Source organism: Polypterus senegalus, chromosome 6, assembly GCF_016835505.1.
Source record: "Polypterus senegalus isolate Bchr_013 chromosome 6, ASM1683550v1, whole genome shotgun sequence".
In the NCBI taxonomy this organism is placed as follows: Eukaryota; Metazoa; Chordata; class Cladistia; order Polypteriformes; family Polypteridae; genus Polypterus; species Polypterus senegalus.
Window position 1 is genome coordinate 82,675,113 of NC_053159.1, and position 288,358 is coordinate 82,963,470.

At 37.5% G+C, this 288,358-nt stretch overlaps 1 protein-coding gene across 2 annotated transcripts; it reads left to right on the forward strand.

Annotated features, from left to right (window-relative positions):
* The first annotated feature begins 47,918 nt into the window (after nt 1-47,918).
* Nucleotides 47,919-234,676, forward strand: adarb1b (adenosine deaminase RNA specific B1b). Of its 2 annotated transcripts, none has more exons than XM_039756429.1 (11): nt 47,919-47,993; nt 156,630-156,656; nt 175,428-175,499; nt 181,424-182,355; nt 184,247-184,361; nt 189,429-189,597; nt 191,009-191,160; nt 191,356-191,524; nt 215,046-215,227; nt 222,752-222,930; nt 233,602-234,676. In XM_039756429.1, exons 2-11 carry the CDS (start codon nt 156,647-156,649, stop codon nt 233,776-233,778), a joined length of 2,157 nt encoding a protein of 718 aa, XP_039612363.1. In that variant the 5' UTR covers nt 47,919-47,993; nt 156,630-156,646; the 3' UTR covers nt 233,779-234,676. The 2 variants fall into 2 exon arrangements, with proteins under 2 accessions (XP_039612363.1, XP_039612362.1); XM_039756428.1 differs by lacking the exon at nt 47,919-47,993 and adding an exon at nt 116,750-116,870.
* Nucleotides 234,677-288,358: the final 53,682 nt, after the last annotated feature.

Sequence of the window (288,358 nt, forward strand, 5' to 3'; positions counted from 1 at the left end):
TTCTGCTGTGTTTTGTTTTCTTTTCCTTATTTAGCACCTATACATTTGTTGTGCATATCATTTTATTAGATTAAATGACAGAAAACTGGACTTAATCTGGCAGGGCATGATAAGAATAAAAGTAGGATGCCCTAGCAACGGAATTTGTCATTTTAGTCACGTACTTCTATCGAAATTTCCTCATGGCAAGCTGCAGTTCTGTCTGTTGTATTTTATGAGTCATGCTGGCCCAAACTGTGCTATAACTGTAAGGTTCAGTTGAAGCAGCGTTTGAATTCTTTTTATTCCTTAAGTGCATGATCTTAGCAGTAAGATGTGGATGATTCAGTGGATAGATGAGTCAGCCACTATTTGCAACTGCTGAAGTAATAAGACTGCACAAGTGGTATAACATTTTTCTTTTATTTCTGCCAATACCGATGCTCTGTGCAAGAGAGGACAGAGCCAACTATACTTCCTTAGAAGGCCGACGTCCTTCAACATCTGCACCCAAACTGGAGCAGCCGAAAGAAGAAGGAGTAGAAGATTGGCTATTTAAAAAATTACGAGGTGACCTTCAACATCTGCACTTTGGCACTGACATTTCAAAATGCATTTAACATGGGGCTAGCAAGTGTGTGGTATTACCATGCGATGGTTCAGGTTTGTGTAGACCAGGCTGAAACATTTATGGATAAAGAGAGAGGGAAATATAATTAAGAGATTGCCTGAATGGCCACATTTGTAGGAAAAAAAAAACAAAAACAAGAAAACATAACCATTAGTTTCTTGACCATATGTTTCATTTTCAATGAATTTTCATTAACTGGTCAATAAAAACTGGTTATTGAGAGCCCCTATCAGTCAACCCTCCCCCATAACCCCATTCTTTATTACCTACATACTCATAAGTTATAGCTATTGGGGGAAAATACACATAAGTTATTTATTGTAGTAAATAATGGTGTGAATCATCATTCTTGTGTTGTTTTTTTATTCTAAAGAAGCCTGGATTATTTCACCTTATACAATTCTTATATTAGAAATTTGTTAGTTTTTGCATACTCCTTAGGTTCAGAGTGCAGGGTCAGCCAATTTTATAACAAATGAAGATATATTTATTAGCTGGTAGCTGTGTTTTCCTAAAATTACCAAAGTTCTGTAACTCAAAAAATGGGATTCAACAAAAAGCTTGACGCGCAGAAATGATTCCACAGACAAAATATCTTCGTTTTTAAAAGTTTAGTTAAGTTTCAAAATAAAACAGTTCACACAAAAAAGAAAATTAAAATAGTAAAAAAAAAAGAAAAATTCTTGTTAAGTAAAGTCCATTCCTAAGCTCATCTTGTTACATCTCAAATCGTTAATGGTTTAGATTCTAAACCATTTCAAAACGTTTCAGAACCATATCTAAACGGTTAGAAAACTGTATGCTTCTTCCATTTCTAACTTGAAAATGTGTCTTTCAAGTCCCTCTTTATTGGGACTTGTTCTTTACCAGAACTAAGCTTATCACATTGAATTTGTTTCCAGTGTCTTCTTGGGTATGGTTCATTTTCTGAAATGAGTTCAGGTGGTATTTCAGGTTTTTTCTTCAATAATAACAAGTGATTGGGTGTGAGTGGTTCCAAATCATTTGGGTCATCTGATGTCTTTGTAAGGGGTCTGTTACTGAGTATTGATTTCACTCTACACATCATTGTAGGAAGGTTTTCATCGTCGAGTGTTTGTTGGTTTAGTGTTGAATTTAAGATCTTTCTTATGCTTCTGATTTGTTAAACATGTGAAGATTACTCCGTACCTCGTGACTAGAATTCGTCCCCTTTTGACTAGAAAGGGACCAAAATACTCGACTCCAACATTTGTGAATGGTGGTTGGTTTGGTGCTAGGCGATCTTCTGGCAAATCTGCCATTTTTTGCTCACCTACTTTTGCATTGTATCTTCTGCACATTGTGCACTTTGAAATTATTTTTCTGATAGCTGAATTCGCTTGAGGTATCCAGTATTTCTGGCGTAACTGTGCAAGCACATAGTTGCACCCACAATGTCCGATTCGTTTATGAATGTGCTGCAATATGAGAGAAGCAACATGTGAATGCTTGTGAAGGATTGCAGGATGTTTAGCTTCTTCGGGCACTGCAGCTTTGCAGAGTCTTCCTTCAACTCTTAGTATTCCATTTTGTATGATCGGGTCAAGTTTGTAGATTTGACTGTTCCTTTTTACACAAATCTTTTTCTTTAGAACCTTTAATTCTTCTGGAAGTTCCTGCTGTTGACTTAGACGAATAAGCTCCATTTCAGCTTTAACTAAGTCATCTAAAGAAATTGGACTTGGTTTTAAAGTCTGTTTGTACCTTTTCATATGCTTTGTGACGAGTGATTTTTGTTCTTCTGGATTACTTTTAGTCTGACTGACTTCTAGTTGAAATGTTTTTCTTTCATTTCTTAAGTGCAGCAGTATGTCTTTAAACTTTAGGAACCAAGCCACTGCTTTCTTCAAGCGATGCCAACCTGAAAAGTAAGTGATTAGTTTGTCAGTGGACTCGGTTACCTCTTTTATTTTTGTCATGTTAACTGCACAAGTTTTAACTTCTGGATCATCTTCAAAAAGTGAATCGTTCAGTTGATTTGGTCTTTTTGGCTACTCACGTTCTGACTTCAATAAGAAACTTGGACAATGTGACCATGTATGTGATGCTTTTGAGAAAGTTTTCTATGCTTAGCCCTCTAGATGCTTGATCAGCCGGGTTAAGGGCAGATGTGACATACCTCCACTGTGAAGGTTGTGAATGATCTCTGATCACGGAGATTCTGTTGGCAACAAAAGTCTTGAATCGAGTGCTTTCATTTGAAATGTATTTTAGCACCGTGGTGCTGTCAGTCCAAAATGTAAATTCTTGTAAGGGCATTTGAAGCTCACCATTTTTACTGTCACAACGGCTACTGTCAGCTCCAATCTTGGAATCGTGCGTGACCTGCTTCAATGTTGCAACTCTTGACTTGCCCATCAGGAATGAAAAATGCTTTTTGCCCTCTTCATTGGTTAAGACAAGGTAAGTGACAGGCTTCAATGACTCAGGCAAAAGCACAACCAAACATCCACAATGTCTCGCAAATCTTCTCAAAGTACGGCGACCTTGCTTTCATTTACGATAATCAAAAATAGTAGACGAGAGCATAGTACCTCTGAATGATTCAGTTCTTTTTCTTTGTTGACAAAGTCTGGAGCAGAATGTCCTCCGTGCTCGGATGGTAGATTCCAGTTCAAGTACCAGGCCTTCAGATAGCCAAGTTTTCTGACGAAAATGTAGCTGCGTTTTCACAAAATTACCAAAGTTCTGCAGCTTCAACTGAAAAAATGGGATTCAACAAAAGCCTGACACGGAGAAATGATTCCACAGACAAAATATCTTCATTTTTAAAAGTTTAGTCAAGTTTCAAAATAAAACAGTTCACACAAAAATGAAGATTAAAATAGCAAAAAAAAGGAAAAATTCTTGTTAAGAAAAGTTCAGTTCTAAGCTCATTTTGTTACATCTCAAATCGTTACTATTTACTTATCATTTCTAAACCATTTCAACTGTTTCAGAACCATTCCTAAACGGTCAGAAAATTGCATGCTTCTCCCATTTCTAACTTGAAAATGGGTCTTTCAGGTCCCTCTTTACTGGGACTTGTTCTTACCACAACTAAGCTTATTATTACACTGTTTCTCAGTTATAGTAAGAAGGTTCTATCTCTTGCTAACTTATAGGGGGAAAAGACTGTACCATAAGTTATGACTATGAAAGAAATTTATATTCTATTCAAATTAAGCAAACATTAATATGAGTTTAACTCAAAACTTTAATGTTCTAAGATTGGCTCTTACATATATCTATACTAATAAAAGGCAAAGTCCTCACTCACTCACTCACTCACTGACTCATCACTAATTCTCCAACTTCCCTTGTGGGTGGAAGGCTGAAATTTGGCAGGTTCATTCCTTACAGCTTCCTTACAAAAGTTGGGCAGGTTTTATATCGAAATTCTACGCGTAATGGTCATAACTGGAAGCTGTTTTTCTCCATTTACTGTAATGGAGATGAGCTTGAACGCCGTGGGGGCGGAGTTTCTTGTGACATCATCACGCCTCCCACGTAATCACGCAGTACATAGAAAACCAGGAAGACATGCATTATATAATTGAGAAGGCAGCGAAACAATAAGAAGCGAGCGAGTGACATATACAACCATATTGATGAGTTCTGCTACTTCGGAAACAAAGCACGATGTAAACCTACACTTTAAATTAAGTTCATAGACAGGCTGCCGCTGGCGTTTGTAATTTAGTGCCTGCCCATATAAGGCCGTCCGTCAGCGGCAATCAATAGCAAACTGCCACTAAATATTCACGGGTTAAGGACTGTGCTTATGCAGAGGAAGATGAGATGGTCAGGGTGGTGTTTGGTACAAACTCAGCGAAACTGCGAGAGAAAGTTTTAAGTGCCAGGACTAAGGTAACATTAAATACAGCCATGGACATAGCACGAGATGGCACCAGCACAGCTGGGAACCTTCGATGCATGTACACCGGCGGCTCCGTGAACTGGCGCAGTGCACAGATAAAAGCAACAGTTCCAAAGAGCTGAACAAAACCGAATTACACAATTGAAAAGGCAGCAAAAAATATGAAGCGTCTGATACAAGCATATTCATAAATCCAGCTACTGCGGAAACAAAGCACACGGTGGAAAAAGTCAATGTCCGCTAAAGGAAGACAGTGTAAAAAACCCGTGCATGCAGTGTGTCAGGTCTCAGATAAAGAAGAAGACGAGCTGTTTATTGATGCAGTAAGAAACGAATCGATGAATGAAACCTGTCATCTTTACAGCGATTGACAAACACGGAATGTAACTTGAACACAACACATCCTACAAATACGAACCTGATTGAAAGAAATAATGATAATCAAATCCTTGATGACAGCAACACTCAGTAACACTCACAAAACAAATACTGTATATTGACAGTCATGTTACGTTATTTTTAAAATGTTCCCTTTTCTTTTCTAGCTTTTTAACACACTACTTCTCGCTGCGATATATATATATATATATATATATATATATATATCCCGATATATATACTCTACATACTCGAATAATGGATACTTTATTAGCCATCAATGATTGTTTTGGTAAAGCCATACTCAGTGTATTCATTAGATGAGCGGTAAAAAGTAAGAGCGAGGGAGGATGACTTATTGAGGCATGCAGGCTGTAGTGCGTCAACTCTATCTGAATTGCGATCACATTTGAAAAAATATATCTTTTCAAGTTCTATTTAGTCCATATGTGTCAAACTCAAGGGCCGGGCCACATCCGCCCGGTGTAATTATATCCGGCCCGCGAGATCATTTTATATACTGTATTATTGTTATTAATGGCCGGGTATATGAAGCGCTGGTAACACAATAAACTACAGATCCCATAATGCAGCGCTTCAGCTGCCTTGCCGAACACTTACGCGTTAATCAAGTCTAGCTTATGATGCTGCAAGTTATTGCGAAGCTAGCTCACACTGAAGAAAAAGTTGATTCTGAAAATAGAGCCTTTAAAACCGATGGGAGGCTGAGTATATGTTTACTGAACCCGTGTGTCTCATTTGTGGAGCTAATGTGGCTGTAATTACAGAATTTAATCTAAGGCGGCACTATGAGACAAAACATCAGGGTAACCTGAATGCAATGCAGAAGATACAGAAAGCAGAAGAATTAAATAAGAATCTGACACTTCAGCGGACGTTTTACCGTGCACAATCACAAAGTGATTTCAAGTGAAGCTGCTTTTATGGGAGACACAAATGCACCAGTGCAATTTGCCCCACTTTCCCTGTTGCCAAGTAATGTTAAACCAAGTCGTCACTACGGTGTTCCCAAATCGCACTTTGCTGATAAACTGGCGCACTGAGTTTGCACGGCGCTTTGGTGACTTTGAAGAACAAAAAGTCCGTCTACATGCGGCTCGAACCTTGTGCATGTTTGGTAGCACATATCTGTGTGAGAAGCTCTTCTCAGTGATAAAGACTAACAAAACAGCACACAGGAGTCGCCTCACTGATGAGCACCTGCAATCCATCCTGAGAATCTCCACAACACAGAACCTCACACCAAACAGAAACGAACTTGTTGCCAAAAAAAGATGCCAGGCGTCCAGCTCTAAAATGACATATGAGCAAAGACAACTGAATGATTTGATTTGTTATTGCTGAAAGGAACACATTTTATTTATATTTCCAGGTTTTGTTATGCAGCATGTTCATATTTGAATTTGTATAATTTTGACAGGATATATTTTTATGGAGAGCAAAATCTTTTGGGATATTTAAAATCTAAGTTTATTTTTATATAAAATTACATAAGAGTAAAGAAATTTGAATGTTTGTTCTTTTAACGTTTACTTTATTTCTAACTTGTATAATTTAGACAGGATATATTTTTATGGAGAGCAAAATATTATAAGTTGTTTAAGGTTTGAGTTGATTTATTCAGGAATAATATTCCTGTCTGTTTTACCATTCCTACCAAAGATATTTCTGTCGACTAAATAAAAATTCCTTCTATTTAAAATTTAAATAGAACTTGAACAAATCGATAGTTCATAATATCCACGCAGACTTGCACGTAAGAGCGGGAGTTATCCGTTTTAACAAGCAGCGTATTGCACTGATACGAAATAGCTGTGTGTGTATATATGTAGATATGTATGTATATGTATATATATGTTTATATATGTGTGTGTGTATGTATATATATGTAGATATATATATGTATGTATATATGTGTGTGTGTGTATATGTATAGATATGTATATATATGTTTATGTGTGTGTGTATATATATATATATATATATATATATATATATGACAACAACACTCATCACTCACAACAGTGACAAAACAATTACATTGACAATCATGTTACGTTATTTTCAAAATGTTTCCTTTTCTTTTTCATTGCTTCTTTAACACACTACTTCTCCGCTCCGAAGCACGGGTATTTTGCTAGTATATATATATATATATCCATCCATCCATTTTCTAACCCGCTGAATCCGAATACAGGGTCACGGGGGTCTGCTGGAGCCAATCCCAGCCAACACAGGGCACAAGGCAGGAACCAATCCTGGGCAGGGTGCCAACCCACCGCAGGACACACACAAACACACCCACACACCAAGCACACACTAGGGCCAATTTAGAATCGCCAATCCACCTGACCTGCATGTCTTTGGATTGTGGGAGGAAACCCACGAGACACGGGAGAACATGCAAACTCCGCACGGGGACCCGGAGCGAACCCAGGTCTTCTAACTGCGAGGCAGCAGCTACTACCACTGCGCCACCGTGCGCCTATATATATATATATATATATATATATATATATATATATATATATATATATATATATATATATATATATATATATATATATATATATATATATATATATATATATATATATATATATATATATATATATATATATATATATATATATATACATACACACACACACAGTCATATGAAAAAGTTTGGGAACCCCTCTTAATTCTTTGGATTTTTCTTTATCATTGGCTGTGCTTTCAAAGTTGCAACTTCCTTTTAATATATGACATGCCTTATAGAAACAGCGGTATTTCAGCAGTGACATTAAGTTAATTGGATTAACAGAAAATATGCAATATGCATCATAATAAAATTAGACAGGTGCATAAATTTGGGCACCCCGAAAGAGATATTACATCAATACTTAGTTTAGCCTCATTTTACAAATATATCAGCCTATAGATGCCTCCTATAGCCTTTGAGTGTGTGGATTCTGGATGGAGGTATTTTTGACCATTCTTCCATACAAAATTTCTCCAATTCAGTTAACTTTGATGGCTGCTGAGCATGGACAGCCTGCTTCAAATCATTCCATAGATTTTCAATGATATTCAAGTCAGGAGACTGTGATGGCCATTCCAGAACATTGTACTTCTCCCTCTGCATGAATGCCTTTGTAGATTTCAAACTGTGTTTTGGGTCATTTTGTTGTTGGAATATCCAATCCCTGCGTAACTTCAACTGTGTGACTGATGCTTGAACATTATCCTGAAGAATTTGTTGATATTGGGTTGAATTCATCCGATCCTCCACTTTAACAAGGGCCCTAGTCCCTGAACTAGCCACACAGCCCCACAGCGTGATGGAACCTCCACCAAGTTTGACAGTAAGTAGCAGGTGTTTTTCTTGGAATGCGGTGTTCTTCTTCCGCCATGCAAAGTGCTTTTTGTTATGACTTCACAACTTAATCTTTGTCTCATCATTTCAAAGCATTTTTTTCCAAAATTAATCTGGCTTGTCTAAATGAGCATTTGCATACAACAAGCGACTTTGTTTGTGTTGTGAGTGCAAAAAGGGCTTTCTCATCACCCTCCCATACAGATGTTCTTTGTGCTAATTGCGCTGAATTGTAGAACAATGTACAGATACACCATCTGCAGCAAGATGTTCTTACAACCGTTCTCACAATCCTGCGCATATGCTGCTCCTGTATTTTTCTTGGCCTGCCAGACCTGGGTTTAATAGCAACTGTGCCTGTGACATTCTATTTCCTGATTACATTCCTTCCAGTTGAAACTGACAGTTTAAACCTCTGAGGTAGCTTTTTGTAGCCTTCCCCTAAACCATGATACTGAACAATCTTTGTTTTCAGGTCTTTTGAGAGTTGCTTTGAGGATCCCATGCTGTCACTCTTCAGAGGAGCGTCAAAGGGAAGCTCAACTTGGAATTGACCACCTTAAATACCTTTTCTCATGATTGGAAACACCTGTCTATAAAGTTCAAGTCTTAAAGAGATAATTCAACCAATTTGGTGTTGCAAGTAATCAGTATTGAGCAGTTACGTGCATTCAAATCAGCAAAATTACAAGGGTACCCACATTTTTGCACATCCAGTTTTTCACATTTGATTTAATTTTATACAACTAAATACTACTTCACTAAAAATCTTTGTTCGGAAAACACCCCAGTACTTTCTTACTATATAAAAGCGGTTGGTATTGTCCTTCCGTCCTGTAAGTGGAAAGCGTAGCGGTATTCCGCTTATCATAGACTTACTACTTGCAGCTTGCGGTACGAAGTGACATGATGTGAGCAGAGTTCTGGTGCTCCCATCGTTCCCTTGCTTTAGTGCGCGATGCGCTGGAAAAATAGACAAAATTATGTCTCTGGAAATAATTAATGTTGATGGAGTACAAATGCCTCACCGCATAGTAAATATCAGGGGGGTTCAAAAGGACGACCTCAATATAGAAAAAAAGTTTAAATTTCATCACAAAAATAACAGAAACTACGAGTATTAAAGCAATACCGCTCAAATGCAATATAACCAAATTAATGAGTTTGTATAAAATATCAAATTGATCTACATATTAAATTTCCTTAAGAAGTGGTTATCTTAAAAGTCGGTCGCCTTAAAAGGCGGGTCAGCCTAGTGTGTGTGTGTATATATATATATATATATATATATATATATATATATATATATACACTGTATATATATATATATACATATATATATATATATATATATAATTATCTCTATTATAAAAAAAAACACTTTCATGTCCTACGAGACGGGCAAGTCACGTCATACTTACAACCTTTGGAAGCAAGTCAGATGCAGAGCAGGTTAGAGATAATGGAAGTAGGAAAATTCGAAGTCTCAAAAAAATGAGAGCAAAGGTCGCATTAGCGCAGAGAAATGGAAAATATTACTTGGTGAAATAATGGAGCAGGGAAAAGAGATCGCATAGTGTTTGAGGATGTATGGGGGATGAGAGACTAGGCAGTGAGAGAAAATGGCGGGTGCTGTACAGGCTTTTAAATGTTGAAAGCGCTGGGCGAGATCACGCATCGTGCAATTAAAAAAAAAAAAAAAACTGTATTCGTTTAGCATTGTATCACCTTCTAAGATGGGGTTTCGGAGGAGCGGCCGCCTCTCCTTGGAGTATGTTCTCTTCACAATGGTGTGTAGCGCTGGTGGAGGGGAAAGGGGTTGGCGAGCAAAGCCCACTAGTGTGTCTATAGATCAGTATATATAGTTATATAGATTATTACCATGCTATATACTTTTCAAGTCATCAGAAACAATTCTAGCAAACTTAATATGTGCAGGAAATTCTAAAAGACCTCCTAATGTGTTACCTCGAATGGTCATGCATGACTGAACCTAATGCAAGTAATTTACACCTAGTAACCAACTTTTCTCTTGGGTTTAGATCAGTTACAATGTACATTCATTCAGTTTGTTTAAAACTGATATTTTTGATATTTTAGATACAGTATAACTTCTTTAAATGGTACGTTTGGTGTTTTTTTTCCTGTGGTAAAGTTATTTTTTCTCCAAAATACGTAGAAATCTGAAGGTAGTACTTTTTTATTCCTGTTTACAGTTAAAAATGGTCTCTCAATGGATTCAGTCCTGGGACCAGTTTTCTCTGTGTATTTTGAAATTCAGAGATGTAATTTAGAAATGCAACATTAACTTGTATTTCTATACTGATGACAATAAGTTGTATATGTCATTTAAACAAAATACTGCTTCTTTAGTTCTATTATTGACTGGTTTGTAGATGTAAAACAGGGATGAATTATAAACATTTGATTAAATTCAGAAAAATATAGTTGTTTAGTTGGTGGTAATTGTGTAATTAGGAAACACTATTGCTGCCCAGTAGCAGACCTCTCCATGCTTTGTGCCTGTTTTCTTCTTAAATCATGTAAAATCGCTTATTTTGTTTTCTTTAAGAGTTTGTTTTTTTTTTTCTCTATAAAATGCTTTATAACATTTCTGAAAGTTTTTTTTTTTTTTTTTACTTTTAATCATTATCACATTTGTAATCCATCGGGACACTTACGCTCTTCCTACGCAGGAGTCCCTGGTGTGTGGCCGCAGCTGTTCATTTACAGCCAGGATGCACTGCTGTCGCTGAGATCAGCTACCAGTTGCTCTGTGTGTACTACTAATAAACTGGATGAATGAAAATCTTTGAAACCCAGAAATTGAGGGAAGAGAGATGGACTTGAGTATGTCTGAAACAGAGAAGTTTTGGAACACCTTTTCCAATTATCATCATGAGTAATGCACAGTCTTTGTGGAATAAATGGACGAACTGAGTTACCTTAACCTGTCTTGTCTCTGTTTTCTTTTATTTCTTTCTGTCTTGTTATGAGATGCAACTGAGAGGACAAATGTTATGCTTTCTTGTGTAAACATGACTGATTCATGAAACCTTGATTACTCGTAAGAGTTTATTTTTAGTTTAACTGAATCCATTTGAACTTTCTATGTTTCTTTCATGTGGATTTGCCTTTAGTCATCACATTAGTGCACTTTTCAGAATAAATTAGTTTTTACTAAGGCATTCTCCATATCTATGACAATGCATTGCTGTAAAGAGCTTTTGGTAAGGTATACATATGTTATTCTCTTGACAGGCTTATACGTTTTTCTCTCCACTATTTGGCCTTTCATATGCCTGATGCTGGCAGTGACACATCAAAGCATTCCCTAATATTATTCTCTGATAATTCAGTGTTGTATATAATTCAGAGTTATATGTGTACTAAACAGTATACTAGATAATTAGATCCAATATCATCCACTGTGTATGAATTAAAGGTGCAAAACTTACAAGTGGGACCATGGACAATTTATAAACAGTTTTATGAAAAAGCTGTGTGAATCACATGTGGCCGTAGTCTAGTTGAGGTGGTTCAAACTTAATTATGCTACAGCATATTTTGCTCTTATGCCAGTGATTTGCTTAAAAATAAAATTCATCTTAATTTTTCACAAATATACATTCAACCTTTTTCTGAAATTTACCTAACAATGTTGTGAGAGTCTGAAACTATACTTCGCTGCATTATAATCTGAAAGCACATGACCCTTTATGTCCCATGCTACATTACAAAGGGCACTGCCTTCAAGGATTCACAGTAAAAGGAATGATATGCTGTCAAGCTAGGAGACCCCTCTTCGATCTATAAAAAGAAAAAGGGAGCAGCAATTAGTAGACGCTAAAAGCCAGGAAAATGTTGATAGAGTCAAAAAAAAAGTACGATGCATGCAGAACACAGGCTGATACAAAATCTGTGAATTCACCACACAAATATGTGCACATAAATCAAAATATTTACAACCATAGATAATGACAACATAAGAAATGAAAAAATAGAAAAGCTTTCTTAAATTGGAAATTGTGAGGTTGCCATATTCGAGCAAGAAATGCAAGCAGGGTAAAGCTATGCTGCATTTCTCTAGTCACCATGGCTAAATATAAACATATCATGTTGTATCCTTCTCTTACAGACCATAGAATAAGTGAAATGAATATGTCAGTGTATGTCAACAAACAGAATTGCAAATTGCCTACGCTAAAATTACCAGTTGTCCCCAGCGACAAGTATTTGGGAAAGACTGTATATCCTTTGAAGAAACTGATAATACATTTGAAGTCTAGAGAATGTTTCATTTTCTGCCATATTTCAAAGGTCATTGTTACTCCAGTTTAACAGAATTATTGTTAAAAGACTGCAAAAGAGAAATAAAAATATTAAAAATTGATGTATGTATATTGTTTTTAATATTTTGGAGTAGTTTAGGTGCAGTAAAGAAGTCTTAAGATTTGTTGATTGACTAGATATTGCTAAAAAAAATATGTAGAGGTTGTTTTCAGTGTAATATTTTTGTCACTTTTTGTTTGCACTGAAAGTTTATGTGGCAATTCAACTTTAATATTTAGTTTTTGAATTTTTATATACGAGTATCCCACGGAAATTTCAGTCTGTTAATTTTTTATAATATTTATGTTTGTGGACTACAAATCTGTTTCTGTGTTATTCCTTTGAATTTATGAGAGTGACCTCCTTTATAAGTAGACTTTTAAATAGTTTTTAAAGATGTAATATTACTGGATAAGTAGGTGTATTCAATCAGTCTGCATATTTAAATAATTCCAACATTGTAGAAATCATAAAGTATTATATACATCTAAATATTGTTGCAAAATAAAATTGTCTAGGTATTTAAATATTACCACTTAAACTGAGCAAAATCTTTTCATAAATATTCCTGTTTTGCATATGAAAGGTATACAGTTTAAAATATGCACTTATTTATTTATCACATCTTCATTTAAAATTCTTTGTAATGCTTATGGGAATTCTAGCATGTATATTTAATAGTGTGCAGGAAAATAAGATAGCATACATAATTAGTATTTGATAATCTGTGTTTGCTTGATCTCATCCCAGGAAGGATTCCTTTTCAGTTGAAACAAATGAATCTGTTACATAGTAAATATGCTGAACATTAATAAAAATTAATATGTGTCTTCACTAACCTTTTTCATAATAAAAATAGAAATTGACCATTTAAATTGGGGAATTTAAGTTTCAGTAACTTTTCCACTATTTCCTTCCTGCTTTCTTTTTTCATTTTCTAGTACTTTAATGCTTTATGTACAGTTTATGTTGTGTGCATTAAAGAAAAATAAGATATGTAAACTCTCCAGATAGTTTTTTTTAATGGAAATGAATGTATCATTCTATTTATTATATGTATGGTTTAAATCAATCAGACAATTAAAAATCTCCAGATAGTTTTTTTTAATGGAAATGAATGTATCATTCTATTTATTATATGTATGGTTTAATTCAATCAGACAAATTAATTTGTGTGTAATAAATTCTGCTTTGTCATAGGTAGTTGTTTTTTACATTTAAAATCGTATCTACTTTACATGCCTTGGGAGAATCTCTAGCCACTCATGGCCTTTTAGAGCACTGTGGTTTTGCTAATGCAATTTTAGGAAAAGTGGGTTTGTGAATGTGTGGCACACTCCTCCTATAGGATGTCATCTTTTAGGTCACAACTTACCTTTAGTTTATATGTCATACTGCACACATACACAAGAGTGATACAGTGCTGATTCTGGAATGCCATACCATCTTCTTTGCATTGACTTTTCTTTATTTCCCAAAGATATATCTAAATATATTTGAAAATACACTTTTGTATTGAAATGCAAAAAAATAACAAAACATTGGAAATGGCTGGTTCCTGGTTAGTATGTATATTAAGTATGTACATATAGTACATATATTAAGGTGAATGACAAAGACACAAATCCAAAAGGCATCTTGTGCTCTGAGACTGAAATTAGGTGCAGGACTGGCCTCCATGTGAAGTTGGAGATAGTGATAATGTGGAAGTTGTTTTTGAGAGTGCATTATTCATCTTGGGGAAATTTATTCTGTATTGCTCTTGATTATGTTTTTTTATGATGTCAACAAATTCAAAAGAGAACTTTGCAACATATGACCAATTTAGCACACACACACCTACACACAGAAAGAGAAAGTAATTATATATCCAGAATTTACTTAAAAGCCCTTTTTCTATTTTCCCACAGCCAATAGTTTTCCCTATCACTTGCTAAGATTGACATAGTGTTTTATTACTTTATACATTAAATTCCAGAAAGCATCAATACTTAGGTGTAATATTTGTAAAATAATTGGATGTAACCAGCATACTTCTTTTTTCCTATTAACACCGCAAGTATACGATCTCCTTCTTCTTCTTCTTCTTCTTCTTCTTCTTCTTCCATAGCTGTTCCCTTTTTTATATAGGCTAGCTATTTATTTTGCCTAGACCACTCCATAAGATGCGAATTTGCAAAAGTATATGCAATATGTAATATTACGTTTGAAAAGTTTGATCTTTTAATAATCAAGCTTTGGACTGAACTCAAAATTTGCAAGTCCTAAATACATATGTATACCATATTTTGCTGAATGGTGGTTTGGCCGTTGGCTGATCTGGGCTTTAAAAACTTTGAACTTTAAAAGCTTGAAGCAGAATAGTTGGATTTCACCCAAAACCTAATCAAGTCTTAAGACTAATAACTTCAAGTTGTCTGCAAAATTTCATAATTGGTACATTCTTTCTTGAGTTACAATATCTACAGTTTTCACCGCAAATGCACAAACACAGATACATGGAGACACAACTTTCCAAAAATATTCAGTGCATGTTCTAGGGATATGGAATGCTGTTTTTCCAATGAAAATCTGAAGCTGATTATTTTCCATGGAAACAATGCTTACTTACTACATTAAATTTTGGTAAATTAATAAGTATACACTTTGACTAGCCACCCCAAATATTTTGTGTTAAACAATATATATTCTTTAGTAGAAAATGTTTTGAAGGACATAGTAAATATAAAATTTTGGTTTTTTTTCTGTTGCATCTTTTGTAATAAAACAATTGCAAATGTTTATGTGGCCATGTAGAAAAGGAAGCACACCTTCTGTCTGTTTTGTGGTTTCACATACTATTTTACATGTCAGGACATAAATAACAATTACCCAGTCTTCATGATTCTTTAATTTCTTTACTTGAAGGACTGAACATAAAATGGAGGAACATACAGTATAAAAGAGTACACTCTAAATAGCAAAGAAACTGTATACATGTCAGTAATTGTCAATAGAAATTTTATCGCATAGTATTACAAATTCTTCTTTTAGATGTCAGATTAGGACTTTAAACTAATTCCAAACATTATAGATGTTTTGAAGCACATTGAATTTGGAAGGAAAAAAATCTTGAATTAAACAAAAATTGTTTAAAAAAATTCAATATTAAGATGAAAAAATAAAACGTTGAACATGAATGAAAATACCACAACTTTGCCATCAAGGATAATCAGGTTATTTGTTGGTTGCCATTTATGAACAGCTTACTGTAACTTCTTTAGTGCTGCACTGACCTTAACTACGTGTTCACGGTGTGATTTTAACAAATAAACCACAGAGAATTGATTTTGCTTTAGTTTAAACTTTGTTATGGTTTAACACTAACTAGAGTGAGGTTTTGTTCCACCAATGTATTTTACATAGAAGCTGTCAGGTTCCAAGCATATTCTATAAATTAAGATTTCAGTTAGATAGGTTTCGTAACTAAAACCTGTGACCAAGGGAAGCAGGGTGGTCAGATGGGCAGTTTTTATGCTGTTTTAGATACACATTTTTTTGTATTCCCTCATTTTGTTTTAACTTGTGAATTTATGCAATTAGCCACAGTATTTCTATTAAATTCTTCCAGTTGTTTTTTTCCTCTTAATTGTTTGTTCATGTTTATGTATTATATACTTAGTTATATTGGTTTATATACATTATTATGTGCTTACAATTTCATTTAATTTCATTTCCCACAGTCCAAAGACATGCAGGTTAGGTGCATTGGCGATTCTAAATTGTCCCTAGTGTGTGCTTGGGGTGTGTGTGTGTGCGCGTGTGCGCACCCTGCCCGGGGTTTGTTTTCTGCCTTGCGCCCTGTGTTGGCTGGGATTGGGTCCAGCAGACCCCCGTGACCCTGTAGTTATGATATAGCAGGTTGGATGATGGATGGATATTTTATTTCATGACCAACCACACTAACAGAACTGCTATAATGGAAATGCTTTTTAATGTAGACACTGTTGTTATTCAGTATAGGAATTTAATTGAAAAAAGATTTATTAATACTCCATCCACTGAGACAAGGTTTGGCTTGAGGTGTGACCCAGATTACTGTGGCAACTTTACTAATCTTATACGTAACGCATACTGTTGCATCCCACGTACAAAAATCCCCCTATGGTATTTTCTCCATTAGTAATTAATTAACCACACATTTTCTTAAGGGGTCATTAGGAGATAAGAAAACTAGTAATAAGTATAGATCCAACCAAATACAGCTTTTATATATACCACACTATGATCTTTATTTTGATTTTCAAGGAGTTTGGTTTTATTTATTTCTTTATTTATCATCCACAGAATTTAAGTTATGTAAGTTATTTAAATTTGCCCCATGATCAATACTTTCCAGCAGTACAGTATACATCTTTCTCTGTAGCTTTAGCAAACACTTCATTTAATGCAGTTTTTTTTTTTTTTTTGCAAATTATAAACACTGACCTTACAAAAAAAGAACTTTTAATTAATATTGTAATGTTTTAATGCTTAAATCAGTATTAATATAGTTGGGTCCCTTAGGATTTTTTTTCTCTCAGAAAGTAAAGATGCTATAACGGCTGAAAGAACACAACTAATAACTCTTACCTACTCCTCCTGCCTTTTCTAAGCTAGACATGAAAGCGGTACCAAAAAGTAATGTAAATTTAATTGCTTATAACATTTTGCAATTTTGAAATTTCAGTTTTTCAATTTCATGATAATGAAAATCGACCTGTTTTGAAACAGCCTTAGTTCATTTCTTACTAATCAAAATGTATGGTTTCAGTTTCTAATGTTTTATAAAAGAATGGGACTGCAGTAAATCAAAGTCAGCATTACCTGTCATATGATCCAGAATAGGCAAAATGTATAAGAAATGTCAGCTCAGCAAAGTACCAAAAATAAATGTGCAGCAAATAAAAAGTTAGCTAAAATATTTCAGGTAGACTTTTACAAAATATTAAATTAAAGCATTTCTAATGCTTTATGGGAGAATGTGACTGATTACTGTGAACTTGTAAATACATCTTCAACTCACAGGAAAGGAAAAACACATAAAAGGCTTAGAATTATAGACAAATAAACCTTCCTTAATCATGACATCACTTGTCCTCTGCAGTAAGGCAGCTATTGATCACTTTACCTTTCAAACAGGGATCAAAGAGGGTTGTGTCATCACACTGAGCCTTTTCACCATTTATGTCAATTTTTCTCTATTTTCAATATATGTTTGACTACCCTGTGACTTGAAGATTAAATTTCAGTTTAACTGGGAGCCTTTTCAACCTACACTGTCTTAAGGTCAATGCAAAGTGAGTAAGACAGTAGTCCCCAGTCTCCAATGTTCAGATGCCTTGCCCATGGAACTGTTGAACTTTTTGTTGAGGTTTTCAAGAGGCCAGGAATGTGTAACAAAACTAGTAAAAAGAAAATCCATCCCATGCATTGGGGTACACTCTTTCACAAAGGCAACTTTACATGAGTTGTGGAATTATCTGCTATGGGACATCACATCACTGTCTTCAGGAACTGTGATTCTTATTAAAAATATTTGAGTCTTCCATGCAGTCCCTGTCTGCTGCTTGACTACATTTACCCATTCTGTGGAGAAACAAATACAATAAATCTCTGTTATACTAGGTCTGACACCTGTTATTCCTGTAAATAAAACTAATCAACTATAAGATGTCATCAAAAGAAAAAAAAAAAGACAAATTCCACTGGATGGGTGTATCTGTTTTCCAATACATGCCATCTACACTCTGCTAAACTCTGGCTAGAAACTTGTAGTTATCAGAGGGACAAATTTGAAAATGCCTTTAAGAAACTCTAGTTCAGCATTCTTTATGTGGTAAAACACCGGCCATTGAACATCCCAATGGCACCACACGAGCTGGAGAAAGAGAGAAAGGAGAAGCCAGATTAATACTTCTTCCAAAACAAACCTTTATACCCTATCCCTAGATCTGTGCTTCACAAATTCAAGTCCTTAGACATTTAAGGACACATAAATGCAGTAACTTTTGGGAGAGTGATTCTCATTACATGATGCAGTTCTGAAGCAAAACAATTTATGAAGCGTAAACTTACTAATGTGGATTTCAAACTGTTTAATAGACAAAAGAAAGTAGAGAGAGAATCATATAGGGCTTACTTAAGTATCTATTTTGGATCTTTATACTTTCCCATTTTTATTTAACACTAAAATACTAAGTGCTCTGAAAAAGTAAAAAAAAACATTTGAAAACAATTTCCAAAGTTATGCAATCACTTACATAAAGCATTTTAGTTTTAACAAGTGCAAAGTGATAAATACATGTAATAGAAACATGAATTACAATAAACAAGATAGAAAACACTGACCTACTGGAAGAAAACTCTGAAAAGCAATTTTAGGAGTTTATCATGACACAACCCAACCAAGTCCAGGGGCCTCATGCATAATGCCGTGTGTAGAATTTGCACTATAACATGACGTAAGCACAAAAGCCGAAATGTGCTTATGCACAGAAAAGTCCAGATGCAGGAATCTGTGCGTTCAACAACTTCCACGTTCTTCCGCTACATAAATCCCGGTCAGCGTGAAAAGTGCCTGCTGTCCCACCCCAACTCCTCCCAGAATTATGCCTCTTTAAATATGCACATCAATATAAATAACCCTTAAGCTTAGCGTTCTGTGAAAAGAGAATGGGAAAAGCAAGAGGGAAAATGGAAGAATTTCAGTGAATATCAAGTGGAGGCAGGGAAAAATTATTAACTATTTGTTGGTTTAAACAGTGGTATAAACAACAAAAGGAAGCTGATCGAGTGACATAGTGTGTTGGAGAAGCTAGAAAGCTCAAGTTCACGAAGTCGCACAGTGCCCAAAATAAAAAAAGAAGTTGTCACATATCAAACTCACTGTGAAAAGGCGAGTCGTAGCCCACCGTCTGAATGTCATATGAAAGCTTATTAGGGTACAGAGAAAAAAAAGGCACACAGTGAGGATAAAGCACAAAATGTCAACTTCAATCTAATAATTTCCACATTAATCACGCAGTTTATCTTGTCATTAAAGTAGAACATCATAAACTTCATCTTAAAATTGTTTAATTAACTAGATTCTCAATTCGCATCGCAAGTTAAATGCTTTGTTTTGTATGTGTTCTTCTATGTGCTCTATATGTGTGAATCACTACGTGCTTCTTAAACCGTCTTTCTCTAACTCCGACAGGGCACAGAGTCCATTACATTCAGGATATTACAGCTCTCTGAATCGTTTACATGCAACAGATTTTGGAGAATCGTTTACATGCAATTATTTATATCCATTTATACACTTAATGTGTGAGTATCCAATGGTCTTAGAGTTGGTGGGCGGGGCTCTGTGAGTTGGTGGACGTGGCTCTCTGTCTTGCGTGCGCTGTCTGTCTTGCTTGCCCTTAGTTAGAGCTGGCGGGCAGGGTTTGGTGGGCGTGGCTCTCTTTCTTGCTTGCCCTTAGTTAGAGTTGGCGGGTGGGGCTCTGTTAGTTGGCGATTGTGGCTCTCTGTTTTGCGTGCAGTCAACGTGGCTCAGAGGTGCATGTGGACTTTTGCACAGATGAAAGCGACTGAGGCTGTGTTTGGTGAGTTGTTGTGTGCCTTGAGAGCGACGCTGGACTCAGGAGGATGGTTACAGTTGGCGTGCATGGCTCTGTTGTGCGTATCCCATGACGCGGTAGGAGTGTTAGAGTTGGCGGGTGGGGCTCTGTCGAGCGTATCCCATGGTCTTAGAGTTGGTGGGCGGGGATCTGTCTTGATTGCGCTCACTGTCTTGTGTGCCCTCAGTGTCTTGCGTGTCCTTAGTGAATTATATATATATATATATATATATATATATATAATATATATATATAATATAGATAGATAAGTGCAGCTCGCTACTGAAAACGGTAAATATACAAAACAGTCAGGATCGAACTTGGGCTCTTGATTACAAGTCAGTAATTCTTACTGCTGCCCCACGGAAACTGTTGCGTCATCCTTGAACCTTTTGTGAAAGTGTTTATTTGATCTTTGGACTTCAGGCTTTACACATTATATAGTTTATGTCTACATTTTGTCATTTATTACTAAAATATGAAAAATGTTTCTGTTTTAATGATGTGTTCACAAAGATTATTGTAGAAAAGGAAAACACATGAAATGCATGTGTTCCAAATAACGATCTATTATTTCCATTCTAAAACTCCAGCACTTCACTCCCAGATAATCAAGGCTGGAACTGGGAGAACTTTGTGCCCGTTCTGCGGCGGTGGGGGGATGGCATAGTAGGCTGCTTGTCTTGATCAGCACATTTATAAGTCAAAAGACACTGACGAAGAGGTGCGAAGGGATTTAAGGTAGGCTGGATTTATGAGTTTTTTTTATAGGCTTTGGTAATTCTACTGTTTAAAAAGAAAGTATACCTTATGAAAATCTTTTGCTATAAAGCTCCTTTGCTTACCACAACTCAATTGTGTATATAAATGATTCTAAAAGCTAAGAGCAGGGCTACAGTGGCTGCTAGTTTTTGTACCAACCAGTTTTGTAATTAGAAGCCAGGCCTAGCAGATAATGAAATCTGGTATTTAATTATATAGCTTCTTAGTACTTTCATTCTTCCAAGACACATTTTTACCAGAGAGAGAGATTTTTGTGTTCTGAGAACATTATCCATATGTCGTATGGTTCAGGACAGATTGGTACCTCTTGAACCTTCCCATCTCTCTCATTTATTACTGAACATTTTACAGTATTAACACAAATACTTTATGATACCTGTACACAGGTATAAGTGGATGCACATTAGCTGGAGAGCTGGTGGTTGATTTGTCTTTTGGTTCTCTTAACTAGCAGTGAGGAAGCCTCAGTTGTTGTCCAAATCCTTCATTGTGTTTTCAGGATGTTTTCTGTCTGACATTTCTTTTTCAGTTTTTTCATTCTTAATCTCGTTTCAGCCACTGTGCTGGTGCGTGACCCTGCCGTTAATGTGATTTTGTTAGACATTGCATTTTTAGAGACAAGTTGTACTGTTTCTGTGTCATTGTTGTCAAATCAGTCAAGATACTTTAGTCTCATTTGGACTTTTCTAGGGATGGTTTTTGCCTAAGGAATTGTGAGGTTGTTGTGTTTTCTGAGACTCAAGACTTTAGAGTTTAGTCATGGATAAGTTTGCTCTCTCTGAGTCCTCCCTTCTAGCTGATTTTTTAATGATATTGTGTAGTGGATAAGGCAGTAATTTGCTTGACAGTTAGCAATTTTCTCCTTGCAATACCAATGTTCAAATCGCATTCACCTCTTGTTCCACTAGGTGACATTTTCTCAAAGAAAGACACCTTCATAAAGTTTTGCATATTTCTTGAGTGTGCTAAAGAAGAGAACACCATGAGTGTCGTTTTTGGTAACGTCTTCTTTTTCAATGATGCCTTTTCAAAAATGACAGCCACATTGAAATAGATTTTTAAAACTTAAAGCATTATTTTACCCTTTTTGTGAATGCTTCAAATAGTTTAAAAGATGCCCTTAGCTTCATTCTGTAAGTTCACTGCTGCAACATAGGTATTCACAACTGTAGTTATCTTATAATTTGTCATCTTTACACAAATGAGAGAGGTACTCGTTGATAACTACAGAACTTTACTCTAATTGGTGGAGTTGCCATTCCCTTGTAGGGTTACCGGAGTATATCCTAAATGGTGATGTTTAGTTGTAGCTAGAGTATTAATCTGACTGTATGAATATGAAGAGCTTGACCATCTAACATGCCCAGCCTTATGTACTGGATTGTGACAGAGTACCTCTGGATCTGACACATTTATCCCCACCAATTTTTGTTAATTTCCTTAGGATATCTTTTGAATTGCTAAGTACTTCCTTTATTAGGAGAACAGTTAGACTTGAGATCTTTAAATATGACAAAACCGATGTCTGACAGTTGCTACACTGTGCTACAGTGGCCAGTTTAATTAAGCCCTTTTCAAATGTGTGATCATTATAAAATGTCCATGTTAAATTCTGCATCATCTTTTTCTGCTGTGCTAATGAAAATAGAATCACCATAAATTAAATGGCAGACATGTTACTGGATACAAAATTTGTTCCTGAGATATACAGTGACTCTGGAAAGTATTCACAGCGCATCACTTTTTCCACGTTTTGTTATGTTACGGCCTTATTCCAAAATGGATTAAATTCATTTTTTTCCTCAGAATTCTACACACAACACCCCATAATGACAACATGAAAAAGTTTACTTGAGGTTTTTGCAAATTTATTAAAAATAAAAAAACTGAGCAATCGCATGTACATAAGTATTCACAGCCTTTGTTCAATACTTTGCCGATGCACCTTTGGCAGCAATTATAGCCTCAAGTCTTTTTGAATATGATGCCACAAGCTTGGCACACCTATCCTTGGCCAGTTTCGCCCATTCCTCTTTGCAGCACCTCTCAAGCTCAATCAGGTTGGATGGGAAGCCTCGGTGCACAGCCATTTTAAGATGTGCTTAGGGTTGTTGTCCTGCTGAAAGTTGAACCATCGCCCCAGTCTGAGGTCAAGAGTGCTCTGGAAGCAGGTTTTCATCCAGGATGTCCCTGTACATTACTGCAGTCATCTTTCCCTTTATCCAGACTAGTCTTCTAGTTCCTGCTGCTGAAAAACATCTCCACAGCATGATGCTGCCACCACCATGCTTCACTGTAGGGATGGTATTGGCCTGGTGATGAGCGGTGCGATGGTTTCCTCCAAACGTGACACCTGGCATTCACACCAAAGAGTTCAATATTTGTCTCATCAGACCAGAGAATTTTGTTTCTTAAGGTCTGAGAGTCCTTCAGGTGCCTTTTGGCAAACTCCAGGCGGGCTGCCATGTGCCTTTTACTAAGGAGTGGCTTCCGTCTGGCCACTCTACCATACAGGCCTGATTGGTGGATTGCTGCAGAGATGGTTGTCCTTCTGGAAGGTTCTCCTCTCCTCTCTCCACAGAGGACCTCTGGAGCTCTGACAGAGTGACCATCGGGTTCTTGCTCACCTCCCTGACTAAGGCCCTTCTCCCCCGATGGCTCAGTTTAGATGGCCGGCCAGCTCTAGGAAGAGTCCTGGTGGTTTCGAACTTCTTCCACTTACGGATGTTGGAGGCCACTCTGCTCATTGGGACCTTCAAAGCAGCAGAAATTTTTCTGTAACCTTCCCCAGATTTGTGCCTCAAGACAAACCAGTCTCGGAGGTCTACAGACAATTCCTTTGACTTCATGCTTGGTTTGTGCTCTGACATGAAGTGTCAACTGTGGGACCTTATATAGAAAGGAGTGTGCCTTTCCAAATCATGTCTAATCAACTGAATTTACCACAGGTGGACTCCAATTAAGCTGCAGAAACATCTCAAGGATGATCAGGGGAAACAGGATGCACCTGAGCTTAATTTTGAGCTTCATGGCAAAGGCTGTGAATACTTATGTACATGTGATTTCTCGGTTTTTTATTTTTAATAAATTTGCAAAAATCTCAAGTAAACTTTTTTCACGTTGTCATTATGGGGTGTTGTGTGTAGAATTCTGAGTTTAAATGAATTTGATCCATTTTGGCTGTAACATAACAAAATGTGGAAAAAGTGATACGCTGTGAATACTTTCTGGATGCACTGTATGCAGATATACTTACTTCTTTTTCATTTTTGACAAAGTATATATGAAAAGAAAGTGCAAACTGGGCTTTTGGTGGTCTGTTCAATCTGCAAAATTTGTTATGTATTTATGCTTTGCCATACTTAGCACTTAAATATTTACTAGACTGTTATCATACAATTATTTTTTAGGGATGAGGAGGTTCAGTAATACAGACATACTTCCCTGCAACAGAGGACATGCAAATTATAAATACCGCTCTCCATACTATTTACTGTATCATTTAGAGAATAACATCTTTTCCTTTAAATGGTCAGCCTCTTTAACAACAATCTTACCATCTGATTTATAGTAAGCTGAAGCAAAAATGAAATACTGTACACTATATGCTGTTATTTGTTATTAATTGTAATTGTGCATTTTAAATGATGTGTGTTTTTCTGTTTAACTTTATTGTATATGTCATGTAGTTTCAACTTTCAGAGTTGTTAATGAATATTTAAAATTATTATGGCAGTGCAGTCAGCATATTGGAGATATTTTAGTTCATTGCATGAAGTTTAGTTCTATAGGGATTTTTATAGATGCCTTTGGCAAATCAAGCAGCAGCAACTGTGTGGGTTGGTGTGCTCCAAGTTTTAATGAGATGCATGCTGTAAGGCTGGAAAACCCCACTATCTTTTCTTTGCTTAATCAGCCACCCCGGTAATTGTTTTTGGCACAACTTGACTTGGTTTTTTCTTTTCTTTTTTTTTTTTAAATCATAAAATCTTACCTATTTTTTGTGCTCTTTCTACTTTACAATTTAATGTTTCAAATGTAGCTGTACAGTAGTCACTATTGAATGATTGCATGCAGTGTAGAGAGTGAATTTTAACTTTAACTTTGTGAAATAATAAAGTCTTGAAGCATCATGTGTGATGTTTCTTTGAAGCACTGTAGCACTGTGTACGTATAAATGCTAACAACTGATTTTCTTTTTTAGATTATAGTTTTTTGCCATTAATAAAAAAGAGGGAAAAATACATCTTCTTACCTAAAACACACTTTTTGTGGTTGTTTAAAAAAAAAAAAAAGAGAGAGAACCGGTTGCACATTTATATATTGTTTGATTCAAATTAAAAAATGTTAATGTCCTAATAATGGACTGACCAACATAACACAAACAGTAGAAACAACAAAAGACTATACTCAACAGTCAAATATATTCTCTCATACAATAAATGGTGAACAATTGTAATGTAAATATTTAAATGTTATGGGCGGTACGGTGGCGCAGTGGTAGCACTGCTGCCTCACAGTTAGGAGACCCGGGTTCGCTTCCAGGGTCCTCCCTGCATGGAGTTTGCATATTCTCCCCGTGTCTGCGTGGGTTTCCTCCCACAATCCAAAGACATGCCGGTTAGGTGGATTGGTGATTCTAAATTGGCCCTAGTGTGTGCTTGGTGTGTTTGTGTGTGTCCTGCGGTGGGTTGGCACCCTGCCCAGGATTGGTTCCTGCCTTGTGCCCTGTGTTGGCTGGAATTGGCTCCAGCAGACCCCCATGACCCTGTGTTTGGATTCAGCGGGCTGGAAAATGGATGGATGGATGGATAGATGGATGGATTTAAATGTTGTAAGTAATAGTAAAATAAGCCATTGTATTAAAATAATATTTGAAGCAGTTGTATTTCACCCTTGACATCTTTAACCTCAGAATGTTTTTTGCTTTTCACACTACATCGTAGATTTGGCTATTGAGTCATTTTTAATTTACTGCTTCATGGCACAGGATAGTAGGTTTTATAATTTGTTGATAGAAATAAGATTTCTGAACCAAATCGATAGTTAAAGCTATAAAATAGTGCATGATCTTTAAGGAAATGCCATAATGAAAGTGAATGTATTTTAGTGGCAGAAAGTATTAGATCTCTTATTTAGAGAAGGGTTTCAAAATAAACCTCTCAAATTACTCAATTTTTTTAATTAAATTTTTTATATGTAAACATTTAGTATCTAGAGAATTAGGGACAAAATCTTCTCAGAATGGTATTCAGGCAAAAAGCAATTACCAGTTTTCCTTATGGTGTAAACTCAAGCCTCATTATGTACTCATTCTGTATTCCCCATGATTATTGTTTGGTCACTGATACATTTATCACATAACATCTTATTGGTTATTGGGTTGCATAGATTGAGGCAGTACCCCTGTTTCAAATGCCATTAAAAGATATGAGAGTGTTCCAATCTTTGAAACACCAAGAACACACAACTTGTTCTATATTGCAGTTTCTGCATTCTTTGAAAATATCTTCAGTAAATAAATGGTTCAGATTTCACATGTTTACATTCTAAAAAGACCTACTCAAATTACAGATGCAGTTGCAAAAATAAGATATAGTAGCCATATAAATCTTCACACACATCCTTGAGAAAAGAGGCTTTTCATCCTGTATGTATTTCCCCATCCTTCGCTTCATGGCTGACATTTTTTTAATTTGAAAATTGTAATTTTTTTATATTATGATCAGAAAATATGGAAGAAAATCTAATCTCTCGAGCTTTTCAGTTAAAGTGGAAAATGTATATCTGAGATATAGAGAAAAAAGTTGCAGATTATGATTGCATATCTTATGTCATTTGCTGCTTTTTACCTAGTCAAACTGAACATAATTATAACTTTAGCTATACATAAATAAAAGTGGCAGAATACATGCCCTCTGTAATCTGAAGACTGCCATTAGCAAACCAGCATTCTTCACTGTGGGTGGTTATGTATCCCTTTAATCTTTCATTCACTCTGCCTATCCTAGTTTGTCCTGACTTGTGGTAACTGCAGTGAAAGCTATATGATGATATCAAACTAAACGAAGTAGATAACATTAATATCATGTTATATGGCACAGTAATATAATGTGAATCTCAGACTATGCAAAATTATTTCACATGGTCTATTGAATGTTTTAGGTTTTTGCAATAAATGAGTATAATACTTTATAGAATTATAAACAAAGAAATAAAATACCTATACTGCACGATCTGTAAATTCATGTAAAGTTTATAATTCCACGATGGTTTATTTATTGGAAGTCTTGTAAGTTTTTTTTTCATTGGCCTAAGGGATGGTGTTGTCTGAGGGTACAAATGCAGTTGTTCAATTTTAAACTAAATGTTTATTTTCGTGGTAATTCATACCAAATTAAGTATTTTTTTATGACCCAGATTTCCTTTACATTCACTTGATTTCAGGCTGCCTCCTATTACATTCTGCTAACAAAGTGTTTACTTTTATGTAGTGTGTAAAGATTTTTCTGTCTTGTACAATTTGGTTTCTTTGCTGTTCTAAACCTGTCATGCCGCTATATTGTATTTGTTATGTTTCTGTTTTAGTCACGTCAGTAGTGCTCAAAACAATTTAAATGAGCAGCTGAAAACAAAATTTTGCAGAAAATATAATTTTCAAGCCCATACAAAGTAATTTGATTTGGTTTACAGTTTACTTTTAAATTTTATGTAGGGAAAAAAATGGGAAATGAAAGTGGCAAGCTTACTTTTATTGTAAGTCAACATTGATAAAATTACTCATTATATATTACATACTACATAAAGCAGTATCATCCAAATATTAGTGTTCTGCTTACTACATAAATCTGCATTAAGGTGAATAGTTGCGTCCCTTGCAAATTGGGTGCAATTTAAGTTCTTTAGCTCCACAAGTTAAATTACTTTCATGCTCAGTCTATGGTGAAGCTGCAAGTGAGATGGTTTAGATCCAACGTAGGAGACAAGTATTATTGATTGCCATACATATGGATATATTTAGTTTTCATCTGGTCAGGGTTTTTTTATCTTGCAATTGATACTGAAGACGCCTGTTCAAAATCAAAAGTTAGCTGAATATTCATGAGTCTATTTTTCCAAAGTCAATACTAATTTTGAAGCATAATTATTTCATTTTCTCTATTAAAAGTGAATTTTTAACAGTCTGTATGCTAGTGAAGACAACATTCAAATAAAAGAACTTCTTACCAGTATCCTAATTTCCTCTTAGAATACCAAATTCAGATCAGTGTGAAATAACATAAATTAGCTGACTTTTCCGACCAAACGGCTTGAAATACACAAGTAGTACAATGCTTGTAAAGTGTGCCATATGACTGTATAAGTTACGTGACACTGAGCAACTTTGACTGCATTTCTGACGCACTATGCATTTATTACACAGTGAACTTTAACTGCTAGATGTAAAATTTAATGAAATGTAACAGTATGTATAGGACTTGTTATAGAAAGTTCTGTGAATTGAATCTTTGGGGCAGGTAACATTTCATCTGTGGCTTTTGTCTGCCAGGGGCATATTTCTCTCACAGAGAAAGATCACTGCCATTCCTCTGATCACTACCTTATCTTTAAAAAGTCCCCCAGGACCATTTTTGGCTATTTTTGTATTATTCAAATATCTTACATTGGCAGAAAATCTCTACAATAACTTTATTCTTTCTTTCTATCAAAAATATACCAACAGACTCTGTCTATTCTTATATCTCTTCATTATAAAAGAAAATCTTGAGACAAGACAAGACAAGATTTTTTCAAGTCCCGTGAGGCGAGACTATTGCCAAGAGATTTTTTTTCAAGTCCCACCCTCCTCTCAAGCATTTACTGTTAACAGCCCGTGCCCACGGTCCTTTCACCTCTCATTCGTGTGAATGCTTTTGTCGGACACAGTTTGTGTGCTCTCAGCTCTTGTAAATTTTTACATTTTCTTTACTTTAAGATCCCAATAAAAGAAAATGTAGTATGTCCAAATCTTATTGAAGAATTTCATCCCGAAGGATTATCAACAGAAGAAATTAGTACACGGGCAATCCTAGCACCGAGTAACGATGAAGTCAAACGAATTAACACGAAAATTGTCGATCGGTTACACAGCAAATTGGTAACACTAGAATTACCAGAGCCTACGAAAAAAAATCATTGATCCTAAATAGCTTCTCACCTCTCCGTCAGCGTCTTTTGTCCTTTAAATGTTTGATAAGCAGCAAGCATTCTGCTATCACATCCCCCACTGGCACACAGTTTTCTCAGCTCAGATCTGTTTACCTGCGTGTCAGTTGCTTGGAGTTGTATAGAGTGAGAAGTCAAGCAAAATCACACCTTTTATAAATACTATATCGTTGTTTGAACACATGCATTTCATGTGTGTTCCGTGTCTACAACGATCTATGTAAACACATCGTTAAAAAAGAAATGTTTTTCATGTTTTAGTAATAATTGACAAAATGTAGACATGAAGTTTATAATTTGTGAAGCATTAAGTCCAAATATCAAAGAAACACTTTCACAAAAGGTACAAATATAACAGAACAAGTGCGCTTTTATTCAAAAATATAACTGCATATCAATAGACTATGCTGAAACAGTTGGAGGTGATGTTGTGGAAGATTTAAACATCAGCTTACTATATCCCGTAGAAGGATGTATTGTAATGTTATTGTGTAATTTATGTCTGAGTGATGGGCTATGCAATAGGACAAGATTAGTTGTATTCAAAATTGGTCGAACAATTCTGACAAAAAATTTGTAACAGGTGACAAGAAAGGTAATGCAGTACATCTTCTGCGGATAACATTAAACACCAAAGGAGATCTTGATATGCCATTCGTAGTAAACATTTACAGTTTCCCATTAGAATAGCTTTTGCTATGACAATTAACAGATCACAGGGACAAACATTTGAAAAAGTCGGTTTATTTATTAAAGAGAAAGAAACGATATTCACTCACGGGAAGTTACACATTACATTGTCATGATGTAACTCTAAACACAGAATCAAAATTCAATGCGATATTGACAGAATTACTGAAGTTTTACAGTAAAAAGTGTAAGTTTAAAAAGTATTTGTGTGTTAATTTCAAAGCCAACAGAACGAAAACGTATAACGCAACAGATACCTGTAACGCAACACGAGTCATAATTTTCTTTCAATGTATTATGTTTTACTATTTTTTACTATGGTTAATTACTTGCTGTAATGTAAAATAGTTATGTCTGTTATGCATATGTAACAATTCCCATGAAAATAAAAATCTGTTTAAAGTGTTCAACTGTACAACTGCTTCCCCATATGTGAATGGCAGAGCCGCGAAGTGGCTAGTGCATAGTGCCTGTACGGGGGTTGGAGTGCGAAGCGAACAGGAGCAATTCCCCCTAGTTTTCATAAAAGCATCATTATACATTTACTGTTGTGAATTAGAGGGGCATTATGTAGTATAGAGAAGATATTAACTGCATCCTCCAATTGGCAAAGAAGAGAACCCTTCTTTTGGCTTAGGATGGCTTCTGGCTTAGGATGATTCCATCAGATGTTCCTCAGTTACAATTAAAGAAAAAAAATTACATTTTTACTAATTGATGTGAATTTTAAAAATGTTTATAACTTCAAAGTATGAGAACTCCTTCCATGACCCCATACATTCAATCATTTATTTACTTATATTAAGTGCTGTGGCTTTAAAAATAGCTCAGCCAAAGACTGCAAATAAATTCTGTTATACAAAATGCTTAAAAGTTTCACTTACGTGATGCTTTCTCTACTCTCTTGTCCTTCCTATGGCTTTATGGCTTCTCTCCTCTACTGATAGATGTTGACCTTATGTGTATTGCAGGTAGTTCAATTACTGCTGATATTTTACCATAGTATACTGCAACTACTGTGTAATTTCCTGCTTTTCATTTTTGGCTTTAATATGATAGTTTTATATAGTGCCTGCTGAAAGTTAACTGGGAGGTTAGTCCAAGATAGTAGGCAATTCAGCTGTTCCACAGAAATGAAATGCAACAATGTGATGAGCAATCCATGGCATAGGGTGACTTTTTATAGAAGTAATCACATCCTTTAAAGTGCAGGCTCGGAATGGACATGAGTGTGTGAGATGACGCTACTTCAGGTTTGATTGTAGTAGCTTGGCCGATAGCACATGCTCGCACACATGCAAAAGCAAACAGATCAGTTATGTGCCACATTCATGCCTTGAAGAGTATGAAGATTTGCACCGGTGCCCAATCAGGCCAGTCAAGTTAGTATAAAAGGAGCTTGCACAGGACTGGAGAAAAAAAAAACAGGATGGAAGAACAGAGAGATGTGAGAGAGAGATCGAGCAGAGGTTAACAGATAGAGAGAAGGGCAGTAACGAGAGAGAGAGAGCCAATACAAAAGTGAAGGAAGAGGGCTGACTGGAATGCAGCTCTGGGAAAGGAGCGTGTGGCCAGTGTTCAATGGGGTTCAGTGTTACTTGTGTTAAGTATGGGAGCAGGAACAATGCTCTGGAGGACTCCCCTGCATGGCCGGTGAGGGCAACAGAAGTCAAGGGAGTGGATGCTCAGTGGCACCCAGTGGAACGCCATGGGATGGTCAGCGGGGACACAAGAAGGCCTGAAGGTTCTCTGTGCCTGTTGGTTGACATCTCTCCGTGCTGTGAGATCCAAATAGCATAAGCCAGAGAAACATTGGTTTTAAAGGGATGCACCAGGGCTCTTCCATTTTAGAAGACTACTTTCTGCAATGTCTTGACCTTGTTTTTATAGATTTATTTATAGGATTTTAACTTCCATGTTCATTTTGACTATTTATGGATTGTTTATTTAATGGATTTGGAGCACTCCACTAGTTGGATACTGTTTTGTTGAGTTTAATCAAAGCATTTTGTCATTTTTGCACCAACTGCTTGGCTGGGTGCTGGTGTCCTCATTTGCCTGGCTCATCCTTTGGTTATGTTATCGGCAGTGGTGGATTCAAGAGGCTCCCAAACAGGAGTGGGAGCATGGAGCTGACCCTCACTGTAACAATCAAGTCAAAATTAAAGTTCAATGTAGAGAAGCAGAAAATATAATGGTCTTGATATGTGTAATTTCCCAATCTCAAACAGTAAAATTTATTTTTAATTTCTTTGTGTATAAAGCATATTTTCATTTTTGTTCACAGTAAAAATTTTGTATTAATCTCATAAGTTCTCAAATGTGCAAGCAAAGTCAGCATTATTAACAATACTGTTATTTATGTTGATAAAAGTGATTTTGTTTTATAGGACAGTTCTAACACTTGGGTATGTGATTATTTCATAAAAGGTAGGCCGCATAGTATTACACATGTCAATTTTCATTAAGATATTAAATTGTGCCCTTTCTGTCTCTTGCCGTACTCTACATATTATCTGACTTGAGTGTTCCAGTTTATATATTCATTCATTAATTCCAATTCAGGATTGTAGAGTGCCCCATTTAGTGTTTCTTTAGATGGATGGTTTACCTGTCTTGGCTCTCATAATTATTACTGCTGCCAGACTAGACTAGTTGATAAGGAGTGGGGTTGGCATTCTCATTCTCCATTTCTTCAGTGTTGTCAAAACCCGCTGCCAAGAGACAGTCATCTGTTCCCATGCTGATGTCACTATGCACTCAGTTACCAAATGATCTGAGAACATTTACTGGAGTAAATGCAGGTGTTTTAAACACTTCAAAATGGAAACACAGGTGCCATGGGTTTGATGACTGTTCAGAGTGCACTCATGAGAGCTCACAGTGTGAACTGAATAAACGTAAGTTTTACGTATGTTGTATAAGGCTAAACATTTGAGCATAATGTTAATCTCTCTAATCTCTGAGGTAATAGAGCAGCTGCTGTAATAACAAAATTATGTTCTGGTGTGATCATATGGCAACTCACGAGCTTTCCTTTAATAGTTACAGTGAGCTCAGCATTATTGACATGTTGAGTGAGCTTGTATTTGATATACATGAAATGCAGAAGACTGGACACGTTTTTTCATCCTTTGTTGGTACTTTTTAGTGTCTTTTTGTATTGTCTTACCCAAATAAATAAAAGATATTCAGTAAGAAATATGAAGTTAAAGTTTTTTTATATAGGTGTAGTCATTGAGGTATTTCTGACATTTCTGGCCTAACACAGATGACAGTCAAACACACCCTCAGTTACTTATACATTGCCGATTAGGAATTACCAGTTATCCTAAATTGCATATCCTTGTGATACGAAGTGAAAGCTACATAGCCCAGAGAAAAAACCCTGTCAGACATGAGGAGATCATGCAAACTCCAGTAGACTGTGATGCGCTCTGGATTCAAACTAGTCTCCTGGGACAGAAGTATGAGCCACTGTACCATCCAGTCAATCTACTATCTTTCTTTTTCCTTCTGATTTATTTTGCATTGTGCCTGCTGAGTTCCCACATTAAGATTTTTTAAAAGTCATGCAGGTACAGAACCATAGGTTGTTTAGTATTAATAAAGTAAGGATGGCTGTAGTGCACATCTGGAGCAGCTAATTAAATCGACTCAAAGCTCTGGCTGCAAACTGTCATATTCTAGATAAGGATATCAATATCACAGGTGAGCAATTAAGAGTTACCAGTCAATGAAAACAGCATGTGTTTGTGAACTGTAGCTGGAAACGCGAGAAAAAAACTGTGGTAAATGAGAGAGAACTTGGCAAAAACTAAACACAGAAATAAATCAAACACAAAGTTAAAGCCAGGACATCTAGTGATGTTATGTAACCCTAACCGTTAGCAATGCTAATTTTTCATCCCTGTTTACGTCTGGTCTCGGGTAATTGTATATATTACTCCACTAAATAATTAAAAAGTAAATACTTGATTTAAAAACCTTTTTTTTTTTAAATATAGGAACACTTTTTCATTTTTAAAAATTTCTATGCATTTGCTGATACGCTGGTTTTTGCTTCTAAAGTTTTTTTGTTTATTGTGGTCCACAGTTAATGTCCGTTTGTGTAAAGGACACAGCTTCCAAGAAGGAATTAAAGATGTGCAACAATAGCTTTATATCTGCAGTAAATGTGACAGAATGCACCTATCGATGTAACCTGTGATTCAGTAACTTTCGGGTATCCTGTTTGCTAGTAATGATCAACTGACTCTGAGTATAACAGGTGGATTAGTCTTTTGAGAATATTTCTGTAGTACCAGGGTGTTGTACCTTGTTAGCCATTGTGGATGAAGTGAGAAGTTAAGCAAAATGGCACCTTTTATTGACTAACTAGAAAGATTACAATATGCAAGCTTATTGTAGCTTACAATAGCATACAACAGACAACTCAGGCCCCTTTCTCTGACAAAATGTAAGAAAACTCAATTTTAGTGTTTTTGGAAATTTGTTACCTCTTCATGAACCAGGTCTTGTTTTTCTTTACTTGACTTGGATGTTTTATGTTTTTAATTAACGTAGATGTTTTAGATGTCTGACACGTTCATCATTACCTTTCACAATCACAATTATATCTGTTTCAACAATAAATATCTGCATGTGGTCCAGATCAGTTCTGAAACTAAAAAGCAGCAGTAGAGTGCCATTTAAAATAAACCAAAGAAGGTTATCCTGACACTGAAATCTAAAATCAGTGATGGCATTTATCTTTTTTGTTAAAGACTACAGGTCTAGTAACATTTAGATAAATTAACTCTTGAAATTATGCAGCCGTCTATTTCCCTGTTTTCACACTTACCTCAATTACACAACCTACAGAATAATTTTGTGTAACGTTGCATTTTGAATAAGATGTCTTCTAGATTAGCGTAATATTAATTTTCCTCCAAAATGCTGAAAACCGCTTTCCATTTAATAATCTCACATGTTCACTTTCAAAAAATATTCAGCTTCTTGTTAGCCTGGCTAAAGCAGAAACCCCAGACACTATGGCTTACTGAATGCTTTTGTTTGTAATCTAAAGTACAATTAACAGCACCCTCCATCACAACCTTGTTAAAAAAGCAAAGTTTACAAAGCTGTATCCAATGGAAAATAACAAACAATACATTTAAGTCCTTTGGTTTTCACTGATAATTAAGCTCATCTCTGGATTGGACAAAAATGAAACTCCATCTGGGCTGTATAGTCAGTTGGCATAAAATTTTTGCTTAATTGATCATTGTAGTGTTGTTTAAGAAGCATTTGAAGACTCTTGTTTGGTGAATTCCTGTCTAATTAGCTGTTACCTATAAATTGTATCTAGCTTATATTCTGTTTTGAGCTCTTTGCATATGGCGATTAATTTTGTAACATTGTCCAGTAACATTTGTGACCAAACAGTCCCCCAGACTGATGTGTACAACAACAACAACAACATTTATTTATATAGCACATTTTCATACAAATGATGTAGCTCAAAGCGCTTTACATGATAAAGAAAGAGAAAAAAAGACAAAATAAATCAGAAATTAGAATTCGGGAACACTAACATAAAATAAAAGTACGGTCTGATGGCCAGGGAGGACAGAAAAATCAAAAAAAAAAAAAACTCCTGATGGCTGGAGAAAAAAAATCTGCAGGGGTTCCAGGCCATGAGACCACCCAGCCCTCTCTAGGCATTCTATCTAACATAAATTACCTCACAATCAGTCCTCATTATAGTCAGGGTTCACATGGAAGAACTTGATGATGACGGTCACGTGGACTTCTGGCCTTTAACCCATCAATGTAGGGTCATCACGGTGCTTTGATCAGGTGGTGGTGGCGCAGATCACCACCACAGAAAACTGGAAAAAGAAGAGAAAATAGGGGTTAGTACTGATTACAGAGACATCAGGAATGATATTGATAGTTAAATGCATATACAGAGCATCTGGATTAAACTAAAATGAAGCTATGAGAAAGCCATGTTAAAATAATGAGTTTTTACCAGTTTTTTGAAGTGCTGCATTGTATTAGCCTGGCAAATTCCTATTGGCAAGTTATTTTAAGTGCATAACAGCAGACGGCCGCCTCACCATTTCTCTTAAGTTTAGCTCTCGGAATAATAAGCAGACATTCATTTGAAGATCTAAGGATACGATTTAGAGTGTAAAGTGAAAGACATTCTGAAATGTAGGATGGAGCGAGATTATTTAACGCTTTGTAAACTGTAAGCAGTATTTTAAAGTCAATTCTAAATGACACAGGTACCCAATGTAGTGACATCAAAACTGGAGAGATGTGCTCTGATTTTCTTTTCCTAGTTAAGATTCTAGCAGCTGCATTCTGCACTAGTTGCAAACTTGCAATCGATTGATGTCTTTTTTGGGTAGTCCTGAGAGGAATGCGTCACTGTAATCTAGCCGACTGAAAACAAAAGCGTGAACTAATTTCTCAGCATTGTGCATTATTACAAGAAGTCTAACCTTTACTATATTTCTTAAGTGAAAAAATGCTGTCCTAGTAATCTGATTAATATGTGATTAAAAATTCAGGTCAGAGTCAATAGTTACACCTAAATTCTGTTACTTTTTTCTGTAAATGTTTACTCAATTATGTTGACCTGTGTTGTAAGTCACCTTGAATAAAAGCATCTGCTAAGCAAATGTGGAATGTAATTAAAACTGAAAACACCAGAAAACTGCCAGGTCACAAAGTATACACTATACAAACATTCTAAATTGGTATACAAGTCATTGTATGGGGTGTAGTCCATGCATTTTGCTTGTTTATCATTGTGTGCCCTTTTGAATGGACCTTGGAATCTTTGCCCACAAAGGTTATCTAAACAAGAATGTTGTGTATGCCCCAGTGTATTTTACCTGCTCTGTATGCAACTTTAGCTTAAAGGTATGCTGTACATGAAGGAATAAACCTGTTACCTTAATCTTACATTTCATCTTTTCAGATGGCCACTTTTCCCATTCACTCAGGCTTTCCATCCCTTAGGTTCTTGGACTTTGATTCATTTTTAATTGGTCCTTCCTCACAACTCCAAGACAAATATTTAAAGGGTGAACAGCTGAAATGTATTTAAACTTTCTTTGTATTTTACAGCATTTATTTAACTTTTGCATCTTTTCTCCTTTATTCCATACACTGTATGTTGAGAATATGTATGTAGGTAAATACTAAAAATCTAATTTGTGTTCATGACTGTATTGGAATATATCCTTACTTCAATGTGCATGCTTTATTTCAGTGCATTGGCAAACCTTTACATAGAGTGTTGTGCTAATATAGCATCCTTGAATTATTTTTAATTAAATTTATAATGAAATGGAAGCTGAAAGAGACTGGCAAGTAATGAAGTTTGTGATTTTATTTTAATGTAGCATGTTGATCTGATCTGCATTATATAATTACCAGCTATCTTTGAAGTGTTTTGTCCCCCCCTTTGAAATCAATCAATAGTACAGGTGTATTTACATGAGCAGGGACAGCTTTAATCATAAGTGGCCTTGCATCTGAATAAGGTACACAAGCAGCTGTTTAAAAATGGGACTCGCCTTTGATCTACAGGTTTCTCTCCTGACTGTTTAACATATGCCTTTATAGTCTGTCACACACATGTGCATGGGAAGCAGCTAAAGGGCCTGAATGAGAGTAATTCCTCCCCAGACCAGGGGGTGGTGGAGTACACTGACTCTTTATCTCACTTCTCTGCAGACCAGTTATGGGAAATTCTGCCTGGCCCTAATGATACCACTTCTGGTTCCCGGGACCTTGATGATGTCACTTCCGGCCCTGGCCCTGATGACACCACTTCCTCTGCTTGCCTTTAAAGCCACCATCTTGACAATCTCAAATCAGTTTTGTGTTGAACTCGAACCTATACACATCTGTACAACTATTTTATCTATTTGCAGCTGAATATTATATGGGTGGCTGCACCCAAACCTTTTTTTGGCTCCTTTATTTGTCTTTCATTGACAAGTCAAACTCTTGTGCATTTTGTAGCCATTTTAGATCAGTGCTACTAAAAGAGTTCCAGTCAGTGTGTACTTCCTCACGCATATCAGAGATGTACTGTATGTGATAGAATGATTGTCATCTCTGCACTGGCCCAGTATGAATGTTCTCATGAGCGTTGCTTGTGATAGACTGGTATCCTCTCTGTTGTTGTGTCCTTTCTTGCCTCTTGGTTCTTCTTGTCTGCATAATTGGAAGATTTTTTTTTGAGAAAATGTACCTAGAGAAGAATGTATTTGGTTTGGTTTTCAGGTGTGCTTCTTGTACCCGATTATGTTATCTGTTTAATGTTATCGAATTGACCTTGACTAGTTGTTTAGATTTCTGCACTGCTAGACATACAGTATACATGCATGGCACACTTACTCCTTTCTTCTTCATGTTTATTTTCTCTGAAAGAAAGACATCACCTGAGAGTGCAGTCTGCACAATAGTGCCACTCAGTAGTCTATCTGCATAAAAGGTGAGTGAAGCATAAGGACTTCTTCTTTCAGCTGCTCCTGTTAGGGGTTGCCACAGTGGCAGTACTAAACCTTTTGAATAAGCATTCCAAAGGAGAAAAGGGGGTGGGATCTAAATATTCACTTACTCCCATAATTAGGATATACGATACAATAGTGCATGTTTAGGTGCATTGTGGTTAAAGATTAAATATTATTATTGGTTATTTTTAACAAGCATTGCATGAATGAAATTTTTCCATTGGCCTCTTTATGTGCTAGCAGATTTTGGTATTTCAGTATGCGGCTTGGAGCATCATTAGGTAGCAGGAAATGCGCCTTCTTATGGTATTAACTTGGTACTATAATCTTTGCTAGGCTTGGCATTTCATTTAACTTATTTTAACAGTTAACTTGATTAATTTATGATAATTACTCTTATTACCTTAAACTACTTGGCCCATAGTGATATTTTCTTGCAGGTTTATAGTTTGTTTAACTTTAGTGATAAACTGTAACATTGATCAAGAGAAAATCTTTTTTTTTTGCCACACATGTTCTTGTCCTGTCTTGTTGAAGTACAACTGTGTGATTCAAAAAATTGTACCAGAATTGGGGAAAAAAATTCTACATTTCTTACTGTCATTATGTACATATATGGGTGTGCATAACTGAGGGCATATTTCTATAATGAATACTTATTTTAATTTGGCGCGTCTTTCATATCTTTATTTTCCAATATGGAGTTAGCATGATAAAAACAAGGTTTTACTGATAATTTCTTGAATTCCTTATGGGCTTGTCTGAATCGGCCATACTTGTGCCCTTTTTTGAAGACTAGAAATGCTGAACTTACATAGTTTCTGCTGCTTCTAAGATGCAAAGTTTAGCATTGAATCTATTACCAAAGATGCTGCCTGGTTGGTGACGGATGAAGCTAAAGCACAGTGCTCTCAGCATATTAGTCATCTTGCCCTGCTTGGCAGCTATGAGGTAGTTTGCATCAGAGACTGGCTTCTTTAACCAGATTACGTAAAGCCTTATGCAAACAGTTGTCAGATCCTGTTTCTGTCTCTAAGCTCAAGTGCTGTCACTAGGTGCCAGACTGATTGTGCTCAGTATTGTTGGGATTTAAGTCTTTGTGTATTACGGTTGTCTTGAGGGAGTATAAAGTGTGGCAAGCTATTTTTTTAAAGCAAACTTTTATTTCTGAGGCAATTCAATTAATGTAATCTTAATATAGTCATCTGTATAGCAAACCATGAATGATGAACAGTGTCTATGTCGAAGCTCCAAATATGACATTCTTTTCTGTTTCTGTATTTCTGTTGTTTCTTCTTTTTCTTAACAACTGCTTGAAAATCATTAACAGTAGTGTATACAAGACTGTTCTTATGTGTAGACTACAGGACATAGAATAGCTTATGGAATCTCCTTCAGGTTCTAGCATTAAAAGTTTATATCCATGTATTATGTGTAGCACAGAATTTTATTTAAAAGTAACTGAGAATGGTATATTGTCTGTAATGGCACTTTTTTTCCAAACCTTTTTTTATTTCGTTTGATACATGGAGGAATTTTTACTCTACAAAATATGATGAAAAGCCTATATCTCAATTTATTCTAAAATAATTGGACCATTTCTGACTAACATGCTTTTTTTAAATTTAGTTAGCTGGATCTGCACAAGTGTGTTTTTTCTACCTCTATCTCTTATAGTCTTACAAATATTCTCCATTAATTTCACTATCTGTAAACAGTATTTGGATTTAAGGTTTCTTTATTTAGTCATAAACAGGACATAAATCTCCTGGATGTTGATAGCTGTTGGGATAATACCAATGACATTTTTGGCATAAATTCCTAGTGGGGTCATGCAGGCTATGCAGACCTGGGAGAGAGCTGCTCTTAGAAAGGTCAGAGCCATCTCAAAAAAGGCCATGCAGAATGTCTGTGTTTGTGTCAGTGAAAGAGTCAGGGAGAGAAATGATCTAGCCCATATAGAGCAAAACTTAAAGACCCACTTCTTAAATCCATTGGTCTAATAAGTGGCTGCCAGTGAGCCTTGGGAAAGAGTCTTGCTTGGGTCTGCTCACAGAACTGAGGAAAGCAAGTGCTGATCTGACCCCAAGTAAGCAAAGTGAAGTGAAGCTGGTGGCAGGGATGTGCAGGCAGGAAATGTGGCAGAAAAAAGATCAAAGAAACCACATTTAAGGAGCTGTGGAAGATCAGAGTAGTGTCAGCAGCTGTGGACACCAGCCAAGGGCAAGCCTCCAGTAAAGTTCTTGTGAGGGGGGCTAATTTTATGATGCATTAGGCTACCAGCACAAGGAATGATAACGTGTCAGCCAAATAATACCATAAATAAGTCAAACTAAATGAAGATCTATCAACATACAGTGTTATCATAAAGTAAAACAGTAAAATGAATATGACATCAACACAAAACACTCAGCACTAAAAGCAAAAACACACATGAATATTCATAAATTCCAATATTTGTTCAGAGTGAGTGCTAAATCAAATTACACATACTGTATGTAATTGACGTAATTTATGATATTTAGTTACAGTATATTTAGCCTTCATGCAACAGATATGAACACAAACATTAAGGCTGCATATGTGCACACATGAGCACAGGTATGCATAGAACAATGAAAGGTCAAGCTGGAAACAGGTTAGAGGAGCCATGGACAAAGAAATTAAATATTTTTCTCAGAAAGAAAATGTATTGAGCATATCACCAAAAATTGGAAAGTTTATATTATGACGACTAAGCTGAGTTTGCAGTACTAATTTTAGAAGTTGTGGTAGATGGCCAGGGCTCTTACCTGGCTGGGACGCCTGATTCATGGAAGAACTGGGGGAGAGAACATGCACGGGGCATTATCTCCCCCAGAGTGCTAGGTGGCAGCCCTCTTGGGTTGCAGCAGTGCCAATGATTCCCACAGGGCTTCATGAGAGTTGGAGTTTGGTACAACCCTGTTGGGTTCCATGGGTGCTGCTGGGACTACGTGACCCTACTTTGTCGAGTTTCTGCCACTGGAATTCATCCCAGGTGCATGATAAAAGAAGCCTGCTGTCACTGCTCCAAGGGCCAGAGTCAGGAGGGAGAACACAACGTCTGCTGGAGGAGGAAGCAGAGAGACACAGAGAGGAGAAGAAGTGCTGTGTGCTTTATTATTGGTGCTTGTTGTACTGTGCTGCCTAGTGGGAAATGGTAGGGAGTTCCTCACAACTGTATGAAAGCCTGGGTGTGTGAAAGAAAATGTGACTGTGTCTGTCTATGTCAGGTTTGGGGAGCTGGTATGCCTCCTGCAGACCACATGGTATATTATTTAGGTGAATTTACTGATTGTACTTCTATAATTTTTGCACCAGAGCACCATCTGCTAGAAATGTGGGAGCAGTGCCTGACTTGCTCAGAAAGCTTAGAATATCTAAACCAGTTAGCACTTACTCCAGTTAGCAGTGTGTAAAAGAAACAGATGGACACACAATGAATGTTTGGAGCAGCCACATGTATAGTTTCTCCAGCTGCAAAATGCTTTAAAGTACAGTGTGTACTGGTTAAGAGTCCAAAACAGAACTGTTTAAGTATGGAGGATGAGGGGTTTTTATAGCTGGTTCACAGGAAGTGACGTCCTCGGGGCCGGGACAGGAAGGATTTCTCGTGTTTGGTCTGTGGAGAGAAAAGAGAGAGGTTCAGTGCACCCCAACGCCCCCTGGTCTGGCGTGAAATTGTCGTTTCCTGGTCCCTTTGGTTGACTCCCAAGCACACGTGTGTGACAAGTGTAAATATGGATGTTAAAAGTTTTTTGTTCTTTGGAATCTTGTTGATTAATCTGACCTACATTTTATATTCACTGGGTTCTACTAAATTTTTATAAATGTTAATTATCCATATGCAACTCTTTTCATTAGTGTATTAACTACTGTCCTCTGTTTTACAGAAGGGAAAGAAAGCACTGACGTATATTCTGAAAGTCTTTCTAAATATCTAATTTTAAAGTGGATTTATGTGACTGGCCTTTAAGCATCTAAGAAGGTGCTTGTTCTGTACTCTTTAGTACCAGAAATCCCTTACCTGAAGCCAATAGAACTTAGTCCTACTTAATATCTTCACTCTTGAGTCATGTTTTACTGAGTTCATGATGTCATTAAAGAGAAATAACTCACATTTAATCAGAACACAATCAAATGTTGTATTAATAAAGCTCAGCTGTGACTCGATTTTATTTAACAACTGTTTTTATGTGGGGATATACTGATATTTTTGCAAGATGTGAGTGGTAGTGATTTTGCATTTAAATAATGACAGTAAAATGATCGCAAAAATGCTTTCTAGTTTTGTAATGAAAATAATTGTTTTTCATTTTTAACTAGAATGTTGCAGTGCTGTAACTAATGAATAGGAAATTTGCCATATAGTCAGTATAAATCATATAATGCTATGTAAACTGTTTTAGTGACACAGGCCATAAATAATTTACCTCACTCCTTTGAACCAGTTTGGCAAAGTGATTAAAAAAACACAAACCTTGGGAAGTGCTATATCGATTATTTCCATGTTCTATATATTGTACAGTTTACATTAAATATTTGAAGAAATACAGTATAATTTCTACATTTTAATTATACTAATTTCTTTTCTTGTGCTGTGCTTACTTTGATCATATGCAAGTTTAAATCCAAATACATTATATTGGTTTAGGCAGGGCTACTGTAATTCCATGTTTTTAGTAAACACATATTAGATCCTTTGCTGAATTTCTCTATTTCTTTAATCTGCTTACTCCATATGAATTCAGAAAACTTTGTAGAAATCCAGAGAAACTGATTAAAAGCCTTTCACTTCATATATCTGTTTTTATTTGACTTTGTTAAGAAATCTTTATTTGTTTAAACCAAAGTATGAAAATGTAGATGAACAAACATAAACACAGAAAAGTGTCAGAAGTGACTATTTAATTTTAAATTACAGTTATGCCTTAAGTTCCTAACTGCTTGGTTTTAAAAAATGCTTTGTAAGCAAACCTAAAATTACTGTTTTGCACTTAAAGGATAAAATAAACTTTTCTGGGCTGTTCGTCTGAAAACCACAGAAACTGATAAAGAATAAATGCCCATCTTATTTAATTAATATTTGAGTATTCTTACTTAATCAGTGGTAAGAGGAACTTACCACTGATTAACAGATTGTCTGCACATATTTTTCATTAGAGCTGTTAGTGTTTCCTAAAATATCATCAAAGAATGATGTCATTAATTCCAAAAAGATGACTTACTGCTTAAGTAATATTTCAGTTTCTATCATAAATATATAATATTAAAAACAACAAAAAAATTATTATGAAAATTCTTTTTCAGACCTAGAGATCAAATAAATCAGTCCTAATCGCTTGTGTTATACAGATATTTAACAATTGTTAAAGATCTATGATGTTTCTGTTGAAATTTCCATTCCTTTCTTTCTTAAAATAAGAGCATTATTAATATAGTGTCTTGCAGAAGTTCTTGGGCAATTTTAATATTCTGTTACTTTAAATTAGATCCTTATAATTAGGAACTATTAAATTACATAAATATAGTCTTACTGTATGTAAAGCTATGTAAAACATAAAAGTATATTGATGCAAAGTAGTCCACCTTTTTGGTATATTGATTCAGCAGTTTTCATTGAGATTAATAAAAGAAAGCCTTAAAAATAAATAAAAGTAAATTTGCAGTGAAGTGGTTGACCTTGGTCTGTATGTAATTAGAGTGGTCATTATAATTTCTCGATAGGCCATTGGTCTAAGTAAGGACCATAGGTTGAGTAATGAATGTAAAGGAAGAACCCAAATATAAAGATCAAGCACTTTCTTGTGAATACAAAGAAGAAATCCTATAAAGAAAGGGCATAAATTAGAAGAAAGATGTGGAAATATCGAGAACTTTGCATAAATCAATGAAAACATTATTCAATCAGTAATCAAGAAGCAGAGGCTAAATTGTAACATCCAACCCTACTAGCAAAGACCACTCTTACAAAGAGTAGGAAAAGTTATTTCTTTAAAGAATCACATAATTGTGGTTAAAAGAGGGGTACATTTGTATCAGCTGGCAATATTAAGATTACTGAACTGTATAGCTGTATATACAATTTTAGGCTTGCAGAAAAGAGTCAACAGTAGGATGAGAAAAACTATTTTTATGGATTTAATATGTTTATACTAATCAAAAAATTTGAAGGCCATGTATTTTATCATCTTGACAAAGATAGTTCATTTTAAAACCATAATAAACATTTAATAAACCAATGCATTTGCTGTGTAGAACGTGGATAGCTAATGTGTATGATTTGCTGAAAATGTCATTACATCAATTTAGAATATGTACAGTATAGTACATTTTTACACTGTATGTACAAAAGAAATAATTTTGAAAGAAAAAAACAGGAGCCGCAATAGAATACAAGTTTTTTTTTGTTTTTTTTCCCCAGAGAATGATTTTCATGGACTTTTCCAACCTTTAATTGTTTCATCACCAAATTCATCATCAGCCCATGTTCAAAATCTTGCATTCTTTTGTCTGAAAGAGACAGTGTTGACAGTTTCTCCCAGGTGACCAAGGAGATATCAAACTACTTTGACTGTTGTGGTTTTGGTCATGCTGCATTTGCACTTTTGAATTTGTATTTTTACTTTTGTGTTGCTAATTTTCAGTTCAAATTTATTTTTAGGAAAAATGCATCTTGTGCTTCATTTTTCATTATAACACACAAAAGAATAAAATGCAACTGTTATTTGTTCTAAGAATTTGTATATGCATTTAATAAGTATATAATGTTAAAGATAGATGCATAAATCTGTTATTTTGTATAGCTGTTATTTTAAATGGTATTCTGTACTGGTAAGTTTGCATTCATTGTAATATACAGTAAGCAAAAGGCAATTTGAATTTTCTCATTCATGTTTCCTGCTTAACTGTTAAATTGATAACTTAATCAGTATGCACAAAATTTTAAAAAGGCAGACCTAAGTAGCAGATTTTTTTTAGTAGTGTAACATACAGAAGTATTTACTGTGTATTTTCAAGGTTTTTTCACCCCAGATGGACCTTTTGCTTTAAAATTTTATTTAGGAAAACGGCTGTTTCTACAAAGTTATGCACAAAGGACTATTATGACTGTTAGACCCCTTCCCCATTCATATTTTTAGCTACTGGCTGTTTGTTTGTTATGCATAACTGTATAGTACATAATATTGTGTCTATATATTGTATACTAAATAAGAAGAACCTATTAGCAGTATATTATATATCTAATATCTTGCAATGTATTTTATAGTAAAATGGAAACAAAGTGGTTTTGAGTTTAAACTAGCTTTTTTCTAACTCCTCACTCCATGGATGCAGCAGGAATGCCTTTCATAGTTTGTGTTACACCATCTGCCAGATTCATCTTACTTCTTCAAGCATACTGATTAACCTTACATTGCACAGGAGTATACTTCATGTAGTTAAATCTGTTGGCTTTCTGGAAATGAACCACATCAATGTCTGTTCAACACTTGTCATAATGCTCCAAAACTTACAGGTTAAACAATGCAGGGTTTAAAAAGAAATGTCATCAAATGAACTAGGTCAGAAAGCCAACTAAAACATATTTCTCTTCTATTTGAGAATGCTATGTTATTTTAATAACTAGCCATGCTACCCATCTAAGATGGGTTGAAGTCAAAATAATCAATGTAGACCTCAGTGTTAACATTTACAGTGCACCATGCAATGTGCAGGTCTCTGTTATTTGCCTTTTGGTATGGTATTTGTGAAAATAGTGTTAATGTTTGTTGATGCACCATCTTTTGGAATGACAAATGCAATGCATTTTATTACAAAAATGTTTTTGATGCGCCATCTTTTGGAATTACATAAACATAGCAACCGAACGGACACACAGATACTTATTCTTTTATTAAGGTAGATGTTCTAAATATCAGCAAAACTGAGGTACTGGTTAATTACTTTTGTTACACAAAAGCTATGTCAAGTCATTATTCAGGAAGGGTATGTGAAGGTAGTAATTACAGATACTACAGTACAGTACAGTACTACAGATACTTGGAACTATGTAGGAAAGAGCAGAGCAAACTCTTTTCTCTTAGTAGACTGCATTCCTTTAATTTGAGTGTAGTAACAACCTTTATATGTTCTATAAATCTGCGATAACCAGTATGATTTTCTACAATGTAGTGTGTGCTGTGCTGTGCTGGTGACATGACTTCAACAGAAGCACACTAATCAACAAGCTAATTAAGAAGGCTAGCTCAGTAATAGGACAATTTGGAGGTAGCAGTGAAGGAGAAAGTAAAGGCAAAACTTGTGATTATTACCAAAAATGCTGCACATCCTCTGTATAACACACTAGCATTGAGTACTTTTAAACAGCAAATTATTCAATAGAAGTGTTTAATGAAATACTGCTGGGGCTCCTTTATACCTATGGCAGTACATGCCTCTCTTATCTTTAGCCCAGGGCCTGCTTAAGGGTAGATTATGCCCCTGTCTCGAGTTGTTTGCATGAGCACAAAAAGAGACATTCAAAAGAAAGTCCCCATTTTAGATCCATATGAAATCAACAGTGTACCCCCTTTGTAATCATTGCAACTCATGAACAGGTGGAGAATGGCGCCATTGTGATCTCATATAAACTCAAAAGTCAGGTACCTCTTGGAGAACGGTGCACATATGAAACATTTTTACACCCAAATACCTGGAGTCTGCCCTGCTTTAGCCAAGTCAGAAGGTCAGAAGCTTTTTTTCTTTTAAAATTTGTGTATTTTGATGGGATGGTTGTTCTTGTCATTTGTTAAAATACTTCTTGAGATTCTTATTTTTCACACATAAAGATCTGTACATCTATCCTTCTATCCACTCACCACTTCATTTAAACTTGTGTTAGTAGATCTATAGATGGTACTCTGCAGTCCTGTTTATTTTACTCACTTTTCTGAATTTGTAAATGCATGAATGTAATTTGATAGCCACAGAAAGCTTTCTGCTTTGTTTGTGCCTTATTCATTAAAACTACTTACATTAATAAGAAGGAAGCCTAAGATAAAGAAATTGTTTGGTGAAATTAAATCTGAGGACCCCTTCTTAAAATTAACACTTTAGGTCAACTGAGAAAATGAAACCGAAAAACTCCCCACTTCCGACATTACCCCCAACTCTTTATAAGAACAAACCACCATATTGTACAGAACATGCATAAGTCCCATATTACTACTCTTATAAGGTCAACAAAATACAAATTTGTAATTTACATATGAAGGGTACAGACTTGCCAGTTTTAACTACTGGCAGGTCAATTTGTACAGCACCACGTTTTCTGGTTTTAATTTCACTGTTATCAATAGGGAATGAAAGATGGAACTAAATAGGCAAGCACACCCACTATATTATTATGTATTCTTGGATAAATAAAAAAAAATCCCAGTTTGTGAATACAAAATTGTAATATAGCTTAGTAAATTACAATTAGTTAATTGGACTTTGTTCTGTTTTTCAGCTCACAGTCCTGTGCTGTCAACTCTCAGCTGCAGCTGAACTTCAGCGCCTTTCATTATAGAGAAAGAAGACAAAAGTAAGTCAATCTTAATTAACTACAGGACACTCGTTTCTAAAATGTACATTGGGAAAATGAAAATGCAAGAAGTTTTGTATACTTTAATCCATCTTGAAGCAGAATAATTTGTTTGCTAGTCAGAGATTTTCTGTGACGCATCATGCAAAATTTTGCTTGACTTATGGGATGGTGCACGGTTTTGCATTTGCATTTGCTGGCTATTACTGTGGGTTTTCTTTTGTTTCTCTTTCTATGCATTTTAGTTTTGTCATCTTTAAACTGTAATTCCCCCAAAATGGAAGAGTATTAATAGCTAAAATTTTGCAGAAATGTGAAATAATGTCATCATATCAAAATCTATCATATTTTTCATATTTTAATGTGTTCACGTGTAATTATACCGTGAAGGCCAAATGCACTGTCACTATTAGGAGTTCTTAAATTCACTATAAAGATGTCTATATTTATAATGAACAATCACCTGGAGAAGTTCATAAAATACAGTATATGCTGGTTAAACTGTTTTTTCCAAGAATTTGTTGTTTTTGTGATTTTTTCATAGCTTTATCATTGGTGTAATATAGTAAAGTTAACTTTGTTGATGCAGTTAGATTGTTAGAATTTCACCTAGACATTTGCAGTATGTTTATATTGTAATAGAAAAAACATTCAATTTCACTTGAAAATTATATACAATTTTCATGTACATTTGGTATTAAAATTCAGACTACAATGGGAAGTCTGTGTTTTGTAGAAAGTGTAATCCAAGCATTTCAAAAATTAAAAAATAGGCTAGTGCCCCTTTTACTCTTAAAGTGCACACTCCTCCTTAGTTGTAAGTGCATTTAGGTGTAATGGTTAAGATAACAGCTTACTAAATGCAGTTGGACTCATTGTCAGCAAAGATTGTATAATCAGAGATAAAACGGTAACTGCCAAGGAGGGTTGGTAATATGGTGACATAAGAAAACTAACTACATTTCATTGCGAAAATTGGTGTAGGTTTATTTATTTTAGATTTATTTGTATAGTATTGGTCAAAAGTTTTCTCCAGCTTTTCTTTAAATTTATCAGTTGAAATGCAATGAATGACCTAAAATGGTGAAAAGGTAAGCAGCAAACTGCCAGAGGTTTAAATTTAAAATTTAGGTTAGCAAAAACTGGAAAAAAAGGAAGTTTCAGAGTATTACAAAAGGAACTTCTTCAGGAAACAACTAATAGGGCACAATCTGCGAATGTTCTGCAGCAATTAAAGTAAACTAAGCCTTGTAAGTTGAAACAAACAATTCACACAGGTGTCACAACTTCTGTTGATTACTTAAAAATCCACTGTCTTTCTTAATGCAGAGTTGGAACAGACTGTGTTACTACACCCTCTGAAGTACTACTTGGACAATATTACACTGTAGAAAGTTGTAAATCCCAGTGATAATTGCAAGAAACTGGCAATCAAATGAATTGAGAAGGAACATTATTAACCTTAGAAATGTAAGCCTTTCTTTAAGAGAAATTGAAAAGCAAATCGGTGTCAGTCAGAGAGTGCGGTGTCCTACACAATCCAAAGGCAACTGGAAACTGGAAGAAATTCTGATAGGAAGAGATCTGACCAACCCAATGTCACAACCTAATGAGAAGACAAGTTTCTGAGGGTCACCAGCTTGCGTGAAAAATGTCTCACAGGACAACAGCTTGAAATACCTGCACATCTTAACAGCGGTTGAAAAAGGGAAGTCTCAGTTTCTACTGTGAAGAGGAGACTTTGTTCAGTCTGCAGTAGTCCATAGCTGGTATTTGAAGGGCTTATTTTGTCCTTTAAGAATTTGCTTTCTTACTGCCACTCGTCCTGTCAAACCTACAGCACAAAGTCTTCCCTTCACAGTGGAAACACACTTAATTTTTTCAACCACTTTTAAGCTGTTCTTGAAGCTGTTGTGCTGTGAGGGCAAAACTTTGATCTTTACTTAATAGTAGGTATGAGATCTCAGATTTTAAGAGTGTGATCATGCCACTACGAATAAAACTGTCCAGCACATCTCCAGTTCAAACTGTCTCATGTGAGTAAATTAATTTTGACTGCTACAGATTAATAGTTACAACTATCTTGTTCAAAGTGATAGAGACATTCCTTAGGTCAAGAATAGTGGCAAATGTTTATAATCTTGATTTATCGTTCTTCTGCCTTTACAATTTGTTATAATAAAGTTTCATTTTACATTGCCATCTGCACAATTGATGTTTGCTCATCTAATACATAAGTAATAAAAATGGTAATTTGTAATTTATAATGGTTAAGATGCTGGAAAACCCTCTGAACAGAATGTTGCCTGTCTATGAATGCTGATGTTTTATTACAGACAATGCTTTTCTTGTGTCCCTATTGGCTTCATAAGTGTTGAGGAAGTAACAGCCTCTTTACTAGTTGGAATAAAGGTCACAAGTTCTTCACTAGTTGGAATAAGGGTCAGCCATCAGAATGCTTTCTTAAATTATTGTATCTGCTTGTTACGAAGCCTACCTACTGATCAGGAGTGACCAGACAGGACAACAAGATTTTTGCATAACTAGTCAAGATAATTATGATGTGAACAATAATGAAATACAATTTTCCTCTTTGCAATTCCGGTTGCATTATTTCATAGGAAGATTTTTTCCTTTTTATTATTTTTCAGTGAACTTTTCTGATTACAACATAAATTGTGTTTTGCTCATTAGTGGGTATTCCACCACTAATATAATTTCCAAATGGTGTGCTGATTTTAGCTATTCAGACTTGACCAAAGTAGAACAATCAGGTAAAGTTGAAAAAAAAAAAAAATCATACTTTAGACTTAATATAAAAGTGCTGGAAAAAACTCCTCTCTCATAATTAAAAATAAAGCATTTTTACACATATTATGATACTTAGCAGTGTGCTAAAAGCAAAAATGAAATGATGAAAAAGACATACAAAAGGCTATTGCCATTTTACACTTGACAGCTTTGTGAATAATGAATCTGTCTTCAAACCTGGAGCTTTTAGAGTCCTTTATCATCCTGTTGAGCAGTCTTGTGATTCTAACTGATTAAATCTAAAATGGTAAGAAAATCATTTTGCAAGCAAAGCCAATAGATCACTAACATTAAATTTTAATGTGCACTTCAGTTTTCCCTACCATTTCATACTTCTATGTTACGGCCATTTGTCTTTTTTAGCTTATCAGTATTATACAGTTTTATTAATTTTTTATATATCAAGCTATTTTAAACATTACAAATAAAAACCATAAAAATAAACAGTATTGTTCCAAGTATTATGTGATAATGTAATAGTTTAGATTAATAATTCAAAAGTACAGAAATCACATTACTACAATTATTTTTTCTGCCCTGTTTTTACATGCCACAGATCTCAGGAGTGATACTGTGTATTGATAACGCCAGACAATAAGTATTTTCCTGTGCATCAGCTCTAATGCAAACATGAAAACACTTAAATGATCACATGCTTGTGTGACAGTTAGTAACTTTCTGTAAGCTATTAAGGAAAAATTATTTGTTCATATTTCTACTGTGTTTAAAAAGTACTTGAGTAAGCTTTAGGTTTGACTCTATTACTTCTGGAAAAAATAGCAATTTTTTAAACAAGGTTTTAGCAGAAAAGCAGCCTGGGTAGTCAGATTTTAAAATGTACCCTGGAGCAATGAATCAAAGGCAGCTGTTTGGCCAGTGGACCGCATTAATCAACCTACTTGGAGGTGTTTTTTGCTGAAGACTATAAATAGTTACTTTTCATATACTGTGCATGATAAAGCGTTAGACAAAGAAAGCCATTATGTTAATTCAAAAAACAGCAAAATTAACCTTATTCCAAAAAAATCTAAGGAAAAGTACTAGCCTAGTCCCAGTAAAAATTGAGAACTGATATTTCTAAAAAGAAAATTAAGCAAGACAAAAAAGTAACAATTTATTTTAAAAAAGCAAGATACACATATTAACAGATAGCTAGTGAATTTTCATTGTTTCATAACTAAAATTAGCATGCTTCTTACAGGTTTCTTTTTTTTTTTTATATTGTCCTTTGGTTGCCTATGTACTGTACATCATGTTGAATAATATAAAATGTGCTCCAGAACTGTCAGGATATGCTATGATCAAGTGTGGTCTGCTGGGTTTAGAGATGGGCATGACATCATAAGCCTGCAGGTTCAGAGCTCACTGATTTCAGCTCACTCTCGAGTCTCTTTGTGTATGTGTTGCAAAATATTGCAGTTGTAATGGTAAGTGTTTTTCTGAACTGCAATAATTTCTGTTATGAAAAACTTTATATGATTTAAGGAGGAATTGATAAACTGCAGAAAAGCAAATACTTTAACAAAAAGGTAAAATTGTGTTGCACTGTGCAGAACAAATATTTGAAATAACCAAAATATTATAAAAAATCTAAACCTACTGTAAAGCTTCATAATATAGACAAAATGTATGTAAGGTACTATGGAGGGTTGGATTGCTCCAGAAGTGTTAATTGCATCTTATGTAATACTCTAAAGTTGTTTATTTTACAAATATGCTTATTCTGATAATAGAGTTGCTTTTGGCTGGAATCTGTCTGAACTGTATCAGACAAGGGCATAGCCAAAATCACTATAGGTAGCAAAACCTCAGGTTTTTGTGAAAAAGGTCATGTGCAAAATGTGCTTGTCTGAAACATAAATAAAATCATAGAACATAGCATTTTTAGATAAACCTACTTTTTGTTACAGAATTTCCCCACACCTAAAATATGTTTATTGAATACAATGAGTAAAATGAATCTTCTGCAGTTTATTTGTTTTTGATCAGTCTGATGGAAAGTCATTTGTATATTTTTTTTAAACTTTCATGATAGAACATTTCAGAGTACAATTTTATACAATTACATTTTTCCATGTATTTACAATCATTTTAACTTATGATACTGTGATTCACCTTTATGACTCATTTTTATGCTTCTATTCCTTGTCAGCTCTATACAATATTCCAAGAGAAAGTAAATGCTTTGTAAATCACAGTCTTTCAGAAAAGTGATGGGTTATTTCTTCTCACAGCCTTATTCCAGTCTGGATTATCTAGGACATCTGCATGCTGGAAACATTCTGTTATGCAACTTTGCTGCTGCACATTTTATTTTGTTACTGACATCATTAATCTCATCCATTTTCCGTTTGACCAGTTGTGCTTCTGATGCTAGTGTCTTCCTGCCGGATTAATAAATTCAACCAACTGAAACTTTTTGAAGTATAGAAAACTTCTTCCTCAAATGAGGACTCTTGCTTAAGTGAAAAAGCTCATGTCTGACTACTTTCTGGAATCTCCCAAATGTGTGTGTCGTAGTACTGTATATGTGTTTGTTCAACTTGTGATTTGGCCTCTTAAGGACATGTATACTGTTGCTTTCTAAATATAAGCATCATGTGTTGTGTGGTTCTGAAAAACCTCATTTGATTATGCACAAATACCTGCCATAAGGACAATTCATTTTTCAACAAAAGTCAAGTTGATATAAATAAATGCACCTGAATATAAATGTATCTGTGTAAGGAATGCTATGATGACGATTAATAATCATTGTTTCAGAGACATTCCCAGTGGCCCTAACAAAGAGGAAGATTATTTAGGAATTTAAGCCTGAGTGACAGATCTTCCTGATCATTACAATATTTTTAGTTACATGAACTTCTAAATGTGGATATTCCAACTGCATTAACCAAATTTGTACTTATTGAGGTAACATCTATACATATAAAGGAGAGCTGGGATCTGAGAGACTGTGTTTCTGTGTTTGTGGAGGGATGGAGAGTTAAGGTGGGTGGGGGAGTCACGTGATCATCTCCCCTCCCATTCACGTCATTTCATTCACTTCATTTCGCGCCGAGTTGAGCTTTGCTGAGCTCCGCAGCTGATGCGGTCTTGCCGTTCTTTTTCCTTAGTGTTTAGTCCTCTCTCCTTTATTACTGATTTATATAAAGGAGAGTTGGGATCCGAGAGATTGTGTTTGTGTGTTTGTGGAGGGATGGAGAGTTAAGGCAGGTGGGGGAGTCACGTGATCATCTCCCCTCCCATTCACCTCATTTCATTCACTTCATTTCGCTCCGAGCTGAGCTCCTCAGCTAATGCGGTCTTACCGTTCTTTTTCCTTAGTGTTTAGTCCCCTCTTCTTTACTGATTTACTGTTCACTAGATGCAGTACTTACTGAATAGTATTTTTTCTTTTAGTGTTTCTACTTAGTGTTTCTTAGTGTTCCCAGCGGTGTTGTGGTTTACTGTTACTTTCTACTTCGTTTTTGTACTTTAGTGTTTGGTAGACTTTTACTTTATCTCATTTACTGTTGTTCCCGGTGGTGCTGCTGTTTTTCCCGTTTCTATTTTTATGTAGCATGTTCTCGAATTAGTCATAGAGAAAATTTATATATTTTGGCTCCAGGAGGACAAACCAAAAATGTTGTATATAAAGAAGCTCTATAAGTCGCATGTAGATACATAATTATTCCAACTACACGCGCACGTGGTCTGCTAGTACTGTATATAATAACATATAAACTTATTTTATCAGAAATGAAATATACAGTACTAGCCATCCCCCATATATTCACCAGCGTATTAGTGAAACAGGACAGTGAGGAGGGCCCCATCTAGCTCTCTACTCCTGGCGTGACTCTTCCCCCTCCCCTCGGCCAGCAGCCTATGTCTCGGATTAGCAAGACTATATCTCTCCTGCAAGTGAACTATGATTCTTAGCGCAATGAGAGAAGTCGCAAAATCAACTGGAATGTTCAAGCAAATTATAGAAAAAAAAAAAATCTAAATCCATTAAGTAGTTCTCTCGTTTGCTAACTAAACGGAGTTAAGGTTATGCCCCTAGGCAGACGCGTGAGTGAGGAGGGCCCCGCCCGGATCTCTCGGATTCGCACTGAAAAATCAACCGCAAGTGAACTATGATACTCAGCCTGATGAGAGTCCCAAAATCAATGGAATATTCAAGCAAATTATAGGAAAAAACCTGAATCCATTAAGTAGTTCTCTCGTGAAAAGCAGAGAGACTTACAAATGGGTCTAAAAAACTATAAGAAATTTCATGCTTGGACCACGAAAATTTTAAAACCATTTCTTAGTGAGCACCTATGGGCAAGAGTAATCCACATTCCAAATTTCAAGTCCCAAGTACTCATGGTTTGGGAGATTTCATGATGAGTCAATGGTATTTGACTTTTATATATCCATCCATCCATTATCCAACCTGCTATATCCTAACTACAGGGTTACAGGGGTCAGCTGGAGCCAGTGCCAGCCAACATATTGCACAAGGCAGGGAATAAACCCTGGGCAGGGTATCAGCCCACTGCAGGGCGAGCACACACACCAAGCACACACTAGGGGCAATTTAGAATCGCCAATGCACCTAACCTGCATGTCTTTGGACTGTAGGAAGAAACCAGAGCATCCGGAGCAAACCCACGCAGACACGGGGAGAACATGCAAACTCCACGCAGGGAGGAGCCGGGAAGGTCTCCTAATTGCGACGCAGCAGCGCTACCCACTGTGCCACCATGCCGCCCATTTTTATATATGTATATAGATAAAGGTAAAATATTTTGTGGTGCTGTAGAGTGTCTCATGAATACCATACATAAAAAGTAAAGCAAAAAGAAACTGCAGTAAGTTTGAAAGAATAATGAATAAGGTGGTTCAATGAGGTGCTGTACATTGCTTATATTGTATTATGTGTTGGTGTTGTTTGCCTTATTCATAGTAATAAGTATTACAAGTAGCAATCTAGTAGTTGTACTTTTGACATAAGGTAAATAAAATTGTGTTTCTGCCCTTCTTTCTCCCATTTCCAAACTCATATACAGTATGTATATTGTGGTCAGGTGTGGGAATGACAGTTCTGCAGACAGAAAGAAATTATAGGGTGTCAACCGGGTCATCCCTTTTATTGTCTGAGGACAAAGCAAAGAAACAGAAAAGAAAAGACACTGTTTGGTATGGGCCCCCGGAATTCAGTTAAATAAAGCGTTGGAAGGTTGTAGTCGTTGCTAGCGGAGCTAAGTCCAGGGCATTGCTCTAGTCAGTAATAAAGCCTCTTTCTGGATACCCTGGGTTTTTATGGCAGCTGGACTGGAAGAGACGGGCTCAAATGCCCTCACTGGGTTGCTTTTTGTACTACAATATCAGGTCTGTGCTCCGGTCTTTGGGTATCCGACAGTGCATGTAGATTTTCCAGGCAAGCAGGCAAGCAGGATTACATGTGAAAGTGATAAATAAATGAGGCTGTCCGAATTTACGTACTATGGCCATGGCATCCTGATAGTTTTGTTGCATGTATCTTGGACTTCCTGGAAATGTGGACAGTAATATGATAATTTTGTCTACACGTACGTTGTTATTTTCAGCGTTTGCTGGCAGTGCTTCTGACAGTCCTTTGTATTGTTCCACATGTAAATCTTGTTGATTTAATCTGAGATGGTTGAGACGCAAACCCTCTGTTTTAACATATGAATCTACGATGTACTGTTGGAATAGTTCGCCGCTGGAGTGCAAAATACTAAATGTATTCCTCATTGCTAATGTGTACGCGTAAAATTGGCATTGAGTAAGCCTTCTTTGCTTGCCGATTCTTTTATCGGGAACATGTTGTAAATCTTTGTGCCAGCCAATGTCTCCGTAAGGGAATTAAAGTGGGTAAACTATAGGATCGCAATTCATATTGCGCATGAAAATCTGTTTACAGGAGTTGCCTATGCGACAGATGCAAGACGCGAAATGCCGTGTCGGCTGTGTGTGGGTGGGACCAGTTTTGAAGAGGAGCCGTTGGCAGCATGGGGAGGGGTTTGGAAGAGGACAAAGAGGAATCAAGAAATGCCGTGTCGGCTGTGTGTGGGCGGGATCAGGTTTTGAGGTGGAAGCAGGACAGTGGTCCTAGCTTCCTAGCTCTGATGATATGAATCAGGGTTTTGTAGACAAAGGTTTTCCCTGTTCCTGCAGGACCATTCTAAGAAGAAGCATGTTTGTCGCGGATGGAAATCGCTGTATGCAGCATGTAAACATGTGTTTGGTGAGGTGTTGGGGGAGGGCACATGAGCAGGCAGTATGCATGCCTCGAGAGTGAGGGTGGATTCGGGAGGAGGGTTAGAGTTGGTGGGCAGGGATCTGTCGTGAGTACCCCATGGTCGGGCGACTTGGTTGAATATATATATACTAGCAAAATACCCGCGCTTCGCAGCGGCGAAGTACTGCATTAAAATTTTTATTAAGAAGAAAATTTAACCTTTTTAAACTGAGGGAAAATATGCCAATAATTATTTGTTAAGGACCTCTTTGTATACCATGTTGTCAGTTCGGCCCTCCAATTGTAACATGACCAAGCTGTGTGCTGAGCTTACTCTTGAGCATGCAACTTACAGTTGGCCATGTGAACAGTAATCTTGTCTCAAATCTCACAGCTTGAATTGCTGCTGTCATAATCGGTTTGAGTTTCATGGTTTGTTTCAATTATGACAGTATTTGCAGGATTTGTTGTATTGAACTGACATTCGGCATCTGTCAAGCGTTGTAAGCACACAACCGGTTTCATCGATAAAATCACATCCAGCTTTTGAGAGTTTAAACATTCATAAACATCGAAATGTCCACTACTGAAATCGTCACCTTTGAATCTAAGATGTTTAAGAGGCATTGGTGGTTGTCGAAAGGTGTAAAATATTTGGCCATTTCGGTACACTTGAAAGCGACAACCGAACAATTCAGCGGCAGCCATCAACTCACATGCAGAACCATAGGTGAAGGGCTTAAGCATTTCACACTTATAGTGCTCCTGTGTAGTCTAATTATCCCCTGTACCGTCATCAGTCCACACCTTGAACCTGTCCCAGTCATTCAATACATAAGACACAATGTTCCTCCGGATATCAAGAGTGAGCCTGATATGGCCGTGCAATATGTAACACAGAGAATGGAAAAGGTAGGTGGTATCTCTGGGCATGGAAACCACTCGGTAAGTGATAGTTCTTTGATCGATAGTGATCATCTCGATAGACATGGTAATGGGGCTTGGAATGATAAAGGAAATGGGTACCTGAGCAATGAAACGTAAGTGTAAAATACCTATACAATAACTATAATTGTAATAAACAAACAATAAACCAGCGGAGAAGCCGTGAATTAAACAAAAAGGCTGTAGTTATCAGTAGGGAGACATGAATCCCGTGGCGAAGCAAGGAAGGGAATGTAGAGACTGGAGCGACGGACAGCCTTATATAGGCAGGCAGCCAACAACGTGGGAGGTGTTGGGATGGGGGACCCAACGCCGCCTCACACGGTGACTGAGCTACAGGCTCTGGACGTATATATGTACGTAAGTAGGATTCAGTTAGCGTTGAGAACCCGTGTACCAAATTTCTTGAAGATGGGCCCATAAGTAACAAAGACTGTTGAAAAGTTCAATATGGCGACCGACAGTGGCATCATACCACCGAAATAAGTACGTACATTGGTTTCGGTTAATGCAGGGAAGCCGCCTACCAAATTTCGTGAAAATGGGGCCGTAAATAAGAAAGTTCAACTTGGCGGACGTTGTTGACCGTTATGAACGTTATGGGTAGAATTTCGAAATGAAACCTGCTTAATTGTTGTAAGTAAGCTGTAAGAATGGGCCTGCCAAATTTCAGCCTTCTACCTACACAGGAAGTTGGAGAATTAGTGACGTTGGAAAGTTCAATATGGCGGCCGACAGTGGTGTCATACCAACGAAATAAGTACGGACATCGGTTTCCGTTAAAAGTTCAATATGGCGGCCGACAGTGGCATCATACCACCGAAATAAGTACCAAATTTCAGCCTTCTACCTACACGGGAAGTTGGAGAATTAGTGACGTTGGAAAGTTCAATATGGCGGCTGACAGTGGCGTCATACCACCGAAATAAGTATGTACATTGGTTTTGGTTAGCGCAGGGAAGCTGCCTACCAAATTTCGTGAAGATGGGGCCATGAATAAGAAAGTTCAATATGGCGGACGTTGTTGATCTTTATGACCTTTACGCATAGAATTTCGAAATGAAACCTGCTTAACTTTTGTAAGTAAGCTGTAAGGAATGGCCCTGCCAAATTTCAGCTTTCTACCTACACGGGAAGTTGGAGAATTAGTGACGTTTGGAAAATTCAATATGGCGGCCGGCAGTGGCGTCATACCACCAAAATAAGTATGTACATCGGTTTTGGTTAGGTGGCAGGGAAGCCACCTACCAAGTTTCGTGAAGATGGGGCCATAAATAAGAAAGTTCAACATGGCGGATGTTGTCGACCGTTATGACCGTTACGTGTAGAATTTCGAAATGAAACCTGCTTAACTTTTGTAAGTAAGCTGTAAGGAATAAGCCTGCCAAATTTCAGCTTTCTACCTACATGGGAATTTGGAGAATTATTGATGAGTCAGTCAGTCAGTGAGTCAGTAAGGGCTTTGCCTTTTATTATTATAAATATATATAGATAAATAAACTCCCCAGATATTAAACATTATTAAGTAACATGAATCTCTAAATGCTATACTAATGTTTAACCCATGCTGGATTACCATTAGGAGATAAACTTATACTAAAATAAAACATTATATAACATCACTTAATTAAATTAAAATCAGAGTTAGTAGAGTATGCAATAGCAGCAAAGTATTTTCACAAGTAGAAGAAATTAGAACTTTAAAAAGGTATACTTTGTGCTGCTTCCAGCCTACTCCTACTGTTTTTTTCTGTTAATAGGCACTTTCTTTATATCGCCCACCAACTGATTCTGAGTGTTAGACTAATTTGTTTTTGCTGCAGTAGAAAAAGCTGTGTGCTAGATTATGGAATAATGCTTGATAATTACATTACTTTGCATTGCGGAGTTGGGGAAAAAAAGATTGAAAACAGGTTCATTCCTGAAATTATAATCAGCCCTATATATCAGCTTCTATTACAATAAAAATAATAAGAAGAAGAAATTACAAAGAAATGACAGTGGACTCTTGACAATGACTTTCTATAGGCTCACCATACTAATCTGTTAAAATTCTTTTGACAATCATAATGCATAATTCCTAAAGTATTATGTGATTTAGTTTTTTTTAATAAATTGCTTGAAGTATTTGCAATGGAACACAAATAAAATGGCAGTTATGATTTGTTCATTTTTCCAATTTGCTTCTTATCGGTTGAAGGCATCTTGTTTCTACTATACATTGACTTTACAGCTTTTTGCCTACTGGGAAATATAATTCAATGAATATTCAATTTCCCTGTTGTAGAAATGTTGCAATAATTTATGTAATATTTTCTATAGATCCAACAACCTGGTTTCTTATTCCACGCTAATCACTCTCTGTGCAGCCTGCAGATTCTCCTTGTGTTATCATGGGCGCTAAGTTTGTTGATTGGCATCTGTGAACCAGCCATTATACGTGTGTGTGTGTGTGTGTGTGTGTGTGTGTGTGCACTATTCAACTCAATGGTTAACTCTTGCATTTCACACTAAATTGGCAGAATTATCTGCTTTACTTCATAACACTGTATGAAATCATAAAAGGATGAACAGGTGGATTGTGTTCCCATTATGAAGAAAAAAATGTGTAACAGAAGTTACCATAAATCAGACCAGTCTGAAAATTCCAACTAATATTCATTAAGCAATGATTTGTCAGTTATATTATTTATATCTATAATTACATAATATCAGTTTAACAATTTAAAAAGATCATGTGAAAAATAATTTCCTAATCTTCTTCTTCTTCTTTTGGCTGCTCCCGTTAGGGGTTGCCACAGAGGATCATCTTCTTCCATATCTTCCTGTCTTCTGCATCTTGCTCTTTTACACCCACCACCTGCATGTCCACTCTTGTTAACATCGTTTTCCCAATATACCCAGCATCTCTCCTCTGCACATGTCCAGACCAATGCAATCTTGCCTCTTTTTTTATTTTATTATTATTATTGATTTTATTGTAATCATTCCATACAGATAGATCAATTTTTGCAAAAAATAGGATTAAAAACAAATCAACCCCCACCCCTGAGAAAAAGAGCATGGCCAATGGAGTAAAACGTAAAGCTTGTAAAAATACATAAATTGATGAGTTTAATAGGCGGATAAAGATAAATGGAGAAGAAAAAAAATGAAAGGGGAAGAGAATCTATTTCCTCAGTGCTTTAAGAGCTTATTCTTAAATATTATTGATTAGATCCTGCCAGGTTTTGAAAAAGTTCTGCACAGATCCTCTAACTGAGCATTTCATTTTTTCCAATTTCAAACAGTATAAAACATCAGTTACCCACTGACTTAAAAGAGAAGAGTTGGGATTCTTCCAGTTTAGCAAAATAAGTCTGTGTGCCAATAGTGTGGTGAAGGCAATCACAGTTTGTTTGTCCTTCTCCACTTTAAGCCCATCTGGAAGAAAACTAAACACAGCTGTTAATGGGTTAGGAGGGATTGTGACACCAAGGCTGTCTGAAAGGTACTTAAAAATTTTTGTCCAGAATGATGTTAATTTGGTGCAGGCCCAAAATATGTGACCCAGTGAAGCTGGGACCTGATTGCAGCGTTTGCAGATTGGATCTTGCCCTGGAAACATTTTGGACAGTTTATAGTGGGTTTAGATAATGACTGAATGGCTGACTGACTTTAGGCGAGACAGATGTGCTCAATTTACTGTATGATTTTGAATTGAATAATTGTGTGCTTTGTGCATATGGAGCTCGAGTGAATTCTCTGCATTGCTACATTCCACTCCTTTTCTGATATGTTGAGTGATAGATCTTTTTCCCATTGTCCTCTTGGATATTTGACTGACTGAGTCCTTGAAAATGAGCAATATTTTTCAGGTACAAGATAAGGGAAATCGAGCAGGTTCTGTTTAACAAAGTCTCTAATTTGAAGATAGTGAAAGAAATTTGTTGCTGGAAAGTTACATTTGGAATATAATCGTTCATAGGATGCAAAGATGTTGTCTATATAGAGATCTCTAAGCAATTTAATCCCAAATGTTTTCCAGATATTAAAAACTGCATATGTTTGCGAGGGTTGAAAAAGGTGGTTCTCATGCATAGGTGCCACCAATAAAAAATTCTCCATCTTAAAATTCTTTCTACATTGGTTCCATATTCTGAGTGAGTGAAGCACAATTGGGTTATTAGTATATTGGCGATAACTTGCATTTATTGGGGCACAAAGCAGGGAATATAAAAAAGTACTGCAGGATTTTATTTCTGTTGCTGACCAAGCCTGTGTATGTTCATCTATTTGTGTCCAGGTTTTTATAACTTGCATGTTTGCTGCCCAGTAATAAAGCTGAAAGTTAGGTATAGCCATGCCACCTTTTGCCTGGTACCACGTTCTAGTTTTAAGTAGTCTGAACAAATGTTATTAATACAAACTGAAGCTTCTGGATTGGTATACAGTAGTTTGATCCATGCACAAATGTTCGGGCCAAACCCAAATATCTCTAATGTAGTAAAAAGGTAGTTCCATTCAATCATGTTGAATGCTTTTTCTGTATCCAATGATAATAATATCTCTGGGGTGTTTGACTTTTCTGGTGAATATATTACATTAAACAGGCATCGAAGATTGGAAGCTAAGTGTCAGCCTTTAATAAATCCAGTTTGATCTTGTGATATTACTGAAGTCAGTACTTCTCCATCCTTCAAGCTAGGACTTTGGAGTGTATCTTAATGCCATTATTCAGAAGTGAAATTGGTCTGTATGATACACATCGTAATAAATCCTTATTTTGTTTAGGAAAGACAGCGATTAATGCTTGGCGAAAAGTTTGAGGTAGAATTTGATTGTCTCTAGCTTCTGTAAATGTTGCTAATAACAGGGGAGTAAGCTGAGTGGAAAATTTCTTATAAAACTCTACATGGTAGCCATCAGGGACTGCTGCTTTCCTGCTTTGAAGTGACTTTATAGTATCTAGTAATTCTGACAGCTCCAAAGGTTTATCCAGTTCCTCTGCACTAAAAGTATTTTTTGTGGTATTTGTAATGTATCTAGAAATGCATTAGATTGTGTGTTGTCTTCTTTAATCTCAGTAGTATATAAGGATTTATAGTAGTCTCTTAATGTGTGCATTATATTTTTATGGTCAATGATTTTATCTCCGTTCGTGTTGGTGATTGCTGGGATTGCATTGTGAACTTCTTGCTTGTGGATATGTTGAGCTAAGAGCTTATTAGCTTTATCTCTGTGTTCATAATAATAATGTCTTGATTTAAAAACGAGTTGTTCTGTTTCTTTGGTTGTTAAGAGGTTGAGCTCCGAATGCAGAACCTGACTTTGTCTCTCAATCGCTGAACTTCTGCTGACCTTCTAATGTACTCATTTCTAATCGTGTCCATCCTCGTCACACCCAATGCAAATCTTAACATCTTTAACTCTGCCACCTTCAGTTCCGTCTCCTGCTTTCTGGTCAGGGTCACCGTCTCCAACCCATATAACATAGCTGATCTCACTACTTTCCTGTAGACTTTCCCTTTTATGACATTACTTCAGTAAATGTAAATCTAATCTATGTACTTTTCTTTATCCTATGTAAAATACCCATCCTGAGCGTTGTATTTTTGCCATTATTTTTATATCAGACTTTGGGAATGTTCAAGCAAAACATACAATGACAAACTGTTGAATGGACAGCTCTGTTTCTGTGATTGTTACAGATAGATTCTCTCTGGTAAACAGTTTAATTCTTGTTTGTTGATTGTAGTAGAGGCAACCACTACAGGGGCTGACTGGCTATATCAGTGTTTCCATTTTGAAAGTGCTATTCCTATGATCTTACACTACTAGATCAATGTAGGTTGAATTCATGCATAAATGTGTAGGATTTCTTCCTTCATTAAAGATTCTACATCAGAACACTGTTAAAGCAACTTGTCCTTGTTAGTCTTTTTGTGGCACTGTACTATTTTGTAGTAAATAAGAATGTAACACTATCAAAACAGATGGAAAGACAGGCCTGACAAATTAAATAAATAATACATAATTTTGTGATCAATCTTTAATGATAACATTTGATATACACATGCTCACTACATGAATACAGGAACAGTTCTGCTTTCATTTTCATTATGTGCACATTCAGTTTGCAGTCACTCTGAATCGTGTTCTCTAAACTGCAGTTATTTAAAATTACTACAGCAAGCTAATAGAACCACAGAGTTATAATGCAAAAAATACTGTAAATTTCTAAACAGTGTTGAAAGCACACCAGAAAACAGTGTAATGTGGTTATCAAGATGAGCTGCTAGCCTGCTACACATCATTATCCTTCTAAAGAGTATGGCAAGGAAATGTTTCAAACTATTACATAAATACAAGTTGGGTCATCATAATGCCAGACAAACTGCAATACAATACTACACCTTACCTTTGTCTAGCCTCAGTGCTTGCTTACTGAAATGTCAAAATGTGTATTATACATTTTTCGATAGTAATAGAACAGGCATACTTTTATTTCACCAATGTACTTCTTAGTACTAACACTATCTTGTTCCTTCTAGTAGATATTTCTCCCAGTAATTTGTAAGCAGGAGCAATTGAAGGATTTCATGACAAATTAAAACATTTTTTAATGGACAACACATTCAATTTGCAGTGTTTACAAGAAATATTAGATATAATGAGTGTACAAGCATACTGATACTTAGGAAAAAAGTTCAACTGATCAATATCTTACTGAAGGTAAAACTATGTTGTCTTTATGTGTCTTTTCCTACATGACTCAAAACAAACACGTTATGGTATCATACAGTTATTGTTTCTAAATAAGCAAATACACTTTTTGATATTTATTATTTATTTAAAGCTGTCTTTGTCAAAATTCAAAAATGGAATACATTTTTACAGTACTAGTAAGAGACACTGTTTCACTTCCCTTCCTTTAGTCTTCCTTTTCACTATCGCCCCTCCAAATTCCAATTCTGTTTTTCATCCTCCTACATAAGTATTGAAACTCTGATGAGCATTTGCAAATGACCTTTTTTTAGATTGTAAACCTGTACAGTCTTGTGCGATCCCTTTACAAAGTTGCAGACAAGGTGGTTCCAGCTCTCACTGCACACAAAATTCATCAGTAAGTGTACTGTTTGGACTGCAAAACATTACATGAAGTTTCCATCAAGGGTGATGATGACGCTTGTTATCATACTTCATTTTATAACATCCCTATACAAAACCATGCTTTCAGCTGTCTCTAGATTTAGTGAGTTTCTCCTGTTTCACAAAGATATAATGTAATTAAAGGCTATTAGTAAATAAGCATGTCAGCCTCTTTAAAATGATGAGGATGAGATTATTTTATGTTTCATTGACTGCTGAGTATTATTGTAAACAACTACTTCCATAAGATTAGAAACAAAAAAAAACAATGAAAATAAATCCTACGATCTGTGAAATTCTACAGTAAATGTAAACACTAGTTGGCATTCTTAAGCATGCACTAAAATGATAGTAAGTTTTGGACAAATTTTTAATTAAGTACCAGTAACATGGGAATGTAGTTTTCAGTCTGATACCATTGATAGACCGTATATTACAAAAATGTTCATACATCAGGCTGCACATGTTGTAACCCTATCATAGTGTATTAGCAAAAGTTAAGGATTTTCTAATAAACTAATTAAACTCTGTACCCAAATTAACTGCAGTTGGTCCACTGTGAGGGTGGTTTCCTGACTATAATGTTTAAGAACGCTAAAGGAGTGTCCAGTATTAGTTATTTAGTTTATCTTTTAGTTATTATTAGTTATTTAGTTTTATCTTTTTTGTGAAAATGAGTTTAATTAAACTTAGCCCATGAGTTAAAGATAGAAATATCTCAAAACAAAAGAGACACACATCATAGGTATTTGGCTTTAAATTTTTTCTGTTAGATTTTCTGTTGCTGTCTGTAACCTGCAGCACAGTTTTGGAGGTGGTTGCCATGTTTACTGTCGTTATATATTTTAGTGCACAGTGTCCCTCTCTCCAGATTTCTTTCCAAGTAATAATGAGGTCAGTCTTGGGTCTCTGCTGTTCCAGGAACTACAGTACATTGGGCAGTCATTTTACCTAATTTCTTAAAAATTAACCTATGATATCATAAATTAGGATTTTATTTATAAGAGTAACACCATTTTAAATGCTTCTTTAAAAGTGAAAAAAAACTGTTTGACTTAATTTAAATAGTAGTTTTGTTTTCCCAAGCTCAAAGTTCACATGTTGTTAAAGAAGGATAGTGCATTTCATGCAGTCCCTTTGTTTCACACTTGAAGTGAATGTTTTCATTGAATGAAATTCAGTGTAGTTCCATCAACAAATGAAGCCCAAGCAAATTGGATCCACCTTGGTGTTATTATTTTAATAAGCCTTTCATCACAGGACTTTTTAGCCAGGTAACAAAATGAAGTCTCTGTGTTTATTGTTTTCAGCAGCAACTTTATCTGTTTGTTCTCCTAAAGAAAGCAGCCATGGATCCTAGCTATAGTGGTGTGACACATGAAATAAACACAAGTTAAAGGATTATGTGGAATCTCCTCTTTCTTGCCTATGATAAAGATAAAGTTAATTATCTTCAAAAGGTATTTTAAGCACAAGTAGATATTCTTCTCTGTTTAGCTCTGAGTAGTGAGTTGCTCTTTAAAATGAAAACATAATTGTGAAGTAAATATAAAGGAATTTCCTGAAATAGCCTGTTTTGGTAGAGATAAAATTCCAGCCAAGCAACGCTTCACATGCTTGTACTTTCTATGGTCTAAATAAATATTTAAAAATTGTGGCAGTTTTCACGTTTGACATCCTGTCTCAAAAAAAAACAGAATAAAAAAGTTTATTTTTTAGAAACAGATTGCTTTAGTTATATTTGAGACTGCAGGGTGATTGCAGATAAGATTATATTCATTTTTAGTAATTTTATATCATATAGAGCTTGGGGACAGAAGGATTAAGATAAGAAATAAAATCTAGATCCAGTAATATGCAGTAAGCTCTGTTCTTTTCCTCACTGTTGTATCACTTCTAGTTCCCATTATCTTTCTTTATATAGGTTGAAAATAGCTCCATATTAGCTGAAAGAAGAACTTCAACATCCCTGCAGGGGACATAATATTAGATTATAAAGCAAAAGACCAAAGGCATTTTCACACCTATTAAGTGGTTTTATTTATTTATTTATTTTTTAAATTTTATTTATTTATTTATTTTTGGGAATGCTGGTGCAGTTGTCCCCATTCTCCAGCCTATTTATGGAGACGTGAACTGCCAGTTACACTGTAGTGCAAACCAAAGCAACCATTTGGAAAGGGTAGTCTTGTTGCAGTATCATGCACATCCAGGAATGGTTCACATGAGGTATGCATGTGATCTAAAACAGGACTGATCTAACTACAGGAAATAATGTGAAATAATGGGTGAAATGGTGTCTGTTGTGGCAGTTATGCCATGCATCTCCAGTTTGTAATTGGGGACCTTCATTCACAGCACAATGAGTATAAGGTAAAAATGGAGTATTAAAAACAATAAAAAGATGGGCACAAATGTAACACAATTTGCATGAAACAAAATTGATGTTAGGTTAACATGGTGTTAATGTGGTTACTATTGGAGAGTAAATTCGCAACATCATGCAATGAAATGAAACTTGCCTGATAACGTCTACTGTCATAAAACTGAACCATGTCAGTGTGTACCTTGCTACCTTTTGAATACTTACATATTTTAAATGTGTTACCAGGTGCAGAAGCACATAATTTTCAAGTAGTCTTTCACTTGTTTGATCTTTGTTTTGCTTATAGTCATGTATTGCTAAATAAACCAAGTAATTATGGAAATTGTGGTATGACACAAACACAAGTGTTGTCAGCCCTTTATGATTTATTTTTTCTGGAAAACAATGTTATTGCCCAGTGAGTGAAGTCCACAAAACACCTGCGGGGATTGTATGGATACTTCTGGTTCATTTGAAAGTTTGCAGTATAAAACACAACTGAACTGGAATTTGAAACAGTAACGATTCATTCTCTAATTCGGGAGAAAGCAAACCGATTTTGAGTATAAAAACACCTTAACAGACATCCTGCATAGATTATAATGCAGTGACATACCAAGTTTATTTTAAAAATTTGCTAATTGTAAACTTTCTAAATTATGAGGCACATTCAGTAACAGAGAAACAGAAATGAAGGCTAAGTACAATTTATAATATGCAGTTTAATAATATTAATATCACTTTTTTAAATCTCTTTCAGATTTTTTTAATATAGCTCTAACTCGGTTTGATGATCCATTTACAAAGAAAGATCCCAAGGTGCTCGTCTTTACTGTACTTTGTAAGTCTTGAGGTGTGCCATGTCATATTTGAGCATGTCTAGTCAACCAAATGAGCCTGGTGAACTGAATTGTCTTCTTTTTGTTTGTCAGACTTTTACTCATGATTTTCTTTTATCTTTGATTTCCTGATTTTGGACAGACAATGTAGAAAATATTACATATTATAATTTAAAAGGTACTCTGTAATTGTTTGGCTACTTTCCCTTTGTAAGCTAAATGTTCTGTTTCTCAGAATAAAAGTTGGAGGGTAAAAGTAAACTTTACACATTATTTTAATATAAACTTCTCAAAAAAATTAAATGAACACTTTGAAAACACATCAAATCTCAATGGGGAAAAAAAATCATGCTGGATATCTATACTGATATGGACTGGGTAATGTGTTAGGAACGAAAGGATGCCATCGTTTGACAAAAATGAAAATTAGCAACCTACAGAGGGCTGAATTCAAAGACACTCCTAAAATCAAAGTGAAAAAATGATGTGGTAGGCTAGTCCATTTTGCCAAAATATCATTGCAGCAACTCAAAATTGTACTCAGTCGTTTGTATGGACCCCACGTGCTTGTGTGCATGCCCGACAATGTTGGGGCATGCTTCTAATGAGACGACGGATGGTGTCCTGGGGGATCTCCTCCCAGATCTGAACCAGAGCATCACTGAGCTCCTGGACAGTCTGGAGGTGCAACCTGGCGGCGTCGGATGGACCAAAACATAATGTCCCGGAGGTGTTCTATTGGATTTAGATCAGGTGAGTGTGATGGCCAGTCAATAGTATCTATTCCTTCATCCTGCAGAAGCTGCCTGCATACTCTTGCCGCATGAGGCCGGGCATTGTCATGCACCAGGAGAAACCCAGGACTCACTGCACCAACATAGGGTCTGACAATGGGTCCAAAGATTTCATCCCGAAACCTAAAGGCAGTCAAGATGCCGTTGTCTAACCTGTAGAAGTCTGTGCGTCCCTCCATGGATATGCCTCTCCAGACCATCACTGACCTACCACCAAACCGATCATGCTGAACAATTTTACAGGCAGCATAAAGTTCTCCATGGCTTCTCCAGACCCTTTCATGTCTGTGACATGTTCCAGGGTGAACCTGCTCTCATCTGTTAAAAGCACAGGGGTGGACCTGCCAATTCTGGTATTCTATGGCAAATACCAATTGAACTCCAGGCAGTGAGCAAAGGGCACACTTGAGGACGTTGGGCCCTCAGGCCACCCTCATGAAGTCTGTTTCTATTTGTTTGGTCAGAGACATTCACACCAATGCCTTGCTGGAGGTCATTTTGTAGGGCTCTGGAAGTGCTCATCCTGTTCCTCCTTGCCCAAAGGAGCAGATACTGGTCCTGCTGATGGGTTATGGACCTTCTATGGAACCTCTCCAGCTCTCCTAGAGTAACTGCTTGTTTCCTAGAATCTCCTCCATGCCCTTGAGACTGTGCAGGGAGACACAGCAAACCTTCTGGCAATGACACGTATTGATGTGCCATCCTGAAGAAGTTGGACTACCTGTGCAACCTCTGTAGGGTCCAGATATTGCCTCATACTACCAGTAGTGACACTGACTGTAGCCAAATGCAAAACTAGTGAAGAAACAGTCAGAAAATATGAGGAGGGAAAAATGTCAGTGGCCTCCACCTGTTAAACCATTCCTGTTTTGGGGGTCATCTCATTGTTGCCCCTCTAGTGCATCTGTTCTTAATTTATTAATACCAAAGCAGCTGAAACTGATTAACATCACCCTCTGCTACTTAACTGACCAGATCATTATCCCAGAAGTTTCATTGACTTGATGATATAATCTGATTAATTAGTGTTCCTTTAATTTTTTTGAGCTTTATATTTAAAGCCTAATAGAATTCTAAAACTTAGGCATAATTAGCCTGTATTTTATGGTTGTTGTCAGAAAAGCCTTTAAATTCTTAAGTGGTTTAAAAGTTTAAAGCTTATAGCTAATGGATTACATATAACTCTGTAAAAACATGATTTGTAGCTAAAATATTAAGAGAATGTTAAAATAAGTAATTGTATCAAGCATGTATCACTTTGATTAAGCAGAATAATTATACTCTATCTATCTGTTCCTTCCTCCATCATCTGTATCCACCTTTTCGAGTGTAGGATTTTAGGGATCTTATCTTTGTTCCAATGCAGAATGTATGTATTTAATTTAAAGGAATGTATAATTTCTGACCCACCAGGTCCAGTTCAGGGTAATACAAGAGGCCAAATCCTATCCCATTAACAACAGGCATGAGGCATGCACATATCCAAACTGGGCCAGTTTGGAATAGCTAGATGACCTCACATGCATATAGTTTAGATATCAGAAGAAATTAAAAACCAGGAAAATAAAAACAATGCACACACTAAAAGAATATGAAAGTTCCATAAGGATAGGATGTACCCCAGTCACTATGACACCCTGTGTTTAAGTTAAGTAACATCACAGTATATATTAATAAAGTGTTTAATTTGGTTATTATGTTATAGTTTATATATATTTAAGATGTAATTCAAAAGTCTGTATAGTAAGTTAGATTTGGTTTTTGTGGAAGAGGAAGGTTTTTCACATATTTTCAACATTCATAAATGTGACTGCACGATTGGAGAGAGAAAGTGAGTTGATAAAGGTGTTTGTGTTGTAGGAGAAACATGAGGAGGCAGAAAGCATGACAGGAAAAAAACATTTGGATGTTGACAAATTTTTTTATCTCATCTTGCTGTAGCCATGGACTGTGAAATTCATATGCTCTTTGTGTCTATTTTTGACATTACTAGGCCTTGGTTGATGTGGCTTTGAATTATATATGGATGATTACTGATGCTTGATAAGTGACTTGTAAACCTTTCTTATTGAACGAAGATCTGAAATGAGTTATTACAGTAACTATAGCAAGCTGAAAACAAACCAGAAGTTTTAATAAACTATTCAGAATTTAAAACTGAACAATATTTATTAGTAAAGATCCATTTAAAAATATAAGCTGAATTTACTACTATCCCAGGGTAGGCATTTTTCACACGTAAATTCTCCTAGAAAATTATGCTGTTCTGGGATCATTCAATTATGATTGTACTGTTACTGTAAATCATGAGAAATTTTTAAAATTGTGTGGAAGAGTTAAATTCACTTTATCAAAACTAGTTACTCTAGAGAAATATACTCCTATATACTGTAATATATTTAATAGACACACCTGGAAGCAGGATGTATAAAGATCCTCACAACTTCCACTGGGCCTGTTGAGCTTATCACATGCTGCTATTAACAGCTGTTTTAAACAGTCTTGAGCCATACCACTGCTTTTTGTACTTTTTTTGGCACTGAAGCAGTTTCTGAAACAGGCATATTTACATAGCTTACAAAAATGACTGGACATGAAATTAGTAAAAACAACCAACTGGCCAGAAAACTATAAAGTGAGAATTTTTCTATTATACATCATAAATTTATTGGATAGATAGTGACGAAGTACTGTACTTGCTTTATCTTATCCACTAGGGTTTATTATCTTTTCTTACAGGTGTTAATTTTAGCCATATGGTTTTATTAGACATGGTGCATGCATAATATTTAAAAAAAGTTGATGGTATTAAAAAGACACATGGAGGAGTGACAGTTACCGCTCACCACTTAATGCTTCTCCTTTCATTCTAGCCATTTTTGTAGCAACAAATACATACTATCAGCTGGACAGTGCCAAAACTGTACAGTTAGTATTTCTTTTTTTTTTTTTTTAGAAATGTGCATATAATAAATTACTTTAAACACCTTAATATACATAATACAATGTGCCTTGCATTTCTGTACAGACTGGATAAGGGTCACATGATGAGATGTAGCCTAGGTTTAAGTTCTGCATGAGACTTATGAGGTCACAGAGCTTTCATTAAATACATAGTTCACAATTCTCATTTATTTGATGGCTAGAGGGAGAGACTGAAAGGAAAATGTACTGCTTCATACCCTTTGCAAGGTAAATGTAACTTAAATTTCATTGAAGGTTTTATTATTTTAATTACCTGTCCCAAAAATCACTTTAGTCTTCCTCATTTGTTGGCAGGATTGAGCGTGTCAGATGTATTTTGCATCTGTTACAGTGTCTAGCATATCAGTTCTGTAACAAGCAAAATATGGCCCTTCTTCTTTCTCCATGGAGCTCTGTTTCTTGTAAATGAGAAAGAACAATGTTTAGATTTTGCTTTTTCCAGAGCAGATTTTTTAATCTTGAAGGATTATTATTCAGTTGTTTTTATAGCTTCTCATTTATTATAATGGTAGTAATAGAAGAAAACAGTCTTAATCTGTATACTTGGACTGGATTCCTAAAGGATTATTATACAATAACATGCCATCTGTGAGTTTAATAAGGACGTTATCTACCAAGTGCGCATGCTAAATTGTCTTTGCTGTCATTTTGAAAGGTTTGTTTTGTGGAAAGATTTTAAGTGGGAGGAAATCAACTTTTACATTGACGTATCATTAGATAAAAAAGAAAGTATAATCTACAGATGGCCCTGGGTCGCTTTTAAAATTGTGGGCAATCACTAAACACTACAAGTGATGCACTTCAAAGAGGTCAGAAAGTACAGAAATAATGTCATTAACGATCCATTTCGAAATTGTCTTAGTATGGACAACTGAGAATAGCAGCAGCAACAACATGTATTTATATAACACATTTTCATACAGCAGTGTAGCCCATGACAAAAAGAAAGTTACAGGAAGAGAAAACAAAAATAAGCAATAATAAGAATAAAGAATAAATAACAACACAACAAGGTAAGGTCTGATAGCTGGGAGGACAGAAAAAAAAAAACTCCAGTTAGGCTGGAGAAAAAAAATAAAATCTGCAGGGGTTCTGTGATATAGTGAGTCCACAGCTCTCTCAGCAGAGGCCTGCTTTAGGTAAATAAGTAATCACCGCGAGAAAAAGAAAAGAGAAGGAAACGGAGGTTGCAGGAGGAAGCAGAAGCAGTGAGGAGAGAGAGAGAGAACGAGAGCAAGTCGGTGCAGCAGGAAGTGAGCGAGAGCAAGATCGTGGCAGCTGAGCAGACATCCTGGGTGAAGTAGTGGTTGTGGTCGCTCCCACAGAGTTTGCTTTGGAGGGCGGGAGTGACCGGAAGGCGTAGTACTCTCTGCGGAAGTTAGCGGGACTTGGGACGTGGTGTCCCCTACGTGAGAGCCTTGGTCGTGGGGGAATTCCCAAGTCACTGTCAGGGGGAGCTGACCGGAGCCAAGGATCGGTAAGGCGACTGACAGTAGTAGAAGCATGTACTGAGAAGGTCAGCTGCAGAGAGAGCATCTCACTTGTTGCGGGGCCCAGATGGGTGAAGCAGGAAAGACGCTAAAGTACAAGAAACACTGGGCTTGTCATTGTTTTAGGACTGCTTCCAGCATTGTTTTTAACCTTGTTGTTTCAAGAAGATTTTTCTATTTATTGATTTTTAACCTCCACCATTATCACTGTTTTATGGATTATTTATTTAAGGAAGATCTTTTGAATCACTGCACTATTTAATTGAACACTTTGTTTTTTGTTTGACTATTTTAAATAAAAGCACGTTTGCACATTTATACACCATCCCCTTGCTCAATTGTGATTGCCTCACTGTCTAGCTCATCTCGGTTATATCTATCGATGGTGTAGGGTTCAGGGGCTCCTGAACAGCGATGGGAGCATGGAGCAGAACCCGCATTGTCACAGGTTCTAAGACCAGTAGTCCACCCAGCCCCCTCTGGGCATTCTAGCTGACATAATTATTCATAAATCAGACCTTGTATATTTCATGATTCACATTATGGAACTTGATGGTGTTGCTCTCGTGGACAGCTGAGACCCCTGCCTTCATTCCATCATCTCAGGGAGTTACATGGTGCGTAGTTTAGGTGGTGGTAGCACAGATCATCACCACAGAAGATCCGGACAAAACAACAGAGAATAGTGGAACTTAGTATACATTGCAGATCCCTGAAGAATATTATAATTCTTTACCCATGTATTCCAGTGGGAATACATCTAAAATGTAGCTGCAAAAAAAAACATACTAATGAGTTTTTACCAGCTTTTTAAAATGTTCCACAATGTTAGCTTGGCACATTTGTTTAGCGTATTTCAGATTTTAGGTGCATAACAACAAAAGGCTGCCTCACCACTTCTTTTGAGCTTGGTTCTAGGAATAATAAGCAGACTACCATTCAAGGATCTGAGGTTACGACTTGGAGTGTAGGGAGACAGAGAGAGATTATTTAAGGCTTTATAAGCCATTAGTAGTGTTTTAAAGTAATCATTGTTAGATAAGTTGGTAGTTCACTGTGCCCCTAGTAAACATTTCTATTAACAAGGAAATGATAAACACTGTTCTTTTATTTGATTAAGGAACTCAGTTGTAATTAAAAAAAAATTAAACTGTTTTAAAAATCTGGACTAAGGGTTTACATTTACCAAGCCATGTCCCACTAGATCAATAATTGTTATACTGTACTAATTGTTGACCAGAAAATAAAATCATTTCATGAAACCTGACCGTTTTCTAGTCTGTGGTTATTAAAATACCTCTTGCTGATGTCTGGGAAGGACGAGTATTAATGAATAGGTTACAGTAGCTCAGCTCCTACTACTCGTATCAGTAAATCAGTGTTTATTTTTTAAGTTATCAATTGTTATCTACTTGTATATACAAGAGGAATGCTGAAGAAGAAACTCAAAAAGGCAGGAATTGCAGTTTTCAAGTTCAAGATATATTTGGAGCTGTAATGAGCCTGGAGGCGTGCTAATACACAGAACTGTGAGCACTCGTGAGAATGACAAGCTTTTCTAATGCATCTACAGTAGTTGCTGCCCTGAGAGCTTTCACACTAGCACAGCAATTTCTTTTTTTTAACTGTAAAGATGTATATTTCTTGATTTAATTTCCTCCGCAAAGAAAAAGAGTCGTGGCAGTATTTGCTGTCACTATTGTAAACATGTGGTAAGAATTACTGTACTTACTAAACAATATTCCTTGTTATCACCCAAAGATATTGTGAATTAGAATACTTAAGAAATGAATAGTAATGCATCTAATTGGCATGTTTTTTTAAAATTTCCACTAAAATCACAGCTGGATGATTTTCCAGTTTTTGAAGTTGATATTTAAATGTGCCAATTCCAAGCTGCTTCTCTTGTAGATTAACTACCTTTACTTTTTCTTCATCTATTTACCAAAGAACAAATTTCCCAGCATATAAAAATTACCCTCCTGACTTTTTAAACATTTTGCAAAATAACTCATTTTCAATGTATTTGCCTTCCAGTAGTGACAAAAAATATCCAAATAAATTAATGGTTTATTGCAGAGAAAAAAAAACTATGCTATTTATGGTAAAACTGTAGTTAAATCATCTTATGTTATACTTAACTTACATATTTGCTTTAAAGTAACACGTATTGCTTATGAAAATTGTCACTAGTCGGTTTTAAAAGATATACTATATAAGGTCTGTTTGTATTTGTATTTGTATTGTATTTTATTTTTTAAAGATAAAAAAATAAAAAATCACAATCCTAAATTAAACTTTATTAAATCAATTCCATTTAAAGTATATAAAAATGCTGCTTATGCATAACAATCTTCACTGGCATCCTGTAAAAATATATATTTATATATAAATGTATTTATATTATTTAAAAAGTCACAATTAAACACTTCAGTTTTAAACAAGGGACCTGGTGCTGCATGCTTTACATATCAATACAGACCATGGTATATATATTTAATAACATGTTATGCTTACTTACACAAAAGATGCTTTTTGTTATGAAAATGCACTCTGTGGTTTGAAAAGAGCTTATTGTAATAGACACTATTTATCTTGTCTGTAGTTACACAGTGGATACATTCACTGAAGCAAATGCAAATTATTTTAATGAACATGTAAGATTCTGTTGCACTTTTCCTACTTTGTCCCCTATTCACTCATCTTGAATAGGACCCCCAGAAGGGCATGGATATATTTATACTGATGCTTTTAATTCTAGGAATGAAAAGGCTTGATCTTATTCTGTTACACAAACAAAAGATAATTTCTTCTTGTTCATTCATTTAGTTTTGCAAGCGTTATGTATCGGTATCAATGCATGTCATTTGCAGGTGATAAATGTGATTGTCCCTTAAATCAGTTAGAGAGCTTGAACTGATTACATTAGTGCATGTTCTTAGGTTTTTGTTTAGGTATTTGTTCTTTTTTTTTTTTTTTTGCTATTTGCATAATTTTCATCCACAAAATAAGCAGTTTACCCTTTTTCAGACTAGCGTTACAATGTGCTAGAGACTATTTCTGCAATAACCTTCCCAGAATACAATGCCAAACAGCTTTAACACAGATCCATGTGAAACTACATTCAAAATGCTCCACCGCTTTTCATTCCAATTATTTTTTAATCCGATGTCAAGTTCTCCCCTGTAGTGGATTAATTAAATAAGCATTTTAAAAGGAAGTCATTGCACAACAAAATTTTAAAAATAAATTTAGGATGATGCACTATTGTGCTGTATATTTTTAGAAAGACCATTCATTACAGTGATTCACTTTCTGTGATTCAGAGGTAGTGTAGCTAATTGAATGTAATTTGCACTTAAGTTCATTATTTCCAAACAAACAGGCAAAATCTTAGGAAGTCTAAATTAAATAGGTTTGATCCAGTAATAAATATATATATATATATATATATATATATATATATATATATATATATATATATATATATATATATATATATATAAATTGTTTAACTTTCCATCCATTCCCTTCTGTACACGTTGTGGCAAGTCAGAGCCTCATTTTGTAGCGACACCCATTAGACTATAACGATGAAACAGTTAATAGTTTAAATGTCAGTGCAGGAAAAATAACACAGGGTGTTAATTAAAAATTCATTTGCGTCTAAATTTAAAAAAAATCACTAAAACTAGTAGCTAGTAGTTGTACAAGACTAAATTAAGGGGCACAATGACCTAAATATCAATGTGAGTTACTACAGTAAAACCTAAATGAATTGAAAATAAATAAAAATAAAACAGAAATGTAGTTTGCTAATTTTTTAAATAATTTTGTGGTTAACTTCTATCCATTAGAATAAAAGACATATTTATATAATAGGTCGTAGAATCATTTAGTATTTTTAGGTTCACAGGGTCAGTACTGTACAATGAAATTCTTATGCAGGTGTTATTCAATATGCAACATGTTGCCATTCTCCTGTATCGTGTTCGGTAAGTATTTTCTACCTGATTACAGAATTTATTCAATTATACGTGGTTTAATGGTATTTGATTAAAACATAATAATCAGGTAATAATTCAGTATTGTTACTTTAAAGGTTAAACAAAGGCTATATTTTATTTGCATATCATTGACTGGCTGCATGATTTCACCCTAGTAAATGGTTTCAATATTGTTAAACAAAAGCGGCCATTTGGCAATGGTAGTCAATGGTAGCCAAAGAAATAAAAATGAGACTGAATTTCTGTACATATTCTGGAATGCAAGCACCATTGCAAAAACTTGTTTACCTATATTCTTTTTTAAAATGATGATTTTTCCTCTCTAACAGAAACATTAAAACTTGACATACTGACATAGCAAAGACTAGTCAGTGCTTGGCTCATTATACAACAGTTTCAATCTCCATCCATCCATTCCATTTAGTTTCAACCATGTTTCATTTATTTCAGAAATTAAATCGGTATTACAGCACCATCAGGTTGAAGGTAGGACCCCTAACCAATGGGAAGCCAGTCTGTTACAGAGCACACCTACATACACAGTCACACTTGCACATACAGTATGATGCATATATCTAGTGAAACCAATCAGTCCAATACATATTTTTAGAAATTGTAAGGAAATCCACCTGGAACACAAACAAACTCTGCATTGAGAGGGCCAGGATTCAAATGGGGGACTCTGGGATTGTGTGGTGGTATCACTAACCATTACATCACCTTGCTGGCCAAAGTCTTAACTGAGCATTTATTTTTTTTTTAATAATCAGTGGTGTTTCTGCATTAAGGTAAAGATCGCATAGTAAACTTAAAAATAGTTAACCTTTTTTTTCTGCAGAACTCATTAAAAAATTTTTTACAGTCAATAATATACTCAATAAAGTTTCTTGTCCACAAATTTTTTTTTCTGTTTTTGAGTATTTAAAATCTTATACATTTAGGGAAAAAAAACTCTTTGTTGGAGGTTTCTTTTATTTGTTTTACATAATAACATAGTGTCCATTGTAGGGGTTCTCCCCTTTTAAACTCCACCTATGTTCTCTTACCACTTTTGTGTGAGCTGAAGGAAATGAGTTAGGGAGAAAGTAAGAAGGAGCAGAATCAATTCACCCTAAGCAAATACAGACTAAGAGGAGACATGCTAGAAGCATTTAAAATTATGAAGGCAGTGAGTAAGGATGATGACAGCCCTTAATAAGTTGCTTTTTTAGTGATGACACAGGAACATAATGGGAAGCTTGTAAAAAGTAACTTTCTCACAAATGTTGTAAACTATTTTTTCCATGTAAGGTATTGTTATTTTGGTACATGTTATCTAGCAGATTGTTGTAGTTTAGCACCCTAGAGACCTATAAGTCTTTACTTGTTAATGATTCCCTTTGAGCAGAAGAAAAAATGTAAAAAAAAAAAAAAAATTGATTAAAAAAATTTCAGCCTCCTTCACCTCCTTTCTGTACCAGGAAGAATAATAACAGATGTTTCTTTGCCCCCTAAGTGATTTGCAGAAAATGCTATCAAAACAGATAAAAGTGATGAAGACAGATTTTTTTCTTGGTAATGTCTGGAAGCAGATAGAAGCAAAGTCTCAGCCTTGTTTATGCATGATTTGTGTGATATTTTTCTGGACTCCTAATCTTGGCTTGCTTAATATATTAAAGTGTAGGTAATAGTTGTAATTAAAGGGCTGGAAATAAATGTTATCAGTATAAAAACCTTGTACTTTTCTATATTATTTGAAATGACTCTCCGGCTTTGATTGGAAAAAAGACTAACGCTGATATAGAGATGTAAAAATTCAAAATGAAACAAGAGTGGGAGATACTTGGGACAAAATTCAGGTCAATCAGTATACTGTACTTCAATTTCAGGAGCAATAGCAAAAAAAACCCTACAATTTGGAAAAGACAGGGTTCTTGTATCATTAGAGTTAACATATTTTATGTAGAGTATAAGATATACGGGTGGCACGGTGGCGCAGTGGTAGCACTGCTGCCTCACAGTTAGGAGACCCGGGTTCACCTCCCGGGTCCTCCCTGTGTGGAGTTTGCATGTTCTCCCCGTGTCTGCGTGGGTTTCCTCCGGGTGCTCCGGTTTCCTCCCACAGTCCAAAGACATGCAGGTTAGGTGGATTGGCGATTCTAAATTGGCCCTAGTGTGTGCTTGGTGTGTTTGTGTGTGTCCTGTGGTGGGTTGGCACCCTGCCAGGGATTGGTGCCTGCCTTGTGCCCTGTGTTGGCTGGGATTGGCTCCAGCAGACTCCCGTGACCCTGTGTTCGGATTCATCGGGTTGGATAATGGATGGATGGATGTATAAGATATACCTCAAAAATATAGCTTACAAAGTTGTGGAATTTTCACACCAGAAAGGGTGAGTATTTGAGTCAGAATTGACATATTTCACTGCAGTTTTTTGTTCATTGCTTTGTACATCTGAGCGGTTCGGGAGCTCTTATGTGTCTGACTAGTGTGCATCATGTAAGAGCACATGCCATTGTATATATAATTCATGAGTAACTTTATTATATTTTACTTATTTTCTTTTCATTATTTATTACTTTCTTGAGGTAGACATCTTTGTTTCTGGTGTGTTTTGCTGTGTTGCAGGTCTTATAAGTGAGTCCCTGAAGTGTTGGGTCTTAGACCCAATTGGGCAGACAACTTTAAAATTTTTTTAATCCATTCAGTTGTTTTGACATGAAACATTTTGAAGTGTTTACCATATGAAATTTTAATATTTAAAAGCAAGCATAACAAAATTTTACTTTATTTACTATTCAGAGATATAGTGATTATTTAGTTTACCAAGAACATAATGTATAGAATCAGAATACTAAATAATTGTGATCTTTCTTTAAAACTTATTTATTGGAATCTCTATGGTTGTAGCCACAGCTTTGATGTCACTGACGTCAGATATATGTACATGTAGAAGTATCACATTTAGATATTAAAGATCAACTTATGTAGTAGAAAGGATAGGTTGGAAAGGTATTTTACTCCAATAATGTCAATGTAACCAGAGGAAATAGAACTTTTGATTTGTATATTCTAATCCCTTTTTCTGCCTCTAAAATAATCTCTGATTCAGAAGGCATTATGTTATAGTAGTTGCGAAAATTAAATAAATCTAGACTAATTGTGATCAATGTTTATTCATCTAACTGGAGTTTGAATGCATCCATGGCCATTTTTCTTCATTTACTTCCAAGACATTTGCAAAAACAAACTTACAGTTTAATGGTGGAAGAGTTGTAATTTTACCAAAATCATTAATTGTTGGATCCAAAAAAATATTTGTACCTTTCTTCCAAATTTTTTAAAGAGCATTTTAGTGACTAACATATTGATTGCTTCTTTAGCAATAATAATTTGTCAGCTTTAGATGTGCTATACCTTTCCGGGATCTTTCAACAGACATTCTTATTAGCTCAATTTACAAATGGCAATTTTTTAGTCAGCAGTTGATTCATTTCCTGAATTTGTCTCCATCCAAGGGTGGTGGTCAGTATGTATTTTAAAATGGTAAGCTAGAAGAGTCTGGACGTTCAGAGTAGATCACTTTCTTTAGAATATCAAGGAGCTTTCACACAGAGATTGCCTTGGTTTCACTTTTGCTATGCTTCAATCTTGAGTTTTAATTTTTGTAATTTCACATTTATAATTTACACAGAAAGCTCCAAAGCAACAATATATCATTCTCTTAAAGTTTACAATTATTATATTACTTAAACATTTACTTACTATTAAAATTGATGGTACACACAATATTGCAAACAATGCCAATGACCTATGAATTGCAAAATAATATCATTCAGAAGAGTCACATTTTATTTTCATGTTGCAAGTTATTTATGCACTCTCCTCTCTGTGTGTATATTTTCAAATATGAATTAATTCTTGGCTCCTTCCAAATCCATAATTATTATTCTTTTTAAAAAGAGAAACACACAGCAGTACCTTACTGAAGTAAAGTAATGCACAGATTTTAGTGTTCAAAAGTTTATTTGTGTGAAGCTCTCGCAGCCCTGATAATTGCTTTGAACATTATTATTATTATTTTATTATAAGTTAGTCATTTCTAAAGTGGAAGGTAGAAGATCTAACCTTGTGTGGATGATAATAAAAAGGACATATGGCATGAGCCGAGGTACATAAAATCATACTTCATAAACTGTAAATATTAATTGTGCTATACATAGAGTTCTGATGTAAAATCAATTTCTACATTTCATGTCTGTCACAGGGTAATTCTGGACAGTTTGGCTCTTCATCTGCTTGCTCCTCACATGCGCACAGATTTGCTCGTTAAATTGTAGGCTTTTGGATAATAAAACATGCATCAGGATATTCGAATAAAGCTTCCTTAAACAGACCAAAATCAAAAAATGTTCTAACAAATGAGATGTAAATGAATTTAATGAACTTTTTCTTATATAAATGTGTCTGCTGCAGAGAAATAAAGCATAGAAAAATGTGGCATTAATTAATATTTTATTGAACTAACAAAAACCACAAACTGCCCCAAAGAAACCTGGCCTAAAACCCGCTATTCATTGTCCATGACTCCCAGTGATTCCAGGTCATTTTAACTTCTAGGGGCAATTTAACATACTCCAATGAGCAATCTGCTTCCCTAACACACCCAAGTTATTAAAAAAATGTGAAAGTCCCTCGGCTGTTACAGAACATTTTCGTAAATATATCCTTATCTTTACTGAGTCCAACTTCCATTAAAAAACATGAGTACAGACCAAAAGCAGATTTGCTTGTATAAATGCATTGTAAAATAATAAACTGTATTTTTAAGGTCCACTCCAAAAAGAGAAAGTTAAATTTGAATACTTTTTGCAATGCTGCATTCACTTAAAAGTGGCAACCACCAAATCCAAACAGTGTGTGCCTCAGCACATGGAGTACTTGTGTTATTTGTCTCTCAATCTCAAAAAAAGGAAACATACTAGCCACATATTTCATAGTTCATAAATGAAGACCAAAAAATGTTTAATTCTGGTATCAGCTTGGGCATCTTTATGCGTTTTCCAGAGCTTTCCAGTATAAGTTAACAAACTCCACAAATTAAAATAAAAATAATAAAACCATAAGAGAGAGAGAAGCATACAGTAAACGGCATCGTGCTACCTATCTTTCATTCCACACATCTCCCTCAACTGAAGACAATCTAAAATGTTTCCTAGTCAGGACCTTATTCAGGAGATGAGATGTTAAGCATTTGCTTCCTTGAATCATATGTTTTGGAAGTCTTCCCTGCCTAGACCTAATTGGAGTAAAGTTATTGCATATCTATCACACAGTCTCAGATTCACAGAAGTCTCTAATATTGTAGCAGATCTATGAGCAGTACTTGATGGGATGGTACCAGTTATCAAGCAATCTACGGTAGTAACTTACAATATACTTATAGAACATCTTATTAAAAATAAAAATTTATCTAGATTGTCTAAAATAACATCAAGATTTGATGGTCCCTAATGTCCTTCTCCCTGCCACTCTTGTTCATAATCTTTCGATGTGCCTTTAATTCTTTGTGTGAAAAAAATCCTTCTAACAGCAGGGGGTTAGAGGAAGGTGGTACTGGTCAAGCACTAAGTGTACTAGAACTTTTAAAATTTATCTTGTCTATTTATATTATACTACTACCTGTTCTAAACTTCCTGCTTGTTATTCTTTAGTTTAAGCGATCCTCATCTAATCTACTCTTATGCCTCCCTAATATATTAGTGTCCCTTCTATTCAAATGTAACGCATCACAATAAAATGGACCCCATCTAGGCTCAATAAACTTAAGCCTTTGCATTCTATACCAAGATTTCAGCCACATGTTAAGCCTTCTGATTTCCTCAGTCTTACTTGGACTGGTGCATGGCATAGACAGAACCTCAGAGAAGACCACCTTGTTAGGTCTTCAGCTCAACTTGGCACGTAACTCCTTAAATTTGAAATATAGAACTGATAATCTGCCTTTATTTACATGTACATTTAATTGTTTGGCAGATGCTTTTATCCAAAGTGACTGTTTGTTCAGCAAGTGTAATAGGACAGGAAACTAAAGCTCATTGCCATAAGTGAAGAGATGTAATAACTAATAATTTACAATTATAGATTACAATTAATACTTAAATTAAACTTAAAAAACAAATGATCCAACAATATAAAATATTACTGAGCAGTTTTTTTTTCTTTTTTCAATTCAACAGATATTCTTAGAAAAGATGGGTCTTCATTTATTTCTTGAATACATTGAGGGAGATTAGCAGTATGAATAGAGGTGGGCAGCTTGTTCCACCAATTATGTTTGTCATTTGTTCAGATATTGACAGTGACGAATGGATCCACCCCAACTTCAGCCAAGAGCCCTTCCACCCTTCTAGAGAGGTATCCTACCTCTGCAACCAGAAACACACTGTATGAGACTGTCTTGAGGTATAGCGGGTCTGTGGCTCTGAAAGGCCATTTTTTTTTTTTTTTGGAGGGAGAGTCCCAACGTGAGATTCCTGGTCATTGGGGAACCCGTGTCTCGGTCCAGGGTTATAGCTGTATGTAGCCAGGGGATGGAAGGCTACCGGACCAGTTTTTAAGGCAGCTGCACTTGCTGAAAGGGGTGACTTCTGCTGCCAGGCCTGATAGGGATAAGCAGAGGAACTGTCAGATGAAAAATGAAGGCACTGGGTTTTTAGAAGAAACTGCTTTCAGCCTGTTGTTTTTAACCTTGTTTTAATTGGATTTATTTATTGGATTTTTAACCTCCAATTTTATCACCCTGTTTTTATGGAATATTTATTTAAGGGTAATATTTGAAGCACTGGACTTTGGACACTGTTTGGATTTGTTTTTGTTTTAATAAAAGCACTTCTGCACCTTTACACCATCCCCTTGGTCAGTTTGATTTGTCCCCATCTGCCATTTCATCCAGTTACATTACCAACGGTGTTGGGTTTAAAGGCACCCAAAAGGGAAGAGGGAGCATGGAGCAGGACCTCCATCATCATCTGTCTCTGATACACACTTGATATAAATATATATTTTAATAATTCTTTAAAATTGTTTCTCTGGCATAGTCTGATTGTTAATCAGACTGATTTGTTAATTTCACATTAAGGGTACAGTGGTGTCCTTAAACTGTTGTAATTCCATCCTATAGCCTTCATATTCTTGCAAGGATTTTTTGTAAGAGTGGCATTTAGTGCATGATTTTACAAAAACTAATATATTCTATAGTTTTGTACGACATTGTAGGATGATTCTATGTGATAAATGTGCAGCAGTGTTATTGGCATGAATTTTATGTGTGCAGACTTTGCTCATGTTAATATTAACTCGCCTATTAATATCTGTCCATCTTCTGCTAAAGACTAGCTAAGACATGGACAATTCGCTTTACAAAAAATTAGTCAACTAATGAGATGCTGGTACCTGGTCTGTCTCGATTGCTGTCAAATCATTGTGATAATCTCTGACATTGTCATCACCTGACAAAATACAGCGATATAGATTTAAAGGTTTAGTAAATTAAGAGCCTTGTAACTAATGTTACCCAGGAAAAATATTGACTAGGAAATGCCTATATTGAAACAGTAACACCATGTTTAGAATTGAAATCCTTTGGGGTAAGAAAGGATATGCCAATATAAGACAGAAAGAACACACAAACTGCACAATTTGAACACAAGACTCTAGGGCTGTCCAGTAGCAGGCTAAAAGCACAAGGCCAGCAAGCAACTGGAAAAATTATTTTCTACATTTCTGTCCATTCTGCATCAGGTCCCTTCATTTAATTACAACAGGGACATTGTAATTCTGGATTATTTTCTATGAAATGGAAGGAGTTCTCATAGTGCTTCCTTTGTGACTTTTTAAAATTTTAGCAACATCAAGCGGTTCTCCTTTAGTGTTGGGTAAAACTCAAGATGCTGCTTAGCCCCAGTTTGATCACCATAATGTATTGTGCTTTGTGATCTGCTTTCTTTTTTCATACTACTACAGCTACTTTTAAGGGAGTAAATTGTACTGAACTTTTCATTCCTCTTCAATGTGTTGTGCTACATAGCCTTAACTGGCAAAAGCTCAAACGTGAAGTGCAATTAAAAAAATGACTGACAATAAAAGATTGTAGCCTTCAAGTCCCTTTGCAAAAGTGAAAAGTTCAGGTTGCACACGTACACACATACCCATGGATAAACCCATAACATGGCAGAGCTATCGCTATTTAGCTTGCAGCACCAAACATAATAAGCATTTTACATAGTACAAATAGTATTATTTTACTAGATTAAAAAGTACATAGAGCATAACATGGAAAAAGAACTCAAGACAAAGTTGGGGTGTTTTATAGATGTTTTATTTATAAGTAAAATTACTAAAGTAAGCTTATTACTTGTTTCACATAACTTCTGTGTGGGGTGTGCCCCATTCATCCATCCATCCTCTTCCGCTTATCTGAGATCAGGTCGTGGGGGCAGCAGCTTGAACAGAGATGCCCAGACTTCCATCTCCCCGGCCACTTCTTCTAGCTCTTCCGAGGGAATCCCGAGAAGTTCCCAGGCCAGCCAAGAGTCACTACCCACAGCTCCTGACAATAGGTGAGGGTAGGAACGTAGATCGACTGATAAATTGAGAGCTTTGCCTTACGGCTCAGCTCCTTTTTCGCCACGACAGACTGATGCAGAGCCCGCATCACTGCGGACGCCGCATTAATCTGCCTGTCAATCTCCTGCTCCATTCTTCCCTCACTCGTGAACAAGACCTGAGATACTTGAACTCCTCCACTTGAGGATCTCACTCCCAACCCTGAGAGGGCATTCCATCCTTTTCTGGCTTGAGGACCTTGGTCTCGGATTTGGAGGTGCTGATTCCCATCTCAGCCACTTCACACTCGGCTGTGAACCGATTCAGTGAAAGCTGAAGATCACGGCCTGATGAAGCAAATGGGACATCATCACCTGCAAAAAGCAATGACCCACTCCTGAGCCCACTAAACCGGACCCCCTCAACACCCTGACTGCACTTAGAAATTCTGTCCATAAAAGTTATGAACAGAATCAGTGACAAAGGGCAGCCCTAGCGGAGTCCAACTCTCACCGGAAACTGGTTTGACTTACTGCCGACAAATGCAGACCAAGCTTTGACACCGGTTGTACAGGGACCGAACAGCCCTTATTAGGGGCTCCGGTACCCCATACTCTCTGAGCACCCCCCAGAGGATTCCTCAAGGGACACGGTTAAACACCTTTTCAAAGTCCACAAAACACATGTAGACTGGTTGGGCAAACTCCCATGCACCCTCCAGGACCCTGCCAAGGGTATAGCGCTGGTCCTCTGTTCTGCAACTAGGACCAAAACCACACTGTTCCCCCTGAATCCAAGGTTTGACTATCTGACGGACCCTCCTCTCCAGGACCCCCAAGTAGACTTTTCCAGGGATGACTGAGTAGTGTGATTCCTCTGTAGTTGGAACACACCCTCCGATCCCCTTTCTTAAAGAGGAGGACCACCACCCCGGTCTGCTAATTCAGATGCACTGTCCCTGATGTCCATGTGATGTTGCAGAGGCATGTCAACCAAGACAGTCCTACAACATCCAGAGCCTTAAGGAACTCCGGGTGTATCTCATCCACCCATGGGGCCCTGCCATCAAGGAGTTTAACCACCTCAGTCCCAGAGATGGAAGAGCCCACCTCCTAGTCCCCAGGCACTAATTCCTCGTTGAAAAGCATGTTCGTGGGATTGAGGAGGTCTTCGAAGTACTTCCTCCACCGACCCACAGTGTCCCAAGTCGAGGTCAGCAGCGCACCATCCCCACCATATACAGAGTTAACACTGCACTGCTTCCCCCTCCTGAGATGCCGAATGGTGGACGAGAATCTCCTCAAAGCCGTCCAGAAGTCGCTCTCCATGGCCTCCCCAAACTTCTCCCATGCCCGAGTTTTTGCCTCGGCAACCACCGAAGTCACATTCCTCTTGGCCGGTTTGTGCCTATTAGCTGCCTCAAGAGTCCCACAGGACAAAAGGGTCCTGTAGGACCCCTTCTTCAGCTTGACAGCATCTCTTTCCGCCAGTGTCCACCAACGGGCTCGGCGATTGGTGCCATGACAGGCACCGACCATCTTACGGCCACAGCTCCGGTTAGCTACTTCAACAATAGAGGCACGGAGCATGGCCCATTCGGACTCAATGTCCCTCGCCTCCCTCGGGATGTGGTTGAAGTTCTGCTGGAGGTGGGAGTTGAAGCAGGTGACTCTGCCAGATGTTCCCAGCAGATCCTCACAATATGTTTGGGCCTACCAGGCCTGACCGGCATCCTCCCCCACCATCGAAGCCAACTCACCACCAGGTGGTGATCAGTTGACAGCTCCACCCCTCTCTTCACCCAAGTGTCCAAGACTGGGTGTGCCCCAGTGGCTCTTAATACAGAAATGCCATTATAGATGTGTACTTTAAATTTCCAAAATGTACTAAGGCAGTATATAACAGACTGCATTGTGTGCCTCTGACATTTACAGATCTTGTTTTCTGTTTACTTTCTTATTGATAAGATTTCGTATTAAAATCATCTATGTATATAATTCACTAAGGCAAGACACCCATGGAAAGGCAAGACAACCATGAAAAGCACGCCGAAAGGGGTGTGGATTCACTAAGCCGCCGACAAATGAGACACCTATGGCGCACGCAGGAAGGAGCCATGCCCACCAACTCCAAGACCATTGGATACAACGACAACTCGCAGGGCCACGCCCACCAACTCGGACGCAAGGACACAGAAAAAATGGTGTCATTTATATTCGTCTGTCATAGTGGCCACATGCAGTGCAGGTCAGGTTAATGTCATGTGCATGTCATGCACCTCCGAGCTACGTTGACTGTTCATAGAGGCATGTTTCTGCGCGGAGGTGAGTCGCCATATGCAGCGTGTAAAACAGTTTGTGAGGGGTATCCCATGGGATCCTTAAAACAATCCTTTACAACTGAGGTTAAAACACAATTAAGTAAGCAGTCTTCAAAAACCAAGTTTTCGGTTACGACGCACGACCGCGTGCACTATAGCAAACTGTTTTACACGCTACATACAGCAATTCGCATCCGCAACAAACATGCGTCTTCTTCACTCACGGACAATTATATGTTGCTCTCTCTAGAGTTCCATCTTTTCATTCACTTTCTGTTGTATCCTCAAACCCTCCCTTTTTAGACAACTGTGTCTTTCCAGATGTGTTCAACCATCAATAATTAATTATGCGGCGTTTGTTATGCCGCGGGTTCACTATTGTGTTGTATTTTTCTCTCTCCAGAGTTCCATCTTTTCATTCGCTTACTGTTGTATTCTCACACCAACCTGTTTTAGACAAACTTGTCTTTCCAGAAGTGTTTAGCATTCAATAAATAATTATGCATGAGATTGAGCTTGTGTCTACCCAGTGCAGAGAGGCGTGGATAAGCCGTTGAACCCCATTCGGGCTGCAAACTGTGGAATTCCCACTAAGTGCAACTCATACACTCCCACTGGTTGCGCCCCTACCCTTTGTGCACACCCCCCTCCCACCTCGCTACTACTGTGGTCGGGTGGATTTTATATAGAAAAGCAGCTAATGACTCAAGTGACGAGTTGGAGGTGGGCACATGAGCGGGCAGTACATACTGAACGAGAATTCAGCAGACTAGCATGACGGAGGGAGCTGAATGGACGTCCTCCTCTCCTCCCTTTCCACACTCTGCGCTGTGCACCCCCATCCCTCCGTCTGGCAAGAGAGGGCGCGATTGCGGTCCACCAGTTTTCAGTCATGGATGATTGTGTGTTGGTTCGTTCCGTGCATTGTTGCAATGTTGCTTTTCTTGCTGATTTATTACATTACCGATTTTTCAAATGTTAATTTTCTCCCTGTGCTTAAAAGTCATTAAAAAAAACGGCCTGATTATGCGGCGTATGGTACGCTGCTGGTTAGCTAGTTTACAATAATCAACATGTTTTGATTTTAAAAATAAAACTAAATTATCTACAATAAATTTTCAGTGATGTCTATTGATTTATTATGAGAATTAGACATATTCACATAGAAACATTCAGTCAATGACTCTGGCAAGTAAGTGCTTGCTCCAAAAAGAAAAGCATATAACAAAAATGTAGACAGAATGCAAAGAATATGCTGGCATCTCTCATGAGATGCGTTAACCCTTAATAAACATTACTAACTTTTAGATTGCTGATGTTTGGTTTACTGATAGTGTCAATCAGGTTTCATTCATTTTGTATATACTACAATGAACAAGGTAAAGTTATTAATAGAATACTGAATATTTTGTTCATATATATTGTGATATGGTGAGCCACCTGACAAGGACAAGGTTAATGTTCAGAATGAAGAAGAAACCTCTGATTATTAGACAGGAGAAATATCAGTTAAGACAGTTATAGTGATAGATTTAAATTGTGTAACACAGATCCTCAAATGAGCTTTCACAGGCATTATGGGGTTTATAGCATTGTAGTGCAGGCATTTTAAGGGACGTAGTTGACTCTAAGTAATCCCAACTGAGAAAGACAGAATAGATCAGTCAGTCAAGCAGCTTCTGGGCTGATTAATGGTAAGAAGAAAGTTTCAATCATTGTTCACTACAGCTTGCCCTCAAGAAGGAGCCTGAGCAGCCTCAAAAGCTTGCTTATTGTTATCTATTCATTCAACCAATGAAATGTGTCATTTTACTTGATTTCTCATTACTGTTTGGTAATTTTCAAAGTGAAATGCCTTTATTTGCATTATTCCCTTCATTAATAATCTTGCACTGCATCTTCATATTCATTTGCCCTTGCCCCATATACAGTATGTTTTTATTCCTGCCAAATAAAGAAATGTAGCTTAAAGTTAATTGACTTGGCTTCTAGCATCATGTGAACATAAAGTTCACTAATTTGAAAGTGTTCAGGATTTCCTGCATTATTTTGTAAAATTGCAGAAACCTAGGTAGACTTATTTTTAGAATGCCATTACTCATAAAAATGTACTCTGTTCTTTGAAGTAAAGGACACTGTGGGTGTATGTGTGGGTGTGTGGGTTGTTGTGTATGCATTCATATGCATATCTAATACATTTTAGTGTATCTGAGATGCTACACTGTGTACTGCAGAATTTTTCTTCTGTTTGCAGTTTCTAAAAACTATCTAGCAGTGATTTAGTGACCTCTTGTGGTTGATTTTGGCTAAGTAACTAAGATGTAATGTTAAAGGTATAATTTCTTTGTGATGGTGCCAACAAAATTTAAAACTGGTACATGCATAATTGTGCTGGGAAACAAAATCTTCACCTTAATTACATAAAAAGTACAGACTATATTCTTGGTCTGTTTCACATCATAATCCACTTTCTTTGTTCAGTTTGTCATACAGTTTAAAACTGTCAGTGTGTCATATCATAATTTCTGTGACTGTGCATTTGAAATTTAAATTGTCGATAAATTTGTGAAAAAAGTAACCTGATTTTCAGGAAAATATTTATGTGTATGAGACAAAGTTCATTACTTGCTAGTTAAAGAAAAAGAAGTATCAAAATGTATTAATTTGTCATAACATAGATTTATTTAACTGCTAAAAGGTCCATTGTTATTTCTGAAGTAAAAATTGTGCTGTTTAATTTTCCTATGTAGAAACTAAAACAGATTTTTTTTTTCTTTCAAACTCTTAATTTTGTAGAATTGCTTCATTTCCTCATGTTACACATGAATTTTTTCATGATCTCTAGTTTGTTTATGTTGAAAACAGTATCTGAACTGTCTGCTACTGGTTGGCTCCTGGTATCATTTATATTATTGTATGTAAAGTTATTTTTTGATCTTTTGTTCAGCTAATCCCATATTTAACTGCCTTTATAATAAACTAGAGGAAAGAAACAGCAAAATTTCAATCCAAGTACCTAGGCCAGTAAGACTTTAAAGGCTTGCATGGTATAGGTTAGTGTAGGCAGACCAGAGACAGAAGAAAGTGGCACATTAATGAGTGAAAATAACAAATGTAATAGTAAAATAGAACAAAGTGAGAAAATGCTGGTGGTTGTAAATGTACTAAATGAAAGTCAGAAAATGTATGCAAAATGTATAAAAGATTAGCATTCACGTGCATTCAAGGGCTTGGTTGATTGAATTAGTCACTTAATTCAAGAGTGTTATCAAATTTATGTTTATAAAATATTTTTAAAACATTGACTCATATTTAAAAATAACAGCAATTACAAAATATAATTGCATGTGTTACTAGACTACTTGTACTACTTTGGCGATCTCTTTCCACCCAATGCTCCACCCGGCGTTGGAGGAGCTAAGTCTAAGTAAGACTAGACTACTTTAAAGGATAAGTTTGGTATTTTTCAAGTCAAAGATATTTATTCACAAGCATAGTATATATGCATTTGCTACGAGAAATTATATTCTGAAGTTAAATGCTTACTTTAAATTAAAAAAAAAAAGCATGCCTGCCCTGACACTTTACATTAGATGATGTGGGGCACAGAGGAAAACTTTAAAACTTGCCAAATAAGACAATTTTTTCAAAACTTTAAGGACCCTTCAAGAGTCAGAAAATATCTGAGACCCTGTGAAATAATAATGTAACAAAAGATTTATTACTGTGACTGGTTTGGGCAGTTTCTAGTGCATTATCCTTCAGTTTTCCAATGGCCCTTGGTCATTAATACGAATCGTCTCAACTCTGTCCGCTGTAATTTGGTGCATGACTGGATAGCAAATGTCATCTAAGGGAAGGAATAACCTTAAAACCCCTGGCTTGTAAACAGAAGGGCAACAAAGGATCGTTTTATGTGAGGAATGTTTAATAACAAAGGATGTCCTATAGCAAACAAGTCCCAATACAAAATCCTTAATCGAAAACCTCAAATCAAGGCAAGAAGTTAGAAAAAAAGAGCAAATCAAGAGACAGTAATACTCATGAAGAGACTCAATATAAATGCAAATGAACTACTAGTTGAATATCTTGTTGTGCCCTCCAGTTAAAAACAGAGGGAGGATCCAGCAGCAGTAATGTCAGGGTTGCCCAGCCCCATGGGCTCAACCTGTAAAACACATGAAATGGAGGCACATTTAAAAGACAGTATAGAAAAGTAAAAATAACAGAAAATAGTTAAACATATAAAAACAAAATTCAAAAATAAAAAAAACATGTTATATAAATGTGTGTTTATCGGGGATTTGGTGTCATGCTACTGTACATTCAAATGTTCATCTGGATGAACTTCCCCTTAGCAGAGACTCCTGGTAAATTAGATGTTATAGATGTATTGTGTTAAATTGCTTTAAAGGAATAATACACCAAAAACTCATAATTTCAACTCTTTTGTCATGCTGATAAATGTCTGTGAGCATGAAGAATATACAGTTTCTGGTCTGGTTTTTTTGTCTATATTTTGTAAACTATGCCTGAAGATGTTGCACACTGTTTACAGAATGGTGACATCTCTTCATGTTTCTCAACAATATAAGCCAAACAAAATTGGGTATGTTGATTTTTTTTCAAAACGTTAAAACTGCAAAATGAAAACTGTAGTTAAAACTATATTTTGAAGTTTGAAGCACTTGCGTGTTGCTGAAATTACTCAAAATAAAATGGGTCAGGTGTTATTAGCATAGGCTTGAGGTAGCTATGTTTTGTAATAAAACAAGTCCTATAGAATATTCCCGTTTTCTCAAAGCATGTCAATCTCACATGACTATTCATTGTGCTTTTGCTTTTGTGAATAAAGACCATCCTTTTCTGTCTAGGTATAGGATCCTGCAATTGAATCCCAGGCCTGAATGAGCTCTGTGGCACTAAATATCACCATTCTAAAAAAAAAAAAACTTCAACATTGAACTTGTTAAAGTTAAATTTAAAGTTAATACTATGCTGTGTGAAGTGCTATCTCTTTAATGTACTGTTTTCAGTAAATAGCAGCACCTACTATATCATTAAGGCAAAATAAGCCTTAATTAAATACCTATTTTTTATCCATCGACAGCATTTCATCCAGTTTAAAACATGTTTTCTTCCATTTTGGCATTTCAAGGAAACAGAACTGTCATTTCAAGGAGCCACCATCTTGGCTGAGGTAAGCAGTAGAGTTCTGGATCAAAGCAGAGAATCAATTTTTTAAAATTTATATTGCCTTTAAAGTAATTCCACTTATGGAAAACTAGGTAGTGAGAAACTGAAGTTCTTACTCTGTACTATTTAAAGTATATTGTTTTATTCTTTTTATGCTGAAGTATGAGTTATGTTTAATGTCTTGTTAAATTTGTATTTATACATGTTTTTTTCACTCTCCTTCAGCTAGTGGTATAATTACACATTATTGGGGTATTTGAGATGACATGGTATATAAACTTACTGCATTTGTTCCTTGCTTCTAGACTCACTAAGAAAGTTTGCAGCATAATATAATAATGATAGCATGAAGAGAAAGTGCTTCCAGTAATATTGTGCTATTGTTCTGTATCCCTCTATGTATACAGGTATAAATTAACTAAGGACAAAATGGTGCATAGTACTGCTGCCTCATTGATCTTTCATTCTGGGTTCAAACTGCTGCTTACTCTGTGTGTGGAGCTTGCTTTGCGATGGGGTTAATTCTTGCCTTGCAACCAGTGCCACTGGGATTAGCCTCTAGCTCTTCATAACCCTCAGTATGATGAGTGAAATAAAAAAATAAAATGGGAATAATAAATGGTTAGGTTAGCTGAGTTCAGATGGTGTACTGTTTGTCTTTGACCCTGTTGATTCAAGGCCCTTGACGCTTGCTGCTGGACTTCGCGTGCAGACAGAACAGAAAGAATGCACCCTATGAACTCTTCTTTAAAGCCTGTTGTAAATCTGGGCAAGCAGATTTACAACAGGCAGTGCTAATTTGCCATAATTATGTACAATTAAGCAACTAGGAATTTGCCAAATATCAGAAAACCACCTCCCACTTCAGTGAACATTTGGAAATACTGTGCACTGTACAAAAATGTATTAACTTGCCAAGGTGGGTGAACATGCATACATCCTATCATAGCTAGCTTTAATAAGTCTTTTTAAGTCTTTTTTTTTACCTCCCTAAACCAATATTTTTAAATCTAGCTTGGTTTAGAGATATTTTTTATTGCTATACAGTAAATAAGAGCTGGTCATGGTATATTTAAAAACAGTATACAGACAGTATTTTTAAAAATTATGCAAAAACAATGATTTTATATAGAATGCTTCCATAAAGGCATTGATTTAATAATATGCTGTTTGGGGGAAAGCTCTGGGGACAAAGGCACATGCTTTTAATCTTAAATATTCTGGTTTCCATTTGAATCCATCTGTTCTCAATTATAGCCTGAGAGCAAAACAGAGTCAGCTCCATATTTCTAAGGTATGGATTGACATTCTCCTTAACATGAAGCCCAGTTTTACCCTGGAAAATCGTAAACATTTCATTTTGTTAAACTAATATTAAAGTTTTCAGAAGGTATACGTATTTTTTTGTAGCAATATTAAATAAATGCTATGCATTTCACTCCCTGTTGTTTGATTGCAATTGTTAAATTGTACTTTGTTCTTCATTCTGAAACTCCTATAATTGCTAAAAATAGTCTTCAAAATGGCAAAACAGGAATGACCACATAATCCTAAACTGTTTAATGAAGGGAGTTAAAGGAGAATGCAATAATGTCCATATTATCAATATTTATTTTCAGTCACCACTTGTCTTGTGGAGATCCCTGACCCTTTGCCTGCCCTTCTGTCAATTTCATCATGAAAATTTAATGCTTTTAATTGATTGCTTCAGTGCATGGCATTTTTTTTTTTTACTTTTAGACCTAACATCAGTTACTTTGGAAATGATTTTAAATTTACTAGGAATACTTTAATAGAAGTTGATTATGTGAGAAGTTGGTTAAAAATTAATATCATCAGTATTTTAGGTAATATCCAAAAATATAATGCCACGTGTAAAATCTGATCCTATTTGCTGGGGGGTTTACTTTCATTGAAATGTTTCAGCATACAGTATATCCTGACTGCAGTTATGTGTCTATAAAGTATTGAAAATACATTCTGTACTAGATATACATTATGTGTTGTGTTGTATCAGTATATGGTAGAGAGTCATCAAGATAAAGAATACATCATTGTTTACCTGCTTACAGTATATGATGAAACTTATTTTAAATAAAATTGTGCATTTTTTGTGCTCTTACCAGTTAATTTTAGGAATGCTTACATACAAATTACCTTGTTTTAACTTGCAAAGCAGTGAATAAAACAGTGTGTCTTAATATATTGCTGAAATCATGTATATGTCGTCAAAGGCATGGATGGACTGGCATCCCATCCCGTCCATGGTGGATAATTGTTTTTTAGCCAGCTGGGAGATTTTTATACTGAATGTGTTCTCTTTACCGTTGAGGAGGCTGCCATAATGGAATGACAAAGGGAAGCTGTCTCCTGGGCCATGTGTTCCCTGAGTATGCACAACTTCCCCCTGGTGGGAGTTCAGTTTGTACTCACTTAGGGTCGCATAGGAGCTGTAGTCCTGAAAGGGGACCCTGTTGCAGTGCTTGGATGCCACCAATGGGAACTGCCAGGATGAGGCCTCCCAATCCTAGAGATGTTCCACTTGCTTCCTAGTGACAGAGTTGTTGTACCAGAAGTATTCCTGGGTCAGGGTTGAAAAGGGACTGCACCACCAAACCCAGGCAAGTCAGATTCAGGAGAGAAGGAAAGCTCACCTTGGAGGAGTGGAGGATAGAGAAGGATTTGGAATAATGTTTGTGCTGATTTTTGGAAAATGTGCCTTAACAGGATAAGAACCATTTTCACTCCATTTTTGGTTATTAGTATGCTTTATTGGTTAAATAATAAAACATGATCGGAGTGTTAGCTGTGGATTAAAGAATAAAAGCCATGCAAGTCTTTATATGACCACTAGATGGAGACACAGTGCTCCTGATTGAAATCATTGTTTAGTGGATGTAAGAAATAAATAGTTTTCAGATAGCAATTTTCCCGACTTGGAAGTGCTTGGATTTCTTGATTTAACATCATTAGGTGATTATGGTGTTGTCTGTGCTAAAATTTTAATTTTCCGAAGTTATTTTATTTTTTTACTCCAACATATTTTAGAGCGGAGAGAGATACAGAAGAACTATTTTACAGTCACATGGAATGGTGTTTCTTGTATTGTTGCAATGTCTGATATAAGATTTGTCTTTTTATTTTATGTATTTATTTGAATATTTATTAATTTTGCGTATACTTTGAGACTGCAAACCAACCTAATTGTAATAAAATAGGAATTTAAAAAACAAGTACAATTCCAATGTCTGCCAACAGAGGTCACAAAAGTATGTAAACATAACTGTAATTGTGATTTAGAAAAACAGGCAAAAAAACTGTAGTTGCAAAATATATCCATCATGTACAGTACCCAGGTGTAATTTATATTGTTATACTTCCATAATATTTTGCAGGTACCCAAGATGCTACTTATTATATTTTAACTTAAAAAATTGAACTGGTTTCAAATTCCATGTTACATTCTGCAAGTTATGTGTGCAGAGGCAGGCAAATGTTAATATAGGCATTCTAAGAATTCAGAGACATAATTTTCTGATTTATTTTGAATTCTCTTAAGTGGTTTAAAACTACCGATTGCTTAAATAAACGTTGCCTAATATAGTCATATCACAGGAGTAGCAGGGGCTAATCTTTTTAAATTTCACTTTTTTGATTCTATTTAGAAGCATATAACATTCCATACAGTCAAGTCAAACTTAACGAGGCAAAGCAAAATTCAACCCCCCCCCGAGAGAAAGAGGGGAGAGCCAATATATACTAATAATGATGTGAAGTGTATATAATGTGTGAAGACTTTAGTCCAGTCAGTTAGTCAGTCAGTCAGTCATTCTCCAACCCGCTATATCCTAACACAGGGTCACTGGGGCCTGCTGGAGCCAATCCCAGACAACACAGGGCGCAAGGCAGGAACAAATCCCCGGACATTGCGCCAGCCCACCGCAGGGCACACACCCACACCCACACACCAAGCACACACTAGGGACAATTTAGGATCGCGAATGTACTTAACCTGCATGTCTTTGTACTGTGGGAGGAAACTGGAGCACCCGGAGGAAACCCACGCAAACACGGGGAGAAAATGCAAACTCCATGCAGGGACGACCCGGGATGTGAACCTGTTCCACCCAGACTTTAGTCCAAATATCAAATAAACATGTGCACTTTTATTCAAGAATATAACCAAAGAAAAAAAAAAAAAGCATTTGATTTACATGTGGATGTCAATGAGTTAAAAACTCAAGCTCAAATGTCAATCGACAGGGAGTTTACACATATTCTTGAATGGTGCAGAGGTTAGAACTGCTGCCTTATAACCCGAGGGTCCCAGGTTTGAGACCGAGTGCTCCATGTTTTGAGTAGTGAGCTGCTATTACCATTGTTATTTCTACAATATAATAAAAACATACATTTGATTTGAGTCCATAACACCCTGTGTAAATTTTGGCTACTGGTAAAAGTTAGCGCTTTTTTTTTTTTTTAAATTCAATTTTATTCTCTCAGTGATGTTCACGTGGTACAATGAACTTGCCTCTCCTTCTTTGACTTGATGTCATTTATCTCCATTCTTTTCACTAGAGCAGCGCTGTGGCTGATGCCTGCTCAGAACTATTTGTTGTACCTGCAATCAAAGATGATGTCCCGTGACTGCTATCAGACTGGACAAAGGCAGGACCGCAGCAACAGGCAGATTCTTCACAGCGCTTTCACCGGCTAATAGACTGCTTTATACCACAACACGACTCTGCTTGGCACCATAAGTAAAATGGGACTTCCACCTGCAGCTAAATTAACTTCAGTATGCAAGCAATTCGCCACGTTAATGTTTAGATCTGACAGCGCCATGATGACAGTGTATGCGCCCAAACTTTACACTGGCTGTTACAGACTGAAATCAAAGGCTTCTTCTTTTTGGGAGCATTAAGGTGGGCAGGGATTGCAAGTTTTTCCTAGGCTTCAGGAATTCTAGTGTTAATGGGTTAGGAGTGATTGTGACACCAAGGCTGTCTGATAGGCATGCAAAGTTTTTTTTCCAAAATGTTGTTAATTTGGTGCCATCCAGAACATGTGGCCCAGTGAGGCTGCAGCTAGAGTGCAACATTTGCAGGTTGAATCTTGTCCTGGACACATTTTGGACAATTATAATTGAGATAAAAGAGCTTGATAGAAGAATTTAAGTTGAATGATTGAATGCTTTATGCATATAAAGTTTGAATGTATTCCATTCATGGTTGCCTTCCACTCCTTTTCTGAAATATTAACACTAGAATCACTGAAGCTTACGATTTTTTTTCGCTGTCCCTGACCTCCTTAAATTTTCCTGGTATACGCCAAGAAGCTTGTAGCTCCTTATCAATGCTCTACTAGCCCACTTTTGTTTTGTAAATGTGTGGATTAGCAGAATGCAGCCTGCTACACCCCCATCCCCATTCAGTCAGATGAAGGCATCACCCTGCTGCAGTCCTCGCAACTAATGTCTGTGTTGAAGTGTTCATCTAATGATGCTTTTGTAGAGAATTATATAGGTGATGAAATACCATGATCTAAAATACAGTACACCCCCAAAATTCGCACGGGTTACGTTCCTAGAGCACCCAAGAGTTGTGAAAAAACGCAAATTTTGATGTGGTTAAAAAAATGCCTATTTTCATAGTTTAAACCCTAAATATGCCCAAAACACTTAACTTAATTTCAGACTGAGCTTAATACATTACCTAAAAATAAAGAGTGTAAAGGTAAACCTGTATACTGTACTGGTATGTCTCCCGCGGTACTGTAATTCATGCAAGTGCGTTTTCATTGCCAGAAGCCTTAGATGGTGCAGCTCGTTTCGTTGGCATTTTGGGGCTTTAACCGTTAAACTGCCACATACTTGGGGGTTAATGCATCCCTGGACACCAAATACTTTTTTGCTGCACTTTAAGTAAACGTCACAATTAACAAAGAAAAAGTGAAATTTTAAAGTAAAAACATTTTTTTTCCATGCAAAGAGCATCACAATTACTGCAACACTGATCATTTTACACATTGCTAATGAACTGTAAAAATAATTTTATAAACTACTGGAACAATATGTACAAATTGCAACTGACACCATGGATGTAAATCATTGAGCCAACTGTTTTTAAACTGGCTGCAAGCAAGCACACAGAGATAAAGTGCTAACTCTGGCAGGCTAGTGTTTAAACAAACACGTCTGTTTCAGTAGTAAAAGGTAATCAGCATGCAGTTAGTTAACGATTAAACAATAGGCAAACATCATAGGGGAGCACAACCCCTGTCTGAGGAGAAGAGGAAAACAAAGCAATCAGCCAAAAAGAACCAGTATGGTTCAGGCTTTTAAGTAAGTGTCGCAGCGAGTGAGAAGCCGCAATTGAGAAGACGGTGATTTATTTATTTTTATGGTAGAGATTCCAGCCTTGACCCGACATGCGCACTCACAAACAGAGACAAAAACAAAGCAAACCAGTAATCAAACAGCAAATAAAGAATGTAATGAAAACAAATGAAATAAGATAACAACGATACCACCCCTGTTCCCCTTATGGCGATTCCACATACGATACAACAAAGCACAAACAGTAAATCATGAAAAAGTTTGTGAAAAATGGCAGTGGATGAAATGTGATGATGAAAATAGATAGTCCAGAGATCCGCACGTTGAATGGGAATGTAAAGATAGTTCTACTGGTAGTTCCTGAAATGGTCCAGACGGGTGGATGGGTTCAGGAGCACTCCTTTCTTTACAGGATGGCCATGAATCCACTTACAGTCCTCATGTACAGAGGTAGACAATCCAGACGCATGAAACGATCCAGGACAAAATGAATAAGTACAGGTAACCCAACAGAAGGCAGACAGACAGGAACTTCAAACACAAATTACAAAAACTTTTTTTTTTTTTGCTTTTGGTCACCGGCCCCCTTTTTAAAAGCCGCGCTGAAATCCTTTAACCTCAACAGCCCCAGCATCCTCAGCAGAAGACCAATCAGAGCTACTGCAGGGACTGCTGGGAGTTGCAGTTTCAAATTCTATTGGCTACTTTCACCACCCCAAGTCGCGGTTTTCTCTACAGCTGCTTTCTGTTCTCTCTACATTACAGTATTACCATGAAAAAAGCCATAAAAATTGCAGAGGATATTTGCAGTTCTCGCTAACAATTATTAGTTAGGCTCTAAAGAAAAATCCGCGAATGACTGAGTTCGCGAAAAGTCGCACATTTCATGTGTGTTCCGTGTACAACGATCTGTGTAAACATAGAGTGACAAAGGAAATTCAAGGCAAGAAATGCTGAACACACGGCTAAAACAGAAAATGTTTTAGTATGTTAGATCAATAACGACATAATTTTGATGGGAAGTGTAGGATGTGTGATAACTGAAGCCCAAATATCCAATAAACACTTTCACAAAAGGTGTAACAAAACAAGTATGCTTTTATTCAAGAATAAAACCAGAACAAAAAGATACTGCTCAATTGGCATTTTGCTGAAGCCCAAGTATTAGTTGGTACAAAGTAAAAGATGTCCGCATACGTGTGTGTTTGAACATTTCATTTTCAACCAGTTGTCGCAGTAGTAACGCTGCTCCTTCAAAGATCTGCACAGATGGTGCAGTGGATAAAAGCTTCTCTGTATTAAAGTGCTTCATACACTGGTTCAATATTTTGAGGGAGTGAAGGGCAATTGGATTAACTGGGGCACAAAGTAGGGAATATAGAGAAGTACTGCAAAATTTTATTTCTGTTGCAGATAAGGCTTGTTAATGTATATGGGAATGCTTTGAAGTGGGAAGAGAAGTTTGGAAAGGATGGTCATCTTAACAATGTTGCTTCTCCCTACTAATGTAAGAGGGAGAGTAGACCAGCTATTCCTATCTTGTTTATTTTTTTTCCCTGCAGTCAGCAAAATCTTCATAGTAATCATTGAATGTTCATGTTAAAGTTAATTTTTAAAATTTTGTCACTTTTAAAGACGACCTTGAAATTAATATTTGCCTCGTCAGTTACCATGCGACATGCCACCACCATGCAATGATTTGATCTATAGTTTAATCAGGAACTAAACTAATATGTACACCATTTGAGTGTGTGTGTGTGTGTGTGTGTTGGCATATAATATTATATACCAGTAACGGCGTACTGCATGATAACATGAAATGAATACGTTTGACTTGAGCGTTCATAGTTTTCATACTCTTTTTCTGTCTCTGTTTAGCTGGCACTTAAGTCTCCAATCAGCCTTAAGAATGATTAAAGATATGAAGAGGTAGGGGAAGTGAACGCGAAGGTGGTAGGGAATGAGAACGGCACCCATACGCATGCGCCGCACAGCCGCACTGCTGCGCACTTCTGCGCACTGCCAAAAGTTGATTCTACAATAAAATAAAATAAAAATAAAAAGAATAATAAAAATCATCACCCCGAAAGTGGATAGTAGACGTCACGTAGTATATGTGTACCAAATTTCAAGTCAATAGCTGAAACGGTTTGCAAGCTACAGGTGATTTAAAATCCTGGACAGACAAACGAACAGCCACGGTAGCATATTATATAAGAAGATAGTATTATAACAACTCACGGTGTAATGAAAAAAATTACCAGAACACAAAACGCAGCTGGGAAGTTAAAATCTTCCAACAGTTATGACTTGTTGAAAGAACTTCTCTTAGGTTAGTCACCCTACTGACTTCAGATGCTAATTGACTCCAACTCTTGTCTATGCTGCTACTGATTTCAGTGGCCTCAAGCAATGCCAACTCAAATTACTCTCAGTTTGTATTTCTTCTATCATGTTCTGCTCCTTTAACATTTCTTGTTGCACTACGTTATCCACTGCTCCTGGCCAATGGTGACGGATGTCTGTTACAATGAGGCTCCTTTTGTGCCATGTTTCTTTAGTTGTCTACCTCAAACTGACCAGAAGCCAGCTAATTTGCATCCCCTGTCAGTCTTTGGATGCTGCCTGTCTGTGTAGTTCTCAGTTAGGTCCGCATGATTCAGCTTAGATGATTGTAATTCTTATCCTACATATAAGCTGCCAGAAGTTACTTAATCGGCCTGCTTTGCTTGTTAGGCATTTATTTTCTTGTTCAGTTGAAAGCCCAAGCTGTTGAGCCCTGTGTGCCACAGGTATTTCTCATTGTAAGTCACCTTTGTGATGTATATTTTTGGGTTTGCCCTGTGGTGCAGAAGTATTATGGTGCTTAGCCAATTAGCATGAAATTCTACTGTGTAATCATCTATCAATAGAAAAACTGTGTCACAGGCTGCTATGGTAGTGTAATGGTTATCATGCTTTGCTTTCTGTTAGGAAACTCCACAGAATTTAGGTTTGATTCTCAACAGTTGCGTTAAATCTTTTTTTTTTTTTTTTACTTTAATCAAGTAGTTCCCTTAATATTTTTTGTCATGACGCTGAACTGACACTTGTTATTTATTGCAATTTGGGTTTACAAATGTAAACTTTCACTGCCACACCACTATCTCCACCTAATTGGGCCCTGTTTTAATGCTGCATTTGAACCTGTACTCTTCTCAACTGTGAGGTTATGACTACTGGTTACAATCAGGGGCAGAATAAGTGGTCACAGTCTTAATGTGATGTGATAAAAGAGAATCCATATTTATACAGCAGAGTCCACTCACTCCATTAAATGGCTACACTTTCCTCTAAAACATTGTGTCCAGACATCTCCAGTCAAAGATATTATTTACAGGGAACTCTTTATCATTTGCCAAAATTAGTGTAATGTAAAATTACCAGCAAAGTGATAAAGTAATACCTGATTAAAAGCAGGAAAAATAGCTATATATACTATATGTAAATAAAATTGTCTTGTGTGTTTATTTTTGTTTTTGTATGTTTGTTCTGCAGTTTTCCTCTACAAGTGAAGGATATCTCTATTCTTATATTGTTGAGTTTCCTTTACCCACCATTAAGCCCCTACTTAATTTCAAAGCTGACTGGTGGAAAATGAATGACACTCTGACAATGCCAAAATAATCATGGTCAATATAAATATAATAGTCTCAAACCCAGTTATCCAACTCAGGGTCACAGATGGACTGGGGCCAACCCTGGCAGTACTGGATAAAAATTAAAAACAAAGCCTGGACAGGCTGCCACACATTGCATTGCCCATTTATTCACACATCAACACTTACAAAGGGTCAATTTAAAATTGCCAGTTTATGTTATAAACAAGAATTATCCCTCATAATAATTATGATATTACCCAGATATCATTGTCCTCTGGTGGTTCATGCAAAAAAAAAAAAAAAATTATGTCGGACTATAATACAGATGCATACATTATATGTACTGAATATAAGAAAGCTGCATTTTTGGAGGTGAGAAAAGCAAATTTGAAAAAAGTTTAAAAATTAGCTTCATATGAGTCACTAGCAATTTCCCTATTTATATTTGTATTTTTTGTAAATAAATAAATAAATAATAGAATTTACAGAAATTCTATGGACCTGTGACCTTACCTCCAGATTATATATCAGTGTTATGAGCATTCTTAAAGTGTACTGATTGACAGCTGTTGCTGGCCTTTTATGCTATTCATTTTATTCTATGTCTATGGATTTTCTTTTTTTGAGCCGTGTGGAAGTGTCAGGTAATTTAAGTGCTGCTCAGATAATAATTAGAAATCTGCCTAGTAAGATTATTTAATAGCCTCCTCTCTCTAGGAGCCATGAGTAAGACAATTAATTCTTTAATCACTGTGGATATCTAGCAGCTTGCATTTTATAATCTGACATTCTGATCACTTTAAAGCAGGTCTGTGTTAGCTTCTTGATGAACTCTTTTGTTTGCAAACTAATAGACATGCCTCCAGTCAAGCACAGAAAATCTCCCCTAGAAATACTATCATTGTTTCAGGGAACTTACATTTAATGATTAGCAGAGTTCTCTTAATTTTTAAGTGACAGTTCAAATTAGTTTTTAAATACTTGCTCCTGGGTTTCTTAAAGAACAGAGTTCCAGCTTTGTTGATTAATAGGTAGAACTTTATTTGTCCCGAGGGGAAATTTGGAATTTTACAGAAGTCCTTTAAATAAATAAATACATAAATAGGTAGGTCAATCATTCAATGAATACATAACTGTAAATGCACAGTTCGGTCTGAACACACATCAGAATAACTGTAATGTAAGTAAATTAAAAAAGAAAGAAAAGTTCTGACTTGGTAGTCCCAGCCACAAGTGCGGCATTATGCAAAATATTGTTGTTGTTATAAAAAAAAACCCTGTAGCATTTCTTGATACACTTCTGCTGAATAATACATTGGCTGAAAGTGCGCAGTATTAGTGTGTGCAGAATTATTCATAATGACACTCAGTTTTGTTTTAATTCTCCCCACCACTACTACATTCAGGGTTTCTAGAGTGCATCCTATAACTGAGCTTGCCCTTGTAATAAGCTTGTTGGCTATCACAGAGTTATAGAAGATGTGAAGGATGTCACTTCTCACATTAAAGGATCACAGTCTCTTAATGTAAATGAGCATGCTCTGCCCTTTTTTATATAGTTCCTCTGTGTTCTGAGACTAGTCCAACTTAGGAGTGGACCACCTCTACATCCACTCCATGAATAGTAACTGGACATAAAGAGTGAAAGTCAATAACTAGTTCCTTGGTTTTGCTGATGTTAAGATGCAGAAAATTCTCTTTGCTCCCAGAAACAAAATTCTTCACCTGGTTCCTATATTCTGTCTCCTTTATCTTATTTCAATATACCCCATAAGTGCAGAAGGATCTGGGAATTTCTGCAAGTAATGTGACCTGATGTAATATTTATAATCTGAGGTGGACAGAGTCAGGAAAAAAGAAGACAGGCCTGTTCCTTGTGGTGCTCCAGTATTGTTCACATCCATATCAGATACAAAGTCCTTGAGTCTCACAAACTGCGATCTGCCCGACAGATACTTCATTATCCAGGACACCAGAGGCTCATCCATCTGCATTATCTCTGTGCTTACCCCTTAACAGGGATGGCTGGATGGTATTTAAGGCACTGAAAAATCAAAAAACATAACCCTCTAAGGAGACAGCTAGCTTTGTCTAGGTGAAAATACGCCTTGTAGAGCAGAGAGATGATTGCATCCTACACTCTAATCTACCATATATACTCGCAGATGAGTTCTCCCACGAATAAGTCGGGACTTCATTTTACAGTATAATTTCTGGTATTTTATAATGTTGGTCATATAAGTCGAGTGTGGAAAACTTACGCTATTGGTACAAGGGATTATGATATGCTAACGCCCACCTGTCTTGTCACGTGCTCCTAACCTCTCTCTCTTTCGTGCCAACATGACCACACGGTAATACCCGAACTATTCCCAAGCAACGTTTGCACTGTTTTGTGTTTTTTGTATCTCACACCCTCATACACCTTTATTGTAAGAGCATCCCTTATCTATATATGAGCGTTCGATCAGAAGAAAATATGAAGCTGGTCTTAAATTAAATGTCGTTGAAGTAGCGAAAGAAATTGGTAACTGCACTGCTGCAACAAAATTAGAAGCGTCTCTGATGCGAGATTGGAGTAGGCAAGAAGATATAAAAACAAAACAAAATTAAAGTGTCACTTTTTTGAACAGGCGTATAATTCAGGGTCCGATTTTATGATCGATTTTTCGGGTTTCAAGACCCAACTTATACGTGAGTATATACGGTATGTCCGATAGGCAAACTGTAGTGGGTCTAAGTGGTCTACTACAAGAGAACTCGCCAGTCTCTCAAAGGTCTTCATTATGTGGGACGTAAGTCCCAACGGTCTGTAGTCATTGGGTAAAGAGACACCTGCCTTCCTTGGAACAACAGCAATGCAGGATGTTTTCCACGGTCAGTGGCACTTTCTGAAGCCTTAAGGACAGACTGAACAGGTGACAGAGAACACCACAAAGTTGGTAAGCACAGGCCTTAAGAACATGTGGACTGACTTTATCGGGTCCCACAGCTTTTCCTGTGTGTAGCTTCCTCAGTTGTCTTAATACTTGGTTTTCAGTTATGGACAGTCCACACTAATCATCAGAGATGGACTTGTCCCTGGCCATTCCAGTTGACGTGGCAGGAGTTGTTGATGTAGTAGGGATGGTGTGGAAAGACTGGTGATTGGAAGAAGGTGGCAGTGGGAAGGAAAATCTATTAAAAAATTAGTTTAAGGTGTTGGCTTTGCCCACATCCCCTTGTAGCACATGATCCCTGGGTTTCTTGAGTCCCATAATTATATCCAGTCCATTCCAGACATTCTGTTATTCTGAGTAAGTTTATTTGTAAGCTTCCTTTCCTTCATTCAGCTTTTTCTTTAGCACATACTATACATACTTCAAAGATTCTGTCATTGGATTTGAATACTCTGTTTTTCTCATTTAGCAGACCTTTTAGCTTCTTAGCAATCCTTGGCTTGTTGTCATTGTGGGTACCACTGTGTTGAAACAGAAGTTAATATATAGTAGTTTGTGATGCAGTAAAAGAGTCCCGCAATATTGCCCCTGTGTGACTGGGCTTAATCATATTTTTATGCACATAGCAGATTCAAACTTATTTTTATCACACTTGTTTTCCAAGTGATATGTTTTAACATTGCAAGAAGGCAATGAAATATATTGTTAAGGTTTGCCTTCTGTGCAAGGAGTGAGTAGAAAATAACCACTGGCAAAGGAGAGACACAGGGGAAGAGAACCCTGTAAGATAGATGACTGGAACTGTTAGTGCAGATAAACATGCAGGGAGTGGAAAGCTTTATTAAGTGTACCAGGTGTCTTAGAAAGCAGGGATATCAATACAGAAGAGAGAGAGAAATATGTAAGTTGGGGGGAGTTTAAAAAAAAAACTGTCTAAGAAATTTATTTCATTCTCCTTTATCATGACTTTTTTAGATATTATCACATAGAATAAAGATAGTAAATTATTTAAATTGCCATTTAAATTTTGATTCTGAAAAGACTGTATTATTATATTTTTTCTAAATTGCTGTGATTACAAAAGAAACAGTAGAAGTCAGTTGAAAAAGTCTGATGTAGTGGAAAACTAGGCCTAGAGCCCTATAATGTAATAAGCATCTCTTGAGTTTGATTTTTTCTTTCTTATAATACATCTGTGATGGCATGTTTTTGCCAACAGCCGACCTGAACTGAACATTTTCTCTCCAGTAAATCTTGCTGGTAAAATATGCTGAGGTAAGCAAGGATGCCACAGAAGCAAAAATTCATGCAAGTTCCACAATGTGTTGTATGTAGAATAAATGATTTAAAATTAGGAATCACAGAGAACCAATGACCACGGTAATAGAGAAAGGGAGGACACGGTAAAATTGTTACTGAAAATGAAAGTCAGTTAACAGGAATTGTATTTACTTTATACAGTAGCTCTGAAATGGACTGATGCCCTGTCTAGGTTTGGTTTCTGATTTGTGCCTGATTTATCAGTTTTATAACGGTTTGATGAATGGATGGTTTTTATACAATATGTAGTGGGAAAATATACAAAATTAATTTAGTTTATTCCACATTTTTGGTTAACATTTTAGTGACTGAGATTTGTATTTTGTTAAAAAAAGTCATTTATTATTACCGTAGATCCCGGAATACAGGCCGACCCGGTATACTAGCCGAACCCCTTCTCTATCTACTACATTACATGTATTTGCCGATGACCGGTATTTAAGCCGACCCCCTTCTCCAAGCAAAATTTTCTAAATTTCCTTAAAAGTGTCTCTTCCGGTATATTTGTAATGTTTATCGGCGAGAATTTCAGACTGCCGGCATTTTTGATATATAATATAATGAGCATAATTTACCAAAACACCAATAATTTTTCTAATGTACTAACTAAAAAGTTATAAAAAGTGCCTAGCCTACTTCGATTAAGCTAGGAGCATGGCGGTGCGCATGGTTGCAGCGGCTCAGGGCTCTCCTTTTCAGTGCACTTTTTTGTTGTTTTTGTTTTGTTTTTTTTTTTGTCCTTGTTTGTGCACGATCGGTTTGGCGAACATCTGCTACACCATTCAGAACCTTATAGACATCGTTGTCCAGAGCCAGACATCTGTTTCGAGTGTTTTTCATCACATGCACAATATCCCTGACAACATAGCGAGACCAGCGGGCTCTCCGTGGATTGTTGTCGGGTCTAGAAGACAACACAGACGGAGGAGGGGAAGAAAGCAGAAGCGGAGCCGCAGATCCGGCGTTATGCTAAAGCTAAAAAACAACCATACAAGCCCTATACAGAACTTTTTTCTGCACTGAAGGAGCTGCTTTTAATCTCATTGTAGATGCGTATAGTGACAATAAAAGGCATTCTATTCTAGAAACACTTTCATACTGTACTCACCATTTAATTTGACATCTTTGGGCTGCAGGAAGGGAGGAGATATTTCCACACAATGTCTATCTTCGTTTCGATTGCGATCGCTTTCTTTTACCTTCTCTTCCTTCCTTAGCAATTATGTGTCTTGCTTGCATGGTCTTAATGAATTATATATATATATATAGGTAAATCACTGCAATGACGGAAATTACATCCACAAACACATGTATCTGGGCTCCGACTGACACTACTAACGCTCTCGGTTGTTTGTTTACAATCGCGCAAGCGGATACACGTGACCGCATCCGTTTCGTAACGCAAGATGTTGATCGTAAATCAAAACAAAAAATTTCATTTTAAACTTCCCGATAATTTATTATAAATTTTATTAATAAAATCAACAACTAAAACACTTTTTTGAATAAATTCTTTATTTAATTTAAAGTACCGGCATGCAAAGTTACTTCTTCATCTGAAAGATGGCTCTGTGGTTTCGTCATTATTTACTTCCGTATTCATCGACAAAACCGGCATTGTGCTGGAAATCTTGAATCTGAAATGATACTCGTTGTATAAACCGACCCCCAAACTCCAAACCAAAAATCTAGGATCTACGGTACCTAAACACAAAGCACATTTCAGATACCTCAATTGTGTTGATTCAAAAAAATCTGGAATTTTCTTGACTGTTCTGTTTTTTGGAAACTTTGTACACATTAATTCTCAGTCAAGTGATTCCACATGGCTTTTATTTTCTTCAGTCTCATTTATTGCTGGATAAAACACAACTTCTTCTTCCTTAAGTGACGACTTCTTGTATGCCTTTTTAGCAGATTTTCTTCAACTCTTTGTAGCCAGTCAAAGCCATTTTTAAAACCATACCTTTTGGTTTCAACAAATGGCTAGTGAAATATTATTAAATTGCAGAAATACGTGAGAAAATATCACATTATAAAGGGAATGTCTTGTATGCAGAGTTCTTCCTTCAAGGATGAAGATGCTGGAAAAAGTCTGAACCTGGAAACATAATGATCAGTGCTGGTTACTTGTCCAGTCCTTTGATGTCTTGCTTGGTATGCATTTGCCAGAGACTTGTGCCTTCTGATGTTATGGCCAAAAGTACTTGTTGAATGCCTCTTGCTGGGTGAAAGTGGAGGGGTTCTGCCTAGAAGCCATTGTTAATCAGGCAAATTTTTTATATAAGCCCGAAGTCTTAAAGTTTTTTTTTTTCTTTTCTATCTTAAGGAACCTGTTCTTATGCCCTCCATCTTTGTCACTCTCTTGTAGCTCTTTTGACTTGATCCTAGGGCTCATCTTTGCTCCCTTAGTAAAAAAAAAATAAAATAAAATAAAATGACTCTGTTTTTAAAAACCTCTGACAGGTAGTGAGAGAGAGTTGTGTCACTCAGACTGATTTTTAAAGTTACTGATTGAAGACTCGATGGAAAAGTTAATTTTGCAAATGTTGGCTATTATGTGATAATCATGAGACTTTGATCTGAAGGGATATTCAATAAATTTCTTAAGAGACAACCTTAACACAAACGTCTTTTAAGATAAAGCTATGAGTTATCTTTATTTTAGTTCTGGACGCTGCTTTTTGTTGTGAAGAAATGGCAGTCTAAAGGCTTCCTAGTTGCCTGTTCACATATGTTACCTACACAGCAAAATCAAACAACATAAAATAACTCAGTGTTTATGTAGTCATTAATACTAATTGTTTATTTGGAAACAATTTATGCATTAATTTAACAATGGCAATTGTGAATTTATATATTGTAAATGTTGCAATTCATCCTTTGTCAACTAAACTATGTGGTGGGCCTACATTTTTGGGGCCCTGAAACTTGAACTTCTGTGGTTGCACCTTCACAACCAGCAACGATGTCTGAGTAACCACTGTTCTCTTCTTTATTGGAGTTGTTCCATGACAGATCAAAACAATTTTTTTTTTTAATTAAACACTTCATCTCAGATTTTGATTCAAATTGCTCTACTGGATTATTTCACATGTCAAAGTTACTGGTGGGAGTAAAAATTTACTATGCCTTATATTTTTCCAGTTATTGAAAATTAGGGAAATGTTATATACAGTACATGTATAATGGATAATAAAATGATGAAATAAAACATGGAAAACACAGTCAATATAATTTATTTTATACACCTTTGAGAATACATGCTACATGAAGCACATTTTACAAAACAAAAAAAAATAATTTGAATGTGTTTTGTTCTAAGGCTACCCATCATGATACTTTAATAACCTATAGGTGGAGTGGTGGCTCTGAGGCTAGGGATCTGCACTGGCAAGGTTGCCAGTTCGAATCCTGTAAATGCCAATAGGGACTCTGCTGTGTTGGGCCCTTGAGCAAGGTCCTTAACCTGCAATTGCTGAGCGCTTTGATTAGTGAGAAAAGTGCTATATAAATGCAAAGAATTATTATTATTATTACTATTGTAACAATTATTTTCTATTGAATAACACTATATTATTAATATTACTATTTTTTTAAAAAAAACACCTTCTCATACAGTAGACACTCAAACGTTTTAAACAATGTGGACTGAAGCTGCTTCTGGAGCCCTGAAGCATTAAGCTTTGTTGTTTTCATGGTAGATCCACCGCTGACTTAGCCTGTATGGAATGGAAACCAGGATATTTCTTGTTAAATATAGGCAGTTTGGAGTTTTGAATAAAAAGCCAAATCGTAGAACTAAAGCATCTAATTACATCTTTTAGGAAGCAATTGAATGTGAATTGGAGATAAATGGACAAGACACAGTAGATAGTTTAAACAGACTCTGTCCTTTTTGTAAACTTTTTTAACGCACTCTTTAGACTTTTATTTTGAAAGACCATTTAGAAGTTGAGTGCCTATTCTCATCCTATTGTGGTTGACATAAGTAAAAAGTTCATTACAAGTGCTCAGCATGATTTCTTTTTGTATATAAACATTTAAAATTTACCACACACATAACTATAATATATCATTACTACCATAGCAGCATTTTCTTAGAGCCTTTATGTACTTTGAAAATTATTTCCAAAGACCAGGTTTCAACTAGATACAGATATCTGTGCTTGAATTTACTGAATGGATCATGGTACACTAGATCCAAGACACTTTTTTTGTGGAAATAAATAAAATTAGAAAATATGTTATCTATTTGTAAAATATTCAGATGTTTCAATCACTTTCCTTGTATCCATGTTTTATCTGGTTTTTTTATCTGTCTCTAGAAACCTGTGTCTGTCAGAATGTATACATTTTAAATATATGCATATGTGACAATCAAGTAGTGGTGAATTATATTTTTTTTTACAAGTGCAGTATGTAGAGAAAGCATGTAGTTTCGTCAATTTCAGTTTTGTCAAGTGTTTATAGTTTGTGTTGTGTCACTCATGTTATTATCTGTAATGCCTACTATATGGCAAATACCTTATGTTTTCTGTTCACAATTATGTTTTACAATGTTGAATTTTTCAAATCTAAGTTTTTTGTATAGTGGCACAGTAGATAGCACAGCGGATAGCACAGCCACCTCACAGACCCAGTGTCCTAGGTCAAATTACATGCCTAGTTGTTGTCTTTATAGATTTTCCACCTTCTCCCTTTGTCTGCTTGCATTTTGCATCGACATCTTCAAAGATATGCTGGATAGGTGAAATAGCAAGTACAGTAATAGAAGAATTAAGTTGATAGGACTGATAAGCTTTGTTGGGCTGAATGGTCAGTTCTTGTCAAGGTTGTTCCAATGTTCATATGTTTAGATGTGGACTGATGACCTGTTCACATTACTTTCTGCACAATGCTTTCAAGGTGGCATCTGGCTCCCTGCAACCCTATATTTAAGCAGATCTGAAAATATTATGTCAAGTTATCACTGTTTGCATACTGTATGCCTATTATTTAATATATATACAGTATATATTTTTTTTACTTTTTTTTAAATTGTATTTTTTTTTTATGTTTATTAAGGATTTTGTTGTCTACTGGTTCTAAGGTGAAACTTAGGGTTTTCTTACTGTGTAGCTTCTTATACAGTATGCTTTTATCAACATAAGTTATCCCCAGAGTTGTAGAGGTGCTGACTTGCTGTAGGCAGAGGATCTTGATAGGTCCCTATGCTTTCACGTCTTCTGTACATTTCAAGATATTATTCACTAGGAGGTTAAAACAGAAAAAAAATGGAAATACATTTAGTATTTCTGACTGTGTATTTCTATTTTTTCATTATTAAAGTTTTAATTTCAGTTGCCCTAGCAAGATTTTCCCTGCATTTAGTGTTTAAAATGTGTATACAGTAATCAGGAAAATGTGAATACTGCAAAAATACTTACATCATTCAGTTGCTTTTTCATGGTTGAAATCTAATGTTCCTTTAATTTTTCCTTTTAATTTAGGAAATTAATATTCAAGATAGGCAGCATTGTCCTGGATCTTTTCTAATGTCTTTGTAACCCATGTGTTATTGAAACAGATTGTTATTTATAAGATTATTATAATTGTAAGACTTGCCAATGCTGTATCACAAAAATAGCAAATTGGATTATTCTTCAAAGTGCCTCAAAACCCATGGGACTTGCATTTTCAGAACTATCATAACATTTTCCATCCCGCTTAATCCAATTCAAGGTTGTCAGAAGTAATATAGCTTATTACATTTGTGGTAACTGGCTTTCATTCTAACTAATCTTTTAATTTTTTTCACATTCTGTATGAAACCTTTGCTTAATTAGACTTCTTTGATTTCCAGTTTTAGCCTAGTGGGTTTCAAATTATGTGTTGTTTCTGCAGTCCCCTTTAAAACAAATCTTTTCTAACCATGCTAGTGCCGACTCTTCTTTATCATCTATTAAAACTTTATTGCCTCTCTGTTTAAGTTATTGTATGGTTTAATATTGCAGTTTTACATAAAGATTTTGCAGGCTTTCCCTTAGTTTTTTCATTCTTGTAATATAAGTAATCTTGCGCTTCTTTATATCTTGTACCTGTTTACTTTGTAAAATGCCTTTTGACTGTGAGACTGTATAAGGAGCCGTGCCAAGTAACTGTTGATTGTTGTGTTTCTATTTTAATTAACTTTACATGTGGGAATTGTATTCTATGAGTTTAGTGGGTTTCCCTAGCAAACTGCTCCTTTATTTCTAGTTCCCAGTACAGTACACAGACACTCATACAAAATGAAAAGGCATCTTTATTAAATATAGATAATGTTTTTCAATTTGGCTGTATTTGTAGAAGTATTTTAGTGAAATTTAAAGCAGTTATTGGTTATTTTTAAACCTCTACAAACTGAATGCAGGGTAGTACTGGTAAAGGGGAAATTCTTATAATGGGCTTTAGAAATTAAATGTATCAGGTTTCACCTTATATTCAAGTTTGAATTTATATATTAATGTGCTTATTATATTATATATTTTGCTTGTAAAGTATCTTAGTATTGTATATAGAAAGGTGCTTTATAAAGTAAAGGTGGCTTTTTTATTAATATTGTTGTTTTTTGTTTTATTATAGTTATTGTTAAGGTTTTTATTAGCATGATTCTACAATGAGAACATTTTTAACATAAATATATAGTATAGATTATACCTTTTCACAGTATGTGAAACTATACAAAAAACTAGTCTAATAAGTATGAAGAACAAATAGCTTAACTTTAGATTAGTAAAAGAACAATGTAAAACATGAAATTTGATATTCAGCATATTGCAAGTATGTTCTGTTAAACGGTTACTTATGTTTTTGTAAAATAAGTAATTTCTTTATAAAATGAGTAGGCTTTTCAGCAGAAGCTACTTTTTCTCTGAAATTAGATAAATCTCAAATGCCCCATTGTCTGAGTGGATGCAATCTAAATCAGTTCAGACCTAAATGCTCTCTGTTGTGAATTGGAGTGTGTTTTGAGAGGGCAATATGGAAAGCTTTTGCTTATGACCTATGTTTTGAAATGATACAGAGAGTATTTTTCCATTACGTGGCAAACTGATCACTTCTACCAAACCTGACCAGCAGCAGAGTGGCATTGGTTTGTGCAGCAGTGTGTTGTCAACACATTTACTAAGTTGAAAACAAGTGTAACACACAAGTTTTGACATTGCCAGTAAAGTAAGACTTAAGAAAATGGACGAATAATATTATCTGATTTACTTTTTCTGGGACTGACATTAAATAGGAACAATCACCCAACCCACACACACACATATATATACAGTACAGGCCAAACGTTTGGACACACCTCCTCATTCAATGTGTTTTCTTTATTCTCATGACCATTTACATTAGTAGATTCTCACTGAAGGCATCAAAACTATGAATGAACACATGTGGACTTATGTACTTAACAAAAAAATAACTGAAAACATGTTTTATATTCTAGTTTCTTCAAAATAGCCACCCTTTGCTCTGATTACTGCTTTGCACACTCTTGGCATTCTCTCGATGAGCTTCACTCAGTCTTCTACAACATGATAAATACATTTTTGTTGCTGTATTTTCATTCCCTGCTAAACCAACAAAGTATAAATGTTATTGGGTGTTTCAATGCTAATACCTCACAACTTCAGAAGAGTATGCTCTAGTCATGACAATTACTGTCAAGTCGATATTTGCCCTCTTTCATGGAGAGTATTTGTGAGCCATAGGCTTGTGCATAACATTGGAATTAATTCCATCATTTTCCAACTCTAAAATTTAACTAAATGTAGTCAGTACATGGGTGGATAATTATTGTAAAAGCTCTTACTAATGAAAACGAGTTACAAGATCATATTACAGGATCATATGTCAGATATTTCATTTTAAATAAATCATTTGGATGAAAGGTGGATTAAGTGACTTGTGAGTCAAGTGAGGACTGAACTGGCAACCTTGTGGTCTAACAAACTAGCTACTATGTTAATTCTCCCTACGTGGTAGTATAACAGATACACTCAGCTTTCTATTACCATGCAATGAAAAAAGCAGACTGAGAAAATTAATGAATAGAAGGATGATATAAGACATCATAGTGGTTTATCAGATTGTGTTGCAAAACAGAAATTCAGGACTTGGGTTAAATTATAGGTTGGGTGGTCTCTATATGTTTTATTTTCCTGTGCTCTCTCTGTGTGCTTGGTTTTTCTTTTATAATTTGGAAGAACTTAAAATGCAGATCAAATTGCAGTTTTAAATTACTTTAGAGCCACTCTTTAAAGCTGAATTGTGCCTGTTGTATGGGATGGGTCCTTAGAATTAAAATAAATCAGTTATATTATTGTAATTATCAATGAGATTTGTTTACTCTGCATCCCTGTTCCACCTCTTTGATAGGAATATGGTTCTAAAATGACTTGTGTGATGCACTGTATTTTAGATTTTGTTTTCTGTATCATAAATATTTATACTTATAATCAACAGGATGAGCTCCTCTCTTTCTTTAGTAGATAGTTGAGGAGCTCATACCTGAAGTTTCAGTTGCAGAATGGTACTCTAATAATGATAGGGTTAACAGTCATTGGCAGTTCTTCTTACAGATGGCAGGCATGAAATGAAATCCTAATACACTGAATTAATGCATCAGATTGTATCAGCGTCCTTTAACAGGATCCCTGCTCTGTTCTGAAGTTGTCAGTCTGCACTGAAGGTTGCTGAGCATGTTACCACTGCCAGCAATGGGCAGCACAGAAAAAAGGAGCAATCCAGCGTGACAACAACATTCAGCACTGTGCTCCAACCGCGGCAGCAGTAGCTTGCTGCTCACAAAAGCTGTATGGCTCTCTGTCTAGAAGGGGCTCACAGCATGGGGGCCTTCTATTGCCTCATAAGGCGAAGATTTAAGCGGAGGCGCAAGAAACGATCTGAACGCAAAGGTATAGTTTTGTATGAGCTTCATCTTGGGCATGGTTGTCAGAATTCCTTTACTTAGTGGAGGATAATGTCTGTGAACTACATTTCAAAGTGCAGTGGCTGTGGAGATTTTAAATCTGTATGGTCTCAGCTATCAATGCTAGTATTTTTCTCTAATACTTTATGATAAACACAAATTCAGATCAGATTTTTTTTTTTTAGTCAGCAAAATGTCAGTTTACTTTTAAACATAACCTGTACTGAAAAACTTTGCTTGCTTTTTGGAAGCTTGGTTAGCTGTGAAGGAATTATTAAACCTTTAGCTATGATAAAGTGTGATATGTAAAATTTTGTGGTTGTGGAATATTATTCAATAAGTAAGATTTACTTGCTTTGTACAAATAAAGTAATTGTGAATGAAAGTTACCTGCCAGAAGTAGTATTGAGAGCTGCACATTTGGTTTAAATGGTGTTGAAAATGGATGGATAGAGAGAATCAAGCAATTCCTGACATGCTGTACATTTAAAAAAGATAAGTGACAATATCATATATTTACTGAAAAAGTATTGAAGAACTTTAATCACAAGTTCATTAACAATTAATGTGTTGCCTAATAAGATACAGATTTCTTGTGGTTATAATTGCAAGGTAAATATTGTAGATTTTGTTTACCTCCTTTAATCTCATTGCTATGTATTTTATATCACATCATGTAAGGAACACACAAATAGCAGATATAAATATTTCTGTTCTTCATGAGAGAACTGATAAAGTATTTGATTATTTTATTCAGCCTGTCATTTGTAGCAATATTCATTTAAAATTATCTCTTGTAGTTGAAGGAGCTTTTTGCATATTAAACTCAGGATTTTTGAGAATCACAGTTTTTAAGAGTTTGTTTCCTAGGACCTGGGAAGCATTTATTTAAAGTAAATCGACAAAAATGTATTTCTCTACCCTTCTTTTAAACCTTACATGTTTCAGCGTGTATTCCACATCAGTCATTTTTTACACAGGATTGCTAATATGAGCATCAATACATATATTGATTCTTTTTTTGAATGTTTCCTTCACTGTTTCTTCAAACAGAAACAAATGGCATGCAGACTATTGGATTTTTACTGACAAATTAATAGAAAGGATGGTTCTGAAATCTGAGTTATGAAAATTTTCAGCTGGTAGTAATATTCTTTACAGCTACATTCTTTATATCTGGTACAGCTTTAATAGTATTGAATGATGGTAAGTATGAATATTACATTCAATAAAAAATACCTCCTAATACAGATGATTCATCCTTATTCTGCTGTAATTGATACTTTCTTCAACAGGGCAATAAGTTAAACCTGTTTTGGTAGTGATAATGTTTGGGTGGTTGAGGGCTGTGTACCTGGAGGATCCATGTTCCCTGTGCAAAAAAAGTTGAAGGCAATAGTAGCATGGATTGTAGCACACTGAGCCATGATGTCATAGAAGTATGGATATTTAGGATTAAAGACAAATTTTACACTTATTTGTTATAAAAGATAATGTAAAAATAAAATCAACTTTGCTGTTTTTTTTGCCCTCAAAGTGGTGCTTTTCCATGTATGGGTCCCCCTCAAGTACTTGCTGTGGTGGCTCATTCCTACTCATTCAGAACTGTATATTCTTGTAGAATTTCTATTCAATGAAAATGAACAGTGCCTTAGGTGAATCTTACAGAGCTGGTGTCTTTCTTTTAGGCCTATAATTTTTGTCCATGTAATTAACATATTACTAGAAGTACAGGTTTCCCTATTATTCCCATAATGAAAGTCTGATGATTCTTTTTTTTTTTTTTTTACCTAAACGATTTATTGCAAGAGCCTGGCTTTTTCTTTTCTTATAATAAACCTGGCCTTAGCTGCAGACTCTTTAATTTCCTGGCATTGTGGTGGTTTAGATTAATTTAGGATTTTTCCATTAAATTATTGCCAAATGCCTTTGTGTCATTAAGAATCCAAAATTCATTCTACGCCCTAAAAACGTGTAAAATAATTGACATTTGCAATTGTCTTCTATAAACAATAAAGAAAAAATTTATTGAAAGAAATTAGAAATAATAAAAGCTATTCAGTCTAAAAAATTACAAAAAGAAAATAGCTAACTGCTGTATTTGTACTGCATTGAGAATTTATAAACCTCATAGTAATGTCAGGTGCAGTTAAATGATTACCACTAAGTTAGTACTGTAGATCTTATACAAAGCACTAATGAAGTTTTTTTTTTTTCATCAAGTATTTCAAGTATTAATTTCTAAACCGCTAATTTATTTTTTCCTCCATTGTCACCAACCATCATTTTTCCATTGTGAGAACACATCGAGTCAAAGCCTGTATCATGTGTATCAGGCTCATGACAGGAACCAAGTATGAACAGAACACCTTTGCAGGAAATACTTTTGAACAAATCAAATTTTGTTTATACTGAGATAAATTAGAGAAATGAGTTAATCTTTCACCACTCCCTCATTGGAAAACCTCTGCATTTCAAAGTTAGGTCATTTATGTTGATTGCAAATGGCTCTGACTGTTGATAAAATAAATGTATAAAATGTTTTAAGTTTATAACTGAACACAAAACCTTACACGCCACAGCTTTATGAACTTGGCAAACCATTATGAGTGAGTACTGCTGTTTTGTATTAAATTTGTAATGGTATTTGCTTGTTCTCTAAATTTAAACATCATATGACTTTCTCTGATAGTCCTGATATACACATGTGAATACGTCTGTTAACAAATAGAATCTTCTCATTAGACATAAACAGTCATGAACAATACTGGAGGAAGAAACTCCTTTACTCATTTTCAACTTTGCAGCTTATACAACTTAACAAAAAAATATTTCCACCCGATAGCAGTGAGCCAATCTGCATGAAAAATGACATGAACTATAAGCATGGCTGCCCATTCATTTATTAAAAAGTAGCTTAATCCAATTTAAGAATGGTGAAGGATATATCTTTGTCACTGTTGGGCACAAGACAGGAACCTACCCTGGATGAAGAACCAGTTCATTGCAGATACATTATGCACTCACCCACACACATACTGATGGTAGAGAATCTCCATTATCTATCAAGTGTGTATAAGGCAATATTAACTGAAGTGATGAAATTAACAAGGCTGTAATGATAACTGGATTACATACAATGTAGGCAAGCCGTTTGTGGACTGATGTGCTCAGTTTGCTTAGTAACTATAAGCACTATGACAGTAGCGTCTTGAAATTACCTTTTAAAATACTTTGTGCTCTAAGATCACTGAAATGTTAAAGTGCTCCAATAAAGAAGTGATTAAGGTATCAAGAGTGTCCATGTCAAAGAAGAGGAATAGTTGAACTTAACAGCATTCTGTAAATGATAGACAGACATTCAGACTCTGTTAAAGTTTTCTGAATTTAATTTTCAAAATTAACAGTGCCATCTGGCTCTAAGGTTGGTGACAGTGTGAAAATAGTTTATTGTAGGTTAAATCTAAAAAGGAGTCATGTTTTTTCCAAGTAAACTGGAGATCTTTCAAGCAATAGTTTTTAAGTGTTTATCTGCAGGATGTTTGCAGATATCCTTGTGCAGACAGTTAGCTTATCTATAGGCTGACCCAAAAAAGATCACACATCTCAAAACTGGTGTCAAAAGATAAGACACTTTTCCTATAACTTTAACATTTATTATGGCTTTAACTTCATGGAGCAAACAGTTGTGAAGGTAACACGTCGACATCAACCAGAAGACTCTTGTGAAAAAGAAGATGGGCAAGTTTCTCCTCTGTAACTGATAACCAGCATGCCTATGTTACTTGGCTCAGAGAAAAGGACCAAAACAACAAGACTGCATTCAGATTTTTTAACCATGGAGGGAAATAACAGCAGCCAGGGTATGGCAGCTACTCTTGTGAACATCTAACAGTATATTTTTGGCAACAGCTAGCTAGTTGGGTTTTTTTTTTTTTTGTTTTGTTTTTTTAATATGTTCATTTATTTGTGAAGTGTCTCTTCTGATGGCTATGTATATCCTTGTCACAAATTGTAAAGCTTCAGCCTGCCTTCATATGAAGAAACTTAGTGTAAAATAAAATTCCAGGTGTTATGGAAACAGCCAATTGAATACCCGTTTTGGTGTTTTCAGTGCATTTAATTATTTTACTAATTTGGGTTTAAACAACACTGAACAGTTTTAACTGTATGCCTCTTGCTCTTTTTTTTCATTTATGAATATGAAGTAAAAGTATGAGGGCATGGCCAAAAACAGCATTTTGTGTTGTACATGCCATAGAGTGGTACTTCCCATTAATGGCAAATACCAGTGATCTAGGATGCCATTTACTTATCCACAAAAGAAGATATAATGAACATTCTTTATTGGCACTTTTTTAAAATTGCAAGATGTAATGTCCTGTTACAAGTATAATGACCGCAACCTTTGGGTACATATTATGCTTACAGATGATATTTAAAAATTATTCAGAGATTATTCAGTGGAACTTTTGGCAGTATGGTAGGTGTGCTTCGTAATAACAAGTGAGTTCCTTTGGCATGCGGACGTGTTGATACTGTATTTAATTATAGGATGTATTCCAGCAAAAGTGCATAATTTGGAACTTAATTTAATATTACTATAGCAGAGAATATTCATGAAAAAATTAAACCTCTTATTTTAGACAGATTTAGTCATGTATGTTGTTCAGATGAAGAAATTTAAATCCATTTGGTCAAACATTTATTTCAGGAATGCTGAGTTGCTATGAGGCACAGTATACAAAAATCTTTTATATCCCGTTGATTCAACATTATAATTCATAAGCTTTTTCTATTTACTAATAGTACATTCATCAGGGGAATGCTATATAGGCATCACATATCCCTGTCAGCCCCAAGGAAACCGACAAGGATGACCTTTCAGACTTCAGTTCCCAGCATGCTTTGCAGGTGTCCATACAGGTAGCATCATCCAGGGATGCTGCCACCTAGCATATCAGGGGAGCATGTATTCCTGATAGATTGTCTTACGCTGTTCTTGCATCATACTGGCCTCCCGGCCAAGACGCCTGCTCATTTGCACCGTCCATCACACCCTAAACAGATAAGTAAAGAAAATAGTGAAAATGTATGCATGCATGCATGCACAATGAATATTTCTGTACAAGAGCATCTGTTCATTTAATGTGACATGTAACTACATGTAGCTAGCTAATGAATTACACACTAGCAGGTGACGCAGTAAGGAGATTGACCCTTCCCGGGTTCTCCCTGCATGGAGAGCACTAGCAGTGAGAAAGTGCTGAATAAATGTAAAGAATTATTGTTATTATTATTATGAATATAAAGTATATAAATGTACAAATGATTTCAATGTAACTAGTTAATTTTATAGCTGTGCTTTTATGATGTTTTACTTCAACAAAAATAATTATTTCAGGTTGCAGATATAAAGTTCTAAGACACGTCTAAGATGACAGTTCAATAAAGTATTTGTAGGTGTGCATTGTCATACAACAAACTTCTTTTTACTGAAAATCTACTTCAATTTATTACTGCCTTACTTAAGTAATCAGGAATCACATTTGCTCAACTATAGTTGAAAGAAAATAATACCAGGGGCTTGAAGTTTCTCATACGAAAAACAAGTCTCTTGTTTTCTTCATTTCAATCGGGTATTCACTGTATAAAACAAAGAGTAATATGGCTGTGATCACAAACTGTGTTTACTATATTGCAAGGATATACTTATGTGATATATAGTACTTCCTGAGAAAGATAAAGAAACAAGAAACTACAAAGACTTCGCCAAGAGAATATTTAATATACTTAATATTTCACAAAAAAAAGCTATCAAATGCTATCATATTCAAACTTTCATACTCCTCAGCAAAACAAAGCCATGCTTGTCACTGAGTCTGGATATAATCAGTGTAGTGTGTTATATTGTTTTTATCAATTTTGACCAAATAAACAATGTTACCATACATTATTTTTCCTGATTGTGGTTAATGACTTTGGAGTATACAGTAGTACTGCTTCCCCTTCACTAGCCTGCACAGTATTTTAAGAGAAAAGGAAACACTGAGAAATATGAATTGCAGAAAGCTTCATTTACAGAATCAATTTGGATTTTCATACAGATATGTTTATAAGTAATTGGTCATTTGCAAGAATCTGTATAACAGACTATAGGTAGAATACATGTCTTTCAAAAGATTAATAAGGGATTGACATAGCAAATTCATGAATATGACTAGATTTTAATTTTTGCCAATGTTTTTCTTTCTACTCTTGCCAGACTGAAAGCACAGAATTTGAATCATTACTTATCAATTTAATCGTACACAAAGAGAGTTCATGGAAAAGTACAAGGTTTTTGAAATGATGATTCTGACCTTGTGCATGTTGAGAATTTTATAAAGATGTCCTTCAATATCCATGCATACTTTTTCAACTGAAGCACACATTTCCTAGCTTAGTTGCCTGGCTGAAATCCAAGTTAAATATATTAACTGCGTAGCATTAATAGACTTAATACTGCACATGCCTATCTTACATTTACCAGATACTGGGTTCAATTTTTGAATGTTTTCAAGTGGAAAGTATAATCCTTGCTATTTGGTTTTTCACTCTAAGGGATTAATTTATACAGGTCTGTTACCAGTTTCTCCTCAAATTGTAGCATTCTACATTAAGTATGTCAGTGTTTTTTAATACCTCTTCAGATTAAACTGCAATTTAAATTTTGGAAACTGTTTAACAAATTGGAAATATATAGAATAGTACTTACTATCTGTCGACAATCATTTTCACTATAATGATCTAGTGGGTTAAAGGGAAAGCCATTCCTGCTCAAGGGAGCCTTCTCTTGATACACACATGTGCAACAAATATTTATCATCTCCAGTGAGCCTTGACAGAATACCTTCCTTCCTGGAAAAACTTCTAAAGGACAGAGTGAGACAATAGAAAATATGCCCAGTGATAATAGACTTAAAAAATAAGTGGATTAATTTTAAAAGCTTGCTTTCTAAACCAGAAGCTATCCTGGCTTTATCAGAGGCAAGGATAAGACAGTTTCAGACAGGGTTCCAGTCAATTGCTGGTGCACACTTGCTCACTTTTACTCAAAAGGAGACAATCTGGAGATGACAATGTATTTAAAGATGCTGTCATCATCTTCCAGTGATTTTCAGTCACAGACTTCATTTACATAATTTTAAAGTCTGGAGCAGTTGTGGTGTCCTGGTTTGCGACCAGTTATGTAGTCTAACATCCACAATGACTAAGTCTAAACGTATGAGAACTCACGTGGAAGTACATATAATACAATTATGAGGAATAAGAATCACATGTGTTTTGGACCGCACAAACAGAAGAGAGGCTTGTCCATTTGATGTCTCCTGTTTTATGCACCCCAACAGAATGGGAAAAGAAAAAAAATGGCAGTAATTGTGCTGAACTTGCTGTACCTAGAATGAACTCATACAGCACCGGATTGATCTGGCAGTACAGAATTGGTCATCTGAGAAACAGATGTGCTTGTAATATTTTGAAAATGTGAAACTGCACAGGAAAGTGATATAGGAGAAAGTAAACACTGCCTATTCTGCTAGGCGTTAGTGACATACCAGACCTGCAAGGCAGCAGATTTAGCCTTCCCAGACTTATGTTCCAAAAAAGTGATTGAACCCCAGCTTGTACCAGGATCTGCCTGTATTTAATCTGATAATAAAGGCGTAAATCAGAGTTGCACTGACATCTCTCCTGAAGCCCCTCAGCCAACTTCTTGAGACAGAATGTGTGAAATGGTCTCAGGCAAGACCTATAATTCAAAGAATGACAGCTGTGATGTACAGAAGTACTCCTATATGTCGACACACTGATTTTCTAACTAGTAGTGTCTTTAATCTAGTTACACTCATCCCATCTGGGTTTATTTCTCTGAGGACACACTCGTTGATCTCTCTGGAGAATTATAGATGCACTGTGCTGGTGCGGGTATGCCCCACACTGCCCATCTTGGTTGCCACAAGTGGCCTCAGCCAGTCCGCTCGGGGTCTGTTGTCCTCTTGTCTTCCTTCTCACTCACTCTGGCATACCCCAGATCCCTAAAGAAAATGCCACCTTGATCGCACCCATTCCATCATGAGACCATCAACTATGTCGCCTTTCACACACAGGCAAGCTGGCTTGTCCTGCCTCTTCTCACAACATCTCCGCTCTTTCTTCATTCTTCGTCTTTTTCTGCCAGTTTTTTTGTCTTCTTCTTTACCCATGCAGGATTCTGTTCTACGCTGCCACACCTAATGGAACACAGGTGTGCATGCATCACTCCCTCCAGGGAGGTACCTGCCTGATGCACACACTTGCACGTGACATTGCAATCAGACAGTAATACCCCCATCTGTCCCTAGAGCAAAGAGGATTTGCACACCCACATGCACCTAATTAGAGCCTGCACTTTACGGGGCACAATTATTTATTTAAAATCAGCACAGCACCACGGACCACTTATCACAGGCACTCTAAGGAACTCTTAGTGGAGCATTCCACTCTCACACTTTCCAGAATGAATGAAAACTTCTGAAACCTGCTCATTGAAACTAAAAAGCTATGAGCTGCTCTTCCTTGAGGAGCTGAAGTGACACTATTTGTGAAATTGTGAGCTGAAATCCAATTTGCCAAGCTGAACAGTGGGCCACTCTGAAGGCTGAGAAGCAGGTATCACTTCAGGGAGGGAACTTCAGCATCTGAACATTTATGCCAGAAAGAATATTGCTTTTTACTATGACGTTGTAGATGATGCAGCAAAGGACCTAACTGAGGAAAGCATTGCACACCACAAACAAAGGATCATAAAGCAAAAAGAAATAGTGCACTCCAGTGCAAACAGAATTCTGTACTTGAACCTGGAGCAATAACAAAGCAACAACTTCACACAACTTTGTACATCACCATTAAAATACTTGATTTCATAAAGATATTTATCTATGCCAAGGTAATGTAGAACTCTAATAGCAAATAAACAGACAGCTTCTCTATATGTTTGTTTGTCTTGTCTGTCTGTGTTATTTGTGTGTCTTATAAGTCAATATATTTATGCACTTATCTTTATATAATCCTTGTGTTTATCAATAAATTGTATTATTCTGTTTCTTAAAATGAGAAAATGAGTGTGCCTCAGTTACCATAATATACAGTAAGTCTAAAGGCCGGAGACTTGCCTATTACACAGAGAAAGGTAATAAAGTAAGAGCCTTGCTGAATAATTTAATTAATTACCACATTGCAAAATTGGTAATTAATTAACCAAGTAAAAAGCATCTTTCCACTCTTATTGTTGTCCTTATGGATGGGCACGATAGTATACACTGTTTTCTACAGTGATCATGGAGTCATCTAATTTGTTATCCCTGTGATATCTAGTTGTGCAATCTGACATTCTCAGGTGATGGAGATCAGCGGCTTCATTTGTCAAGTTTAAATTTCTCTCCATCTAAAATTTGTGGAATATGACACCAGCTTTACCTGAACATTTTTGGGATTAGGGAGGAAGATGGTTTTCAAAGGGAAAATGCAAAGTAGAGAATGTTCAAACTACACACAGAAAGCTACTATAACTATTGCACCAACCTCTTTGCTACTTTTATTTTAAAGAAACATGAAATGTTTAAATAAACATGCAATGAATTGCTATTGTATTAGGCTTTCCTGCTTGTTAACAGATCTACCCTGCTTCTCCATAGAACTGCAGCACAGGCATGAACAGACATGGTTAAGAGGTTCATTTATCATAAAGCAAAATATTACAATAGGCAAGATGTGAGATCTAAGAAACTGTGAGTTTGGTGTGATTGCTGGTGCCAAAAAAGGCATTTTCAGCATCTCAGAAACAGACGGTTTCCTAAAAGATTGTTTTCATAAACAAAGAAAAAAAAACACAACTTGCTAATGAGAAAATTCAAAAGAATGGCTAGATTCATTCAAGCAAACAAATAGGTGACACATACTTAAATAACAGCCTTTTCATTTGCAACCATGGTGTTTAGAAGGTCATTTCTGAACATACAAAGCATTGAACTCCATCTTCTGGTTCAATCCATGTCTCGAGGAATTCAGGATATTGTTGAGGAAGAAGGAGAAAGTCTTACATGAGACTAAACAAGTGTTCTTAAAAAATGTGGCTAGTGAGTGCTTATGTACATATGTCTCCGACTGTTTAACTTTGTTGTCAACCTATTAGTAATTTATACTATAAGTAAAAACAAAAAAAAATATTTCTTTTTACTATACATGAAGTGAGGTTTATCTTTTAAAAAGTGTTAAGAATGTTGTGAAGTTCATATTTTTGTGGTCCAATATTCTGAAAGTGAAGAATCTATTTTTTTTTTTTCTGAGATGCTTTTAGTTTCTCATCGTTGTTTTGAATTCATCAATCTATTTATCACAATATGCCAATTACTGTACTCCCTATAAGCTTATTACATATGTAACATTAAAATGTATCGATTTATTTATTTGCTTATTGGTCAGCACAGTGACACAATTGTTAGCTCTTCTGCCTCAGAGATCTGGGTGTAATTCCCAGTCACTGTGTATGTGCAATTTGCATGTTCCTTGTCTCTAAGTACTCCTGTTTTTTCTTGCACTTGCTAAAGGTGTAAATGTTACACCTTAGCTTAACTGGAAATTTTAAAATGGCCCTTTGCAAGTAGTGGACGTATACAAGTTGGTTGTTGCCTGACACTCAAAGATGTTTGGATAGGCTGTGCTCCCTGTGTTTCTGAATTGGATTAGGTGGATTTAAGTATCTATCTACCTACTGTGTCTGTCTGTCTGTTTTCTATAAAGGTTTATTTCTATCTGTCAGTCTGTCTTCCTTACATGCATCAAGATTTACGATACCTTATAACTTCGTTTGTTTGCCTTCTAAGTGGGGATTTAAACAAAATTTTATTAGGGAAAAGTCAAGAGTTAAAAAAACAGACTGTCTGCTGCTACAAGTTAGACCTTAAGAAAATATAATTTTCACCAAACAACAGATGAAAAGGAAAAGCTGTTATTCGGTTGAACCGTACTTTTCTACTTCAGTATTACGTTTAATTTGTTATTGCTAACTATTCATTTATTCATTTTTCTGAATCCACATGCCACATTACATAGTGATAGAGAGACATAGTCTGTCCTTGCAGCATATAATCAAACATGGTATGGATTGCAAGTACAGTATATGGCACATTTGCTTGTGCAGGTAGCTCCCTGGAATGGGAAAGCAGATGCTAACAGGAATTTGTGTTCATTGAGTGGTGTTTGCATTCTGGTCCTTTTATCATGTCAGCTTTTCATGTTTTTTTTAATGTTCTTAAATATATGCGTAGATGGCTAAGCAATTCTTTTTTCTTCTTCCATTTAGAGATCTCTCAGATGTATCGACAGTGTAAAATTTGAAGGTTATACAAAGGCTTTACAAGGATTATCACAAGGTTTTAGCATCCTTGAATTTTGCTTCTTATAGTTATGTTTTTGGTAAGGTATAAATTGATTCTGCAAGCTAAAATATTATGGTAACCATGTGCATTTAACTGGCAGTGCAGCAGCTTGCCAACGCTACTTAGTGTTGTTTTGAACACTTTAAAAAGTGATAGAAAGTGGGGTATTTTTCAGAAATAAGAAATAAAACTTTACGTGGCTTAAAAACATAATTTTAATTACAAACCATCAAGTTTAATGCAATTCCTGAACTCATTGTCTAGCATCTGAATGTCTCCAAATACTATAGTTTGTCAAATGGAAGAAGCCAGCTGAAATGAAATGACTAAACTTGCAGTATTAGTTTCAAAAAGGTTTTACTGGAAGGGTAATTTTGAAATTAGACAACCCCTCCTCACCACCACGACCTCACTGCCATGATTTTTTGAATGTAATATATCCAAAGTGTCTAGTCAATTAACATCATTATTTCCTCCTCAAGTTAAAAACCTAATTTTAATGAAGATAACACAAAAAAATCATCAGATCCTGGAAGTTTATATTTAAATGTAATGACACTTAATTTTATTATAAAGAATTAGAGTTATCCATGAACAACAGCAACAATTTATTTTTATACAGTCCAAAACCCACAAAAAGAATGTGTCAATGGGCTTTGACGGGCCTTTTTTAATTGACAGCACCCCCAGCCTTAAGAATACAAGAAGAAGCTCTTAAAAAACTTTCTAGAAAAAATAGCAAAGTCTTTGGAAAGGTAGTTCAAAGAGAGTCCCTTCCAGATAGGTTTGGTGTGCAATTGGTGTCAAAATATAGGGTAAAATACATCTCAGAAAACAGAATGCAAATAGCTTTCTTCTCAGAACTAGGTTGCTGCTGTAGTTATTAATTTCTCATTAAATAAGTACATCAACAAACAGTCTATAATTTAGATGTCTGTGATGGGATGAGCTGGGATGGGTCTGCACATCTTTCAATAAAATACTTGTGCTAGTTTTGGTAGTTGCACTGGTCTTCAGCACCCACTCCCAGTTGGACAAGTTGTCGTGCTCTAAAAAGACTTCAAGGTGCAGACCCCAGGATATCTCGAGTTAATAAGGACAAGAATGTGTTAGTGACATTTGAGTTGACTGTTCATTACACATTTTCATTATTTTTGAGCGTAGTAGTTGGCTTCAGTAGCCCTGGCTAAGACAGCCTAACTAAAGGAGAGCGAAAAGATGCAGCCTAGTTCAGAGGGCTTTTTGAGAAATCAGCACCTCAAGGATGCTGCAATGGAAAGGTAACAGCACCAATCTCCAATTCAGACAAATTTCCTTGCATCTTGATGTGTTACAAGGGGCTGACAAATATGCGCTTGAGCAATGATCTTGGGGAAAGTGACATGGAATAATTATATGCTTGACTAAATAAATGTGTTTCTAACCTACACTTAAATGTTTACTCAGTGTCTAAGCCCTAAACATTTGCAGGAAGGCTTTTACTGAGCTGGCTGACTCCATAACAGAAGGTTCTGCTCTTCTGCTGAGTTTTTGCTTTTTTTGGTACTACTAGGAGACCAGAATCTTGAGGGTAAAGCATTTGTGATGGACAGCATTTATGTAGTAGGTTGAAAATATTCTGGGCAAATCATTTTATGGTGTGGACAGTTCAAGGACACTAGGGGATATCAAAGAAGTGTTTGGGTGCCAGCAAGGTCACCCCATTTAATCCTAACTCAAAAATATTAATAAACAAAGCAGGTAGGTAAACTGAAAAAAAGTAGAAGCCTTCTTGACTCTCTTGATTGTTAGATGCTCAGTTGAGCAGGACTATTTTGAGAGCTGTTTTCTGGTTTCACTTAAGGTCCAGATTGAGACACCCCTCTCTGGGGCATCTGGTCTTTTACAGGACACCGTTTGGAAGTCATTTGCCCTTACTGAGCATCTTGTTACTGCTGTGGGGTGAAAAAAGAGGCCACAGTGTTTGCATCGGCGCCCCTTCCCACCGAGGCTGGTTTACCTCAGATAAACTTGGACAATGGCTTTATTGGTTAAAAGCGGGATTTTATAATCAATTTGACAGGTGACCAGTGAAGGCTGGATAATATTGGACTAATGTGATCAAACCTTCTGGTTCCTATGAGGACCCTGGCTGCTGTATTTTTAACTAAATAAAGCTTATTAATAGACAGATTAGTTACAGATCATCCATTTAGGAGTGCATTGCAGTAGTCTATTCTGGAATTTATAAATGCATGCACAAGTTTTTCTGCATCTTGCTTAGTCAGCGTCTTTGTCAATTTTGCAACGTTGCGTAGACATAAAAATGTTGTCTTATAGATATTACTTATGTAAACATCGAGGGATAGATCAACATTGATGATGACACCTAAATCTTTTACTGCAACACATAATTTATTTGACAAACCTTTTATATAGACAATCAGATAACTTATTCATTACAGCTTAAAAGCCTAACAGTAATATTTGTGTTTTCTTTAAATTTGACATCAGAAAAGTATTTTTCATCCAATCTTTAATATATTTTATACAATGTTCTACTTGGGATAGTTTGGCTTCCTCATCATATTTAGCACAGATGTACAGCTGTGTATTATCTGCATATTACAGTGGAAACTAATGCTGTGCTTACAAATAATGTCTCCTAGAGGCATAGGTATAAACAACAGGGGGCACAAGACTGAATCTTGTGGAACTCCCTACTTAACAGCAGTTTGATCAGAACTGCTCATTTATATTCACAAAGTGAAATCTCTCATTTAGGTATGATTTAAACCTTGAAAGTGTAAATTCATTGATTACCACATAATTTTCAAGGCTTTTCACTAGTATATAATGGCCAACTGTATTAAACTGTTTAGGTTCAGTAAAATTACTAATGAAGTATTTCCTTGGTCAGTGAACATTAGCAGATTATTTGTTACCCTGACAAGGATTGTTTCTGTGCTATGATAAACCTGACTGAAATAACTCAAGACTTTTATGCTTGTGAAGAAAGAGAGGCAACTGTTGCACTACAGCCCTCTCGAAGATTTCCCACAAAATGGGATGTTTGAAATTGGATGATAATTGAACAACACACGTATCCAGGCGTGGCTTTTTTATTATTGAATTTATAACTGTTAATTTAAGAAACTTCAGAGCATGTCAGTAATGTATTAAGAAGGTTTAATATAGGTTCCTAAAATTTAGTTCTTTAAATAACTTAGTTGGGTGTGGGGTCAACGAGTTTTGATGATGTTACTGATGAAGTTCATTTAACACCTTACAAGTGATTGGCTTAAAGAAGTCAAAGCTTTCCTGGGTGCATTTGATGTTAATTTCAGTGTCAGAAAGCATATTTACAATGGTCCTTTAGAAACTGTATCATGGATAATTTCAGTATTTTCATTAAAGAAATTCATGAAGCCCTCACTATCAATGCCTAGCGGAATTTGGGGTGATGTTTCTGCATGACTATGAGTTATCGGTAATTTGGATACTGTGTCATATCAGAATTTTGGATTATTTCTATTCTTATGTTTTAATTTTGAGAAATGATTCTCCTAAGTACTTCTTCCTCTTTATATTTACAAAGGCTTTGCTTCCAGCCAATCAAGAAGACATAGGTTTTATTTTTGTACCATTTGCATTCCATCCTTCTAGTGTTTTGTTTAAACTTGTGAATGTTATCATTATACCAGGGAATAATGCTTTTGGATATAATAGTTTTCCTTTTCACCAGAGTTTTGCCAAAAATTTTGTTTGTAGATTGTTGTGTCAGTAGTGTTATCTGTAGTTTCATGTGGAATGCTAACTGCATTGACAGATCAGGCAGTTTGTCACTGGCTATTGAAAAAGTATTTGGATGCCAAATTGTATATATGGGGGTTGATACTGTGAGGTTAATTCATCTATAATAGAATTCTTTATTGTCATTATACATACACATAACAATTTTTTTTTTGTTGGTAGGACTCGGCTTCAAGGCAGAACACTTAAAATACAAAATCTATTATAAATAATAAAATAAACATAATAAGTATAAAAGACAGCAGTAATAAAACATCATCAAGTACAGACTTTTCCTGAGGTAGTACGCCTGCAGAAACCAGTGATCCGTGTCTGTGGGTCTCTTGGGGGGGTGGGGGTAAATGAGTGTGTGTGTTTGATTATGAGGGAAAGTGCGTGTGCATGTCCACAGGGAGGCAGGTTAGGGGTAGATGTATGTGTGTGTATCAGCAGGGGCAGATGGACTTCACAGCTCTGGGGAAAAAGCTGTCTTTCAGTCTGCTGGTATGTGGTTTTATGTTTTTGTACCGCTTTCCCGAAGGCAGTGGTACAGTCAGTCCATTTCACAGATGGGTGAGATCCGCAGCTATACATTTAGCCCTCTTCTGCACCCTTCCAGCATATACAGAGTACATGTCTAGGAGAGAACTTCCCATGATCCCCTATGCTGTTCTCACCTCCTGTACCAAGTCCTTCCTGTCCTGTGCTGTGCAGCAGCCGTACCACACTGTCATACTGTGACAGAAAATACTTTCTATAGCAGATCTGTAGAAGTTTGTGAGCAGCTGAGAGGAGAATCCAGCACATCTCATCTTCCTGAGGAAGAAGAGTCTTTGTTGGGCCTTCTTTACCAGGTGAGATGTGTTCAAAGACCAGGTCAGTTCCGATGTGATGTGGATACCCAAGAACTTGATATTGTCCACACACATTACAGCCTCCTCATATATGAATATAGGAGCATGTTCTGTTCTTCTGGACCTCCTATAGTCCACAATGACCTCTTTGGTCTTGCTGGCGTTCAAGGTGAGGTTGCTGGCTGAGCACCATAGTGCTAGGAGTTGTATCTCCTCTCTGTAGTGAGTCTCATCATTGTCTGATATGAGACCCACCACGGTCGTATCATCCGCAAACCTCACAACCATATTTGTGGTATGGATGACAGAAGAGTGAAGAGTGCTGGGCTAAGCATACAACCCTGTGGCATGCCTGTGTTCAGAACCAGTGTGGCTAATATACTATCTAAAGTTCTAACTACCTCAGGCCTGTTGGTGAGAAAGTCCCTGATCCAGAGACACAACGATGTGGACAAACTCAGATTATGAATCTTGTGTACAAGCTTGTCTGGGATTACAGTGTTAAATGCTGAACTAAAATCGACGAATAGCATCCTAACATAAGTGTTAGGGTACTGCAGATGAGTCAGTGCTGTGTATACTATTGAGATGGCATCCTCTGTTGATTTGTTCCTCTTGTAGGCGAACTGATGGTTGTCAAATCCATCAGGGATGGCATCTTTGATGTACTTAAGGAGGATTCTCTCAAAACACTTCATTATTACTGGGGTCAGAGCCACAGGACGGTAATTGTTAAGGCAGGTGACTGCTGATTTTTTAGGCACTGGCACAATAGTGGAGGATTTGAGGCAGACAGGGACCACTGCAAGTTGTAGAGAAAGGTTGAAAATGTCCAGAAAGAATTGATCAACACATATTTTCAGTGTCTTAGCCGACACCCTTTCCGGTCATGCATCTTTGTTGGTGTTGATCCTCCTCAGGGTGGACCTCACTTGGTGTAGTTGCAGGACTATAGGCAGATATTGCTCCTCCAGCCAAGGGAGATGTACGGTCTCCCTGCTGCTAGATGCATCAAAGTGTGCAAAGAAACTGTTCAAGGTGTCAGAGAGACTAGGGTCATAGCTGACATGCTGATCACTGTGCTTTATAATCCATTATGGTCTTTAAGCCTCTCCGCATGTTCCGTGGGTCGTTGTTATCAAAATACTCCTCGATACGCTGTTTGTATCTGTATTTTGCCAGGTTTATTCCTTTTTTAGGCCTTTTCAGGCTTTGCTATATTCCAGCCTGTCGCCTAACCTTAATGCAGTGTCCTGGGCTGTAAGCAGGGACCTCACCATACTGTCCAGCCACTGTTTCTGATTTGGAAACACCCTAAAGGTCTTCGTGGGCGGGACAGCATCAATACAGAACTGCACATAGGATAGGACAGATGATGTATATCCCTTAGATATGAGCCCTCTTTGAACACTCCCCAGTCAGTATGCTCAATACAGTCCTGTAATACTGAAGATGCCTCCTCAGTCCATGCCTGTGCTGTTCTGGTAGTCGGTTTCATCTTGCAGATCATGGTAGCATAGGCTGAGATCAGCTCCACTGCAATGTGGTCTGACATGCCTAGATATGGGGCTGCTACAGCCTTGTTTGCTCCTGGGATGTTGCAATAAACTTGATCTAGAATGCTATTGTCTCTAGTTGGAAAGTTTATAAATCCTCGAAATTTGGGAAGCACTGCTTTTAATTCTACATGATTAAAGTCACCAGCCGCAATCATAGCCGCGTCTGGATTAACATTCATTTGTCTGCTAATCAGGCAGTACAGCTCTTCCAATGCTAATTTAGTGTTAGCCCGCAGTGGGAAATAAACAGCCACTATCAGAACGGAGGAGAACTCTCTTACTGTCTTGAATGGTCTGCATTTCATTGCCAGATATTCCAAGTTGGGGGAGCAGTATGTTCCAATAATGTTTGTAGCTGTACACCAGGATTTATTAATGTACAGCACCAGCCCTCCACCTTTACATTTAGCGGAAGCTGCAATCCTGTCTGCCCGGAACAGAGCGCGCCCTTCTAGCTCCACCACAGCGTCTGGGATGTTTATATCCAGCCAGGTCTCCGTAATAATTGGCACACAGCTGTCCACCCTCCGTGAGGCGATCCTCAGATGAATCTCGTCCATCTTATTGGCGAGAGACCTGGCGTTAGTGAGGAAGAGACTGGGAAGAGCCGGTCTGTATGGGTTGGCATATAGCCTAGCGTGTAGTCTGCTCCTTCTGCCCCGCTTTTGTTTGCGGTGTCTCCTCCGCTGTCTCGGCCACAGAGGGGAGGATGTTAAAAGACTCAGTAGTCCGCCATACCTCTGGTGGAATAAAGTCCAGCCGTGGGGATGTGTGGAGCTCGATCCGCTTCCCTATATTAATTAAATCAGCCCTTCCATACTCGATTAACACTTTGAGTGGTTTAACTAACAGTAAAAGTTGTGATCAGAAATAATATTCAGAGGTGACAAGGTCACATTAATGACTGTTACTCCACAACTTGTAAACGCAGGATGCCATTTCTTGCGAGGCAAGAAACCTTGAACACATAACTATAACAGAAATGTTATAGTTTTTTTCATGTTATAGTAATAATGGCAACATTTTGATGTGATGTGTGTAATGTGTGAAGTCTGAAGTCCAAATATCAAATAAACACTTTCACAAAAGGTATAATAAAACAAGTGTGCTTCTATTCAAGAATACAACCAAAAAAAGAAATTGTTCAATGCACATGTTACTATCAATGTGTGAAAACTGAAACCCAAATATCAATTTAAACAAAGTAAAGAGGTTTGCATGCTTGTGTAAGTTTGTGTCTTTCACAGTGCAAATGTGGCAACCTCACGTGTATCTGCTTCGCTGAGGCAGAGGTAAGTACTGCTGCATTGTAATCAAGACGTGACCGGTTCAATCCCAGGTCCTTCTTGCATTTAGCACTTTGAGTGGTGGGCTGCTATTATTGTTGTTATTATATAATAAAAACATACACTTGATTTGAGTCTCGAACAAATTAACAAAACAAGTGTGCTTTTATTCAAACCAAATAAAAGGAAAATTACACATAAATTAGTCTTAACAGCCTGTGTAAAGTTATGTTACTTCTAAAAGTTAGCATGTTTTTTATTTTTTCTAAAATTTTATACAGTACTGTCATGTATTTTTATTCTCTCCTTGATCTGACAGTTAGTTTTCAAATAAAGACATGGTATATGAAACACATGCTTTTACGAGCGATTTTTTTTTTAATTCGGGTTTTATTTAGTTTGTATTACTGAATAAGAGCATACTTGTTTCATTGATTTGTTAGACACTCAAATCAAATGTATGTTTTTATTATTTTATTATGTATTAGTAAAAATAAGAGCAATCTGCAACTCAAAGCAGTAAGGACCCAAGATCAAACTGGCAACTGCTTGATTACAAGCAGCAGTTCCTACCCCTGCACCAGCGAAGCAGTTATTTGTGAAACTACTTCTTTCCACCATGAAAAACCAAACACACACATCCATACAAATGTCATTACTTCGTATGGATTCATATTTGGGCTTCAGTTTTCACACATTAACATGAACATGTACATTGAACAATTTATTTTTCTTCAGTTTTATTCTGGAATAAAAGCACACTTGTGCCTTTTGTGAAAGTGTTTATTTGACATTTGGACTTCAGTCTTCACACATTATACACTTCACATCAATATTTTGTTGTTATTACTATAACATATGAAAAAGGTTTCTGTTTTAGTTCTGTGTTCCACATTTCTTTCCTCACAAGAAATGGCATCCTACATTTACACAGATTGTTGTAGTCAATAAACACACATGAAATGTATTTCATGTAAAAATATATTATTTTCCTATACAATTCCAGACACCTCACTCCCAGAATAACAGACTTCAGCTGTGACTATTTTGTGTCTGACTTCAGCTACCTCAGTGCAGGATAGGATAGCAGGCTTCCTGCCTGGAGCCGATTAACACATTTGCAAAACAAAGGCGCTTTTGGTGCGCAATTAAAGCAGTGATGAGGAGGTGTAAAATTACAAATATTTTCACAGGCTTCAAGGATTCTAGTGTTAAAACCATTTTATTGTAAGTAAATGTAATGATAAGAGAACAAGCTAAATGCTGCTGTAAATTATGCATCAGGCAAATTGGATTTTCATAACATAGCGGAAAGGAATTCATTAATTGACCAAGACTGTTATGTTAGTTTTATTGTCATATGTAATCATTCAGTTGTTCATTTTATTTTTCTACTATGGGGTTCCAGGGAGCAAAAAGTCTGATCCTGTAGCATTATGTGCTATGCAAAAACAACAATGTATGGCTTTCAAGTGAAGAGACTTTCATTTTGGAACAATAAAAAAAAGAAACATTGAATTCGTCAGGGCCCAACAAGTGCAAAACCACCTGAAATAGAAGTTCCTATTTATTACACAATGTTTTTTAAGTGGATAATGGGGCAATTGCCTTACATTGGTATGGCTAACTTTCCCACAACAGGCCATCTACACTAAATAAACAATCATTGCATGCAACATTTTAATAATATGCATAGTCTATTTGGAAACATACAAGCAAGTACAATAATTGAATGTAGTATTGTTTATCTAGCCTAATCCAAAAGATGGACAAGATGAGGCTGGAGCCAGTCCGGGCAGCATTTGGTGAAAATCAGGAATTAGCCCTGATCACATTATTTTTTTTCCTTCCTCTTGTACTCTTTAAAATGTATCAGAAGATGATTGTTCCTATCGTTCTATAAAATTACACTTTTGGTTTAGCAGCTGAAAGATGCACCTGAATTGCTTTATCCAAATTTCAAGGACAAGTGAACTCTACCAAGCAAGCTCTCAATTCCAATATTATTTAGTTTAAGCTGTAAAGGTTTGTTTCACTTGCAGGATTTCTGCTGATCCTTAGTGATGATATGGCTATCTTTCTGCTATCAGAAGCTGCCTGAAATTCTGCTGATAAACACCTCATGCACAGATCTGCTGCACAACAGAGGTCTTTCTAGTTGCAGTGCGCTGTTATCTTCCCTTGACCTTTCAAGGGAAAGTTATCTCTGCCTGTCTGTGCTTGTTGCTCAAAGCTGTCTGTCAATATTAAAGTGAATGTTGGTAATCCTGAATCTTCAGGGTGTGAAATTCAAAAAAAGGCACTTTTTTTATTGTTGCCTTGGCAAAACTCCCCCACCCTCTTATAAACATGCTTGCCTGGCAGTGAATTTAAAATTGGACTGATAGTCATCTTTATGAGCACTACAGGCAGTGGAGTGAAAAAAATGTGAGGCACATCAGAGTTAAGACTAGTTATCTTTTAATAATTTGCCAGCACAAAAAGAAAAAAGGTGATGCAAGTTTAAAAATATCTTTATAATTAATTAAATGATGATGCTTTCCCCTTCATTCCATGATTTTCCCCACATTTCCTAATGTTTCGGTGTATTAAAAAATGCTGGTGCACAAAGTAATTGTCTGCTGTGCTTTAAACATGTAACTCTTGAAAATAAACAAAGTAAAATTTCTTGAGAAAGAAATATTTTTAATACATTTGCTTTATTAAGTTTAAGATGCAAGATGATTTTCAACTGTATACTCTGTTTTTATATTTATGTGTGTAATCTAATCACACTCAGGTTCAGAAGTAATGAATATTTATCAGATTAAAGTATTTGTTATGATGGGGGCGCAGAGAAATGACTAATTTGCTGTATATACCGTTATATGTGTGTATATGTATATATAATATTTAAATACTATCCTTATTTTATAGCACACTGTAAAATATACATTCTAGGTCACTAAAAGGGACTTGTAGTTTACTGTTGGTAGGTATGTGATGGAGCATGAGTGCACTTTAAGTGCCCAGTGTTATAGATGAGACAACTGAAAGGTTCATTGTTAATAATGCTGTCCTAACACAGTGATATTTTCCTGTCACCTAGAATGGCCATTATGAAAAATGGAAAGGTAAAATGGATATGCAAATTTGAACTTGTTTTGTGCTATACAGTATTTGTTTCTCAAATGACCCTAATCTTTGCCCAACTTCTAACTCATATCCTGTAGACAAGAGTGCTTTTTATTCAGATTTTCCTTGACTTTGAAATTATCATCTGTAAATGTACTCGTTAGAAAGTATATTTTGTGTATCTTTTCCTGTTCGTTGACTATGCCTTTAACCATGTCAAGGCTATATTCACATTGTTTCCTGTAAGTATTTTGAAAGGGCCTGTCCAGCATCCATTCTTTGTCATTTCCTTGAAGTTCTCAAATTAAATCCACAGAACTTACCAAAGGATTCATTCAGTGAGTAGTAATCCATTGTCACATTGGTACCAGACCGGGTGGTAACCCTTTTCACTGAAGGTTTTATCACATGTGGTGTTCAGCTTATTAATAGAGGAAATGTACTTGGGGTGGTAGATGAAATGGCTTTGTGGAATGTCATAGTTATTTATTTTTCAAATTCATTTTGGACTCTCACACAGTATGTAGTTCACACTATACCCTTTGAATATACTTAGTATTTCACCAGTACAGCATTAACACTAAGTTCTGATTGTTCCGATTACAAGAGGGCAACTTTTTCCCTCTACATACTATCAAACTTCATAGTATGTTAACTGTGCATAGTTGGGGGGAAAAAAAGTAAATTTTAACATGTGGGTATGGTGAGTTTGCCAACAATAAAATAAATCCAAATATTAATTTATTAGTAAACTATGCCTTTAAATGGTGGTAAAAAGCAACACAAAATGTTTGATAAAAATGTGAGTTCTAGGTTATTTTTCCCATTCCCTGATAATCTTTTTTGTTTGATTTTCTTAATACTCCTATTCCCTAGCACAGAAAATGTTTATTGATAACGCTGACAATATTGCACTCTGAGTTCAATAGCCTATCCACCTATGATGTGAAATAAATAAATGTGTTTAGTTTTATATTTGTCCTTTCATTTAACTTTATTGGTGTAGTAGATTTAGTAGGTGAGGCACAAAATTATTAGTATTTCCTGGCTGGTATGCTGAGATTTAAATAATACACAAAGATAATAAAGTGTAAAATGACCTGCATTATCACAATATATTCCATTTTTAATTTACTTTCTTTAGTCTTACTACCCACAGTATTAATAGTAGTGGTATTGTCATACGTACTGAGTAAAGTGAAATTCTTACTCACTTGTCAACCAACACAAAACACATCTGCACTCTCCATCTCTGTGCTAAACAAGAATACATTACAGTACACCTCTTAATATTATTTATTAGAAAACACACATTAGCATACTTGTTATGATCTGTATACTGTATATCCCCATTTTATTTCAGCACTTAAAATAGGGGTATCTTTTTAAGAAAATGATTTGTAATGCACATATGTATATGGTTCTTGTTGACCATAATCTTCCATTTATTGAAAGCTTTGTTAGTTAAGGATTGTTCATAACGATTATATGCTGGGTTTTTCATAAAAATTTCCATGTAGCAACCATTTTATTTTTAGTTTTTTCTTAAATAAACCTGGGACTGTAGTTTCAGTTCAATCTCGGTTCACGTTGCTAGCAGAACTACTAAGAACAGAGCAATGTCAAATTTATTATCGTGGACAAGGAGAACCCATAATTTTCAATAAAACCAAAAATTATGTATATCTTGTACCATCCTTAATTCAAGATAAAAAGCAGTATGGAACTTCAGATGTTGATTATCTTTGTTTTCGTAACAAATTCTACAATGTTTTTATTTCTTCCCTGAAAAATAAATAAAAGACCAGATCCACTGCATGGATCAATGTGTGCACTTCTGCTTTCATACAGGCAGAGCAGAAAAAATAAAAATTTCTGTGACTCTGAATACAGAAGAATTGATGTTGGGAGCCAGATATGTGGTAATGAGTGTATTAGGAGTTGCAGTCCTGCAAAATTTTTTACTGACTACAATTGCATGAATGTTTCAAGAATGGGTCATAACACAACAACCATCTAGTAGCAGTTCTGTGATTGGAATCAGACTGTTAGTATTGTAAAATGAGGCAACAGTAGCTGTCACAAGTTGTACAGTGTAAAAAAGACCTATTTAGTTAACTAATAGTTAAGTGGAAGCGTCATGCTAAAAGTGGTACAGTATATCAGAATGCTTATCTCTTCTTACTTCATCTCAAATAAGATAATGCAATTGACAACCTAATCAAGGTCAATTGCTGACATTGGATATGGTGAATGGCCCAAAAGGCAATGGATCCATCTTGCAGGATGTATGACAACTCTTAAGTGACGTGTACCACAAGTAATCTCTGCCAATCAAATGCGATGCTTACCTTGATGGTTGCAGTGTACGTGTACGTGCGTGTCAAGTGTAATTTTGTCTGGTGTATTTTCGTAGCAGATATTGGTTCCCTGCATATGAGTAGAGGGTTGTTTAAATGTTCCTAGATATCTGAACATTTTCTACTTGGACCTAATGAATCTGAGAAAGGGATTTTCCCACAGAACGATGCTACATTCCAAAGCACTTGGAAAGTCTAAAAAATATTTCAGAAACACCAGTGCAGTGAACTCAGCTAAATACAGCAGCCTCTTCATTCACTAGAGTTTAGTTGAGCAACTGTTAAGAGATGTGTAATAATACATTTGGGGTAGAAATTGAGTACTTGCTAATTTGGAAAGACTAAGGACAGACTGGAATTTGGAAGTATTTGTGCAGTTTTCAACATTGTGTCAAGTCCAAGTCTTGATGAATTTAGATTGTTTTTAGTGTTTGGCCAACCCTCTGGTTCACCTAATAAAGTGACATGCAGATGACAGAGGTCTGGAATAAATAAGAAAATTATTTCCACTACTAAGACCAAAGTAATTATATACATCTGTTTATGAGCAGGTGTTTAGAATTTAGTACTGAAACATGTAATAATGTATACTTGTCAGAAACCAATATTTATTCATAAAAAATTAAACATTGGTTTAAAAAAGTAATTCAAGGCATAATAATATTTTTGTTGTTAATAAGTTTAATATTTTGATATGCAATTATTATTTTTGTTGTTAATCAGTTTAATATTTTGATATGCAATTGTTCTGTCTGTTGCCAGCCTTGAATGCTCCAGTTGTAGTAGTGGTAGTACAATTGTCACGTGGGTTATAACAGAGATTGGAGCTGATCTCCTTTTAGCATGCTGCTGGTTGTTTCAATAAAATGGAAGTGATTTCTGATACAAAACCTGTGCCCTGTTCATTCAGCATTGTGTGTATAGTTAAAGATGATACAGTATACAGTACAGAAGTTGCATTTAGTTCTCTGTGTATCTTGTCTCGGTCATATGAGATATAAGAAAGCTTTCTGTTTACATTGCCCGTATGTCCCCTTTATGTGTGTTTGTATTTAATATTTGAGATATTACACATTCCACAGTTGTAACCAAAAACATATCAAATGACCAATATTTAATTTTTATTTATTTATTTATTTTAATTTCCTTTGTGCTTTGTTAACAAATAGAGTTATTCTGCTTTCCTCTCATTGTCTACTGGGAGCCTCATAACCTGCTGTATGCCCTGCTCCTTTTACACCGCAAAGGTTACCAAATGGAATTGATACAACGTTCAAATGAGCAGGCAAGCGCTCTGGGACTAGAGCACAAATTATAGCTGTCATAAAGATTTTACAGACCCTGCTGAAAATGGGTGAGGATGGCAGCTGCTAAATGCCCTTGAAGAGCAAAGTAAATTATTTTCATTAAAATTGCTTCTCCTACAGTTCTGACCTATATTGGGAGGCCAGCACAGCTGCTGCTGCAACTTTAAATTTCAGATTCATAATGTAGACACTTTGATTAATTGATGTTAAATTCGTTGATTTTATAACCAAGTCGTGAGTTAAAGCAGTCAGCAAACATGAAATCATTTTTGTGCAATGGGTAGTGTCTAATCACAGTCCACTGAAATGGTATAGCGTTAATAAAGAGTGTAATTTTACAAAATTATTGTTTACATAATAGAAAATCCTGCACAAATCAAAGTTGAATGGCAGTATGTCTTAATGATAGTTTATTGCTCCCTGTCGAGAATCCATTGATTTGATAGCAACAGCAACAATCATCAGCTTTAAGACATCCTCACTCTGTTACTTCAATTGCTTTTTCAGATATATGCAGTACGTTCATACTCTACACACTGTGACAGATAGGGGGCGCTGTTGTCCCCTTGAACCCTCAGATCAGACGCCAGACACCAGGTAAAAGTCCAATAATTATTTTTATTTGGACAATACAGTGCACAAAACACCCTCCACTCCACTATACTTAATAAACAATCAATAATCGCAAGTAACCACAATAATAATAATCCTCCACACCTCCCAGCAGCTCAGTCACACTTCCTCCCAACTCGGCTCGCTGCTGGAATCTCCCACATTAATTTTATAGTCCTCGACCCGGAAGTGTTTCTCTTCTCTGTCCATGTGACTGGCAACACTTCCGGGTTGGATTAAAATTCTTTTTCTTTAACCCAGAAGTATGTCATTTCTTCTGTCCCCATGACTGGGACGTACTTCCGGGCTGTATGGAAAGTATAAGTCTCTGAGCCTCCCCACAGTGTCCCCGGGCGGCCCCAGCGTTATCCAGCAGGGCTGTGCATTAAAACTCCAAATACCATGATGCCCTGCTGGAATTCGGGGCATCTCCACGTCGCATGGAGGGCTCCATCTGGCGGCTTGGGGTTATTGGTCGGGATAAGCTGCCGGCCATAGTCCAGAACACATATACATTAATTTTGTCTGTTGTTGTAAGTTAACATCCTAATAATTTGTGGATTCTGTTGGCACAGCTGAACTAATCCTCAATATCTACTGCAGTTACTGGGATCACCCATCTAAGCCATTTTTGAAATCAACAATTTTGACCCATTCATATATTCCTTTAAAGGTACATTTCAGGCTTGTATGGAAACATATGTTACCCTGATCCTTTAGTAAATTGCATTGCTTTTAAGTACTAAACAACAGACAAAGCTAACTGTAGGTTAATTAAATAGGCATGGGAAAATATTTTTTTTCTTATGGGCCTCTTTTCAAAATGCCATACAAGGATAAACATATTTAACTGTCTAGTGGCTAACTGGTGGCATCATGAAGTGGCAATTTGTACTTGTTCTAATGCTATGTGTCTATGTTATTACCTAATATTGATTTCAAGCAAGCAAATTAATTTATTTAATTATATATAGTCATTATGCAGTGATAAGTAAAAGATGATGAGGGAACAATACAGTATATTTCTATGTTAGTTATGTTATGTTATGTTATGTGTGAAAAACATCTTGTTTCACTATAAGCATTCAATTAAAAATAGTGAAAATCCTAATTAAATGGTTTTAAAAAATGTAAATAACTGGTTTAGGTCAGAGAAAAATAAAGTTGGAAACTTGTTATAAATTGTGATGTGGTTCAAAAGCTCCAGCAGCATTGTTGAAGTAGGAATGTTTCATTTTAAGGTTTTTTATTTCCTTAGCTCTGGTCTCAGTATTAACATAGAAACTTCAGCAAAGTGCTACATGCTGTTTTCTAAAATGCTCCCTTAGAAGACCAAATTCATATGCCAGAATCCTCAATGCTGAAGTACTGTTTCTCAACTTAAAAGTATTTTTTCTTTTGCTTTTTTTCCCTTTATCTGATAATCTTACATACTGTGTGGTAATAATAATTCAGTTAAAGTTTGGTTTAGCTTTCTAGTATATTTAGTGCTTCATTCCTGTGCATTAACATTGCCAAGAGAACTCTTAATTTAAAACTTGTCAGTGTATTTTATGAAATATATAGTAGTTTGTGTTGTCATTGTGGCAAAAGAGACAAACTTAGGTTGAATATTCAAAAAATGGCTTTGACAATACATAGTTTGTAAAAGATATCTCATAGGTAAGGTCAATTGATTGTGAATTTGGTATGTAATCTTTCCAAATGTATTATTTGGCGTACTTTGCCCAGCAGCTTATCAAGTAACCTGGCAGCTACCTGTATATTTTTTTCAAAATAATCTTTATTACACCCATTCTTTTGAAAACTACTGAAAATGTACTGTGTGGTGTTTGATGTTATTAGAGGATTGTTCTGTGAAAAATGTAACCCTCAAGTGAGTACAGGTACATTTGAAACCAGGCAAATACATATTTTTTGTAGTGTAAAATGTAGTACTATATTTTAAAATAAAAGCAAAGTGCCACAGTTACTGTATATATTTATCCATTTACTCAATTACCAAATTTACTTTATTTAATTTAAATGTCAGGTAGGTAATCCGAGCATATACATTAGATTCAGATAATTTTCAGACCCTTTCACTTTATGCACACTTTATTGTGTAGCAGATTAAATTTTAAAGGAATAAAAATGCAATTTTTGCCCATCAATCTACACTTAGTAACCCATAATGACAAAGTCTTTAGAAAGGTTTTCAAATGTCTTAAAAATCAAAAAATAATACCCATTTTTATATGTTTTCAGCCCTTGCTGTGGGCACTGCAAAATTTGGAGAGTTGCATCATTTTTTTCTGTAATTATTCTTGTGTCCAAAACTTAGTTGGAGTCCACCTTTGGTAAACTGACTTGACTAAACATAGTTTAGAAGTCACACACCTATGTGTACGAGGTCATGCAATTTACACTGCATGTCAGGACAAAAACCAAGTCATGAAGTCCAAGGAACACTTTGCATACCTTTGTGATCAGGGAAAAAGTATAAAACCCTTTGTAAAGTTCTGAGTGTTCCCAGGAACAAGTAGTCTCAATAATTGTGAAATGGAAGAAGTCTGGTACACAAGGACTCTTCATTGAGTTGGCTATCCAACCAAACTGAGTAACCAGGCAAGAAGGATGGCTAGTTAGGGATGTGACCAATGGCCAATCTAATAGATCCTCAGATGTCCTATGCTTAGAATGGGAACCTGTCAGAAGGACGATCATTTCAGCAGTACTCCATCCATCAGTAGTTTATGGTATGGGGACTATCAAGTACTCAGAGTATCAGGGAAAATTGAACCGTTTTGGCAGAACTCTAAGCACTTTGCCATCACCAGCCTAATACCATTGTTACGGTGAAGCATAGTAGTGGTATGAACATGCTATGCTACTGCTTCCCAGGTCCAGAGGACGGGTAGACTTCTCAAAATTTAAGGAAAGATGAATGTAGCCAAATTTAAAGAAATCCTTTAAAAATGCCTAGAGTACACTCAAACTCAGACTGGAGTGACAGTCCGTTCACCTTTTAGCACAGTAATGACCATGAGCATGTAGCCAAGACAATACTGAAGTGGCTTTGGAATAAGTCTCTGGCAATTTTTGAGTGGCCAAGCCAAAGCCTGGGCTTAAACCATACAGAACATCTATGGAGTGCCATGAAGACAGCAGTTAACAGATGCTTCCCATCAAATCTTGTTAAACTTGAGAGGATTTGCCAGGAAAATTGAGATAAACTGACTAATTCCAGGCGTGCAAGCTTGAAGAGACTTACCCAAGAAGACTGTTTAATTGCTGCCTTAGGAGCTTCTACAAAGTACTGAATCAAGGACCTGTTTATGATTTTTAATAAAGTTTTAAACCTGTTGAGGATTGCTCTATGTGACAGTTTATCCTGTCCACATTTCATCATTTTTCTTTTCTTTTTTTTTTTTATATATAAATTCTTTTTCCTTACTTTGCCTTGCACTCATATGTGGGGTATGTGTTGGTTTACCCATCAACTTTCCCCCGCGCCCTTGTGTTTCTTTTTAATTGCCCATCTCAGGTGGGGTTGGGTTTTTTTTGTTCTTACATGGTTCAAAATTCAGTTATTGTTGGTTTCCTTTCACTGTATTCATTTTTTAATTTTATCTTTAAAACTTTGATTGTAAAAAAAAAAAAATTGTAATCTTTTCTGAAAACATGTTAATTTGGGGATAATGAGTGTAAACTGATAAGCAAAAGTGGCAAGTTTATCCATTTAAAATACAACAAAATGAAGCGTGCAGAAAGTGCAAGTGTCTGAATACTTTCTGAATCCATTGACTGACATCACCAGGTGCAAGGCATGAACTAAAACCATATATGTACTTTTCATTCATATCCAGTTGAGAGCTTCCAGTTAATCTAACTCATATGTCTTAAAAATGCAGAGCTAGAGAACTTGGAGAAGAATGCTTGCAGAAGTTCTTAGCTATGTGAACAAGTAAGCTCTGTATACCATACACAATGGTGAGCCTGGGATACATGCTTGATCCCCTGGTCTCCACTGTATGCCACAGAAGTTCAGTTAGCCAATAAAAGGTTGTCATTTTGCTTGATGTCTCATTGAATAAATAAAACAAATACAATCATATTCCAGTTAAACTTTAGAAAATACATTTGAATTTGCATTTCTAAAGTTTATGACATATTGTTAAATCTTATAGTACAGCTTCACACTATCCCAGTTTTTAGCACCAAGTCCTTATACTGTAGCTGCATTCTGGCCCACTGTCTGTGAGTTTGCTTGTTCTTATATTGTTCTCATATATATTTAGTTCTCTGAGAATTATCTGGTTCCCTCCCGCATCATTGGACCGCCATGTTCTTGCTTTTCTCCAGAAGATGCCTAGATAGATACCAAATATCCACAATCCTGTAATGGACTAAGTGGGTTCAAGATTTGGGAGCTTGGATATTTACATTAAACATTAAAATAAAAGCAAAACATCAAAAGTTACACCTTAAAATTCATGTATTAAATTTGATGCTTATTAAAATAAAAATTGATTAGCTTGAGGACTTGATTACGTACAATGAGTTAAATGCCTGTCAGTAAACGAAAAGTTGTGAAATTCCTCAGGCTATCATTGAATAGTTGTAATCTTTTGTTGGTTTTTGCCTGTTTTACTTTATATCCACTCTGTAATGGAGCACTTGTGGTTATATCTTGTTAAAACAGGTTTATCATTTTATTCTTTAGATTATTTTAGAGATTACTTTTTTAAATGTAACTTTTTCATTTAGTTTTTTTTTTTCCCCCCCAATATCTTTTCTCTAAAGGTAATTGAATGAAACTGTAATATTTTCTGGAATGAATGCCATCCTTTTTGTGTTTTTCACGGTTCTCTGAAAAGTAGAAAATATGTCCAATTTCTCTTAACTTACAAGTCTATCGATCTAAATTAGCAACTTGGAGAGCACTGTGACAGTCAAAGCATTTTTTTCCCCAAAAAATATGCTTCTTGACAAGACATTTATCACTGGTGTCTTTTCGTCAAATCTTCTAGTCAGATCTGATGGCTGTAGATTTTTTTTTTTTGATTCAGTAAAGAGAATAATACATCTTTGTTTAGGAAGTGGCAGATTTCATATTACTTAGACAAAAGCTGTTATGATAGTTAACTGTAATCATATAGGCTTCAGGGAAACAGTGTATGGTAGACACTGAATTAGATTAATTTTGTGGGGCATAAGGTAGCAATTTTATGGTTTTACAATTATGAAAGTCCTTTTTATTTTTTAGTCATTGTCAAACAGTAATCAGTCAGATTAGGTATATGAGAAAGGAAAAGTAAAGCTGCCTTAAGGAAATAAATGTACTATAAACAAACTTCATGACTAATGCACTGGAGAAAAAACTGTCTTTTCTTATTTGAATATCTTGATCTTCATAATAGGGACTATTTATTAAACATGCACCAGCTATGTTTGAGTAGCTGGTTCATATATGAAAGAGTAACACTGGCTAAGTAATCTGTAAATGGCCATTTGCTACACCCCAGTAATCTTTAGTCACATGGCATAACACTGAATAAGATTTAAATGTGAAAGTTACACCTCCTTGTTACATCAAAAATAAAAGATAATTGTTGTATCTTACACCACTCAGCATTAGAGTAAAATGTTTTCTTAAGTGCAGAAACATTCTTGTAAATGTATATGTCCAGAATAGTTCTGGCTCTTACCTTGCATCTGTATTCCATATAGCAACTGGGAATTTGTGAGTCTGCTACCTTGTGCTTTGAATTCTTTCTGTCATTTTTTTTTTTCAATGACCTCATATTACTGCATTTGTCAAGTTATTTTTTTCTGCAAGGATAATGATTTCAGTGATACACTGGTGCATCTGTATTTTCCACTAGGGTTGTGTTCAACAAATATATATTGATATACTGAATGTTCATTAACAAATGTTATTCATTTTGATGGTAACTTTAATTATTCCCTAGAGGCTCTTGTCTGATATTTCTTTAGTCGTGAATGTTATTTTCAGCTTTTGTTTCACAGATATAGGTGTAATTTTTGTCAAGTGTCAAGTCTGAAATAACTACTATAGTAGTCCATGATATTGGTATAGTTTGTTTTACCCTGTTTATTGATATAATTTATGTGTTCTTTCTGAGATCTCGGAGATTGTTTTGGGTGCTTTGCTGTTGAAGGAGAGGTATTCAAGATAAGTTTAACTCTTTAAACCATACCTACTATTTGCTTATTCATCTCAAGCCATAACATGCTTTTTGTTTACACTTGTATAGTACACAAGTGACTTGGATATTCTTGTGAGCATGACAACAATGTAAACTTTTTACCAGGGCCATGTCATCAACTAATGTCAATGGCACAGAGGAAATGCAGAATATTGTAGAGTGACAATTCAACCACTTTAATCAGTTTCAATAAAACACCAAAAGCATTATTCCATCACTTTTTCTAACACTTGTAGATTCTATACCAATATATTTGATGCTGTTCTGGTAGTTCATGATTGCTGACATCAAATTAAGTTCATTATCATGAATCATCTTAGCCCAGGTTTGCACATATTTGTAGTGTGCAACTATTTACCCATATGCACCTATATTTGTAGTGTGTGTGTGTGTGTGTATATGTGTATACACACACACAGTGTCACAAGCTGATTTATGGCAGACTGAACAATAGGGTGGTAATGTTCTAGAAACTGGCAAAACCAACCAAGGTAAAATATCTTTTGTTATTATTATTATTATTATTACAATTACTATTCTTATTCCACAAGGTTTCATATGTTTTTGGACTCTTGGAGGACTGTGTAAGGTTTGTTTTCATCAACGCTGCACGACATGGCTAATTCTTTCACATTTGGCTTGCACCACCTTCCTTCCACCAATGTTTCTCAACCTTTGTGGTCTCACAACTAAGTTTTGAATTTTTAAATTCACTGACGACCCACTAGCTAACCACCCTCTTGTTGAAACAAGCATGATCGGAAGGGGTGCCTGTTAGTGAAATAAGCTCACTTAGAAATGGGAAAACATAACATGCAACACTAATGATTGCTTAGGTGACCCAATAGTGAGCCAACAAAGGCAATCAGGGTCGCAACTCGGTGGTTTAGAAATGCTGACATAAATGACCCACCACAATCTGTTCCTGTCAGCAAGCTACAACCCAGTGGTTGAGAAACACTTTGTGCTACTCCATACCAGCAGTTAAAGTATGCCTACCAGTGACCCACACCAGACCCACAGTGCCTTAATAGCAATGGCCTGTATCCTTTGTAACTGACATATTACTGACAAATTGCTGGTTCTCAAATGGAGTCGTAAGTCAACGCAAGATTATATATGTATACAGCATGTGATTAGTCCACTAACTGCATTTTAATGTGTATATATTGTGAAACGGGACCCGGACACAAACAGACGGACATCGTTGTTTCACCACACACACGTTTATTCACCGCAACTATATACAATATTTACAAGTTTTTAGTGCACGTCCCAGTGCCTCCAGCACTGATCCCCCAAAAGTCCAGGCCTCACAGTCCTTTGTGGCTCTTCTTCTGTCCGCCTCCAGTCCTCTCTCCAGCTCCATCCTTCTTCCACCCGACTTCCACTCTATATATAGTTTACTGTCAAATAAGGCAAAGAGTACGCAACGCGTGTTTCACCCTTATTTTGGGCTCTTCAGGCGTACATACTCCACTGCACCCCTTAAAGGGATCGAACCTCAGACGTCAGCGTCAGAGACGAAGTCCCTTTACACTGCGCCACGGTGTGTAGTTCGTTTATTTGACAGCCTGGAGATCGGAGTAATTACATTCATAGCATCTGTAGTCTGAGTCTTGATCTGATTGTATGGGTGGTTACCTACCAGGTAGTGCATGTGGTTGGTCTGTCAGTCTGCAAACATCCGCCACGCGCCCTCAGTTGCAAGAAACAGATCATAGAATGTTACATAGTTTACTGTCAAATAATGCAAAGAGTACGCAACATGTGTTTCGCCCTTATTTTGGGCTTATTAGGCGTACATACTCCACTGCACCCCTCGCGGGGATCGAACCTCAGACGTCAGCGTCAGAGACAAAGTCCCTTTACACTGCACCACGGCGCGTGGTTCCTTTATTTGACAGCCTGGAGATCAGAGTAATTACATTCATAGCATCCGTAGTTTGAGTCTTGATCTGATTGACAGTAAACTATGTAACATTCTATGATCTGCTTCTCAGACTCAGACTATGGATGCTATGAATGTGTGTATATATATGTATACAGTGGTACCTTGGTTTACGTCCGCTTTGAAATAAGTCGAACTTGGTATATGTCCTGTTTGGATGCGAAAAATTTTGCTTGGTATACGAACTTTGTTTGGAATACAACTCGTGTGCTAGAACACTGTATGCTACCCTTGTTTACCTCTCTCTCGAGACAAAGCCACAACTGCCCACGAGCATCAGTATGCCAGTTGCTAGCATTAAGTGAAAAGCCTGCGCACTACCCTTATTTACCTCTCTCGAGACAAAGCCACTACTGCCCACTAGCGTCAGTGCGCCAGTTGCTAGCATTCAGTGAACAACCATGTGATTTTGTGTTTTTTCGAGTAAATTTGAATTGGTTGCTGAAAAGTATGAAGGTGGCATGCATATCCGGGACATGGCTGCTGTATACCGTATGCCAAGAAGGACGGTATCTACGATTGTGAAAAACAAAGACGTTATTAAAAAGTAAAGTGAGGTTAAATTTTCATTTATTTCATCTAATTGCTTTTGTATTTATGTATTTTAGTATTAAGCAGTGTTTAAATTGTTTTATACAACTCCATCGATGTTTAATATGCCAATAACAATAGGATTTTTTTCATAGGAACGGATTCATCATTTTACCTTTATTTCTTATGGGAAAAATTTGTTTGGTATACGTCCTGTTTGGTATAAGTCAAAGGATCTGGAACAGATTAAGGATGTATACAGAGGTACCACTGTGTGTGTGTATATATATATATATATATATATATATATATATAGTGAAGGATGGCGCCATTTATCCCAGCCAATACCCCAAGCCACCAGGTGGAGCCCTCCTTGCATCATGGAGGTCCCCAAAGACCAGCAGGGCATCATGGACAATGGAGTTTTTATGCAAAGCCCTGCTGGATGCCGTGGGGGCCACAGGAGGGAGCTGCAGGGAGGACCGAGGGCTTCTTCGTGCCCTGTTTCGTAATATGAAGAGCGACGGACTACCGGGTTGAAGAAAAGGACTATTTACCCTGACCCGGAAGGAATAAGGACTTGTGGACTGTTGGGCAGAAACACCTCCGGGTCAGGGAGTATAAAAGGACTATGGGAACTCCCAGACAACAAGCTGAGCTGGGTGGAAGGGTGGCAACGCGTCTGGGAGCTGGAGGATTGTGTATTAGTAGTTTATTGGTATTTATATGAGTATTGTGGTGGAGAGTGTGCTTTGTGCACTGTGGTAGAAAAATAAAGTCAACATTTGGACTTTTACCTGGTGTCTGGAGTCGTGGACAGGGGTTCAAGGGAGCGAGAGCGCCCCCTATCGTTCAAACTATATATAATATATATATATATATATATATATATATACATACATATATATATATATATACATACATATATATATATATACATACAGTATATATATATACATACATACAGTATATATATATACATACATACAGTATATATATATACATACATACAGTATATATATATACATATATATATACATACAGTATATATATATATATATGAATGTATATATGTATGTATGTGTGTGTGTGTGTGTGTGTGTGTGTGTGTGTGTGTGTTCCAGTCCCCTTTGGGATTAATAAAGTATCTATCTATCTATCCATTTCTGGGTGCCATAGACATTGGTGTGCTCGTGAATGGACTGCTGCTGATTCCTGTTGGACTAGAGAATAAAGACATTGGCCAGTCTTGTTTATCAACTTGTTATATGTAAATGAGGAAGTGAACTCAACTGGGAAATACAAGATGTATGCCCATGACATAGACAGCTTAGTCATTTGCTTCACTTTGTTTCAAACTGTGTTTCAGTAAAATGAATGATCTCTCAGCACTTGATACTCATGTCCTGCTTAAAATATTTCTCCTTTTTATCTCCTCTGTCCTGTTTAATCAATTGTAAATGGTGTTAGGTTAAAACTAGGAGCAAACAGCAAGTAAAAGGGGTTCAAGGATGGAGCTGGCTAACCTTTATGTTTGTAGATTCTGTTTTCTGATTACTTGTACATCCAATCATCCATATTATGAACCAGCTTAACCAGTTCAGGCTTATGGAGATAGGGCCTATCTTAATAGAACTGGGCACAAGACAGAAATCAGCCATGGCACAGTTCACTCAGGCATACTCCCACACTCTCTCGTACCAAGCTAATTTGGACCTGCAAATGAACCTATTAAGCACATCTTTGTAATGTTTAAAAGCTACACTTTCAGAGACAAAAAGAATATCATAGTGTTACTCTTCTAATTTAAATAGTAGCATTATTAAAGTTTAACAACTTTTAAGTCTGAAACTTTAAGAAAAATAAAATGTGAAGCATTCTCTTTATTTTGTTTTTAACTTTATCATATCTTAAATCTTATTTGTCACTGTGATTACACCATTTTCACTACATACTGGAAGGAGCTACCGTACACATTCTAAGAGTGTGAAAAAGAAGAGCTCTTTTGTCACTTATTACTGTGCTGACTTTACTTGGTAACCAGATAAGAGGGCTTTTTTGTTTTTGAGTCAAAGAGCAGTCAATATGTATAACCTGATGTTGAGTGCGGGCAGACCAACTTTGTATTGAATAGGTGAGGCAATCAATATACTGCTTCAGTACAAACACACTATTTAAAGGTGTTGGCTTTATTATTTTTAACTTTTTCTGTTATTAAAAATATAGAAATATACCTCATGGGAAACATTTTTAGGTGTAGTGCTGAATATACTGTAAGTGCTGTTTTACCTTGTGATGTTTGAATTTACAGGTATTGACAAGTGGTGTTATGTGCCATGCCACTTAAAAGCTATTTATTTTAGGATGGTGCTTTGACTGTTAGAAGACTTGCTTTGTAGGCAGTTGATAGCAAGAAAAGCTGTGATAGTCATTGTGCCCGGAAAATTGACTGTTTTATACTGCAGTAGCAACAAATATGACCGGAGTATGTTTACTTTTACATATAGATGAATTTAAAATACTGTTAAAAATATTTGTAAATGTTCAGATCTTGTGTGCACCATCTGAGCAAATATATGTCCAATATAAATCTAACTAACTTCAGCCCATACTATCAGATTGAAATTGTTAAACCAGAGGCTCTGTAAGAACATCTCTGCAAGGTAGAAACAATTCTTGGAAACTAAAGTACTGGTCATACTTTAAAATATCTCTAAGAACTAAATATACATTATTCCAGGAAGTCATAAACAACTCTCGAATAATATCTTTAGAAATGTAGATGCTTCTCGCCTTGGCTAAGATTGACGTTCATGACTTTTCACCATAAAGGCATTGAATGAAAATATGATTCATAGCATAGAAGTAAGATGGAAATTACTGCTTACTAATAAGAGCATGGATGTCTCCAAAATGCACCAGTTTAATCCTCGGATGAATCACATGTGAAACCTTTCTGACAGAATTTGTTCTGTTGCATTAACAAGACTGAGGAACTCATGCCAAACAGATATGGTGCTTGTGTCACGGTTTAAGGATGCTGCATCAGGAACTAGACAACCAGCAAAACAATGAACAAAGGCACACCAGCAAGTCTGCATCAGAAACTGTAAAAATATATGTTGTGACAGGTTAGGGCCGTATCGCTCACTTGAACCACTATCCAAGACTCCAGACACCAGGTAAAAGTCCAATAATCGAATTTATTTAATTGCCACAGTACACAAAGCACCTTTTCCTCCACTATACACATTAAATAATCACAAATAACGATAATAAACAATCCTCCGCTCCCAGACGTGTTTCCACCCACCCAGCTCAGCTCGCCATCTGGGAGCTCCCACAATCCTTTTATTGTCCCTGACCCCAGTCCATGTGATCCTTTATCACTTCCGGGTCAGATAAAAAGTCCTTTTCTTCACCCCGGAAGCACGTCATTCCCCTTGTCTATATGACTTGGACGTACTTCCGGGGCGTAGGGTAAATAATCGTTGTTCCTTCCTGCAGGGTCACCTAATGGCCCCCATGGCATCCAGCAGGGCAGTGTATAAAAACTGCAGTGTCCATGATGCCCTGCTGGTCATCGGGGAACCTCCATACTGCAGGGAGGGCTCCACCTGGCGGCTTGGGGGTATTGGCCAGGATAAACGGCCGTCCATACACCACAATGTATATGTTCATTAATAAAACTGTTCACTGATACTGTTGCACTTGAGCTTTTTACAATCATATTCATTCAGAATACACCACAGGGCAATATTAAACCAGTCATTTACTAAATGACATTCATCAAAATAGTGTTTCTTTTGAACAAATTTCTTGCAGAGATGTGTAATTCAGATTCTACTGTAGTTGCTAAACTACAGAGAGTGCTATAAACAACGTAAACAAAAGAAATCTGCCTTTTAAAGGAATCTTTGCAACTTTAGAGCACACATCATGAAATTAAGCATAATATTGTTGATAAAAGAGGACATGCATTTTTTTAATGGGCCATCACCGCATAGTTACTACAGTACTTTCAAGTGTTTAGTTCCTGTAACCCTGAATTTGATAAAGCTGTATAGTTATTGGAATGATTAAACATGACATCCTTAAGCATTTAAAGTTCTTGAGCATTGCATTTATTTATTAATGTTTGTTATTCTATGTCAGTAGTTTTCTCAGTTAAAAGTAATTGTATTATACAATATATGTTGTGGGAATAATCAAGCCTTGACACGTTAAGAGTGGTTGGGTAAACATCCCATTTAATTGTAGATTGGCTGAAAAAGTTGAAGGGGTTTTGTTGAAAAAGGTCTTTACAGACAAGAGTCCAAAATAGAACAGAGGTTATGGTATAAACAAGTCAGTTTTAAAGTCAAAAAGGAGGAAGTGACATCTTCTGGGGGTTGGAACCAGAAGTGACGTCATAGGACCCAGGTGGAATTCCACGCATTTGGTCTTCAGGGAAAAAAGAGAAAGGATCAGTGCACTCTGCCATCCCCTGGTCCGAACGGGAATTCCCTTCTTTTGAGCCCTTTAGCTGCCTCCCATGCACATGTGTGGGACAATGTATAATACAATATATTTATTTTGGACCCTCTCTTGTCAGTTTCACTGTATAATTTTCAAATTATATGGCCTTGATTGCAACATTTTATTGTGTATCTGTGCTTGTTGTTTAAAGTGTACAATTATGGTGTGTTAATTTTAAGGCTTACATATATTTTTTTTTTCTTTTCTTTAGGTACCAAGAGTAGATCAATGGCTGAAGGTATGTTCTTATACAAATCTATTTATTTGTTTAACTTTCATTGAATTGTACTTGTATGAGAATATTGTTGCATTTCACCAAGACAGGACATGAGTACAGTTTTCTTGCATAATTAAACCAACAATTTTCCACCTTTGAAACAGAATTTATACACAAAAACTGTAGACGTAGTATGTGTATTTAACAAATGTCTATCATAGTATGAATGGATACGTCTGTTTTTGCCTTTGTAATTTATTTGCATTGTAGGTTGACTTTTATTACAGAGTGACCACTTTATTAGTTGAATCACCAGGTTGTATTACACACATAAAATTTCATTGATCAACTCTGAAAGTTGGAAGGCTGGTGGTGGGGTGTATTCATGGTACCCAGAATCTCTTAAGCCCAGGGTAGTGTTAGAATGACACAAAACACTTGAAAACAAATGATATACCTGTTTGTGAAATATTTTCAGAAAGGTAACATTCCATGCCAAAAGAATAGGAAAGTCTGTAAGTGATTCCAGGAAAACAACAGTGAATTCAGCCTTCACATTCGGCATATCTTTGTCTAATTAAAAATGTATTCGATAGGATGAAAGTACCAATTTAGAGTAGAGGTCTGCTACTTTAAAATAAATACTTCAACAGTAATTCAGAAACATGGTTAGAATGTTAAGGGCACATTTTGCATAAATGGTAGAAGGTTTTCCTTCACGTTAAAACCATACACAGATGAAATTTTATTACCAAGTAGTCTGGTAGAGTCTAGGACTTTAGGGACCTTCAGTTCTTGACTTGATGTTATTTTGGACAATCATGTGAATAAGATGGACAAGTTTGCTTGGGCTGAATAACCTGTTCTTCTCACAGCTGTTCTAATGTTCTAAAGTCTGTTAGCTAACAGCAATTGTGGAAAACGTTTGACAATATGCCAGCAACCCTTTCAGCACTTTGTTCAGTCCGCATCCCAAGATATTCATGCTGTTCTGAAAGGTGCCATGCTTTTAAGCAGATGCACCTAATAAGGTGGCCATTCAATATAAGTGATTCAGTTACATATGTGGTTATGCATTATTTTATATTATTACTTTAATAACTTGCTTCTTGTCTGCTTTGCTTAAAGAAAAAAAAGAAAACAAAACAAATTCAAATTTAACTCTTTTGAATGGTTTATTCAAAACAAAATGGGTGTATGTATTCCTGTCTTTTGAAGTCAGGTGGTTAGGGTTAAGTCTTAGGTTAAGTCTTATGCACTGCTTATTACAAATGTCAGGATATCCTAGAAAGCTTTCATATGATGTACGGTTTGTACCCAACTCATCGCATAGCTGGCAAAAGTTATCACATGTATGTTCTAAAATGTTGAGGTGTTTACTATCATTTATTTCTGAAATGCAGGATGAAAAAGTAATCAAAGGTTGCATATTATTAATGCTATGCCATAGTGTCTGCTCATATTGCTGAAGATTATTGAAACTGCACTGAATAAAAGTTATTAAACTGGTGTGTGTCCCATTTTAGATATTGTACAAGTACTCCGTTTTTATTTAGAGTTTACCGTACTCCACAGTCATAACTTTTTCTGTGTTGCCCACTATAACTCAAAACCAGAATTAAACTGAAATGTGGATTGTCAAGTAAAAGGTTTAAGTAGATTTGCAACTTTGGATATTCTCAGTGGTGATCTAAAATAAAATAAAATAAACTGCCTATTTTATAATATTACTATACACCATGGATGTCAGTTTCAGATTCTGGAGTTCCATAGCGGAAGTAAGCTTCAGATTCAGCCACTTTTTAAGTTAGCCGCTAATTACCAGTCAATGGAACATCCTTCTTTTGACTGTTAATTAACTTTTTAAGGTTTACAAAACCTAATTGTTCCTTTTTCCCTTAACTAACAACCCAACAATAGTGATTTGCAGAGTGAGCCTACAGATGAACCTTATGTCAGGAGTATTCTTAGAGGGCCAACATTCTTTGTCAAACCAGTTACTTATTTAAATGACACTTCTTGCTGTTAAAGAAAAACATTTTTAATTCTACAGATTGTTACTGCTGTCATTTTTGACACACTAGACATAATTAGAACTTATAAACTACTTTTTTTGAGAGCATGTTCAACATTTTTATGGCCCAGAACAGATCAGATTTTTGTGATTTTTTTTTTTTTTTTAAACAGATATTGTATGATGGGCATACAAGTACAATTGGGATCAAGTTAGTTCATCTGTTGGCTTGTTGTTTGGATGCTGGTGCCAGTTCATGTTTCTGAATCTTAAAAAGCAAATCACTTTAAATTAACAGAAACAAATTAGGTTTAGTTAGCAGCAGCAACAACTGATTTCTAATTATGAAAGTGGTTGAAATAAAGACCTCCTTTAAATTATGTGGCTTATTAATACTTTCCTTAAAACTGCTAATTTTAAGATCTAATTACTTTTTACAAAGTTGTATTGTGGCTCAGCAAATGTATCCTCCATCTATAGCTGCACTAATATATTGGGTTAACCTAGGCTATAGTCCAGGGCCCCAAAATTAAAAAGATTGTATGAATAAATATTTCTTTGTTTTTCAAAGAAATATTTCTGCCACTAGACATAACCATTACCCACCATCCATGTTTAGAAGCACACACATTGTAATCCACAAGCTTTTGCAGCTGTGTTTGTGGTGGCAGGGCAAGCTGAAAATGTAAAACATGTGAAGAAGAAAGTGAGTTATCTTATGATGATAGTGACAGTTCTTCTGAAATAGACAGCTACAGCATGATGTATTTTAGTTCTGGTGATAGCGAAGCTTGGCAAGGTGGTGGTTTTGTTTAAACTTTAAACTTTGATGCTGCTACCAAATGTGTGAGATGTCACAAGAATTTTAGGCAGCGTTCAAATATGCCATTCCTGGAATCTCCAGGGCACTATGTATATGTGTCAGATACGCACGATCCTTTGCCAGATTTTAATCATTTCATAAGTGATGACATGTCAAGTGTGATATGGCTAAGTTCAGCAGATGTACCCAGCAACTAATTCTGCTTTTATGAAGACTTTGGAATGCATCACAACTTTGGATAATTCAGGCCAAGATAGTAAAAATGAAATATATATTTCAAAATGTTTCCTCCAGTACAGGAGACCCTTCTGCTATGGTTTTTCTCGTGCCTACCCAAGTAATTTTTCAAGAATATACAATGGCACAGCTGAAGATGTGCTTATACTTATTGTGGAAATAGAACTGCAAAGGAAGAGGCAGTACCACACACTCATAACATTTTCAGCATTGGTTCCTTAGTGTATTAGATGGCATAACAGTATAATATATAGTAAATAAAATGACAGGTTACAGTTTTTTTCCTTTATAACTGTGTAATTGTTGGAAAACATTTTCAAATTCACAGAGGTTAACTATACTCAATAAATCTTTGCTGTGGAAATTAGAATATGCAATGGTTTCTTTTCAATCTTTAACTTAAAAGCACCGCATAGTATGTTTATTGAAGAAATCAGTGACCTGTGTCCAGCTGCCTCATTATTTTCCTGTACGAGTAGGTGAGGTGACATGCAAACTGACAGCACACTGATTAACTGAATGTGAAATACACTTATCACACCATCATCAGACTGCAAACGGCATCTTGGTTCAAACAGAAACTTCTGTGAGAGAGAAAGGGAGAGCAAAATGAAGAGGGGGAAGGAGAGCTTGATGACAGACAGGAGCAGTAAGAAATTTTTCTAAAGTAATTTAATGGCCCAGTCTGGTTATCATGAAAGTACTGCCTTGCTGAGCGATTCTTTCTATTATCTTGCTTTCAAGCTGACGATTGCAATGTGCACAATGGCAAGTTTTATGGCATTTTAGTCAAGTGAACATCAGTTACAGATTTATATCAGAGGAAAAATGCATTTAATGGAAAAAAATGTTGATAAAAAAATCCCCCTTCACCTTGCTAAGTGCAAGCCTGGCTTGTTCATCCAGTTAGAAATGTTCAAGTGATTTGCTATAGATGGTTTAAAAAGGGGCAAATAAGTATAGTATATTTATTTGCTTCTCTTATTTTATTACTTATTACAGTAAGTGTAGGTCTCTTATACCAGTGTCTGCAATATTCAAAGTGTTGTGAAAAAATACTCAAAAACCTGGAAGCTATGAGTATCTAAGTGATGAGTAAGCTGAGTGATCTTCCATACTCTGAAAGGAAAAAATGGTATTTTTCTAATCCTATGTTTGTAGAGGTATTCCTATATGAAGTCTGACTGCAAATAAGTTAGTATAATCATGATGGCCAGTTCATTCATTTACTACTTTAAAGGTGTGAAACTTAAAATATGTCAGTTATGCTTTTTTTGGTCAAAGTTGCTTAACCCAATATGTTGATATATTTAGTAGTACTCAGCCTACTGTATATATACTGTATTTTGAGTTAGCTATTTTATTTGAAGGGATGTTTCTAGTTGCTTCAATTGGTGCCACATCCTTCTGTATACTATAAATGCATTTAATTATGTATATTGTGACTACACCAGCAAATAACCTCTGCAGTGAAAAGATTTTCTTCTTTATTGCAGTAGGCAAACATCTCCTCTAAGAAGATCTAAATTTATTTCAAGTATGTCTGAAGTACACTAAGAGTGTAAAGCAGTGATTACTATACTCTTCAGCCTGTGCTGAAACCACTGACTCCTCCAATTTATATGCAACTTTTACATAGCATCTTGTTGTAGATCTAAGCACCTCAGTCACAAGGATCTTCTGGATCTCATTTTAATGTCAACAGACTGCTAGACACTTGTCTTCTTTTGGTAACACTGAGCAGCAATATTTTTCACAAGTTTTGTGGTGGTTATGATAGACAGCTTCAAGCTGAACATAAATATTGACTGTATTATGTAGTAATTTGAAGAAACAAAAAAATGAACTTTCATTGCATTTAGTGACTTTAATCACTTAATGATGCTGACACATTCCTTTGAGTTCATATCACATCAGACAACTTTTCCAGTAGGCTACATAATCTTATCTAGTTGGAGGCAGTTGGCAGCACACTCCCGTGAAGCAAGTTGCATAGTGTGACATGCTCAGTGACTCACTCCAATAAAATAAAAAAGTTTTGATTTCGTCTTTAGTCATGGGATTTGGTGCTCTGTGTGCATGAGAGATGACAACCAGTGAATGATAATCCATACGTAGGATGCATATAATGCTGTTATGAGGAATAAGGGCAAGGAGTAATGTGAATGTTTTGGTCCTTGTAAACAGATGAGAAGCTAGTCTGTCTGATATCTCATTTTTTTTACCTTCTATCAACAGCATCACAATGGTGTTGGCCAAGATTGTAGCTGAATTCACCGCACCTGTTTATTGTTCATACAGTGCCAAATGTATCAGGCAAATATATTTATTGGCTCTCTCAAAAAGGGCAAGCATGACAGTGGTGTGGGCAAGCAGTAGCTAAATGTGATATGCCCAGCAAATTTCAGTAGCATAAATTATCGTGGTCCAACAATGCGATCAACAAATGCAACTGGCAAATCTGACATACCCAAGAACTAAAATTTGTGTAATTTGACATCGTTTTTAGCTTAGTTGAACAAAAAATGTTTTGCCGCTGATGTTTGTTTGTACTCAGTATCTGATATCTCTTGTTTCAATGTCCAACGACAGTCAGCCAGTATTGATTGATTCCACTTGCCCTGATACCATTTTTCCATCAATGCAATGTCCTGGTTGGTTTTGTAAATTTGAAGCATTTTGACAACCAACACAGTTTAATTTGGTGTTGTACAGTTGGCAAGAAAATTCTCACCTACATTCTTGATGATTTTGTGAGGGATCTCTTCTGGCCGACTAGCAGATATTCGATGATGTGTCTGATTAGTGAACCAACACAAATTCCTTCCTTAATCTTGGCATCAGTTATTCATGGAAACAAAATATCAAAATCCTTCACCTCTTTCACATAATATTTCATCAGTCCATGTTTTATATGAAAAGGATGTAAAGCTTTCTTTATTTGGTCAACAGGTGGTTTATGTGCCACAATTTTCTGCTCTGGAACCACATGCTTATGGGGTAGCCAGTTCTTCTTAACATAATGAGGCATTTCTGCTCTAACAAATTTTATTCTGTAGAAAATAAATACTAAGTACGCACACCAGGTTTCCCTGTACAACATGCGCATCTGCATACATACAAATTGATTATTGGAAACCAGTTATCAACACTCTTTTTGTGGGCACTGCCCTGAGTCGTCGTCCTTACTTTTTTTCCGTATCTCACTAACATACCCTACCTTAAAGTGTATTAAGTAGCTTATACATGTACATTTTACTGCTACTGTACTTTAATATGCACATAAGAAATTAAAAACATGACCATTAAACTTGTTCCAGTGCACAATTAAAGATAACTGCTCATGTTACAAACCATTTTTTTTTTTCTGGAGTTAAAATTAATGCCTGTTCTTACAAGTGTCCCAAATATGATCCATTTGCTTAACAAGCTCTGTTTATTATCCTTTTAAGCTAGGATAATGTTAATGGAAGTAGATAAACTTTCTGTATTCATTCCATTTTGGCAATATGCATGTGCAACCTTTAATCTATGTGCTAGTTTAATGCAATATTTTTCTGTTATTTGTGGTCTGTTTTGAGATTTTGCTTTGAAAACAATGTGATGTTATGCAAAATGCAAATGAGGTATGGCATCAAGTTTAGTATATCATATGTGAATTCACATCCTGGAAAATAAATATATTTGTTTATTTATGTTCCATTTTTAGGTATTAATTTTGTTTGCGTTTCTCTTTCGTTGATCAAACTTATTGTGCATGAGTGAGTGTATGCAGGTGTGCGTGCATGTGTTTTCAGTGGATTAGCACTCTATCCTGGCTGTTTTGTGCTGATGGGATATTCTTTGTCCAGTTCAGCACTTAATTGTGTTATATGGGGTATGTGGATGTACAATATGGTTTGATGAATGTATGTAAACATGTATTTTTGTGCAGTGGGCCAGCAAGTCAACTCAGAATTTGGATGTATGTGCAAAGGCACATAACATAAAAGGAATGTGGCTTGTGTTGACCTAGGGTAATACAACAAGTGTAAATGTCATTCTACTTTCCTGAAAGTGACTTGTGAAAACTCAGGATAGGGTTTCTTATCTCCAGACATTATATTTAACTCTAAAAGTTGTCTGTTGCCAGATTAGTTTCAGACATTTATAGAAGAAACAAGTCAGGAGGCTATGGGTATTGCCAGGCTCTTTTGGCACTTTGGACAGAGACTTCAGATAACTAAATTAAATCCTGCTTCAATTTTTAAGAACAGAGGAAGATGGCTACTAATGCCTCAAGTGCAATTACATTTTTGTTGCATTTTATTAAGAGCACTGCTAACCTTTCACATTGAATCTTTTTTGGTAGCTAAGCCAGTGTTATCTCAAAGGCACAGGCAAGTGGGGGATGAAAGACTAGTGTTATTCTATTTATTTTGCTTTTAGTTTTTAGGTATATGGAGAAGAGAGATGTTGGGCCTTCTGTTTTTTTATTGTTATTTAGCAGATTTCATAATGTACCGCTAATATCTGCTTTCAAACTACTGTGTAAAATCTATATTTTGGACAACAATGGAGTATTTATTTACTGGCAGCTACTTTTTTATTATTATTTTCTTTGGTCTTGATGCTCACCCATTAATCTTTAATAGGGTCATAATTGTGACTGCATACTTGCTGTCACCCACCATTAACCCAGATTAATTAGCCTATTTAGTTTAAAAATGAAAAAGTCATGTGTGAAAAATGAAGGTGTGAAAGCTAGAAGTGGCTGAAGCATTTTGAAACTTTTTCACAAATACAGTATATTTGTCATTTGGATTTAACTTTTTTATTCTTTGTCTTGACCTCACCCTTTTTCTGAATAGTGTGTTAGTTCCAAATGGATGGATGACAAAGCAATGTTAATACTCTGTAATATCTTCACAATTCCTTCAAAAAAAATTTATGTGTGACTAATCACACTGTGTACACAGATACGCATATGTAAAAGAAGGATTTAAGCAAATGAAGTAGCAAACCTTAATGTCTAGCTTCTTCATCATGCCTAATAAAAAAGTTACCCCAAACCAAAAGTTTCCATACATACCCGATATCAAATTTTTGTCACATACTGTCTCTGTGTTCTTCAATAAATTTGAAGACCTAGAGGAATCGAGCCAGCTCAGAACCTCACACTACACTCTGCTTGAACGTTACTGTCCATCTGAAAAGCAGTCTATTTTAAAGAGAAACGAGTTTATTCATCTTTAATGTAAGCCAATTAGAACTACTAAGAATGTCCGTAGTGCTCTAAGAGGAAGAAGAGAAGTATGAGAGTGTGCAGTGCCTCTCTAGGGAAAAGGTAAGTAATTCTACACATTCTTGCACATGCAAGGCCATGAATTACCTAATTTTTAAAATTACCTACTATTTAGAAGTTCTTCTCCATATCATCCCACCTCTTCAGTTGTACAACATGCAAGCCTGACACAAGATTCAGAGCAAATAATTATATCTGCATGAAAATATCATGTCATACAGAAATGCTTAAAAATGTATAAACATTAATAAATTCAACAAATTAAATGTAGCTAAATTACATTACAACTCTATAAGGTAGAAGGAGCAGGATTATGAATTTGTATGCATTTAATTAGACTTTAAAACAGAAATAAGAAGCTTATATTTCCTACATCTTTTAAGATTCTAGCCTTGTTCATTATGTAATTCAAGATTACTGGAGAACGTCCTGGCAGCACTGAGTTCAGTGCAGGAATAAATCAAGGATAGGGATCAGTACATTGCAGGATACAATAACACATGCACACACGCAAACCCATAGGGCTAATGTATGGCTGTCATCCGCTTAGCCTGCCTCTTTCAAGGACGCAAGAGGAATATCACACTACAGAGCTAACACAAAGTGTTATTCAAACCAGCGCTTTTGCAGATATAAAAGGCCTTACCACTGTCATTGTTCACAACTTAGTATTTTTCAATTTGTGTTATTTTAAGAATACTGATTTTCTGTTGAATACATTTATAATATTTTATTTTGATTAGTCAGAAAGGCTCTCGTGAGATTTCTCAGGTTCTCACATGATTTTAGCAAGTCTGATATGCAAATACATAATACCACATCACTTTCACTTCACCATTTTGCACATTTCTCTTGTGTGTTCTTCTGTTGTTTACTTTGTTTTGCTCCATTAAGCATTGATGTAAAGAGTGCCTCCAAAGATATGAAATTATGCTTCAGATGGAGTAACCAAAATGTGACATCAGTCATGAAGTGATGTGGAGAATGGTGCCTTAGGATGTTTCAGAGACTAGGGTTTGACTGCATGCCCTTATAGAGGCCATTGCTAATAAAGTGTTACATCTGGTACCATGTTTTCATAAAACTATGATTATTCATATTATTTACTTCAGTTAATTCTTTCAGTTACGTAATATTTAGTATTTTTGTTCAGTCCAGCAGTTCTTATCAGTTTAAGGCAATGTTTTCATTTGGTTGTAAACAATGATTTTTAACATACTATTTGATGGGGGAAAATCTTGTTGTGTTAGTGTATCTTACACTTTCTATTGTCTCATTAAATGGTCTTATTGACAGTTGATTGCAGTTGCTATGAATCTTTCAGTTCTACAGAATAGAGTATAAGTTAAGTGTTAATGTACTGTAAGTGTATGATGCCTTTTGAAACTATTACACTAAACAAGTTTTTTAGATTTTCCATATTGCTTAAAATTTCATAACATTTTTAAACTTGATTTAAATTTACCTCCAAAGCTGGAGTCTAATCTGGCAGCACTAGGCACAAGACAGGAAACAACATGGATAAGGCAGCAGTCCATCTCAGTACCCACTGCTGAATTCAGCCATGGTCACACTCACTCAGCACCATCTATATTAGCATGTGCTTATTTTTCCCCTTCTTTTTCCAAACGAGGTAATTTTCCATTATCCCATAATAGAAAATGAAGTTTCAGAAAAGTATGAATAATTAAATCTTTGACAAAAGGATTAATGACTATGTCTTGTGAATCTGAAAGAAACTGTGCTGGCAGCTATCATTGTATCATTAATTAAGATTATACACAAATAAAATCTTGAAAGTTTTAAACATTCCTTGACTTACCAATGCACTGTCAGTTTGACTGGTGCATTATTCATGTAGATTAATTCAATGAAATGAATACATTAATCCTATAGATTCAAGATATCTCTGTATCCTCCATCCCAGAGCTCCAAGTAGGTGAAATTAACTTACATGACAGTACTTGCATTGTTTGAGTCAAATAACCCTTCCACAATCCTAATTTTAACCATAGTGCAACTGGGCAGAGCTTTTGAGGTCTGCAAGTAGACTCGATTGGCACCCACTGGAGTCAACTCCACCTACTTGGACTGTTCATTGGAGTCAACTCCTTACCAACTCTTTTTGAGTTTTAGACAGTATATTTGACTTACACAATAAAAGTGCAGTCACCAACCATGTCTGAAATTCATCATGATGAGGTTTGTAGACGTTGAGAATTAACTGATCAGTCATGAATAGCCAAGTTTCCATCCAGTTTTTTGCGACGTTTTGTTATCGACAAGCAGAATATACGTAAAAAAAATGTGTGAAATTTGCTGTCTCCAGCCTGTTTCCATCCAACTGGCTTTTTATCGATAAAATGGTGTGCGTGATGACGTCATCCCCTCCAAAACGAACTGTCGCATAAGTTTTGTTGTATCGCGAAAAAAATCTGCCCTTGAGCCGTTTCCATACATAATTTTGTGTATGTCGCAAATTATCTACCTTTTGTTTTCCACGTTACACCCCCTCCACTAAACAAAGAAACAAAGAAATGGAGAGATTATTCAGACAGTTTTTTGAAATTTGCCAGCTTACTGTTATTTCAGTTTCACAAATAATTGGAATTGTACATAATATCCGAAGACGACAGCAGAATGAAGCAGTTGCTTGTCAGATAGCCCTAGAGCTCGAAGAAAGTACCCCAGTGCGATGAAACCCACGGGTATGGGAGAGACGACGGAATAAGACCTTCTGGAAGGAGGTGGTGGGAAGACACTTCACAGAAAATCTCTGGCTGCAGCATTTTAGAATGACACGGCCGATGTTTGAGATGTTGTGTGGATACATCAGTCCTGATGTTGCTCCCATCACAGGTTGTCACCGACCACCTGTTTCAAACCCAAAGCGGATTGCCATCGCCTTTACAAGCTGGCAACCTGCCAAGTATAGAGTAGTTGGAGAAACTTTCGGGGTTAGTAAAACTACCGTCCATCGATGTGTATATGCTGTGTGCACCGCTGTTAAAGAAAAATTAATGCGGCATTATATCAGACTTCCGACTGTAGCGGAGGCCAATGAAATTGCATACAGCAATTCCTTGGTGCATCTTGTGCCACAGATTTACGGTGCGCTGGATGGCACGCATGTGCCTATTCTTCCCCGACGGAAGGCTACGCGATTACATTAATCGCAAAGGGTGGCCATCTATTGTTCTCCAGGCCCTTGTTGATGACAGGTGCATGAAACAAGACATTTGTGTTGGCACTCCTGGAAGTGCCCATGATGCAGCTGTGTTTGCAGCATCGGATCTGTACAGGTGAGCCTACCTTTCAACATCCCTTCTCAGTGCGATAACAACTGAATTAGTACTGTAACCTGCTTCCCTTAAGGTTTTTAATTAAAACTGATATTTGAATTAATACAAAATAACGACATTTAATCAAAAAAAAAACTAAAGTTAATATTAATGAGAGAATTTCTCATATATGCTAAAACATCTGCCATTTAATAATAAGAAAAAAATGTTTAGATAATGAAACACACGGTTTATTAAATATTTTGACTTGCACAGTAAATTACCTTTGCGGTTTTTGTATTATTTAGACATCCTGAGAGACACCCCCAGGCTACAGTTGATGTGGAGGGAGTTCAGGTACCCCTTTTAGTAGCAGGAGACCCAGCCTATCCTCTACTGCATTGGCGCATCACGAGAAATAATGAGTCTCTTCATCAGACCATGCGAACCACTCTGCTATTCTCGTTTTGATTGCACGTGATGAAAATGTATTATGTGACACATTTATTTGCGTTAAAGCCTTTTCTCCGACAAAAAGTGTTTCCAATGTAGTTTTTGCGACATCTGAAGTATCGATATGGAATTTATGCGCTAAAGTTAAACGGAAAAATATTATGTCGACATGTACAACATTTTATCGATAATTAGCATTTCCATCAGCTAAAATTTGAAGCGCTAAATATTTTTTCGCAAAAACTCCTTGGATGGAAACCTGGTTACTACTTCTGCTTTCAAAGGTATCTCCTGTTTATAATCAACATTTTTTATTTTTTTGTAAATTATTTAACCTCTGGAATGCATCTTAGGAGTTCAGATGACATGATTTCAGTTAAATACTCATAGTTTTAGAAAAATTGCATGTGCTCATATGAGGAGACCAAAGCATTCTTTATATTTCCCAGCAACTCCTAAGCTGTATTGTTTTCAGAAAGATCAAGTTCTAGTTGTTTAACACAGTGCTTTCTCCATATGTTTCTTCTCCTACAAATGTTTTACATGTAGTAACTATTAATAGAGTAAGAAGTTGAATTCGTTTTCATGACATTTTCAGTTTTATTTTACATGACATAATATTTCAATAGATCAATATGCAATAAAATGAGTATTAGATTTTATAATCTTAAACTGAGGTATTTTATAAAATGTATGTCAGAATGTGTACATGAAATTAACTTGACAGTTGTTTTCTTTAGAAACTGAAACACAAAAGAATAATTTACATCCAATTGAAATTTAGTTGCCCAGAGTTTCTTGTGATGTCAGCAATTGCCAAGGACAGGACTGGTTAATTAGATTCTTCCAAAGGGACACATAGACCCTAAATAAACTCATGGGTCGGAACTTATGTTTTCTTTTATTTGATTATGGTTAGTATCTTGAAGAATTTTTTTTAAAGAAAATGAGAATTCATTACATGGCCTTGCTTTTGCTTTATAATAGTAGACTGTAACTCATTATGATTGGCAGTGGTGCTAGCTTTGAAGCTGAAAAGAAATACTGCAGTAGCTTACACCTAGAAATACAAATGTTCAAACTTGATTCTGATGCAATTTGTAGATTTGTGGATGCATGTGTACATCCCTAAACTGGCAGTTTGTCATTCCACAAATGTGGTGTTTTGAAATGTTTTAACTTTAGTAGTTAAGTGTAACAGTAAACATGAGAAATACGTTTTATAAATAAAGTATTAATGTTTTTAGGGGTATAGTGGTAAAATGAACACATTCTCTGAGGAATAATGTGGGACACAGGAGAGTTGGACCTGGATGGACACAGGTTAATGTCTGAACCTGCAGTTCCTCTCATAATGCATAGATTTGCCATTTCGACAGTGCATCATTACTGAAGTAACGTAAACCTTTTGTATGTTCACTATAAGTGAATGAACAATCCAGTGCTTTGAGAATTCTGTTTCACAATGATAAAAAGAGGCAACATTAAAAGTAAAAAAAAAAAAGACGCCACTTTGTGTGTTTGGTTGCCATAAGCCAGTTATTTGACATTTCTTGCTTAAGTCTCAGAAAGCCAGCAGGAGGTAAAGCCCTATTTTCACAGTCTGTACTCCTACTGAAAATCAAGATCAAGTAAGCTTTGGCCTGTCTTTTCCACAGGAGGTTTCCGGCCTCCCTTGGCCACATTATTGTGTGACAGATGTATCACCCTTGTCAAGCACCACATTTAACTCTGTCCTTTGACTGTGTCATTCCTAGGTTAACACTTTGTCCCAGAAATTCAGTAAAAAATCTTGAACTATATATGTAATTTTTTCATATTTTGAGTGCTTTGAAATAAGATCTGAGTTCAGACAAATGGCCATATGTTTCATCCATGTAAACACTGCTTGTAAATTCTGCAGATCCAGAAGTAGGGCCTTTTCTTGGATCTCATAGCCTATATTATTAGTGCAATGTAGGTCAACATCAGTGGTGACAGTAAAAGTAGGGAAGCATGCAAATCACTAACTGCAAATTCTGTTTTTTTAAATTAATAATATTTGTGCTATATTACAATATTTGTTGTTATGATTGTCAGTCATCGGGGATATAAATTCAGAAGGATGGAAAAGCAAAAGAGACTGTGCAGGATGGTTGAGGTCTTTACTGTACTGTTTGTCTTTTTAAGGCAGTGTGTTCTATGTATGTCATAAAGAGGGTGCAGCATGGAGTTGACTTCGCCATCCTTTTCAGGGACTTTATGGTCTTGAAATGAGCAGATGGACTAAACTGTGCATCTGTACAAGTTACTAAGAACAGATGGACAAGTCTGTGCTTTTCACAGGCATCAGGAGATGTTGAGTTGCTTGTGATCCTTTTTCCCATTAGCCAAAATGTGTTGTGCCCACTTCAGTTTTTCTGAGATAGTCACACTAGAAAATTTAAAGCTGCTTATTTTCCCAACAGCATGCCCTCTAATGTGGATTGACAGTGCAGTCTGATGGTATTGTCATCAGAACATTTAAAGGATTGAGTTGAGGCTGTATCCTTCTTTCACAGTCATAGTTTAACAAGGAGTAAAGAAGGCGGCTCAGCATACTACCTTGCTGGAGTGCTTGCATTGAGGGTCAGCTGACAATCCGCACCCTCATAGATACAGTATTTTAGTTAGGAAGTCCAAAATCCAGCTGCAGAGGGTGGCACTAAATCCAAAATAAAGACTTTGGTTTTCAGCTTTTCTGGTACAATAGTATCAATCAATCAATCAATCAACATTTATTTATATAGCACATATTCATACAAAAAAATGTAGCTCAAAGTGCTTTACAAAATGAATAGAGAAATAGAAGACACAATAAAAGATAAACATAAGTCAACATTAATTAACATAGAATAAGAGTAAGGTCCGATGGCCAGGGTGGACAGAAAAACAAAAAACTCCAAAGGCTGGAGAAAAAAATAAAATCTGTAGGGGTTCCAGACCAAGAGACCGCCCAGTCCCCTCTGGGCAATCTACCTAACATAAATCAAACAGTCCTCTTTGTATTTAGCGTTTTCATCGAAGGACCTGATGATGATGGTCACGTAGACTTCTGGCTTTCAGTCCATCAATGTTGGTGCATCATGATGCTTTGAGTAGGTGGTGGTGGCGCAGGCCGCCACTACAAAGAAACCGGAAAAAGAAACAGAAGAGAGAGTAGGGGTCAGTACGGATTTTAGAGCCACCATGAATAGTTATTATGAAGAATTGAACATACAGAGTATCAGTATTAAGTTAAAGTGAAGTTATAAAAAGGCCATGTTAAAAAGTATTGAATTTTTAGCTGTTCTCTGTAAACTGTTTTATTATCCAGGTATGCCAGAGTTATATGAAGTGTAAAAATCTTATCGCGCACAACTTGCCACAATATACCAACTGGAGGGGATCATGACTGTCTGGATCATTCTGTTTTATGTGTCCTAGTACTAGTTTCTCAAAACAATTAATTATGATTGGAGTAAGTACCACAAGTCTGTACTCATTCACACAGTCCCATTTTGTTTTCTTAGGCACAGGGGTAATAGGTTGCTAGAGGTTTTATTAAACACATCTAGAAATTTCATCCAGACCAGCTGCCTTTTGGTCATTAACTCATTTAAAATTCATTCTTATGTCATGTACAGAAACAAAGGAGGGTGATAAATCATGTGGTGCTGCACACAATCAAATGATGGCTCACTTTTTATCATTATCACAGCAGGCATAGAACGCATTAAGATCATTGAGCAGAGAAAATGTAAATGAGATTGAATTAGCCTTTACTTTGCAGTCCGTATGTATCTATAATCTCAGCCAGAGTTACTACAACTGCTTTGTCATTATTTGTATCACTGATTGCTACCATTTACAAAAGCTGAATTTTAAAATTGTCTTTATTAATTGAAGGTGCTAGGCTCTTCATTCTCTGTCTGAGGGCTGTGTTTCTCATGCAGCAATTTTTAAAATGGGCTTTCTTGGTGGTAAACAGAGTAGCACAAGAATAATCACTGATTGATCAGATGCTCTCTGTAGAACCAATGAATAGACTCGGAGTGAGTGGTGATTACACATAATAAACAGTTGTACAGTTACCAAAACAGCAAAAATATGCACAGTTTTATGCCTGCATTGTCTACTGTAGTGACAAATTAACAATGTGTAAAATACAAGACTACTAAAAGCCCAAATCCTCTTCTGAAAGTGCAGGTACATGGCTTGAGTGAGCATGTCTACGTGCCTGTTTCACCACAGATTCCTTTCTGCACAAATTTGAAAGCTCCTGTGTGTAATAGTATATGTGTGTATGTAGGAATTAAACCTAGTCAGAAACATGGCATTAGTGTTGGTCTGTAGTCTTTCATGAGGCTCTTCCTCACTTGCATTTTAAAATTGATTTGGATAAAATCCTACTCAGAGAGTGATGCACTTGGATTTTAATCCATTATTCTGGAGGTGTGAGACAGCCGTACCAACCAATACACCACCACACCCACTAAATAAAAACACAAAAGCTTACCATGTCACACATTGATGATGCAAGTTGTGTGCAATTGTGCAATTATTTTAAAAGTCATGGATACTTGTACTCAATCTCCCAAGTTTTGTAATGTGTCACCTGCTCATTCAAATGGCATTTAAATAGTATTATAATCATAGTTTAAGTAGACAGCTCTTAGCAAACAATACAAACAAACAACTTTATGCTTACTTTTCAGGTTTTTGGCCATATTACCCTCATGGTCAGATACTCATATATTGCTAAATTTACTGTAATACTTCATAATGCAAGCAATACCATCAGATTTGGGATTAATGAAGTTTATCTAATCTAAACAAATCTAGATGCCTATGTGCAGTCGGATATTTTGGGCTTGTCTGCGAGTCCCTTCACTGCACACAGGTAATTATATGGGGCATTTTGTTTAAGGATCAGCAGTCTATTAGATATTTAAATCCTGGAGTTTTGTGGTGCATTGATTATTAATTGCTGTTGCAACAAGTGTTGAGGGATGCTCTGCATTCAAATATGGCAATAATTCCTCCTCAGTCTGTATATGGGGGTTGTTTCATTTTGACATACAGGGCTTTCCCAACCTATGGGAACTTATGCATTACCTTGTATTTATTTGTTTTTGTTATTTCTTGTGTTTTAAGATAACCTAGTTACAACAGTTTTGACAGGACTATCCTTTATTTTTAGTTTGCAGTGAGGTTTGTATTGGAATCTAAACCTTAGTGCAGTAAATTTTAAATACATATTGTGTATTTTTACTACTTTGTCAGGGTCTGTGTGAACCGTTCACATTATCAGTGTGTCTTCAATCCAAAGTGTACATGTTATACCAAATGACAAGTCTATACTGGAACGTTTATAGTGAGTGTGAGTGCGAGTATGCACCTCTTTCAGGGCTGGGTCTCATCTTTTAATTGATGCTATTGATGTAAATTATATATACCAGCTTGTCTGAACTGGATTACGTAACTTCAAATGTAGATGAATAAATAAATGCAAGGATGGATTTTTTTGGATAAACCCGGATTCCAAGATCCAATTTTTAATTTTTATTTTGTCACATTGCACGGAGTTTATTCTAGTTACTCTTGTTTTTATAAAAGGAGCAAAACAAGGTGGTGACCATCGTGGAATAGTATTTCATTGATGAGATAATGGCTGCTGTTAATTAACAAATATTTTCTCTGTAAGTCAAAAATATGAAAGTGAGGAGCTGCATTATAGGTAATTGTGGGGTCATTATGCTTATGAATGAACAGTACTCTTGTTTTTGCAAAAATCTGTTTAACTCTGTCTGAAAAAGTGGATTGGACAAATGGCACTTTTTCAAAAAAGTGACTGAAAGTTGTTTTCATTTGCTAAAGTACAAGGACAAGCCTCTCTGTGTTCATAGATGCGGTAGAGCTGTACAGCTCACAGTACTTTGTGATTCCTGCATATCATGCTCATGTACTGTAGCGGCCATTGGTACAATGCTGAAGTTTTCAAACATTAAGTTAATGTAGTAGAAATATTAATATTTTGGAATTTTTTTCTCTTATTACTTGAAAAATATGCTAGGATTTTTTTTTTAGTTACTGTTGACCTGATATGGGAAAATCCCAAAACTTCTTTCTACTATTTCCTTCCTTTCCTTCTTATTATATTTTTTATTTATTTTCTATTGTGTTTATCTCAACTGTTCGGAGAAGACATGCAAGTTCAACCTTCACTGTATTATGTACACATTGCTAACTTTCTGGTGTAGTCCTTGAATTTATTCTATTAGTTGTTATGTGTTTGCAGAGTTCACAGCAAAATGCTACGGTGTACAATTTCAGTCTAGAAACAAGTCCAAGAGAATCTGTGGTGGCTCACCATAGCTTCCAGATTCAGAATGACTTGGGGTGTTTTTAAAACAATTTTTGAAGGCATGTGGCTTTCACATGGCTTGCACTTGCACAATTATAATAGAAGTTTTTCCTCCGTGTTTCTTTACTTCATGTTGGAGATTAATGTTTTAGGCTTGTGTTCATGGAAGAAGAATAGTAAAGATTCTCAGTTGTAAGGACTTAACATTAAAACCCAATTTTTACAAAATAAACTGACCTGTTAATATGGTTTTGATTTTTTGATGTATAAAAGTGTGTTTCCAACCAGTGCAGAACTAAGATGTCAAAGTGTTTACCTTTGTTGTCTTTTGTTTAGAAAGAGCCCATTCTCGCCAGTCCAGAAACCAGAAGTATTTTGCCATGGACGTTGATGAAGAAGGAAATATAAGTAAGAAGTATTTATTGCTGGCTTGTCCTTTATTAAAACTACATTTTAATTTTGATTTTATTTTGATTTTACAAGTAGTAGTCAGCTTTACATTGTGCTTTAATGTATTTTAGTGCAAATATTACACTTGTTCCCTCTTTTATTTAATATTCTTTCCACAATAGTTGTGTACCATATATGGAATTTAGATTAGGGTAGTACGGTTTATTTCTTCTTTTCTGCAAATGACCATCACCCTAATTCATTCTAGACTTTATAATTTATTTCAAACTTTTAAGTAAGCAGTATTTAGTGTTCTACTGAAAATACAAATGACTAACAGTGGTCTTCTCAGATGCTATATTCTGAGTTAACATTCTTTGGGTTCTTGAAGACTCTTTTTAATTTGTCATGATATTTCTGCAATTAAATTGTGGTATTCCACAAATTAAGCAAAATGTGAATTTCTGTTCACTTGCCAAACCCCCCGGTCTGCGCTATGCGCCATCTACTTCGTGTCTCTGCCACTCATGTATGTGAATTTTACTTTCACTAAACAACAAATCTTTTAATTCTCTTGGATGTGCCTCTTCATTGGGAAGGAACACTACTTTTCCCTGATGGTAACACGAATTAGACAATCTACAAGTCTCAGACTTAAAGTTTAAATCAAAATAATATATTCAATCTCTTTTTGCTGTTCCGTTATTTCACCAAATAAAAATTTCCATTTGTTTGAACTAATGCGATCTTTACTATCATTTTCTTGAGACTTTCAAATTTTGGTACTTTCATTATCTCTAACCTGATCTGCATGTATATCACACCAACGTTTTTGGACTCTTTATGACGTTCTACTTTGTCATCTAGTCTTTTATTTCCGGCCCCGGGCGTGGTTAAATCTCTTGGCACAAAGCCTCGTCTCACGGGACGTGTAAGTATCTCTCTGAAAAAGTCATATCTCGTCTCGTCCCAGGATTTTTTTATTATAATATATTGTAAGATATACTTAAAGTCTACCTCCATTTGAATTTGTATAAACAGACAAACTGTAGTTAAAATTAATAGATTAGTAAGTAATTTCTCATTCAGTACAAATTATACATGTATTTGCTAGAAAATATTTAGATGCAAATTGGAGTGTAATCTAAACCCTTTTATACTATTGGAATTTTAGCATTCATCTCCAGTCAGTTAATCTTACATGTAGCCAGCAGCCTGTCACGGACTGTTGCCACATTCTCACAGCTTCCAGCCTTGCACTGAGTGCTGGTTTAGGCACTATTCTTTGTGTACTTGACTAATACAGTAGTCCTAAAACAGAATGAATGTACTGTACAGAGGAGTGTGATACCTGATCATACATACTCCTAGTGAGTTTATTTTTACTACACGTCTGTTGTTTTTTTTTAAGAGAGGATGAAAAGACCATACATCTTTTACTAATTTGAGCAACTTTTGCAGAGACTGCTCTCCAAAATTCAGAATTTTTTTTATCTTTGTGATTTGGTTGCCGTATAATAACTGCATCTGTCTATTTTCACTTCTAATGAGATATTCTATATTTAAATAGAACAATTAATTAACAACAACAAATGCATATGAGAGCAGCATAGATCATATGCCACAACTGCATGAAAATAATGGGAACTAAGCAGAATTTATTCAATCTGCATGTTTGGTGGGATAATTTATTAATGGAGAGCAGTATCATAAAGGAAATTCATAGCCAGTAACTGATTTGAGTTTACAAAGGCAAACAAAATGTTTGTTTGTATTAAATAAATATTGTCATATTTCACAAGGTTACAACTTTTCTGTAAGCGTTTAAACTCCGGGGGAAAAAAAATAGCTTTAATTTGGATTATGTACTTTTATTAAAATATAATTCATTAGCTTTATGTTTCAAGTTTCAGGATAATGACTTCTCTACTGTGTAACAAACTAATTTGATTTTGGTGTCAATCAGTGGTGAAATTTTGATTTCTTTTTATTTGTTACATTCTCAAACATATTCTTCTGGTTTAAGCAATGAAGAAATAAACAGGGGCAACGATAAAGCACATTAGATTTATTTTCTTAATCTTCACCATTTTTATCCTAACATTTAATAGGGATGAAGATAAATATGAATGTGGAAAGGCTTTCACCGATTAAATTTGTTCAATGATGATTTTAAATAGTGCTACTTGAGTACAGCATTGACAAAGCGGATGCCATATACTGAAAAAAAAAAAAATACTTCTCATAGTAAATATTCAAGCTTCTGTAATTTTAAATGATAGAACACCTAATTTTCTAATTGTTGTACATCAGCATCAAACGATTCTGAATAGTAAGTAATTCAGAAGATGGTGGGTACAGATGAAGGAACAATAGTATATTACTTTCAAAGTTTCAGACACTGATGTATTCTTTCTGGAAAATAATAAAAATCCAGTTAGCATGCACTAACACTTTATATATTTGAATATATTTTGTGCACACTTACAGTATAGGTGTTTTAGTTGAAAAAGAAAAAAAATACATATGTATGTTACGTCATATTAAGCTCATCTACATTTGTTATTCAATTATCTTAATAATCATAATTAATGCAAGACTATCATATCTCAGTTCATGTCAATGAAACAACACTTAATACACTGCTAAGTCAAAAACAGCAAAAAAAAAAAGAAAAAAAGAAGATAAACACCATTATGTGCACGTGTCTGAGATTTGATTTAACAATGCAAATTCCAAAGATGGTTTTAAATTATAATTTTTTATAACCCTATTTATTTGGTGCAGAAGCAGGAACGCCATATTCAAATAAAATGTGGATATAAGGTTTGCGCCTGCTTTCCATTCCATGCTCTTTTCTCTTTAATGAGCTTGGCTCTGCAGAGACATGTCTGTTAATGCCTTAAGTGGTAAGGAAAAACTAATAAAAAAAAAACACCACTGGAGTCAGAATGCAGACAGGCGGCATCCAATTAAACTTAATGGCAGTTCCAGGCAAAGTGTGTTGAAAGCCATTTGTAGACTTTAGTGAATTTTTAGATACAACTTCACACAAATGAACAACGGCATGCTAAGTAAAGGAGTTGTGCTACACCACAACAGGTTTAGAGTGCCGAGAAGTTATTGACATTGCTTTTTACTGTTTTGCAAATGCATCTTTGTTGAGGCCATTTTTTTTTTTACACTGTAATGACTTTAACACTGGTGCCGGTTGAACATGAAACTGAAGTTGTCACAAGGAGACAATGTAAACACTCATGGTAACTCTATAGAAAACATTGCCTGAGGTCTGTTTGATTTGTGTATACTCTGGTTGTGAACTGGTATTCTATCAGTGGCAGCTTCTTTGTTTGTGCACTCACTTTGTTGTGGCATGGTGTGAACACAAATTCGATTAATCAGGTTAGAGCACTGATTACTGCATCTGTGACCGTGAGACTTGTGTTACATTGTAAGAGTATCTATTCTGAACTCTTAATAGTAGGACTACTGTTAGTCCATATTTTAGACCCAATCTGCTTTTCTTTTATGTTTAATAACATCAGAAACATAGGCTGTAATGATTTTGGATTGTATCTTGCATTGTTTGTATTTTTCACAAAATGAGTGATTCATTTTTCATTTTTATTTTAACATTACAGTATTTAAATAGTGTTTTCATCAGAAAACATTTTCAATTAACATATAAGAAAAAAAGCCTAGAATATGTGAAAAGCACCAATTTTCAGCAAGTTTCTATAAAGTAATACAGAAGCATGTAATATTAATAATAATATTGAAAAGTAATATTGAAGCATGTTTGATTGCCAGGCTGTCATGAACTTATATGCTATATGGAGTGCATCATTTTTATCTGCTCTGTTCCTCATCCTTTCTCACCAAACCTTTGCTTGCTTGCACTTTGGTTCCTCTGTCTGTACGAGGTTGTTTGCTGTTTCTTGCAAGATTTCCCACCTTGTGCTGCTTTGAAATGTTATCTTGTTTGTTTGTTTGTTTTGTTTTTTGTTTTTTTTTTCCCCTTTTTAATGTATTAATTTTTCCGAGCGCGGAAAGGAGTAACCTATCAAGCTTTTGCTGGAGGATGTTATAAATGAAAATTTAGTAAACGTTCCATCAGCTTTGTGAACAGGATACAGTGATGTGGTGTTCCTTTCTTCCTTTCAAATTATTTACTTAATACAATACAGAAACTGACCAGTATCATGCATCAATTATCTTAATATAGATGTTGCTATTCAAAATATTACTTTCCAGTAAGATGCAGTGCATAATTTGGTTTACCAAGAGTTCTTCCAAAGGCACCTTCAATTAAATCCAATTAAAGACAAAGGGTAGTATTATATTGTATAAATTATACAATTGTACTATTTAATTTAAACAGTCAGCTGTAAATGTTTGATTTCTTTATGTAAATGCATGCACACACATCAACAGTATAAATATATGTATATAAAATATATATTATTCTTATTATATTTAGTTAGATCATTTTAATTTAATTCTGATGAGTTTTTGATGCCACGTTATGTACAATATCTGAGCGTACTGCTATTCATATATTCCTTTTGCTAAATCCAGTGCTCTTCACCCCATACCGTCATTCTCAGTAACCTAATCACTTCTGCATTTGAATGTTGATTTTTTTTCCTCCAAATGCCATAATCAAGCAGTTTAAAATGCTGTTTGATGCAAATGATGCCAACTGTAGTGATAATCCAAGCAAAATAATATGACCTTCATGAAGAAATTACTGTTGTTTAGTTTTATTGTTAGATTCTAATGTACATTATGAAGTTATGAAAGTGATGCATGCTGTTTTCAGATGAATCATTTTGGATTCTCTTGCTTTTATTTAAATGACTTTTTCCTGTTTTTTTTTTTAAATTTCAGCTTTTTAAAGACTTTTTGTTTCTGTTCAATAAGGACCAATTTAACAGACAAAACGAAAATATTTGTGCTATTGTCTATTAATTATGCTGAGATCCCAAGTCTCCAGCAACTTAAAATCATATATATAAAGTGAAGAAAGAGGTATTGTTTGCTTACTATATATGGCCCTTCTATATATTGTACACAATTTACCTTAAGTATTGAATAGTAAAAAGTATTAACAAGCATTCACATTTTTGAACTGTACAGTTAGAATGATTTTTTCAAAAACAGATTCACCGCATCTTAAACGTAAGATGTTAGTCATTATATAAGCCTCTAATAACATGCCACTTGTACAGTAGTCTTTAATGAGCTTTTTGCCTACCCTAGTAAATTTTAGGATGCTTAAACATTTTGATGCTGCCAATGGCAATACTGTATTGAGCATTATTCTCTTCATTGTGTTCCCAGTCTATAAAAAAAATATTTCATGACAACAACAAAAATAATTCTTGGGTTGACATGACTGATCCATTTGCCTTTCCTTAATCTTTCACTTTATCACTTACACATTTTTGCAAAGATTTATTAATACTGCCACGCAGTGCCTACTTGGGGGGAAATATTTGGTTACAACTGGTTTTTGTAAGTGTATGTTTGTAAATGTTTAATATCATGCATTATTCAATAAGCTCTTAAAAGTATATCATGGAAATTGAATGTCTAGTAGCTAGCTGTTTTGTGAATTAACAAGAAATAGCTCAAAACCCAAAAAATAAATCTGAAAAGCTGTTATAAAATATGTAAAGTAATTTACAAAATTGTTTTGTTTTTTTTGTATAAATACAAAACCTATTTAAATATTCTAGAAATAGTTAAGAAGATGAATATAAGCCAGAGGCTATCAGGGAAGACATTTAAAAGGAGGAAAGATCAGACAGTGTCTTCTCTAGTTTAAGGAACACACATCACTTGTTCAGTTACAAAGGGAGATAAAGGAATCTTTAAATTTTACATTTACAAGATCCTGCAACGAAGGCATTGTAAGTTACTCTTTCTGGGCATCGCAGGTTCATGCAGCACAGATGTTAAAGAAAACCGCAACCTGGACAACTTCTCTTCAAAGGAGACTTCAGGCGAGGGGGCTCAGCTTCCAAATGGAGGTGGCGGCAACAGCAGCAGGAAACGGCCACTTGAGGAAGGCAATAATGGTCATGTGCATTCCAAGTTCCGTCCCAAGAAACGCAAGAAAACACCGGGCCCTGTCTTACCAAAAAATGCCCTAATGCAACTGAATGAGATCAAACCAGGTTTACAGTACAAGCTTCAGTCACAGACTGGGCCTGTTCATGCCCCAGTATTTGTTATGACTGTCGAAGTCAATGGACAGATTTTTGAAGGATCAGGCCCAACAAAAAAGAAAGCTAAGCTAAATGCAGCAGAGAAAGCACTACGGTCTTTTGTACAGTTCCCTAATGCTTCAGAAGCTCATATGGCCATGGGCCGGACACTGACTGTAAATGCTGATTTCACATCAGATCAGGCAGACTTTCCTGATGCCCTTTTTAACGGGTTTGAAACTCCCACTCTAGTGGATGAATCCTATTACTTGGGCTCCAATGGAAATGGTTCTTTCAGCTCTGTAGAAGACTTTCCCCTTCCCTCATCAGGTGGAGGGGGAACCAACCACAGCCATTCACCACTCTCCTTGACCTCTGCTTATGCCCCTTCCAGTGGAAAAAATCCTGTCATGATCTTGAATGAACTGCGCCCAGGCCTTAAGTATGACTTTGTTTCAGAGAGTGGCGAGAGTCATGCTAAGAATTTTGTAATGTCAGTGACAGTTGATGGGCAAACATTTGAGGGCTCAGGAAGAAACAAGAAACTGGCAAAGGCCCGTGCTGCTCAGGCAGCACTCGCCAGTCTGTTTAATATGCACCTTGACCAGACTCCATCAAGACAGCCCATCCCTAGGGAAGGACTTCAGCTTCATTTGCCTCAGGTAAGAGTAGCATGTGCATGAGCAACAGCCATTTTAGCTCAACAAGGCTGACCTAACGAGAAAGGGAGAGATAGCAAGTGAAGAAATAACTTGTTTACTTTGATGAAACAATGAAAAATGAATGTATAATTAGTTCACTTTGTCAAAAACATTAATACTTGATTTCTTGGCATTTCTATTGTAATTGCTATACAGGCTAATGTTGCCATAGTATTGGTATAGGAGAAAAAAGTACTGTATTGGGATTTCTGTTCCTACATTATTTGACTTTCCTGAAAGAAGACTGCACTTCTATGCTTATTTTTCATTTCTACAATGTTCAATACGCAGTAATATGGCACTTCAGATCAAGTGGCGCTTATTGAACAGTAACTGCTAGATCTGCTGTTTACTTTTTGATGGATTATAAATTGTGATCAAATGGTTACATTAAATAAAGCAAAGCACAAATGTACATATCATTTGAAATGCTGATTTTTTTTTTTGAAGGAATTGAATGAAATTCCAGAGTATTTTTTGAAGGTGAAATTTAATAGCGAGGTTAACCACTTAGGAATCTCTCACATCTTCATATGATTATCTCGGTGTGTTTTTGTTCTTTTGCAGCGTGTTTAATTTAGCGTGCAAATATTTTGACAGAACCAGCACTTATCTAATTGACTAATTCGTTCTTCATTCTTAAATATTTATTTAATTTAGTTTTAAACTGAGCAGCAAGGTGCCCTCTGTTTTAGTCAGAACTGATTAGATGAACCGAATAGTGTGGTGATGGAATAGCTGGAGTTTTTTTTTTTTTATTACTGGAATTTAATACCTCATTGCATTTGAGCAAGGCTAATTAGGATCAGCTTGTGTAATTGGTTGCAGCTTAAAAACAGAATGCATAACAGTTTTGTCGTGCTTATGCAGCCGTCTTTTTTAGTTAGGATTAGAATTCAGATTTCAATACTGTTACCTTTTAAACTTTAATCTTTTGCTTTGACACATAGGAGAAATGCACTGTGCAACCACACAAAATGCTGAAATTAGCTCATTATATATTCCAATTAATTGTTAAGTCTTCACAAACAATATTGTGTGCAGCCCTTTTTAAAACTGTAGTATAAAGGTCATAGTGTTTAGAAGTGGGAAAGTCTGGGCACAGTGTTAACATTATGCACTACTTCCTAGTAAATCTTCAGCTCCAGTAAGCCATTAAGATCTGCCTCCTTCTTAGACAGGACATGGCATTCATTTCACTTTGTTATTCCAGGGACAAGATAGCTTGCTACCACAATAATAACTTGTTCTTTTTTGATGATATTGTATGTGTACCTCCAAAATTTCCATTTCCATAAAAAGAATAGGATTGTTAACAGTAAAGGATGAATGGACAATGGAGAATCCAAGTAACTTGAGTTTGTTTTTTTCGTCCATGAAATTGCTTTCTTTAAATTGAATGACATTCAAGTGCCGAACAACTTGCTTCACCACTAAAGAGCTGCTAAGAATCAACGAGTGGACAAAGGTCATTTTCTATTGCCTAGAAAGGATTTTTTTTAATGTTAATAGTGCTTTTCTATTATCAAAAAATCCCAACTACAGCAGATTTTAATTCACTGTAAAATCTAATTACATTTTCTATTGAGGCTATAAGTTCATCGGATTAGCTTCAGGCAAATTTATAGTGCCAGCTTGTGCAAATGGGCACAGTAAAACTATCGGGGTGATGTTTTGAATTCAAAATGCAAGTTGTCCTGGAAACAGAAGCAAGGAGCAGTGGAAAATTGAATTGAATTCTGAATCTATCAATTTATGTGCCTCTTAAACAAAGCAGTAATACTATATTGTTGGGAAAGTTGTCATTTAAAATCCATGTTTAAAGGTATCATGAAATTATTTCTTGCTTCAGGTTCTAGCAGATTCAGTGTCTCGTCTTGTTGTGGATAAATTCAGTGAACTTACCGACAACTTCACATCACCCCATGCAAGGAGGAAAGTCCTGGCTGGGGTTGTCATGACAACAGGTAAGAATATGCTCATGTGCGTGTTCTGATATTTACAATGGCTAGCAAGTCACAGGGAAATTAAACATGTTAAAACCCTTCTCTTTTTGTGGTCCTCCATATAATAAAATGTTCCCTTTTCCATTAATACATGTTGTTCTTTCCTCAATGGTGAAGAAAAAAAATAAGCAATGCACTTGTCAGCAATTTTTCATTAAACCTTACATAACAATCAAGCAGCTATGTATTCATTAAGTTGTTTCTACTACTAAGTATTGCACATACTTAGTAAATGTTTTACAAGTTGGCTTATGTGCTCTTTGATGTAAAGGTAAGGTCAAAATGAAAATACTGTATGTTCCTTAGTTTTTCAGAATTGTGTATCTGTGTGAAACATACTTTTGCAGTTTTTAAGAGAGCAAGTTTGTAGTAATATGATTGTCATGTAGACAGATTACTGTACACCAAACTTCAAACTTGCATATCTGACCAACATGTGACACATTACCACTCCTTCATTACTTAAGTTGTATCTTTTTTTTTGTTTTGTTTTGTTTTTACTTTTTGCAAAAAAAAAAAAATGTTCAGTGTCTGAAATTTGTTTTAACCTTTCTCATTGATATCTGTGATTATGGTTTTGTTCATCTTTGGCTGCTAAGCAGATGCAGCTACAGTGTAACTAATGAGTAGTACTGAAACAGGTTTTTGTTATTCTTCTCATTCTGTTAGTGTTCCTTTTCACCCATACTTATTTATCTATTTAAGTTTCCCTTTTTTATGTGTGACTGTTTATTACATTTTGACTCCATTTTGTCAAGCTTTCTTATTTCTGTTTGTGTTTTCTATGTTCTTATGGCTACTGTATTTTTTGATTGCTGATCTCTGTTTTAACCTTAACTCCCAGTGGCTTATCAACTGTCAATTGTTTCCATCTGTCCCTGAGCACCCCATTTCACATTTTTGATCAATTTTGAACAATAATAGCAATTACCATAGTGTTTTTTTTAAATGCAGTACATCTATTTCAAGTCAGATGTGGATTTTAATATAACTTGATAGTTGAAAATAAACTTGATCTAACAGGTTCTACTAAGAAGTGCCAGAAGTTTACATAAATCCTGGAGTCCTGAGTAGTGGAAAAGCAGTAAAGATGACCAGTTAACCTTAAACAACAGTTACAAAAATACTTGAGGAACTAGTGCAATTGAGTAACATTCAAGTCAGTTGCAGCAATAGACAACAATAGTGGGTGTTATCATATTGCCTCATCCTAAACATTTTCTGACACCTTCAATGTAATGATTATTAGGGGTAAAGTTTTTTAAAGTGACCATTCTCTCATTTGTTTTTAGTCCACATTTCCATACCACACTTGCAACATACTGAACTGCAGGGACATTCTGAACATGTCCAAATGGCCTTAACTAGCTGCTCTCAGTATGGTGAAATAATGGCTGTAGCTCCGTATTAATGAGCTTTCACCCTGTGGCAGAAGTGAGCCCCAGTAACTAAGGATAGGAATTTTATTCAGAATCATATGTCTCCATTTTAATAGCGTCATCTTCCACCCATTCTGCACTCATTACAAACAAAAGCACAAACAGAAAGGTCTATATTTAAAAAAGAGTAGTAATTATGACTAACAATGTTTCTATTTTCTTTAAACTTCCTAAGTTCTCCAGCATTACTGGGTACATACTTAATTAGAGTTATAGAATGTTATAGATGCTTCACATTTGCTGGCAGAACATTGGTCCATGTCCTGCTTGAATCAGTACTGTACATTTAGTTGAAATCAAAGAAATGTGAAAGCACTCATGAAAGAAGGCAGCTAAGCCATCTTATCCAACAAACAAATGTTGCATCTTATAATGAGAGAATTGGGCTTAACGAATATGATCATGGTACCAGAGATGGCCTTCATAATTAGATGTGTGGGATGAGGAACAAGAGAAAACCTAGTCACCAATGATGACTTGTGTCAATTTGCTAATTAACCTAATTGTCATGATGAGTTCCAGACATGGCCAAAAGGGTATGGGGCCTCTAAAGTAAGCCCCAAAAGCCAGGCTACAACCTTCCCTAGCTTACCTGGAACAGGCTTCACCACAAGAATATTATGATTGACATTTTCTATATTTTGTCCCAAATTCTATGTGTTTTTGTAAATTATGTGTTTGGGGGCTTTCATACACAGAAGATAGATTTCTGTTATTAGTTTCTTGCTTGGAAATGTTATATAAAATTTATGATTTTTTTTAGCAGCAGTCTCGATGCTGTTTGTTTTGCCATTCGGCATCGCGGTTTTGGGAGTGTTTGTGTCACCTGTTTCTATGAAAACAATCCCATAAACCATTGGGACGGCACAGTGATGACTTTGTTGGGATACTAGTATTAAAGTCACTCCAGGCCATTCCTCAATATCAGAGATTGGTTAATAACTACTATGGAGTGTGATTGTTGCACTTCTTTTGGTTTTTGACTTATTGATTATTACCCTTTTTGACTTGGATTTCTGGTTAACATTTTGACCCCTGTCAATTGTGTTTCTGACTTCCAGTTTTGACTTAAACACTTTGTACTACTTCTTTTCTCCCAGTCTTTTCACTTTGAAAACTTTAACACACCTTCTCACAAAATCTCGACTCTCAATATGAGAGACCTAGATAAGTAGGCGGTTGGTTGAGAAATGAGGAAATTACAGAGAGAGGTATAAGGTTTAAAAGAACAAGTAACTAGCTTAGCGTCTGGCCTTTTTTTTATTCTATTGTATCATTAGCTAAAGAAGTAAGAAAGCTAAGGTGAGTGCTACAGAAAATGAAGTAAAAGCTAAAGAGCCTTTTAGTGTGGGAAAGGTGAGTAGGGAACCAGACACTTTGAAATAACTTATTTTTTTGTACTTGCAGTTATATACAAAGTATTTGCTGTTACTGGTTGTGGAGCAGCTGAAACTTTTATTAGTGGAACCTTATTAAAGGAGTTTGGCATCTGTACTGTTTCTTTGAAGTATAAACCTCAGGTAGTGTCAATAGATGGAGAGTCCATTGGTAGTTGATCAGTAAGACTTATTTATCCTCCCATAAAACATCAAATTGGTCTATTTGATATAGAAACAATATCCTTTTTTGTTATTCAATCATCAGTCTTTCAACTAATTCTGAATATACCTTTGCTGCAAAGGCACAATCCATGTATCAATTGGGGAAATAAAAAAAAATAAGGAAAGGAGTTCATATGTTTTTAAAGTTGTTTGGAAGTTAGCATACAAAACTATTGCACTTATTTACAGTATATACAATATACAGAATGCCATGATATATTCAATTAACAATTATCACAAGAGTTACCACCACATAGGAATTACTGTGATTGTCCAATAGATTTGGTGCCTAATGCTTGCATACCCAAATGGAAAATATGTGCATTTAAACAAATTAAAACTATAGAATACATTAAGGAAAACTTAGCTAATGGGTTTATTGTACCATCCATAAGTCCAATAGCAGGTGGCGGCATTTTTTTTTTTTGTCAAGAAGAATGATGGTGGTTTAAGACCATGCATTGATTACAGGGGTTAAACCTTGTTACCAATTAAATAATAATATGATAGAATTCAATGAGGAATCAACAAAAGCACATACAATATTATTTGTTTTGATTTTCAAGCAATACTAATGGTGGTGTTTTCACCAATGCTCTTCTTCATTTATGCAAATAATCTTGATTAAAGTGTAACTAACAAACTGGTTAGATTTGTGGATAAAACTAAACTAGGTGGTATGGTGGGTACCCTAGAGTCTGTACATTGTTGAAGCTGAAAAACACAGCTTATGAAAAGTACTTAGGAGTCATGGTGGTCTTCTTGCTTTCCACATCCAGACAGTGTATAGCAATAATAAAGAAGGCCTAAAAGATGTTAGGTTACAAAACATAATGTGTCAATTAGAAAGAGAAGCTAAGCTATACAACACAATATGGAGAGTCTTCTTCTAGCATATTGTGAGCAGTTCTAGTCTAGTGTACAATAAAAAAGATATAAGCAACAGAACCAACTTGCAATGATGTGTGCTTTGTGACATGGTGCATTATCCTGCTAAATTTATCTATCTGAAAAGGGTAAATAATGGAAAGTGATGTACATTAATGCAAGTGGGATTCATGCAGTTTGCTCCAAATCGTGGGTATTCTATCAGGATGACACAGTAAATATTTAAATTTCTGAGACCAGTTGACATTTTCAGTCTTCAGTCATTGAATTTTAGTGATCTTGTGTCCACTGCAGAGTCATCTTACTGTTCTGATAGTAGCAGAACCTAAAGTGATCTTCTTTTTCTACTGCTCCAGTAGTCATGTAGTACTTTGTGCATTTATACCCATTCTGTTGAAAACAGTTGTTATTTGAATAGCTGTATCCTTTACATTAGTTTGAAAGATCTGATCCATTCCTCTTGGACTTTTATCCTTAACAAGGTATTTTCACCCACAAACCATATCACTGCTATGCATCATTCTGAACTCTGGAGAATGTAGTGTCTTAAAAGCCTAGAAGGGCAGCTTTTATCAAGATGCTCATATCTCACATTTTTTGACCGCTCTAGTATTTGGTTGAACAGAAACTAAACCTCTTGACCACACTTTGACCATGTCTGCATCCTTAAGTGTACAGTTGCATCCACGTAACTACCTGTTTGAAAGGAGCACTGGTGGGTTCAAAGTGACCTGTAAGTATGCTTACATATATATCCAGAAGAGGTGAATGTGACTGTAAATTGGCCTGGTATGAGTGAGTGTTGGTGTTTGTGTAAGTATGTTCTATGGGAGATTAGTTGTTCTTTCCAGACTTGGATCCTGCTTTTCACTTGTATTTGAAACATCTAACATGAATAGTAATAATGTATATACATTGATGACCACAATCATTTCTTTCTTTGTCTTATAAATATACAAATATGATCGATAGTGTTTGTTGGTATATAGTTATTTTGTGGTATGCAAATATCATACCTGTATGCTCATAAGTACACAGGTACTTATCACTGTTTTATTTATTATGTATCTATGTGTGACATATCTCTTACATTATTTCAGGTACTGATGTAAAAGATGCTCAGGTCATCTGTGTGTCCACAGGCACAAAGTGTATAAATGGGGAATATATGAGTGACCGTGGGCTGGCCCTGAATGATTGCCATGCAGAAATTATTGCCCGGCGGTCACTGGTCAGATATCTGTATATCCAGCTGGACCATTTTCTTAGGTAAGTTAAGTAATGTTCTGTTCGAGTTTTAAAAAAAAGTGCACTTTCTTTGATTTTTGTAAAGAAAGGGCTATTGTTTACTGTGAAATGCAATGTCAGCATTCCCTTTCCTGCTATTCTGACACAGACCCATTTTAGTCAAGGCAAAAGGGGCCAGCCAATCCCTAGATAGTTCCTAATGCATTCCTCATTTATAGTAGATAATATGGTTCTGTGTTTCATTCACTGGTAGTCCCACACCTTAGAAGTTGCTTTGAAATTCATGTAGTCAGCCTTCAGTAAATTTGTAGAGATTTGTAGGAAATTATTTAGAGTATGGCTTGATGTACATCTAAAAACTAGGTGCTGACAGCTTCACTTCTGTTAGTCAGATTTATACCAGGCATGGCTGTGCTAAATCAGCTAGTGTAGTTAAGCAGCTGACCCTGTTGTAACTTGGACTGAGCTAAGACCACTATTGAGAAATTTTTTTGCACCTGAAAATTTTACATTTGATGATCTTCAACTCCCAAACAGATTAAAGAAGCAGCATACTTGGGATTCTTTTTTTTGTCATAGACTTTCCTCTGCTTACAGATACAACTCATGAAATGGTCTTTCAAAATTCACTACAATATTATGCAATAATTTGAAGTAATCTGCCATGGTTCAAATAAATTTCAAATGAACGTAATGGAATTGGTTATTTTGGACCCTTTAAAGTAGCCCTTCAATTTACCAGATTGTTGCTTTTTTATATTGCCAGTAATTACATGTCTGTATGTTACTGTACTGTACAAGCCTTCTGCCAGCTCAATAAATTATTTAGTGTAGTGTGCAGAAAAGTTAATAAAAACCTTTGATTGACCAAAAGAGAGATATAGTGGTTTGTTAGGCTGCCATATAGTTCCAGACATCAGTGTTTATTACCTGAGTTAATCACTGTTTGTTAAGAGTTTGCTAATTTTCTCGGTTTCTTTTGATGGTAAACTCCAGTTTCTTCTACATCACAAAGTACGCAACATACAGATTCTAAACTGGCATTTTTTGGGCATGCACAGATATGACCTTGAATGCGTCTACTAGTAGGCTGGTATTCCATTCAGGGTTATTTCCTAAATTATGTTTTTCACTACTAGTAGACGCTTTAGCCCTCCTTATCATCAAAATGGCTTCTAAAATTACACATGGTAGCTGGGAAATCGATCAACAGTCAATTATGATACTGTGTTGGTGGATATAATTTAATTTCCTTCTTCATATTTCTCTGATATGATACATAACCTGTTGACATAGCACAGCAAATAGCCCAGCACTGTCTGTCTTTGAGTACAGTGTTTAATGTCAAACACCACAAAGTGGTGTACAAAATCAGTGCATGCAAAATTTCAAAGCCCTACTCTAACAATTTTATTATTTTATTATCTTCCAGCAACAGCAAAGAGGAACATCAAAAGTCTATATTTGTAAAGTCTGAGAAATGTGGCTACAAACTTAAGGACAATGTGCAGTTTCACCTTTATATCAGTACATCACCTTGTGGAGATGCCAGGATTTTTTCCCCTCATGAAGCTGGAGTTGAAGGTATGACTCTTACTGCCACTAATTACTACTTTTGTGGTCTACATTTACCTTCTCAGAAAATGTCAGATGATAGCTTTTAAGTTTTGAAAAGTAAAAAAAAAAATCAACCTGTTATTTTAAGCATAACAATTAGAAATCAATATATTATAAATGCAATATTTGATTTTTATTTATTTTTTTTTTTTGCATTGACAGACCAAGGAGACAGACACCCAAATAGGAAAGCACGTGGACAGCTTCGAACAAAAATTGAATCTGGTGAAGGAACCATTCCAGTGCGGTCGAGTAACACTATTCAGACATGGGATGGAGTGCTACAAGGTGAAAGGTTGTTAACTATGTCCTGCAGTGACAAGATTGCAAGGTTAGTTATTACTTTGAACTGTATCGTGGGTTGCATTTGCATTACTTAAATTGTTGAATGGTGTAAGAATGGTTTTGAAAGGACAACTTAAGATAGCTCAATAAATTTTAAATTACCCTTGTTACAGTGCTCTGAACCTATATTCAAATTTTTGTAAGTTGACCTCTACAGGTAGTTGTTATCCAAATACCTCTATCCTAGAAGTCTATTCCTAAGTAACCTTGGTTTATTAGTTATTGGTGTAACACAGCAGAATGTTTAGGAGAGAATTTTCCCATGACAGTAACTGATATAAAATATTACATTGTTTTAGAAGTCATACCTGAGAGAAGTATTTATTGGTTATGAATGGCAACATTTTTGCATCTAGTATAGGAGTGTTGGTTATCCAAGCAATTAAAAATGTTTATTAGGGTGAGAATAGCATACCTTAGTTAAGCTACAATATTCAAAAGTTTAGAACAAGTTCAAGTCTTCACTTATTAATTTTTATATATTTATACACACACACACACATACCTGTATATATATATATATATATATATATATATATATATATATATATATATATAAATAACTGAAGGAACAGTATGTCAAGAGTGTTTTGGAGGTATAAAGAGTGTCAGGCAGAGTAATGATTATGAAGTTGGAAATTGGAGGTGTGATGATGAATATTATTAGTGCATATGCCCCACAAGTTGGGTGTGCAATGGGTGAGAAATAAGATTTTTGGAGTGAGTTGGATGAAGTGATGAACAGTGTACCCAAGGGACAAATAGTGGTGATTAGAGCGGATTTCAGTGGGCATGTTGGTGAAGGGAACAGTGGAGACGAGGAGGTGATGGGTAGATATGGTGTCAAGGAGAGAAATGAAGAAGGTCAGAGGATAGTGGATTGCCAAAAGGATGGACATGGCTGTGGTGAATATGTATTTTAAAAAGAGGGAGGAACATAGGGCTACGTACAAGAGTGGAGGAAGATGCACACAGGTAGATTACATCCTATGCAGAAGAGTTGATCTGAAGGAGATTGAAGACTGCAAATGGGTGGCAGGGGAAAGTGTAGTTAAACAGCATAGGATGGTGGTCTGTAGGATGACATTGGAGATTAAGAAGAGGAAGAGAGTGAGGGCAGAGCCAAGGATCAAATGGTGGAAGTTGAAAAAGGAAGATTGCAAGGTCGAGTTTATGGAGGAGGTGAGACAGACACTGGGTGGCAGTGAAGAGTAACCAGACAGCTGGGAAACTACAGCAAATGTGGTAAGGGTGACAACAAGAAGGGTGCTTGGCATGACATCTGGAAAGAGGAAGGAGAAAAAGGAAACCTGGTCGTGGAATGAGGTAATACAGGAGAGTATACAGAGGAAGAGGCTGTCAAAGAAGAAGTGGGATAGTCAGAGAGATGCAGAAAGTAGACAAGAGTACAAGGAGATAAGGTGCATGGTGAAGGGAGAGGTGGCGAAGGCTAAAGAAAAGGCGTATGATGAGTTGTATGAGAGGTTAGACACTAAGGTGGGAGAAAAGGACCTGTACTGATTAGCTAGACAGAGGGACCGAGCTGGGAAAGATGTGCAGCAGGTTAGAGTGATAAAGGATAAAGATGGAAACGTACTCACAAGCAAGGAGAGTGTGTTGAGCAGATGGAAGGAGCACTTTGAGAGGCTGATGCATGAAGAGAACGAGAGAGAGAAGAGGTTGGATGATGTGGAGATGGTGAATCAGGAAGTGCAACGGATTAGCAAGGAGGAAGTAAGGACAGCTCTGAAGAGGATGAAAAATGGAAAGGCCATTGGTCCAGATGACATACCTGTGGAAGCATGGAGATGTCTAGGAGAGATTGCAGTGGAGTTATTGTGGCCCTTGCCTGGCCGGGACGCCTCTTCTTTATATGGTCCGAGGGAACAAGCATGGACTGATCAGCACCTCCCCCGGGGCGCTAGATGCCAGGCCCCGTGGGTGGCAGTGGTGCCTCGGATTCCAGCAGGGCTCCATGGGAGTGGAGTTCTCAACAACCCTGTTGGAAACCAGGGGCGCTGCAGTGGTTCCTGAGCCCATGTGGGCGGTTCTTCGGCAACACCCAGAAGTGCAGCTGGAAATGGGTCGTCAAACACCTGGAGCACTTCCGAGTGGACTATATAAGGAGCCAGCAGCCACCACTCTGGGAGCAAGAGTCAGGATGAGAGCAACAAAGCTTGCCAGAGAAGAGTGGAGGAGAAGAGAAGATTTATTATAAGTAGTGTGTACTGTTGTGCTTATTGGGACTGTGTTGTGCCTTTGGGAACGAGGAAGGCGTTGCTCACACATGAAGAAAAGAGAATAGAAAACTTGTGTTTTTATAAGTGTGCCTCTAATGACTGTCTGTGTCGGGTTGGGTGGCTGGCATGCCCCCTATTTGTCTTGTTGCAATATATATACTACAGTGATCCCTCGCTGATTCGCGCTTCGACTTTCGCGGCTTCACTCCATCGCGGATTTTATATGTAAGCATATCTAAATATATATCACGTATTTTTTGCTGGTTCGTGGATTTCTGCAGACAATGGGTCTTTTAATTTATGGTACATGCTTCCTCAGTTGTTTTGCCCAGTTGATTTCATACAAGGGTCGCTATTGGCAGATGGCTGAGAAGCCACCCAGTCAGAGCACGTATTACATATTAAATAAAACTCCTCAATGATACTCAATATGCTTCCTGTGCGGTGCTTTGCATACTTAAAAGCTCGAACAGCACGTATTGATTTTTGATTGTTTGCTTTTCTCTGTCTCTCTCACTCTCTCTGACATTCTCTGCTTCTGACGGAGGGGGTGTGAGCAGAGGGGCTGTTAGCACACTGGTCTAGAGGATACAGACGCTCCTCTAAAAAATGCTGAAAGACTGCCTTCACATTGCTCCCTTCCTTGCGGCGGCTTTGCCAGGGCAGTGCTTTGCATACTTAAAAGCACTTATTGATTTTTGATTGTTTGCTTTTCTCTCTCTCTCTCACTGACATTCTCTGCTTCTGACGCGCACTCCTTTGAAGAGGAACATATGTTTGCATTCTTTTAATTGTGAGACGGAACTGTCATCTCTGTCTTGTCATGGAGCACAGTTTAAACTTTTGAAAAAGAGACAAATGTTTGTTTGCAGTGTTTTAATGACCCTGTCTCTACAACCTCCTGTGTTTCTGTGCAAATCTGTGACCCAAGCGTGACAATATAAAAAGAACAATATAAACGTATGGTTTTTACTTTGCGGATTTTCACCTTTCACGGGGGGGTTCTGGTACGCAACCATCGCGATCGAGGAGGGATTACTGTATATATGTGTGTATGTATATATATCTATATGTATATATATATATATATATATATATATATATATATATATATATATATATATATATATATATATATATATATATTGTGACACCAGAGGGTGCTGTCGCTTCTCAAACCCAATAGACAAACGTCCAAGACACCAGGTAAAAGCAGCAGTAAATGTTTTAATTTTTTCTCGACATAATGTGCCTTCAAAGCACCACCACCACAATCTATACTAATAAAAGGCAAAGCCCTCACTGACTCACTCACTCACTCATCACTAATTCTCCAACTTCCTGTGTAGGTAGAAGGCTGAAATTTGGCAGGCTCATTCCTTACAGCTTACTTACAAAAGTTAGGCAGGTTTAATTTCGAAATTCTACACGTAACAGTCATAACTGGAACCTACCTATGTACATATATACTGGCCATAGCCTGCAGCTCGGTCGCCGTGTGAGGTGGAGTTGCGTCTCTCATCGTCACGCCTCCCACGTAATTGACTGCCTGCCCATATAAGGTTGTCCGTCAGCGGCAATCCAATAGAAACACTCTACTGCTAAATATTCGCGGGTTTAGGGCTGTGCTTATGGAAACGAAGATGAGATGGTCAGGGTGGTGTTTGGCGCAAAGTCAGCAAAACTGCGAGAGAAACTTTTAAGTGCCAGGTCTTAGCTAACATTAAATAAAGCCGTGGACATTGCATGAGATAGCACAAGCACAGCTGAGAACCTTCGATGCATGTAGTCCGAATGGCTCACGTGAACTGACTTTGAACGCAGTACACACACAAAAAGCAACAGCTCCAAAGAGCGCTGAACAAAAAACGCATTGCACAATTGAGAAGGCAGCAAAAGAATATGAAGCGAGTGACGCATACAAGCATATTCATAAGTGCAGCTACTGTGGAAACAAAGCACATGGTGGAAAAAGTCAATGTCCAGCTAAAGGAAGACAGTGTAAAAAAAACCTGTGCATGCAGTGTGTGATGTCTTAAATAAAGAGGAAGACGAGCTGTTTATTGATGCAGTAAGAAAGGAATCGATGAATGAAACCTGCTATCTTTATAACGGTTGACAAACACGGAATGTAACTTGAACACAACACATCCTCCAAATACGACCCTGATTGAAAGAAATAATGATAATAAAATCCTTGATGACAGCAACACTCATAACAGTCACAAAAGAATTACATTGACAATCATGTTATGTTATTTTTAAAATGTTCCCTTTTCTTTTTCATAACTTCTTTAACACACTACTTCTCAGCTGCGAAGCGCTGGTATTTTGCATGCATGCTTTCGCTGTGAACTCTTTGTGCTCTATTTCATTTCCCTTCCGGTTCGTACGCGCCGATTACTGTATTTAAGCACGTGTTGCGCCGCTCCCTGTTCATGGTTCTCAGTCAGACGTGTGTGCTTTTCTTGTGATCTCTTTGTGCTCTACAGTATTTCGTGTGCTTTTGCAGTTAACCATGGCTTCTAAGCAAGTGAAGAGTGGTGAAAAGAAAGTTTTGCAGAAAATTGAAGTAAAGAAAGAAATTATTGAAAAGTATGAGCGTGGCATTCGTGTTACTGATCTTGCCGCCGAGTACAAGAAGTCAAAACCTACGATTTCGACAATTCTAAAGCAGAAAGAATCTATTAAAGCAGCTGATTTTGTAAAAGGAGTTACAGCTTTAACCAGGCAGAGGCTTCACGTGCTGGAAAAGGTGGAAAAACTGTTTACCAGTTTACTCATTTACCAATTTGAGAACCCTCGTGCTTTCAAGCAGCACAATGTAAACAAAGCCAGACTGCCAGTAATGTGGAGGGCAAACACGAAGGGTTGGGTCACAAATACTTTGTTTTTGGATTGGCTGCATGAGGCTTTCGCTCCCACCAGCTAAACAGCTAAAAACACCAGAAACCCAAGAAATCACAAGAGAAAAAACACCTGAAGGAAAACATCCCACCATCGCAGAGCCAGACTCTCCCTCAAAACTGTAACCTCCTCTCCACCCAGTTCCTCCTCACTTCATGCCAGAACTCGACGCATGCAAGGTTAGTTTTCTTGGTGGTTTATTGTTTTTGTATTACAGATTTTTCAAATGTTCATTTTTCGGTTCGTGGGCATGAATTATTGCAGTGTTACTGTGCTTAAAACTCATTAAAAAAAAAGTGTTTACAGTGAGTGCTTAGTAGCGTGATTTGTTGCAATGTTACTTTTCTTGGTGGTTTATTAAATTACAGTTTTTTCAAATGTTCCATTTTTTCCCCTGTGGTTAAAGCTCATTAAAAAAAAGTGTTTATACAGTGATCGGTTGCAAGGCTATAGTGAAAACACCTGTAATGTTACTTTCTTGGTTGCTTGTGGTTGGTTTTTAAATAAAGTTCGGATTTGTTCAAATGTTCATTTTTTTCCCCCCTGTGCTTAAAACTCATTAAAAAAAGTGTTTATTTAGTGATCTGCTTGCAAGACTATAGCGCGAACTGCTGCAATGTTAGAGAGAGAGAAAGCACGGGCTCGCGTGCTGGAGAAAGAGAGAGAGAGGGCGAGTGAGCCTGCATGCTGGAGAGAGAGGTAGGGCGAGCGAGCCTGCGTGCTGGAGAGAGAGAGAGAGAGGGAGAGCGAGCCTGCACGTGCAGCTGAGCAGGGAGCCTGGGTGTTTGTGTCAGTGTTATTCAATATTTTTACATTAGTTTACTATTACACTGTGCATTCTATGGTGTAATTAACTATATTTGTGCTTAAAAATCTTTAAAAAAATACAATTTATATTTATATATATATATATATATATATATATATATACACACAGTGGAACCTCTAGATACGATCACCTCTGTATACGAGAAATTCAAGTTAGGAGGAAAGTATGAGCGAAAAATTCGGATCTAAATACGAGCATTGGCTCGCATAACGAGCCACGAGTCAGGCTGTGGTTATGCGTGACGCGTTTCCCGATCCGCCTCGACTCAGGGATTCACCCAAGCTGACGCTGCCAGCCCATCAGCTCACTCAGTGTTCTTTGTTCTCTCGTAGCGTGAGGATCTACGCGTTTGTGCGCTTGTGATTTCATTGTTTCGCTGTAGCAGTTCGCTGTATAAGTGTATCCAAAAATATCGCGGACATGCAGATGGAGAATAGGAGACGATTGCCAGAGAGAGAGAGGCGCGCGTGCGCGAGTGAGATAAGGAGAGAGAGAGAGAGAGAGAGAGGCGTGTGAGCGAGAGGGCGAGTGAAAGAGATGCGAGAGAGATAAGGAGAGATGCGAGCGAGAAAGATAAGGAGAGAGAGAGAGAGATAAGGAGAGAGAGAGAGAGAGACGCGTGCGCGAGCGAGCGAGATAAGGAGAGAGAGATGCGCACGAGAGAGAAGAACCATCAGCTCAGTTATGCTCACATGACGCTCAGCAGACAAAGTGTAGCGATACTACTTGTATTGCAAGACATCGCTCGCTTTATCAAGTCAAAATTAATTTAAAAAATTTAGCTCGTCTTGCAAAACACTCATAAATCAAGTTACTTGCAAACCGATGTTCCACTTGTATATATTATTTATCAGTGTTATTTGTTAGGAAAATTGATTTTTATGTTGATATTTTTGGGAGTGCGGAACGGATTAATTGGATTTCCATTATTTTCAATGGGGAAGTTTGTTCTAGATACAAGAAATTTGCTATACAAGCTCAGTGCTGGAACGAATTAAACTCGTATCTCGAGGTTCCACTGTGTGTGTATATGTGTGTGTATATATATATATATATATATATACACACACACACACACACACACACACACACACACATATATATATATATATATATATATATATATATGTATGTATATATACAGTGGTGTGAAAAACTATTTACCCCCTTCCTGATTTCTTATTCTTTTGCATGTTTGTCACTCAAAATGTTTCTGATCATCAAACACATTTAACCATTAGTCAAATATAACACAAGTAAACACAAAATGCAGTTTTTAAATGATGGTTTTATTATTTAGGGAGAAAAAATCCAAACCTACATGGCCCTGTGTGAAAAAGTAATTGCCCCTGAACCTAATAACTGGTTGGGCCACCCTTAGCAGCAATAACTGCAATCAAGCGCTTATGATAACTTGCAATGAGTCTTTACAGCTCTGGAGGAATTTTGGCCCACTCATCTTTGCAGAATTGTTGTAATTCAGCTTTATTTGAGGGTTTTCTAGCATGAACTGCCTTTTTAAGGTCATGCCATAGCATCTCAATTGGATTCAGGTCAGGACTTTGACTAGGCCACTGCAAAGTCTTCATTTTGTTTTTCTTCAGCCATTCAGAGGTGGATTTGCTGGTGTGTTTTGGGTCATTGTCCTGTTGCAGCACCCAAGATCGCTTCAGCTTGAGTTGACAAACAGATGGCGGACATTCTCCTTCAGGATTTTTGGTAGACAGTAGAATTCATGGTTCCATCTATCACAGCAAGCCTTCCAGGTCCTGAAGCAGCAAAACAACCCCAGACCATCACACTACCACCACCATATTTTACTGTTGGTATGATGTTCTTTTCTGAAATGCTGTGTTCCTTTTATGCCAGATGTAACGGGACATTTGCCTTCCAAAAGTTCAACTTTTGTCTCATCAGTCCACAAGGTATTTTCCCAAAAGTCTTGGCAATCATTGAGATGTTTCTTAGCAAAATTGAGACGAGCCCTAATGTTCTTTTGCTTAACAGTGGTTTGCGTCTTGGAAATCTGCCATGCAGGCTGTTTTGCCCAGTCTCTTTCTTATGGTGGAGTCGTGAACACTGACCTTAATTGAGGCAAGTGAGGCCTGCAGTTCTTTAGACGTTGTCCTGGGGTCTTTTATGACCTCTCGGATGAGTCGTCTCTGCGCTCTTGGGGTAATTTTGGTCGGCCGGCCACTCCTGGGAAGGTTCACCACTGTTCCATGTTTTTGCCATTTGTGGATAATGGCTCTCACTGTGGTTCGCTGGAGTCCCAAAGCTTTAGAAATGGCTTTATAACCTTTACCAGACTGATAGATCTCAATTACTTCTGTTCTCATTTGTTCCTGAATTTCTTTGGATCTTGGCATGATGTCTAGCTTTTGAGGTGCTTTTGGTCTACTTCTCTGTGTCAGGCAGCTCCTATTTAAGTGATTTCTTGATTGAAACAGGTGTGGCAGTAATCAGGCCTGGGGTGGCTACGGAAATTGAACTCAGGTGTGATACACCACAGTTAGGTTATTTTTAACAAGGGGCAATTACTTTTTCACACAGGGCCATGTAGGTTTGGATTTTTTCTCCCTAAATAATAAAACCATCATTTAAAAACTGCATTTTGTGTTTACTTGTGTTATATTTGACTAATGGTTAAATGTGTTTGATGATCAGAAACATTTTGTGTGACAAACATGCAAAAGAATAAGAAATCAGGAAGGGGGCAAATAGTTTTTCACACCACTGTGTGTGTATATATATATATATATATATATATATATATATATATGTGTGTATACAGTAATCCCTCGCTATATCGTGCTTCGACTTTCGTGGCTTCACTCTATCGCGGATTTTAAATGTAAACATATCTAAATATATATCACGGATTTTTTGCTGGTTCGCGGATTTCTGCGGACAATGGATCTTTTAATTTATGGTACACGCTTCCTCAGTTTGTTTGCCCAGTTGATTTCATACAAGGGACGCTATTGGCGGATGGCTTAGAAGCTACCCAATCAGAGCATGTATTACATATTAACTAAAACTCCTCAATGATATAAGATATGCTTCCAGCGGTGCTTGATTGTTTGCTTTTTCTGTCTCTCTCACTCTCTGCCTGACGGAGGGGGTGTGAGCAGAGGGGCTGTTTGCACAGAGGCTGTTTGCCTTGAGGATACGGACGCTCCTCTACAATATGCCGCTTTATTGCGGTGCTTCGGCATACTTAAAAGCACATATTGATTTTTTGATTGTTTGCTTTTATCTCGCTCTCTCTCTCTGACATTCTCAGCTCTTGACGGCGCTCCTTTTAAGAGAAGATATGTTTGCAGTCTTTTAATTGTGAGAAAGAACTGTCATCTCTGTCTTGTCATGGAGCACAGTTTAAACTTTGACTAAAGGGTGTTATTTCATGTCTAGAGGGCTCTAATAATGTTAACAGTGTGGGAGAGTTTATAAGGGCTTAAAATATATAAAAATAACCATACAAACATATGGTTTCTACTTCGCGGATTTTCATCTATCGCAGGGGGTTCTGGAACGCAACCCCCGCGATCGAGGAGGGATTACTGTATATGTATCCTCTACATCCTATGTATATCCTCTACATGATTGCCTTAGTGGATTTTAAGCAGTGTTTCGGGTCATTCTCTTGTTGAAAAATCCAGCCCCGGCGCAGCTTCAGCTTTGTCACTGATTCCTGGACATTGGTCTCCAGAATCTGCTGATACTGAGTGGAATCCAAACGTCTCTCAACTTTGACAAGATTCCCAGTCCCTGCACTGGCCACACAGCCCCACAGCATGATGGAACCACCACCATATTTTACTGTAGGTAGCAGGTGTTTTTCTTGGAATGCTGTGTTCTTTTTCCTCCGTGCATAACGCCCCTTGTTATGCCCAAATAACTAAATTTTAGTTTCATCAGTCCACAGCACCTTATTCCAAAATGAAGCTGGCTTGTCCAAATGTGCTTGAGCATACCTCAAGCGGCTCTGTTTGTGCTGTGGGCGGAGAAAAGACTTCCTCTGCATCACTCTCGCATACAGCATCTCCTTGTGTAAAGTGCGCCGAATGGTTGAGCGATGCACAGTGACTCCATCTGCTGCAAGATGATGTTGTAGGTCTTTGGTGCTGGTCTGTGGGTTGACTCTGACTGTTCTCACCATTCGCTTCTGTCTATCCGAAATCTTTCTTGGTCTGCCACTTCGAGCCTTAACTTGAACTGAGCCTGTGGTCTTCCATTTCCTCAATATGTTCCTAACTGTGGAAACAGACAGCTTAAATCTCTGAGACAGCTTTCTGTATCTTTCCCCTAAACGATGATGGTGAACAATCTTTGTCTTTAGGTCATTTGAGAGTTGTTTTGTGGCCCCCATGTTTCTACTCTTCAGAGAAAATTAAAGGAGGAGGGAAACTTACAATTGACCCCCTTAAATACTCTTTCTCATTATAGGATTCACCTGTGTATGTAGGTCAGGGGTCACTGAGCTTACCAAGCCAATTTGAGTTCCAATAATTAGTTCTAAAAGTTTTGGAATCAATAAAATGACAACGGTGCCCAAATTTATGCACCTGCCTGATTTTGTTTGAACAATTATTGCACACTTTCTGTAAATCTAATAAACTTCATTTCACTTCTCAAATATCACTGTGTGTGTCTCCTATATGATATATTTAACTGACATTTTTTATCGTAACAACCAACGATTTATACAGGAAAATAATGACTATTAACAACGTTGCCCAAACTTTTGCATCCTACTGTATTTACTTATTTACTGTATATTCATTTATTTATTGTGTTTTTTTTTTTTTTTTTGGTCTGTATTCACTGTCTGCGGGGGCACATGCATGCAAGCATTTCATTGTACATGGTACTTGTACACATGACAATAAAGAATTGAAGTATTGTCTCCCAACCGTCCAACTTGAGCTGACCCTCTAATGTCCTCATTTCTAATCCTGTCCATCCTCGTCACACCCAATGCAAATCTTAGCATCTTTAACTCTGCTGCCTCCAGCTCTGTCTCCTGCTTTCTGGTCAGTGCCACCGTCTCCAACCCATGTAACATAGCTGCTCCCACTACCGTCCTGTATACCTTCCCTTTCACTCTTGCTGATATCCGTCTGTCACAAATCACTCCTGACACTCTTCTCCACCCTTTCCACCCTGCCTGCACTCTCTTTTTCACCTCTCTTCCACAATCCCCATTATTCTGTACTGTTGATCCTAAGTATTTAAACTCATCCACCTTCGCCAACTCTATTCCTTGCATCCTCACCATTCCACTGACCTCCCTCTCCTTTACACACATGTATTGTGTCTTGTTCCTACTGACCTTTATTCCTCTCCTCTCTAGAGCATATCTCCACCTGGCCAGGGTCTCCTCAACCTGCTACTTACTGTCACTACAGATCATAATGTCATCAGCAAACATCATAGTCCATGGGGACTCCTGTCAAATCTTGTCTATCAACCTGTCCATCTCCATTGCAAATAAGAAAGAGGTCAGAGCTGATCCCTGATGTAAACCCCCCTCCACCTTAAATGCATCCGTTACCCCCAATGCAGACCTCACCACGGTCCCCATCCTCATACAATACCACAACTCCTCTCAAGGCACCCTGTCATATGCTTTCTCCAGGTCCATAAAGACACAGTGCAACTCCTTCTGGCATTCTCTATACTGTACTTCTCCATCAACACCCTCAGAGCAAACATTGCATCTTTGGTGCTCTTTCTTGGCATGAAACCATACTGCTGCTCACTAATCATCACCTCGCTTCTTAACCTAGCTTCCATTACTCTTTCCCATAACTTCATGCTGTGATGTGTATGCTCCCATTATCCCTAGGTACTGTGTATTTGGGGAGCTCACAATATTTTCTTTAGGTGTTTTCACTCATATACAAATTCCCAGACATTTATAACATTTTATTATGAAAAGTCATGTGGGATCATAAAATTTAGTTTTTTATCCCAAATACAGGCCTTTTATGAGAACTGGGCATCAGCTGCTTCAGTTTATTCAGCATGCTCTGACAGTAATTCCAGTGACCCAATCATACCAGTCATTACATACAATAATCTCAAACTGGGTTCAGCTTACATAAACATAACAGAGAGCTAGATTCTTTTTTTTTTTTTTTTTTGTTTTGCATTTCTTTGTAAGGTTAAATATTTGAAAAATGTCTGAAAATGAAAGGCAATTCATTGTCATTATACTTGAGTACAGTCAAATTAAATGCATATCTCAACAAGCAGAGGTCATTAAATATAACACCATATAGTAAGAACTATAAATATGCAATAAACAATAACTATCAGGCTATAAACATACACTATATGCCAGCAATACAAAGAACAACTAAACAATATCAAATAACTTTACTGCAAAGTGATTGGTAACAAACAATTATAGATGACAGCTGAAGTATTGGAAATGAGTCTACTGTGCAAGTGCTTTTCACAGTGGGATCTTTTGGGGTCATTTAATCTTGTTAACAGAGAGGCAAATGGTCTTTTGACTGGGCAGAAACAAACTATACTTTCTATGAACCCTGGGTCATGAACCTTTTATGTACTTAGATGGTCCCTTTAACATTAAATGTGTCTTAAAATAGGGTTGTCACATATAAAAGCTATCATCTGGGAAAATAATTAGGCATTCTTATGTATTGCATTAGTGTCTGCAGAATATTTAACCTGATGAAAGTGGCTTAACGCTGTGCCAAACCTTTCTGTATGGTCCACCACATTTTCTATCTGGAAGCTATTCTGTTTATCAGTTTTCATGCTAACTTATTTAGAGTCTCCAGTTCCAAGGATCAGTAGAAAATAAACTAAGTCCATAACAGGTAAAGTAATCTTCTTGGTGCCTTTCATTTGCCTATATTATCTGAATTCTCTAAATCACTTCAATCAGGTAATTTTAACTCTCTGTTGGAGAATTTAATGATCGACACTAAAGATTAATTCTCATACTCTATATTTACTGAAAAATTACTGATGAAAAGTACAGCCAAGAACAAACAGACAGCTCAATAGATAGATATTTATTTAAAAATAATTTATTACAGATAACTGTTAACTTTGCCAGACAGACGGGCAGGCAAGTAGGCAGGGTAGCTGTAAGATAAAAGTAAAACTGTCAGAGAGCTAGAAGATATGACTGAAATGTACAAATTTACAGAGTCAGTGCATGTCATCGCTTTTAATCTGCAAATATGTACTGTAGAGATGAAGAACTGAACAAATTTAACAGCAGAAATATATTAGCTTGCTGACCTAAGTTTTATTGCGTCATTCCTTTTTTTTAAAAAATCCCCAGGTATAAATTTAATAATAAACACACATCTTTTCTCATTTACTCAAAAAAAATCCTATAAAACATCTGCTTTATCCCTTTTACATTTTGTTGGAAGGGACTGAATTTATTAGCAATGTAAAGGAAAGTTCCAAACTGACAAAATGAATATAAAATATAATCAATCAGATTTTGAGCAGCCCTTGAATTTAGTCAATTGTATATAGTTGTAACTTAAACATAGATGGACTGTAGATTAATGGCCATGAAGCATCACAAGACTGCGATCTCTGAATTTTTCCTCTGGTTTATCATAATGGAAGTGCTTTGAAATTGTCAGTTGAGCAGCAGATGTGTGATGAGCCAAGCAAACAGACACTAGTTGAAGAACTTTGCCCAAATATTGCATGTCAGAGAGCAAGCTATTCAGTATTAATTATCTGATGTATTTTTTTCATTTTAACCAGTGCCACAATACACAAGTATTTCCAGTATTTTTTAGGTTTTTGTTTTTTTTTTTTCATTTCTGCACAGCATTGTACCACACAGAGCATTTATTTCCAGTACAGGTTAATTTGCACTTTCCCTATTAGAGCCATTTTGACATCAGTGAACACCACATATTGAAATGTTCTTCTGTGCAGCAGGAATGGCTTGGACGGCCATTTAGTAGTTCCAAGTGGCAAAACTAGTCCAGTGCAGAAACTAATTTGGAATTGTTCTGTACTAGATTGATTTCTTCTTCCCCTCATTCTTGTTACTTGGAACTGTACTTGAGGTTTTTACTTTTAAATCTCTTTTTACTTTGATTTTAATATTTTAACACTTGTTAAATGAGTTAGCTGATGTATGTATTCTTCTTACCTGCTGGTATAAAGGATCTGTTGGTGTGTTGGGATCACATGATAAGACCTTCCTTAAAAATGTAATATATATAATTTACTTGTGAGTATTGTCAAATACCCCGAAAATCAAAAATATTCAGTGTGATTAGCCATTGCTTTCTGCATTTAGCAAAAAATTTTGTTGAATTTTCATAAAACAAACAATCTCCAGCTGAAGTAGCAAAGAAGACACAAACAAAATAAGAGTAAGAGTCGCGTAGAGTAAGTAACTTTGTATTTTTTTTTTGACAATTGTATATTTATTAATATGTTTAGTAAAATAAAGGTGGTGACTGTTATTTTATTTTAAAAATGAGAATTTTCACAATGCCTCAGCACTTGAAGCTGGTATTATGTTCTAAGAATGCAATTTCTAGAATTAGCTTTGATCTTTATTGCCATGTTTTCAGCTATGTTTGCAGTAGTAGGAGAGTGATTTAAATAGCTTTACAATAAGCATTACAATATTCACTTCTCCTTAAAACTGATAGTTAAAGAGAAGCATGTTCAATATCATGTATCAATTAGAATAAGTAAACTTTATTAATCCCATTGGGAAATTCAAATGGGTACAGCAGCAGAAACATGGAAAACAAGGATACAGACTCACAGGGCAAAAATACAGCCAATTATTTAGCAGATACACAAATACAAATAAACTTAACTTGTAGAATTAGCACCCACTAAAAGCATTGTGTGTGTGTGTGTGTGTGTGTGTGTGTGTGTGTGTGTGTGTGTGTGTGTGTGTGTTCATTATTTGCATAACTGAAATCATATCTTTGTAAATTAAACTGAAATGTTATTATTATAACTTCATGATTCACAGAAGCAAAAGTTAGGAATTTGCGTTGTCACAATACACAACTCAACATTCTTGTATATACGACCTTTTTCTTTTACATCTTTCTCAAGTACAAAAAGTTCTGTTATCAGTACAGCTGTCACAACTGGAGCACAAACGAGTGACTTGCTCAGAGTCCATGAATGCTTCAAGGGCAGGAACTGAACTGGCAGCCTAGTAGTTTAACATAGAGTAAGTACTCTGGTATGCCATTTTATCTGCCGGTAGTCTTATCACTCTGGCAAAGTGCAGAAGCAATTTGAAAGACTAAAATATTTGGTTACGTTGCAGAATATTGCAGTGTGCAAGTGAAGCTGCATCTATGGTACTGGGTACATTTCCAGTCACTATACTCAACACAAAAATATAGTATCCAGATGCTTTGCTGAAAAGAGAAGAATAATAGTGTAGTAACAGCATGCATAGATTTTCATTTTAAATACTAGGCCTGCTCACTTCGCTCGCCCACCCCCATGTTTGGTTTACCGGTTATACAATTTAAAGAGATTGTTATTTTCATGGGAATTGTTACATATGCATTATTTTCACTTTTACTTTTGTAAAAACAATACTTGTATGTTATTTCTGGCCCCCGGGCATGGTTATATCTCTTAATCGCAGAATGTATAACACTACTCGCGTTGTGAAGCGGGGGCAGCTGCTATTGCTCTGCCGGTCGATGATTTTAAAGCCTGTGCAGCCGCTGTCCTTTTTGCCACTTCGTGTCTCTGCTGCTCGCGTTGTGATCACTTCTCTGTGATCATTAATATACACCTGACCGAATTGTGTTTTCCTTGAAATTAAACTTGTCGTTGCTTTACTTTACTTTGTTTACTGTTCTTTGTCTTTTATTTCTGATCTCGCTTTGTCCTGCTCTTTTTTCAATTACACCTGGTCCTGATGATTAATTTCCTTTTGTTTGCGCTAATGCGATCTTGACTATCTTTTTTTGATACTGTAGCAACTGACGTAATAAAGTGTCACAATAGTTTTACTTGAACAATCGCTGACTTCGTAACCCCAAACATAACCCTTCGGGTCTTGCCTGAATTACCACATCAATCAATACCCCGCTATCAGTCTTCCGTGCTGTACTCTGCCCTCCCTCAGTCGGACCTAACAGTCACTTAAAACAAAAAATATTTCAAGCTGGCTGGGACACTAGAATAATTTCGAATGTTATTCTTTTTCATATTCTTTACCTTTCTCTGCATGTTTATCACGCCATCGCTTGTTTGGGGCTTTCAAATTCCACTGCTTTCATAATCTCTTATCTGCCTTTTTTTCTCTCCAACGCTTTTGGGTCTCTTTTCTCCGCGCTGCTCTTTCTTCTTCTTCTTTTGTTTATGTTTTATCTAGAATGCATTGTCCTTATATGCTTTATATGTGCTGGGAGCACAGGATCTGTGTGTGCTACGTGTGTGACGGCTCCATAATGCAAACCGCATCAATGTCAGCCTTCCTTCATAAGCTTTGCTGTTCAAATGGCACTGTCCTGCAGGGGGTAGAGTTTTTTCTTCTTGCTCAAAAGGGCATAACGGGAGGCAGTATGTGAGTAGCACTACACTTCCTCCACATAGTGTTTCTCCATTCATCAGAGGGAAACGGAAACCATGAGAATAATCATTTCACTCCTTTTTTATTACCCTAGTGTACTGTAAATGTAAAAGACTCACCAGTCTTGTGTGTGACAATAAATACCTCCACCCCAGGTTCAGCAATACATGTAAGAGCTGACCCAGCTTTGAGCTTATCAAAATGAGAGAAGGTATTGATGTTGACGTAGAGAATGCCTTTTCACTGTACTATCTTGAATATGTAGGGTTGTAAATCGAAAAACTGACAGATGACTCTGGGCTTCACCTCCTTCCAAGCAACTATTCATTGCACAGGTGCATGGTCAATAACAAGGGGTAAACACTCAGCCTAATGGGCAGTACCTTAATTGGATGAAGGGCAATTTCATTGTTGGGGCTTCTCTTTCCTCCATCACATAATTTACCTCATAGTTCAGCAGTTTATGGCTTAAGTACAATATAGGAAGATTGAAGATCTGATTTAACCAGGCATACAAGCCAGTTTCAGATGTGTCAATCTGGAGGATAAATGGAGAACACAATTGAAAAGAAATCAACACAGGTGCGGAGGTTAGGGTCTGCAGGAGGAGTAGAGATTTATTTCTTCTTGCTTGAAGAGCTGGAGCTAGAGTTAGAGTGAAAGTAATAACTGGTTTCCTTCTGGGGTTGTTCCTCCATTCTACAGAAGAAAACAGAAACTGTATGAATAGTCATTTCATTCCCTTACAACTACACCAATGTACCATAAAAATGGTCCCAGTAAGAGACTCGCCAATCCTGTGTATGCCACACTATTTGTTTGTTACTGTATAAAGTGTATTTGCATTCTGACTACTTGAGTTTTATCTTGCAAAGAGGTTATTTCTGCCCTGAATAATATTTCCAGATACTCTTACTGCTGCAAATAATGTCTTAATTAGTCTTAATAAGAAGGCAGACCAGTTTAAATACTAATGCCTCCAATAATAAAAAAAAGAAATTGATGGTAACTCAAAGTGATGAATCTTGTTACAGTGTCATCACAGTTGACAGAGAGCAGACGAGCCCAAATGCTTAATTATACTGTAGAAATTTCATTGACATGCCACTGCACATGTGGATCCGTGCAGAAACAAAGATAAGAAGATGTCAAGCGGCCTGTGTCTTTGTAAGTCTTAATTGGTCACTAATGTTTCTTGACAAAGTGTGTGCCTATTATTAAGTTTTAAATTATGCTAGAGTGTCCTTTAATAAATCTCTTTGCAATCTTTTACTTGACAAATCAAGGACTTTCCTGTGACTGTCTTTGAGGCATCCAATTCAAAAAAAAAAAAACAAAACAATTACCAATGTACTGTACATCAACTTTTAGTTTTTAGTATAGCTGAGGCATTGTCAGCCTAGAAATGAGTAAAGTTTACACAAAATTGTTTGATTGTAGCTGAATATTTTACCCATAAATTATCATTATTTCAGTAATATGCTCTAACATTTAATTTATTTAGACATATCAAATTAATAAATTGTGAGTGGGTAGAAATTAAAGAACAATATGCATTGTTAGACTGCTACAAACTCAATATTCTGTGTTGTTTTCTTTATTACACCTTATTACCTCACCTTTTACATACAGTTTCAGGTTTTAAACACTTGAAATTATTTTATAACATAGTTCAGTCTGAAAAAGCCTTGTTTGTAAAATTTGTTAATTTGTCAGATAAACTGTTTGCTCCACTGCAAGCAGAGTATCATATTCTAAAGAGCTCAGAGGGACAACACTGATGTCCCTAAAATGGAGTCTGTTTACTTTGAACTCTTTTCTTTTAGCACGGTTTTCTTCTGCTTTAATTTAATTCAACAATACTTCACATTGCTCACTCACAATGTATGTTCCTTATACTGTATAAAAATAAACCCCAGACTTTTCTTCATAATATCTATATTGTGGGTAATGTAGTCTTCTGGACATGCAAAAAGTATAGTATATCAGTACGTGTATAAAATTATAAAACTCTTTTTCCTTATATGTGATTTTGATAATGCTTTTTATTGTATAATGTGTTGGAATAAACCCCATTAAACCCAGTAAAATAAATTAATGTCAGTTTCGTATAATTTGCCTACATTTTCCATTTGCTTCATTCAAGTAATGTTTTGTATACTATATGAGTATTAAGCAGTCAAATCAGAAAGAGCCTACTCAGACATTAAGTACCACAATTTGGATGGCCATGTAGCTGAGGTCTTAGTGCTACTGCCACACGTCTCCAGGAGTCTGGCTCAAATCCTGGCCCAGTCACTGCATATTCTGCCTGTGTCTGCTTAGGATTTCTTTTGGTATTGTTGTTTCCTCCCATTTCTCTAAGACATCTGCAATAAGCTGATTCTGAAATTCTAAATCAGTCTTTTATATGAGTATTACATTTAATCAGCTTCACCTTTGCTGTAACTCAGATATGTACATCAAGTGAACGATGCAAGTAATATTTCAGGTAAATGTGTTTAGGTGTAGTTAGCTCTGCTCTCCATATGGTTTATTTATGCCTGTTTTGTTTTGTAAATGCTGTTAAACTAGAGTTGCAATGAAACAATCTACCATTGTAATGCATCATAACCAATCACTATAGTATGGTATTAAATATCATCCTCTTTAATAAAAGCCCTGTGTGCGTCCAGGTCCGTGTGTGTGTGTGTCTTCTGGTGAAATGCGCAGGGCCGCAACGCATATTGCACCGTGCCCCGCCCATGAGCACGGCACCTTGGATGCACACACACTCGAAGCTGGGCACACAGTGAATGGCCTATCCGCGGCAGCGCATGATAAGCAAATAAAAGACATCATTGCTGGGGAGAGTGCTGATTAGGTAGTCGTGGCCGCGCACATAAAATCCGTTGCTGGGTAGACACCACACATAAAATAATCAGCTACACGCTAGCACAGATTAAAATACTTGCTGGGGAGACGACACAGTCACGATTATCAACTGCACGCCAAGCATTACATCAGTTGCTGGGGACACTCTGCTGATTGCCCACTGTTGTGACAGAAAATTAAAGTCATAGGCCTATTACGGACATCAAAGCCAGAATTACTGTCAGAGAAAATTACAGGCATTTTACGGAAATACAAAGCAGTATTACTGCGAGAGAAATTTAAAGGCACACAATACACTGACGCATATTACAGCCACATACAAGCCAGTATTACTGTAAGAGAAAATATTACGGACATATCTACTAACAACATGCCACCCAAAATAAAAAAGCACACGTCAAGTAGGACAAAAGAAACAGACAATCAAATCCTATATAAGCAACATCTCCCGGAAGAACGGTCAGATCAACAAGTAAACATTAACAAAAGAAAGGCTGAAAGACAAAGAAAAATACGAGCAAATAGATCGATTGAAGAAAAAGAAAATGAGCGTGAGAAAAACTCTAAAAGAGAAAGACTCAGAAGAGCAAACCTTGCAAAAAGTTGGCATTTACTTGCCAGAACCAGTATTCAGCCATGGTCAGTTATATGTTGCAAGAGTTAGAAGTTTTCCAGATGTTGTTGTCAAGGTTGTAGATGGTTCTGAACAAGGCAAACTCTTGCCAAACTCAGAAAGAATATTTACAAGAAATGTTGTCTGTAATTAAATTTTATAGAAAAATTTCATGAGGTAAAAAAATAGAACATTTTTCCTAAATATCTTCTTCAGATAGTGTGTATTACAGATTATTACAAAGTTTTACACTAAGGCAATATTAATTATACTTACTGTATTGTCATATACATTTCTATTTTATTTTTATTATTATTTTACTTTAGGCTTCTTGCAAAAATATTTTTGACAAAAAAAAATTAAGACAAGAAACAGAATGAGGTCAACGTCCCTTACCATTTAATATTGACTGGTCCTACTAATGTTTATGCACTACTGTTCTAGCGCCCGTTATTGTAACGGGCTTAATGTCTAGTAATTTTTATAATTGCTTTAAGGGGGTTTGTCACTGGTATTTGCAGTTTATAACATGAATATAACAAAACAGGTTCTTTATTCGCTATCCACTACAGAATGCATAGGATAACACTAGCTTTCAACTGAGAAATTTGTTTTTCTCTAAGCTACAAGCAGTATATAAAATTAAATGTCTGTATATAGTGATACAGAGGCAGCAGATGGAACCTGATGGTTTTTTAATATACTATATGTATATATTCCATCTTTATATAATAATATACAAATATATATTAGTATCTTCATCTTACTGTCATTTGTAAACAAGATTTAGTAAATTACCATACTTACATTACTGAGCATATCAAAGTGTATATTTGCCTCTCACCCAATGGAAAATATGTAGTTCAGTAAATTATCTTACCTTTCAAAATGATTGTCATTCAGCGTAATCCATTGTGATCTTTTGTTTGTTTCAAATTAAAATACTGCTTTTAAGGCCTTCTATATTTTTTCTAGCTCAGAAATTTATGTGATAGAACAACAAAAGAAAAGTTTTTAGATAAATAAATAAGCTTGATTATCCTTTGAGTTTTATGAAAAATTTCTACTCCTGGTTGAAAATTTCTGCACGTTAGCAGGTATTTAATGTTTAATTTAAACACCTCTGTGTTGTATGCATGTGATATATGTACATTGTCATTGACAAGGACATTCCATATTAAAAAAATTTTTGGACTTTCTGAAATGGAGCAAGCAAAGCAGTAAAGACAAAGCCCTGCCTAACAGACACCAATTTAACAAAAATAAATAAATAAAATCCAAGCTATACATTATTCCATGGTACAGTAGTTAGCCTTGGATGGAGCATTATTAGAGATTCATTTATTTTTTGCTACAAGCATGAGGAAATTCACCAAGAATTTATGAAACCTGTTTATACTGCAATGCATCATTATTACATGAGCTTTTACTCAAGTTTAACAAGGACAAAAAGCAACAGATACAGATTTGTTAAGTACAGTATTTTTTTCTACTGATGATGCCAGCGCCATTAGACGCTTTTAAAAAGAAAATAATCTTTTAAACCATGGTCCATGCTTTTCAGTTTAATGTCCAGTCATTTTCACAAACTGAACCGAAGAGAGGCTGTGGATAAAAATGAGAACTAAAGGAAAATGTTGATAATTTGTTTGTGATGGTCCCTGCATCTCTGCTGTTCATTGTAATGTCATTATAGGCTCCAGCAACCACTCAACTGGTCTAGTTCTTGGGTTTCAGTGACACCAGTATACTGTAAATGATGACTCTGCTTTCTCATTACAATATCGGCCATTTTCTTGTTAAGCTATGAACCAGCCTGTTCGTTTTGCTTGATGATGATCTTGTTCTACATGGGTAATTTACAGTATTATTCATAATTATAGCAGAGTAATCCTGTATAAAGTACAGGGAGAAAAATATTTGAGTCCCGCAACTTCTTGAACTGTACGTTAATACAGTCTTATTTATTAGATATAATGCATTTTAATAGCGCATTATGAAGTGCAATTTTTGTCAAAGTGGAAATTAGCAGATTTGGGAAGAATTTTGATGTTTTCTGTGTAAAAATTAGTACATAAGCAACCCATAGAAAACAGTTTGTCTTTTTGTTCATTTTCTGACTCCCAAATCCCTTTGATTATGTGATATTTTTATTCATGGAATGAAAATCAACCAATTAAGCAAGTGCATAAGGAGATAATTATGTAGCATATTAAAGTAACAACAAGCAATTAAGCAAGTCCACAAGTAGATAATTATCTTAATGTACAGTATTTTAAAGTAACAAACATTACAAGTAGCTTTTACAACAAAGTGCACTAGATAATTTGAGACAGCATTAAGAATAGGATCTGTCAATTATATTTTCAGATAATATAACCCTCAATAAAATATATACTCTTCCTCAGTATGTACAAACATGGTCCACCCTGAGTCAGAGATGTTTTATGTATAATTCTTTCTCGACACAGACTGTCCAAATTATATTTGAGTCATGTGATAAATGTCATTGATATTATGAGATATATCCTTTACTGGCTCACTGTACTGCCAGAAGACAAGGAGATGAAGCATTTTCCATAAATGAAACAAAAGGTTTAAAACTAATCTAAAGTAATATACAGCAATGCCAAAATGAAGGTCGATACTCAAAAGATACTAACTCAAAGTCAGAAGAAGTATACAAGCAAAAGGTTTTGGAGTTGATATTCTCAAACCTGAGCAATGAATAATGCTGTGCTGGCTTAGATATCATTGCACTAATGATGACACGTGCCACAACTTCCAGGACAGTGCCCTTAGTAATGGGTCAGTGTGTCATGACAATCGTACTCCAAAATGGTGTCATGGAATTTCCAAAACTCAACAATAAATTATGCTAATAATCCTTAAATGAAAATGTAACTGTAAAGTGAAAATTCAATTATCTGATATTCACAATCAAGAAAAGTTTTTGATGCTAAAAAAATAATTTATTAAAGTAACCATTCTTGTAACATGTCTTATTTAACTTAAAATCTGAAAAGAAAAAATGACCCAGAGAACATTTCAGACTTTTTTTTTTTTTTTAGAACCTGCCAGGTATTTACTAATGTCAGCCTCAATTAATGCTGAGCCATTTTTTAACCTTTTGGATATTTCAGCATGTTTGAGTAATTATTTCTTATGGTATCTTTCATTTTCTGCTGTCTAGATACTTGAGAATAAGTTGGAGTATTGTATATCATAACTATTTGTAATTTGCTCATTGCAATGAAATCATTATAATTAAAAACACATAAATTACATTTAGCAATCTGCATTTTGTAACAAACTTATTTGTATTGACTTCTGATTTCACAGTTGAACTCATAAGAACTATGTGCTCTATTTTATCCCATTTATGTCTTTCATGTTGAGAATAATCTAGTCCTTCCTAAATCTTCTGACTCTCATTTTTCAATTTATTCCAATTTTTAGATGGAATGTGGTGGGAATCCAGGGATCTTTACTGAGCTACTTTACTGAGCCCATTTACTTCTCCAGTATAATCCTGGGAAGCTTGTACCATGCGGACCACCTAAGCAGAGCGATGTACCAGAGAATAGCTGATATTGAGGATCTCAGTTCCCCATTCATACTTAACAGGCCTCTTTTAAGTGGTAAGTGGTTTAAGTGTTGTAGCTCTCCCCTACACTTTATCTTGTTTTCACACAGCTTTCCAATTCTTTGCATCATTTCAGGTTTTTACTAAACATACATCAAATTAAAGTTTTAAAAAATAATAATTTCACCATTATTTTTTGTGCTATCTTAAGTGGCTATAACTGGAATTCTTCGGACCAATGGCAACATTTATAACAGCTTAACATATATATGTATTAGTATAAGTACTAAGTAAAAGCCTCAAACATAGAAAAAGAAGAAAAGTGTATACATGAGAAAGCCTGCTTTAGTAAGGTACTGTATGTGGTCATCTTAGCCATCTGCATTCATCTTGGTATTGGGATTTTTAGTTTATAGCTTAAAAGTAATTGATTGTGAAACAATTATTCCAGCTAATTTTAATACAAAAATCAATAAATATATGAAAATCCCTAAAATATGAAGACTGTAATAACAAGATGACTCAATTACTTTGTTTTAAAAATAGTGGGTTCAAGGAGAAGGTTATGCCTCATTAATCAAAAATAAATTTAATAGCCAAAACTGTTAGAAGATTATTTTTAAATGAAATGTTAAAATAAAAACATGCAGGTGCCTGTACCCACATATGGCACACAGTAACGAGTATCTTTAATACAAAATTGGAATTTATTTTATGCAAACAATACATTTTTTCAGGGATAGTTTTCCATATGCTGATGGGGGAAAAAGGTTTTCTGCTCTTATAAGTGACTTTCTCAATAACACAATTTGTTAGAGATATGGTATCTTTCTTTTTAACCGAATTTCAGTTCATCACCAGTTCACTCTTTCTGTCTCCCCAGTCATTCCCTTAACTAAGGTCCTCTTTAAACCCTACAGGGAGGAGTTGTATATCTGAATTGCAAGAAAGTTGTTTCATTTGTTACAGTCTAGCACAGTGGTTCCCAAACTCAGTCCTGGAGACACTCTGTGGCTGCAGGTTTTTGTTTCAACCAACTTCCATTTTTCATTAGACTCCTGGGCTAATTAAGGGAATTATTATTTCCCAGTTTCTGTGTTTTGGAGTCAATGTAAAAATTACCAACTAAGTTTGGTAGATTGTTATTAAAATGATGTAATAAGCAGTTATATGGGCAATATGTGGTTTTTTTTTTCAGTCGTTAACATTATTTTTTTACCTAATTTCCATTATGCTTTTCCAGGTTTTTTGGTTATTTAATTGATTATTTACTAATTAGCGGGTCTGACACTGACATTGTTGCAGCTTTCATCATCTGGGTGTCTGCTATACTTGTTGTTAATTCTCACTATTAGGATTAAACGAAGGGAGAAAACCACACAGGAAATGGAGAAAATAATAGGAAAACAACAAAAGAGAGTTAAGCATTTATAGCTTTCGAAAAAAATAGAAATATTTCTAAATGTCTTGTAAATGTAAAAAACAAACATACTGTTGTTTTTCTGAATACAGAATAAGAGAAGAATAACAAAGACCAGCTAATTAAATGAGATCAGTTGTTATCGATTATTATCACCAATTGTGAATATGGTTGGAACAAAAACCTGCAGCCACAGTGGGTTCCCAAGACCAAGATTGGGAACCACTGGTCTAGCATTACAAAATAACTGTTGAAATTGTCAGGTTGTATTTTTCATTTATTTTTGGAGACATGTTGATGAGTCTCATCCTCCTTACAATTATTATTGTAGTAGCAGATACAGTTTTGAACTAACATGGATTGATTGGCTATTTTAATATTTTCCTTTTGTGTTGTTTAACTTGGAAAAACTTTGTGGTTATTTCCAGAAAGCTATTCCTCGCTTCGTTTTCTTGCACCTAATGACCAAGTGGTGTTTTTGCATAGCAATCAAAAATCAGTAATAGCCAACACTGAAATCCTGTCTTTGCAAGAAAACCATAAAGCTGACTATATTTTAGCTTTACCATAGGAATAAGTAGTTTGTCAGACTGATTCAAACAGTCAGAAATGAGAATATTGAAGAAGTAGCAGACTGGGGGCCACTGATTTTAATAAGCTAAAAGTAGAAGTAACTTAAACAACATGACTTTATCTACAATGGAAATTGTTCTGTTCACAAACCTAATAATTACAACTGATGTGCATATTCAAAAATTCCTTTAAAATTTGCTGCTTGTTATAATTTAGTCAAAAGTGCACTCACCATATTTTTAATTCTTGATGTGTCAGTTTCTTTGATAATTTAGCATTTAAATTCTAGCAGAATGTTGCAGACATTGTCTAGTTTAGAAGGACTCTGCTGAAGGACTTGACCAGCCAAGTGTAACATAACTTGGAGCTTTGCAGAATTGTTTCAAAATTGTTCCTTTGGTTCATCATTTTTTTCTTATTTCAGATTGGTGCATAGAAATAAGCACCTAGATGACATTTGTTCTGCTCAGAATACAATATCAGAGAGCATTAGTAATGCTTTGTCATCATGGTTCCTCTGATTGTCTTTGACAGTGTACAGTACTGCTCCACCAACGTTAGTTTTATCAGTTAATTTTATCAAATTTCACTTATAATATACACGTATCTCCTGGCATCTGTCCACATTCAGAATAATTCGAAGAAGATTTTTTTTGCATTTCATTTAGGTAGTTTCCTGTTAAACATGCCTTTAGGCATTCTAGAACAACTCATGCTCCTGGCAGCCTCTTCATGCCAGCCATCCTTAACAAAGTAGAATAGAATAAGTAAAAGCTTAAGTAATTACTCCTTTAATGTTAGTAATATGCATAATGATAATCCAGGATTTTTAAGTAGGAGTTTTGAAGCTATCACATGCTTGTTCATTATGTATACTTTTTATTATTGCACATTATCACTCTTTGTATGTATAACTCAAGCTTAAACATCCACTTAGTGTTGTAGACCATTTTTCATTAAAATACATTCTTAAACATGCAAGTGTATGCAATATCCTTCCAGTTTCATAAGCATTAGTTCACAGAACAACGTTACCAATAACATTTACTTTTAATCAGTTAATTTTTTTTTTACTGTAAATAATTCATTTTAAGAACATTTCAAGAATCCGTATATTTATTGTATCTATTAAATATTTAGGCCAAAGGGACAGACTGTACGATTATGTAATGATTTTTGAATTTTTTTTTAGCTCCTGATGATTAATTTTTGAACGTTTTACACTTAATGGGTATATTTATTCAGGTCATTGTTTACTTTTATTGTTAAAACAATAACCACACCTTGAATCACTTTGATACATGTCCCCCTTTTTTGGCCAGATCTGCCATTTTGTGGCTGTTTAGTCAAGGCTGTGGCCATATTGTTTGTGGTCACTAGGCCCACATCTGGTCATGTGTATGAGTGAGAGATTGATTTTTGAGTATTATTCTTCTGGTTTAGGTTGGAATTCCTCTACTACATTTTTCTGTCACTGATTTTCTTCTCCTGGTCAAATTATTTTCTTCTTAACTCTGTGGCCACTTAGTCTTTTAAACTGAGTTCACAACAGAGTGGAGCAGCAAACCTTTTATGTGTCATTACTATGTCAAGCCACATGGGTTACAGGAAGTATGGTTATCACTTTTGGTAGCTGTTTTCATTTAAAATGCAAAAAAGCACCTACTGCAATTGCCATTTCTGTCTGTTTGTCCGCATGAAACAACTCAGATTTCAGTGGACTAATTTATTGGGACAATAATTTTCTTTGTGATATTTCAAATAGAGCACACTGAATACATTTTTGAAATTTCAAAGTCAACTATTGAAAAGAATTATCAAATTTTATATATATATATAATATATATATATATAATATATATATATATATATATATATATATATATATATATATATATATATATATAAAAAATCTTAGGGAGGGAGACTAGGGAGACGAGACGTGATCTTCTCGGAAGACAATTTGAAGTCCCGCAAGTGACACTTTAACTTGCTCCCAGTTGTTAAAACAACGACAAGCGACAACCAAAACATGGAGCTCGCCAGCAGCAGAAAGCCAGCAGATGATCCAACCGCTTCTCCTTAGCGTGCAGTCAGCCACCCATAAAAGGCACCTGAATGTTATGCCATGCATATGTACTCTATCTATTATGTGTAAGCAATCCTAATTTAATTAGGTCGCATAAGAGGAAGGAACCTATCTTCACATGATTGGGATAAAAAAGTATGCAGTCTAGCAATACAAGGGGCAATCTTTGTGCTACCCATTCTGAAAATGTTCACTTTGCTCAGGGGATTACTTTAATTTGTTTCTTAAATAAATGAGTTCATTTATATTGAAGGTGCAATTCAAGTCAGATACACAAGTTAAGACCACATAAGAAACTTTCAAACTAGTGAGAAAAGAATAATTGCCTAATATACAAGAAATAGTTAAGTGGAATTACTACATTATGAGAAATGGGCTTGAACTTTGGCATAGACTCAGCCTTAAATCTCAAATTAGAATATTAGAATAATATAGACAAGAACAGGTTATGCAATGTGACAAAGATTGCCAGTCCTATCCATTAAATTCTTCTTAAAGTATCTATCTATCTATCTATCTATCTATCTATCTATCTATCTATCTATCTATCTATCTATCTATCTATCTATCTATCTATCTATCTATCTATCTAAATAACATCAAGTCTAGTTTTGAAAGATCCTAAAGTCCTACTGACTAGCAAACTACTTGGCAGCTTATTCCAGCTGTCTATGGTTCTCTGTGTAAAGAAAAACCTCCTAATGTTTGTGCAAAATGTACCCTTAACAAGTTTCTAATTGTGTCACCGTGTTCTTGACGAACTCATTTTAAAATAACAGTCTCGATCCACTGTACTAATTACCTTCATTATTTTAAACACTTCAATCGTGTCTCCATTGTTACTTTTACTGAGGCCAGCCAATCTTTTCTTATAATAGTGTCTATGTTTTTCAAGTACACCTTTTCATACATCTTGCAAGATCACATTAATCTACTCATCACAAAGTGAAATGAAATATTCTAACAGTCTTGTAAATGATCTAAGTATATGCTAATTTCATTTAAGTTGTAGCACATTTCCTGGTTTAAATATCTGTCAGATTGTAAGTGCAATAGTGCAATTTAAACTTGCGGCTTTCTCTACGTCTGATTTATGTTTATCTAGATACTAGTCTGGGTAGCTAATGCTGACATTTCCTAAGGCATCTGCGACAGACAGCACACAATAAAGCTCAACACACTAATCCTACACCTCATCCTGTAACCTGTGTTCACAGTGGGTAGAATGGGTTGAAATGATATGAAGTAAGGGACACAATGAATTAAAAAGGGACAGAATAAAAATAGTAACAGTGAAAGCAGCGTATTACTTTTGTAAAATGTGAGGATATTTTGAAAACTAAGCCTAAGTCATTTGACTAAGAAAAATATTAACATAGAGCTTTTCCTGACTTTCAGTACAAGATTTAGATTAATCAATTATCAGGTATTAGGTTATGACATTTTTTTTTTCTCCACTTTTGTAAATTTCAGATTTCAGATAATCATTTGCTGTAAATATTAAATGTATTAATTCCTCACAGAATTTGTTTTTGTAATCTTTTCATTATTATGTAATCTGCCAGTTTTAATTAGTCATTTATGTGAATATCTATATGGTAGTAAATCATTTTCAAATTACATATATGAAATAATGACACTGCCGATTCCATTCCCTTTATATTCTAATTCTTTACGGAAATGACTAATGTATAATGCAGTTAGCTTATCATAGAGGTCTTCATTTTAAGTTTCATGCAGCAAAATCATTTTTTTTATTTTAAATAGAGTGCATAATTTATCTGGCAGCCAGTGAACATCAGCATTATGACTTCTTTAAGGATTTTTATTACAATTAGAATAGACTGAGTTAAATGCACTGTTTTTTAAATGCTGCATTAAATCATGCTTTCTTGTTGAAATAGTTATCAAGTAGTTTAAGCCCACTTGTTTAATAACATATATCTGACATAAAGCTATAAGAAGACCACTAAAAATGTTGCACATTTTGCAGAATTTATTTTAAAATCTAATTTACCTATTTTAGGATTTTGAGGACCCCACAAAGCAGAGACTATTCTTGAAAATGGCAGAGGATACTCCTGTACAGATTTGCAGTCACTCGCACAAGGGCAATTTAGTGGCACCAATTAATCCATTAACCACGTGTCTAGGATTTTAGTGGAAAACTGAAATGTCCGGAGAAAAACCCAAGTTCACATAGAGAGCACATGCAGACACTATCTCTCACAGAATTCAAACACACTCTCATGTAGCTGTGAGGAAACAGTGCAAAACTCGTAATGTATCATTCTCAAACTCAGTTAAAGGTAATTGGAGCTACAGCTTATGTGAGCATGTTAGGGACTACCCTAGGACCACTTGTATATACTGCAAATAGAGTGGCAATTTAAGATCTCCATTAATTTACTGCATATTTCTAGAGTGCAGGATTCAAGCTGAGGCTTCCTCACAATGTCACCATGCCTTCACCAACATATCACCCCAAAAATTTTACAACATTGTAGCAGTCTGGAACTGTTCAGATTCACCCCATCGTAGAGACAGTGATTTGTTTGTTTGGTGGAGACACCAGAAATGCATCCAACCTTGGCCTGACTCGCACCACTCACCCACAGAGACACGAATTAACAGTAGAAAAAATGATAATACTGTCTCTCTATTATAATAAAAAAATCCTGGGACAAGACAAGACTTTTTAGCCTGGGACGAGACTTTGTGTCAAGAGATTTAACCAGGGCCAGAAATAAAAGACAAAGAGAAGATGACAAAGTAGAACGTCGTAAAGAATTCTAAAGCATTGGTGCAGTACACATGCAGAGCAGGTTAGAGATAATGAAAGTACTAAAATTCGAAAGTGTCAAAAAAGTTATAGTAAATATCACATTAGCACAAATAAACGGAAGTTATTACTCAGTGAAATAACAGTGAAAAGAGATTGAATATATTGTTCAGATTTAAACTTTACGTCAGAGACTTGTAGATCGTCTAATTCGTGTTGCCATCAGGGAAAAGTAGTGTTTCTTCCCAATGAAGAGGCATATCCACGAGAATTTAAAGGATTTGTAGTTTGGTGAATGTGAAATCCACATACGCGAGATTGATGAGATTTGGCAGCGCTCCCTCCAATGATGGCGATAGTAAATCCGACACACTACTCACAAGACAGGCAGGCACAAAACAGTCCATATATCCATATAGGCAGTGATCCCAGAAAAAGCAATAACCCAATGCAGATAATGCAAATGGTAAAACAGATGGGTGAACACAGACACAAAACAACTGACTTTTTCCTCTTTCTTCTACTTTGTAGCTAGCTTCCTTTTAAAGTTCCCGCTAGCCCCTCCTCTCCCCAGCAGCCCCCGTGCCTCTACAGATGACCAATCTGGGCAATATCTTCAGGGCAACTTGGAAATGGAATCCTTTAATTAGTAGTGCTGCTACAATATAAATGAAACATTTTTAAAACATCTGTCTTTGTCCATTATAATTTATAGGAATTAGCAATGCAGAAGCAAGACAGCCTGGTAAAGCCCCAAATTTCAGTGTGAACTGGACAGTTGGTGACCAAGGCCTTGAAATTATTAATGCAACAACTGGAAAAGATGACATGGGTCGTGCATCTCGACTCTGCAAACACGCTCTCTACAGTCGCTGGCTACGCCTACAATCAAAGGTGAGTTTGTCAGTTTAACATTACTATAGATATTTTCAGCTTGATCTCTGTGCAGTAGGATAGGATTGCTTAGACTGTCGAACTCTATGCAATTCATTAAATTAGATTTAACTGCACTTTGATTTTAAATATTATCTTTCCTTTTCAAGTCAAGTGAATTTTATTGTTATATCATCTATACATCCAAATCATGCATAGGTAATACAGTGATATGAAATAACAATGTAACTTAAGACAGAACAAAGTATATACTGTACTGTACATACATACATACAGTGGGTACGGAAAGTATTCAGACCCCCTTCAATTTTTCACTCTGTTATATTGCAGCCATTTGCTAAAATCATTTAAATTCATTTTTTCCCTCATTAATGTACACACAGCACCCCATATTGACAGACAAAAAAAATAATTTTTGAAGTTGTTGCAGATTTATTAAAAAAGAAAAACTGAAATATCACGTGGTCCTAAGTATTCAGACCCTTTGCTCAGTATTTAGTAGAAGCACCCTTTTGAGCTAATACAGCCATGAGTCTTCTTGGGAAAGATGCAACAAGTTTTTCACACCTGGATTTGGGGATCCTCTGCCATTCCTCCTTGCAGATCCTCTCCAGTTCTGTCAGATTGGATGGTAAACGTTGGTGAACAGCCATTTTTAGGTCTCTCCAGAGATGCTCAATTGGGTTTAAGTCAGGGCTCTGGCTGGGCCATTCAAGAACAGTCACAGAGTTGTTGTGAAGCCACTCCTTCGTTATTTTAGCTGTGTGCTTAGGGTCATTGTCTTGTTGGAAGGTAAACCTTTGGCCCAGTCTGAGGTCCTTAGCACTCTGGAGAAGGTTTTTGTCCAGGATATCCCTGTACTTGGCCGCATTCATCTTTCCCTCGATTGCAACCAGTCGTCCTGTCCCTGCAGCTGAGAAACACCCCCACAGCATGATGCTGCCACCGCCATGCTTCACTGTGGGGACTGTATTGGACAAGTGATGAGCAGTGCCTGGTTGTCTCCACACATACCGCTTAGAATTAAGGCCAAAAAGTTCTATCTTGGAGTTTGCTAAAAGACAACTGAAGGACTCTGAGATGGTGAGAAATAAGATTATCTGGTCTGATGAGACCAAGATAGAACTTTTTGGCCTTAATTCTAACCGGCATGTGTGGAGACAACCAGGCATTTTTTAAATTAAAAGACCCATTGTCTGCAGAAATCCGCGAACCAGCGAAAAATCCGTGATATGCTGTATATTTAGATATGCTTACATTTAAAATCCGCGATAAAGTGAAGCCGCGAAAGTCGAAGCGCGATGTAGCGAGGGATTACTGTATTAGGTTTGTAGCGTATCGGTTATTTATTTTCACTGTAAGTTGTGTACAGATGTGTCATAGGATGGTTAAAGTAAAACCTGTTAATAGCTGCATAGTTTCTGTCTTATTTTTTTTTTACTTACTAAGTTTAAATCAACTTTGGCATCTGTTAATGTGGAACTTTTCCACAAAATGTACATTTTTAAATAAGGAAATATTTAATTTGACCGCAGCAATAGAATTTGACAGAATAAGCTCATGTCAAACATTACAAATAGTATACAAATTAATAATTTAGCATGTTCAGTTTGGATACTGATGTAAACAGAAATTTAAACATATTTGCAGCTTTGTCTCTATTAAAAAAACTGAATCCATCCAACCATTATCCAACCCGCTATATCGCAACTACAGGGTCACGGGGGGGTCTGCTGGAGCCAGTCCCAGCCAGCACAGAGCACAAGGCAGGAAACGAACCCTGGGCAGGGCGCCAGCCCACCACAGGATGTCCACACATACACACACACACCCCCATACACCAAGCACACACTAGGGACAATTTAGGATCACCAGTGCACCCAATCTGCATGTCTTTGGACTGTTGGAGGAAACCCACACAGACATGGGGAGAACATGCAAACTCCACGCTGGAAGGACCAGGAAGTGAACCCTGGTCTCCTAACTGCGAGGCAGCAGTGCTACCATTGCACCGCCTAAAAAACTGAATGCAAAGCTAAAATATTTGGGTACCTCTTGACAAGAAGCTATTTTCTGGTGTGATTATTCAGATTTTTGGTAAGTAACGACACTTGTACAGAAATTATCCAGTGTTAAAGTATTTTGGGGGTGCTACAGGGCATTTAAGGACTGTGTCTTTAAGGTAGGGGTCTCAAACTCTGTTCTTGGAGGGATGTAATGGCAATGGGTTTTCATTCTAGCCACTTTTTCAGTCATTAGCAAGTTGCTACTGCTGCTAATGGAACATCCTTTGTTTCTTTGATTGTTACTGACTCACTTTTTAAAATACTGATTCTTTTCAAGCTGCCAGTTAATAAAACGGACTTAGTTGCTCCAGGCCACAAAGATTTAGATCAGTGTTTCTCAACCTCAGTCCCTGGAGGAATTTGGTTGCAATGAAAACCTGAAAACACCAATTTTATAATTAAATAGACAGTATTTAAAACAATATTAATGATACATATTACTTTTTTTAATTATATGGCATGGTAATGCTCATTTTTATATTGTCTCTTTATCTTTTTTCTGGCAACATCATTGAAAAGTTCTTTGACCTGGAGCAGTTGAGTACCAATTATTAACTGGCATCTTGCTAAAGAGAAGAGAAGTGCTTTAGCATTTGGAATCTTAAAAAATAGTTACAATTAAGGTAAAAGATGGATATTCAATTAACAGCAGCAATTGGGTATTAATTAAAGTGTTTGGATTGAAAACCAGCATCCTCTTCAGACGTCAAGAACATGAGTCTGAGATCCTTGTTTTAAGATAAACTGACCAGAAATGTAATGCGATATTGCCTGATGTATGTGTACTTGTAAATTTAGGAGTTGGCTGCTGATATGTTGTAAGAAAAGAGCATGCACGTATGTTTAGTTGGACTATTGCTTTGTCAGTGACACATTTGGTGTTTCAGTTTCGAACACTGCAATACAATATATAGTAAACAAGAAGTTAAATGCATCAGATATATACACAAAATATTTTTTTCATGCTTCATGTATTCTTCAGGCTACCTACTCTATTCTTCATTCTGTTAAAATCTTTAGAGTTGAAATCTACTGAATTCAGTTAACAAAACAATATAATACTACATTTTATCCTGTCCCCTCTTGTAAATTATATTATAAAATAAGTAAAAAGAAAGTAAAAATCTAAGGCTATGTCCACACTGCTACCTGTTCAATTAAAAAAATCTGTTTTTAAACAAAAACATCCTATGTCCACACTAGAGTCTTCATGATGTTTACAAAAGCATCTTTGTCCACACTAAAACGCCTGAAAACTCATATGACATAGACCTTCACCTACCTATACTACTCAAAAGAATTAAAGGAACACTTTTTAATCCAAGTATAGCATAAAGTCAATGAAACTTATGGGATATTAATCTGGTCAGTTAAGTAGCAGAGGGGGTTGTTAATCAGTTTCACCTGCTGTGGTGTTAATGAAATTAACAACAGATGCACTAGAGGGGCAACAATGAGATGACCTCCAAAACAGGAATGGTTTAACAGGTGGAGGCCACTGACATTTTTCCCTCCTCATCTTTTCTGTCTGTTTCTTCACTAGTTTTGCATTTGGCTACAGTCAGTGTCACTACTGGTAGCATGAGGCGATACCTGGACCCTACAGAGGTTGCACAGGTAGTCCAACTTCTCCAGGATGGCACATCAATACGTGTCATTGCCAGAAGGTTTGCTGTGTCTCCCTGCACAGTCTCAAGGGCATGGAGGAGATTCTAGGAGACAAGCAGTTATTTTAGGAGAGCTGGAGAGGGCCATAGAAGGTCCATAACCCATCAGCAGGACCAGTATCTGCTCCTTTGGGCAAGGAGGAACAGGATGAGCACTGCCAGAGCCCTACAGAATGACCTCCAGCAGGCCACTGGTGTGAATGTCTCTGACCAAACAACCAGAAAGACTTCATGAGGGTGACCCAAGGGCCCCATGTCCTCTAATGGGCCCTGAGCTCACTGCCCAGCAGCATGCAGCTCGATTGGCATTCGCCATAGAATACCAGAATTGGCAGATGCACCACTGGTGCCCTGTGCTTTTTACAGATGAGAGCAGGTTCACCCTGAGCACGTAACAGAAGTGAAAGGGTCTGGAGAAGCCATGGAGAACATTATGCTGCCTGTAACATCATTCAGCATGAGCAGTTTGGTGGTGGGTTAATTATTGTCTGGGGAGACATATCCATGGAGGGACACACAGACCGCTACAGGCTTGACAAAGGCACCTTGGCTGCCATTAGGTATCAGGATGAAATCCTTGGACCCATTGTCAGACCCTATGCTGGTACAGTGGCTCCTGGTGCACGACAATTCCAGGCCTCATGTGGTGAGAGTATGCAGGCAGTTCCTGGAGGATGAAGGAATTGATACCATTGACTGGCCACCACACTTTCCTGACCTAAATCCAATAGAATACCTTTGGGACATTATGTTTTGGTCCATCTAATGCCACCAGGTTGCACCTCAGACTGTCGAGGAGCTCAGTGATGCCCTGGTCCAGATCTGGGAGGAGATCCCCCACAACACCATCTGTCATCTCATTAGAAGCATGCACCGATGTTGCCAGGCATGTATACAAGAACACAGGGGCCATACAAAGTGCTGCGTACAATTTTGAGTTGCTGCAATTAAATTTTGGCAAAATGGACTAGCCTGCCACATAATTTTTTCACTCTGATTTTTGGGGCGTCTTTGAATTCAGGGCTCTGTAGGTTGATCATTTTCATTTCTATCAAACGATGTGGCATCCTTTCGTTCCTAACACATTACCCAGTCTATATCAGTATAGATATCCAGGAGGATTTCTTTTTCCCATTGAGATCTGATGTGTTTTCAAAGTGTTCCTTTAATTTTTTTTGAGCAGTTTATATGTGTGCTTCGGCAGAAAACACCTTCAAGGGACGGCGTAGTAAAAAATTCAGAGCCCCATGAACATCAGATTCCCTTGTGCTTTATGTGTTTTGAAAAGTATCCGCATGCACAGGACTCTGATATCATGTTCATATCATAGAAAAAGAAATTCTTTAATTAGCTGCAGCAAATTGCCCTATGTCACATTGATGCACTGATCACAGTTGAAAGTAAGAGTCTTGAGAATTGCCAATGGTAGTTGTGTCATTATATAAAAACACCACAAGTAATATAGCGACGATTAAAGAAAAGTGATCAGCTCCATGTTCATTTACGAGGGGATTCATTATAAGAAGTCCACAGCAATACTGTATTGTACTTTCATGTTTCTGTCCTGTGTTCTTGTGGCCTGGATTGTATTCTACACTCATCCACTTCATTAAAGGCATTGTTATTAATTTTGCTGCAGAAAAGGCCCCTTCTTATTGAATGGATCAAGTTTAAGTAATAAACATTGATAAGAGGCTGTCAACTGAATCTGATTTTCAAAGCACTCTATATAGTTAACACTGTAAGCTAAGGCATTTATCACAAACCTGTAGTGACTAGTAAATTTGCCTTTTGCTCATGTATGCAACATTCAAACTGTACAAAATGCAATTTAGATGCATACAAATAAGCTACACATCCTGCACCAGGGAGAGTAACTCTTCTGCGCCTGCAATGTTATAATACGTTTTTTTCTTCTGAGAATGGGTGACCAATCCAGGAATGAGGTGTTGTAATGAGCAGGATCTTATCAGGGAAAAGCCACACTGAAACACAGAGCCACCATTTTTTAAAATCTCCAGCTCTGGAGAGCGTTTTCAAAAGTATTCATTCTTGTTTGTTTATAAAACCAAGGTGGTGAGGATGAAAGGTGACAACAAAGACAAATATCTGTTTATAAATGAAAGTGTACTAGTGTGGATGCCATCTAAGATCTAAGGCCTGATTTATCTGTGTTTTGAGGGGAGAAAAAGAAGAGCAGTATCCAAGAAAAGTCTTCATTGTATGATATGCAAACTATAAAACATTTCAGTGCACCCCACTGGCTGCCCTTGTACAACATTGACATGACAATAATAGCCTATGTGACAAAGTATCTTCGGAAGCAAACAGTTGTCACAATGAAGTAATTTAGGTAAAAGCAGAAAAAGAAATCAAGGCTTGGAAATTGTTGTTGACTCTAGATTGATTGAGCGTGCTGGGAAAAACCTAGGTTTTTTTTTCTAAATATCTAAATAAATGTAATCATGATTACTCTGGGTGTTTCTAATAAATTGTATGAAGCTTTTAAGCTTTTAGAATCATGTATCCTGTTACTCCCTTTTAACATATTGGTATTCAGTATTTGTCTTGAAATATAAATTACCATTTGTTACGTTCATTGCTTAGTCCAAAGAGACAGTGTTGGCTGCCAACACCTGTCCAACAGTGAAATAATGTGAATGGTATGTTGGAAATTGTTCAGAGCTGGGATGTAACAGCAGCTCTACAACCACAGCTTTGTTGAGTCTGGCCTAGGATACCCAAGTGTCGATACCCTTAGAAATTTCAGACACATTCCATGGTTGGCCTAACAAACACACTTTTTGGATATGGAATAAAGGAATATGGGGCATGCTGTCTGCAATAGGAGAAGTGGAGTTGCAACTTTCTCACAGCAAGGAATGTTTTGTTTTCATGTAATCATGATGACTGAACATTTTATCATTTCTTTTACGTTTACTTCAATCATGATAATTACATTTTTTATAATATGTTGGAATTTAGTAATGCACATTTGATGGATTTTCTGGAACATGAACTTGCGCTTCCTCAAGTGGTATAGCACTGATATCCTATCATGATTTAATGCCTCATCTATGTAGATATGTTTCCCTTATTCTGTCATCATTTGTTCTGGAAAATATCTTGTAGGTATCTGGTCTTTTTCTTTTTTAAACCCACCATTAAGAATACCTTGTCCGTTTTGCTGTACACCACTAGAATCAGATTCTTTGGATCACTGTGTTTATGCATGCTGCTTATATCTGTCCAAGTATCCTTATGGACACATATCAAAGACCAAAAGTCAGGAATGTACAGCAAATTAAACGCCTTACCTGATGCCGAGGGTTCTGAAATGAGAAGGTATTGAGAACAGAACATAGAATTTTGAAGTAGTATGATTCGTCACTTCTGAAATGTACTGTCACCTTAGCTCAATGGTAGCATTAGCACTGGCAGATACCATAGCACAGCAAAGCTCCTTTCTGTGCAGGTAATACCTCTGCAAATATTGCATATTCTCTTGTCAGGCTTGTCCTGTTCATATTTTAACTGAATGAGTGGCTATCAGAAAAAAGACTAGTGTGGTAAAGTCTTGATGCAGAGGCCAGCATAGGTGGGAATGATAATGACAACATGTAGAGATCAAGAATTCTTAAGCCAACAAATTATACTAAGGCACTTCTCACTAAGTTCAAATGGAATATAGACAGGAGTACTCCATAACACAATTTAAAAAAAAACAATCTCTTGGTGAATGTAAATGCAGTCAAGCTGATTAGCTCAAAGGTGCTTTCATCGACTAGTAATTTTTAATGTACATTGCTTGAGGAAGTACTATTTAGTCTGTGTGTTCTGGAAGCTCAAAGTTTACACAGGTGAAAACGTCCCAAATGAGGACACATTTTTTGTGCAACTGGCCACCACTGGTTAGTCATTAAAGTAACTGTGGATAAAAAGTCCAGGATTCTGTAACATGATAAATGGCAGGCCAAAAATTGTGGCAACAAAGTTTATTGACTGGGACATAAGAGTGATTTTAAACTAAAAATAAACTAGGGGTCCAAAAGCCACAGAGTCAGAGACCAATATTCAAACCAACAATCAATGTCAAAAAGAAAAGCCAGCGTATTTAAAAATTTAAAGTAAGACTTTAGATATTTTTTTTACAATAACCAGCACACAAATGTTTTTAAGACAATCCTGGAACTTGGACACTGTCTCCATCTTAAATAGGATGTGCAAGTGCCACAATATGTACCTACAGTGCCCACCATGGTGTTCGAGTCAAAGACAATTTCTTTTTTTAATTTTGTGCTCTGTTCCACAGTTTCAAATTACAAATCAAACAATTCAGATGTGATTAAAGTGTACAGTACAGACTTTCATTTAAGGGTACTAGCATACATGTCAGACACACCATGTAGAGATGACAGCACTTTTTAATGCTACCCCCTCCCTCACCCCCATTTCAGGGCACCACCCTTAGGTCTTGTACAAACACATCCCAATCTGTTAGTTGCCATTGTTCAACATGAGGGCAAGAGCAGTGCCAATGAAAGTCAAGGAAGCCATTATGAGGTTGACAAACAAGAATAAAACCATTAGAAACATCAGTAAAAACCTTAGGATCATCTAAATCAACTGTCTGGAATATCGTTAAAAAGAAAGAATGCACTGGTGAGCTCAGTAATTGCCATGAGACTGGAAGGCCAATGAAGACATTCACGGCTGATGACAGAAGATTTAGGGTAAAGGAGAAGCCCCAAAGTGCCTGTCCAACAGATCAGAAATAGTCTTCAGGTGGATGATGTGCATGTGTCAAAGACTACTGTCTTCAGAAGACGTCATGAGCAGAAATACAGAGGCCACCCTGCTAGATGCAGACCTATTGTTAGCCACAGAAACAGGATGGCCAGATTACAATTTCCAGAAAAGTACTTAAAAGAGCCTGCAGAATTCTAGAAAAAGGTCTTGAGGACAGACGAGACAAAAAATGAAGTGATATCAGAGTGGTGGCAAGAGCAAAGTGTGAAGACAAAAAAGAACTACCCATGATCCAAAGTATAGCACCTCATCTGTCAAACATTTTGGTGGGGATGTTATGGCTTGGACATGTACGAATGCCATAGGTACTGGCACACTTAATTTCACTGATGATGTAACTACTGATGGCAGTTGCACAATGAAATCTGAGGTGTATAGAAATATGTTATGTGCTCGAGTTCCAGTAAACTACTCCAACCACGTTGGAAGGCACTTCATCCTACAATAAGATAACGATTCCAAACATACTGCTAAGACAACACTGAAGTTTTTCAAAGCCAAAAAAATGGAAAATCTTGAAAGGCCAAGCCAGTCATCCAATTTAAATCCAATTGAGTATTCCTTCCATATGCTGAAGAGAAATTGCTCAAGCCCCCAAAACAAGTAGGAGCTAAAGATTGCTGCATTAGAGGCTTGGCAGAGCATCACCAGAGAAGAACTTCAGCACTTCGTGATGTCTATGAATTACAGACTTTAGGAAGTCATTGTATTCAAGGAATATGAAACAAATTACTAAATAAGACTGCTTTAGCAACCATTGTTATGTCCCAAACATTATGGTGCCCATAAATGGAGGGGTCATGTAGAAAAAGTGTTGTCATTACTACATGGTGTGACCGACATGTAGGCAAATACCCTTAAATGAAAGTCTGCAATGTGCGCTTTAATCACATCTGAATTGTTTGATTTGTAATTTTAAACTGTGGATCAGAGGGGGTTAAATCAAGGATAAATGTGTCTTTGTCCAAAATGTTATTGAGGGCACTCTCTCTAGCATACACTCTATGAATAAATAACTCATTTAGAAAATGGTTCCTTTTCTGAATATTTGCCAGCCTACCTGTGGCTCCACTTGGCATCAGTGTAGAAATCTAAAATCACTTTAGCATGCCATTTAACAGATACAGGGTTCAGCTCAAGCTGGTGGGTTTTCTCATTTGTAAAGAGATTTCTTATATTTAGTGAGTCCTCACACCTGTTTCAGTAGGGGCAAAGAAGCAGTGAGGGAAACATACAGTATATAAACGTTAAAAAGCCCCTGGTGCAAAAGAAATGTCTAACCTTGAGCAGTCCTTGTGGGGCCAGTAAGTGCAACACATGTAAGGTTCATCTTTGCTGGGTAAAAACTTGTTCACAGGCCGGTAATTCTGCCTTTTCTGTAAGTTACCTCTTAAATCTTATAAGTAGACATATTTGTGGATTTTATTAATAATTGAAAGATTTGATCAAAAAGTTATGTTTCCATTTTCTGTTTAATTCCACCGAACTGAATTGTTGGTGTAAAGCACACGTTTGTTTGTCTTTCATCTTTCATGATTCATTACTCTGCTCTTTGGTATATTTCCTCCATGGCACCTTGATACCGTCAATCATATCCATAGCTCATTATAGTTACATGGCGGTTAGCATTTCATTGTTTTTATCTTTCAGACTGTGTAGGGCTGTTCTCTGTGGACAGTCTGCATTTCTCCTGGTGATAATTTCATTTTTCTCCATGGTCTCTGCTTTCCTCCATTGCCACTCGGAAGCCATCAAGCCATCTCTCTCCAGGCACAGACAGATTTGGTTTTCAATGTGGGTGCAAAAGTACATGCAAAATATACAGTACAGTTGCCACAACACTGCATATAATCTTTATTATTTAAATATGCTTGTACACAAAGTTTTTTTGCAAATCATTTTATAAGAACTTAAAAGAGAGAGATTTATGTTTAATGTTAAAAATCATTCACATACCATTGTCTGTTTATTCTGTTCACAAAGCACACCTCATCCTGGAGATAATTAATGAATTGATGTCAAAATAGACATATTATGGGAATTCTTTTGAAAGTTTTAAATGCTGAAGTGCACTTTATTTGTTTTGTGATGTTACTCTGCCTCCTTGCATTTTCTTTCTTTCTTTTTAGCTGGCATCCAGTCTCCGAATCAAGCTTATGAAGCCCAACTTGTACCATGAAGTGAAGCAGGTTGCCACAGAGTACCAGTCAGCAAAGCAGGCGCTCTTCAAAGCATTCCAGAAAGCTGGGCTTGGTGCCTGGGTGAAGAAGCCAATAGAACAAGATCAGTTCTCCCTGACCCCATGAGACAAGGAGTCTGGACTGAGTCCCTCCGTTCATACATTACAAACAAAAATACCAGCTACTAAGACTTTGCATTTGTTCTATTTATTGTAAGTTAGTGTTGAGGCTTTACTTGCCACCTACTCTCACTCTCTCTCTGTTTTGTTCTTCCTTTTTGGGGGGTTGGGAGCATGGTTTAATTTTTAATTTTCTGATGCCTTTATTTTACCTTACATGTTTATGACATGAAGTCTGGCTGTTTTAAACTGGAATTTTTTAAGATGTATAGTAACATTTTATAATAAAGAAAGAGGTTTAATTAAAAAAATAAGAAATTTTGCCAACAGAACACATTAATGCCAAATAGGAATTAGAAGTGTTGTGTTCTCAGCTAGTTTTTAGTTTTCTATTAATTTTATCTGTGTTATGAAAAGACCTTGTTTTTCTTGGTGAATTAGTGTGCATTCTGATTTTAGAAGAGCTTCATAGTCATGTCTTTCACTATGAAAGTTAAGTCATAGAATCGGGAAGCAACAAAATATTGTCTGCCTTAGACTACTGGGTTGCTACATGTATTTGATAAGACCTTTTTTCCAATCAGGAAGCTTCAGATTTATCTTTTATGTCAATGTAAAGAATATGGGAGTGAGTAGTTTGCTACTCTGTTATGAATGAAATGTACAGCTTGAATTGAAAGTATCTGTAAGTTCTGCTTTTTGTCTCCTTTCTGTATGTTAAAAACATTGTCCCAGTCAAATATGCATGGGCTTACATAACTAGTTTTTGACTGGTCATGTTTTGACAACTTTGGTGTACTCGACCACCACTAAGACACACGCACAAAGGAGGTATTTTTGTCATGATTGTAGGTGTAAGCATGTAATCTGTCTCTTCAACAGAAGAAATAAATGCATCAAAGATGTCTTCAGTTGTACCTCTTATGTGGACTACAGTTTACACATCCAACTTCATTCACCCACTTGCATGCCAAAACTGTAATTATTTCAAGTCTTAGAATCACTGTTGGCCTGCTTAAATTTAAACCTCTGGCAGTTTATTGCTTACCTTTTCACCATTTTAGGTCATTCACTGCATTTCAACTGATGAAATTTGAAGAAAAATTGGAAAAACTGAAGTGTTCTAAAACTTTTCATCAGTGTAGATGATCATACCTAAACAAAAAATGAAAGGCATACAGAAAATAGTAGAACAGTGTTTTGAATTGAGCGATGAACTTAGATAGATGGCAGTGGGCTGGCGCCCTGCCTGGGATTTGTTCCTGCCTTGCGCCCTGTGTTGGCTGAGATTGGTTCCAGCAGACCCCTGTGACCCTGTGTTTGGATGTAGCAGTTTGGATAATGACTGACTGACTGACTTATATTGATCTGTTGTGATATACAGCATAGAAAATAGCGAACAAGGGGTGAACAGACCGAAGCCAGACCAGAACTTCACTAAGCCTGCCTCAATTATACACCTTACCCCAAGCACCCTGGACTCTAAACTGAAAAGTCAGGCTTCAAGGTATACACATGTCCAAAATAAGATTAAGACTTTTAAAAGTTAAAAATGCTTTAGATTCAAAATAAGCAGTAAAAAACAGGCCTAAATAGACACGTAAAGCAGAAAAAAGGACAAAGAAAACACCTCTTAAAGGCAACCCACTGCAATCAAATCCAAATACGACAACTGAAGCCAAGAATCCAATCAACAGAAGCAAAATTCATCAACCAGGAATCAAAATGAAACTTATCTGAGGCTGATCTGCACTCCTCAACACTCGGGGAACTTCTGAGAGACCAACGTCACAACCTGAATTAAAGAGGAGGAGGGCAGCCCCTCAGCAGTGACATAATGGGGCAACACCTCTAGGCATTACACTAACAGAATGATGTCTAAAACAAATATGGTAGCTCTGTTTCTGTAACTGTTACACAAGTTCATACAGTGTGGAGAATTGTTATGCAAACCTGAGGTCTAATAGACAGGTGCTATTTGTACTGTGTTATATTTACTGTATAGTTCTTTACATTTCTACTTACAGATTTGTGAAGTTTTCGGCTGTTAAATTTAAAATAATGTAGTTACTTTTAGTTCAGATGGTATTCTGCCTTAAAGATAATTTGCATTTACTAAATTAAGCATTCAAATGTTTTGTTTGATGTCCAGAGAGATACAATTAATATGTTCTTCAGTGAAAGCTTTAACGACATACATGTCCACTGTTAGGAAGAGGCACTCTCCTGTTTTCTCTGGCAGATTTCCTCCAGATGTCACAACATGCTCAGACTGTGGACATTGCAGAAGGAGGACAAACTCATATTTGTACTGCGGTTTTCAATTAGGCTGACACGGTGACTTTTACTGGGCCATGAAAAAACGTTCACTTTCTTAAAATGGTTATCCACAGCAATTGCAGGTTCCTTTTTGACACTTTTCTGCTTTAGTGGATCATTATTTCTGTACTGCTACAGTTTTTGTTCAGTCAAGTACTTATATTTTGGTATGCTTGTTATGAAATGTTGTTCACAAAAGAAAGCGAATAACAAGTTGCTTTCTGTATTTAATTCAATTCTGCCCCCATCTGAACCTCACTATCTGAATCCTCTGCTACTTGGGGTTTGATTGTTAGTCTCTCATGAGGTAACATTTTTATTAAAGCGAATGTTAGTAGTAGGCAGGCAGAAATTATACAAACTGCTGCTGTCAAATATTTGATTGCTTCTTGAGGAAATGCCTAAACTGCTAGCATTACCACACAATTTCCTGCAATTTGTTTGCTTTTGTAACAATCCCATACATGTTTGCTTCTGATTTGAATTAAGATACCTAGCCTATAATTACCAGGGTTGGCACCATTTTCTTTTTCATTTAACGGTACACCCTTTAGGAAATGTAATTAGCTCATTATGGTGATGGTAAAACTTTGTATATTTAATAGTTTCTTTGAGAATTCGGAGGTGACATTGGCCCAATCCAATTTTTCTTTATAAATGAGATTTGAATGTTATTATTTCTATGTTACTGAGCCCTGAGTAGGTGATTTATGATTTCTTTGTCTACTTAATTTATTTCCCGTTAGATTGTTGTTCTTGCAGTTCACTTTCTCCTCTCTCTCATGTGATACCTTTAAAGAAATTGTGATGTGTAATGATAAATGTAAACTTTAAATAGAACGGACTAAAGCAGACAGAAATACAGTAAGTTAGTGCTGGGCGGAATTACCAAAATTCTATATCACAGTATTTTTCAAAATTGTACCGGTTTCACGGTATTCAATGGTATTTCTTTTCCATGCATGAGTTAACCACATTTTCCACTACAATTACTGCAGTAGACTGGCTAAGAATAACCTATTCTACTGTCATGAGAATTGTACATTGTACAAAAAAACATTTTAAAGTACACACAAGTACTAATACAGGTTTGCATGGCCCCATAAAGTGATAGTTTTCAAGGAGGGGGGCACTAATGAAGAGAAGGAATCACATTGCATGACAGTTGCAGTCAAAATATAGAACCTTTTTATTGAACAAATTTTGCAAACAACTTCAACTAAAATTTTGACAACATATTTTCAACCATCCAAAGAGGCATTTAGGCTTAGTAAAATATCCAGAGGTGCTTGTCAAAAGTTGTATTGCACTGAACACGTCTTAGAAAAGGAATAAATAGTAAATATTATTTGTAAACCAACTACACTTTCTGTTAATGTTAACAATCTCTGTCCACTGCATGTTAAAGTGCCTTTTTAAACAAGTTTACCATCATTAAACTGCATAATATTTAAACTAATAAATAATAACAATAAAATAAATAATAGTGCAACTTCCAGTAATAATACTATTACTTCAAACGCGATTGCACGACCACGAGGAGTTCATTGGGGCGAGTCGCACCCGATTGTTCTCTATTGCTTAATCGGCTTACTGCGGCATGTGAATAAGGTGCTGCGCCCAGAGAGAAGTATATTTATGGGCCGGCAGGATAGGGAAAGCAAAAAAGAAAAGAGAGAGCACAAGGAGGTTAAAGAAGGGAAAAGGCAGTCATGGGAGACGATACACACACCAGGAAGATGAAGGCAGCATGAGCTGGGGCTCCATGAGGGAGCGCAGGCTGAGGTGATCTAGGGGCTGCTTCATCCCACTGACTAAGCGTGTAGAGTGGGGCGAGCGAAATGTAAGACCTCCCAATGGATCTGAGGAGCGACTGAGTGAGCGCGAAGGAAGACGAGAGGTGTGCTGACCTCGGATGGTCTGGCTGCACAGTGTGGCGACAGCCAAGTCAGGTGTTGGCAGAAAGCAGTTCATGCTGCAAAGGCTCCACCAGCAATGCCCATAAATGATGAGCTGTGGAGACAGAAGGTGGTGTGCTGTGATCAGGCGAGGAAAGAGACTGCATTTTAACTTCTATTTTAACAGATTTATTTATTATGGATTTTATCCCCACGTTTCACTGGTTTTATGGATTTGTTGTTTATTTGGGTACTGTATTTTTCTGAACATTCCACAATGGACACTTTTGGTTTTACTTAGGACTGTGTTTAACAAAAGCACTTGAGCACTTTCCACCTTCCCCTGGCTTCAATGAGATTTCTCAGCTCATCTCGGTCATAACTATCGATGGTGTTGGTTCAACAGACTCCCATGTGGGGAGAAGGAGTCTGTAGGGGACTGGCATTGTCACACTATTACACAGTAACCAGGTACATTATACAGTGTTGAAAAAAATAAATAAAACAAGTACAACTTGGCTTGCATTATTATAGTAGTATAGAAACAGTATTCACACATTTGAACATAATGGTCCACATCCAAACTTTTAAAGCCAAAGTATCTCCAGACAACAGACATGACACCTTTTTTCATCAAAAGTTCTTCTGTGTCATCATGTTGAACTTTATCGTCTGCTACAGCTTCCGTTTCAGAATGTTCTCTTTCCATTTTCACTGCTCAATACCATCACTAACGCATGTACTCTGTTGCATGCCTTTTTAGCGGTGCAGCAATGAAAAAGGTCCCCCCTTAAACAGTTTCCCACTGCGCCACATTCCGAACGTTGTTTAGGTTATTTAAACCGGTGTTCCGGTATAACAAAAATCCATATTATAACAAAAATAAAAAACGCTTTTTGGTATGAACCGGTATACCGCCCAGCACTACGGTAAGTGAAGAAATGTAAGGTTGGATGTCCATGGGCTACCAAGTCACAAATGAATTTGATTTTATCCTTAATCTTTGGATCAGACTTTCACTAGATTTGTTATATTTACACCAGCCATATTCTCATCTCATTATAATTCACAGTGCCAGAATGCCAGTCTATTCTGGCAACATCGGCACCAGGCTGCTGCCAGTTGTAGATGACTCTTCTGTCCACTTCAAGGCACCCTCACTTATACTCTAGCAGTTTAGGACCCCTGGAGGAATCCTGAAGCTGTGTGATATCATCCTGTCACCCTTTTCATGCAGCTTGCTAAGAGAAAAATCATGTGTTGTGAACTCTTTTTTTGTTTTATGTGCATCATTTAGATGGTTAGAGTTTTATAACTTTGCAATTAATTAACAGAGAGCTTTTGCCAAATAGCTGCAGAGCGTTCTGTGCATCTATAATAGAATAGCAGCATACATATGGGAGCATTGTTTCTTTTTATTCATTTTACTCTGCATTTTGAAATCTCAGTAGATGCAGTATAATGGCAATACATTATTCAAGATTTCTCAAAGTGCACAGCCCTGATCAGAGCTGCTTCCAGCATTTTAGTTTATTCTTGAAACACTCCAGTGTAACTTTGCTCTGACGGGTTGTTTAATTGTCCTACTGAAATGTCAGGTTTAGCCCCAGGCTTGGTTTTTAGTGGCTTGAGAAAAATTTTTCTTGAAGGATCAGCTTTTGCTTTATCTATTTTGTACCCAGCCCCTGCTGTCTATAGCACAATATTACAAACTGTGTGAGGGTGCTATTCCATGGAGTACTGCTAAAGTGAAAACTGTTTTGTTATGAATGAAATGTCAAATCTGTATTTTAATGCATCTCTAGTTATTGATATTAATTAATGACAATATATATGTCATTTTTTTTTTTTAATACACTATTATAAAAGGTGTAAAATCCTCACCCGCATACAACTTCCAGTGATGACCCCCAGACTGAAGGAATATTCCTTTAACTCAACTAAGTCTGTTGCTTTGACATTCTGTAGAACTGACGGGTGATCAAAAGCATTAGGTCCAGCTCACCTTTTAAACAGGGCTTGTTGGTGTAGTAAAAACCTCATTATTGTCTCCTACCTTGTGCACACTGCAAGGCACAAAAACTACAAGGTAAAATGGAGATGCATGAAATTATTTTACTTGAGCTAATTGTACTATATAAATGACCCATCCTCTAACGATTAAATTCTTTGTATACTGCAAGTCGCTGTCTTAGTAGAGCAAGATCAATTTTGCAGATATAAGACGTGTTTTATTAGAGAGGTTTAGAGCATGCGCTGATAAAGAGCATTTCCGCACCCGCCACGTGACAAACCAACTCAGGATCCCAGATTAGGACCCGAGTGCATCTATGAAACGGGTGACACCTCAGCACCACACTAGTTCAGATGGAGTGTAGCAGTGTGAGGTTTTCTTACATTGGCTGGAGTGCCAAATCTGCCAACAACCCCCAGGTTTTTCCCTGCATGCAGGGATGATGCAGATTAACATCATACCCAGGATGGAGCAATTGCAGGCCTTGCTCAAGGGCCCAATGGAGTTGAGTCACCTTTGGTGTTTACAGGATTTGAACCGGCAACCTTCTGATTGCCAGTGCAGACCCCTAGCCTCAGCACCACCACTCCACACTGTGTTTCATTAGCATTTGCTTAAATTCCAACTTACTCAGCCAAGTGTGAAACAAGTCTCCAGTTCTAAAGAATCTTCCCAGCTTCAGGCCGTCTACACACAACTGGCTTCTTGGTGCTACAAACCCAACCCCTGTGCCAGTAGAAAACTAAAATACTCAATAAAGGGTGGGATGAATTATAGGAGTAATGTGAAGTACAAAACCGACAAAAGAGAGAATAGCAGCAAACCTGAACTAGCCGTAGAGCTACAAGAGCTACATTTCTCAACTTTCATTAAATTACCAATAGAAAAAATACTCATGGTAGACGGTTATATTGGTGTTTTTGGGAGGGATTGAACAGTAAGGTGCAGTTGATTAAATTTTTTTAAACAAATGTTTAAATGTGTTTTTATTTAGAAAGAAAGTATGCTTTTTATGTAAAAAAAATGCAAAATTTTATCTAAACGGTGCACAGTCACTCCATTACTAGCAATATTTTGAATATACAGGATAAAAAGGTACTTTTTTCCATTTAAACACTCCATGCAATTTTTTTTTTTCTTTAAAAACTATGGTGAAATTTTCTGTTAAGATAAACACTTCATCATAAATGGTAGTCCATAAAGACCACATTAAAATTAATAAATGACAAATTATAACTGCTTAAAAAATGAGTCCTAACCCGAGGGCATCAACTTAGTAAAAGCTCTGGGGTGATTGTGTGTTAAAAGTAACCACACACTTGTTCTTATTTGAAAATTTTATGGCTAACATTTCGAAGCAATGGCAAGTTTGACAAGTTCTCAGATAAAATGCAATACAAACTTTACTAGTACATAAAAACACAATGTAGTTTAAAAATGATTAATGAACCCCAGCATTATCTGTCCTTTAGTTTAGTTAATTGGTGCACTTTAACCCATTGACATCAGAGGAGAGAAAAAGCAAAAACTCCAGTCAGCAGCGCCCCTGGTGAAGATAAACTTGTGGAAGTCCGTGGTCAATTGTAAGAGAGGCAGTCAAAGACAAGGTTAGACACAGTCATAAGGACCTCGGCTAACTGGCTACCCACCTCCTCCTGGCTGTCCTATAGTGGAGTCAGCGCTTGTTAGCTGTTATGTAATCTGATGACAGAATCTTCTTATTCAATGCTTCCAAGGCTCCCAATATCTCAGGTGTCTTTCCATGAACATGAGAACAGCCCGGCAGTAGGGCAGTGGTACCAAGTGCCACATTAAGATGTTAAGAAGAGAAAAAGAATAGAGGGCTATTAGTAACAGTTTATTAATGTTGTATTACTTCTATTTCTGCAAAAATAACTTAAACACAGAGATGCAGTATGCACAGATACTCAGCAGCTCTAGTCAGGGTATACTAAACTGAAATAGTGAATCTTCAGTCAGGATTTAAAAGCTGAAACTGAAGGGCACCTCTTATAGTAGCAGGCACACCATTCCACATCTTCAGGGCCCTGTAAGTAAAAGCTCAACCTCCCAGTATTATTTTATTAATCCTTGTAATCATAAGTGGGCCAGCATCTTGATACCTTAATGTGCACCCTGGTTTGTAAATCATGATAAGTAAGCAGTACCTTAGATATTTAAGGGACTATATGCGCTCTAATCTTAACTGGCAGCTAGCGTAAAGAAATATAAAGTGAAATGGAGATCCCTTTCACTAGTAATGTTTCCCTAACAAATGTTTACAACATGCTCTGTGTTAAACATCTTTTGTATCTTGATTACAGTACTTGTAAAAATCCAGGGTTGTGGTGCTGTAGGAAAAACATCCGATTTTATGTTCACAAAGCTTTAAAAATACGACTCTGAATCCAACTTTAATATATGCCCAGTTTCTATCCATAGCTTGCATTGCAGGCATGATTATTCTGATTGCTTGCTAATTATTCATTTGTAATACATAAAATCACAACACATGTGCCTATCTCATACAGTATATGATGAAAGTGGGGGCTAGCAAATGAAGATGTGCATTAGAGGTGTGCATCAGGATTTGATTACTTGGGACTCGGTGTAGGATGTGAGGTTACAGAATCTTTTCACTTTCAAATGGGAAGAATTGATGGTCAGCATTGAGAAATATCAGATGACAAGTTGCCTGTAATGTATAATGAAATTCCAGTAGAAATGTTACTGCTTTGAATATGAACAACAAGCATTACATGTACATACTGCAAATCCAAATATAATGCCATTATTGTATAATGTTACTTGCAAAGCATACTGAGGAAATAGAGCAGGCAGATGTGCAAAATACCACCAAAACCAGTCAGCCTAGTGCAGTAAATAAAATAAAAACATTTAGACCAGGTTTTCACTGTTCTTCAATTCGGATTGAAAGGGGCTAAACTTTGTCATGGGCAAACCAAATTGTATTTCAGAGAGAAGCGAGATAAACTCCCTGCTAGCATTAAGCAAGGAAAAGCAGTAAACAGGCCAAAATCTGTGTGTGTGTGTGTATATATATAATATAAAATGTGATACAGTGCCTGCCAAATAATACAAAGAGTACACAACACCTATTTTGGCCTAATTGGGGCTCATCAGGTGTACGCACCTTTGCTTTCCAGATGTTGCGCCATGGCGACTGGTTCACTTACTTGACAGTGTAAAGATCTGAGTATTATATTCACAGGTCTGAATCACAATCTAGTTATTTGGATGGTTACTACCAGGTAACACTTGTGGTTGTTCATGGATGTTTGCAGACTGGCTGACCTACCTCAAGCGTTAGCTGTTATGTAGACTTATGTTATGACCCAAATCCTTTTACCAGTGTTGCTAGTTGCAGGAATGACAGGTGCTGGATAAGATGAATAGCTGGGAAAAAACTGGGTCGTCCCATTTAATTAAATTAAGTTCAACAAAAAAACACGCCTCATGGCATCAATGAAAGCAGCCCCTTAGGCAAGTAAGAGCAAAAAGTATTTGGCTCTTTACCATAGAATTGAGAATCAACTACTGGAGCTCCATCCAGCAGACCGCTCCATTTGTAACAGACGACTCCTACAGGGCGGGCGGGCAGGCAGGCCTCTTATATTGCACAAACTAGAAGGGGTGAGGCTACAGTGGGATGCAAAAGTTTGGGCAACCTTGTTAATAGTCATTATTTTCCTGTATAAATCGTTGGTTGTTACGATACAAAATGTCAGTTAAATATATCATATAGGAGACACACACAGTGATATTTGAGAAGTGAAATGAAGTTTATTGGATTTACAGAAAGTGTGCAATAATTGTTCAAACAAAATCAGGCAGGTGCATAAATTTGGGCACCGTTGTCATTTTATTGATTCCAAAACTTTTAGAACTAATTATTGGAACTCAAATTGGCTTGGTAAGCTCAGTGACCCCTGACCTACATACACAGGTGAATCCTATAATGAGAAAGAGTATTTAAGGGGGTCAATTGTAAGTTTCCCTCCTCCTTTAATTTTCTCTGAAGAGTAGCAACATGGGGGCCACAAAACAACTCTCAAATGACCTGAAGACAAAGATTGTTCACCATCATGGTTTAGGGAAGGATACAGAAAGCTGTCCCAGAGATTTAAGCTGTCTGTTTCCACAGTTAGGAACATATTGAGGAAATGGAAGACCACAGGCTCAGTTCAAGTTAAGGCTCGAAGTGGCAGACCAAGAAAGATTTCGGATAGACAGAAGCGACGAATGGTGAGAACAGTCAGAGTCAACCCACAGACCAGCACCAAAGACCTACAACATCATCTTGCAGCAGATGGAGTCACTGTGCATCGTTCAACCATTCGCGACTTTACACAAGGAGATGCTGTATGCGAGAGTGATGCAGAGGAAGCCTTTTCTCCGCCCACAGCACAAACAGAGCCGCTTGAGGTATGCTCAAGCACATTTGGACAAGCCAGCTTCATTTTGGAATAAGGTGCTGTGGACTGATGAAACTAAAATTGAGTTATTTGGGCATAACAAGGGGCATTATGCATGGAGGAAAAAGAACACAGCATTCCAAGAAAAACACCTGCTACCTACAGTAAAATATGGTGGTGGTTCCATCATGCTGTGGGGCTGTGTGGCCAGTGCAGGGACTGGGAATCTTGTCAAAGTTGAGGGACGCATGGATTCCACTCAGTATCAGCAGATTCTGGAGACCAATGTCCAGGAACCAATGACAAAGCTGAAGCTGTGCCGGGGCTGGATCTTTCAACAAGACAACGACCCGAAACACTGCTCAAAATCCACTAAGGCATCCATGCAGAGGAACAAGTACAACGTTCTGGAATGGCCATCTCAGTCCCCAGACCTGAATATAATTGAAAATCTGTGGTGTGAGTTAAAGAGAGCTGTCCATGCTCAGAAGCCATCAAACCTGAATGAACTAGAGATGTTTTGTAAAGAGGAATGGTCCAAAATACCTTCAACCACAATCCAGACTCTCATTGGAACCTACAGGAAGTGTTTAGAGGCTGTAATTTCTGCAAAAGGCGGATCTACTAAATATTGATTTCATTTCTTTTTGTGGTGCCCAAATTTATGCACCTGCCTGATTTTGTTGAACAATTATTGCACACTTTCTGTAAATCCAATAAACTTCATTTCACTTCTCAAATATCACTGTGTGTGTCTCCTATATGATATATTTAACTGACATTTTTTATCGTAACAACCAACGATTTATACAGGAAAATAATGACTATTAACAAGGTTGCCCAAACCTTTGCATCCCACTGTAAGTGTCCTCACTGGGCAGTTTCTCAGAGCTGTGGGGAGAGAAGAGAATGTTAGCAACAGCACCCCTTCTTTCCCCTGCAGATTATCACATACCTTGATCAAACCCATGAGAAGATCCTCTGACACGTTTTGGGTTAAAAACCATAGCTATGTTAATGTTCATTGATTTTGCTGCACTGGGAGGGGATTTACTGCAAATGAAGCTGACACAGAAATGACCGATGGGCACAAGAACAACCCCAGTGAGTAAAAGTGTTGGATAGACAAGTGAAAAACGGGCGGCATCACGTCTGGTGTGGAAAGTGAGGCTTTAAATGGAAGGTAACATTGAAGGAACACATGCTTAGCAAAAGTATTTTTCATCTTGATTGTGGGTGCCAGAAACTGTGGCTGGGAGCTTTGGTGTTGTTTAACTAGAAGTGGAAATTAGAGGTAAGGAGAAGCAGAAGGAAAAGTGGTGTCCTTGGATCCAATGCAAGCAGGGACCAATGGCGTCTGTTTACACTTTACATGTCTACTCTGAGCTACCCCATTGAAATATCCATTACAAGGTATGGAGTTTTGAAAGTTTTACATTTTGCTTTTCCACGACAACACTTCTTGAACTCAGACATTTCTTACACTCTTAAAGCAACTTATGCAATATGTTTTCCATTTGCTCTACTCCATGGTTCATGCTACTAGCATGACTCTGCACATCCCTTACGAAATTGAAGACATTGAAAAAGTCGTTTTGCACCACAAGTAATGTTTATCTTTACTGTTTTCTTTATCTGTCTGTATTTGTTGCATTCACTCTGGAAACAGCTTGGACTAAAGAACAATGGTGGACTTTTTTTGGTCAATGGTCTTCACCTTTGTTGGTCGTGTCTCACTGTTCTCTCATAAACTGATTTGTAAATGGAAGCAGTAAGCACATACACTTGGTTGTATGTGAGTTGTTCTGATGTTTAATTGACAGGCACCTACAAGAGGACTGACCAGCTTATTACATGAAGATTGATTTCTTTAACAACATTTTTTAACAGGCTGTCAAATGTATTTACAGGAACTACAAACAGGCTTCCAGTTTACATATTTTTAGTGGACTATCACTACATTATGGATGGTTGGCAACCCTTCCCCTATCCCCCACTGTGTGAAGGGGTTTTCATTTATATGCGTGGCTGCTTGCTTTGAACGTGGATGCCCCCCCACCACAAACACATGCTCTCCAAAATTATTTTCATATACACTTGCATCTGCAAACTAAAAAGGGGGACGACGTATGACTGACAAAAAAAACAAAAGAAGGCTTGAGTGAACGACATACACAAATGCAAAAGTCATACACGTCTAATAATAATATACTCAAATTCCACATTATTTCTACTAATTAACCATTTTAAATTCAGTTTCCAGTAATATTGTGGTTGTAATGAGCACCAACAAAAGCTAAGAGAAGCAGACATTGCGGTAATGTAGGAATGTTTCATTCATGGACGATTGTATGTAGCATGTTCACGAGTGACCCCTTCCAGTGGCCTAATAAGATTATTACTTGACTAATCCCTTAATCCAAGGTGACTTACAACATTTCTGATATCAACTGGTTTCATTTCTTGTGTTTTTCCAATTGGAGCACAGGCAGGTCAAGTGACTTGCTCATGGTCAGATTTGAACTCACAACCTCAGGGTTTGAAGTCTAAAGCCATAACCATTGCACAGCCTGCCCAAAAAATTAGCTTAGCCATAAAATAAACAACACATAATGTAAAATGAAAAGTAGTTAATACCATACTGTAGTACAGTGGAACCTCTAGATACGAGTTTAATTCGTTCCAGCACTGAGCTTGTATAGCGAATTTCTTGTATCTAGAACAAAACTTCCCCATTGAAAATAATGGAAATCTAGTTAATCCGTTCCGCACCCCCAAAAATATCAACATAAAAATCAATTTTCCTAACAAATAACACTGATAAATAAGTGTGGATACACTTTGTCTGCTGAGCGTCATGTGATCATAGCTGAGCTGATGGTTCTTTTCTCTCGTGCGCGTCTCCCTCTCCTTACCTCTCTTGCTCGCTCGCTCGCACCTCTCTCTCTCTCCTTATCTCGCTCGCTCGTGCACCTCTCTCTCTCTCTCTCCTCTTGAGGGTAGAAAAGCCAAGCAAAATGACACCTTTTATTGGCTAACTAAAAAGATTACAATATGCAAGCTTTCGAGGCAACTCAGGCCCCTTCTTCATGCAAGATGTAATCAAAGCTTGCATATTGTAATCTTTTTGGTTAGCCAATAAAAGGTGTCATTTTGCTTGGCTTTTCTCTACATTCATAATGGCTAACACGGTACAACACCCTAGTACTCCTCTTGAGGGCAATCGTCTCCTATTCTTCATCTGCATGTCCGCAATATTTTTGGATACGCTTATACGGCGAACTGCTACAGTGAAACAATGAAATCACAAGCGCACAAACGCGTAGATCCTCATGCTACGGGAGAACAAGGGACACTGAGTGAGCTGACGGGCTGGCAGCGTCAGCTTGGGTGAATCCCCGAGTCGAGGCGGATCAGGAAACGCATCACGCATAACCACAGCCTGGCTCATGGCTCGTTACGCGAGCCAATGCTCGTATTTTGATCCAAATTTTTCACTCATACTTTCCTCTTATCTTGAATTTCTTGTATACAGAGGTGATCGTATCCAGAGGTTCCACTGTACTTCTGTTTCAAATGTCTGCTTTTTTCAATGCACTCCTTCTACTGAAGATGATACACCATAATCGGTGGTGCTGGTCATAATATTTAGTTGTTCTGATTCTGGTAAGGAATTCTTGATCTTAATGTGCACATTTTTTCTTGGTAATCATTTTTCAATCCAGGATGTAATCCATGAAATGAAGCGCTCAAAGAAGCCTCATGTATGTTAGAGCAGGGAGCGAAAAGGAAGAAGAAGAAGTAGTCAAGAAAAGTCACTTGCTGCCTGACTACTCAAGTCTTGATGAGTCAAACTGAAGGTGAATTACTGTGTTTGAGAAGTTTACAGCAGAATAGAATGAAGGCTGCAGAACTATGGATTTCTTGTTGCCTGACAAAGAGTTGCATGAATTAGTGGTCTTTACTTGTGGCTATTTGAGTAGTGTTAGACATAAAATATGTTCCTGAATGCAGTGGTGCAACTGCTAAAGGTCTAGAAACCTTTGACTGCCAACCATAAGGAGAGTGAGTGATCCCTTTGGCCAAGTCGATTGAACTTCCTCCTAGTGGTGGCAGTCTGCCACATCAGTTTAGCCTTACTGCATGAGCGCTTCACATAAATGTCCATGAAAGGAAATGTTAGAAATCGGCCCACCAAGCTGAGTCTATTACTGTATAAAGAATATTTGAACCATTCACATTTAAAAGACATTAACATTTAGTATCAAACAAAGCTTAGCACCAGACCACTGCATACTACCTACCAGCACCATCAACAACATTTATTAATACTGCATATTTTCATGCCAAAGTATTCCTCTAAATTTCTTTACGTTGTTTATCTCCTCCACTCCTGAATAAGAAGCTTTCCGAGAAGAGATGGGGAAACCCGGATGGAAGGACAAGAGCAGCAGAAGGTAAAACTGAGTGAACAGCAGATCCACCGTTGTGAATCCTGCTGCTGCATCACATCCCAGTTTCAAACATGTGCCGATATCAGTCGAGAACAACAGAACAAGTAAAACAAATAACTGGCACTTAACAAATGAGGATCAAAGCCATAAGGTGGGCGTAGAGTAGGGTTCTTCACTCACTCGCTTTTGATGGCCAGATAATAATATGGTAAATGTTGGGAGGGCCATACATAATTCTTGGCTCTCAGCATTTACTAAATATAACATTGTGTATCACTAGGTGTTTATTGACATACAACGGCCACAAAAAAAACTCACAAATTTACCTTGGAATGCCTTTTAACAATGGTGTGGACTAACCGACCATTGACACTATATTACTTTTTGATACATTTGTTATTATTATGTTTTATACCTTTGTTACTACCACTTTTAATTTTAAGAAAACACAATCTATCCACAGGGCCACATGTTAAATAACAAAATGATCCCAATATCAGTTAGCACTCATTCTTTTTACTTTCTTGTATACAAAGTATAGGGAAAGTATTGTAATCATCCAAAAATTTGAGGTTGAGATTTTGATGAATCTCGATGTTTTAGACCTCCCTGAGTCCGAAAACTTTTGGCATTCTGTCTGTGTGTATGTAAACATGATAACCTGAGTCTGCTTTCACTTAGGTCAACCAAATTTTGCATACAAGTATTAGGTACAAAACGTAGATTTCTATCAACTTTTGGGATATTTCCGCTAACCGGAAATGGTACTTTACATGAACACATACTCAATGTTGTTTTTATTCATGCAGCTGCAGAGTTCGATTTATTCAACTTTACTTTTATAATAATAGTTCAATATATTATTAATTTGATTTCATTTGTTGTTGATGGTTATTTAATAATATAAAGATATAATCATTGTCTTGCAGTTTACTCCTCAAATATCCATCCCCATATCTGAATATACGAGAAAGTCTAGGGTAGACCACTCCGATTTTTTTCTTTACTTCTCTTCTACCTTGTTTATATAAGGTACACGTTTAATAACCAGTACTATACAGGCAGTCTCCGGGTTATGTGCGAGATAGAGACTGTAGGTTTGTACTTAAGTTGAATTTGTATGTAAGTCAGAACAGGTACATAAATGTAATAAATTCTATTGTTGACTGACTGTAACCAAGTGCTCTGCCAATGAATGATGGAGTTTCATCTCTCTCTGACCTTTTTATTATTTCTACTTTATTTTCCATGGTGATGGTTTTTCTCTTCTTTACTGTATCACCAGCACTTGCATCAGATTTGTGTTTCAGAAACATTCTTGAAGGGTGAAGACAAAAGGTTAAGATGAGCTCATCTGCACAGCACTATACACGCTATCACAGCAGGAAGGCACCCGTCAACACGTCTGATGTACTGACAAAAGACAACTTCCTGCTATGTGTGTAACAGTACAAGCAGGCTTGCTATTGAGAATGAATGGGGGCATTGAGGGGTGGTTCACCACCTGCCCACCACGCAGTCACCTCCACTTGTATACAGTATGCTGCCTGCCAAGAATGAACACCGTGCTGCCAAAGGCGGGTAATGAATCGCCGACCACCGCCCCCATTCAGCAGACAGCCACCCAAAGCGTACTACAATGCTGCCCCCCCGCCGCCCCATTCACCCTCAATGGCCTCCATTCAGCCACAACCGGGTCACCACTTGCAGCATCACCAGTCGAATCCACGAATGGAGCAGCCATGTGTGGTGGGCAGGCAGTGAAACTCCCTCCTCCGTTCCATCCAGCCTGCGTCTAGTCAGGAGCAGTAGCTGCAGCAGCGTGGTGGGCGGGCAGCGAACCGGCCTATCGAGCCTCCGCCCTGCACACAAGTGATAGCTGTGGCCCCAGTGACTATGGACCACGGGTCACCGCTTGCCACCGGGAGCCGCCTGAGGGACACTACACTGCGTGAGCAGTGAAATCGCCCCCCTCCAGCCTCCGTCCAGCCACCGCTTGCAGTGTCCTCAGGCCGGAGATGATGGAGCGACATGCGTCAAGGCTACAGCCCCGTTCGTAAGTCGCATTAAAGTTAGGTTCATATGAACTGACAGCAATTTGTAGACATTCATGGAGGTGGGTGCTTATAAGGAGGTACAAGTGTTTGTTTTTATTGCATTCACTACGGGGCTTCGCTCACGTATGTAGATTTCATTTTCACCAAGCAAATCTTTTAATTCTCGTGGATACACTTCTTAATTGGGAAGAAACACTACTTTTCCCTGATGGTAACATGAATTGGACTATCTACAAGTCTCCGACTTAAAGTTTAAATCTGAACAATATATTCAATCTCTTTTCGCTGTTACGTTATTTCACTGAGTAATGATTTCCGTTTGTTTGCGCTAATGCGATCTTTACCATCATTTTTTTGGAGACTTTAAAATGTTAGTACTTTCATTATCTCTAACCTGCTCTGCATGTGTATCGTGCCAATGTTTTTGAATTCTTTACGACGTTCATTGTCATCTACTCTTTGTCTTTTATTTCCAGCCCTGGACGTGGTTAAATCTCTTGGCACAAAGTCTCGTCTCGCAGGACATGAAAGTATCTCTCTGAAAAAGTCACATCTCGTCTCATCTCAGGATTTTTTTTATATAATAGAGAGATATGTGAAAAGCTTCACTCTTGTGTACATCACAGCTAACATTACTAGAAGAAAAACAGCCAACCCTTTAGTGTTTAGGAACTGGACTTGGTTCAGGTCTGTCTAAAATTGTACACATCCCACAGATTGAAGCGTCTGTTTCAGTTCAGAGGATTCTTGCATGTCTATTAGTTCTAGTTAAGGGGAACGTTACTCAAGTGATATAAACACCTGCTTGGTTTTTGATGCAAACTCTTCTCCTACTTCAGTCGTAAACGGATTCTTCGAAAAGACCTTAGTGGAAATGTCAAAGCTGTCAAACCTCGCAGCAAAGATCGCCCTTAACTTGCCTAAAAATTCTGCCATTATTATAGGAATTTGTGCAGATGCCTACTTATTTATTGAATCACAGAGTAATGGGAAATGAATTATTTTCCCTGTATTTAAATCATTTGAAAACAAGACCAGATTCCCTTTAAATCCATTATGTTTTTTAACAAGATCGATGACTGTTTTTTCCTTTCCTTGCAAACCAAGACTAAGTCCATGTAAATGTTGGAAGATGTAATTTAGGAAGAACACTTCTGCCATGAACTTCTCGTCCAACATTTTGAATATAAATGCCTCCACTTTCATAAGATGACAGCTGCGGAGAAAAGCAGCAACCTCTTGGCAGAGTTCAAATACTCCGTAATTAGCCACCTAACATTGTTATGCACAAGTAAATTATTGTGCTCGGCTAACATACCAGGCAGGGGTTTGTGAAACAAGACGGGGTTTTATTGGTGTTCAGAAACAAGTTTATCTATGGTGTAAAATACATTTTAATGGGCCAGATAATTTATTTTAAGGGCCGGTTGTTACCCGTGGGCTGCCAGTTGAAGAGCCCTTGCAAAGAGAATTGTCCTAGCACAGTTGCAGAAAACCAGACAAGACAAAAATGGCAGAACGTCAAGACAAAAAAAGTAGAATTAAAGGATAAAAGCTCAGAAACTCTAAATAGAAGAAACGGAGGAACCAGGGAATTGTTCTCATGAAGGCCAAAGAGGAACCAGGGAACTTTTAGCATGCAGGCCAAAGCTACTGGCTGGTTGCACATGTGGATAGCAAACAGGGTAAGAAAGGGTGGGGAACTGGAGATGGTATGGGGCAAATTATATCACTGGGTTGATCAACTCAGCTTCCAGGTGATAATGCTGAAAACATTAGATTTATCCATCCATCCATCCATCCATCCATCATCCAACCTACTATATCCTAACACAGGGTCATGGGGGTCTGCTGGAGCCAATTCCAGCCAACACAGGGTGCAAGGCAAGAACAAACCCCGGGCAAGGTGCCACTCCACTGCAGGGCACACACACACCCACACACTAGGGACAATTTAGGATCGCCAATGTACCTAACCTGCATGTCTTTGGAATGTGGGAGGAAACCCATGGGGAGAACATGCAAACTCCACGCAGGGAGGACCCGGGAAGCAAACCCAGGTCTCCTTACTGCGAGGCAGCAGCGCTACCACTGCGCCACCGTGCTGCCCCACATTAGATTTATTGTGCATAAAAAAAGTTACAAAGCTGTGGAAATCAGGATATTAATAAATGAATTTAAAGAATTAGTTACTATAACAATCATGGGCCATTGTAACTCTTTGGAGCCTCAAACACAGCAGTGTGTCCATGTCAAGATAAGACTGATTGAAGATCACCAGTGACAAAAAATGTACTTGAAGTACAACGCCTCTTGTAATTGTACCACACCTACCAGGAGTTGGGCCAGGTTACTAGAATAGCTGTGGGGACAATGTCTCTGCGTTACCCAACGGCTTTCTTCTCACTGTTTCTGTTCTGATGTTATAAAGAAGGGGACAGAAAAGGAAACCATGTCATGAGTAATAGGAGATGAGCGAGGTGGTGGCCTTTTTAAAAAAAAAAAAAAAAGGGTCAAAAACCCAGAAAGACGCAGAATACCAATTGCCAAAGACCAATACACTTTAAGCACATTTTTTGTGTTGTCCCTCGTTGGGCATGTCCCAGTCTGACACACTCGGAGAATTCAATCTGTTTAATCTCAAGCAGAGCAGACCGTGGGGGGACCTAATCCAGGTCTTCAAAATCCTCAAAGGCGTTGATTAAGAAGAGCCAACAGAATTCTTTCATCTCAGCAGTGAATCGCATACTTGAGAACATTAAGGAGAAGTGCATTTAAGGCCAGCTTCATACTTCACACGACACGATGCATGATCCAGCAGACGCTACTGCAAAGCAAGCCTTGTACTGTTCATACTTGCACGCGTACTTTACTTAGATCTGTTAAATTCTATTAGGTGGCATTGTGAGATATCATCACAGTGAGAACAGGTTCAGCTTGGCTGTGTGGTGAATTGCCTGAAATCCGAAATATTGAAGGATACCATGCCGCAATATCTCTGAAAAGGATGTTCAATGATTAAATCCATCAATCAAGGGATGTGTCTATTCCAACTAGCATTGGGCATGAGTCAGAAACAATCGCTGAATGGGGCATCAGTTCGTCTCAAGGTGAATACAAGCACACACATACACTGGAGTCATTTTAGCATCACCAAATCCCCAAATCTTCATGTCTTTGGAAGGAAACCGGAGCACACTTTGGAAACCCAGCAGGAAAACACGCAAAGTCCAGGCAGGGAACACAAGGGACGGCAACTCCCTACGAGGCAGATCGTGCCGCCACAATATGTGTAATTATGACCAGCATTCATTATTTAAATGAAGTTAATGACTTATCTGTGAAACGTAACACACATACTTTAATGCATTTCATCAGGAAAGTGATGTCAAGTATAAATCTAACGATTCTAAATGTGCAGAGAGTTGGAATATCATAAATGTAATGTGTTCTGTGTGGCGATTGCAGCTGTCAGGTCAGGAGGAAGCCCCAAAAGCACATAGCGATTAACAGCTTGGTCAGTTTTAAGATGACGTTTACGATGGTCAGCTTTAATGATAAACTAAACTACGAGGTTAAAGTGGACATTTTTAGATTAAAGCCGAAATATCCACTTTAATCACAAAATACACCTTTTCGCCATGTCCTTAATTTTTTATTCTGTGGCTCAAATACGCTGCCATAAATTCTGATGAAAAAAAAAAGACGGTATGTGAGACTTTTAAAATGTATCGTGTCATTACGTTGGGGAATATGCGACGCTTGAATATAAAAGCACCACAAATGGATTTGTATGTCGGCATTTTGCTTCACCCCATTGAACCATTCATCAAACGTCCAAGCACACACATCGATCCCGGAGGAACCTCAAAGTGGCTTTCTATCACATGTAGATAGTAAACGGTGACTCTGACATCACATTTCGACTTTTATGACACTGCAACCCTCGACTTTTTCCTGGTACTGCAACTCATGCATGCGTCAAGTTAATTTCTGAGAACCTGCTCAGAGGAAGCATCAAAGGAACGTGTGGCAGCCATGACGCGTGCTGAGCGTGAAGTATAAACGAGCCCTAAGACTAAAACCAGGAAGCGCTTCTTTACGCAAAAAGTTGTGGGAGTTTGGAGCAAACTACTGAGATGTAGTTGAAGCAGAAACCTTTAAGAAGAATCTAGGTGAGATATTGGGAAGCTTAGCTGTTAGCTAAATGAACAGGCTTGATGGGCTGAATGGTCTCCTCTCAATTTTCAAATTTCTGGTATTGTTTGTTGAATGTGTAAATCAAAATCAAAATACTGAGCAAGAGTAAAGACAGCCAAAACTAATTTTGAAATTACTAATAAACTAGTCATTTTTAGACTCTCCATAACGTGGACGCTGAAAGCAATATGCCGTCATCTTATACAGAATTATAAGAGGCATAGCAAGTGCAAAATCACACATGATGACGGAGCTCACTGTCCAAATTGTGACACAAAATGGAAGAAAGACACAAAATTCTAACACGAATCTGCACACCGAAAACACTGCACAACAAAGTTTTTGCTTCTTGAACACTGCTGGGTATTTCTTATTGATTTTTGGGTGCTGATCATGAATATCACATTAAAATGTACCCATCGTGTACCGTTTCAGATTTTTTCTTATATTTGTATCCAAACATTTTCGCACCCGTAAGTGACTTATCAACAACGGTTTGTGCAGTCTAGGCATGTCCAGGTTGGAAGCTCTTCTGTGGAAGTTGACATCCTGAGCAGGTCTGAACGAACTTGACGCTGTCTCAGCATGCTATAAATCTGGCTTGCATACACCGATCCTGCTCATTTGGTTTACAGTATATAGATAGTCAGTGTGTGTGTATAGTATCAGTATAGTAAAGTATAGCATCTGTAGCAATATAACAGAAAGTAAGCTTAATGATATATACGTTTTGGTGTCGGGCGATATGTCTCGTCAATGTCGTAACAGCCGCTATACATTCTTCTATATCTGTGGCAAATATGCACTTGTGCCTCAAGAGACGTTGGATGGCTGCTCTTGTGAAGAAAGCTTATCATCTGTATTTCGGCTGCAAAATTGGTCAACAAGACAAGGAATGGACACCTCACATTTGCTGTATGACATGTACAGTCAGTCTAAGAGCCTGGCTCAGAGGCACTCAAAAGACGATGCCGTTTGCTGTTGCGATGATATGGTGAGAACAGAAAGACCATGTTTGACTAATGTGTCTGGTTTCTCTGCCAAAAACAAGAAGTCAATTGAATATCCTAATCTGCCTTCAGCAATGAGACCCATACCACATGACGACAGTCTTCCAATTCTGAAACCACCAGAAGATTGGACCTTATATGAACCAGATGAAGAAACTGCAATGCAGGGTACTGACAGTGACATTGATCTGTGCTCATCAGGCGATCCACATCTGATAACACAGTCTGAATTGAACAATTTGGTCAGAGATTTGGGTCTGTCAAAAGCGAGAGCCGGGCTGCTGGGTTGGAGACTGCAGGAATGGTGTTTGCTGTCACTAGGTACAAAACTTTCTGTGTTTCGAGGCCGACATCATGATATAACCAAATTTTTGCACAAGTCGAAAGTCTCTGTTTCTGTTGTGACATTGAAGGATTGTTCTCGGCCTTGGATTGTGATCACAAACCGGAAGAGTGGCATCTCTTCATTGGTTCGTCAATGTTAAGCCTGAAAGCTGTTCTGCTACACAATGGCAATGTTTATCCTTCAATAACCTTTTGGCTATACAGCACACATGAAAGAAACGTATGAGAATATGGAACTGTTGCTGAAGCACGTCCAGTATAGCAGGTAGAACTGGAATATCTGTGGCGATCTTAAAGTCGTTGCTCTGTTACTAGGACTGCAGCTCGGCTATTCAAAGTACTATTATTTCATATGTGAATGGGACAGCCGTGCCAAAGAGTCGCACTATTCTCGACAGAACTGGCCACTCTGTAAAAAGTTAGTTCCAGGACAGAAAAATGTGGCACATGAATCGCTTGTCGACCTGGCAAAGATATTTTTGCCTCCTCTTCACATAAAACTGGGATTAATGAAGAATTTCATGAAAGCACTGAACAAGGAAAGTGAAGGTTTTCATTATTTAAAACAGATGTTCCCAAGAATAACTAATGCCAAGATCAAACAGGGCATCCAGATCAGACATGTTATGAGTGACAACCAGTTTGAAGATCTGTTAGTTGGGCCAGAAAAAACTGTCTGGAAAGCCTTCAAAGATGTTTTTGACAATTTGCTAGGCAATTACAGAGCTACATTCAGCTGGTAGACAAACTTCTCAAAGCACACAAGACAGTAAAGTGCAACATGTCACTCAAGATTCATTTCCTCCACTCATACTTGGACTTCTTCCCCACAAATCTCGGTGCTGTCAGTGATGAACACGGTGAAAGGTTTCACCAGTACATTGCTACGATGGAGAAACGATACCAGGGCAACTGGAATCCGTCAATGCTTCCTGTCTACTGTTGGACACTGCAACGTGATGCACCAGACATTGAATATAAAAGAAAATCAGGAGCAAAACACTTTTAATTCTGTTGAATTTAATTGCTTATGCGAAACATAAACGTGACTAAATACGTTATTGTCAGGAAACATATAAATGTCTATTTCTCAGAGTTCCTACGTAATGCTGTAAAACCAAAACTGTATTTGTGCATACCCTGTACGTACCTGTCACAATCTTCAAAACCTTTTCAGGAAGCAAGACTTTTCAAAAAAATTGTTGTGCAGTGAAATTAATAATAATAATCTGCCCCTGACTTCACCCATCAGGATAGCTAAATATGAAACTACCATCATGATCAGGGAGCACAGATGACTTGAGTGCAGTCCTCAGGTCCATAACCTTTACAGTTATTTGTCTCATTATGCCTGTAAAGAAAAATAAATAAGTAAAACAGGGTCCTGATTCCTAAAAAGCAAGTCAATAAAATTTAAAAAGAAAATGAGAAGAATTAAGAGAGTGGCTGGTAGCCAGAGTTGCTCTCCTGAATGTGTTTAACAGAAAGACAGCTGCAGAGTCATGACCTCCTTTATTCAGAAGAATTCATGGACCCAAGGAAGAGCCTAGTGGCTTTGTCTTCATGAAGATTCCCAGGACTGGGGACTTGATGGTGACATTTCACTTGAGTGTGATTATTAAGGAAGCCTGAAGTTTGAAGACCGCAGCACATGACCCTGAGGGGTAATAAGAACGGCGACAGGCAAAACGGTAAAGAATGAAATGATAGAGGTAGCGAGAGGAGGAGTATTGTTGGGTGTGCAACGTATGGTGTAAGTCTTAATTGCACGATCCACCGTCCTTCAGCACTTTGCCACTCTTCAGTGCCAAGACAAGGAAGAATATAATAAAACACAGAACTCCATTTTATTTAATAGGAACAATAAGTCGGCTTGTTTGATGTGGTTCGTCCTCCTGTTTCTATGCTTCCATATGCTGAAACATTGTGGGGGGAACCTCTAAGAAATACTACAGGATAGTTGACAAAGTCTGACCATAGTTTTAATGTTTAGAGTGCAAACCCTCAGATAAGCCGATATGATGTCCCTTACTGTATGTCTACAGGTCTGAGGAGGAAGATAAGGAAAGTAGGATGGCCAAAAGCCCACAAATATTTCCATAAGTGAGTAAACTAAGCTCTGCCTTCCTTGTTGTAACATCTCCTGTTTAATTATCTACTGGAGTCTTTGAGAATTGGAGATAGCAGCACTCCATGGCTAGTCTGAGACTTTCTGGCACATAACCAAAATGCAAACCATAAGTAACCACAGTCTCGATTTGAGCTCCAACCCAAATATATTAACCCAATCAAAGGGTCAGGGGTAATCTGCGAGTGCTACATTTCTTGCTTTTGTAATGCAGCTCACGGCAGGGGTTTTATTATTTGCCATCATTTTCTGGATGACTGACATTCCTAATTGCCGTATCAATAAGCTGCCAGTGAGTAGTGCGGTATTTGTCTGAAGTTTCTACAAGACGAACGGTCTCTGCATACACAGCATGTGTCATGGATTGGAAAGATTAAACGTGAAAAAAATCCAAAAAGGGCAGTCACCTGGATCTGACTGCTGCACCAGAGGCGTCAGACATTTCAGTGTTCGACTGTATCGTTAACCTTCGTTTACTTTATGCTTTAAAAATTATTCAGGTTCAGTAGGACCTAACTAAGCCCTGCACAGTTCCAATTTATCTGACTTGTGTTTGTCTTCTGCTTTCTTGGCTCATAAAGCAGAGCTGAGCTTCTGCAGGCTGAATTAGTGCTGCATTCACCGTTCAACTTGGACAGGAAGTGTTAAAGATGGCGAGACGAGGCGAGGTGAGGCAAACTCTGCTATGGGGGCCATTTTCCACTTTGGTGAAGACGGCTTGACAGAAGAGGATTTCCTTCTCATATGTGAATGAAGGAGCTAAAGATATAGAAGTGGGCTTTTTTATTGTTGAGGAGTTTGATTAAGGATCAATATGCTTTATCGTTAGTTTTAAAAGATACAGTATTACATAATAATTAGCTTAAAGAAGCAATTGTTAAAGGCTTGTCTTCTTTCTTTCTTTCTTTCAAGCATGAAGTACTGTGTCAAGGTTATCCGCAGCTTGGCCCTTATCAGTGAAGCTGTGTGCTGCCGCTCACTGGCACAGTCGCCTATTATTTTAACCTTAGCCTTACAGGACGCTAGTGCAACAAGTCATCATTAATTGATTGATTAATTAGGCAGTCCAGTTTTCATATATGGGTCCTCTTGATCCCAACTTAATTGTTAAAACTTGAATTGTTAAGAATTGAAAGGCCATCGATGTTTGATAGCTCAGGAATAGACCATGAGAAAGAAGTGAGAGGGTAGTCAGGTGATGCTCACTGCCAGGTGGCAAGAATGTCCTTCCAGCCAAAGTCGTCGTTGTGAGAAGATGGACTAGGAAGGACATTTTGTTATGAGAAGGTCTGTAACACCAGGGGCCTCATGTATAAACGGTGCGTACGCACAGAAATGTTGTATAAGAACTTTTCCACGTTCAAATTGCGATGTATAAAACCTACACTTGGCATAAAGCCACGCACTTTTCCACAGTACCTCATACCTTGTCGTACGCAAGTTCTCCACTCGGTTTTGCAGACTGGCGGCACCCAGCATCAAAGCAGTGCTACTGTTCCTGTGTGGTTACCCTTTATTTCTTAGAACTACATTCCTGACGCGGCTTTATAAATACACTGAAACTAACCGCATATTGTTTAGTAGTGTAATGCATCTGATTGTAATTAACCTGTAACAATATAACGGTCCAGGGAATAGCCATAGTATTCCAAATACCTGTCACACACGTGCGAGTAGGAGGCAACTAAAGGGCTCAAGTAATTGTACATTTGTAATAAAACATCTGACCAGGGGGCTGCGGAGTGCGCTGACTGTCTTTCTCAGTTCCCTACAGACCTTTCCTGGGAAATCCTGCAAGGTTCCGGCACCTCTGAAGACATCACTTCCAATGCCAGCCCCTTTGATGACGTCACTTATGGTTCCGGTCCCTTTGATGACATCAGTTCCTCTCAAGACCTTTAAAGCCTCCATCTTAGGCTACTATAGCAGTTCGGTTTTGGACTCTCTGAGATGCACATCAATTGTTTGATAAAGGAAACCCTTTTGCAGCTGGGAAAAACAATATACAGGTGGCTGCCCCAAACCTTTATAATGTCTTGGACTCGTTTTTGTGACAGTGGCATAGCCGGCAGGATACAGTCCCAGAAGAAACCGGGACTCGGACATGTAATGAACCAGGTAGGAAAGTACCGGGGCTGAGTTTCTGAGGGGGGAGTGTGTTTGGGGGGCAGGAAGGACTCAGTACAGGCTCCGCTCCTCAAATACAACCCCGGGCTTATAACTTACCAAATGGAGGCTGGTTTCTGGGGATGAAACAAAAATAGCTTATTATGTTCTCTCGGAGGAGAGAGCTGAGCCGCCCATTGGGACTGAGGTCCCAGATAAATATGGGCTATCCCCAGTCCAGCAGGTAAAAATAATAAAAAACTGGACACTTGATCCAGAGAGATCAGTCCAGGAGCAGGCTATGGCCCTCTGGGGGCAGGTGGCTGTGTGGCTAAGGCCATTTGAATTAACCACCTGCCAAATAGTACAACAGGTAGCCTGTCTCCTCTTTTTTAAAAGGCCTACCTAAAAGGGGTGAATTCCATTCTATGGAAGAGCTTATAAAGCTCTTGAAAACACCCAAGCCAGTCTTAAACTCTGGGAGAGCAGAATGGCCCTCTAGTGGATTTCCTAGAGATCATGTCCTACTGAAGCCTGTTTCTGAGTTCCTGGGCCACCGGGCGTGCAACCTACCCAGGAGCGAGGCGGGATGTAGGTGGAAGGGGGAAGATAGTTTGTGTGCTTTTGCCAACCCCCTGACGTGTTCAAATACAGGATTTGTAGTCATTAATGGTTATAAACTCCTTGCCCTGTTTGATTCCGGCAGCAACATATGATATGTTTTACCGCGATAGAGAATTAAAAAAAAGACCAGTATTAAATGTATTCACGGAGACCTCCGGATGTACGACACTGCCCTGTTTTTCGTGAGTCTGGGAGGAATGCTAAAAAAACATCCCATGGCAACCAACCCTACTCCTCCCTTCTCAGCGATTCTAGGACGGGATTGGTCAGAAAATAAATGCGGTTAACTATTGACTACTCCTGATAAAAACTTAGGCCTCGTTGTAGATGGGGATAACTCGTCTCAAGCTGTCTCCACGCCATGTACACAGCTGGCGGAGAGAGATACGGAAGCCCATGAGGAGGACGGGGAGATTCCTGGTCCATCGCAGGCGAATACGTCATCCACCCGTGCCTCGACGAGTCGGCAGGAATCCCCTTCCCTTGAGGTCAGTCCGGACCCTCTCTCTGACCTTTACTTTCAGTTCAAACTAACACCGGCTTCTTTTAAAAGAGAGCAGTGGAACGATGACTCCCTAAAATCTGCAAAAAATGCAATAGTCCTGGTCAATGGCCAATGCACACATCAGCCCATGCCACAAGGACCTCACTTTGCAATAGAAAATGATCTATTATATCGGGTCGCGGAACAAGGGGCGGAGGTTCGGAAACTGTTGTTAATTCCACGAACTTACCGGCGGCAGGTTTGTGAATTAGCTCACGCCCACCTCCTTGGAGGCCATTTAGGCTCCGAAAAAACTTTAGAGCGGATTAAGCTCAGACTTTATTGGCCAGGAATTAACAAGGAGGTTCGCCGTTTTTGTATTTCTTGTCCAGAATGTCAATTGCGGCAAATTCCTAAGAAGGACCGTGCTCCCCTCGTTCCCTTTCCCTTAATTGATGTCCCCTTTGAACGAATCGGGGTCGATATTGTAGGACCCGTGGAGCCCACAGCCCGAGGACTTAAATATATATTAGTCCTCGTGGATTATGCGATCTGATATCCAGAAGCTGTTCCCCTGCGCTCAGCTACATCTAAAGCAATCGCACGGGTACCACAGGTCACTAGGTGGTTTCTTGACCTTCAAACTTACAAGTTTTCGCTTATTCATCGTAAGGGTTCTCTCCATGCCAACGCTGATGCTCTCTCTCGTGCCCACGATCTCTCGGTGCAGGACACCTGACCCTCCCGGGCTCAAGTAATTGTAATAAAACATCTGACCAGGGGGCGGCGGAGTGCACTGACTGTCTTTCTCAGTTCCCTACAGACCTTTCCCGGGGAAATCCTGCAAGGTTCCGGCACCTCTGAAGACGTCACTTCCGAAGCCGGCCCCTTTGATGACGTCACTTCTGGTTCCTCTCAAGACCTTTAAAGCCTCCATCTTAGGCTACTATAGCAGTTCTGTTTTGGACTCTGTGAGATGCACATCAATTGTTTGATAAAGGAAACCCTTTTGCAGCTGGGAAAAACAATATACGGGTGGCTGCCCCAAACCTTTTTAATGTCTTGGACTCGTTTTTGTGACATAATATAACTGCTTTAGCGTTATTACTCTCACTGCACCTTCTTCTTCTTCTTCTTCTTCTTTCAGCTGCTCCTGTTAGGAGTTGCCACAGCGGATCATCTTTTTCCATATTACTCTCACTGCACCACTCAGAGTATTTATATCACTGTATCTGAGTGTGAATTACAGCAGCAGCTGATCAGAAAGAGGATTATCAGGATACAGCATCAAGCACAAGCTGTCTCAGCCACGGCAAAACGTTTCAAAGCCTTTCCTGTACGGATCTCGCGGTTCACCAGGAAACCACCAGGACTCTTCCTAGAGCTGGCTGGCCATCTAAACTGAGCGATCGGGGGAGAAGGGCCTTAGTCAGGGAGGTGACCAAGAACCCGATGGTCACACTGTCAGAGCTCCAGAGGTCCTCCTTGGAGAGAGGAGAACCTTCCAGAAGGACAACCATCTCTGCAGCAATCCACCAATCAGGCCTGTATGGTAGAGTGGCCTGATGGAAGCCACTCCTTAGTAAAAGGCACATGGCAGCCTGCCTGGAGTTTGCCAAAAGGCACCTGAAGGACTCTCAGACCATGAGAAACAAAATTCTCTGGTCTGATGAGACAAAGATTGAACTCTTTGGTGTGAATGCCAGGCGTCAAGTTTGGAGGAAACCAGGCACTGCTCATCACCAGGCCAATACCATCCCTACAATGAAGCATGGTGGTGGCAGCATCATGCTGTGGGGATGTTTTTCAGCGGCAGGAACTGGGAGATTAGTCAGGATAAAGGGAAAGATGACTGCAGCAATGTATAGAGACATCCTGGATGAAAACCTGCTCCAGAGCGCTCTTGACCTCAGACTGGGTTGACTGTTCATCTTTCAGCAGGACAACGACCCTAAGCACACAGCCAAGATATCAAAGGAGTGGCTTCAGGATAACTCTGTGAATGTCCTTGAGTGGCCCAGCCAGAGCCCAGACTTGAATCTGATTGAACATCTCTGGAGAGATCTTAAAATGGCTGTGCACCGACGCTTCCCATCCAACCTGATGGAGCTTGAAAGGTGCTGCAAAGAGGAATGGGCGAAACTGGCCAAGGATAGGTGTGCCAAGCTTGTGGCATCATATTCAAAAAGACTTGAGGCTATAATTGCTGCCAAAGGTGCATTGACAAAGTATTGAGCAAAGGCTGTGAATACTTATGTACATGTGATTTCTCAGCTTTTTTATTTTTAATAAATTTGCAAAAACCTCAAGTAAACTTTTTTCACATTGTCATTATGGAGTGTTGTGTGTAGAATTCTGCGGAAATAAATTAATTTAAACCATTTCGGAATATGGCTGTAACATAACAAAATGTGGAAAAAGTGATGCGCTGTGAATACTTTCTGGATGCACTGTATGATGACGATATCATTTTTAAGATGAAATGCAGCAAAATATGTTTATTATATTAAACAGATAAAACTTTAACTTCATTTAAATAATCTATATTCTTCACTGGGACTAGCGTGAAGGATAGAATGATTAAACATGTACTACGAAAATATTTCAATGCTCCTTAAACGTTTTGAAGAATCAGCTCTCTAAGCATACAGATGGCTTAACGTCTATTACAGAGCTGATTGTGTGGCGATTGGTTACTTGGAGAAAGAAAAGCAAGGACTGCAGGGGCGGCCACGGCAATATATCTATACTAATAAAAGGCAAAGCACTCACTCACTCAGTGACTGACTCACTGACTCATCACTAATTCTCCAAGTTTCCGTGTAGGTAGAAGGCTGAAATTTGGCAAGCTCATTCCTTACAGCTTCCTTACAAAAGTTGGGCAGATTTCATTTCGAAATTCTATGCGTAATGGTCATGACTGGAACCTATTTTTCTCCATATACTGTAATGGATGTTAGCTCGATGGCCGTGGGGGGCGGAGCTGCGTGTGACATCATCACGCCTCCCACGTAATCATGTGAACTGACTGTGACCGCAGTACGTAGAAAAGAAGGAAGAGCTCCCAAAGAGCGCTGAAGAAAAACGCTGAATACTTTATTCGCGAGATACAAGTTTAATGAGAAGACACAAGGTATAAACGAGACTTTGGATCACTTTGTAATGGAGTTAAAATTGCTGTAGTGAGAAACTTTTAAGTGCCAGGTCTTAGCTAACATTAAATAAAGCCGTGGACATCGCAACATCACACAAGAGAGCAGCTAACGTGAACTGACTGAACGCAGTACAAGTGATCACTTCCATGCAACAAACCTGTTCAAAAAACGCATTACACAATTGACAAGGTAGGAAAAGAATATGCTCCAAGTTAAGCTCCACAGCTAACGCGGTCTTGTGGAAGCAACTTCGTCACGCTGTGACCAAATACTCACAGAAAAATTCACAAGTTAATACACACGCTGTCTCTAGAGTTTCTCCACACTCAATGTATTCCTCGCATCCCCTTTATACCCTCTGATCTCCCATTTGAATTCAGATGCCTCCAATTTCCAGTAAGGCTCTGCTTCGCGATGAGAAGTAAGAAGTCTCAGGGACAGACCCTACAAAACGATGCCATTGATTTCAGGGAAGATTGCTTTTCTCCTGGACAACTATATGTTGCATTCTCAAGAGTGAGCTCGCATAGCTTCGTCATATTACAACCGGAGTGCTGAACTGACAACGTGATATATAAAGAGAACTATAATAATCGTAATAAACGAACAATAAAACAGCAGAGAACCCGTGGATTAAATAAAAAGGCAGCTTCCTTGGCAAAGCAAGGAAAAAGGATGGCTTTATATGTCATTCGTTTATAAAACAGCGGAGAAGCTGTGTAAAGGCTGATTCACAAAAAACCAGCGGAGCGCCTTATGAGCAGGCAGTCAGCTAAAGAAGGGAATCAATAAATATCTATAATCGTAATAAACGAACAAAAAATAGCGTACAAGCCGTGGATTAAATAAAGGAAACGGGTACCTGAACAGTAAAGTAAGTCTTGAATAGCTACACAATAACTATAAGAATCATAATAAACGAACAATAAAACAGTACATAACCGCGAAGCAAGGAGAAATGACGGCCTTATATGGCGTTCGTTTATAAAGCAGCGGAGAAGCTGTGTGAAGGCAGCTACACAAAAAAACATCAGAGCGCCACACGCTGAATGTATTCCTCACATCACCATTATACCCTCTGATCTCCCATTTCAATTCAAATGCCTCAAATTTCCAGTAAGGCTCTGCTTCGCGATGATAATTAATAAGTCTCAGGGATACACCACACAAAAGGTTGCCATTGATTTGAGGCAACATTGCTTTCCTCCTGGACAAAACTAGACGTTGCATTCTCAAAAGTAATCTCAGTGCACAGCTTGGTCATATTACAACCGGACTGCTGAACTAACAATGTGGTATACAAAGAGATTCTTAACAGATAGTTATTAGTATATTTTCCCTCAGTTTAAAAAGGTTTTCTTTTCTTCTTAATAAAAATTTAAAAGCAGTTCTTCGTCGCTGCAAAGCACAAAGATTTTGCTATATACAGTATATATATATATATATATGTAGATATATACGAGGTGTGGCAGAAAAGTAATGAGACTGATTTTTTATTTACCAAAGTTTTTATTTTTTTCAAACATCAATGTTATCCCCTTCAAAGTAGTTCCCTTGGGCAGCTACACACCGATGGAGACGTTGTTCCCACTGTTGGTAGCAGCGCTAGAAGTCTTCAACCGGTATGGTCTTCAGCATGTCCGTTACACTCTTTTGGATGTTTTCTAAAGTCCCGAAATGACGTCCTTTGAGGACATTTTTCAGTTTAGGAAAAAGGAAAAAGGAAAAAGTCACACGGACTGAGGTCAGGTGAATAAGGGGGCTGGGGAACCACAGGAATGCGTTTTTTCAAATGTCCTTCTGCTCAATTGTGAAGTTTTTCGGCACCATTTTGGCACAGACCTTTCGCATGTGCAAATGTTCAGTCAAAATTTGATAAACGGTAAATCTTTTCAAATTTAATTGTTCACTCAACATTCTTAATGTTAAACGACGGTCTGATCTCACAAGAGTGTTCACACGTTCGATGTTTTCATTGGTTTTCGAAGTTGAAGGCCTCCCTGAAAAACTTGAGCTCGGGATAAAGAAGGTTCCCCATAGGCCTGTTTTAACTTTTCAAACATCACACTTGCCGATTCTCCAAGCTTAACACAAAATTTAATGGCACAACGTTGCTCCAAATTCCGCTGTTCCATTTTGTGTGACGCACAACCAAAACACAACTTCGCTAATAGCAGTCACAAAAATCACGTAGTTAACGGAAGGAGTTGAAACTCGCACTGAGCTATGGGAGGGTACTGATACACGCGCTCTATCAAGGACAACAGCGACGCGTTGCCAGATCGCTTGCAGTGTTGCCAGTCTCATTACTTTTTTGCCACACCTCGTATGTATGTATGTATATATATATATATATATATATATATATGTAGATATATATATGTAGATATATATATATATATATATATATATATATATATATATGTAGATATATATATATATATATATATATATATATATATATGTAGATATATATATATGTAGATATATATATATATATATATATGTAGATATATATATATATTGTGGCAGTAGGGGGCAGTAGTGCACCCTCGAACCCTCAGGTACACTCGAGACCAGGTAACAGTCCAAGACTCTTTTATTTTCTTTCAGTGCACCAAGCACCTTCCACACTACTCATTAACTACAAATAAACACACTCTAATAAACACAATAACCTCTCCTCCTCGCCCAGACACTTTGCTCCTCTCCCACCCAGCACAGCTCAGTGTCTGGACTGAGGCACCGTCCTTTTATAGGCCCCGACCCGGAGGTATTCCTGTCCCAGCAGTCTGTTATTCCTTCCGGGTCAGGGCAATCAGTCTATGACTTCAACCCGGGAGCACGCCATACCTTCCTGTCACGTGACCGTGACGTACTCCCGGGTCATAAGGCACAACAGAGCCCATAAGTCCCCCCACAGCGACTCCTGGTGGCGCCCAAGGTATCCAGCAGGGCTGTGTATAAACACCACAGAGTCCATAAGGCCCTGCTGGACCTCGGAGCACGATCCCGCTGTCTGGAGAGCTCCTCCTGTCGCCTGGGGTGCGGATCGCCTCGAAGCGGCAGTCTTCCACAATATATATGTAGATAGATATATACAGTGGTGTGAAAAACTATTTGCCCCTTCCTGATTTCTTATTCTTTTGCATGTTTGTCACACAAAATGTTTCTGATCATCAAACACATTTAACCATTAGTCAAATATAACACAAGTAAACACAAAATGCAGTTTTTAAATGATGGTTTTTATTATTTAAGGAGAAAAAAATCCAAACCAACATGGCCCTGTGTGAAAAAGTAATTGCCTCCTTGTTAAAAAGTAACCTAACTGTGGTGTATCACACCTGAGTTCAATTTCCGTAGCCACCCCCAGGCCTGATTACTGCCACACCTGTTTCAATCAAGAAATCACTTAAATAGGAGCTGCCTGACACAGAGAAGTAGACCAAAAGCACCTCAAAAGCTAGACATCATGCCAAGATCCAAAGAAATTCAGGAACAAATGAGAACAGAAGTAATTGAGATCTATCAGTCTGGTAAAGGTTATAAAGCCATTTCTAAAGCTTTGGGACTCCAGCGAACCACAGTGAGAGCCATTATCCACAAATGGCAAAAAACATGGAACAGTGGTGAACCTTCCCAGGAGTGGCCGGCCGACCAAAATTACCCCAAGAGCGCAGAGACGACTCATCCGAGAGGTCACAAAAGACCCCAGGACAACGTCTAAAGAACTGCAGGCCTCACTTGCCTCAATTAAGGTTAGTGTTCACGACTCCACCATAAGAAAGAGACTGGGCAAAAACGGCCTGCATGGCAGATTTCCAAGACGCAAACCACTGTTAAGCAAAAAGAACATTAGGGCTCGTCTCAATTTTGCAAAGAAACATCTCAATGATTGCCAAGACTTTTGGGAAAATACCTTGTGGACTGATGAGACAAAAGTTGAACTTTTTGGAAGGCAAATGTCCCGTTACATCTGGCGTAAAAGGAACACAGCATTTCAGAAAAAGAACATCATACCAACAGTAAAATATGGTGGAGGTAGTGTGATGGTCTGGGGTTGTTTTGCTGCTTCAGGACCTGGAAGGCTTGCTGTGATAGATGGAACCATGAATTTTACTGTCTACCAAAAAATCCTGAAGGAGAATGTCTGGCCATCTGTTCGTCAACTCTTGACGTGCTGCAACAGGACAATGACCCAAAACACACCAGCAAATCCACCTCTGAATGGCTGAAGAAAAACAAAATAAAGACTTTGGAATGGCCTAGTCAAAGTCCTGACCTGAATCCAATTGAGATGCTATGGCATGACCTTAAAAAGGCGGTTCATGCTAGAAAACCCTCAAATAAAGCTGAATTACAACAATTCTGCAAAGGTGAGTGGGCCAAAATTGCTCCAGAGTGCTGTTAAAGACTCATTGCAAGTTATTGCAAACGCTTGATTGCAGTTATTGCTGCTAAGGGTGACCCAACCAGTTATTAGGTTCAGGGGGCAATTACTTTTTAACACTGGGCCATGTAGGTTTGGATTTTTTTTCTCCCTAAATAATAAAAACCATCATTTAAAAACTGCATTTTGTGTTTACTTGTGTTATATTTGACTAATGGTTAAATGTGTTTGATGATCAGAAACATTTTGTGCGACAAACATGCAAAAGAATAAGAAATCAGGAAGGGGGCAAATAGTTTTTCATGCCACTGTATATATATGTAGATAGATAGATATATATACATATATATATATATATATGTAGATAGATATATATATATATATATATATATATATATATATATATGTAGATAGATATATATATATATATATTGTAAAAGGAAGAGACTTGACACACGTAAAGAAAAGTTTGGGGCAGCCACCCGTATAATATTCCTAGCTGCAATGGATTTTAGATTTCCGCAACAATGAAGTTGACGGTACAGAGTCCAAGACTGAACTACTGAAGGTTGTTAGAAATGGCGGTTTTATATGGTCAAACAGGAAGTGATGTTTCAGGCACGGAACCGAAGTGACATTCCTCTAGGGGTGGGAACCGGAAGTGACATTTTCCTAGGCACCGGAACTGGAAGTGACGCTCTTCTAGGCGCCGGAACTGGAAGTGACGCTCTTGATTCAGAAAGGTTTTCCCGCGGCTGGTCTGCAAAGATAATAGGAGAAGGTTTAATGCACTCCGCCCCCCCCTGGCCTGGCGTGGAATTACCTTCACTTGGTCCACACAACGTCCTCCTATGCGCACGTGTGTGACATGGCCCCCCCCTCAGCCCAGATTTATCGGGTCGGGCGTACCGTTCCGAGAAGTCGTGGCACCTGGAAAGGGCATCAGCATTGGCCTGCAGAATACCCGCGATAAGCGACCGAATACTTATATGGCTGGAGATCCAAAAACCACCTCGTGACCCGCGGATTGGACTCCCTGTGCAAGGCCATCCACTGTAAGGGTGCATGATCTGTCACAAGAGTGAATTCACGTCCCAAGAGGTAGTATCTCAGCTGAGTAATCGCCCATTTAATAGCCAAAGCCTCCGCTCCACTGCCGCATACCTGGTTTCCCGATCCAACAGTTTCCGCTCAGGTACATTATGGGGTGTTCAACTCCATTGACGCTCTGGCTCAGCACGGCTCCAAGTCCTGTGTCCGAAGCGTCCGTCTGGAGAATAAAAGGTTCAGAAAAATCTGGTGCTTTTAATATAGGAGCTGACGTAAGGGCCAGTTTCAAGTCACTGAATGCAGCTTCTGTTATCTCATCCCATACCACATGATTAGGTCGACCCTTCTTTGTGAGGTTTGTCAAGGGCGTAGCTCTCTCGGAAAACCGAGGTACAAACCGGCGATAGTAACCCGCCAGTCCGAGAAATGCTTGTACTTGCCTCTTGGTTATCGGACGGGGCCAATTTGCAATGGCATCAATTTTGGAACACTGTGGTCTCACCATACCCCGGCCCACTAGATAGCCTAAATATTTGGCCTCTACCAACCCAAAGAAACACTTTTTTGGGTTGATACGAAGTCCAGCTTGTGCTAGTGTCCAAACACAGCTCCAACCTGCTGTATGTGTTCCTCCCAGGTGTTGGAATAGATGACAACGCCATCCAAGTAGGCAGCACTATATGAATTATGAGGACGGAGCACTTTATCCACCAGACGTTGGAAGGTCGCAGGTGCCCCATGTAATCCAAATGGGAGGACACGATACTGCCAGTGTCCACTAGGGGTGCTGAACGCTGTCTTTTCCTTGGCGGAGTCCGTTAAGGGAACCTGCCAGTACCCCTTAGTCATATCTAAGGTAGTCAAAAATTTGGCATGTCCTAGCCGCTCGAGGAGGTCATCCACTCGTGGCATTGGATAGGCGTCAAATTGGGAGACTTGTTAAGCCGACGGAAGTCATTGCAAAACCTCCAACTTCCATCGGGCTTACTGACCATAACGATAGGACTGGACCAGGGACTATAACTTTCCTCAATCACACCTAGCTCCAGCATTCGTCTGATCTCCAACTCCACTTCCGCCTTTTTTGCCTCGGGAATTCTGTACGGACGTTCTCGGACAATAACCCCAGGTTTCGTCACAATGTCATGCGCAACCAGGGAGGTCCGACCTGGGTTTTCACTGATTACCTCAGGGACAGACAGGATAGCTGCTTCGAGCTCCTGACGTTGTTGGCGAGTCAAATTATGTCCAAATTAAGGTATAATTGACGAGCGAGAGAGAGCGTAGCTGTCCGGAGGAGGGCTCGAATCCCTATCCTTCCACGGTTTCAGCAGATTGATATGATAAATCCGCTCGCTGGGTCGACGATTCGGTTGTTTCACCAAATAATCGACCAGCCCCTTCCTCTCCTTAATTTCATAAGGGCCTTGCCAATGGGCCAATAATTTGGAGTGTGAGGTAGGAACTAAAACCATGACCGGTCTCCGGGCGGAATTCCGGAGAGACGTGCCACGGTTATAACATCGGGCCTGAGCTGTTTGCGCTTTCTCCATATGTGTTTTCAATATTGGTCTAATTTTTTCAAATCTATCGCGTAACTGCGCGATATATTCCAATATATTTGTTGATGGGAGAGCCTCCTCTTCCCATCCTTCCTTTAGGATGTCTAATATGCCCCGGGGTTGTCGTCCATATAGTAATTCAAAAGGTGAGAACCCCGTGGAGGCTTGTGGGACTTCCCGATATGCAAAAAGGACGAGGGGGAGGAGCTGATCCCAGTTCCTTCCGTCCTCATTGACTACCTTACGCAACATCTGTTTGAGAGTTTGATTAAACCTCTCCACAAGACCGTCGGTTTGAGGATGATATACCGAGGTCTTTAAATGCTTTATTTGAAGTAGCTTGGCAGTCTCCTGAACGTCTGCGAGGTAAAAGGAGTCCCTTGATCCGTCAGGATTTCTTTAGGGATTCCGACACGTGCATAATACTCCCACTAATTCCCGTGCGATAGCTTTTGAAGTAGCTGAGCGCGGAACAGCCTCTGGAAATCGAGTAGCATAATCAACCAGAACCATTATATATTTATAACCTCTGGCTGAGGGTTCCAGGGGTCCCACCAGATCGACCCCTATGCGTTCAAACGGGATATCAATTAAGGGTAAAGGAACTAGAGGAGCACGGTCCCTCCTAGGAATTTGCCTCAATTGACATTCTGGACAGGATGTGCAAAAGCGGCGAACCTCCTCGTTAATTCCAGGCCAAAAAAATCGGAGTTTAATTCTCTCCAGTGTTTTTTCGGGGCCCAAATGGGCTCCCAGCAGATGGGTATGTGCTAGTTCACAGACCTGTCGCCGGTAGGTTCGTGGTACTAACAACAGTGACCTCATCTGCCCCTCATGTTCTGCTACCCGATATAACAGATCATTATTAAGCACAAAGTGAGGAGCTTGTGGCATGGGATGTGACGTGCGTTGGCCGTCTATTAAAACGACTGCATTTTTTGCAAATTTAAGGGAATCATCGTTCCATTGTTCCCTTTTAAATGAAGCCGGCGTCTGCCTGAATTGAAACTGCAGACGTGAGAGAGGATCGGATTCGACCTCATGGGGCGGAGTTTCGTCCCGAGACGTCGGAGCGCTTACTGATGACGTTTCAGGCTGCGACGTCCCGGGTCTTTCGTCGTCATCACCAGAGGCCGAAGTCCGGCTCCCCAGCCGGCTGTAAACACGGCGTGGAGGAAGTTGAGGGCTGAATTCGCGTCCGTGACTAGACCTAGCGATTGTGGAGAAGTGTCTATATTACCGCTGTTTATTTTGACCCAATCTCCTCCTAGGATCACGGGGAAGGGCGGATCATCCATCACTGCCACCATTATTTTTTTAACGATGCCGTCCTGGCATATAAAACATTTGGCGGATCGATAATACCGGACATCCCGTGAATACAGGTAATGCGGGTCTTATTCTTACACCATTGTCGCGGTAATATTAATTGGCCAGCAACAATGGAAATGTTACTGCCGGAATCAAATAAAGTGGTTACTTTAATTCCATTGACTAACACTTTTCCCGTATGTGAACAGGCCAGTGGATTAGCAAGAGCACACCGCACCTCCTCCCACTTCACTCCGCAGACCCCTTTGTTGCTTCGTAGTGCCCGCCGGCGCGTCTCAGGGTCCACCCGAACATGCCTCAGTTTATAGCCAGGGGACTCGGTATTAGGGACGCAAGCACACCCGGGTTCGCACGGGTTCCGTTCTGATGCCCCCAAGCCGGTTTCTGCCCTAAAGTGATCTATGATCTCCGCTAAGGCGGCAATATCTGTATATCCCCAGGCCGGCTGGGTGAGTTTTCCGGGGAGGCTTTTGAGTAATAAGGCACAGGCCACCTGCTCTGCTATTTGGTGGCTGGTATTTTTATGAGGCTGTAACCAACCAACTACCTTACCCCATAAAGCCATGGCCTGCTTCTTAGTTGCCTTAGCAGTATTAAATTTCCAGGCCATTATGGTTTCCACCTGCCAGCCTGGGTTTCTCCCACCTTTATTAAAGGGCTTGCCCTTCGTGGGATAAGCTGGGGCAGTCCCCACACCTGGTTGGTCATAATAAGCACCCGATACGTTCCCTGATGTACCTGGCTCTAGCCTGTGGGTTCCGGAGCTATTTTTCCCCGGACCTTTAACAGGATGATGGGTTGAGGCACATTCCAGTTTTCCCCAACACGCTCCGACTGACGCCCACTCGGCAACTCGGGAGCGGTACTTACCCATCCGATGCTTTGTTGATTTATAAACGTGTGTCAAGTCAAGGTTCAAGTTCGCCTTCCGATCTCTCCAGGAGGCCATCATCCTGCCGCTACGCCACTGTAAAAAGAAGAGACTTGACACACGTAAAGAAAAGTTTGGGGCAGCCACCCGTATAATATTCCTAGCTGCAATGGATTTTAGATTTCCGCAACAATGAAGTTGACGGTACAGAGTCCAAGACTGAACTACTGAAGGTTGTTAGAAATGGCGGTTTTATATGGTCAAACAGGAAGTGATGTTTCAGGCACCGGAACCGGAAGTGACATTCCTCTAGGGGTGGGAACCGGAAGTGACATTTTCCTAGGCACGAACTGGAAGTGACGCCTTCTAGGCGCCGGAACTGGAAGTGACGCTCTTGATTCAGAAAGGTTTTCCCGCGGCTGGTCTGCAAAGATAATAGGAGAAGGTTTAATGCACTCCGCCCCCCCCGGCCTGGCGTGGAATTACCTTCACTTGGTCCACACAACGTCCTCCTATGCGCACGTGTGTGACAATATATATATTTATATATGTAGATAGATAGATATATCTATCTCTATCTATCTCTACACACATATATATATATATATATATATATATATATATATATATATATATATATATATATATATATATATATATATATATAAATAAATAAATAAATATATATATTTTTTTTTATTTATTTTTTTTTGTCACGCACGCGCGAGTAGGAGGCCGTGGACGGATTCGAAAGCACCTGGGAAAACATTCGCCGGCAGGGAATGGCGGGTGATTAACTTTCTCCCTCTGCTTCCTTATAGGAAAAAGACCTCCCTCCTCCATAGCGGGTTTGACCGCGGTCGCACTTCCGCCCTTCCTCCGCCATCTTGCCCTGACGTCATCCTTCCCATCCTCCCTCACGGTCCTTCCCAGAATTCCTCCACTTCCGGCTCCTCCCCAATAAAATGGCCTATGAACTGTTGGTTTATGATTTTGACCTGCTTTTTGTTGTGTATAATATACGGGGCCGGCAAAAACCCCAACATTTATTACTGTCTCTTCTCGTCCTTTACAGTGGCGTAGTCGGCAGGATTGTGCAATCCCGGAAATATGACGGAGGGACAGGACCTGAATACCGTGCTACAAAACATGGACGCCCGACTCCAGGTGCTGCAGCAGGCGCAAGCCACCACCAACATGGAGTTGGAAGCCACGAAGGCCAGGTTGGCAGAGGCCCAGCGGGTAAGGCCAGACCCGCCCAAGCAGACGCCTCCTCCTTTGGTCCCGATGAGCGCCTCAGAGGATATCGAGGCCTACCTGGGCGTTTTTGAACGGACGGCCACCCGGAACGAGTGGCAGCGGGCCGAGTGGGCGTCCATACTGGCGCCTATCTGAAGGTACCCGCGCTGCGGGCCTATTATGACCTTCCTGAGGAGGAGGCCGCCAATTACGACCTCCTCAAACCCGAAATACTGGCTCGCTACGGCATCACCCTGGGCCAGCAGGCGGCTGAATGGCGGAACTGGGTCTTTGACCCCGAAAAGCCTGCCCGCGCCCAGGCGTTCGAGTTCTGGGGCAAGATGGGGCGCTGGCTACGGCCAGAAGGACCCCAAGCTCGGAGAGTGGTGGAACAGGTGGCCTGTGAAGGCCTGGTCAACTCGCTGCCCAGTTCCCTCGCCCAGCAGGTCCGGGGAAACGCCTATAAGGACATGCCAGGCCTCCTGGACGTCCTGGAGCGTCAGCTGGCGGTCCTCCGACTCGGAGGGTCAGAAAGGCCTGCTCGGGGGAACCGACAGGGACGGGCGGCCACCCCTGAGCCCTCTCGACGTGCTGCAGAAGCGCCGAGACCCAGAGAAAAGCCGGGCCCGCCGCGCTGTTACAAGTGCGGCAAGACCGGCCACCTGCTGCCAATCTGCCCCCACAACATCGCTCCAGAACCCATGGACTGCACCTGGATGTCGTCGGAGAGGTACTGTACCCCGCCGCATCCCTTGGCGAGTCGAACACGGAGTGGTATTGTTAAATGGGCACGCCGTGGTGGCTTTGTTTGACTCCGGCAGCAACATTACCATTGTAGCTCGCCGTTTTGTCTTACCGCGACAGTGGTTAAACCAACGCTTGTTGGTCACTTGTGTGCATGGGGAGACTAGGTCGTATCGTTCCGCTCGCTGTTATGTCACCTGGAGAGGGGAACCAACCCAAATGACGGTCGCTGTGTTGCCCGGCGCCCACCTCGGGGCCGAAAAAACGCTGGAGAGGATTAAGCTCCGGTTTTACTGGCCGGGGATCAATGAGGAGGTCCGGCGTTTCTGTCAGTCCTGTCCGGAGTGCTAGATCCGCCAGATTCCTAGAAAGGACCGTGCTCCTCTCGTCCCTATACCCCTCATCGATGTCCCCTTTGAAAGAATAGGGGTCGACTTGTTAGGACCCCTGGAGCCCTCAAACCGTGGCCATAAGTATATACTAGTCATGGTGGATTATGCTACCCGGTACCCAGAGGCGGTTCCCCTGTGCTCCGCTAATTCTAAAAGCATCGCACGGGAATTGGTTAACGTGTTTTCCCGAGTAGGCATACCCAAAGAAGTCCTCACGGACCAGGGTACGCCCTTTACTTCGGATACGTTCAGGGAGGTAGCCAAATTACTGCAGATAAAGCACCTGAAAGCGTCTGTCTATCACCCGCAAACTGACGGGTTGGTGGAACGTTTTAATCAGACGCTTAAGCAGATGCTCCGCAAGGTGGTCAGCGCGGACGGCAGGAACTGGGACCAGCTCCTCCCGCTCGTGCTTTTTGCCTATTGGGAGGTACCTCAGGCCTCTACGGGCTTCTCCCCGTTTGAATTGCTATATGGGCGACAACCCCGAGGAATCCTCGACATCCTAAAAGAGGGCTTGGAGGCTGAGGCCCTTCCCTCCTCTAATATTTTAGAGTACGTGGCGCAACTGCGCGATCGACTCACAAAAATCAGGCCCCTCCTAAAAGAACACGTGACTTGTGCGCAAGCAGCGCAGGCCCGGTGTTACAACCGCAACTCCGTCCTCAGGGAGTTCCGCCCAGGGGACCGGGTTATGGTACTCATCCCTACCTCCCACTCTAAGCTGCTCGCTCACTGGCAAGGGCCTTACGAGATTAAGGAAAGAAAAGGGCTCGTCGACTATTTGGTGAAACAACCCAATCGTCGACCAAGTGAGAGGATCTATCATGTCAACCTGTTGAAACCTTGGAAGGATAGGAGGAGCTCCCGCCCCATAGGTCACTCTCCCTTTCTCGAGCACGACTGCCCTCAACCTCGGCGAAGAGCTGACACCCAAGCAGCGGCAGGAGTTAATCCAGACACTCCGAGCCATCCCGAAGTGGTAAGCGAATCACCCAGCCGGACCTCGCTGATTGCCCACGATATAGTCACGGACCCCGGGGTAATCGTCCGGGAGAGGCCCTATAGGCTCCCGGAGGCAAAACGCGCAGAGGTCGAACTGGAGGTGCAACGTATGTTGGACATGGACATAATTGAAGAGCCATAGTCCCTGGTCCAGCCCTGTTGTCCTCGTCTCCAAGCCGGACGGCTCCTGGAGGTTCTGTAACGACTTTAGACGTCTGAATCAGGTCTCCAAGTTCGATGCCTACCCGATGCCCGCATTGACGACCTTCTGGAGCGGCTGGAGTGCGGCTCGGTATTTGACTACCCTTGACATGACAAAGGGGTATTGGCAAATTCCTTAACGGCATCCGCAAAAGAAAAAACAGCCTTTAGCACCCCTAGCGGGCACTGGCAATACAAGGTCCTCCCATTTGGGCTGCACGGGGCCCCGGCCACCTTCCAACGTCTGGTGGACATAGTGCTGAAGCCCCACCAGTCCTATAGTGCCGCCTACCTGGATGACGTGGTCATCTATTCCGGCACCTGGGAGGAGCATCTATTGCGGGTTGCAGCTGTCCTCAGAACACTGGCTAAAGCCGGCCTCCGCATAAACCCCCGAAAATGTTTCTTTGGCTTAAAGGAGGCCAAGTATTTAGGCTACCTCGTGGGACAAGGACAGGTGCGGCCACAGGGCTCCAAAGTTAAAGACATCTTAGAATGGCCCCGTCCGAATACCAAGAGGCAGGTGCAGACTTTCTTGGGGCTTGCGGGGTACTACCGCCGGTTTGTTCCCGTTTCTCCGAAAGAGCAGCACCCTTGACTAACCTGACAAAAAAGGGCGCTCCCCTATACGTAGTGTGGACCGACAAGGCAGAACACGCATTCAGTGACTTAAAAAAGGCCCTAACGTCGGCACCTGTATTGCGGACGCCCGATTTTGGGCTCCCGTTTATCCTCCAGACCGACGCTTCCGACACAGGCCTGGGTGCCGTGCTGAGCCAAAGCGTTGATGGTGTTGAACACCCTGTGATGTACCTTAGCCGGAAACTGATGGACCGGGAGACTCGGTACGCGGCAGTGGAGAGGGAGGCCTTAGCCATTAAGTGGGCAGTGACCCACCTCCGTTATTACCTGCTGGTTCGCGAATTCACTCTGGTGACTGATCACGCTGCACTTCAGTGGATGTCCCAACACAAAGAGTCGAATCCGCGGGTCACTAGGTGGTTTCTGGACTTACAGCCGTATAAGTTCACTGTCACTTATCGGCGGGGCACCCTTCAGGCCAATGCCGATGCCCTCTCCCGTATTCACGACCTCTCGGTTAGGTCCGCCCGACCTGACGGTCCTGGGCTAAGGGGGAATCGTGTCACGCACGCTGAGTAGGAAGCGGACGGATTCGAAGCACCTGGGAAAACATTCGCCGGCAGGGAATGGCGGGTATTAACTTTCTCCCTCTGCTTCCTTATAGGAAAAAAGACCTCCCTCCTCCATAGCCGGGTTTGACCGCAGTGCGGCACTTCCGCCCTTCCTCCGCCATCTTGCCCTGACGTCATCCTTCCCATCCTCCCTCACGGTCCTTCCCAGCATTCCTCCACTTCCGGCTCCTCCCCAATAAAATGGCCGCGACGCCAGGACTCGGCGTCGCGTTATGAACTGTTGGTTTATGATTTTGACCTGCTTTTTGTTGTGTATAATATACGGCGCCGGCAAAAACCCCAACATTTATTACTGTTTCTTCTCGTCCTTTACAATATATATATATATATATATATATATATATATATATATATATATATATATATATATATATATGTAGATATGTATATATATATATGTGGATATGTATATATATATATATCTATACATATAAAGGAGAGTTGGGATCCAAGAGACTGTGTTTGTGTGTTTGTGGAGGGAGGGTGAGGGAGTCACGTGATCATCTCCCCTCCCATTCACGTCATTTCATTCACTTCATTTCGCTCTGAGCTGAGCTCTGCAGCTGACGCGGTCTTGCCTTTCTTTCTCCTTAGTGTTTAGTCTTCTCTCCTTTACTGATGTACTGTTTACTAAACGCAGTACTTACTGAATAGTATTTTTTTCCTTTAGTGTTTCTTTTGTGTTTAGTACTCATGTGTGCCGTGTTCCCGCGGTGTTATGCGTTTACTGTTACTTTCTACTTCGATTTTGTACTTTAGTGTTTAGTAGACTTTTACTTTATCTCATTTACTGTTGTTTTTTACTGTTGTTCCCGGCGGTGTTGCCGTTTTTCCCGTTTCCATTTTTTATGTAGCATGTTCACGAAGAGAAAATTTATATATTTTGGCTCCAGGAGGACAAACCAAAAATGTTGTATATAAAGAAGCTCTATAAGTCGCATGTAGATACATAATGATTCCAAATACAGCTACTGCAGCGAAGCGCACGAGGTCTGCTAGTGTGTGTATATATGTAGATTTGTATATATATGTATATATATGTGTCTGTGTATATATATATATATATATATATATATATATATATAGATGTGTATATGTATATCTGTTTATATATGTGTGTGTGTGTGTGTATATATATATATATATATATATATATATATATATATATATATATATATATGACAGCAACACTCATAACAGTGACAAAACAATTACATTGACAATCATGTTACGTTATTTTTCAAATGTTTCCTTTTCTTTTTCATAACTTCTTTAACTCTTTTAGGGCGGATGTCGACTTTTGTCGACAGGAGGGGTTGAGGGCGAATGTCGACTAAAGTCGACATCCAGGGATAGAGGGCGATAATCAGCTGTTAATGGCGACAAATCTCACTGTCATGTCACAGGCATTCCCTCTGTGCTTGGAGGAATGCTAGACTCATTGACTCGGCAACTAATCCTAGCGTGTGCGTGAGTTGTGAAATGTAAACAATGGAAAGATGGCATCGACATGTGGCAAGGGAGCGAAGTGAGTGCAGAAAAGAAAACACTCGGCAGACAATGTTTTGCGCATTATCGCGGAGTCAGACTCTGATCTTTCAGAATCGGATTTTATTGACAGTGATGAGGAGATCGAGCAAGAGAGTGAGAAGCCGGCATCAGATAATCAAACACCAGCCGATGCCGCGCCAGCGGATATGCTGCCAGCTGAGCGCTTCGCGCAGTCAATGCATCTACAGCAAGGTTTGCGTGGGATAAATACACAGACATTGATCCGTTGAGAGCCGATCTGGCTACTGGACTTCACAAGATGGCATGGCTTGCTGTTGGACACGACAGATCACCAGCTGCTGTACTTCAGGCTGCTCTCTCCTGATGCTGCTTTTCAGCTACTGTCAGACGAGACAAACAGGTAGGCAGAGAAATTTTTTGAATCGCGGGCTGCGTTTGCATTGCATTCTCATTTTTCAAAGTGTAAACCCACAACAAAAGATGAGATGAAGCGTGCTGTGGTATTGCAAATAGAGATAGGACAGAACTGGTGATATAACTTCAGGGAGCATTGCTCCAAACGTGCTTTGTCCCCTGGTGTCTTTGGACAGGTTATGCAGCATGGTGATAGGTACGTGCTGCTGCAAAGTTTTATTCACTTCTGTAATAAACAGAAACAAATCCCATGGGGTGAGCCAGGCTATAATGCCATGCATAAAGTTCATAAAGTTTCAGAAGATGAAAAGAGGTGACAATACGGTTTTCATGCGGGCAGAAAACTTGGTGGCAGTGGATTGGCACAATGGCAAAAGGGTGACTTGTCTCTACAGTACACACTAACAATATATGTGAGAAAGTGCAGCAACAGACAATTGAAAAGTAGGCACCAAAGCAACACGTATTGTAAGCAGTGCAATGTGGCAATGACTGAAATTGGCTGCTTTGAGCGAGATCAGACTTTGCTGTGTAAAATGTATGTGATATGTATGTGAAATCATAGAGCATGCAGGCTCATACAACATGCAAGACAGTAACATTTGTCAAAAGTAAAGATTTTTTGTTGATTTGATATATTAAACAATTGCTTTGTGTTCTTTTTTAAAAAATGTTAGTTTTTGGAAAAATATTCAGCCCTGGGAGATAAGAAATAAAAAAAAAATTAGCCCTAAAAGAGTTAATACACTACTTCTCTGCTGCGAAGCGCGAGTATTTTGCTATATTAAATATATAACAGAAAGAGAAAATAACGACACAGCTAAAAATGCAGCGGCAAATTTCAACAAAAGTTAAACGCTTGTGTCATGAGCATGTGGCGGCTATGCAGTGTCCGCAACAGACGTGGCCATCCACCGTGCATAAGATACCATATTGACATTGGCGGGCGAAGGAGCCACCGATTCTTTCTCTGCCCAGGGCGCCAAGCCTAGAGCAGCCCTGAGTACTGCTGCAATAAATAATTTCATCGAAGGTCGCGCACAATCACTGCGCCATGAAACCCATGTTTAATAATGTGATTTAACTCCTATCATCATGAAAATGATATCACATATACATCTCAGTATTTTAGTTATTCAGAGAGCTGTAATATCACGAATGTAATGGATTCCGTGTCCAGTTGGAGGAAGAGAGCCGGTTTAAGAAGCAAGTAGTGATTCACACACAGAGCACATAGAAGATCACATACAAAACAAAGCATTTAATGTACTCCTTTAATTATGATGTGATTTGAGAAACTGGTTAATTAAACAATTTAAGATGAAGTTTATGATGTTCTACTTTAATGACAAAATAAACTACGTGATTAAAGTGGAAATTTCGAGATTGAAGTTGACATTTTGCTTTTCCCACTCTGTGCCTTTTTTTTCTCTGTACCCAAATAAGCTTTCATATGACACTCAGACAGTGGGCTACGACTTGCCTTTTCACATCGACTTTGATATCTGACAACTTCTTTTTTATTTCCGCCACTGTGCCAATTTGTGAACGTGAGCTTTCATGTTTCTCCAACACGCTATGTCACTCGATCAACTTCCTTTTGTTGATTATACCACGGTTTAAATAAACAAATATTATGTTTTTCCTTTGCCTCCACTCGGTATTCGCTGAAATTCTTATATTTCCCCCCATGCTTTTCCCATTGTCTTTTCACAGAAGGCTGAGCTTAAGGGCGATTTATATTGATTTACATATTCAAAGAGACATAATTCTGGGAGGAGTTGGGGCGGGACAGAAGGCGCGGAATGTAGCGGAAGAATGCAGAAGTTGGAGTACGCACAGATTTCTGCATCTGGATTTTTCTGTGCGTAAGTACATTTCAGCTTTTGTGCTTACATCATGTTATAGTGTGAATTCTACGCACGGCGTTATACATGAGGCCCCAGGTAATTGTTATGGGAAAAGGTGCTGAGTGGGGACAACATCATGAGAAACCCTAGACAGTTGATGTTGGGAAACTGATGAGAGAGGGGGACATTTTGTGGTAAGAACTGTAATAAATTTGGGGCTCACTAAACACTTGGGGCTCACTTCATGAACTGAGACAGATCTTATGTTCTCTGCAATTGTTTTCTATGCTGTGCAATAAAGTCTAAATTCTGACTACCTTTCTGAAAACTCTGCTAATTTTTTCTGAAGATTTCTCCACAACATTATCATGTACTGTACATCGACTTGCACATATTTAATGAAATGTGATGATGAAAATGAATATATGGTGGCTTCAGAAAGAACGCAGACCTGTTCACTTTATACGCATTATGTTGTGTTGCAGCCTAATGCTAATTGTTTAAATATATTTTTTCCGCTCATGAAGCAACACACAACACAACAGAATGACAAATTAAAAACAGGATTTTTGGAATTTTTGCAAGTTTGTCACGTTGACAGAAGTATTCGGACCCTTTTGCTATGACACTTGAATTTTGGCTCAGGTGTGTCCCATTCTATTGATCATTGATGAGATGTTTCTACACCTTGTTTGGTGTCCACCTGTGGTCAATTCATCTGATTGGACAGGACTAGGAAAGGCATACACCAGTCTATAGAAGGTCCCACAGTTGACAAAGTGCATCAGAGCAATACCAAAGCCATGAGGACCAAGGAGTGGCCTGCAGAACTTACAGACAAGATTGTGTCAAGGCAAAGATCTGGAGAAAGCTACAAAAAATTCCTGCTACATTGAAAGTTCCCAAGAACACAGTGGCCTCTTAAATGGAATAAGTTTGATAGAACCACAGCCCCCTCCTATAGTTGGCTTTGTGGCCAAATTGAACAATCGGGGGAGAAGGGTCTTGGTGAGAAGGGTGATTAAGAACATGATGATCCCCTGGCTGAGCCTCAGACAACTTGTGTGGAGATGGGAGAAAGTTGCAGAAGAACAAGCATCATTGCAACTTGGGCGTTTTTTGGCAGAGCATCCAGATGACACATGAAAGTCTACTTAAAGTTTGCAGAAAGACACCTAAAAGACACACAGGTTATGAGAAGCAACATCTTCTGGTGCGGTGAAACCAAGATTGAACCACTTGGCCTCAATTCTACGCATCACGTCTGGCGGAAACCAGGCACTGCTCATAACCAGTGCAATAAAATTTAAATGGTAAAGCACGGTGGTGGCAGCATCCCACTGTGGGACAGAGAAATTAGTCAGGGTTGAAGGAAGGCTGAATGAAGCAAAGTACAGAGACATCCTTAATGAAAGCCTGCTCTAGAGTGCTCTGGACTTCAGACTGAGTCCAAGATTCACCTTCTAGTAGGACAATGACCCGAAGCCTAAAGCAAAGGCAACACTGGAGTGACTTAGGGACAACTCTGAGAATGTTCTTGAGTGGCCCAGCCAGAGCCAGGACTTGAACACAATTAAATATCTCTGGGGAGACCTGGAAATAGCTGTCCACTGACAGTTGTCATCTTCCAACCTGAAAGAGCTTCACAGGATCTACAGAAAAGAATAGCAGAAAACCATTGCATCCAAGTGGGTGAAGCTTGTTGTATCGTGCTCAAGAGGACTCCAGGCTGGAATTGCTGCCAAATGTGCCTCAACTAAGTACTAAGTTAAATGTCTGAATATTTGGCTGATGTGATATTTCATTTTTTTTTTTAATATTTGCAAAAAAACTCTAATATCCCCTTTTCACTTCTGGAGAATTGAATATTGTTTGATGAGAGAAAAAATGAATTTAAATTATTTGAGTATAAGGCTGAAACATAACAAAATGTGTAGGAAGTGAAGGGGTCTGTGCACTTTCTGAATGCATACAGTAGAATGTGTCACACACAGGGCTGTACAGGGGAGTGGTGGGTAGTATCGGCATCTCCGAAGCGGCACAGTATGTGCCATATATATATGTCGGGTTGGTTCCATTGACAATTTTCAGTGTGTGTTTTCCCTACAAACAGAACTAGTCAAGTTCTTCATTCCAAATTTGGATTTGTCGTTATCAAGGCAATTTTATCACCAGTGTGTGCAGCACTTCCCACACCTGGTACTCTTCCCAGATCCCAGAACCATGTTAGATGAAGTAGTCATTCCTTATCGTCTTTTTTTTTCTTTTTTTTCATACAACTGGGATAGTTGTATGCAAATATAAATCAAAATGACTGTAAAAAACATTCAGTCGTCCATTGAAAGATTTGTCAACCCACTGCTTGATGCCCATAATTGTGCTCCACCAGCAAGCGGTTCAGTTCCCTCTGCACTCCTCTTCATTACCTACATATCTGTCATGTCTGCCGTGTTGAGTTTGTGTGTTCCTCTTGTATTCACGACACTCTTCCTGGTGCTCTGGTTACTTCCTGTAGGCCAAAGACGAGCTTTTATGTTGATGGGCTTTGCTAAATGGCTGTTGCATGAGGATTGTGCTAAAGCCTTTAAGTGCCTCTGGTCTGCTACTCTCAGTAAGACTGAAGTCAGCTGCTAAATGGTGGTACATGAAACGGTACAGTGTGACCATCATCTATGAAAATACCAGAATAGTGGATTCAGAATGTTAGCTCTCCCGCAGAATTTTATAGTCATGCTTACAGTCGACTGATTGAACTCTCATCATTTGTCTTTGAAAACACAACCTGAAGCCATACTCTTCTTTACAACCTCGCCACAATCATATAACAACCCTTGTCAAACACATGAACATCTGGGGTGTCTAACAGGTTCTTGCCTGGAGAAACATAGGGGGAAGGTTAAGGATGTGACATAGAATGGAGGAACTGACCAATCAGGGGAGAAAGACCATAGTGAGTAAGGTGATCAAGAACTTGATGGTCACTCCGGCTGAGCCCCAATCCATTTGCGTGGAGGTGGAAGAAACTTCCAGACAACAATTGACCCAGAGTCATCACCTCTGGGAGAAAGCTTGTGACTCCACCTCTTCTGTTCACATGGCCATATAACTTGAAATTTGACTAGAAGTTAATGTTCAGCTAACCAAGGGGTTGTTCCTCACAGCTACTAGTTCCTCTGGCTTGGATAATAAAAGAGCTGCTGTCATTTGTAGATGGGAGTAAGATGTGGTCAGATCTGCCCAGTTGTGCCACATTTAAAGTTTAAGGTTTACATTTAATACTAGAATCACCAGATCCTACGAAAAAAATGGTAGATCCGTTCCACCTTAAATCGCTTTGCACCTCTCCATTAGCGTCCTTTGTCCTTTAAATGTGTTGATAAGCAGCAAACAGCAAGCAGTCTGCTATTACACCCCCCACCACCACACAGTTTTCTCAGGTCAGGTCTGTTTACCTGTGTGTCAGCTGCTTAGACTTGTATAGAGTGAGAAGTCAAGCAAAATCACACCTTTTATAAATACTATATCGTTATTTGAAACAGATGCATTTCATGTGCGTTCCATGTCTACAACAATCTATGTAAACACATCGTTAAAACAGAAACATTTTTCATGTTTTAGTAATAATTGACAAAATGTAGACATGAAGTGTATAGTGTGTTAAGCCTGATTTCAAAATATCAAAGAAACACTTTCATAAAAGGTACAAATATAACAGACCAAGTGCACTTCTTGCTTCTTAGACATTATGAGGGTTTGGGGCAGCTGCCCATATGTTGTTCAAGGGCTGCAAAAATGAGGTTAAGTTGAGCTCACACATGCGAGTCCAAAACAGAACTGAAGTTACTGAGACAAGATGGCGGCTTTAAAGGCCAGTCAAGGAAATGATGTCATCGGGACTGGAAGTGACATCATCCTTGGCATCCGGAAACGGAAGAGATGTCATCAGTGGTGCCAGTACCCTGCAGGGATTTCCCGTGGATGGTCTGCAAGAGATTGGGAGAGAGACAATCAGCGCACCCCACCACCCCCTGGTCTGGCGTGGAATTGCTATCATTTAGGCCCTGTCTCCCAATCACACGTGTGTGACAAGGTGGAACTGCTAGTTAGAATACTCCATTTTGCCACTGACAGATATTTAAGACATTTTATGATAGCTTCTTGAAAACAAATTATGTTTTCTGAATATTAGTGACTGATTCCCATGGGGCTTATGACAAGAGAATGGGGAAGGGCACAGCTCAGCCATGGTATCTCATGCCTGATTCTATTCAGAGGACAAGACTATTCTGCTAGGATGCAATTAATTTTTATTTTTTCATTTCAATTGCAATGTCAAGCTTGTAAAACATTCCATCAAGCAATTCTTTTTAAATGAATTCTAATTTCTGTTAAGAGTTCTTGCTAGGTCTTTAAACCTGTAACAAATAATGAAACTGCTTACTTTGGATGTGTGAAAAAAAAATGAAGTGGAGCTATTCTGATTAAAATGGAATGCTGTAGCTTTGGCCAGCATTGTGCTGACTGGCCCTCCATTAAGCTTTATCTCGGCAATCCGTAAAGAGATCTCCTTATGGCGCATTAGAGGATATGACATTGTGTCATATCAGCAAAAAGCAGCCGAGCAACATGAATAAAGGTAAAATAATCTTCTAGTCAATTACTTTTCCTGTTAGCTATTGGAGGAAATCTGGAAAAGAAACAAGTTATCAACCAAGCGCTTTCACAGGAAACAAGTGAAACAACGTAATTCTGGCCACTGACAGCTTTATCCACACTCGCCAAATCCAATAGCTAAACTGAGGGTTCCTGAATGGCGAAAGAAACTCTACTCAGACATAAGAGTGAAGCAGGATTACTGTTAGGGAGTCATTGAGTTCTTTAATTTTGTGTCTAGTCAATAATTGCAGGGAATGTAAGACAATCCGTTACAATAAGAAATCCTTTTAACAGATTCGGCCAATGGGGGAGGAAAAAAAAAAAAACAGCACATAAAAAGTAAGCCAGTCCTAAAAACGTCTATCCAGAAGAACTCCTGCAGTATGCAATTTCTGTTTCCATGTATAAGTTTACAAACCCTTCATTGGAAACGTGTTAGTTTGAGGCTTTGAAGTTTTTTGTATGCGGCACCTTGTGTCTGTGGGTTTGCTGCAGCACATTTGAGTAACGTTTGCTGCTGAGCTGTTATTAACAGAAATGGCCAATAAGCAGGACTCCAGTTCTTCTGAAGATCAGAGCTATAGTACCATATTGGGGGTGGACTGCCTTGGAGCTGTCACATCTTAGGACTGACCACTTCATTATTCCAGTCAGATGGATACCTCTATTCACTTTTAGAGTCTTCAAAATAGATTGTAATATTGTTGGGGAATATGATTTTGTTAACATCATTAAAAAGGTATTATATCTTTTCAACTTTTAAGATGTCAGAAGTGTTAAGACCATAGTCCTGTTAAAGTAAGTCGTACAGATGTAAGCTTTCCCAGCTAACGTACTTTAAACATTGTAAGTTAGAGGAGAACTTGGATGTGTTCTGTTAATGGTTAAGCACTGCTCTGTGCTGGCTGAGTTAGCTAAACTG

Bases quoted from the DNA above. Each gene is read 5' to 3' on its own strand.
- adarb1b (XM_039756428.1), top strand. From the start codon at position 116,771: ATGGCTCTCTGTCTAGAAGGGGCTCACAGCATGGGGGCCTTCTATTGC. The intron at 116,871-156,629 runs GTATAGTTTTGT...TCTTTTCTTTAG, and splicing joins GAAACGATCTGAACGCAAAG to GTACCAAGAGTAGATCAATG. The intron at 191,525-215,045 runs GTTAGTTATTAC...TCCAATTTTTAG, and splicing joins TGCAGTGACAAGATTGCAAG to ATGGAATGTGGTGGGAATCC.